Source organism: Lissotriton helveticus, chromosome 10 (genome assembly GCF_964261635.1).
Source record: "Lissotriton helveticus chromosome 10, aLisHel1.1, whole genome shotgun sequence".
Classification (NCBI taxonomy): Eukaryota; Metazoa; Chordata; class Amphibia; order Caudata; family Salamandridae; genus Lissotriton; species Lissotriton helveticus.
The window spans coordinates 1,215,349,353-1,215,637,710 of record NC_136071.1 but is presented as its reverse complement, the minus strand read 5'-3'; the positions used below and the strand labels follow the sequence as shown (position 1 = coordinate 1,215,637,710).

General features: G+C 43.9%; 1 pseudogene; it reads left to right on the top strand.

Moving 5' to 3' along the window:
- Positions 1–67,775: 67,775 nt before the first annotated feature.
- On the top strand, positions 67,776–255,515 carry LOC144784225 (vomeronasal type-2 receptor 26-like; annotated as a pseudogene).
- The last annotated feature ends 32,843 nt before the right edge of the window (positions 255,516–288,358 follow it).

Genomic DNA, 288,358 nt, shown 5'->3' with positions numbered 1-288,358 from the left:
TGCTTGTTATAAATGAGGCGCCCAGAATTGAAAGGAAAAACTGTGACTGAAGCAGCTAGTCACTTGGCAGGACTGACCCTCATAAACATCTGACCTCACACTCATTTGAAAGCCAGCTGGTTGACCGCTTGCTATCCGCTGTCGCTGCTGGTCTCTCAGACAGACTCAGTTACACCGGGCATCCCTTGGGCACCATTTTGTTTCCATTCGGTCACCATCAATGCTCCACCAAATTGTAACTCTTCGCCCCTTCCTTCAATATCAGCGTTTCATATTCACTTCCTTTCTCTTACTTTCCTCCTACCATTGGAGTCGCTTTTTTATCTTTTCATCATGTGGTTGGTTGATCTTGATGTGTTTGTTACATTGCACAGTGCTTTAATGAAAAGGCTCCATAAATAACTTTAGCACCTCCCACATTGACTCTGCCAATCCGAATGCCTAGTGTGCTGGCAGAAACTACTGTGTTTGCCTGACTTCTAAGCTCGGGGAGTGCGTAAGACGGTGAAATCGATTAGACAGGGACATGTGACCTGTTGTCTGCCTCTGTTGGGTGTGAGCGGATTTTTTCAAAAGTGCCGATTTCGCGGGCACTTTTGTAAAAATTCTGCGGATTTTACAAAAGTGCCGATTTTCGCGGGCACTTTTGTAAAAATAGCGGCATTTTTTCAAAAGTGCTGATTTCGCGGCAAACCGCGAAATCGCGAAATCCTGGAGGGTCTGACTAGTATAAGCTTCTCCTCCATGGCAAGTTTTTGCTGCTCCATGGCCAACTTTTCCTCTTTCTCTTCCTCTTCCATAGCCAATTGCATTTGCTTTTCCTCAAAATTGAGCTTGGCTAACTTCAATCTGAAATGTATCTCCTCCCTCTGTCTTCCAGCTCCCTTGGGGTCAGGCCTTTAATATATACACTACTCCCTACTCTGTGGGAACCTCTAATCCATTGGCTCCCTGCCCCATAGGCAGATCCAGATTCTCCAGTGAATATATGATGTTACAATGCATGCAATTACAATGCATGTTTTCACAATGTAGTTTTTACATCGCAACTACCATTACATTGAATGATTTTACAATGCGCACCATTACAACGCCATTTTAAAACTACTATTACAACTCATTACATTACAACACATACCATTACAACCCATAATACTTTGAGGCCAACAGTAGGGTAAGTGTTGGATAGTGTAGGGGTCAACATTACTATTCCCACTCAAGTGAGTGCAACAGTAGGGTAAATATTGGATAGTGTTGGGGTAGAAATTACTAAGTGTAGGATAGTGTAGGGATAAAAATTACTATTTCCACTCCGGTGAGTGCAACAGTAGGGAAAGCGTTGGACAGTGTGGGGGCAAAAATTACTGCCCATGTACCCCAAAACCAATACCACCCTAATACTAAAATCTCCATTACTAACTTGTAATGGTATGCGTTGTAATGGCATGCGTTGTAGTGGCATGCGTTGTAATGGCATGCATTGTTATAGCATGTATTGTAAAGGCAGTTGCATTATAACAGTAGTGTTGTAAAGGTCGGTCATTGTAATGGATGTTTCCCTTCGCTAGTGAATCCAGCTCTATGTCATGATCCTCTATCATGCCATTCTCTTCCTCTGGGGTCACATTACCCTCATTGACTTTTATAGCTCCACCTTCTTGGTGAAGCCCCTGTTGGAAACCCTAAACCACTTGCTGAAGGTTTTGAGCTGGGGGGCAGTCTAACTCTCCAACTGGGCCAGCTCACACTCCATGGTTGCAGGTGCAGATATAGGAACTCAAGTTGGAGACATTATTTTAGGGGAATAAATGCTAATCAGTGAAATTTGAAAGATTTAAACACAGAAAGAGTAGGGAAAAATGCCAATGAAGAGAAGAGACTATTGATTCAAATTGCTCATATAAAACGTATAAGATGTAACGAGGTAAACGCAATGGTAACCTAAGGAAAAGAAAGGCCTTAGTAATGAAATACAAAAATATATTCGCTTTTGCCTGCCAGAACATTTAAATCTTAAACGTATATATCTTACTTTTTAAATACACAACACCCAGCTCAGGTGGCTGTTTAGCACTATCTTTAGGGGAGACTTATATGATTCAAAAAAAGGTTTAGGCATAGAATGTGGATTATCTTACCAGCTCAACCTGACAGTTTAAACTGAACACCCAGGCTCTGCAACAACAGGCCTTACACATGCTTAAAGGACGACTGAAGTGGTTGGTACTATCGGTGCTGCAGGCTCACAAGTAGCATTTAATTTTCAGACCCAGTGCACATTTATTACACTTTACTAGGGACTTATAAGAAGATTAAATTTGCCAGTTGTGGATAAGAAAATGTTACCTTGTTTTAGGAAAACAACACAAGCAATTTAGCACTAGCCAACAGTTGTAAAGTGCCCAGAATCCTAAAGCCAGCAAGAATGAAGTCAGCAAAACAGGCGGTCAGAAAGCAAAAAAGTCAAGGGAAACTATGCCCAAGGTGCCAGATCAAACTTGTATTTAAACAGAATGACACCAAAACTAATGTTGTAATTTCTGTTTTGGATATGATATTGGTATTAGCATACACCAAATGCAAAGTATGACCAGGCCTATGTGTAGGACCCTGGATGTGTTTATTAAGCCCTTTAGCTTCCATGGAGGTAAGTAATTCAGCTGCTTTTTTTCATCCCTGTTGTAAACCCTGAAGTCAAAGTTTTCAAGCACGATCAAATTGGAGTGTGTGATAAGTAGTGGGCTGAGAAAGTTCAGTAAGTTGTGATCAAAATTAGAGTCAGGATAGCATGATATCACTAGGATATGATTATTGTCAGGCAGCTGAATATTAAGGGCTATTAATTCACAGTTTGGCAGGGGAGCCAGAGAGAGTGGTGTTACCTTTATTGTATGCCTGAAGATCACCACTATCCCACCTCCTAACCTTTCCTTTCTGTTTACCTGTATCCCATATCGCTCGGGGCAAGCCTCCCCAAATTCTAGATTTATGCCCAATGAGGCTCATATTTCCATAACAATTTGAATATCTGATCCAGTGTCCTTCAGTAGGAATTTAACTTCTATGGTGTCTTTATGGATTTACGGATGGATTTAGCTTTAGTGAGTCCACAACGGAAGACTCCCTTCCCTTCATATATATTGTAGGTTTTGTGGATATTATCTAATTGGTGGTTTGCCCTCCTGGATCGTGGCATTGTAAATGGAAAAAAAAGTGTATCTCAGTGCAAGAAGTTCTTTTTTTTGTTGTCCTCCTTTGACTTGTTTCCACCCTTTTTCTAAGGATTCCGCCCTGGGTTATCAAACCTCATTTTGCTGGAAAAAAGGGATGAAACAGAGTGCGTGGAAAAAAAACAGAAAACTAGACACCATTGGATTTTACTGGGTGACCTTCTTCCACCAACAACCGAAACCCACTCCCTTTTCCTCCTGCATACACAGGAAGAAAATGATCACCAGCCGAGGCAGACAAAGGTGTAATCATTGGACTGACGGTTTTCTATGTACCCCAACTTTAACCACACCAGGGCAAGAAAGGAGTTCAAAATTCATATCTCTTTTTCATTCGACACTGGACACTAGATTTTCCACTAATTCATTTGGTCCTCCTATCATTTCCCCTGACGCCAGACACCAACTTTGAATCTGGAGGTACTTAAATCTTGAAAATCTTGGTTCCAGTTCCTGCTTGCACCAACTCCACAAAATTAAATGGCCCTCTGGAAATACCTTGAAAAACCATCAAATCAAGCAAGGTAGCAAAAAAGCCCCCTGGTTCAACGATGACCTTAAGAAATCCAAGAAGTTCTGTCGCACCATCGAGAAAGCCTGGAGAAAAAACCCTACCACTGACAACCTGGCCACCTTCAAGAACGCCAACCGCAAACACCACCAACTGATCCGATCCACCAAGAAATCAGCATTCAAGGATCGACTTGACAACAACGCCCACAACAGCAAGGATTTATTCAACATCGTCAAAGAATTTACCAACCCCACCGCCGGCACCAACGACATCACTCCCTCCCAAGACCTCTGCGACTCCCTAGCCTCATTCTTCCACAACAAAATCGCCGACATACACAACAGCTTTGAAAACCAGTCCAGAGACAAGTCCTCTCCACCCACCTCCGAACCAAAACCCCCCTCTAACAACCTTTGCGCCTGGAACCCAATCACCACTGAAGACATCATCCGCCTGATGAACTCTATCCACTCAGGATCACCAACCGACCCATGTCCCCACCACATTTTCAACAAAGCAGACTCCATTATCGCACTCCATCTCCGGGACGTCATCAACTTCTCCCTCAACTCCGCTACCTCCCGGAACGCTGGAAACATACCGAACTCGGCGCCCTTCTGAAGAAACCCACAGCAGACCCCACCGAACTTAAGAACTACCGCCCCATCTCGCTCCTCCCATCCCCTGCCAAAGTCATTGAGAAAGCCGTCAACAGTCAGCTCGCCGCCTTCCTCGAATCCAACAAATACCTCGACCCCTCACAGTCTGGCTTCCGAGCCAAACACAGCACCGAAACCGCCCTCATCGCAGCAACAGACGACATTCAAACACTACTGGACAACGGAGAAACAGTTGCCCTCATCCTACTTGACCTCTCCGCTGCCTTCGACACAGTCTGTCATAGCACCCTCATACAACGCCTCAGCAACGTCCAAATTCAAGGAAAAGCATTGGACTGGATCATCTCGTTCCTCACTGGAAGAACCCAGAGAGTCCGCCTCCCCCCTTTTAGATCAGAGGCCACCGAAGTCATCGGCGGCGTACCACAAGGATCATCACTCAGTCCCACCCTCTTCAACGTATACATGAGTCCCCTCGCATCCATCGCGCGCCAACACAACCTCAACATCATCTCCTAAGGAAGACACCCAGCTGATCCTCTCCCTCACCAAAGACCCAAACACCGCCAAAACCAACTTACACGAAGGAATGAAAGAAGTAGCCGAGTGGATGGAGAACAGCCATTTAAAACTGAACTCGGACAAAACGGAAGTCCTCATCTTAGGTTCATCCCCCACTGCCTGGGACGACTCATGGTGGCCACCGGCCCTGGGAACCGCACCCATACCTACGGACCACGCGCGTAACCTGGGCTTCAACCTGGACTCCTCCCTCTCGATGACCAGACAAGTCAACGCCGTCTCATCATCATGCTTCAACATCCTACGCATGCTCAAAAAAATCTTCCGTTGGATCCCCAACGAAACAAGAAAGACGGTCACCCACGCACTGGTCACAAGCCGACTGGATTACGGAAACACCCTTTACGCCGGAACCACAGCCAAACTACAGAAAAAACTCCAACGCATCCAAAACGCCTCAGCCAGACTCATACTAGACATCCCCCGCCAAGCTCACATTTCCGGTCACCTGAAAGACCTCCACTGGCTCCCCGTCAACAAAAGAATAACGTTCCGTCTCCTCACCCACGCACACAAAGCCCTCTACGACCTAGGACCCGAATGCCTCAACACGCGTCTATCCTTTTACACCCCCACCCGCCAACTACGATCGTCCAACCAAGCCCTCGCCGCAATTCCGCGCATCCATAGATCCACCATGGGGGGAAGATCCTTCACCTAATTAGCGGCCAAAACCTGGAATTCTCTCCCCACCCTCCTCCGCCTTACACAGAACCACCTCTCCTTCAGAAAGCAACTAAAAACTTGGTTATTCGATAAGTAAAGTACCCACCCTCCCTCAAGCGCCTTGAGACCCTCTGGGTGAGTAGTGCACTATACAAATTCTTGAACTAGAACTAGAACTACCTGCTTCCACAATAAAATGCCCGCCTCCTTTAAGGGTCAAGCCAATAAATCTATAGTCCAAGATGGAGATCCTGGTGCATCCCCAATCGAAGCCAACTGACTAAAAAACAGAATATTTAAGGACATTCTGATTCTATGCCAAGTCTTCACCATGCCCACTAACACTTTTAATCTAACTTTTTCGAAATATTTCGGATCGACATACTTAAACATAAAACTAGGGGTGGGTGGAATTTGCGTAATTGTGTTACGCAAATCTCTGGGAAACGGTAAAAAATCTCCGCGAACACGTCGAAATTCCACAAACACGCAGAATTGCCTGTTGGCGATGCTTTTTTCCTGTTCGCAATCGCTGTTTGCGTGCTCAGGGGAAATAACTTGCAAACACACATTTTGAGAATGCGAACAAGCAACAAATTTCACAAAGTCGCAGCATGCAGAATTTTGGGCAATTTTGCGTTCTCCGCGGAACGGGAAATTACCAAAATTATTCAAATTCCGTGAGCGGATCGGAATTTACCGCCCACGCCTACATAAAACTGCATTCTGCTCCTTTTTCTTTCCTCAGCATCTCCTTAAACATCTTACCTATCCCTGTATTCGTAGGGGTACCTAATAGCATCCTTCCATTTTTCAAAAGAAATGCCCATGTGTAAAATAACAAATCTGGAAGAGATAACCCCCCCTTCACTAACCTCCTTCTAAGCTTTTTCCAGGCTAGTCGGGGACCTTTTGATGCACAGATAAAATAGCTAATTTCACCTTGCAGTTTTATCAACCATTCTTTCTTAAAGGTTAAAGGGATTGTTTCAAACAGAAAAGTTCGCTTTGGAATAACCAACATTTTCACCAAATTTACTCGCCCAAATAGTGTAAGAGGGAGTTGCGTCCAACCTCGTAGACTTGCACTAATTTCCTTTTTAAGCCTATCAAAGTTTTCCTTAGTGAGTTCAGCGCTGTTCTGGATTATCCTGACTCCTAAGTATCTCTTTTCATTTTTGCATTCTATGTCCTCTGTCTCCCTATTCCATGCCATGACTTCCATTTTCTGCCTATTAATATCATATCCCAATATTTTGCCAAACTTATTTTCAGAAGACAACTCATGTTTTTTTCTAAATTGGTTGTATAAATTACAATATCAGAATAGAGCCTAATTTTCCTGCCCCAATCATAGAATTTAAAAGGCAGTATACCCTCACAGCTCCTTATTTTCCTCTCCAGTTGCTCAAATTAAAGATCAAACAAAAGTGGGGACAAGGGGGCACACTTGCCTTGTACCCCTCATAATCTGCACCTGTTGTGTCTGAACCCCGTTAACCAGTACTCTAGCCACCGGAGCAGTATATAAAATGTTCCCCCAAATTAAGATGTTTGAGCAGGGTCTGCAGATATACCCAGTTAACACAATCAAATGCTTTGGCAGCATCTAATGCTATTACTGTCAGCAGAAGATTGTAAGCCGTAGCCCTGTTTATGGAGCCAATAAGAGAAAATGTCAGCTCTTTCAATGCTCTTGCTCTAATGAAACCCTTCTGATCTTCGTGAACCATATTCAACATAATCCCATGTAACCTCCCTGTTATGACGTTTGTAAACAACTTGTAATCTGCACTTATGAGAGAAATGGGCCTGTATGAGTCAGCATTTGTAATGACTTTCCAGGCTTAGGAATAAAAGCAATATGAGCCTCTTTCCAAGAGTCTGGCATAGCAATGCCTGAATGGAAGATGACATTAAAGAGCTGCCTCATAGCAGGTACTATGGCACTGGCCAAAGTTCTATAAACCTCCACCGGAACGCCATCTGGCACTGGAGCCTTTCCCTTTTTGCCCCCTTTAATCACCACCTCAAACTCTTCAACAGAGATCTCCCTGTTCAGTACCCTCCCAAAATGTCTATAGAATGCTTAAGCAATTTCTCTACTATGACTAAGGAGCACACCTGAATCTTCACATCTGATTTCTTTAATCAAACTTCTGAGCTGATCATTCTTTGCCTTCCAAGCTAGAAGCTTGCTACAGCCCTCGCCATATTCAAAATGTGCTAGTTAGCTGGACTCCCATTTCTCCTTGACTCTATCTCTCAGAACTCCTGATAGATTCACTTTTAAATTTAATATGTTGTCTATCTACTTTTCATGGCTCCCAGCAGTAATCAAAACTGCTTCCAGCCTCCAAATCTGTTCTTCTAACTCCAACACCTTTCGATGATAGATTCACCTTTTCGCTGCTGCCAAAACACCTAGTCTGCCTTACGTAGGCCTTCTAGGCCTTATAGGCATCCCATACAATCCCAATCTTTGCTGAGCTTTGATTCCTTTAAAAAAATTCCTGGGATTCCTCTTTCAAATTTCCATTGTCTCATCTTCAGACAAAATCCCGAGATCCAGCCTCCATATTGAACTAGTAATCTCCTCTTCCACCCTCATCCAAAGAAGGATAGCTGAATGATATGATAGGCGACTCCCAATATGTTTAACCTCCAAAACAGAATCTTTCACTGCTCGGTCCACCAATAAATAGTCTATCCTGACCTGTGTTTCTATTTTTTATTGTAATATGTGAAACCCATACAGGAGCCTACCTTACCTCTCCATATATGGCAGAGACCATACGGCGCCACCAAGCCTCTCACCCAATCTGACATCTTGGGGTTTACAGCCGCTCTACTGTTCAAAAGACCGATCTAATTTATGGTCCAAAACTGTATTAAAGTCCCCTGCCTTAATCATATGACCAGAGAAACTCAAAAGTTCATTTGCTATTTCATCCAACTGACCTGTGTCATCCCGATTTTGGCCATACTAACCCACCAGATTAAAGATCTGCCCAAGAACTCTTAGCTTAACTATTAGCCACCTTCCTGTAATACTCAAAACATTGACTTCTAGCAAAATATTCAGGCCATACTTAACTAGTACTGGAAGGCCTTTGGTAATTGCTGTCTGCCTCGTGTGAATTGCATGTGCAACCCACCTTTGCGCCATAAAGAGTGCCCTGCTCTCGTCCTCTGTCAAGCGTGTCTCTTGTAGAATAATGATTTGTGCAGGAGAGTTCTTCAGAGACTGCATTATTTTACCTATCCTACTCTTCACCCGAAGACCGTTTACATTCCATACCAGAATTTTGGACTCCTTAAATCCATTCCCTGCCATCTCCTAAAAACCCTCTCCGCTCACAAACTATTGATGAAAACCAGACAAATGAGGCATTTTTTAACCCTCGATCCCCCTCCCTGTGCAGCCCACACCGTGCACCCCCCCCCCCCTGGAAAACCCTAACCAACTGATGAGTTACCCTTCAGCGTGCAGCGCACATACATACACAGCTATATACCCTCACATAAATTTGAAACATACACAAAGCAGTAAATCTTTATCTATAAAATATACCACATAACCGAGAGACCCATCTTACTGCTTCCTTTTTCTTTATTCTTTATTTCGGTAAAATTTTTTCACCATAAAAGACATTACAATAGTCCATTAAAACAGTTAAAACATAATTATTCTTTACAGGTTCGTTCAGTTCATTCAAGGAGTTCATCACATTATTATATGTTATGGTCACTGGGCGGCCTTAATACATTTTGTCCTCAGAAACCACACGGCACCTAAGTACTTAGCTACTGTGAATACAATATGTTTCGACAAGTCTGTTTTGAGGACTCTAAAAGCGACTAGACAGTCTGCAAATCCCAGGTTTCTACACAAAGGGACGATCCATTTCTTGCGTATCTCACGATATACTGGACAAAAAAGATTATGTGGAACTCAGACTCCTCGGCCAGTTTGCAAGCTGGACAAACGCTATTTAGATGTTCGCTCCACTTACTTGTAAATACTGGGAGTGGGAGGGACCCATGTCTCCATTGTAGGTAGAGTTTCCTAAGCAAGGAGGGATATAAGTTATCTAACATTGGCTCTAAGCTGTAGATGTCCTTGGTGCATAAAAATGTCTCTGTTAATGTCCCATGATTTTGGCAACGGTACAGTGCCATTAGCTTGCTATCATGATATACCTTTGCCAGTGTCTTTTTGGGGAAGAGTTGGCAGGTGGATAAGGGGTCAGACCACAGTTTCAAAAGACCCAAAACCTCCAACTCAGATTTAATAAATTTCAACCATTTAATTTCCCCCGCATTGGGCATTGCAAGCACCTCCTGAAGTCCTTGTCTGTAGCTGATAAGTTCCGGAACTGACCATAACCTACGACAATATGCCAGCGGTCTAAAAGCCAGTTCTTCGTCAAGGGGTCGCAATCCAAGATCCAATCTTAAGGGGACAAGAGGGGTACTAGGGGGAAGGGCTACAATCCTCCGAACGAACCTGTTCTCCTCTTTCATCAGATCCTGAGAGGATACGTGGCCCCAAAGCTCAGACCCATACATGGCAGCCCCCCTTGCCTGTGCCCTGTAAATCTGTAAAGGTGGACCAACAGGACGGATGGATGACTTATTATTGCACAGGAGCTTTATGGTACCACCCGAAAACTGAGTCAATTTGAGGAGTGCTTTCTCTTGATGGGTACACCAGGACATTCTCTCATTTAAGGTAATTCCCAAGTACTCAAAGGTTGTCACCCTTTCCAGTCTACTTTGTCAAATACTAGGGGTAAAACGGATCTTTGGGGGGGATTGAATACCATAAATTTGGTCTTTAAGATGTTAATTTCTAGACCATATTCCCCGCAAAAACCCACAAAGCCATCAAGTACTCGCTGGATTCCCATCGTAGACTTTGATAACAGTAGAGTATCATCGGCGAACATAATCGCCGGCACTCTAGTTCCAGCTAACTTGGGGGCATCAGAATCGACCACCCCATTCAGGTGGGCGATAACCCCGTTGACATAGAGGCAAAACAGGGTTGGTGCGAGCACACAACCCTGCCTTACCCCCCTGTCAACGGGGAACCTATTCGATAGGGCACCCTCCTTGCCACACCTTACCTGTGCATAGTTAGCGGTGTGGAGATGAATAATCATCTCCAACAAGCCCTTAGGGACCCCCAGTTTGGCCAACACCTCCCAGAGTTTTCTGCGAGGGACCAGGTCGAAGGCCGCCCTCAGGTCCACAAATACAGTGTAGAGGCTGCCACCCCCCAACTGTACCGTTTTCCAATGGATGAGGGCAAGCCGGAAAACCTGATCTATCGTTGAGACCTTCTCTCTGAAGCCTGCTTGGAATGGGCTCAGTATGTCGTGTTCCATCGTCCATTCCAACAGACGATCCAACAATAGCCTGGCAAATAGCTTTTGCGAGACGTCTATCAGGCTTATTGGCCTGTAATTGACCGGGAGCAGAGGAGAACCCCTTTTGAAAATAGGGACTATCTCTGCCCCCAGCCAAGTGGGAGGGATCGCCATGCCATTCAGGATTGCATTGTACAGCACCCTAAGATATGGGGCCCAGATTTTGACTTCTTGCTTGTATAGGTCGCCTGGGAGCCTATCGAGGCCTGGCGCCTTTTCAGGCGCCAGCCCGAGATGGCCTTGCTAACTTCCTCCACAGTGAATCCATCCATGGGAGCTACACTTTCAGTAACTTGGTCCATTGTGAGCTCCAGTGGCGTCGCCGAATGATCCGGGTTATGTGATCTATACAAGTTTTTGAAATGATCCTCCCAAGCAGTGGGTGCTATATTTGCTTCAACTGCAACTAGAGGTTCAGCTGATCCGTGCTTACCAATTTGCCAGAATTTTCGGCTGTCTCGGGTTGCGAGGGCAGCAGTAATTTCTGACCAATTTTCCTCATCCCACTCTATTTTAGCAGTGCGTAAGATGGCCTTATAAGCTAGGCGTTTTTCCCTGATCTTTGTTGGACTATCCCTTGTTTTAAGTGATTCTAATAGGGCAGCCTTTGCTCTCCTGCAGGAAGCATTGAACCACGAGGCTCTTTTCTTCCTGGATTTCTTCGTCCTGGCCACCGGGTTCAATACCTCTGCTAGGTTAGAGCATAACTCAGAATGGATAACCCCAAGCCCAGAGAACTCAGCCGGAGTAGTTTGGATGGTATTGGATACCTCGGCTTCTTCTAAAGCTAAGTACGGGGTGAGAACCTCAACCTTTTCTAGCGCGAGGAGCACTGCTGCATACAACCTTTGGATGTTAATAGGGTTCTCTAAAAGTTTCAACCATTTAATTCTACGTCTATTGCTGTTTAGGACCAGGGGAGCTGGGGGTGGTAGGTTTTCTTCTTCCATACCAATGGACAGTCCCTGGACCGCAAGTCTCAATGAGAGAGCATTGTGGTCGCTATCGTTCCTGGCGACTATCCTAAAGTCCTCCACTTTATCCCAATCCTTCGCCGAAACCATAATGTAATCTATTCGTGACTCGTAGCCTAGTCTGTTGAAGGTATATTTTGGTGGAATATCTCCTTCAGTTCGACCATTACAAGCCCTAAGCGAGTGGCAAAGCATTAGAGAGATTATTTGGGTGGCGATAGGTGACCAAGCTTTTACGAATGGGGCCACCAGAGTGGGGATCTCCCAGAGATCGTCCTCTTCGCTTGTGACACCCACTAGATGATCTGGAAGAGGCTCATATTTGGTGTTGAAGTCTCCCCCCACTATAAGTGTGGAGCATAGGCTGGCGGAATCAAGGAAGAATGCTAGATCCTCGATTGTTCTTGAGGTGCCTGCTATCCCTACTGGTCTTGAATATACGTTGATCAGTGCTATACTTTCACCATGTGCCCATTCCAAAACAACGCACTGAAAGTCCGCTGAGTTGGTTTCATGGAGCGATGCCCTACATCCAAGGTGAGATGCCACCCAGATCAGGAGACCCCCAGATGGTCGTCCCTTCCCTCCCCAATTGGCCAGAATTTCAAAGGAAGCATATCCTGTATGTTTTTCCCTGGCCCATGTTTCTTGGAACAAGCATATGTCGTAGCCTTCTACTAGTTCCTCCCACTCGGGGGAGTCTATTTTGTTGGCCAGCCCTGCAATGTTCCAAGAAAGTATGGAAAGTGAGCGTGGGGTCACCATCTTATCAGTATCGTAGGTTGCCAGAGTAGGCCTGCCTACCCTAGGCTGACCTTGGGAGTAAGAAATCGTGCCTTCCTTTGCCGTGGAGGTTAGTTCTAACATCACCTCGGCAAAGGAATTATCCTTAGTGCTTTTATCTAATTTAACTTTGTCTATATTAGTATTTCCGGCATTGGATGGCTCAATAATTGGGGTTGTTAAAATATTTGTGATGCCTGCAGGGTGATCAGGGGTGAAACCACCTTTGTGCCTATTCTCATCTGAAGTTTCATTACAATCTCCAGGTTGGAAATGTGGAGAAGAGGAAGCAGGTCAGCCCAGGCGATAGATAGAGCAGCTAGCTATATCTGCTACTCGCAGTGTGTTAGTAGACCTGCAAAGAAGTCAGTCTACTTCCTCGAGGCACCCAAATCTATTGTAGACAGGGACTCCTGTCCACCCTCCATGTGCACTTGGCCAATTATTGTTGTAGAGCCCACCCTGCGCACCCTTTCTCTCCGGGATCCAGCTCCAATTCCCTCCTATGTTACAGTGTGGACGTGGGGGGTAAAAATAGGTTAAGGGTCTACATGCAATAGGCGAGTTTGGGCTATTGCTATTCCAGGAGTGAATATAGTTTGCTGTGTTGGGATCCACAAATGAAACAATTACACAATCGCCGTTAATAGACTTATGCGTGGTCCCTATCCAGGGTGCCCGACGCACCATGAGGATATTGCTTCTCAGGTGGTTGGGTATTGGCCTATTGACGTTGAGCCAGTGCATCACTTTGTTTTTTAAGGACCCATAATCTTCCTGCTGATGGTATAACAATTCTGGCACCCCTGTTAACACAGCTACATAAGGCCTTACATCAGGGGGAAGTTCAACATAACCCCTATAGTTATTCGTTTTGGACTTTACTCTCTGTGTTGTAAGATGGGTGTTATTGTACTTAGTAACCCTCTCGGTAGTCGCCGCTATCGGCGTCGGAGCATGAGGAATCACCTGCTGATTTACATCCACCGCTACCCCTTTATCAATTATGCCTGTAACACCCTTTTGCCGAGGTTTTGGGATAGGTTTAGGTTTCAGGACTACTGGCCGGGTGACAACAGGGAGTGGTGTGGTGATAGTTGGTGTGGTGATAGTGGGTGATGGTGGTGGAATGTTAGTAATGGGCGATCGACAAGTTAATTTGTTATCTGGTATGCTAAGGGTGGCTACGTTTAAAATACTTTATTCAATCTCAAGCAACTGCGTTTCTATTCTTATTAATCTAGCTTCAAAGGGATTTAAAAGTTGTTTTAATGTTCCCCACACAATTGACAGGAATTCCACGTCCTTCCCTTTTATAGTGCAAAGTGGGACCCCACCATTATCACTTTCGACTGATTTATCTGGGTCGCATTTACCCACCAGTATTACAGGCCTGGATTCTATTTCTAGATTAGGGGGGCACATATTTCTCATTAAAGGGGGTCCAGGGGGTGTCTGGGGAGGTGCCTGCGTGGGTATTTGGGCCATAGCTACCTTAGCCTTTTTCCTTGAATAGGCAGAGGTGTAATTACGTTTTCTTTTGTGATTTGGGCCCTTTTGCGGGGTATGAAAAAACTCCCCAGTCATTCCCATGGAATTGGTGTTTGGTACCTTCTCCGGGGGGGCACCCTTGCGTGTTGGATCAGACTCAAACTCCCCGCCTATTGAGCGATTTGGACTGGTGGGGGTTTCTTGTACGGGCTCCGCCTTGGGTGTGCATGGCGTGGTTGCTAATGGCTGGTGGATATCAGCCTGTATCACAATCACTGTGGGAGTTGGGCCAGTTGAACGGTCCGGTGCTTTAGCAAAAGCAATATGCCCTAGGGAGGATTTTTTGGCCATAGTCAGTTCCTGGGATAGCCTTCTTGCTGCTTCTAATTCATTTGAAACCCTGCGCTGCATTTTGTTGATTTCCGTATCTATAGCAATGTTGGTCCTAGTAATGAAATCGTCTAGTGTTCCATTTTTCAACTTGCCCTTTGCTGCCCTGCTCCTATACTCACGAGTTGACATAGTGCCTGCTCTAGGGTTGGACTCAAATCCAATAGAGTTGAAGGACTCAGTTGGGGCCAAAGGGTGTAGCCCAGTCCAGTCTCTGCCGGTCTCGAACGGCCTCAAACGGCCCGCTCTTTGCCCGGTCTTCGCGCGCGTCCCGCGAACGCGTCCCGCAGCACGTTGATATTACTGGTCTGGTGGGCGTGTCAACCTGAGGGCGGTGGGTGGGGTGGAGTGGGAAGAGTCCCAGGCGCGGCTCCAGGAACGCCGCTTGCACTCCTGGGACTCGCAGTCCCACCCCGTAGCAGCGCCGGTAAAAATTACCCCCAACAGCCAGACACAGTCCAGGGAGCAAGGATTCCCAAAGCAAAGGTGAGCCTCTGTGGACGACTTCGAGCGGCTCCCGCGTAGCGGGGGCCGAGAGTCGTGGTTAAAAACACCTGGGGGCGGTGGGCGGGGTGGAGTGGGAAGAGTCCCAGGCGCGGCTCCAGGAATGCCGCTTGCACTCCTGGGACTCGCAGTCCCACCCCGTAGCAGCGCCGGTGAAAATTACCCCCAACAACCAGACACAGTCCAGGGAGCAAGTATTCCCAAAGCAAAGGTGAGCCTCTGTGGACGACTTCGAGCGGCTCCCGCGGAGCGGGGGCCTCGAGTCGTGGTTAAAAACACCTGGGGGCGGTGGGCGGGGTGGAGTGGGAAGAGTCCCAGGCGCGGCTCCAGGAACGCCGCTTGCACTCCTGGGACTCGCAGTCCCACCCCGTAGCAGCGCCGGTGAAAATTACCCCCAACAGCCAGACACAGTCCAGGGAGCAAGGATTCCCAAAGCAAAAGTGAGCCTCTGTGGACGACTTCGAGCGGCTCCCGCGGAGCGGGGGCCGCGAGCCGTGGTTAAAAACACCTGGGGGCGGTGGGCGGGGTGGAGTGGGAAGAGTCCCAGGCGCGGCTCCAGGAACGCCGCTTGCACTCCTGGGACTCGCAGTCCCACCCCGTAGCAGCGCCGGTGAAAATTACCCCCAGCAGCCAGACACAGTCCAGGGAGCAAGGATTCCCAAAGCAAAGGTGAGCCTCTGTGGACGACTTCGAGCGTCACCCGCGGAGCGGGTGCCGCGAGTCGTGGTTAAAAACACCTTGGGGCGGTGGGCGGGGTGGAGTGGGAAGAGTCCCAGGCGCGGCTCCAGGAACGCCGCTTGCACTCCTGGGACTCGCAGTCCCACCCCGTAGCAGCGCCGGTGATTACCCCCAACAGCCAGACACAGTCCAGGGAGCAAGGATTCCCAAAGCAAAGGTGAGCCTCTGTGGATGACTTCGAGCGTCACCCGCGGCGCGGGGGCCGCGAGTCGTGGTTAAAAACACCTGGGGGCAGTGGGCGGGGTGGAGTGGGAAGAGTCCCAGGCGCGGCTCCAGGAACGCCGCTTGCACTCCTGGGACTCGCAGTCCCACCCCGTAGAAGCGCCGGTGAAAATTACCCCCAACAGCCAGACACAGTCCAGGCAGCAAGGATTCCCAAAGCAAAGGTGAGCCTCTGTGGACGACTTCGAGCGGCTCCTGCGGAGCGGGGGCCGCGAGTCGTGGTTAAAAACACCTGGGGGCGGTGGGCGGGGTGGAGTGGGAAGAGTCCCAGGCGCGGCTCCAGGAACGCCGCTTGCACTCCTGGGACTCGCAGTCCCACCCCGTAGCAGCGCCGGTAAAAATTACCCCCAACAGCCAGACACAGTCCAGGGAGCAAGGATTCCCAAAGCAAAGGTGAGCCTCTGTGGACGACTTCGAGCGGCTCCCGCGTAGCGGGGGCCGAGAGTCGTGGTTAAAAACACCTGGGGGCGGTGGGCGGGGTGGAGTGGGAAGAGTCCCAGGCGCGGCTCCAGGAATGCCGCTTGCACTCCTGGGACTCGCAGTCCCACCCCGTAGCAGCGCCGGTGAAAATAACCCCCAACAACCAGACACAGTCCAGGGAGCAAGTATTCCCAAAGCAAAGGTGAGCCTCTGTGGACGACTTCGAGCGGCTCCCGCGGAGCGGGGGCCTCGAGTCGTGGTTAAAAACACCTGGGGGCGGTGGGCGGGGTGGAGTGGGAAGAGTCCCAGGCGCGGCTCCAGGAACGCCGCTTGCACTCCTGGGACTCGCAGTCCCACCCCGTAGCAGCGCCGGTGAAAATTACCCCCAACAGCCAGACACAGTCCAGGGAGCAAGGATTCCCAAAGCAAAAGTGAGCCTCTGTGGACGACTTCGAGCGGCTCCCGCGGAGCGGGGGCCGCGAGCCGTGGTTAAAAACACCTGGGGGCGGTGGGCGGGGTGGAGTGGGAAGAGTCCCAGGCGCGGCTCCAGGAACGCCGCTTGCACTCCTGGGACTCGCAGTCCCACCCCGTAGCAGCGCCGGTGAAAATTACCCCCAGCAGCCAGACACAGTCCAGGGAGCAAGGATTCCCAAAGCAAAGGTGAGCCTCTGTGGACGACTTCGAGCGTCACCCGCGGAGCGGGTGCCGCGAGTCGTGGTTAAAAACACCTTGGGGCGGTGGGCGGGGTGGAGTGGGAAGAGTCCCAGGCGCGGCTCCAGGAACGCCGCTTGCACTCCTGGGACTCGCAGTCCCACCCCGTAGCAGCGCCGGTGATTACCCCCAACAGCCAGACACAGTCCAGGGAGCAAGGATTCCCAAAGCAAAGGTGAGCCTCTGTGGATGACTTCGAGCGTCACCCGCGGCGCGGGGGCCGCGAGTCGTGGTTAAAAACACCTGGGGGCAGTGGGCGGGGTGGAGTGGGAAGAGTCCCAGGCGCGGCTCCAGGAACGCCGCTTGCACTCCTGGGACTCGCAGTCCCACCCCGTAGAAGCGCCGGTGAAAATTACCCCCAACAGCCAGACACAGTCCAGGCAGCAAGGATTCCCAAAGCAAAGGTGAGCCTCTGTGGACGACTTCGAGCGGCTCCTGCGGAGCGGGGGCCGCGAGTCGTGGTTAAAAACACCTGGGGGCGGTGGGCGGGGTGGAGTGGGAAGAGTCCCAGGCGCGGCTCCAGGAACGCCGCTTGCACTCCTGGGACTCGCAGTCCCACCCCGTAGCAGCGCCGGTGAAAATTACCCCCAACAACCAGACAGTCCAGGGAGCAAGGATTCCCAAAGCAAAGGTGAGCCTCTGTGGACGACTTCGAGCGGCTCCCGCGGAGCGGGGGCCTCGAGTCGTGGTTAAAAACACCTGGGGGCGGTGGGCGGGGTGGAGTGGGAAGAGTCCCAGGCGCGGCTCCAGGAACGCCGCTTGCACTCCTGGGACTCGCAGTCCCACCCCGTAGCAGCGCCGGTGAAAATTACCCCCAACAGCCAGACACAGTCCAGGGAGCAAGGATTCCCAAAGCAAAGGTGAGCCTCTGTGGACGACTTCGAGCGTCACCCGTGGAGCGGGGGCCGCGAGTCGTGGTTAAAAACACCTGGGGGCGGTGGGCGGGGTGGAGTGGCAAGAGTTCCAGGCGCGGCTCCAGGAACGCCGCTTGCACTCCTGGGACTCGCAGTTTCACCCCGTAGCAGCGCCGTTGAAAATTACCCCCAACAGCCAGACACAGTCCAGGGAGCAAGGATTCCCAAAGCAAAGGTGAGCCTCTGTGGACGACTTCGAGCGTCACCCGCGGAGCGGGGGCCGCGAGTCATGGTTAAAAACACCTGGGGGCAGTGGGCGGGGTGGAGTGGGAAGAGTCCCAGGCGCGGCTCCAGGAACGCCGCTTGCACTCCTGGGACTCGCAGTCCCACCCCGTAGAAGCGCCGGTGAAAATTACCCCCAACAGCCAGACACAGTCCAGGGAGCAAGGATTCCCAAAGCAAAGGTGAGCCTCTGTGGACGACTTCGAGCGGCTCCCGCGGTGCGGGGGCCGCGAGTCGTGGTTAAAAACACCTGGGGGCGGTGGGCGGGGTGGAGTGGGAAGAGTCCCAGGCGCGGCTCCAGGAACGCCGCTTGCACTCCTGGGACTCGCAGTCCCACCCCGTAGCAGCGCCGGTGAAAATTACCCCCAACAGCCAGACACAGTCCAGGGAGCAAGGATTCCCAAAGCAAAGGTGAGCCTCTGTGGACGACTTCGAGCGTCACCCGCGGAGCGGGTGCCGCCAGTCGTGGTTAAAAACACCTTGGGGCGGTGGGCGGGGTGGAGTGGGAAGAGTCCCAGACGCGGCTCCAGGAACGCCGCTTGCACTCCTGGGACTCGCAGTCCCACCCCGTAGCAGCGCCGGTGATTACCCCCAACAGCCAGACACAGTCCAGGGAGCAAGGATTCCCAAAGCAAAGGTGAGCCTCTGTGGACGACTTCGAGCGTCACCCGCGGCGCGGTGGCCGCGAGTCGTGGTTAAAAACACCTGGGGGCAGTGGGCGGGGTGGAGTGGGAAGAGTCCCAGGCGCGGCTCCAGGAACGCTGCTTGCACTCCTGGGACTCGCAGTCCCACCCCGTAGAAGCGCCGGTGAAAATTACCCCCAACAGCCAGACACAGTCCAGGGAGCAAGGATTCCCAAAGCAAAGGTGAGCCTCTGTGGACGACTTCGAGCGGCTCCTGCGGAGCGGGGGCCACGACTCGTGGTTAAAAACACCTGGGGGCGGTGGGCGGGGTGGAGTGGGAAGAGTCCCAGGCGCGGTTTCAGGAACGCTGCTTGCACTCCTGGGACTCGCAGTCCCACCCCGTAGCAGCGCCGGTGAAAATTACCCCCAACAGCCAGACACAGTCCAGGGAGCAAGGATTCCCAAAGCAAAGGTGAGCCTCTGTGGACGACTTCGAGCGGCTCCCGCGGAGCGGGGGCCGCGAGTCGTGGTTAAAAACACCTGGGGGCGGTGGGCGGGGTGGAGTGGGAAGAGTCCCAGGCGCGGCTCCAGGAACGCCGCTTGCACTCCTGGGACTCGCAGTCCCACCCCGTAGCAGCGCCGGTGAAAATTACCCCCAACAGCCAGACACAGTCCATGGAGCAAGGATTCCCAAAGCAAAGGTGAGCCTCTGTGGACGACTTCGAGCGTCACCCGCGGAGCGGGTGCCGCCAGTCGTGGTTAAAAACACCTTGGGGCGGTGGGCGGGGTGGAGTGGGAAGAGTCCCAGGCGCGGCTCCAGGAACGCCGCTTGCACTCCTGGGACTCGCAGTCCCACCCCGTAGCAGCGCCGGTGATTACCCCCAACAGCCAGACACAGTCCAGGGAGCAAGGATTCCCAAAGCAAAGGTGAGCCTCTGTGGACGACTTCGAGCGTCACCCGCGGCGCGGGGGCCGCGAGTCGTGGTTAAAAACACCTGGGGGCAGTGGGCGGGGTGGAGTGGGAAGAGTCCCAGGCGCGGCTCCAGGAACGCCGCTTGCACTCCTGGGACTCGCAGTCCCACCCCGTAGAAGCGCCGGTGAAAATTACCCCCAACAGCCAGACACAGTCCAGGGAGCAAGGATTCCCAAAGCAAAGGTGAGCCTCTGTGGACGACTTCGAGTGGCTCCTGCGGAGCGGGGGCCACGAGTCGTGGTTAAAAACACCTGGGGGCGGTGGGCGGGGTGGAGTGGGAAGAGTCCCAGGCGCGGTTTCAGGAACGCTGCTTGCACTCCTGGGACTCGCAGTCCCACCCCGTAGCAGCGCCGGTGAAAATTACCCCCAACAGCCAGACACAGTCCAGGGAGCAAGGATTCCCAAAGCAAAGGTAAGCCTCTGTGGATGACTTCGAGCGGCTCCCGCGGAGCGGGGGCCGCGAGTCGTGCTTAAAAATACCTGGGGGCGGTGGGCGGGGTGGAGTGGGAAGAGTCCCAGGCGCGGCTCCAGGAACGCCGCTTGCACTCCTGGGACTCGCAGTCCCACCCCGTAGCAGCGCCGGTGAAAATAACCCCCAACAGCCAGACACAGTCCAGGGAGCAAGGATTCCCAAAGCAAAGGTGAGCCTCTGTGGACGACTTCGAGCTTCCAAAAATGTGAACTCTTAATGATTCCCAGCCTCGAGCTGTTCAATGAAGCTACCAACCTCCTCAACAAACCGAAAGGAGTGCATCTTATTATTCAACATTACTGCAAGCACCTAGCTTCCTTAGCGGCTCGATTCTTTTCCCCAGCTCCCACTGCCTATTAGCTGTTACTACTGACAGATCTGATCTTACTACAGCCACCTCCAACACTTTCTTCTTCAGAGCTTTAGCTAGGATCTTTTCCTTCAAGGAATACGTCAGGAAATAATCAAGAATTCTCCTAGGCTTAGATCTATTCGTATTTAACCTAAAAGGGTCTCTATATATCCTTTGAATATCTCTGGCAATTTCCTCTTCAGTCTCTTTCAGCTGAAGGTCACCTTTCAGCAACTGAACCACAATTCTTTTAATAACTTCTCCTTCTCTACCCTCGGGAACCTTTAAAACCTTCAACTTGTTCCTCCTTTGAAAGTTTTCTCATCTTTCCACTCTTTCCTCGTGCTCTCTCCCCCTAGCTCTGAACCCTTCGATCTCTTTCCTGTTGGTCTGTATCTCCTCCTTTTGGTCCCGAACTTTGCCCTCTACCGCCAATGTTCTTCCACTCAGGTTTTTTTTTCTAACACCTCACATGCAGACCTGATGCCTTTCTGATTCAGCTCTGAAGTCTTGAATCTTCCTCGCATCTCAAGGGTAAGGGTTTTGAGCAATGTACCTGTAGAAGAATCTCAACTCCCTGAGGCTGCTCCCTCTTCCCCTAAAGCCTCTTGCCCCAATCTATAGTCCTTCCCGGGTACTGACTCGCTTTGTACCGCATCCGATACCTTCGATTTCCCCACTTCCTCTGAAATAGACTCCGCTGGTGGATTAAAATGACCTTCTGGATCATTCACACCAACTTCATCCCTTATTGCTCACACTACCTCCCCCATCTCCACAGACATCACTTGCATTCGGTATGGGCTTAAATGTGCAGACCATTCTTCTGGATTTGTTATCTCCTCAGGGCTGCCCCACCTCCTGAATAATCACTATACTTCTGTTTTTGTTGAAGGTCTGCCACTGTTGCTGACATGGGATTAAAATGCTTTAAAATAAGTCCTAAGGGATGGTGTCACCTTAATCGTGTGCTACAAAGAACCCCCTCTTGCCAGTTTAGTAGGTACCTTGGTCCCCTTACTGCACCATCGGCCAATGGGCTTCACCACCTACACCTCCTCCTCCACCTTCTTCACCCCTGCTTTTTTCCAGACCTAGGCGAAATATCCATCAGCTCTGGGAAATCCGCTGCACCCCCTCTTGCCACACTTTTCAGTGATTACCTTGAAGAACCTGTGGTATATAAATAAATAATACCGGATCTATTTTTGACTGGATATAGTAATAACTGATAGCTCAATAAATAAGAGTCAGGATTCGAGGTAGTAGGAGTTTGCAGGTTTAATACAGCATAAGGACAGGAACAGGACAACCTGCACAGGAATAGGATGGCAGCGCTGCCGGGGGCAGGATCGGTATCGGCGTAACATTTAATAACAGTGCACAAGTATATATACTAAAACAATTGCATTATAATACATACAATAGGCGGAGCAGTAGGTGTGGTCAATAGCAGTCGCGAAAGATAAGGGTGAAAGTAGGTGTAACAAGAGGCGTGAACATAGACATGTGATGTAAACGTAACAGAATATGTCATAAATGGGGCGGAGACATGGAGGGGGCTATCTGAGGAGCCGGGACCTCTAACCTAGTGGTGCGCGCAAACTGACAATGACGTGTTACTAGGAGAAGCTGGGGGCTATGACTTCTGCGCTAGGAGCAGGGACTGAAGTCTGGAGAGTCAGGGCGACATGTACCTAAACACTATCTAGTATCTGATGTTTAGAGAACATGTTGATATAAACTAAAAGTTATCGGGGTAAAGGCTAACAGATTCTAAGACTGGTGCATGCATTATTCTATATGTAGTGCGTGTTGAGGAATATTAAATGACCATTTAATACAGTATTTCTCTTACATGGAGACGTAAAGGCTAGACGATGACGGAAACTATTGATGCGATTCAGTAGCTAAGGAATGCAGAGAAAGAGGGCTGGACTGATAACTAGAATCATAACATACTCTTGGCAGACTAGCAGGCAGAGCCAGGCTGAGCCGGGCACTGTGAGGCAGGAAGTAAGTGAAGGGTCAGGAATACAGGTGGGGGCTGTATCGCTCCTCAGCGAGGGCTCAGGAGACAGGAGCTGAATCTGGTGTCCGGGCCCTTTTGAGGCCTAGAAACGGGGACTTTACAATGAAATAAGGTGCACACTGAGAAACGTGGCAACGTAACTTTACATAGGCCTGATACTCGTAGCTTTCACGAGAACTGGAAACTGGCATACTAGAGATGGACGCAACTGTAATTGCGTCTTTAATCGAACATGGGGAATACATATGCATATTAATCATGCACACATAACATAAGATGGGGGACACGTAGGGACACAGAACATGGCAAAATTTACTTTTCCACATTCCCTCCTTGTCACTACGTTTCCATCAGGAAACATCAATATTCATGATACCATCTATTATTTCATACAGTATCATTTGCTCGTCTCGAATTTTCTTGGAACTGGATTTAGAACGGGACTTGGGACTAGGAATACAGGATGTAGCACAAATGCCGCAAATCGCAGGGCCACATTGTATACAGAGGCAGCAACTGAATATGATCGCTACTGCAATACCTAGAAATGACAACACTTTCCATCCCCAGGCGGAAATTATATTCCAGAACCAACCGGACCATGTCCAGGTGCCTGGATTTTGGTGTAACAGATGGGCAATTTTATGGAGTCTGGTTATAGCTGAATAAACAGACGGCGCGTTATTAGGAATGAAAATGCAGCAACTAGATCCGATGACTCTACATGCCCCGCCCCTATCGGCCAGTATGACGTCAAGGACGAGACGATTCTGGAGCACAACAATTCTCATAAAAGATTGCTCTTCGGTTAAGTTACCTAGAGCAGAGGTAGTCTCAATCACTACTGCTTCAAGTGTTCTGGTTAATCTACGTATCAGTTTACTATTCACGACAGTACCTAAGTAGGGAAAGACACCTTTATTGATATCTATGTATTGTTCTAGAGCAGTTTCAGTATAATCAACAATCGGGAGATCTCTCTTGTGTCTAGTATGTACTAGGTGGGAGTTCCTATGATAGTCAGGTGGGGCTAGAAAAACTGGTGGCAGTAGGAAGGCAATGTAACAGGTTCCCTCCCAATCGAGGGGCAGACGAACATATGCGGTCTGACCACAAACAAAATAAGAATGACGTGAAGCTTTGAAAATAGATTTCCCACTGTCACTATACTTGACAATAGTAGTACAATCACTATGTCCTACATGTACGGAACCATTCTTTCTGACACATAATTCACCTTTGACTGGTAATACTGACATAGCAGGTAAGTCTGGAGTAGAATCAGACTGAACATTCAGGACCATGAAATTCGAAAAATAATTACCCAAATTATAAACTTCATTTTCTAGATCTAACCCTGTTCTGTGGGGAAGACCTTGCTTGTCTGGAAAACATGTACTGTTCAGAAAGGACATATCATTTGAGGATGACGTTAACGTGGACCATGCTCCACATGAACCGTTATGTGAAAATGGATAAGGAAAGAGTGGCAGAACTCCCTTCGGTGTCTGGAAAGGGGGGAGTCGACCACACACCCAACAATTAGTGGCATTGCTGGTCTGGTGTGAATAATGTAACATGCGGATAAAGGAATTATTTCGCATAGCAAGACGATAAGATAGTTCATGAGGAGGCAGATCACTAAACGTATGCTCTACTGTAGTATTAGAAGACTTATTTACATGAGAAACTGGAAAATATAAATACAATGCATAACTTATGCAGGTAATCATAAGGCTGAGATATAGCAGAAAACATAAAATAATAATGCAACTTTTAGAGTTCTCACTAACTCTCTCTCTATGGGGGTCTATTTTATACATGTCAGAAACCGGTCTAACCGTTTCACCTAGGGGAGGACTTAGACAATCAAACTGGCTGACTTATTTTACTAGACCTTAATTTTAACTTATACTCCTGCTGCGGAGTTTTCTCTAACAGGGAGGGTTTCGTATCAATGTCATTTGCGGGACAGTACTTGAGAATAGTACTTTGGCAGTCTTTAAAATCCTCGGAATTGTTCTTGGAAACAGTCTTTAGTCCATAAAACTTCTTTACATGCGACAAATGTACCCAGCCCTTCCTGCCTTCCAGCTTGACGGCAGTACGGGTGGCCAGGAGGACTTGCTTGGGCTCCTTCCAGCGGGGTTCCAGCGGACTTGAACGATCAAAGTTCCTTACAAGAACCAGATTTCCGGGAACGATTTCATGCGGTGCCACCTCGGTATTGTCTGGAAATGCGGCGGCAACCTGTGAACGACAAGAGTGTAGGGCAGACATCAAGGAAGCTAGGTAATCTGTCAGCATATTACTTGAAACATCTGTAATACTTCGAGGTCTAGGTGTACCCCACATATTAGGGGGGCGGCCGAATACGACCTCGTACGGGGACAGACCTGATCTGGAATGTGCGACCATGCGCATATAAAACAGAGCGACTGGCAGAGCAACTAGCCAATCTACACCTTTTTCTTGACAGATCTTAGCAATGCGGATTTTCAGGGTTTGGTTATGTCTTTCTACTAGACCGGCTGCTTCAGGATGGCGTACACAATGGAACTTCCACTGGTACCCTAACAAAAGGGAAACGTGTTTCATCAGTTCAGATGAGAATGGCTGGCCGTTATCAGAATATACGACCCTAGGGAGTCCATAACGGGGGAAGAATTCACGAACCAACTGCTTGGCAGTGGTCGCGGCTGTGTAATCTGGAACTGGATATGCTTCTGTCCACCTGGACAAAGCGCATACAACTACAAGGACATACTTGAAACCTCGACATCGCTCCATCTGAATATAATCCATCTGGAGGACCTCAAAAGGGTGGTCAGGGGGTTGGAATCCACCTTGTTCCACCGGGACACTTTTACCTGGATTAAACTGGCAACATATCATACAGGTACGGACTTTCTGCTTGGCTGCAGCTCGTAAATGCTTGTTAAACCAAATGTTCTGGATACTGTCTAACATAGCTTTTTCTCCTAAGTGTGCTGGACTATGTGCAGTATTGATAATGACTTGAACCATAGAGTCGGGGAGAAACCATGAGGCTTTTCCCTTCGTCACCCATCCCTGATCTGTCTGGACCCCTCCTTGTTCGGACCATTTCTTAATTTCATCGGGAGTAGCATGTAACTGGATATCTATGATATCTTGAGTAGGGTCCTTAACTGTCATACAAGTAGTCGGATCTGGAGTATGTGTCTGTGTCGGATTAACTGACATGTCTGGAGTCTGTGCTGTAAGCTTGGCGGTGCGATCTGCTAGATCATTACCTTGGGAAACAATGTCTGTAACTTTCGTATGTGCTTTGCATTTCATGATAGCGATAGATGTTGGTAAATGTATGGCATCTAACAGAGCTTGAATAAGGAGACCATGCTGAATCTTGGTTCCATGAGAAGTCATGAAACCTCTCTCCTGCCAGAGCACTCCGAAATCGTGTACAACTCCGAATGCGTAGCGTGAATCTGTGTAAACATTAACTTTCAGGTTCTTGGCGTGTATGCAGGCTTGTGTCAGAGCAACTAGCTCTGCTGCTTGAGCAGACAGGGTGTCAATACTGTGTGTTTCTATAACTTCAGTGTCAGTAGTCACTGCATACGCGGCTACTAGTTCTCCTGTACTTGTTCTCATACATGAACCATCCACATAAAGTGTCAGGTCGGGATCTGGTAATGGAATATCTGTTAGATCTTGTCTTGGCTTAGTCATAGTGTTAACTACTTCCACACAGTCATGTGTGGCAGGATTTGAAGTAACTGACGGTAACAGTGTAGCAGGATTTAGAACGTTGCAGCGTCTGATTTCTATGTGTGGCTGGAACAGTGTCAGTTCATAACCTGTTAAACGTGCAATTGTCAAGTGCTGAGTCTGTGTTCGGTTTAAAAGAACTTCCACGGAGTGTGGAACTTGTACTGTCAAGGAATGTCCTAATACTATGGAATCACTTTGTCTGATAGCCAGTGCTGTGGCTGCAACTGACTTGAGGCACGCAGGCAGAGCCTGGGCTACTGGATCTAATGTGCTCGAAAAATAAGCACAGGGCTTGTATTGTCCTGCTTGATCTTGCGTGAGAACAGATAATGCTGTACCATCACGTTCTGTAACGAAAAGTGTAAAAGGCTTACTGTAGTTCGGTGTAGCTAGAACAGGAGCTTGGCATAAAGCTTTCTTTAACTCATTGAAACTAAGTGTATGTTCAGATGTCCAAGGGAGGACAGTCGATACGGCTGCCTCCTGTGTCGTTAACTGTATCAGTGGCTTGGCTAGAAATGCATACTGAGGAATCCATTGTCTGCAATAAGAAGTAAGGCCGATAAAAGCACGTACCTCCTTCTGGGTCTTGGGCTGAGGAAGACTCGCTATTAACTGGATACGGTCTGGTGTCAACTGCCTACCCCACTTGGACAGTAAGTGGCCTAAGTAGATCACTTGCTGGACACAGAATTGAAGCTTTGAAGGGGACACCTTGTGCCCCATCTCGGCAAGGAAATACAAGACTGTAAGTGATGCCCGCTCGCAAGCACGTTCAGAACGGGCTGTGATCAGTAGATCATCGACATACTGGAGCAGGGCAGTGTCAGTTGGCATGTGAATGTTGTCTAGTTGTCTCTTAAGTGCTTGACTGTAAATACTAGGACTTTCTGTGAAACCTTGAGGAGCTCGTGTGAATTTATAGCTCCTTCCATTTAAACAAAAACCGAAAAGGTACTGGCTGTCTGGATGAATGGGGACACTAAAAAATGCGTTTTTGAGGTCTATGACTGTGAAAAATTTAGCCTCAAAATCAATGGCTGTCAATAGAGATGAGATATCTGGAACAACTGGATACTGAGGAATGATACATTTATTGAGTTCTCGAAGATCAATCACTAATCGATATACTGGGGGTGCATTTGGATCAGTACGTTTCATGACTGGAATGATAGGAGAATTACATACATTGGAGTCAGTTTCTACAACTACTCCTTGAGCCATGAGCTCGTCAATTATTTTGGATAAGGCTGCTACAGCCTCAGGTGGCAATCTGTACTGTCTGATTCGTGGCAGGACTATACCTTGCTTGAGAGTCACACGATGAGGTGTGATCTGCATGAAACCAACATCAGTTGGACCTTGCGCCCATAGATGCTGCGGAACATTAGACAATCTTGGATCAAAATCTCGTAATACATAGTGACCCTTGAAGTCACGTAAAAACAAACGTATTCCCTCGGGGGAACAACATATAACTGCACCTAATTCTTTCAGTGTCCTAATGCCTAACAGATTTTCTGGACATGACTTCGTAAGTAATAGATCAGTAGTTCGGGACAATGGACCTACTTCTAGAGTAACTGGTTTTGAAATCTCGTTTACAATAGGCTTTCCTGAAAATCCAAGGGAAACATTTCTAGAGCCTGAGAGCGGAGCCCCTGGAACTTCGGCGTGACTTATGGTAGTCCTACTTGCCCCTGTATCAATCAGAAACTTTCTGTCTTTCCCTAGTACTTGACTATGAACATAGGGGCCTTCTTGATCTACAGGAATCTCGATGAGAGGCAAGCCTACCTCCCTCTCTAGGCTGTTTCATGAATACTGTTGATACTCTGGATACTCTGTCTGAGCATACTGGTACATCTGCTGTGTAACATGCTGCGTTGCAGCAATAGGCTGCGGTGCTGGAACTGTCTGTTGTGCATTCTGTGGCTGAGAAGTCTGTGAAACTTGTTCTTGTCTAGGCGGACGTGGTCTTTCTTTAGTTTTACCAGTAGCTATATTGTGTTTCAGAACTGCACACTCGTTTATGAAATGACCTGGCTGTTTACAATAATTGCATGTCCCTTTAACGGGAGCTGCAGGATGACTGGCTTGATTCGGACCCCTCTTCTGACTGTCTTGTGGAACAGATTGTGCAACTAGTACTTTCATTTTCGTGTCTTTCATACGTTTTCTCTCGTGTTCTTGCTCTTCTCTGATTCTATTCTGATGATACTGTAGCATCTGTAACATCTGGGACGGGGTACTAGCTTGCCATGTACTTTCGACTTTCAAAACTCGATTCTTAACTTGTGGACTTGAATTCTCGACTAATTTAGTAACAAAAAGATGAGGGTATGACTCGCTACTCGTCTTCAAGCCACTGTTTATAATGAAACATTTTTCAAATCTAGAATAAAAATCACTAGTATCTTCATCTTGTTTCTGTTTACAGGCTGAGATTGCATCCCAGTCTTCCTTTTTAGTGGCTAACAATCTGGGCAAAACTTGTATTAACAGTTCTGGTAATTCTTTAAATTTCTCTCCAAGACCGGTACCTGGTACTCGTATCTTATCTTCAGCTTCTAGAACTGCCCAATCGATCTTTTTCTCTCCCACCTCCCATTCTTTTTCCTTGAGTTTCTCATATATGCCCGCAGGCAACAGGACTTTTAACATTTTAATAATATCTGGATACGTATATTCTCCCATACGGAGCATGTCCTTTAATTCTCGGTGGAACCCTGCTGGATCTTTGTCATGACAAGGAATTAATTTCTTCATCTCTAAGAGTTCCATTTTTGTAATCGGGGTGTAAACAAATACTCGTTGCATTTCACCATCTGCTGTCCTGACTGGGTGTACTTCTCGTAACGGATTCTGTCTATCTATGTAAAACGGTTTACTTTCTGGAGGTGAGACATGAACAAAATGCGGGTTCAAAAACATACTATATTTGTGGCGCTGTTCTAAAATGACACTAATTAAATCGGTACCTAAACCTTTCCATCTATACTGGAGTAACTCGTTCAGGACATCATGTAACGGACCTGGATCAGAATGTTGACCCTCATACAGAGTGATGAGGTGCTGGATCATATACATACCCACCAGTCGTTGCTCGGCTGGGGGCAATTTCAGAAACATTTGTGCCACTATTTCGTCTGGAAAAGTGGTAGAATCAGTAATCCATCGGACTGCTGATCGGGCTAGTTCTTGTTCATGCATAGTACTTAATTCACTATAACCGATTCGTGATTTCAAAATGTGATCGGTAGCTTGAAATACTTGTTCTAGAGAACCTTGTTCCGGTGCTGGATGATGAAAGATTTTCCTGTGTTCCAGGCGTAAATGGCGATCTGGAAATCTAGATTTTCCTACATACGCTATTCTGGCGGTATTCTCGTCCTCTACCTCTTCTGTAGGAGAGTCATTCTCTTTCTCGCTTACTTGTGCTGCTTTACGTTGTTCGTGTAACCTTATTATTTCCTTACGAATTTTCTTGTACATACTCTCTATACTACTGATAGTTCTGTGCTTACCCTCGGCTATATTATCACTCCACCTTGTTAGTGTTCTCATTTCGGCCGGATCTTTGGTCGGATAATCTTGTTCTCTTATTAAACAATTAATCAGAAACTTTAATATCATGAGCTGGATCTCAGCTTTCCTTTGAGACATGGCTTCACCAATACTTTCTGGATCATCCCCTGTACGGATGAAACAATATATTCTGTCTAGATCTTCTTTCATATCCGGTAGGGTGTCCAAATACCCGGTCACCCGTCTTACACGTATGGAATATATAACCGTACTATCATCGCCTGTGACTGGATCATAGCGGCATTCAGTAAGAGCTCGTCGGATGTCTGCAACGGACTTATATTTGGGCGTACGCTGTAACGCACGTTCATGTAACTCGACTAACGTTACACGTTGGTGTGGTGGCGGGGTACCAGGAGGACCTCCTCCTGCGGCCCCTAAACTAGAATCGTCGACTGATACTCTTCGTGCTGGTAGAGTGGCTGATGTGGCGGGAAGTTGTACTATGGGCTGGACCGGGGGTACCGTAGCAGGTACTGCAAAAGGTGCCCCAGTGTCTGGAGGAGCAGGAATTACATGATTTACAGGAACTGGCGGAACAGGATTTGCATATTCTGGGACTGTGTCGTCCAAATAGGACGAGATAAAAATATCAGCTGCGGTCGGTTTGTGACGTAGCTTGGTCGGAACTAATGGTGGCGGAAAATTACTGGATGCCTCCGGGGTTGCTTTTGGCAAGCCCTCGGCAAGAAGAGGATACATACCCTTAATAAGGGCATTCCTCTGTCTGTCTGACTGTTCGGTTTTAACTCGTTCACCTATTTCGATTAGTTCCCTTTCTTGGACTCTTTCTAAGGATTCTCTACTTAATTCTGACTTTCTGATTTCTTTTTCGGTTCTTTTATGAGATTCTTTGCGCCATAACTCGATTGCATCTTTCTGTGACTGTCTGGCTTTCTTTTTCCATAATGCTTCTTCTACTCGCATGATGCACTCGCCATCCCACGTACCTGATACGGGCCATCTATACTTTTCTTCTAACTCTTTGGTGTACTCCACCCATAAGTCTAGATATAATATGGCACTTATGCCATGCTTCTGATACATAAAATGACCTGGACTGTCCCTAGGCGGGACAGGAACTGCTTCTTCTAACAGACCTTTTCTAGTTCTTAACTGACGTAGTTTGGAAAACAAAGGCATGACTGAACTGTAATCTAGACACAATACAATACACAATGAACACGATAATTACACCACTTTCATACCACGACATAAAAAATACATGAATGACATTTTAAAATAACAGTCTTGACAAAATACTACCTGGAATACTGAAAACAGAATACATGAATTATCTCGAGAACAGAACTGACTAGAACAGAGACTAGATGCACTGCTAAAACAGTACGAAACTTACCGGTCTCATAAAGAGACACGTCAGGACCCGCATCCACCGGAGTGGACACTTCGTGTTGGGTCTGTGTACCACCAAACCCACGGACCAGAGTCAATTAGATTGACCCTGTCTAGATACTACCCCAGCAACGGTACTCACCGGGCAGCAAGAACGGAAGGCCTCGGACTGGACTGGACTGCTTCGACGCCGGACGGACGAACTTCGGACTTCTGTTACGGGTGGGCCTCCGGATACCTCGGACCTTGAACTCTCGGCTTGGGCTCTGGTCGGGACTCGCCGCGTTCCTCCACCGCCTCGTCTGGATGCTGGACCGCAACCTCCGTCTCCTCCGTGGGCCTGAGGGATACTTGAAGCAGAAATATCTGCACGTGGCCGGTATGGTTCCGTCACGGCTGCAGATGATCAGGGGGCATACGTGGCTTCACCGGCGCGTGGGGAAAGGGCAAGTCCCTGTTCGGGCGCCATTATGTGGTATATAAATAAATAATACCGGATCTATTTTTGACTGGATATAGTAATAACTGATAGCTCAATAAATAAGAGTCAGGATTCGAGGTAGTAGGAGTTTGCAGGCTTAATACAGCATAAGGACAGGAACAGGACAACCTGCACAGGAATAGGATGGCAGCGCTGCCGGGGGCAGGATCGGTATCGGCGTAACATTTAATAACAGTGCACAAGTATATATACTAAAACAATTGCATTATAATACATACAATAGGCGGAGCAGTAGGTGTGGTCAATAGCAGTCGCGAAAGATAAGGGTGAAAGTAGGTGTAACAAGAGGCGTGAACATAGACATGTGATGTAAACGTAACAGAATATGTCATAAATGGGGCGGAGACATGGAGGGGGCTATCTGAGGAGCCGGGACCTCTAACCTAGTGGTGCGCGCAAACTGACAATGACGTGTTACTAGGAGAAGCTGGGGGCTATGACTTCTGCGCTAGGAGCAGGGACTGAAGTCTGGAGAGTCAGGGCGACATGTACCTAAACACTATCTAGTATCTGATGTTTAGAGAACATGTTGATATAAACTAAAAGTTATCGGGGTAAAGGCTAACAGATTCTAAGACTGGTGCATGCATTATTCTATATGTAGTGCGTGTTGAGGAATATTAAATGACCATTTAATACAGTATTTCTCTTACATGGAGACGTAAAGGCTAGACGATGACGGAAACTATTGATGCGATTCAGTAGCTAAGGAATGCAGAGAAAGAGGGCTGGACTGATAACTAGAATCATAACATACTCTTGGCAGACTAGCAGGCAGAGCCAGGCTGAGCCGGGCACTGTGAGGCAGGAAGTAAGTGAAGGGTCAGGAATACAGGTGGGGGCTGTATCGCTCCTCAGCGAGGGCTCAGGAGACAGGAGCTGAATCTGGTGTCCGGGCCCTTTTGAGGCCTAGAAACGGGGACTTTACAATGAAATAACGTGCACACTGAGAAACGTGGCAACGTAACTTTACATAGGCCTGATACTCGTAGCTTTCACGAGAACTGGAAACTGGCATACTAGAGATGGACGCAACTGTAATTGCGTCTTTAATCGAACATGGGGAATACATATGCATATTAATCATGCACACATAACATAAGATGGGGGACACGTAGGGACACAGAACATGGCAAAATTTACTTTTCCACAAACCAGTAAGTAACCCGGCCATCTCACCAACCCTACATCCACTCTTTCCATAAGTCCTCTGCTCCTGGGCCGTTTGAAGAAAAGGGGAAAACTGTACCTCAGCGTTTTTAACACACAATGAATGCTCCACTCAACTCCTACAAGCATGCTTCTCGCTGGCCCCACTAAGCCCACTGGCTCCTTGACCGCTACCTCGAAAGAGGACCCTGGCAGCAGCACAACGCCCCCTCTGTAAACCCAGTGCTGCTCTCCTCCACGGCTGCTCCCTCGTGTTCCCAGACTCTGCCTTGCTGCCTCGCTATCTTGCTGATCCACACTCGCCTCCAGGAGCTCCCTACCTCAGTGGAAGCTCCAATAGCTCTTTAGAACACTCAAAACCCTGTAAGTTCTCTCTGAATACCTAATTTAGACCTGCCTGGTTAATACCGCGTATACCAGCAACTTTCACCGCTTTCACCGCCGCTTGCCTTTCGAATAACGTCAACTTTGCTGTACGCCTCCGCGATCACCCGTGAACCGCTGCTAGCCATTCACAATGTTTTCCCTTCAAGTGAAGTGGGGGGCAAGAAGTCCTTGTGTAACTTCTCCACTCTACCTGAGTGCTGAGGTCATGGAGAGCTCTGTGTTGCGAGGAAGAACCAGCATAGGGGCAGGCGGTGTGTGCGGTCCATGTGCCAATGTGTGAGGTATGCTTTTGGCCTGCTTGGCAGTTAGGGCTTGCCTGTTCCCATGGGGCACAGGGTCAAGAATGATTTGCATATGGCTGGGTTCAAACTGGAATGGCATGGTGAGCAAAAAAACAATGTATTTAGGCACAGATCTCTGTACTGGGGTGAATGTATGACATTGTTCTGCATTTCGTCCATCAACTGTTGTTTTTGCATTTGTCACCCCTAATGGGACGGGTATGCTCAGACGTGAGTCCCACACTCTCCATGCCACTGGAACCAAGCTATCCTGGCGGATGAGGGATGAAAGCCTGAAACCGGTCCTGGAATGCTTGTTTCCAGTCCAAAGAAACATAGCTTGGCAGTTCGGGCTGGACTGTTCCCATGGGGCACAGGGTCAAGACTGATTTGCATATGGCTGGGTCCAAACTGGAATGGCATGGTGAGCAAAAACAAACAATGGATTTAGGCCCAGATCTCTGTACTGGGGTGCATGTATGACTTGCATGTGGCTGGGTTCAAACTGGAATGGCATGGTGAGCAAAAAAACAATGTATTTAGGCCCAGCTCTCTGTACTGGGGTGAATGTATGACATTGTTCTGCATTTTGTCCATCAACTGTTGTTTTTGCATTTGTCACCCCGAGTGGGACGGGTATGCTCAGACGTGAGTCCCACACTCTCCATGCCACTGGAACAAAGCTATCCTGGCTGATGAGGAATGAAAGCCTGAAACCAGTCCTGGGATGCTTGTTTCCAGTCCAAGGAAACCTAGCTTGGTAGTTCGGGCTGGACTGTTCCCATGGGGCACAGGGTCAAGACTGATTTGCAAACTGGAATGGCATGGTGAGCAAAAAAACGATGGATTTTGGCCCAGATCTCTGTACTGGGGTGATGCATGACATTGTTCTGAATTCTGTCCATCAACTGTTATTTTTGCATTCGGCCTGCCAACGGCACGCCCTCTGGATGCCCTGTACACGTGTCCAAAGCCCATCTCCCAATACATAGGGTGGGATACACGGTGTGCAAAATAACCTACACCTACCACAATGGTATCTAGTGGGTGTGCTTCTTGCAGGGGTAAAAATAGTTGCCCATTCGAAAATGCCTTGCTTCAGCCAAATGTGCAAAAGCAGGATCAAGCAACAGTGCAACAGTCTATCAGCAGTTGGTTATTCTAAGTAGAAACAGCTTTTTAAATAAAAGTGGACTTGTTCTGGCTCGTAATTTCCAAGTGCAGATTTTTAGTGCAGAGTGCAAGATTTCCAGCAATTCACTTAGCAGGGATTTTTAAGGTTGTATCATTAACACAAGTAAAAACAGCATAAGCACAGTCAAACAACATTTTTAAAAGGAAACATGATGTGGATTAGTTTCTGCAGGGCGTCCATTTTAACGTGAGGAGGTAGAAGACATCTAGTACTGCAATGAGAAAGCACTTTGGAACTGAAGGGATTTGTTGTAGGTGCAAAAACTGCAGCACTTTTGTGAAAAACATCTTGAAACACCCATCGCTATATAAAGTGTCTCATAGCTCATGTCTATGTCTTCCTCAGGTCAGCTATGGTGCCATGGATCCAGTCTTCAGTGACAGACATCGCTTCCCATCCTTTTACCGCACTGTCCCCAATGAGATCCACGAGGCACGCGCCATCTCCCGGCTGCTCAAGCACTTTGGATGGATCTGGGTTGGAATCCTGACATCAGATGATGAGAGCGGCAGGAGGGCCGGTGAGGAGCTGGAGAGAGAGATCAGCAACAGTGGGGGCTGGGTGGCCTTCTTACTAAGAGTCCGCAAGTCCTGGGACCTTGAGCAGGAACAGATTTCTAAAATAATCCGTAATTCTTCTGTCAATGTGGTGATACTTCACTGTTCAAAAGCTTACATGTATTCAGGCCTCCTAGGTCACTTGCAAGGTCTGCCTACTATAGTTTGGATCACTTCAGCAGTCACATCACATCTGAAAGATTTTATAAATTACTCTGGAATGAATATTTTCAGTGGTGCACTGGAATTTTCCATTCCTAAGGGACAGATTCCTGGACTGACAGATTTCTTGTACAGTGTGAACCCTTTAAATTTCTTAGACAATTCCATGGTTATGTGGCTTTGGATTCTAACATTCCATTGTAATCCTGATTTACTGAATACGACTCATGCCAATGAAAACTGGTACCCTCCTTGTACAGGGAACGAGACAATGAGAGATATGGACCCCCTTATGTACGATGCTTACAATTTCTACATAACTTACAGTGTTCACACTGCGGTCTACGCCGTGGCTCACGCCTTACACAACATGATCTCATCCAAGGCCCACTCAGGACATCCCTCAGGGAGTGAAAGTCTAGAGAAGGACTTCCAACCATGGCAGGTAGGAGAGTCACTTTCTAATTCTAAATATATATGTCAATCAAATATAATATGACACACATAGAGCACATTTGATGTTATTCCCCGAGAGGTAAACTCATTTCCTAATTAGGCATTTTGTACAGTGTTGTTTGTCAGTATGAAGTCACTTCTGAGCCCCTGTCCCAACTAGTAAGGATAGGTTTATAATTTAAAGACAGTTTGCAGCTATTCATCAAGCCTTTGATGCAAACAATTCCAAATGCTTGATATGAGATTACTGTACAGTACAAACCTGCATTTGTGTTTTAAAATAGTCCTAAAGTAATGAATGCTAGTGCTTTGAGCTACTTTGTTGGAATGGGGCAGTCCAACAATCCATGGATTTGGATGCAAATCACAATTTTTTGAGAACAAAAAACAAAACTTTAAACCCACAATGTTTGCCTGCTCGAAGAAGGAATAAAGTTTAGGGAAACTTTTCTTTTCCCAGACCTCTTTCAACTTTGCATGTGTAATGAACTGTACAAATAGAAACTTCAAAAAGTGTTCAACTTGGCAAAAGCACAGTGTTTTTTACAGGAAGAGTCTCACTCCAAAAAACACTATACTTAACATTAAGCACAAGCCCTCACTAGTGCAAGACAAATGTCAGTACTGCTCAATTAGTTGAGAACTGTATCAAAAATGAGCACCTAATCTCTCATTTCTATAGACCACTCTTTCAGTCCAGAATTCAATCTCAAAAAATATTTTTATTTAGTTTCTACCATTGGTTAGAATGTATGTTTGCTGTGAATGATACTCTGTATGAAGTTGATGCACGACTTTGAGTAGAATACTATGTTCGCTAGCTCTCCATTCTTGACTTCACTTTTGTATCACGCACTTGTAACTTCTCAATGCCGAACCCAAAATTCTTGCCAAATTATTAGCCAACCATCTGATAAAGGTGATTGGTGATTTGGTCCACCCGGATCAGTCCGGTTTTATCCCGCACCGTAATACGGCGCTCAACCTGCGGCGCTTGCATGGTGCTCTCGCGAGGGCGGCGTCTCTTAGTGAGCCGGCCATTTTGGCTTCCCTGGATGCCACGATGGCCTTCGATACACTAGAGTGGCCTTATCTCTGGCCCGCTCTTGCGAAGTTCGGTTTTGGTCCTGGGTTCATCGGCTGGGTGAAACTTTTGTACGAAGAGCCACAGGTGGTCGTGAATAGCCGAGTATCTGGGTCTTTTGTCCTCGGGAGGGGCACACGGCAGGGCTGTCCGTTGTCACCACTACTTTTTGCCCTCGCCCTGGAGCCGCTGGCGGCTTGGCTGCGGTGGGAGCCCTCGATTAAGGGTATTCAATGGACCCCGGATTTCAAGGATCGCGTATCGCTCTACGCAGATGATATCTTGTTGTACCTTATGTCCCCTCGAAAATCGCTGAATGTTTTGTTTGACGTGCTTACTTCGTTTGGAAAGAACTCGGACTTGTGATCAATTGGGACAAATCCTGTGTGTATGTGCTTTCGGGTGGTCTCCCTCCGCTGCCTAGCAGGTGCCCTATTCAGATCTCACCGATGGGTTTCAAGTACTTGGGGATTTTTATATCTCTGGTCCCAGCTGCTCGCTATGAGCGTAACCTGCTCCCTCCTCTTCAGAGGTTAAAGCTAGATGTTGTGCGCTGGCGCAGGCTGCCGCTATCTCCACTCGGGCGCGCAGCTCTTTTCAAAATGATGTCCTTGCCTCTGTTTTTGTATGCCCTCCAGAATACGTTCGATACTATTCCGGCGAGCTATTTTCGAGAGGTGGAGAGCCTGCAGAGACGATGAATCTGGGATGGCCGTTCACGTATTGCCCTTGCTAAACTCACACTTCCCTGGTATGACGGGGGTATAGCACTTCCGGATATCAGGCGATATTACTGGGCCTCGCAGCTGAGTGCAATTAATCATGCAACGTATGCTCCTGTCCCTAACCCTGCATTTGAGATGGATAAATATCTGCTACCGGGCGGGGACTACAATAGAGCACTCTATTCCAAGGTGGCGGGTAAGGACTTATCTGGCCCCACCAAGATTGCTGTACAAGTGTGGCATGATGCGACTGCGGCAGTGGGATGGAGGGATCGATTGACTCGAGCGACCCCTTTGTATGCGTCTGAAAGATTGGGATGTCTCTGGCAAACGAAAGGCTTTGAAAAATGGGACATGATTGGTATCAGTACGGTAGGCGACCTCTGGGCCAAGGGCAAAATCAAGACCTTTGCGGCATTGAAGACAGAATATGATCTGAGTGATAGGGGATTCTTTAGGTATGCACAGATTCACCATGCTTTGACATCGGCCTTCCCTGCGGGGACCGACATCCCCGAGTCCTCCCCTCTTGAAGATCCGGTCCTCGACGGCTATGTGCCCGACAGCACTATGTTGATCAACAGTCGGGTGGATCTGTTGGTACGCTTCAGGGAGGCTTGGACCGGTGACGGTCTTGAGCTGGATGACGAGGACTGGCAGGCTGCATTATCCTCGCCCAAGGAGGTGGCGATTCCTGCCCGTCTCCGACTCGTTCAGCTCAAGATCTTACATCGTATATATGTTACGGGTCCGAGCTTGATTCGAATGGGCTATTCCTCTGATGGGTTATGTAAGAGCGGTTGTGGAATGGTTGGAACTTTCCTTCATATCGTCTGGGAGTGCCCCGAGGTGGTGATGTTCTGGAGTCGTGTGCATGCTGTGATGGAAAGGGTCACTGGAGTGATATTATTGCCCGAAGCCAGACGCTGCCTGTTGAATGTGTGGAAGCCGAATGATTATAACGTGGAGCAGACGCAGTGGGCGACCCTTGGGAATATGATCGCTAAGAGAGACATTGCGCAATTGTGGGTTTCCCAGCGGCCGCCCACGGTATTGGTGTGGAAAGAGAACATGGACTGGTGTATGTTCAGAGAGAAGACTGTGTATGTGGCGTGAGGCAGACCTCGCAAATGGAATAAAATTTGGAGCCAGTGGAACGCATACCATGGAAATATATGCACGCTTCCATTCAGTGTGAGCCAAGATGTCCCCCTCTCCCCCTGATCCGACATTCTACGTATTTCGTACTTTCTGTTATCTCTGATTTGTTTCCCCGCTGACCCCCCTCCCCCACCTCTCTGTAATATTGTTCTGCTGAATAACGATTTGATTGAGTGTCCTCCTCTGTAAACACATGTCCATGCGCAGTTTTTTTTTCCTTGTATGTTGTTAGCTTTTTCTTAATAAAAGTCTTTAAAAAAAAAAAAACACGCCATCCGCGTAAAGTAGGGAGACTATCTGCTTGTTGTTAAATTAAGGAGAATCACTCACGCTGACCACCAGTTCCTCCTCCAAAGCATTGGTAGATAATGAGAAGAGGAAAGGTGTCAGAACACAGCTTGTCTCACTCCCTTCTCCATGCGAAAAGACCTGGTGCACCCCCCTCTAAACCATACCTCACCTTAGCTGATGCCCCCACATATAGCTGTCTCAGAAATAACATCAGGGACTGGTTGACCTTAAGCTCCTCTAAGATCTGCCATAGCCGACTCTGATTGACACAGTCAAAGGCGGCGGTAAGATCTACAAATACCGTGAATAATTTTCCTGACTTAGCCTGGGTGTATTTCCTATGTAAGATTGAAAAGTTTAAAACCTGCTCAACAGTACCCCTTCCCTCCCTAAACCTATATTGAACGGGGTTTAACATATTATTATATTCAGCCCACTCTTGCAATCTATTCAAGACGACCCTTCCTGCAATTTTCATAAAAGAGTCTAGAAGGGATATGGCTCTGTAACAAGCGGGATTTTCCCGGTCCCCCTTTTTAAAGATGGGTATTATTATGGACAACGACCAGGATTTAATAAACCCTTTGCACAACTGGCTTCGAGGACACGAGTTCAAAGTGGGGACCATAGCTCGGCCGTGAATTTATACAAGTCGATCGGAGTCCCATCGGGGCCTGGGGCCTGGGGCCTTTCCACATTTACTCTCATTTATGGCCACCAATACTTCATCATGTGTAAATTGGATATTTATCGGTGATAAGTGAATGTACTCGCCCAGTAGTACTGGTTTGTCAGATACTAAAGTATTATTGCCCCCGTTATCATAGGCCAAAGAAAAATAATCAACCCAGGAATTTTCACTAATTGCCACTTCAATCCTAGCTCCCTCATTATTTGTAAAGAAAGGGGCCTTTACAGCCTGCCAGAAATATGAGCAATCCCTACACAGAGATGCTCCATAGAGGTTGTTCCAGGCCTGATCTTTTATTTCTTTTTTATGCTTATTTCTAGCAAGATTATAGGCCTTCCTATACCCTCTGATTTCCTCATACTCACTCACTGTCTTGTGTAACGCAGCCTTCAACAGGGAGTCTGTCTTGGTGCACGTAGAATCAAACCAGCCATGTTTAACATTTCTTGGCTCCCTGCATGGGCGAGTCAAAGTATTTTGAATCACGGCTGTAATTTGTGAAAATGCAACCAATATATCAGAGTGAGAGATCTCTTCTCGCAGGCACTCATTAATGGGAATTATAGCCTGTGACATTAGTTTTGTATTCAATGCCTCGGGATAATTCTTAGCCCAGCACAATGAATAACCATTCTGGCGATCCAACACACTACCTTGTGTCCAAGCCAAGCTCTCAATCACTGAAGTACTCCTATGGGGGGTTAAAAAGTTAATGCTTAGCGGAAGATGATCACTGAGCCAGCCCGTTCGGTGGATACTGCATTTATTAACCCACGTTGTGAATCGGTTGGGGAGAATAATAAAGTCTATCATGGAGCTAAAGCCCCGACCAGTAAATGTGGGGCCAAACTCTACGGGAGGGGAGCACAATGTGTTGGCAAAGCCAAGATAATGCGAATACTTAACTTCATTAAAACATTCACCCCTAATCAAGTGTACGAAGTGGGCCGCATAGCCATGATCTTCTTCCTCAACTTCCCCAAACCCACAAGAATACTGGGTGCAAACACAGTTGTTAAAATCCCCTCCCCAAATGATGATAGTATCCTTCCGTTTTAATGCAATTAGATTACTTATATCATCATTGACATTTTTTAACAAGTCAATGAAGTTGCCCCTATCTATGTTGTTATAGAAATTGATGACAGCTAACTCGACTTGCGGGGAGAAGTATATGGTGACAATTTGATAATAAGTGGATAACTTAATAATGTTTATTTTCTAAGCCCTCAGCATATTCGAGATGTAGATACCTAACCCCCCTTTATGTCTCCTGTGCGTTGAACGCAACACGGGAGCGTGGAACGTTTTAAAAACATCAATATGTAATTCGTCCAACAACCATGTCTCCTGCAGGCACAAGACATCAATGTTTGCAATAAAATCCCTCCACAATGGGTTATTGACCTTGGATTTGAGCCCAAAGATGTTCCAGAATGCTATTGTTACCTGCCCTTGGGCATACATTGATTGAGACCTTAATGTCAAGTCCTTCTCCCCCGGCTATAACGCCTCTCCAACACTGTTACAGCACTCAAGTTGCTTTCTGTAGCTCCAGCTGTTACTACTTCGCTAGATGCTTCCTTGCTCATGAGGGCATATTGGTCCGCTTCCTGGACACTTATTGCAGGGAGATCTCCCACTTTTTGTGAGCCTATGCAGGTATGATAATTTAGATGTTTATAAGTTGAAGAAGGCAGATCAGCTAAACGATAACACCCACACACTGCCTTAGACACAGGTTTGGGTTGTGTCTCCTGGGGTACCAAATAACATACTCTCTGATCTATCTCAGACACCCCACTAGTCACCAACTTCTGGTTAACTTTTGTGACTCTGCGTCAATCCACCTCTTCCAACAAGTATAAGGACCTTATTTGACACATCGAAGTTGTAACTCCAATGGTAATTACAGTGTGTACCAGTAGGAAGGGCAGTAGCTCTGTTAAGCATTTTGGGCCGGTAAAAGAAGCCCAGGGGTAACACGTTAATTCCCTCAATCGTGGATCTATTTGTGGATCTATTTGTACCAACTCGAATTAAAATTTGTTGTACTAGGGCAGGGAAGCCTAAGGATAGAACTACACAATCCCCTTTGAAAATCTTTCTACTAGGGCCCACCCACTGAACACGTCTCACCATTTTAAAGGAATAAAACATCTCTTGGGTCAAACCAATTTTGGCCCCTAGATAATGTAGCGATTTATTCCTCTACATCACCCAATTGTCTTTTTCTCCCTTGGTAGGCGATGGCACATTTGCCAAAATCAAGGTATAGGGAACAGCTGCCGGTGGAAGAATCAACTTGACATGGTTTAATGTGGACACTTGATTATGGGTCATTCGTATTTCTGGGCTAAGGCAAGTATCAGTACTAAATGGATCATCACATCGATCTCTACCCGGGTCATTTCCACCCCCCTTCTCTTTTACGATCCTAGCTAGTTGTACACTAGGAGAGTTTACCTTCTTTGGCCTAGAACCTGCAAAAGAACTAGATCTCTCCATATCCCTGGTCTGTACACTACGACTAGAGGCACAATCAACTGTTATCTTGCTAGTTTTTGTGTAGTCCTCCGCCCCATTCTGGCTCTACTTGTACGTCCTTTAAGTGCCCTGAGATTGATGCCAGGCCTTGCTTGATTATATCAAGTCTTTTCACCAGGGTACCAATCGACTCTTTAATATAGATGGTTAAATCAGATAATGAGTTCATGATTCCTGTCATGTTGTTAGCTGCTTGGCCTTTATTTTTACTTTTAAGATTAATAAGACGTGCGCGTTGTAGGAAGGTGGATATCTGACTATGGTTACCCCCAAACTTTTTGACTGGTGTTTAGCTGGTTTTTGACTTTAGTTGGCCTGGGATCCTGCTATTCAGGGCTCCAGGCTAATTGCTCTCTCCTTAAAATGGACTCCATGTACCTTAGGTACATACACACTTGGAACTGGTTCACCTTATTGGCCCCTGTAACAGTGTACCCCAGGTACCCAGGGCATAGGTTTTTTTTTTTAATCTTCCGGACGAGTACTCCAAAGCTTCCATCTAACCCCCTGGCCTGGTTCATTTAGGTTTCTTAGCGCCAAGATGCTCCCTCCGGAGCGAACGTTGCGCTCTACAAATACCCCTCAAATATCAAATATCAAATATCAAATAGGTGCTTCCAAGGCCTACCAGGGGCTGCAGCACGTATTGTGCCACCCCTGGCCTGGCCTCCATATTTGACACAACTGGCTGATCACTCAGCTGGGGTAAGTCGGTGTAACCACCCCTTACTTAGGTATAGTATGCCTATATCTAACCTAAAATGGACACATATGTTCCTGTCAGGCACTCCTATGGAAGGCCTCATCAATCCTGGAGGCAGAGTGCTTGGAAATATGTGAGATGGTGCTCTGACATGAGCTGAGCCTGTCTGCAGCTTTCGGAACCATGTCCTTTAGCTGTTTCATGATACTGCCATACCATATACTCTTAAGTGCATTATAATCCTCGCGGTTATATGCTATCTTTGGTTTGGCTTTATCAAAACATGTCGAGTAAGGTGTCATACGATTTGGAATACCACCCCCTCGCCAGTTCTGGCGACGGGGGTAGCATTCCACCCTTCTAGAGGGACACGACATGTACATAACCTGAACCCCGGTTAAAGTTAAACTGAGCCTCGGCATCACAAAATGGATGCTGCCACCACAGACACAAGTCAGACCTCCTGCTGCTGGGAGTCCTTCCTGCGAGGGCAGCTTGGACAAAGGGTTTCCTGCCTTGGGAGGTGCTAGCACCACCCCAGACAGGATTTTGTGTATTGGGTAGGACAGGGCTGAATAGAATCAGACATGCCTGGGGCACACAAGGTGTCCCCGTGCATAGGCCAGTTCAAACCGGTGCTAGGGCTTTCCAGCCCCAGTCCTGGCGTGAAGCTGGACAAAGGAAAGGGGGTGTAACTGCCCCCCTTCCTGGTCCCACCCAGAGGAGGGACCTAGCAGGTGATCCGGCCCCCAGATTTGGAATAAGAGTAGGAGCTGTGTCCTGAGACTTCGGATCATCCTGAACTCGACTTGAAATACAGAAGAAAACTGGACTTCGACATTCTGCTGCACAGAAGGCTGAAGAGAATCTCCCTTGTGGCCAAAGAGTGACCACCCTGTGAATACAGGCACCAAACAGAAACTCGACATCTGCTTTGCCGCCGCCTCCCGCTGGAGCCGGAGCCAAGAGCCTGACAAGACCCAGACTCCCAGACATCTCACCGCCCGATCCACAGTCCCTGCAAAGAAGGGACCCGTGGAGGCACCGAGAGACGTGGGACCGGACCTCTTGAAAGACCCCCGAGAAGCTGACTGCGCAGCATCCGAGGCACCCTCGAAGCTGTGCTTTAGGGTTTGAGAAGCCCCACCACCGAGCAGCATTTGCACTGAAGATCAGCCCCCCAGCTTTTCCACGATCTGCGTGGGGCCCTTTTGCACTTTGCCACTCGACACACCATCCCGGCCACTTGCCAGGTGGCTAGCGGGCATCTTGGCGACGAAAACTACGACTTACACTGCTGGTCTGGTTGCTCCCGACTGGCCCTTGCTCCCCTGAAAAGGAGCACCCGCTCTGACCTTGCTGGTCCGAGTGAGAAGCTTGAATCGATTCCTGCGTGACTTGCTTTAGCCAAGGCTTGTTTGCTCCAATCAAGTTGCCGACACTGCCATCAGCGAGAGCCTTCGTGGGACAGCTCGTGATCGACTCCTGGACGTCCTTGACCTCTTCGTGTTCACGTGGCTGCAGAGACAATCTTCACCTTTTCACCTGTTTGCACCCAACATTGCCTGGTTCCTTCCTGGTTCCACGGTAGTCACTGGCTAGTGACTTTGAACATTGTCCCCTCTGCTTTCAGGTCTTCACCTCTTCAGATCCACCCTTGGTTCCACCGGAACTCTTCTCGACGACCCGCCTGCAGCATCGTCAGCTCCAAGCACCATCGACCTGCGTGACGAAACCCGACACTACTTCGCACCTGTTCACCCGCTTCCTGTGGGTGAGGTAACTCAGCAACGCCGGTGTTCCCACACTGGTGTACACCTCTAGTGCCTGTGTCTAAAGTTTTATCCTGGTAGGTCCATCGGAAGGTTCCTTAAACATTAACTTTGTAACTTTTACGCACCATTGACTTAACATTGGTGCATGCGTGCACTTTGAGCACTGCACCCGAGTCCCGCGGGCCTTTCCCGACTTCATCACTGCTAGTCCCGAACAGCTCCAGCGATTCCCCAGGCCCTAGGCCTCTTCACTTTCCCCATAGTGGTTCTTATACCACTATTTTAGTATATGGTTTAGGAGGCCCCTAGGGCTCATCCAAAATTGTGCAACTTTTGTATATTTAAACTGTGTTTTGTTTTAACGCATTTGCTTCTGTGCTCATAAAGAGTATAGGGTATATTTGTAGAAATAAATCTGTATATATTTTCAATATATATCTGTGTGGTGTCCTTTCATATGACATTCAAGGGGATTGTGTATGGTAAAACAGCTTGCTTCACATGCCTTTACAGAGTTTAGCCTAAGACTGCTTAGTCCATGCTACCCCTAGGATAGCTTGTCTATAAGGTTGACTTTACAACCTCCACCATAAGGGTTTCTTGGCATGGTACAAGGTGATCAATAGAACTAGTGAGCATCATATACCAGGCTAACTTCTCACATTGGTGAGCAGCGTATTGGGATTTGAGCTTGCTGTTGTTTTACCATTACAATCTTTGAGAGTATCATTTGAAAGATCATACAGGTACCTGATAGGTACACTAAAACAAGACTAGTATACTTAAGTTCTACTGAACTTAGTTGTTGTAGAGGATAGGGAGTAGCACACCCTGACTACAACTACTAGATAGGTTTTGTAGGAAAACACAAGTGTAGGTAGATTGCAACATATCCACCAAACTAGAGCAATGTCTGGAGCAGAGGGATCCACTGGACCTATCTCTGTTGAGAGTGACCCTCCAAGGGCACCATCCAAATTTGCTATCTTTACTTTTAAAGAACTGAGGCAGCTGAGTTCCATGAGAGGAATCAAAACGGGTTCTACCCCTAAAGCAGGTAACCTCAGAGAGCTTTTAGACCAGTCTGAAGCTCTAAAGACCTCCAAACCAGGCCCCTCAGGGACTGGAGATGGAGGCTCTCCTTCGGAAGAAGAAAACACTGATGCCCCTGTCCCTGTCATCCAGATAGATGAGGAAGACCAGAACACTGGAGATACTCAGCCTGAGGATGAGGAAGAAGAGGAAGAGGAGGAAGAAAGTGGGTCTGATGATGAGAGAAATAGTCAGGTGCTAGTCAGCAGGCTTAACCTCAGGCTAACTTAAGCCTATTTGGGACTGAAAGTGGGTCTAACCCACTCAGACCCCCAACTGGACTTAACCAGGAGCCTAGGAGGAGGAGGAATCACTCAGGTGAATCCAATGCCTCCCAAGCTTCTAGAGGTTCTCATGGTCACTCCAGAAGAGTGATGTCTAGCCCTCAGAGAAGGGAACATGAGGCCAAAATGAGAGAGGCTGAACTTAGGATCCAGAAGCAAGAATTAGAAGTTGCCCTGGCCAAAGAGAAGCTTGCTAGAGCAAGACAGCCTAGAGAGAGTGGATTAGGATCCACTGGTGGCAGCACTATCCCTAAGGATAAAGACAGGTCCTTTGACAATAGAAACCTGAGTAAGATTGTGCCCCCCTACAAGACTGGGGATGACATCCACAAATGGATTACTGCACTTGAGAGAGCCTGCAGAGTACAGCAGATCCCTCAGGAGCAGTGGGCAGCAATCTTGTGGCTCCCCTTTGAAGGTAGAGGCAGAGACAGACTCCTCACAGTTAGTGATGGGGATTCTAGAAACTACCTGGTCCTGAGGAGTGCTCTGATTGATGGGTTAGGCTTAACCACTAAACAGTACAGGTTAATGTTCAGAGACACCCAGAAGACACAGACTCGGGACTGGTCTGAATTTGTTGAATGTGCCACTAAGGCTCTGGAGGGCTGGTTGCTGGGAAGTAAGGTTACAGACTATACAGGATTGTATAATTTAATTATGAGAGAGAAAATCTTAAGTAATTGTCAAAATCAGCTTCTACATCAGCACCTGGTGGACTCTGATCTGACCTCTCCACAAGAATTGGGTAAGAGGGAAGACAAATGGGTCAGAACCAGGATCAGGCCTAAGAACCAGGGTGGTGACCAAACGAAAGAGACTACCAAGCCTCAAGAGAAAGGTGGGGATAAAACCAAAGAGAAAACTTCCCCAGGGCCCCAAAACTCCAAGGATGGGGGTGGGTCCCAAGACACTTCCTCTACCCAGAAAAAGCCTTACTGCCATAACTGTAAACAGGTTGGCCATTGGAAAACAGACAGCTGTTGTCCAAAGAATGGTAATAAGGAAAATATACCTCCAGGTAAGGCTCCAACACCTCTTGTCACTGTTAGCAGTGGTCCCCCAGGTGGTGGGAGCACCCCCAAGAATTTGGGTGGATTTACTTTTGGAACACAGGTGGATTCTAGCCTAACCAGGTCCCCTACCTCAGATACTCTTGTCTATGAAAATGGCATGGGGTTTGCCAACTTCACTGCTTGCCCAAACACTTTGAGCGAGTACAGACAGGAGCCCCTCATCAATGGCTTGAAGGTTGAGGCCTTTAGAGACACAGGGGCTAGCATCACCATGGTGGCTGAATGTCTAGTCCCCTCAAGGCAACTTTTACCTGATGCCAGATATCAGGTGACAAACATTGATGGAATAGAAACCAAACATCCCATGGCAGTAGTCAATCTTAGCTGGGGAGGTGTCACTTGCCCAAAGAGAGTGGCAGTGTCAGCAAACTTGCCTGTAGATTGCCTACTTGGTAAGGATTTGGAAATCTCAGCCTGGGCTGAGGTTGATCAACAAACCCGTTCTAGAATGGTAAATCTCCATGGAAAGGTTAGTGGGGCTGTGATGGCTACAGCCCCAATCCAAATGTCCTTCCTGAAAAGGTTGGTAGGGCTGAGCAAACCTCAGCCCCATCTTTAGCTAACTTCCCTCCTGAAAAGATTAGCAGGGCTGTGATGGTAACAGCCCATACCCAAACTGAGTCTCCTCCTGAAAAGGTTGGTGGGGCTGTGATGGCCACAGCCCAAACTCAAACTGATACATGTGTTGTGAAGCCTGAAAAGATGGATCACTCCACACAAACAGAGAGCATTGAGGAGGAAGAGAAATCTCCCTCCCACCAGACTTTAGGAAAGGATCAGCCTCCTCAGGGAACTGATCTTACCCCTGATGAAGGAACTGCCCCAGAGGTGGTCAGGCCTAGCCTGACAGAGCCTCTGATGTCAGTGGACCCTTCTCAGGTGGGACCCAGTCTGGAGCAGGTACCCTGCCCCTCTCTACCTTGCTATAGTCAGCCCAGGGCTGCAGAGGACAAGAAGGACAGTGAGCCCCAAAGGGCCACCTGTCAAATAAAGCACCCACATCAACAGATTAGGGGCACCAAAGCTAGCACCTCTAGCCAGGTGAAAACTTTAAAAACTCCTGAGGGATCCCCCTTAAAATTAGTTAGGGACCTCCCACAGATGGATTCTGTTGGGCACAGCCAAACCTGGGACCCAAAGGGCCCAAACCTGAACTGTCCCTCCAGTAAGCCAACCAAAGGGACCCAGCCTCCAGCTTTAGGTAGCCAGAGGTTGACCCTGAGAGCACAGTGCAACTCAGTCAAAAAAGAAAGGCCTACATGGTGGAAAGTGATTGGAGGAAGCTGAGTCCTACAGAGGAATCTCACTTCAGTACTCCATCTCAACATCAGCCTTTAACTTTGCCAAGACACACCACAGGTAGAGATTCCCTATGGTGGAGACTCTCAGATACCCTTAGGGTGAGGGATTGCTTAGTGGACCATGAGACAGGGGGAAACCATTTATACAAAAAGGGGGACAGGGGTAGGACGATATTTTACGGGGTCCAGTGTACTGGTCCATAGACTAGTGACACAAAGAGAGTGTACAAAGTTCCCCGGGAAGAGTGACGGAGAGGAGTGTGTGCTAGTGAGTGGGGGAATCCCCTAGTTGGAACTAAAACCCTCACACACCCAGCAAGCTAGGTGTCATGCTTCATCATATGGGTTCTGCTCCTCGTCAGACTGGCGCTGCAATGTCTGACGGGCTCCCGAAACCGGGGCTCTTTATCGGAGATCATTTGTTCCCGCCATATGGTGCATGCGTGTGAGAGGGCGTGGGGAGTGTGGTCGTGACGTGAAAGAGAAACTAAAAAAGGTGAGTCAGTCCACAACCTAATTTTATTCTCGTGGTAGACTCCCTTGGTTAAAAAAGAGGGGGTGGTGTATGAGGGGAGGAAAAAACGCCCTGAAACTATTAGAGCAAATGTAACTACTACCCTCAATTATGGTCGACATGTTTCATGCCTGATGGCAATTCTTCAGGACCTTGGTAGATAGTACCACACAGTGAAAGAATTATTTAGTGAAGGGTAAAAAACTTGCAATGTGGTATACAACCTTGTATGGTCAGTAATACCGGAGTGCAGGCCGATTGGTCCTGCTGCAGTATTGTTACCTGTAGAGATGAGAAGGGGAAACCAAGCCAGAGCTGGCACTTCCTTATATGGCCACACAGGCAATATAGGCTTACCTGGTCAAGGATAGCCGTATCTCCTTTCGCTTGGGGGGGGGTTGTGTAGGAAGGTGGATATCTGACTATGGTTACCCCCAAACTTTTTGCCTGGTGTTTAGCTGGTTTTTTACTTTAGTTGGCCTGGGATCCTGCTATTCAGGGCCCCAGGCTAATTGCTCTCTCCTTAAAATGGACTCCATGTACCTTAGGTACATACACAATTGGAACTGGTTCACCTTATTGGCCCCTGTAACAGTGTACCCCAGGTACCCAGGGCATAGGTGCTTCCATGGCCTACCAGGGGCTGCAGCACGTATTGTGCCACCCCTGGCCTGGCCTCCATATTTGACACAACTGGCTGATCACTCAGCTGGGGTAAGTCGGTGTAACCACCCCTTACTTAAGTATAGTATGCCTATATCTAACCTAAAATGGACACATATGTTCCTGTCAGGCACTCCTATGGAAGGCCTCATCAATCCTGGAGGCAGAGTGCTTGGAAATATTTGAGATGGTGCTCTGGCATGAGCTGAGCCTGTCTGCAGCTTTCGGAACCATGTCCTTTAGCTGTTTCATGATACTGCCATACCATATACTCTTAAGTGCATTATAATCCTCGCGGTTATATGCTATCTTTGGTTTGGCTTTATCAAAACATGTCGAGTAAGGTGTCATACGATTTGGAATACTACCCCCTCGCCAGTTCTGGCGACGGGGGTAGCATTCCACCCTTCTAGAGGGACACGACATGTACATAACCTGAACCCCGGTTAAAGTTAAACTGAGCCTCAGCATCACAAAATGGATGCTGCCACCACAGACACAAGTCTGACCTCCTGCTGCTGGGAGTCCTTCCAGCGAGGGCAGCTTGGACAAAGGGTTTCCTGCCTTAGGAGGTGCTAGCACCACCCCAGACAGGATTTTGTGTATTGGGTAGGACAGGGCTGAATAGAATCAGACATGCCTGGGGCACACAAGGTGTCCCCGTGCATAGGCCAGTTCAAACCGGTGCTGGGGCTTTCAAGCCCCAGTCCTGGCACGAAGCTGGACAAAGGAAAGGGGGTGTAACCGCCCCCCTTCCTGGTCCCACCCAGAGGAGGGACCGAGCAGGTGATCCGGACCCCAGATTTGGAATAAGAGTAGGAGCTGTGTCCTGAGACTTCGGATCATCCTGAACTCAACTTGAAATACAGAAGAAAACTGGACTTCGACATTCTGCTGCACAGAAGACTGAAGAGAATCTCCCTTGTGGCCAAGGAGTGACCACCCTGTGAATACAGGCACCAACCAGCAACTCGACGTCTGCTTTGCCGCCGCCTCCCGCCGGAGCCCGAGCCCAGAGCCTGACAAGACCGAGACTCCCAGACATCTCACAGCCCGATCCACAGTCCCTGCAAAGAAGGGACCCGTGGAGGAACCGAGAGACGTGGGACCGGACCTCTTGAAAGACCCCCGAGAAGCTGACTGCGCAGCACCCGAGGCACCCTCGAAGCTGTGCTTTAGGGTTTGAGAAGCCCCACCACCGAGCAGCATTTGCACTGAAGATCAGCCCCCCAGCATTTCCACGATCTGCGTGGGGCCCTTTTGCACTTTGCCACTCGACAGGCCATCCCGGCCACTTGCCACGTGGCTAGCGGGCATCTTGGCGACGAAAACTACGACTTACACCGCTGGTCTGGTTGCTCCCGACTGGCCCTTGCTCCCCTGAAAAGGAGCACCCGCTCTGACCTTGCTGGTCCGAGTGAGAAGCTTGAATCGATTCCTGCGTGACTTGCTTTAGCCAAGGCTTGTTTGCTCCAATCAAGTTGCCGACACCGCCATCAGCGAGAGCCTTCATGGGGCAGCTCGTGATCGACTCCTGGACGTCCTTGACCTCTTCGTGTCCACGTGGCTGCAGAGACAATCTTCACCTTTTCACCTGTTTGCACCCAACATTGCCTGGTTCCTTCCTGGTTCCATGGTAGTCACTGGCAGTGACTTTGAACATTGTCCCCTCTGCTTTCAGGTCTTCACCTCTTCAGATCCACCCTTGGTTCCACCGGAACTCTTCTCGACGACCCGCCTGCAGCATCTTCAGCTCCAAGCACCATCGACCTGCGTGACGAAACCCGACACTACTTCGCACCTGTTCACCCGCTTCCTGTGGGTGAGGTAACTCAGCAACGCCGGTGTTCCCACACTGGTGTACACCTCTAGTGCCTGTGTCTAAAGTTTTATCCTTGTAGGTCCATCGGAAGGTTCCTTAAACATTAACTTTGTAACTTTTATGCACCATTGACTTAACATTGGTGCATGCGTGCACTTTGAGCACTGCACCCGAGTCCCGCGGGCCTTTCCCGACTTCATCACTGCTAGTCCCGAACAGCTCCAGCGATTCCCCAGGCCCTAGGCCTCTTCACTTTCGCCATAGTGGTTCTTATACCACTATTTTAGTATATGGTTTAGGAGGCCCCTAGGGCTCATCCAAAATTGTGCAACTTTTGAATATTTAAACTGTGTTTTGTTTTAACGCATTTGCTTCTGTGCTCATAAAGAGTATAGGGTATATTTGTAGAAATAAATCTATATATATTTTCAATATATATCTGTGTGGTGTCCTTTCATTTGACATTCAAGGGGATTGTGTATGGTAAAACAGTTTGCTAAACATGCCTTTACAGAGTTTAGCCTAAGACTGCTTAGTCCATGCTACCCCTAGGATAGCTTGTCTATAAGGTTGACTTTACAACCTCCACCATAAGGGTTGCTTGGCATGGTACAAGGTGATCACTAGAACTAGTGAGCATCATAAACCAGGCCAACTTCTCACGCGCGTATAAGAATTGGCTTGGTAGTTTGGTTTGCCCTGTTCCCATCATGCACTGGGACAGGAACAGACTAATTTGCATATAGCCAGGTTCTGAGCTGGGATGGTGCAGTGAGCTAAAAAACGGTGATGGATTATAACCATGATCTATTGACTTGGTAAGAGTATTCTGCATCATTCAGAAACTCTGTCCATCACCACCCCCCTTTTCCAAAAACTGACTTTACAACCTCCACCATAAGGGTTTCTTGGCATGGTACAAGGTGATCAATAGAACTAGTGAGCATCATATACCAGGCTAACTTCTCACATTGGTGAGCAGCGTATTGGGATTTGAGCTTGCTGTTGTTTTACCATTACAATCTTTGAGAGTATCATTTGAAAGATCATACAGGTACCTGATAGGTATACTAAAACAAGACTAGTATACTTAAGTTCTACTGAACTTAGTTGTTGTAGAGGATAGGGAGTAGCACACCCTGACTACAACTACTAGATAGGTTTTGTAGGAAAACACAAGTGTAGGTAGATTGCAACATATCCACCACACTAGAGCAATGTCTGGAGCAGAGGGATCCACTGGACCTATCTCTGTTGAGAGTGACCCTCCAAGGGCACCATCCAAATTTGCTATCTTTACTTTTAAAGAACTGAGGCAGCTGTGTTCCATGAGAGGAATCAAAATGGGTCCTACCCCTAAAGCAGGTCACCTCAGAGAGCTTTTAGACCAGTCTGAAGCTCTAAAGACCTCCAAACCAGGCCCCTCAAGGACTGGAGACGGAGGCTCTCCTTCTGAAGAAGAAAACACTGATGCCCCTGTCCCTGTCATCCAGATAGATGAGGAAGACCAGAACACTGGAGATACTCAGCCTGAGGATGAGGAAGAAGAGGAAGAGGAGGAAGAAAGTGGGTCTGATGATGAGAGAAATAGTCAGGTGCTAGTCAGCAGGCTTAACCTCAGGCTAACTTAAGCCTATTTGGGACTGAAAGTGGGTCCAACCCACTCAGACCCCCAAGTGGACTTAACCAGGAGCCTAGGAGGAGGAGGAATCACTCAGGTGAATCCAATGCCTCCCAAGCTTCTAGAGGTTCTCATGGTCACTCCAGAAGAGTGATGTCTAGCCCTCAGAGAAGGGAACATGAGGCCAAAATGAGAGAGGCTGAACTTAGGATCCAGAAGCAAGAATTAGAAGTTGCCCTGGCCAAAGAAAAGCTTGCTAGAGCAAGACAGCCTAGAGAGAGTGGATTAGGATCCACTGGTGGCAGCACTATCCCTAAGGATAAAGACAGGTCCTATGACAATATAAACCTGAGTAAGATTGTGCCCCCCTACAAGACTGGGGATGACATCCACAAATGGATTACTGCACTTGAGAGAGCCTGCAGAGTACAGCAGATCCCTCAGGAGCAGTGGGCAGCAATCTTGTGGCTCCCCTTTGAAGGTAGAGGCCGAGACAGACTCCTCACAGTTAGTGATGGGGATTCTAGAAACTACCTGGTCCTGAAGAGTGCTCTGATTGATGGGTTAGGCTTAACCACTAAACAGTACAGGTTAATTTTCAGAGACACCCAGAAGACACAGACTCAGGACTGGTCTGAATTTGTTGAATGTGCCACTACGGCTCTGGAGGGCTGGTTGCTGTGAAGTAAGGTTACAGACTATACAGGATTGTATATTTTAATTATGAGAGAGCAAATCTTAAGTAATTGTCAAAATCAGCTTCTACATCAGCACCTGGTGGACTCTGATCTGACCTCTCCACAAGAATTGGGTAAGAGGGAAGACAAATGGGTCAGAACCGGGATCAGGCCTAAGAACCAGGGTGGTGACCAAACGAAAGAGACTACCAAGCCTCAAGAGAAAGGTGGGGATAAAACCAAAGAGAAAACTTCCCCAGGGCCCCAAAACTCCAAGGATGGGGGTGGGTCCCAAGACACTTCCTCTACCCAGAAAAAGCCTTACTGCCATAACTGTAAACAGGTTGGCCATTGGAAAACAGACAGCTGTTGTCCAAAGAATGGTAATAAGGAAAATATACCTCCAGGTAAGGCTCCAACACCTCCTGTCACTGTTAGCAGTGGTCCCCCAGGTGGTGGGAGCACCCCCAAGAATTTGGGTGGATTTACTTTTGGAACACAGGTGGATTCTAGCCTAACCAGGTCCCCTACCTCAGATACTCTTGTCTATGAAAATGGCATGGGGTTTGCCAACTTCACTGCTTGCCCAAACACTTTGAGCGAGTACAGATAGGAGCCCCTCATCATTGGCTTGAAAGTTGAGGCCTTTAGAGACACAGGGGCTAGCATCACCATGGTGGCTGAATGTCTAGTCCCCTCAAGGCATCTTTTACCTGATGCCAGATATCAGGTGACAAACATTGATGGAATAGAAACCAAACATCCCATGGCAGTAGTCAATCTTAGCTGGGGAGGTGTCACTTGCCCAAAGAGAGTGGCAGTGTCAGCAAACTTGCCTGTAGATTGCCTACTTGGTAATGATTTGGAAATCTCAGCCTGGGCTGAGGTTGAACAACAAACCCGTTCTAGAATGGTAAATCTCCATGGAAAGGTTAGTGGGGCTGTGATGGCTACAGCCCCAATCCAAATGTCCTTCCTGAAAAGGTTGGTAGGGCTGAGCAAACCTCAGCCCCATCTTTAGCTAACTTCCCTCCTGAAAAGATTAGCAGGGCTGTGATGGTAACAGCCCATACCCAAACTGAGTCTCCTCCTGAAAAGGTTGGTGGGGCTGTGATGGCCACAGCCCAAACTCAAACTGATACATGTGTTGTGAAGCCTGAAAAGATGGATCACTCCACACAAACAGAGAGCATTGAGAAGGAAGAGAAATCTCCCTCCCACCAGACTTTAGGAAAGGATCAGCCTCCTCAGGGAACTGATCTTACCCCTGATGAAGGAACTGCCCCAGAGGTGGTCAGCCCTAGCCTGAGAGAGCCTCTGATGTCAGTGGACCCTTCTCAGGTGGGACCCAGTCTGGAGCAGGTACCCTGCCCCTCTCTACCTTGCTATAGTCAGCCCAGGGCTGCACAGGACAAGAAGGACAGTGAGCCCCAAAGGGCCACCTGTCAAATAAAGCACCCACATCAACAGATTAGGGGCACCAAAGCTAGCACCTCTAGCCAGGTGAAAACTTTAAAAACTCCTGAGGGATCCCCCTTAAAATTAGTTAGGGACCTCCCACAGATGGATTCTGTTGGGCACAGCCAAACCTGGGGCCCAAAGGGCCCAAACCTGAACTGTCCCTCCAGTAAGCCAACCAAAGGGACCCAGCCTCCAGCTTTAGGTAGCCAGAGGTTGACCCTGAGAGCACAGTGCAACTCAGTCAAAAAAGAAAGGCCTACATGGTGGAAAGTGATTGGAGGAAGCTGAGTCCTACAGAGGAATCTCACTTCAGTACTCCATCTCAACATCAGCCTTTAACTTTGCCAAGACACACCACAGGTAGAGATTCCCTATGGTGGAGACTCTCAGATACCCTTAGGGTCAGGGATTGCTTAGTGGACCATGAGACAGGGGGAAACCATTTATACAAAAAGGGGGACTGGGGTAGGACGATATTTTACGGGGTCCAGTGTACTGGTCCATAGACTAGTGACACAAAGAGAGTGTACAAAGTTCCCCGGGAAGAGTGACGGAGAGGAGTGTGTGCTAGTGAGTGGGGGAATCCCCTAGTTGGAACTAAAACCCTCACACACCCAGCAAGCTAGGTGTCATGCTTCATCATATGGGTTCTGCTCCTCGTCAGACTGGCGCTGCAATGTCTGACGGGCTCCCGAAACCGGAGCTCTTTATCGGAGATCTTTTGTTCCCGCCATATGGTGCATGCGTGTGAGAGGGCGTGGGGAGTGTGGTCGTGACGTGAAAGAGAAACTAAAAAAGGTGAGTCAGTCCACAACCTAATTTTATTCTTGTGGTAGACTCCCTTGGTTAAAAAAGAGGGGGTGGTGTATGAGGGGAGGAAAAAACGCCCTGAAACTATTAGAGCAAATGTAACTACTACCCTCAATTATGGTCGACATGTTTCATGCCTGATGGCAATTCTTCAGGACCTTGGTAGATAGTACCACACAGTGAAAGAATTATTTAGTGAAGGGTAAAAAACTTGCAATGTGGTATACAACCTTGTATGGTCAGTAATACCGGAGTGCAGGCCGATTGGTCCTGCTGCAGTATTGTTACCTGTAGAGATGAGAAGGGGAAACCAAGCCAGAGCTGGTACTTCCTTATATGGCCACACAGGCAATATAGGCTTACCTGGTCAAGGATAGCCGTATCTCCTTTCGCTTGGGGGGGGGTTGTGTAGGAAGGTGGATATCTGACTATGGTTACCCCCAAACTTTTTGCCTGGTGTTTAGCTGGTTTTTTACTTTAGTTGGCCTGGGATCCTGCTATTCAGGGCCCCAGGCTGATTGCTCTCTCCTTAAAATGGACTCCATGTACCTTAGGTACATACACAATTGGAACTGGCTCACCTTATTGGCCCCTGTAACAGTGTACCCCAGGTACCCAGGGCATAGGTGCTTCCATGGCCTACCAGGGGCTGCAGCACGTATTGTGCCACCCCTGGCCTGGCCTCCATATTTGACACAACTGGCTGATCACTCAGCTGGGGTAAGTCGGTGTAACCACCCCTTACTTAGGTATAGTATGCCTATATCTAACCTAAAATGGACACATATGTTCCTGTCAGGCACTCCTATGGAAGGCCTCATCAATCCTGGAGGAAGAGTGCTTGGAAATATGTGAGATGGTGCTCTGGCATGAGCTGAGCCTGTCTGCAGCTTTCGGAACCATGTCCTTTAGCTGTTTCATGATACTGCCATACCATATACTCTTAAGTGCATTATAATCCTCGCGGTTATATGCTATCTTTGGTTTGGCTTTATCAAAACATGTCGAGTAAGGTGTCATACGATTTGGAATACTACCCCCTCGCCAGTTCTGGCGACGGAGGTAGCATTCCACCCTTCTAGAGGGACACGACATGTACATAACCTGAACCCCGGTTAAAGTTAAACTGAGCCTCAGCATCACAAAATGGATGCTGCCACCACAGACACAAGTCTGACCTCCTGCTGCTGGGAGTCCTTCCAGCGAGGGCAGCTTGGACAAAGGGTTTCCTGCCTTGGGAGGTGCTAGCACCACCCCAGACAGGATTTTGTGTATTGGGTAGGACAGGGCTGAATAGAATCAGACATGCCTGGGGCACACAAGGTGTCCCCGTGCATAGGCCAGTTCAAACCGGTGCTGGGGCTTTCAAGCCCCAGTCCTGGCGCGAAGCTGGACAAAGGAAAGGGGGTGTAACCGCCCCCCCTTCCTGGTCCCACCCAGAGGAGGGACCGAGCAGGTGATCCGGACCCCAGATTTGGAATAAGAGTAGGAGCTGTGTCCTGAGACTTCGGATCATCCTGACCTCGACTTGAAATACAGAAGAAAACTGGACTTCGACATTCTGCTGCACAGAAGACTGAAGAGAATCTCCCTTGTGGCCAAGGAGTGACCACCCTGTGAATACAGGCACCAACCAGCAACTCGACGTCTGCTTTGCCGCCGCCTCCCACCGGAGCCCGAGCCCAGAGCCTGACAAGACTGAGACTCCCAGACATCTCACAGCCCGATCCACAGTCCCTGCAAAGAAGGGACCCGTGGAGGAACCGAGAGATGTGGGACAGGACCTCTTGAAAGACCCCCGAGAAGCTGACTGCGCAGCACCCTCGGCACCCTTGCAGCTGTGCTTTGGGGTTTGAGAAGCCCCAACCTCGAGCAGCATTTGCACTGAAGATCAGCCCCCCAGCATCTCCACGATCTGCGTGGGGCCCTTTTGCACTTTGCCACTCGATGCGCCATCCCGGCCACTTGCCACGTGGCTAACAGCCATCTTGGCGACGAAAACTACGACTTACACCGCTGGTCTGGTTGCTCCAGACTGGCCCTTGCTCCCCTAAAAAGGAGCACCCGCTCTGACCTTGCTGGTCCGAGTGAGAAGCTTGAATCGATTCCTGCGTGACTTGCTTTAGCCAAGGCTTGTTTGCTCCAATCAAGTTGCCGACACCGCCATCAGCGAGAGCCTTCGTGGGACAGCTCGTGATCGACTTCTGGACGTCCTTGACCTCTTCGTGTCCACGTGGCTGCAGAGACAACTTCGTGTCCACGTGGCTGCAGAGACAATCTTCACCTTTTCACCTGTTTGCACCCGACATTGCCTGGTTCCTTCCTGGTTCCACAGTAGTCACTGGCTAGTGACTTTGAACATTGTCCCCTCTGCTTTCAGGTCTTCACCTCTTCATATCCACCCTTGGATCCATCGGAACTCTTCTCGACGACCCGCCTGCAGCATCTTCAGCTCCAAGCACCATCGACCTGCATGACGAAACCCGACACTACTTCGCACCTGTGCACCCGCTTCCTGTGGGTGAGGTAACTCAGCAACGCCGGTGTTCCCACACTGGTGCACACCTCTAGTGCCTGTGTCTAAAGTTTTATCCTTGTAGGTCCATCGGAAGGTTCCTTAAACATTAACTTTGTAACTTTTACGCACCATTAACTTAACATTGGTGCATTGGTGCACTTTGAGCACTGCACCCGAGTCCCGCGAGCCTTTCCCGACTTCATCACTGCTAGTCCCGAACAGCTCCAACGATTCCCCAGGCCCTAGGCCTCTTCACTTTCCCCATAGTGGTTCTTATACCACTATTTTAGTATATGGTTTAGGTGGCCCCTAGGGCTCATCCAAAATTGTGCAACTTTTGTATATTTAAACTGTGTTTTGTTTTAACACATTTGCTTCTGTGCTCATAAAGAGTATAGGGTATATTTGTAGAAATAAATCTATATATATTTTCAATATATATCTGCGTGGTGTTCTTTCATTTGACATTCAAGGGGATTGTGTATGGTAAAACAGCTTGCTTCACATGCCTTTACAGAGTTTAGCCTAAGACTGCTTAGTCCATGCTACCCCTAGGATAGCTTGTCTATAAGGTTGACTTTACAACCTCCACCATAAGGGTTGCTTGGCATGGTACAAGGTGATCACTAGAACTAGTGAGCAGCATAAACCAGGCCAACTTCTCACGCGCGTTCTTTGACTTTACTGGTGGCTGGCCATTCTTTCCATAATTAGACTTAAGATAGGGTTTTGAAATTTTCGGGGTATTGGGAGCTACGTGAATCTGTGGTGGTGAGGATATGTGGGCGTCCAAGTTCTTAGATACACAAGCTCTTTTTGTGGAGGTAACGGCGCTGCTTCGAGATCAATCAATGAGATCTCGTTCCCCCCTATATGGACACAACCATTCTGTTGTACCACAGATGCCTTTGCTGCGTTAGATTTTGAAACCCCCTCAAGCGGTCTATGGGTGGGAGAGTAGGCTTTACTAGAGCCAATCGTACTAAATGACTCTTTGTTCAAGGCCTCTTCCGCGTTGGAAATGTGCTTTTCTAGGGCGCTCAATGCCCCTATCAAGTATTTCATTAAGGATGCACTGGAGTCCTTAGCTTGCTTTTATTTTCGTCCACTGTTTGAACTTTGCAATTTTCTGTTCCCCATAACGGTTCCAGAAGGCAGCCCCTATCCTAATAAAGAAACGGGCTTTATCCCTCTAAAATCCCTAAACAATACGTTTCTAATGGAAAGCAAAATGAAACCCCCCACTTACATCACATTTGGCAAGATAAACAATATTCTAAGATTAATAGCTTGGGGTAAATTAACCACTGTCTCATAAAACCCTAGAACCGCCCACCAGTCAATCAATGTCAATGAACCGGCGGTAATAGTTCTCACGAAATGAGAAGCCAGAAATGTAATCAGACAGTTTTTTTCCAGGGAGCCAAGAGCAATGTTGAGGCGCGGCACCTGCCGTGAAAGCAATGCCCCCTGGGAGTGGTAGTTCTCCTGGGGTGGTTCACTTGTGCCGGATGTGCAGGATTCCCTCGGGCGCAATGCAGGGCACAAAAATGAGGCAACTGTTGCAATATGACAGCAGCCGAACGGTTCAAAGCAGCCTGGGCGCTCTCTTGTCTTTTTTTCTTGTATTACACTTCTTAATCTGTAGTCTAATGGTGTCATGGCCCGGGGTGTGCCACGATCCACGAGAGATTGTGTCAGATGCACTAACCTGAACTATCCTAAACCCAGCAGGAGCGATGTTTGTAATTATTCTACAACGACCCTCATTGTTATGCGGACTGTATTTCTGATGGCCTGTGTCAAAATGAAGGGAATAAAGAGAATGGGGGAATGGGACAAAATAATAAAGAAATAGGATCATGTCTATTGGTTCAATGGACACCCTTGTCAGTGGTTGCCAAGTAGGCATCGTCCTTGATGTAATAAAAGGTGAGCATTGAGGATGCGGAGTACACTATGATATAAAGGTAAACATAAACCGAATTACCCACATATCTTCACAGCCAATGCAAGCACTCCACTGCACACCCCACCCCACTCATTCCAGTGTCTGTATTGTGTTTTCATGCAACCACATCAACAGGTAGCAAAGGATCTTTGAAACACACGAGATGAGGGACGGAATGTTGCACAATGGTAAAACATTCACCCCAGTCACAGATCTGGGTTTAATCCATTGTTATTTTGCTCACCAAGCCACCCCAGTTCAGACATGGCCATATGCAAATTAGTCTTGACCCTGTGCCTCATGGGAACAGTCCAGCTCGAACTGCCAAGCCATGTCTTCCCTGGACCGGAATCAAGCATCCTAGGACCGGTTTCTGTCTATCAGCCGTCTTCAGCCAGGATAGCTTGATTCCAGTGGCAAAGTGGGCATGGGACCCACGTCTGGGCATACCCTTCCCGCATAGGGAACATACGTCTCATTAATAATGGACATAACACTTACTTGAGGAGAAGCATTAGGATGAAGTTTTATGCCTGATTCTTGTTGATGTGGCCAACTTAAAATAGATACTCCTTTTGTAACAACATATACTTTACCATTAATATTTCTACCTTCAAATTCAATGTTTGTCCCAAAAAAATCCTTCAAAGTCAATTTTATGTCCTGAATACCCTCTAGGCTGAATATCAGGAAGAGACACTGTTTTTCGTGCCCCAAAGATCATCAAACAATGTTTTCCCAATTATACTGTACCACGAACCTGAATCTACCATTAACTCCACTGGTTTTCCATCTATCATTGCTGTGCATGAAGGGAATTTCTTTTGTTCGGATTCATTAACAGAAAGTATACAATTTATACCCAGAAGAACCTCTTCTTCCTCATGGGAAATATAATACATTTTTTTAGTAGAACAACAAACATGACCAAAATGCCCCTTTTTTTTACGTTTCACGCAAACTTTATCCCAAGCAGGACATCCTTTATAATTATCGACATGGTTGGTGCTGACACACCTACAGCACACAACAGTATTCCTTTTAAAATAAGGTCTATTCTCAAAAAAAAATGTTCAATATCTTTCTTGACGATAATTTTTTGATTGACATTAGAACCTGTTTGACTTTTGACTAAGGAAACTTCAGGCTCAGTAATTTGTACCTTTGAAGTTTGATTTCTAATTTCAGTTACACATTTTTCAGATTGTTCAATTCCTTTTGCAATATTAATGACAGCACTGAGAGAAGATTTCGCGCCCAACCAGTCTGTCTTGAATTTTTTTACTTTTAGTTTTCATCATTATTTGATCCGTGAGAACTTGCTCATACGAAATAGTTTCAACTGCGCAAGAACAAGCCAAAGAACGTAAGGCAGACACGTAATCTTCAATTGACTCTTCCACTTTTTGGGCATGTGAATATAATGTTAATATTTCCATTACAATGTTGATTTTTTTTCCAAAACAAATCTTCATCTGTCTAGTAGCCTTCTCAAAAACATCAATATCACCAGCATCTTCTATAGGAGGAAGATTGTCAAATTCGTTTATGCCTACCACACCCAAACAATGTCTAAGTAATGCTAATTTTCCTTTGGCAGAACAACCATCTTTTTCAAGTACATCAACATAAGCTAAAAACATAACGTAAGCTAAAAACATAGGAAACCAAACCATCCCATTCGATATTAGGTTCACCTGCAACTTTTATGCCTGCCTCACCCAAACAATGTCTAAGTAATGCTAATTTTCTTTTGGCAGAACAACTATCTTTTTCAAGTACATCAACATAAGCTAAAAACATAACGGGCCTTATTTATGAAGGCCTTGCGCCGCCGGTGCGCCACTTTTAAAATGGGAATAAGGGCCATAACATAAGCTAAAAACAAAACATAAGCTAAAAACATAGGAAATCAAACCATCCCATTCGATATTAGGTTCACTTGCTACTTGTAAAAATTGTGGGGCTGCAGCAATGTTAGCCATAACAAAATAATAATTCCACACTGAAAATAATAATTAAAACAACAGGGCAAAATTAAAAAAAATTGTAGCTGTTACCTAAAATAATGATGATGATGATGAAAAGGTGCGCGCATCACCGTGATGTGCAAGCTGTAAAAATGGTAAAGTTTGAATAGAAATTACACTAATAGTGTACGATGCTCAAGTAATTTAAAGGCTGGTTTCTAATTACTAAAAATTAAAAGCAAAAATAATGCGGAAGCGTCGAGAATCTTCAGTCAGTGAAGAGGTTATTAAAATGGAGGCACGTAAATGACGTCTCTTTACGCAGCGTGAACTTGAACTCCAGAATGCTTAGCGTGATGAAGCAGACGTCATATCCGAGTCGAACACGGAGAATAAGAGTCTGTGACAGAGTCTGCTCGAGGCGCCTCAGTTTGTAGGAGGAAAGCCTCTGAGCGCTCGATGAAAGCCTCTGAGCGCTCGATGAAGGCCTCTGAGCGCTCGAGACGCCTCATGTCTCTCACCGCAACGGTCACCAGGGAAGTGAGACACAGGTGACGCTTTCAAGCTCTCATCAATCTTCAGTCGTTCTCACACAAAAGTGTCACTAGGAGACTTCATAGACACACAAATGTCATATAAACAGTCAGCGCTAAAATATCATTTTAAGCGCTAGGTTTAGTAAGGTGCATAAAATAGCGAGTGAAAAATGACGTTACCAGAAGCTGTTTCTTGATGAAATTTAAATTCCTTCAAAGTCTGTTTATTTACCGGCAGAATAAGTCCAGCTGGAAACATGGGATTGCTTGAAATCTTCACACTCCTGACCGTCGCCAATTTCAATGTTGCACTAAAGACGGAAATAAGCAGGTTCCAAAACGAGGATTCCTTCAAGGTTGAAAAACAGCTGAACAACCCCTGGAAAGAGGAAGCATCAAATGCCACCGCCCCCCCCCCATATGTCCACTCCAAAGGCCTCTCTGAATCCCCTCATTCTACTTTCCACCAAGACACGTCACGATTCTAAATATGACCTAAGTCAGAATACCACAGGAGTGTGCTGTGCTGGTTCAGGCAGATGATTATATGTGATCTTGTAAGTTTAAAAGGTAGAGAGGCGCTTTCCCAAGGTCCTGGGATGCCTTGAAGAGTCGACTGAAAAGGGAGGAGGCAGAAAGTGATATCAGTTCCTGTACAGATAGATTATTGGAACTCCAGTGATGTCACTTCCGGTCAGATTTCTAAATGCAGTGTTGTCACTTTCTTTGATGATGGATGATGGGAAATGAAGTCCTCTTGCCTGGTATCTTCTTTTATCAATGGTTTTGATGAGACACTAGTGATGTCACCTCAGGGGGCGCTAGAGAGCCCGAAGCAAGATGGCCACACATTAGTGCAGCTTAACTAGTCAGGGCCATAATGTAACTTTTCTCCTGCCTCTTTCTGTGGCATCCGCTGGTACTTTCTCCCTTAGCTGTGAACAGCACAAAGATGTCCCTGTGGTGAAAATTGGTGAGCTATACACACTCTAATCTGCCTGTCAGCGCTAGCCCACGTTATTTACAGAAAATGGCGACCGGGACCCTGTGATTTCTGCTGCGGTAATGGCAGTAAAACAAGATTATTCACAACTCCAAAGGATGCTCTACACTTCATCAAGCAGCTTGAGCGCAGAGAACCAGCAAGAGTGGATGGGGATGAGGTGGACAACGAAGATGATAAACTGAGCGACTGTCTTGGCTGAACTGGTATAGTAATGGAGAAGGACGGCATTATGTCACCCTCTTTTGTGATTGATGCGATGTTTTGATGGCTCACTGACTCGAGACTGAGGTTGAGATGTCATGCTACTGTCATTTTTTCCATACCGTGGGCACCATGATAAACTATACTTTGTCTAAAGTGGTCCCCGCCATCAATGGCTGTTACAATCTGACTTTCACGCACAGCAGTATCGCATGCAGGACGGAATTGATAGCTGTCTTGTAATGATTGATTGTATGTGTTCTTGATATTGTTACTTAACTGCTGGGGTGGGTGACGCGACGCAATGTTTCCCTGTCTGGAGACCTCTACGATAACCTGATGTAGGCCCCATGCTGGTAGGACTTATTACAGAGAGAACGTCGAGTGTGCCCTGACCCCCCTTTTTCACATCAAGGGGGTCATTGGGCAACTGGTGTCCTCAATGAGGGTGTTCCCTGCACAGTTACTAATTGCAGTTCTCCACAGTGAGCGGACTAGCTGCTTGCTGTGGGCCGGGTGGGGGAGTATAGGTTTGCTATTCAGTTATGTTGGTTTCCTCAGTGTGATTGTGATGCTGGGGTGGGTGGGGGGTTTCATTGGGGCATTGTTCAGCGATCCACTCTTGACGAACATAATACAAAGATGCTGGGTGATTGGAGTATACAGGTCACGTACTATATATGTTGAGTATATTGTTGTGACAAGTGCGAATGACTCAAGCAGAGGGTAGACTGCACTGGATAACATGAGACGTTAGAGGGCTCAATAATCCAAAGAAAACAAAGCAAGTGTTGGTGGTTGGTGTACCTAGACTGCCATAACATACAGGTGGCACTGCTGCAGGAAACACATTTCACCAAGGCGGCAGCATCCTCCATAGCCACTAAGTGGGCGGGTGCGGGTGCTCAATTTGCTTCCTCCTATTCCTCGTATGTGAGTGGGGTTCTGGTCTTAATAAAAAAGAATGTTCCTTTTTTTTTTTTGCAGAGTTTTATATAGCGCGAACTTGACCCGCAACCGAATCGGGTATCAGAGCGCTTTAGATAGCACCAGTTACGTTACATGAGGACACACATTAGTTTTTTTGTTAGGCACGGGGAGATTAAGTGATTCGCCCAGAATCGCAGGATGTGCAGCGTCGTTACCGAGACTCGAACCCAGTTCCCCAGGTCCGAGGTCGAACGCCCTAGCCGTTAGGCCAACTCCTCTCCCCGTTGTTAGTACGTATGAGGAAATTGATGACACTGGCCTCTATGTACTCATTCAAGGCAAACTGTCTGGTAAGCTAGTTACAATAGTTAATGTGTATGGGCCGATTATGGATGACCCTGATTTCTATGCAGGGTTATGGAACAAAATATATCAGTTACCACCTACTGCACTTATATGTGGGGGTGATTTTAATGTGATTTTAAATCCTGCACTGGACTGCCGCACTGCTTCAGTCCCCGTCCACAAAAGAGCCACACAGGCAATTCACACTGGTATGAAAGATCTAGGCCTTATAGACATTTGGAGACTGAGACACCCTGGGGTGCTGGAAGGTACATGCCATTCATATGCTCACAATTCATGGTCCTGTATTGACTACTGGCTGACTACTGCGGATGTTAGCACGTTTATCACTGAGGCTGTTTACCTTCCTCGTACCTTATCAGACCATTCCCCAGTACAACTTACTATGACAATACTCACTTACACACCACCCCAATTTCAGTGGTGACTGCAACCCTCCGAGCTGCTAGATCAAGTGTTCATGGAGGAGTGCGTGAAGCTATAGACAAATACTTCGCTGAAAATGTAGGATCAGTGCGGAGTTTCAGCACTCTACGGGAGGCCTTCAATGTCACTATACGGGGCGTGAGCATAGGCCTGCAGGCTGGGGTGCTCAAATGGCTCAATGACATGACTAGAAAAGGAATTGGGTCAACTAGAACAGCAGTATGAAGAGACGACTGAAGCGGTCCTGCTCTCCGCTATACGTTCAAAAGTTACTGAATACAATGAGTTAGCAGAGCAAGAGGTGAAGCATATGTCCAGACGTTGGCAAGCCCAATATTATGGGGAAGGGGGGCGTCCTGGTCGTGCATTGGCGAGCAGGATTACAGAGTCATGGACCAAACACTGCCTGATCCAGTGAGAATAGTCAGTGTGATACGCTGGGGATACTTGGCACACTTACACAACACTATAGAGATATGCATGAGGCTAGGCATACTGCGAATGAGGAGGACATTGCTCAATACTTTGATGACATTGCCCTGGTGTGGTTGACGAAGGAGCAACAGGACTTCCTGATGCATCCGTTGACAGCGGGTGAGATTAGGAATGCTATCGCAGCACTGCCGAATGGTAGAGCTAGGGGCACAGATGGGCTTCTGGCAGAGTTCTATAAAGAATATGTGGATATCTTGGTGCCTCATCTGCAGCCCATGTTTGATGAGGCGCATGAACAGCAGCGAGGCTCTCATTATCACACTATTGAAACCAGGGAAAGCCCCAGACAAATGAGACTCCAATAGACCTTTATCACTGATGAACACGGATGTCAAGATCCTCACGAAAGTGCTAGCGACTAGACTACACCTACTAATATCGGTTATGGTTTTACCTGACCAGTCAGGGTTTATCCCGGCCCACTCCACTGCTCACAACATCAGGACTCTATTCACAGTGTTGAACCTCCTGAAACCTGAAATGTCTGCGGCTGCAGTCCTGCTGGTTGCCGCAAAAGCATTTGATTCCATCGCTTAGACTTATATGTTTGCAGAGCTGCACCGTATGGGGGTTCCCTACTTTTATACTAATTGGATTAAATTATTGTACACTAGCCCAGTGGTCCGAATACTGTTTAATGGCCAGACCTTCGGCACGATACCGATTAGGCGTGGCTTTAGACAGAGGTGCCAAATGTCACCTTTACTTTTTGCATTAGTTATGGAGCCCCTGGTCTATATTCTGCAGCAAAGGCATGCCGATGCAGCACTGCGTTTTTTACAACGGCCATAGCAGTGTCCATGTATGCAGATGACATGGTCCTATACATGCGAGAACCGGCAGCGCATCTAGACAGGTTGATTCGTGAATATGTAAGGTTTGAATGGGTTTCTGGCCTTGCCATGAATTGGAACAAATCAATAGTATTACCCTTGATGGACAGTACTACGCCGTTTGAGTTGGAATGTCCAATAGCATGGAGAACTGATCCAGTCAAGTACTTGGGTATCTAAGCTCAGAGGGACTCTCAAGTTGTTGTTAGCACCAATTACGGTACTGCAATTACGCGACTCGATGACAAAGTAGCTAGATGGATCAAACTGCCACTTACTTTAACAGACAGATGGCGATCATCAAAATGGTGGTGCTACCACGGTTTTCATATTTTTTTGTGAATATACTTATACGCCTCATGCAACTTTTTTTTCTACTTTACGGTCACTGTTAATTACGTTGGCATTGGGGGGCAAAAAGCCACGGGTAAAGTGGGAGACACTCACAAGACAGTATGAAATGGGAGGTTTTGCTGTACCTGATAGGCAGCTATACTATCTTTGTGCCCTGGCGCACTATGCCTATTATTGGCAAAAGGCTCTACCGTATGCACCGCACGTTGCAGTAGAGGCGGGTGCCACTCATCCCATACCTCTTAAGGCAATGGTAGTGAATAACACTACGGTTCTTGAAAGTAAGAAATTAACACGGTGAAGTTTACATATCAGGCATGGCAAGAATTGAGACGTCGGGCTAAGAACTACCACTATATTCACCGGCGATGCCTCTAGTCCATCATATAGATATATCGGTGACTGGCGAGACTGGATCACTTAAAATGATGCATGCTGCTGGGGCTCACACTATGGGTGACGTTTACCCAAATGGTCAAGGTTCTGCAACTCAATGACTTTGTAGGGAATAGGGAAAATGTTGTTATGCTGACATTTATTTATAGTAGATTGCCGCCCAGCTCCTAAGTTGGCACACTGGCTGCAAGATGTAACGTACTGTCGAGATCAACTCACGTGTAATGCGGAGGAACTGCCCAGCGCGTCCCGTCCGCAGGACATTTGGGGCCCCTTTACCGCCTACCTGCTGGCTAACACTGCTGATTAATGCCATATTTGCTATTGTACCCATGTGACTGCCCTGCTCATCGATGTATTTGGTTTTTTTTCATTTGTGACCACCTTGAATTTGTGTACACATGTGATAATTGGCTTCTCTGTATTCTGTGCGATATGTAACAGAATACTTGCATCTCTTCAAAAGTAATTTACATGATCAAGTGCCCATGTGGCCTTTGTTATGTAGGGATTACCTCTCGTAAAATTAGGATACAAATCTTGGAACATAAAAGCAACATTCGTTTGAAAAACACCAAGTCAGCATTGGCAGTTCATTTCACCAACCTGAAACACAACATTTCACAATTAAAATTTTTGATCTTGGAGAATGTTGAAAATCCCGAAGGAACTGATTTGAATAGCCAATTACTACAAAGGGAGAACTTTTAGATTCGATTTTTTAACACAATGCATCATAATGGTCTCAATGACAGAATGGAGTTTCTTTATTATTTGTAACCATATTCTGACACTGCTATCACTGATCTCTTATGCTGCATCTACTGTTTATACAGTTGGTTTTTTACTTATCATGTCTAGTGCATATTTTTTGTCATTGTTCAATACCCAGTCAGGACACTCTATACTTTTGTTACATGACATTATCTGTTCTGATAGAGAATGTTTTCTCATATGCACGTTTTCCCATCTTTTATCACGTTTTGATTCTGTTTGTACAGTATCCCACACTTTTTTAACCTGTTCCAACATGGCCGCCTTAATCCGCACGATCACGCGACATGCACTTGTCTTTTCACTCTCACTTTCTGCACGCCCGTTTTAACCTACACTCGCTACAACCTTTTCCATCATGGCCTCCACGATCGTTCTGATCACGTGACAGACACATGTCCTCTCACTCTTTTCATGATTTTATGCACGCCCGTTATACTAATATGGCTGCACTTACGCATTTTCTGACACACAGCTCCCTCGTGACTGTTCCAGTTGCGTTTCCTGAGAATATACTGCCGACTCTTCTCATTTCACTTTCGAGTAAGTACCACCAACTATTGACTTTTGCCGGTCTCGTTACCCGAGGTCACTTTTTTTGTCTAACCGTGGTCAACACTCTGTTTACAGGGTTGAACGACCGAGATACTACCGTTTTTTAATGGAGAAATGAGTCGATTCCTTCCTGTGACTACTGTCAGTAAGATTATGTTTTTTGTGCCACTTTTTGTCTTTTGAGGACCTTTTTCTGACCTGGTTCACACTCTATATTAAACATTGTTTAACCTTCCTTGTCTCCACCTGTTTCTCTTATTGATTTTACTTCTCATCATTGACACACAGTGGCTATAAATCGTCAGCTTGACATTCTTTAGTTTTTTCAATCTTTGGTTTTACACTTTCTTCATCTGCATGGAGCACACTTTGGATACGGTGATGGTAATCTAATGTAACGTTTTTAATCATGGAAATAGCGCATCTTTCTTTTTGGCTTCTATTACAGACGAACCCATGAAGAAGGGCACTCTGATGCCCGAAATGCATCAGGATTTTTCATTTGATAACTGAACATGAATGATTCATCAATTAATTAATGACTGGATAGTCTGGAAGATATAGATTGTATTATAATAAAAATTTTGAGTTTTTGTTCGACATTTGTTCACATTTTTGATTTATTGGTAATCGTCAAAAATATTACAAGCCTGTAGTGGATCCTCATCTGTGACCTAGGGGACATTCCCTAAGCAGCGTCTGCCTCTTCGTTCGATATGTAATGATGTCATGATATCTCTGATGGTTCTGTTCTATGAACATTTCAATAAACAACATTTAACAACCAGTGATGTTGCCTCCTGTGTGGAAGGATGATGGTAAATCCAGTAATAATGGATAATGGAAAACCAAGTAATGTCTCACTTCCTAAACAAATGGATGATGGGAAAAAATGTGTGGTGCATGGTGGACTGTGGTGCATGACGTGGTATTTTGGGTGATTTTGTGCTTCCTTGCTCAACTGTGGCCGAACAAAGCAAACACAAGGAGATGTTGGATGGAGCACTGAAACTTTTCAAACACTCACCCCCAGTCACAGACCTGTATTGAATCCATCATCATTATTTAGCTCGCTTTGCCACCTCCAGTTTGTACCCAGCCATATGCAGATCTGTCTTGACCGTGTGCCTCATGGGAGCAGCTCAGCCCGAACAGCCAAGCCAGGTAATCCCTGGACCGGAAACAACAATCCTGGTACTGCTTTCGGGGTGACACCTCTCATCAGCCAGGCTAGCTTGAATTCAGTAACAAAGTTAGCAAGAGACCCATGTCTGGGCATGGCCTGCCAATTTAAGGCAAACAAAGCAAACACAAGGAGATGATGGATGGAGTGCTGAAGTTTTTCAGACACCCACACCCAGTCAGAGATCTGGGTTGAATCCATCATTGTTCTTTAGCTCACTTCGCCACCCCAGTTTGGACCCAGCCATATGCAAATCAGTCTTGACGCTGTGCTTCACAGGAACTGTCCATCCAGAACTGCCAAGTCAGGTCTTCCCTGGACCGGAAAAAAGCATCCTGGGGCCAGTTTTGGGGTAACACTTGCATCAGCCAGGCTAGCTTGAATCCAGTTGTGATGCGAGAAAGGGACACACGTCTGGGCATACCCAGCCAACTTAGGGCGAAGAAATGTTTGAAGGATCGCTGAAACATTTCAGACACTCATCACCAGTCACAGATCATCGTTCTTTAGCTCACTTCGCCACCCAAATTCAGACCCAACCATATGCAAATCAATCTTGACCCTGTCCTCAGGTGAACAGTCCAGCCCGAATTCCCTGGACAGGAAACAAGACTCCTGGGTCCAGTTTTGGGGTAACACCCTTATCAGCCTGGCTAGCTTGAATCCAGTGGCAAAGTGAACAAGGGACCAACATCTGGGCATACTGTGCCAATTAAAAATGCACATACATGGTGTACTTTGGACAATAAATTGTGCAAGGCATGTATTGTTGAATTAATTGAGCCAAGTGCACTGTGACACCTCAAAGGGTCACAGAAAAGAGCACGAGAGAGGTAAAGGGGGGGCATCTACTTCCCTCTCAATGTACAGATGCAGCAAGTTATAGGGGCTATAAAGCCAGTAGTGAGCATGCAAACTCTAAGCTGCCCTATAGTATAGCTTCAGCTCTGATGTATTCAACCCCTCCATATTTAAAGGCAATGTAAGAATGTCTCCCTTAACCCTGGGTTTTTACCAACCCAGTCCAACCTAATCATTAGTGAGCATAGGGTAGCAATTAATGACCATGCGAGTAACATTGCACTATTGTAAAACAGAAGCAGGAACCTAGGAAGTATAACCACAGGCATTAGGGCTATACACCCCAGTAACCCCTTGGCCATGGAGCTAATTTCGCCACAGCGCTGGGGTTTGGGGAGTGAGCATGGCACCACCATGCTCGTGACGGAACCATGCCATCATGATTCACGGGCGGGCTGTGCTCATGACGGCGTGGTTCCGTCATTGCCCCGCCCGCTCATTAATTTGCCCGCACAGTCGGGGAACTAATGCTGCATGCGCAGAGCGGCAGCTGCATGACGGAACCATGCTATCATGAGCACACACCACCCGTGGCTCATGACGGTGTGGTTCCATCATAAGCAGTCAAGGGCTTAAAATACTGTCTCCCTGGTTCAGCAATCAACATCAGTCTCTAGTTTGTGAATCGGTGTCCCATAGTTATTATTCATTACTATTTCCGGGTCCATATGTATTTGGATGCCAAGGTACCACACTGAGTCAGATTTCCATTGCAAGGGAAATTCAAATGTCGAGAGACTTGTGGATGGAGTGAGAGGAAATATTATTGTGTTCTCCCAGATAATGCACAATCCAGAAAGGCCATCAAAATGAGTCAACTCTCTGAGAACAGGAGAAAGATTCATCTCTGATTTGTGAGTATACAACAAAGTGTCTCTCGCATTATCTTATATGATGAGGTGGTAACCAGGAAAATGTAGCCCCCTAGGGCAATGATATTCTCTCAGAACACAGGCCAGTAGCTCTGAATTATTCACATATAACAAAGTTGATAATGGGCAACCCTATTGCGTACCTAAAATAATCATAAGGGGTCTGTAACCAAATTACCAATGCAAACCAAAGCCAAAGGGGCCATATTTAGCACATTCACTAATTGCAGAAATATTTCCCTAACTTCAATGCGGTGCAGTACATTCCTCATAAAGGCCCATTCCAAGAAGTCGAACGCCTTTTTGGCATCTAAAAAAATGGTAGCTGCCTTTACCTCAGGGTCAACGCGTTGTATTACAAAGAATAGGGTTCTAAGATTAACCTTTATGCTATGGCCTGGCATGAAGCCTGTTTTGGGCTGACTATAAATGGGACCAATGAAGCTAGTCTATTTGCTAAGATTTTAGCAAAAATCTTGGTGTCAATATTTAAAAGTGACAGGGATTTATAGGAGGAACATTAATTGAATTGCTTACATGGTTAAAAAGAGTGAAAATCAATGCTTCCCGCATTAAAGACGGCATACCGTTAGCATCACCCATCTCCTCGTATAATGTAAATAAGTGGAGTTGGAGCAATTCCTGATATGCCTTTTAAAAAAAGGCAGTGAGGCCATCTATTCCTGGGGCATCCGCAGCTCGAATGTTCTTTAATACCTCAAGGATCTCAGCAGGCTCCACGGGGGGTCATAAGGTGCTCTCTGTGCTCAGGGGTGAGCCACAACATGAGTATGTGCTCCAAGTAATGAAGTATAGCCTCAAAGTTGGCAGTAATTCATGAATTGTACAAAGCGGTATAGTATCTGCAAAATCTATCTGCTATTTGTTCACTGTCATAGAGGGACTGTCCAGATTTGTCTAAAATTTCTGTGATTGTTCCAACGTCTCTCCTAGACTGCATCAGCCCTGCCAGAGTAGCTCCAGGTCTTTCACCTTCCCCATACATCCAAGCAGTTGAGTATTACATATGTGTTTAATTTCACTGTCCACCATGTCATAATTCTCCTTAAGCTTCGTCCTGATGTCATGTAGGGTTTGTGGATCAATGTAACCTTGTTGTTCCCTCTCTAACTTTGCAATGTCTGCTTCCAGTTTCATGAGACTACCTCTCAAAGACCTGAGAACCCATACGTGCTTTGCAATGGTGACCCCCCTGATAGAGACTTTATATGTCTCTCAAACTGTCGCAAACTTGTCGACTGTACCTATGTTATTATAAAGTTCTGCCTTAAAACGGGGTCTAATAAGGAATAGGGTGGGAAGCACCAGGCGAATAGCTCAAATGTTGAAGGAGGAAGTGCTAAATCTAAAATTATTGGTGAGTGGTCATAGTAGGTCCTCGGAAGATAATCACATTTAATTACTCTGCGAGCTAATGTTTGGACACTTACTAAAACTCAACGAGGGTGTAAATCTTGTGTACAGCCAAATAATGTATATACCAAGTAGTTTCTGAGAACTTATCTCTCCATATATCAATTAGGCACGGTTGCTCCATTAAAATGAGAATCGCCTTAGCCTTACTATTGCAATCACTGAGAAAAGTAATGCAACAACCTATTCCCCAGCGTCCACTGTGTTACTGTTCAATGACAGCAGCACCCACTGCAATGTTGAAAAGGCATGTTGAGCATTACAGTGCACTACGTGGCAGGCACCGCACGGTGGCTTCCACTTAGTGTACCTGTTAGACCTGGCATCATTGGCATGAGTCTCTCCTCCATTTTTTCTGTTTGCCTCCTCTGTTTACGATGTTTTTGCTGGTATATGCTTTGGGCACTGTGCCACTGCTGATCCGTGCCACAGTGCAAGTGCTCCCTATGTGAAATTGCTGTATTGATTGACTTCCATGTTTGGCTTATTTGGTTTACTGTCAGTCCCTAGTAGAGTGCACCAGGGGTGCCAGGGCTTGTAAATACAAATGCTGCTAGTGGGCTTGCAGCACATGTTGTGCCACCCACAAGAGCGGCCTAGTAAAAGTATGTCTGAAGGTCTGCCATTGCCAGACCACGTGCAGTCTGACTGTCACGAGGACTGCGCAAGTACACCTACTTGCCAGTCCCTAAACCTTCCCTTAACTTCATGTTAGTCACCCCTATGGTAGGCCCACGGGCAGGGTGCATTGTAAGCATAAGGTAGGACAAGCCTGACAAGGTTGGCATGTCCTAATAGTGAATTACAGCCATAGTCGTTTTTCACTATTGTAAGGTAACCTGCTCTCCATCAGTTAGAATGGGCTGCCAGGATTATTAATGCTATAATCCTAGCGGGCTCGGGGAGCATGGTGCAATGTCGAGTTTGGTATCCCTGAACTCAGGGTTTAATAACGCATCCGTTTGTGTGGATGGTTTTTGGACTCTGTGTTTGAAAATAGCACTTTTAGAAAGTAGCTATTTTCTTGTCTAACTGTCTACCGGTCTCTGCTGGTTCTGGTGTGCGTGGGACAGGAGCTGGGTGGCTCCAGAGAGTCTGAATGAGTCAGTGTGGGATGAGTGGGGCATTTGCATTGAGAGTAGGGGAGAGTAGCTCTTGATAGCCGGCCCTGCCTGATACAATGTTGGCTCCGCCCCCCTGCCAGGCGACTGATGACTCTGTGCTTGCCTGGGACTTTCCTGGCCCGCCTCCTGCCGGGCAGCTGATGGCCCTGCCCCTGCCAGTGACAATGCTGGCTCCGCTCCTGCTGAGCGGCTGAGGACTCTGCCCTGCCCAGTGAATAGGCCAGGTGCTTCGGCCTGGCAACACCCACAACAAACCCAGGATGGGGGGAAATTCCCCTGCATGGACAAAGGGATCAAAGCCAAAAAGGGGTATAAGAGAAGGACCCCTGAACCAAGAATTCAGATCACTTCTGACAAGGAAACCTGAACCAAGGACAAGAAGCCTGCTGATCTAAGGACTGCCTACCCCTTCTGCCAGAGTGCTGTTTGTTGGGGGAATCCTGCATTGCTTCTTTATTTTTGCCAAGGAACCAGGAGAGAGGAACTTTGTGTGTACTCTCACTCTTTGCTGAGAAAATCTCCAAGGGCTGGAAGAGTGCCAGCCTCCTGTTGAAGTCACAGGGCTAAAGGACTTCATCTGCTTAAAGTGCTATTTGCTGGAGTTTGTGAATCCAGCACCTCTGAAAGAATCCAGCAATCTCGACGCCGACGGACGCCGCCGAATCCAGCTCGACATCGTGAGTAACGGCTCCAGTGTCCCGCTTCCTCGACGCCGGCCGCCGGGCCCGATCGACGCCAGCAGCAACGCCAGTGAGTAGTGAGTTCGGCTCCAGCTCCAAGTGACCCCGTGTCTGCACCGCTGCTGATCGCATCGACTTCGAGCCCTCTCGACGCCGTGAGCGCTGCTCACTCTTGCAACATCGACATCGACGACGTCGTATCCTGCTTCATCCCGTGAGCGCTGCTCCCGCCTGACTTCGGTCGACGCCGCTGCAGATCGCCCCGACTCCGAGGCCCGATCGACGCCGAAGACGCGACGCCGGACATCTCGACGCCGCTGATCATCGAGTGCTTCACTTTTCCAAGGTACTGTGTTGTTGGGGTCTGTGCGACTCCGGGCTCGACGTAGCGCTCCTCGCGGTCGACGCCGAACCTTTGGATTACCTTTGCCTCGACGTCGTGTGACTCCCGTGTGGGTTACATTGTTGCCAAGAACTGTGTTTTAGAGAAGAAGAGTTGCTTTTGATACTAAAGACTTTTGTGCTAAGAAGAAACCGTGCTTGAACTATTATTTTTCCTTCCAAGAGTATTTATTGAGACTGTGGTATATTTTTGTCGTTATTTGGTCTTGTGCTAAGCCTTATATAAAAATACTTATTTTTATAATACTACTGTGTCGTGTCCATTTGTAGTGTATTCACTTTATTACTGTATGTGGTCATAAATGCTTAACGCACTGCCTCTGAGATAAGCCTGTCTGCTTTGCCAAGCTACCAAGGGGGTGAGCAGGGGTTATCTAAGTGTGTGATCTCCTTGCCCTGACTAGAAAAGGTGTGTCCCTATTTGTCAGAAGTGTATACCTCTGCCAACTAGAGACAGCCGCTTCTAACATTGGTGGGTCAGCGGTGGGATTTGAACTTTGCATTTATGACCCATGTGCAGTGATTAGTGTGCGCTACATAGTGAAAGCAGACCATAGCGCAGCCACAATCTGTTTTGGTTGGATATTCTATTTTTGTTCTCCGCTTTTCCTGAAGCTTGATTTTTTGAACACTGCCAGTTTTAACCATGAGTGATACCGGAGTCACTCCCCTTGTTGTTGTTGAGGAGGAATTTGATAGAGCCAAGATAGGGACATACGAAAAGAAGCAGCTGCAATACTTTTGCAAGCAGTTTAAAGTTCCTACCAAAGGCATCTCCAGGAAACCAGAATTTCTCAAAGCATTGCAGGCCTGGTTAGCGGCCAGAGACCCCTCTGATCCGGTGGTGGTACCGACAGAGGAAGGGGAGGAGGAAGTGCCCGTGACTGGGCCTGTATCCCCTCCTGGCAGCAGTGTTTCCTCCAAAGGTCTTTCCCCTGAAGAAAGAGAAGAAAGGGCGAAGGAGCGAGCATACAACATGGAAATGGAAAAACTTAAGATAAATGGGCAGTTGGAATTAGAGAATGCAAGAGGCAGGAGAGAAGCTGATTTGGAGATCAAAAGATTAGAGTTTGAAAGAGAGAAGTTAGCTTTTGAGCGTGATACCAAGTTGAGGGAGTTGGAGCTCCAAGCTAAAAAGTTAGAATTGAATCCCTCTGGTGGCAGCGTCCCATCTGTGCCTGCAGAAAGTAGGTTTTATTTTCCCAAAGATGTGATCAAAGATTTTCAGAAGAATGAGGATATTGGTCAGTGGTTTAAAGCATATGAGTTAGCATTGTTGGCCCACCGGGTCCCTGAGAAGGATTGGGGAGCGGGGTTGTGGGGCCGCTTTGTGAATGAGGGAAGAGATACCCTGTTAGACATGCCTGTTGAGGATAGGACGTCTTATGCTCATATGAAAGATGCTTTAATGTTAAGGTATGGCCTAACCCCAGAAAAGTACAGACAGGCCTTTAGAGAATGTAAGAAGTTGCCTGGTACCACGTGGGTGGAGTATGTGTCATATTTTTGCAGAGCCATGGATGGTTGGGTAAAGGGCAGCAAAGTGGAAAGTTATGATGCTCTTTATGATTTGTTTGCTTGGGAGCACTTGTCTAATAACTGTTTTCCAGAGCTGCGCCAGCACCTTATTGATAGCAAGATGTCTAACCCTAGAAAACTTGCTGAAGAGGCGGACCGCTGGGTCAGTACCAGGGACAACAAGGGTCCAGTGGGAGACTCAGCCAAAGGTGGGCAGGGTCCCCAGCAGAAGAGTGGGGGGGACAAGGGTAAACAGAGGGAGTTCCAGAAAGGGCCCCAAAGTAATTCCCAAGGGAACCAAGGGAAGGGTTCCCAGCCTCCCCCTGTGAAGAAATCAGAGGCCCCGCCAGGTAAACCTGGTCGTAGGGGCCCACTGACCTGCTTCGTTTGTAAGCAGGTGGGACACCGTTTTTATGACCCTCAGTGTCCCTTGAAGAATTTTGGTGCACTACCCAGTGCACCACCCCGTCAGTTGGCTAGTGTAGCTCTGGGAGGGGAGGAGATGGTTGCCCATGGTGGGGAGGGTCCCGCGGAGATGTCCCTGGTCTCTCTAGGAGACATGGAATTGGTCCCTCCACCCCCTCTGCCTAGTAACACTAAGAAATATAGGCAGTGGGTGACCATTAATGGCCATAGAGTGGAAGCTCTCAGAGACACCGGAGCGAGTGTGACAGCTGTCAAGTGTCACTTGGTGTCCAGAGAGCAGGTTGTTCCCCACGCATTCTACCCTGTGATAGCTGCTGACAACTCCCAGAAAGAGTGTGAGGTAGCTCAAGTTTCCTTTGAATGGGGGGGAGTTTCAGGTACTCTTCAGGTTGCTGTGAGGCCCGCCATGCCTGTTGATTGTCTCCTGGGCAATGATTTAGAAGACTCCCCTTGGGCTAAGGTGGAGAGGGAGACACATTTGAAAATGTTGGGTGTGCCAGAGTGGGTGTGTGCGACCACTCGATCCATGACAGCAAGTAAGGGTGTTGATGGGGTTCTGGAGCCTGAAAGTATGGCCCAGGACCCAGCTGTGAAGAGAAGAGGCAGGGGGCGCGGGAAACCGTCCCCCGTAGTTCCCGTGGTCCAGGAGGAGGCAGACCTTGAGGGGTATGCCCTGGAACCCACAGGTGAACAAGTTGCTGAACTGGGAGACCTGCCCGAGCTGACCCATTGGCAGCAGGATGGTGGTCCCTCCAGGGAGGAATTCTGTGCAGAACAGAAAGTGTGCCCTTCTCTTATGGGTATGAGGCAGCAGGCCTCAGCCCAAACCTCAGGTGATCAGTCAGGGTCACATTTTGTGTACTGGGAGAACGACCTCCTGTATAGCGAGCCTAAGGCTGCTGAGCCTGGGTCAGCCCGTGTGCTGGTGGTACCCCAGCGCTTCAGAGCCTTCCTACTGGGTTTGGCTCATGACGTTCCTTTAGCTGGACATCTGGGGCAGGACAAGACCTATGACAGGCTTGTCACCCATTTCTATTGGCCTCAGATGCGAAGGGACACAGATGTCCATTGCAAGACCTGTCAGACTTGCCAGGCAAGTGGGAAGAGCGGGCGGAAGCAGAAGGCTCCCCTCCAACCTTTTCCCGTGGTCAGTACCCCCTTTGACCGGGTGGGGATTGACATTGTTGGGCCACTGGACCCCAAGACAGCCCTGGGCAACAGGTTCATCCTGGTCTTGGTGGACCATGCCACACGGTACCCGGAAGCCATCCCTCTCAGAACAGTGACTGCCCCCGTGGTGGGACGGGCACTGATGGGTGTTTTCTCCCGAATGGGGTTCCCCAGAGAGGTGGTGTCAGACCGGGGCACCAACTTCATTTCCAACTATATGAAGTCTCTGTGGAAGGAGTGTGGGGTAACTTATAAGTTCACCACTCCTTACCACCCTCAAGGTAACGGGTTGGTTGAAAGGTTCAACCGTACCCTTAAGGGCATGATTATGGGTCTTGAAGAACCAATGAGGCGTAAATGGGACGTCCTCTTGCCATGCCTGTTGTTTGCTTACCGTGAGGTGCCGCAGAAGTCTCTAGGGTTCAGCCCCTTTGAGCTTTTGTATGGTCACCCGGTAAGAGGACCTTTGAGTCTGGTCAAAGAAGGCTGGGAGCAATCTCCCAGGAAACCTCCCCAGGATGTATACAGTTACATGCTGGCCTTTAGGAACCAGACTAGGCGCTTCAGGGATCTTGCTCAGGCAAATCTGGAGGCCAGCCAGGAGGAGATGAAGCGGTGGTACAACCAGAAGGCCACTCTGGTAGAGCTTCAGCCTGGACAGAAAGTTTGGGTCATGTCCCCTGTGGAACCTTGTGCGCTCAAGGACAGGTGGACTGGGCCATTCGAGGTTGTGGAGAAGAAGAGCGATGTCACCTACCTGGTGGATTTAAAGTCTCCCAGGAACCCCTTGCGGGTCCTGCATGTCAACCGTTTGAAGCCCCACTTAGAAAGGTCTGAAGTGGGCATGCTCCTAGCTACAGATGCTGGAATGGAGGAGGAGAGTGAGCCTCTTCCTGACCTCCTGTATGCAAAAGAGCAAGATGGGTCAGTGGATGGTGTTGTCCTCTCTGACACACTGACCCCTGAACAGCAGCAGGATTGTCGCCAATTGTTGGGACAATTCCCTGATCTGTTCTCCTTGATTCCTGGTGTCACTCAGTGGTGTGTCCATGATGTAGACACCGGGGACAGCACTCCTGTCAAGCACAAGGCTTACAGAGTGACTGACAAGGTCAGAGCATACATCAAGGAGGAGGTCTCCAAGATGTTTGCCCTAGGGGTGGTTGAGTCCTCTAGCAGTCCTTGGGCCAGCCCCGTGGTCTTGGTTCCAAAGGCTGCAGCGCCTGGTGCTTCACCGGAACTTCGGTTCTGTGTGGATTACCGAGGACTCAATTCAGTCACCAAGACTGACGCGCACCCCATCCCCAGAGCTGATGAGCTCATCGATCGGTTAGGGGCTGCCCGGTACCTTAGTACGTTTGATTTAACGTCTGGGTACTGGCAGATCGCCTTGACCGATGGGGCAAAAGAGAGGTCAGCATTCTCCACACCAGATGGGCACTACCAGTTCCGGGTTATGCCCTTTGGGATGAAGAATGCCCCTGCCACCTTCCAGAGGTTGGTCAACCAGGTCTTGGCTGGACTGGAGGATTTCAGTGCCGCCTACCTGGACGACATCGCAGTGTTCAGCGCCAGCTGGGAAGAACACTTGTGCCACCTCCAGGAAGTGTTGTTGGCCCTGCGCAGAGCAGGCCTCACAATCAAAGCCAGTAAGTGCCAGATTGGGCAGGGTTCAGTGGTGTACTTGGGGCACCAAGTAGGGAGCGGCAAGGTAGCCCCCCTGCAACCCAAGATTGATACCATCCTGGCATGGGCACCGCCCAAAACCCAGACTCAGGTGAGAGCCTTCCTGGGTCTCACGGGTTACTACAGGAGGTTTGTCAAGGATTATGGTAACATTGTGCACCCCTTGACTTCGCTGACTTCCAGGAAGCAGCCACGACTTGTGAACTGGACTGACGCCTGTCAGACGGCCTTTGACACCCTGAAAACTGCAATGTGCACAGCACCCATACTCCAGGCACCCGACTTTTCTAAAGAATTTGTTGTCCAGACGGACGCTTCAGAGCATGGCGTGGGGGCTGTTCTAGCTCAGGTGAATGAAGAGGGCCGAGACTTACCTGTAGCCTTCATCAGCAGGAGGTTACTCCCCAGGGAACAGAGGTGGAGTGCGATAGAAAGAGAAGCCTTTGCTGTGGTCTGGGCGCTAAAGAAGCTAAGACCCTACCTGTTTGGGACTCACTTCCGGGTGCAGACGGACCACAGGCCCCTCAGATGGTTGATGCAGATGAGGGGTGAGAATCCAAAGCTGTTGAGGTGGTCCATTTCCCTACAGGGGATGGACTTCACGGTGGAACACCGCCCTGGCACAGATCACGCCAATGCTGATGGTCTGTCCAGATTTTTCCGCCTTAGTGATGAGGACTCCCTAGGGTAAGGGTAGTTCTCCCCACATTTCAGCTGGAGGGGACACGTGTTAGACCTGGCATCATTGGCATGAGTCTCTCCTCCATTTTTTCTGTTTGCCTCCTCTGTTTACGATGTTTTTGCTGGTATATGCTTTGGGCACTGTGCCACTGCTGATCCGTGCCACAGTGCAAGTGCTCCCTATGTGAAATTGCTGTATTGATTGACTTCCATGTTTGGCTTATTTGGTTTACTGTCAGTCCCTAGTAGAGTGCACCAGGGGTGCCAGGGCTTGTAAATACAAATGCTGCTAGTGGGCTTGCAGCACATGTTGTGCCACCCACAAGAGCGGCCTAGTAAAAGTATGTCTGAAGGTCTGCCATTGCCAGACCATGTGCAGTCTGACTGTCACGAGGACTGCGCAAGTACACCTACTTGCCAGTCCCTAAACCTTCCCTTAACTTCATGTTAGTCACCCCTATGGTAGGCCCACGGGCAGGGTGCATTGTAAGCATAAGGTAGGACAAGCCTGACAAGGTTGGCATGTCCTAATAGTGAATTACAGCCATAGTCGTTTTTCACTATTGTAAGGTAACCTGCTCTCCATCAGTTAGAATGGGCTGCCAGGATTATTAATGCTATAATCCTAGCGGGCTCGGGGAGCATGGTGCAATGTCGAGTTTGGTATCCCTGAACTCAGGGTTTAATAACGCATCCGTTTGTGTGGATGGTTTTTGGACTCTGTGTTTGAAAATAGCACTTTTAGAAAGTAGCTATTTTCTTGTCTAACTGTCTACCGGTCTCTGCTGGTTCTGGTGTGCGTGTGACAGGAGCTGGGTGGCTCCAGAGAGTCTGAATGAGTCAGTGTGGGATGAGTGGGGCATTTGCATTGAGAGTAGGGGAGAGTAGCTCTTGATAGCCGGCCCTGCCTGATACAATGTTGGCTCCGCCCCCCTGCCAGGCGACTGATGACTCTGTGCTTGCCTGGGACTTTCCTGGCCCGCCTCCTGCCGGGCAGCTGATGGCCCTGCCCCTGCCAGTGACAATGCTGGCTCCGCTCCTGCTGAGCGGCTGAGGACTCTGCCCTGCCCAGTGAATAGGCCAGGTGCTTCGGCCTGGCAACACCCACAACAAACCCAGGATGGGGGGAAATTCCCCTGCATGGACAAAGGGATCAAAGCCAAAAAGGGGTATAAGAGAAGGACCCCTGAACCAAGAATTCAGATCACTTCTGACAAGGAAACCTGAACCAAGGACAAGAAGCCTGCTGATCTAAGGACTGCCTACCCCTTCTGCCAGAGTGCTGTTTGTTGGGGGAATCCTGCATTGCTTCTTTATTTTTGCCAAGGAACCAGGAGAGAGGAACTTTGTGTGTACTCTCACTCTTTGCTGAGAAAATCTCCAAGGGCTGGAAGAGTGCCAGCCTCCTGTTGAAGTCACAGGGCTAAAGGACTTCATCTGCTTAAAGTGCTATTTGCTGGAGTTTGTGAATCCAGCACCTCTGAAAGAATCCAGCAATCTCGACGCCGACGGACGCCGCCGAATCCAGCTCGACATCGTGAGTAACGGCTCCAGTGTCCCGCTTCCTCGACGCCGGCCGCCGGGCCCGATCGACGCCAGCAGCAACGCCAGTGAGTAGTGAGTTCGGCTCCAGCTCCAAGTGACCCCGTGTCTGCACCGCTGCTGATCGCATCGACTTCGAGCCCTCTCGACGCCGTGAGCGCTGCTCACTCTTGCAACATCGACATCGACGACGTCGTATCCTGCTTCATCCCGTGAGCGCTGCTCCCGCCTGACTTCGGTCGACGCCGCTGCAGATCGCCCCGACTCCGAGGCCCGATCGACGCCGAAGACGCGACGCCGGACATCTCGACGCCGCTGATCATCGAGTGCTTCACTTTTCCAAGGTACTGTGTTGTTGGGGTCTGTGCGACTCCGGGCTCGACGTAGCGCTCCTCGCGGTCGACGCCGAACCTTTGGATTACCTTTGCCTCGACGTCGTGTGACTCCCGTGTGGGTTACATTGTTGCCAAGAACTGTGTTTTAGAGAAGAAGAGTTGCTTTTGATACTAAAGACTTTTGTGCTAAGAAGAAACCGTGCTTGAACTATTATTTTTCCTTCCAAGAGTATTTATTGAGACTGTGGTATATTTTTGTCGTTATTTGGTCTTGTGCTAAGCCTTATATAAAAATACTTATTTTTATAATACTACTGTGTCGTGTCCATTTGTAGTGTATTCACTTTATTACTGTATGTGGTCATAAATGCTTAACGCACTGCCTCTGAGATAAGCCTGTCTGCTTTGCCAAGCTACCAAGGGGGTGAGCAGGGGTTATCTAAGTGTGTGATCTCCTTGCCCTGACTAGAAAAGGTGTGTCCCTATTTGTCAGAAGTGTATACCTCTGCCAACTAGAGACAGCCGCTTCTAACAGTACCCAAATGTATGGGGTGTACCTATGCACATACAACCCCCATTGGGTCCCTGCAAGGGCCGCCAAACAGGATCTCCACCAGTCTTTTCATGACGGTGTCACTGCCATGGAAAGGATGGCTCACAGCCTGCATCATAATATGGTGGACGCGCCTGCTAGGCACCACCACCATTTTATGCATGAAGACTGCTCGGCTAGGCATTCGGTCTGATTGCCTGTGGTGTTCCATGGTGGACGGTCTTTCTATCTGCCATGGTCGCAGTCTAGATGCCCCGCCATCGTAATGTGGCGGGGGGAAATTCACGATCCAATGGCGGAAGGACTGCTACCGCATGGCTGACAGTGGCAGTCCTTCCGCCATCGTAATGAGCCCCTTAGTCTCTGGTCCGGTGTTTGTACTTGAATATAGTCACTAGTTGTTACTGCCACCAGGCACTCTAGATGATTTTAGCAAATTATTGTAACTTCTGTTGTGCTGTCTAGCAGAGTCAGAGCCCACTCTGTTCTGAAGCAGAGTCCTCAATATGTGTGGCATGTCTTTTATCTCAGCCACCTTCTTCTTTTCAAATTGAGGTTTTTACTGTGGAAATTGTTCTTCCTTTTTTATTATGAAGTCAGAAGAGCATTGTGACTCCTTCATCTGTTTCACGTACTCCTCCAATCTGCGCTCTGATCGACCTCATCTCACAGAGCGTTTTTTGGATGACTCCTGAAAGCAACGAGAAGGATGTGTATCACTGGCCTTATACATTGAAAGCTGATTAATTGTTTCATGGTTATGCAAATTGTAGCTCATCTCAGAAGATCCACCTTTTAATTTAATCTTGTCTTTATTTTTCTTATTATCCCGGCATTCTTTTAAAGACTGTGGTGCCTGTTTTGGGGTTTTCCTTTTCAGAATTACACTTAATTTGCGGTTTGTTAGGCATGGCTCCCAAATGATCTCAACCTCTAGATTTATAAGCTTGAGCAATAATAATTTTTGGCAGTTCTCACTCCTGATTCACTAATGGTATCTGGGTGAGACATTTCTATACCGCCAAATGCTGCTGATTCCTCTTTAATAAAACTAGAAATAATTTGGGAGACTGTAGCATAATTGCTCATAAGTATCATTCCCTGATCCAGGGCATGGGCAACAGCTATTGATGTTGTATAAATAGCAGCAATTACTGTGCCCCACGTGGCACCGTTTTCTACCGGGGGAACCATCTCCAAAGGAAGGCATGTTGTGAGAATTCTATGTTTATCTTGGGGTCCTGTATGGGGAAACACAGCTTCAAGCTGATTTCTTTTGTGCAATCCAGAATGGAATCTGCTCTGGTCTAAGGGAACCTTACCTATAACTGCATTAACAGTCACTGGACTAATTGTGGGCATCTCCAATTGTGGTTGTGCAGATTGAACAGCCCTTGCTGGGGTTGATGTTATAGCTCGCATAAAAACTTGAATTAGTTGTCTGTATAGTGTTATTGTAGCTGTATAAAGTCTACACATTTCTGCTGCTGTGAGAACTCCTATTTGCGGATATGGTCTATAGCTGGCTAGGACTGGCCATGTTACCTCCGCATTACTGAGGTGACCCAGTCGGACATTTTCTATTGCATGTGGTAGGGTGCCTTGGATGAATGTAAAGGAATCAAAAGCAACTCAAAATAGTTTTTAAAAAGACATACTTCCATTAAATTTTGTATAATATCAAGGGCTCACAATAACACGAGTGCAGGGTGAATATCATACAAATATTTCAATTATAATTAACAAGGTTTTAAAAACACATATTATTCCTTATCAGTGTTGTATAAATACCTTTGTACACATATAAATATTAGCAATCTAACTATTCAAATACTCAAACATCCCATCATTCATGCCCTCATGCATTCACCTCACCTAACACTAAAGGAACAAAACATAGAATTTGCGTAATGTAGGCTTATATTAGGTTTTGATAATGATTGCAGGTAACTTAACAGTGCTTTTTGTCATAAGAATGCATAGATTAAATGAATATGTAAGGAAAGAGGATTAAATACATGTGTATTTAGAATCTGCTAGTTTCTTCGATCTACCCACGTTTCAACACAATGTGAGGGAAATGTGTTTTTTTATTTACAAAGTTTGAGGTTTGCAAGGAATTCGGAGTAACAGACTTTGGTGAGAGCCAGACAAGTCAACCCCTTCCTGGATTCCCCTGTGTGTCTAATTTAAAAAAAAGGTATAGGTGCCAGCAGAGTAGGGTTCAAAATCTACAGCTAGGCACTTTGCAAAAAAAAGGCTCAGTTTCCACTGTAAAAATGAAGTGTGTCCACGTTGGGTTTTGAGCTGATTCCTATCGCGGGGGTAGTAGTCCTACCCACACAAGTGAGGTACCACTTTTATTAGGAGACTTAGGGTAACACAGAATTGTAAAGCAACTGTTATTACCTATTGACGTTTGATGCATTACTGCCTTTCAAATGAAAGACAATGTGCAAAAAAGAAGTCACTTATTATCATGCTACTATGGGTACTTACAATTTCAGAAATGTGCAAATAGCTACTGTTTATAAACTCTATATTTTGTTACAATTTCAGAAATACATATGTCTTTCATCCCGATTTTCACTGCATATATTTTCCCAAATGAATTGCTATATACCCGGCACAAAATAACCCATTGCAAGACGCTGCTCAGTTATTGGCTTTGGGTTCGTCTGGTTCTCGGTGAACCTACAAGTCATATATACCCCCACAACCAGGAAGGTCTAGTGGATGTAAAGGTATATTTGTTTCAAACATCTGTCATAATTAGAGGAAGTTACAGGTGAAAACGTTGGCACAAATGGCTGTTTTTTTCAACTCATTTTCAATTTTTCCTATTTTCAACTTTTAGTTTCTATAAAGAAACTTTGAAGGATCTACACAAATTACCCCTTTTTGAATTCTGAATTTTTGACACATTTTCTAAAATGTATAGCTTTCCAGAATCCATTATTGCTTTCATACCCGTTTCTACCATTAACTGGAAGAAGGTTGAAAGCACAAAAATTGCAAAAATAGGCCATGGCCCAGTAAAATGCTAAAACTGTGTAAACATTTTTGGTGTTCAGACAAACATCTCTCAGACCCTGAAATCTGGAAACATTGTTTTTCAATCCCACAAACCCTTTGTTGGTTTATTTGGGCTCATTTCTGGGTCCCTTCCAGGGGAATACACAAACCCTGGGTACCTTTAGAATTCGCATGATGTTGGAAGAAAAGGACAAAAATATGGCATGGATACCTTATGTGGTCAAAAAGTTACAGGGGCCTAAGCGCAAACTACCCCAAATTGCCCAAAAAAAGGCATGTCACAAGGGGGGAAAAAGGTCGAGCAGCGAAAGGGTTAAAACTCTTTGCACTTGCTGTGAACTGTTGTCATATGGGTCTATTATTTTCAAAAGATAAAATTATCAGAGATTGACCAGTGATGATACTGAAGCTCGGAGCAGGGAGCCCAGTATGTACGAGAATCCCTTGGTTGATAAACAACCCAACATGCCTCCTCATGCAGGTGAATAATCATATACCAGCATTAGAACAAAACTTTTACGAAAAATATAGAATCCACTACATTTTAATATGTTGCTGAAAATGAATTAATAGGCACTGTCCACTGAATAGCTCCAGTTATTGCCTTCATGGCCTGCCATCATGACCAACTCCTGCAACACCTCTCACTTCACTCTGGCCTGTCTGCCCAGTGCCAGCATCCAACGCTCTTCAACAGCGACGGTGTGGTCTCTACCACTGATGTCCATCTTGTATCAATAGCACATTCATTGCCTCAAACCCAGTGCAGCAGCTCTTTCCCTGCATGCTCTGTCCACATGACTAAACTGGACAATATAGTTACCATGTGGTGCATTGATTTGGAACCTTTATGACCTGTGACCCACCAAAAAGGCTTTAATCACAACCTCCAGTGCAACAATGAAAGTCGCAGCTTAGTCAGGACTCTACTGTAGGTATTATTGCAATGTGTGGTTATTTATTCACTGTGTCCTCTTTCCATTTCTCTGTCTTCTTCCAGTTACATCATTACATGAGGGATCTTCATTTTAAAACTACCTCTGGTGATGAAATCTACTTCGATGATCTGGGGGACCTGCCCACGCACTTTGACGTTTTTAACTGGCATTACCTTGATTGTGGAAATTATACAAGAATCAAAGTGGGAAGCTACCATCGAAGCCCTTCCGGGGAGGAACAGCTCACCATTGATGACCGAGCCATTCATTGGCACCCCGACTTTAAGCAGGTAATGACTCCTGTCTGAATTGGGAACAGACTTGGAAAAAAGGTGAGAACCATATGGATGTGCAAGAAAAAGAATAATCAACAGAGAAGTAATTGTTACCTCGTTTTGAGTTTGTATCAGCAGGTGAACCGCAATCTATCACGGTTCAGTTGCCCCACTTAACTCTCAGGGACATATTTACAAGCCATTAGCGCCACTGGAATGTCTCTTTTTTTCTATGCTCCGGTGGTGCTCTCTGCAAGCCCATATTTAGAAGGCTGCGCTAAGCCATTTTGCATGGCTTAACAGTAACTTGCTAATCTGGCCTCTGCAACACTGTTTTCTGCAGCAAAGGGACATGCAATGGGTGTTGCTGTGGGCATTCCCAGCAACACCCATGGCTTTTTGACTCTGCCCCAGATGTACAAGGATCTGTAATTCTGAGGCAGCACCAAAAATGTGCCTTTCAAAAGGAGAATGGAAGAGTTGTGCTGGGGCTTGAAAATTTAAATGTTTCTTCTTTGGAATAAATCCAATAAAATCACATTAATTTGTGCAAGGCGTATTTATTGGCACATCAAGTGAACAGCCAACACATGTTTCACCCCTGAACGGCCAGCAGGCCTGGGGCTTCTTCAGGGCTGTGTTATTTAGTGATAGAGTTAAAAAAGTGTTTCTCAACAGTGTAAAAGGACGCAGGAAGTGAGAAAAGTCGAGAAAGAAAAAAAGGGTAAAGGAAGAGAAGGGAAAAAGAAAGAAAAGGAAGAAAAAGAAAGAGAAAGAAAAAAGAAAGAAAAGGAAAAAGAGGAGCAAAGGGAGAAAAGAAAAGAAAGGAGGGGGGAGAAAGAAAGTGAAGGGTGGGCGGGGGGAGGGGGGAAAAGGGTTGGGGGGAATGGGGAGGGGGCGGGGGGGAAGGGGGTTGAGGAGATAGTTAGGAAGGGTAGGTTCAGAGTGGTAAGGGTGAAGAGAAATAGTCAGAGTGAGGATAATATTGAGTGTTGTAAAGACAGAGATAAAATATCGAAATTTACATATGGACAAAAATATGATTAACATAATTCGGGAGGCACAATTGGCACATTGAAAATAAAACGCAATAAGATACATAGGGGGGGGGAAAGCCATGAATATATACATTTCAACAATGAGCAGCACATTAATAGTGGAAAACAATTAGGTACATGAAAGAAATAAGAGTCATAATAATATAAACCATACGGCATTGGTTTCAGCCGAAAATCAAAAAGATCCAAGGGTTATGGCAGACAGGTGAGCAACAGGAATTAAAGAAAGTAATAAAACAATAATCAGATCATACAGATATAGAGTGATATAAATATACATGATAAATACAAATAAAAATAAAAATGATAACATGTCAAAAGTGCATATTCAAATAATATCAATTCAGACATTCATGAAAAGACAGTTTGTAAATAAATATTAACCTGTTTGTGTACAATTATAAGAAAGATAGTGCCCATTAGAGTTTCATATTTATTAAAGGGGCTTATAAAGCGCCTAGTGACGCCTCCCGGCGTGTCCCCGCGCTGTGTGGAGAAAGAGGTCTTGGCCAGAGATCAGAGAGACTGTACATTATAGAGTAAATAAATGAGTTTTCAGCAGCTTTCTGAAAGAAGCCTCATTTTGTTCTAATCTGATGGATGCAGGGAGGGCATTCCATTTCCTAGCCGCAAGGGTGCGGAAGGACTTTCCACCCATCCTAGCTTTTTTTATGCGCGAGGTTTTAAGCAGCCCCATTCCCATAGAGCGTAGGGTCCTGTTCGGCTCATATGGTATGGCTAAGTCGGACAAATAAGACGGGGCTTTTAGATGGATGATCCTGTGACACCATAGGAGGGCTTTAAATAGTATCCTATGTCGGATGGGTAGCCAGTGAAGGGAGGCCAGGGAAGGTTTAGACGGAGCCCTGCGAGGGAGTCTCAGTACAAGGCGAGCCGCTGAGTTTTGCAGGACTTGCAGCTTTCTAATGTTTTTATCCGATGTTCCCAGCAGCAGTACATTGCCGTAGTCTATACGGGAAGTGATAAGTGCCTGAGTCATTGTGCGTCTGGAATTCAGGGGAAGCAGATCTAGGGTGCGGTTTAGAGTTTTCATAACTCCAAAACATTTGCCCACCGTTTTTTTGATATGGCTGTCATATGATAGCTTATTGTCTATCCAGACACCCAAGTTTTTAGCTTCTTGACTAGGAGTAGGTACAGGTCCCAGACTAGTGGGCCACCAATCCTTAGTCCACAGAGAGTCTCCTCCACCTATTACCAGTACCTCCGTTTTAGTGCCATTTAATTTGAGGCAATTTTCATTCATCCAGACAGCCAATTTACTCATGCAAGATTTGAAGTTTTCAGCCTCCGCGGATGGGGATTGTGAGAGGGAGATCAGTAGTTGGGTATCGTCGGCGTAAGAGACCAGCTCTACGCCGAACGATTGTACCACCTCTGCCAGCGGAGCCATGTACAGGTTGAACAGGGTGGGACTCAGGGCAGAGCCCTGAGGTACCCCCTGTGCAAGTGTCATGCTATCTGAGAGAAAAGTCCCTCTTTGGACCTGAAAGCTTCTGTTGGTAAGAAAAGCTTTCAACCAACCCAGAGCCTCTTTGATGACACCTGCTCGGTTTAGACACTGTAGCAAGATGTGATGAGCTACAGTGTCAAACGCGGCACTGAGGTCTAGCATAATGAGGGCCATAGTTTTGCCTTCATCTGCTCCTTCCCTCATAGTTTCGGTGGCTCTCAGGAGGGCTGTTTCAGTAGAGAATCTAGGTCTGAAACCGGACTGAGATGTGTGAAAGGCCTTATGGGCTTCAAGATGAGCCATGAGTTGGACATTGGCAATTTTCTCTGCTAGCTTGGCCAAGTAAGGTAGCAGGGAGATGGGACGTAGATTCTCTAACAGATCCTGACTGACATTGGGTTTTTTTTTTATAGGGAGGACTGTGGCCTTCTTCCAGGCTGCGGGTAGACAGGCCGTGGAGAAGGAAAGTTGCAGGATGTGCCTAAAATGGGGCTCAAGAACAGACAGACTGGCTGCTAAGATTTTAGGAGGGGCTGGGTCACTAGGAGAGCCGGATTTAATGCTTTTGCAAGTAGATATTAGAATGTCGGCAGAGGGAACAGAGAAGGCGTCTAAGCAAGATTGAGTGCTAGTATGATCTTTATATTCTACAAAGTCAGAGCCGGACATTTTACTACCAGAAAAGCTCGCATATATCTTCTCGATTTTACCAGAGAAATAATTTGCGATTTTGTTGCAGGTTTCCACAGAATCAGTGTGGGAGACAGGACTGGAGTCAATTATTGATATTTCCTTAAATATCTTGAAGAGCTCCTTAGAGGAGTTCTCGGCTTCTTGAATCCGGTCGTTATAGTGAGAGGCTTTAGACGCACGTATCATTTTATTATATTCTTTTTGTGCGGCTTTATAATGGATTTTTTTATCCGGACAAAAGTTTTGGCGCCATTCCCTTTCAAGCTTTTTGCAAGCAGTTTTGGCATTTTGTAGCTCCTGACTAAACCAAGGGGCCGATTTAATTTTCCTCGTGGCACTAGTCATGACGCGTTTGGGGGCAGTGCTGTCAAGGGCCTTAGTGATGCAGGTTTGGAGGTGGTTATATGCTGTGTCGCAATCCCGGCCTTTAGGCGGTCCAGCCTCTTGAAGGATTTTACTAAAGGAATCAATAGAAAATTGTTTCCATTTCCTGCAAGTGTATTGTTGTACACTTTGTTTGTGACGTTCATTACCGTCCATTTGGAGTCTTATCGGGATGACAAAATGGTCAGACCAAGGAATTGGCCGGTGAGGAAGGACTTGAACTCCCTTCCAGTTCCCAAAAACAGGATCTAATAGATGTCCTTGTTGGTGTGAGGGTTGGGAGTTTTTTAACTCTAATTGTATGGAGAGTAGCTCCGCTATAATATCAGCTGCCTCCTTGTCTGTGGAATCCTCAAAATGGACATTGAGGTCACCTAGTACCAGTAGGCGATTTCTCCTGAGAGCGAGATGAGTTAGGGACTCCATGAGAGTGGGAATAAAGTCGTAAATCCTGCCAGGGGGGCGATACATAAGGATACCCGAGAGAGAATGATTAGGCCCTGTAGTAATTGTGAAGGATCCAGCTTCACAATGGTCCACAGAGATGGTAGTTAGGGTGCATTCAAAAGGTGCTTTAGTAGCGACAGCGATTCCGCCTCCTCTACCATTCTGTCTATCCAGTCGTGATAGGGAGTACCCAGGTGGTAGGGCCTGAATAATATCTGGGTCTGAATGACTGTCTAGCCAGGTTTCCGTGAGAAACAAGATATCAATATTTTCATCCTCGAGTAGCTGAAATATCTCTACACAATGTTTCCGCATGGATCTACAATTCAGTAATGCTGCTTTTACTGCGCTTACGGTTTTGCCAGAAGTCATGTTAATAAGGGGCGTAAACATACATAATTTACATTTCTTCATTGATAGAACGCTCATGGCATGGTTACAACACAAGGGAGTGTGGTGCTGTAAGTCTAACAGTTCCTGTCTGCCATACCTTATAGTGTCAGGTGTAAGAGAGCCAAGGGTTTGTGCCCCATGCCCCGTCCAGTCGCGGACGGGCGCAGACGGGCAGGACTTTGGCTCGACTTCGGCTCGCTTCCGGCGCGCCCGCTGCACGCGTCCGCTGCGCGGACGCTGACCTAAACACATTTATAGAGGATGGAGGGGGTCGCCAGAGCGCTGCGCTGTGAGCCCTGAACCCGGAAGTGCTGGGCTCCTCCTCACCCTCCGCTCAAACGCCCAGGATTGGACGCGGCGGAACAGGGCGGGAGTGGGCGGACTATGTAGATTCCCCAAGCTCTGACTCAGCCTGAAGAGTTACGAGGGGAGCAGGTATGGTGCTATGCCGTTTTGACATTCAAATTCAAGATTTTAAAAACAGTATCAACATACACAGTAAAATGTTTTAAAAGAGCTTCAAATCGCAACAATTAAAAGCAGCGCGCTAAACGTGCAGCGCTGTCCGTGCAGCTGATCACACCCAGAGCGCTAAGTGGATTGAGCCTGCCTCTGCCACCGGCAAGACTCTACTCTACAGCGCGAGTGCGTTTTACCTGGACTTTAAGTAGTAGCCACTCACAGTGTCGCCAGAGCGCTGCGCTGTGAGCCCTGAACCCGGAAGTGCTGGGCTCCTCCTCACCCTCCGCTCAAACGCCCAGGATTGGACGCGGCGGAACAGGGCGGGAGTGGGCGGACTATGTAGATTCCCCAAGCTCTGACTCAGCCTGAAGAGTTACGAGGGGAGCAGGTATGGTGCTATGCCGTTTTGACATTCAAATTCAAGATTTTAAAAACAGTATCAACATACACAGTAAAATGTTTTAAAAGAGCTTCAAATCGCAACAATTAAAAGCAGCGCGCTAAACGTGCAGCGCTGTCCGTGCAGCTGATCACACCCAGAGCGCTAAGTGGATTGAGCCTGCCTCTGCCACCGGCAAGACTCTACTCCACCCATGAAAAAAAATACAATGTAAACATGTGTATAAAAAATATATATTGGAGAAAGAACATTTATTTGGTAATAGTTACATATTGCAGGTGTCCGATCATCGCAGGGTTCAAGTGGAGCAATAGTTGTCAGGGGGACAAACCAAGTGATGATAGGGAATAGGATGGTTGATACGAATAACAAGAGAAAGGAATAATAATAAGAAACTAGGTGACAGATTTGTAGGTTCAAACTGTATAAACAGTGACATGGACTCTAATAATAAGAGCGGAAAGCCTAGTGAAAAATCATTAGTATAATGAGATGATATGTTAAAGAATGTGAGCGCAAAAGCTGTGCAAGAAATGGTCCGGTGTGAAAGGAAGGAGACGTTTAGTCCTTGATATACTTCCCATGAAGTATATAATCTAATCGTGCATAGCTTGCAACGTGCGCTTTAAAAACAAAGAATCATTAGTGATTCTTATATTCGAATTGTGACTACCTAATTAGTAGTCCTTGTGAGGAAGGAACGAATTAAAAACACAGAGTGCTGGAAGATGAACTTGAAAAAGTGCCGCCAGTGACGAGCGAAATAGGGGACATGCTAAGTGTAAAGCGTACTTACACCGTGAAATATATTTTTTTATAAAAAGAAATATCTGAAAAGACAAAAGAGTGAGATCCCTCGAACACATGAAGTGGGTTATGGAGCGATTACAGATGGAACTTGTAAGTGGGCTTACCAGTATTGATACAATCTTATGGTTCCAGTTCTTAGCGTAGTCAGGAAATGTAACGGTTTAATCTGTGCAATGTAAAAAAAGGGGGGGGGGAGGGCGGGGGAACGAGCACGGGAAAAAAACGGTCGGGAATATCTTAGGATAGTCGATAGGCATCTAGGTAATTAGTAACTTACCCATTAGCCATGGCTTAATGCCTAGTCTATCCAAATCCGGGTCTGGTAGCTCGTCGGTATAGGGGAGTCTTGGCCGACAATATGAGCAATCGTGTTAGAGAGAGGAGTTCCGGTTTAAATGACCGGAAGTGATATAAATGCAAAGGCCGTCGCCATCTTAGAGTGGTGAAATGAGATAATGGGCACTATAAAGAAGCGACTATATACCTGGAATATGATGTTTATAAAAAGGGTTCAGAAAGCAAAATAGTGACCCATAGTCGGAATAATGGGATAAGAATTATAAATGATATTAGAGGAAGAACCGAGGTAGGAAAGGGAGGTTTGACCAAATCAGTAACTGTTTGGGGGAAGCCTAAGGAGTCTTCACGGGTCGGTCATATCAGTGCAAAATGGGAAGGTGCTATCCTCAAAAGGGGCAGGTAGTCAAGGGGGGGATCTAATGTAAGTCTATGCACACAGGTTGGTAAAACTGAGTTAAATGTTAAAAACGACCATGCATTACAGATTAAATAAACACTCCCTGATAAAGATAAAAATACCAACAGATAACCTTCATACCATCTATGAACTGACCCCTCTTTACTGTTATATATCTTTGTGCATATACAATGTTTATATGACCACATAAAAAGTGGAATCGAATGATGTTTATTTAATCTGTAATGCATTGTCGTTTTTAACATTTAACTCGGTTTTTCCAACCTGTGTGCATAGACTTACATTAGATCCCCCCCTTGACTACCTGCCCTTTTGAGGATAGCACCTTCCCATTTTGCACTGATATGACCGACCCGTGAAGACTCCTTAGGCTTCCCCCAAACAGTTACTGATTTGGTTAAACCTCCCTTTCCTACCTCGGTTCTTCCTCTAATATCATTTATAATTCTTATCCCATTATTCCGACTATGGTTCATTATTTTGCTTTCTGAACCCTTTTAATAAACTTCATATTCCAGGTATACTAGTTAGACCCTCTGACACTCTTTTGTTTTTGTACATGTAGCTAGGGAATGTGTCTTGGTCTTTAAAATCCCTCAGGCCCTCCTCCTACCTTTCAGTGTCCGGTATCTATGAGTGTGTCTGGGTTGATGCATTTCATCCCATTGTGCACCAGTGCAGGGGAGAAGGACAGGAAAGCACCACATCTTGTAGATATTGCGCATTCTTACCCTTATCTTTTGACGCTCGGCTGCACAGCAGGAAGGCTTGCTGTGCTGCAGCGTGTCACACTATGGTAAATGAGGCTCATAGAAAGAGGTCAAACAATGTGAGTTTTCTACCGGTAGAGCCTAAATGTTCTCAAGTGGCAGAAACCTTTAACCTGATAGCTTGTCTTCCACTTGACCGTCAGCTTACGGTAGCAAATGCCTGGGCTGTATTGGGCAGAATGAAGGTCACAATGTTTCCCAGCCCAGGGCTACCATGTCAGGCTTGGCGACCCATGGCACGGAAATTGTCAAATGATGCCCACACTCAAGGACAAAATTCCTCAAATTCCAGGACCATTTACTTTATTGTTTTTCATGAAAAAACTCTAGCTCATGAACTATAATATAAAACACAAAAGTTTGTATCTTGCAAGTTCTTATGCCTTCAAAGCAAACACCACTGCAGTGTATGCTCTGAAGTCTTAGAGGTCCCCACCAGGAATGCGGGGTCTCTAAATGCAAGTGGCAGCACTTTATCAGAGGAGCAGAGAGTGTAGCCTTTGCTGACCTCATGGGTAAGCACATTTTCCACCACAGTCTAAATGCCAGTTGTCATGTGTGCAGGATTGACCACATGCTGATGACGTTGCTAATATAATCAAGTGTACTAACCACGTACAATGGTTGTTGTTAACAAAATAATACACTAAGTGCCACAAGTACAACCAATTCATGTTGTGACTCTCAAAACACAATTTGCAAGTTGCTCATTGAAAGTACTGTGTATCAGACACATCTAGCAATTCCCAATGGGATTGCAGTGACCTCTCTCATTCATTTTCATGAGGTAGGTTGCAATTTCTGACCTATTGGGTATGGCCTGTGATCACAGGGATGGTGGACTTCTAGGGTCAGCCGACCACTATGAGTGTGGTTGCTTTTTAATTAAAGCAATATTCGTTATATTTAAATACAGCTCATTTTCCTTTAAGGAACACAGGATGTATTTAAAAAAGAAAAACAAAAAGTGTTGTTTTCATTTTAGAGTAGGGGACCACTGCCTGCACTTAAAAAAAAATGCTGCCATTCACTAGGGGGAAGGGGTACCCTTACTGTTTGCAACTGGCTAAACCACCTACTTGAAGTAGGCAGTAAATTGAAAATATTTTGTGGTCGCAAAACAAGTGTACATACCTCCGTGACCCGCTGTTAAGAAGGGACTCCCTTGGCACGCTCCATCCTAATAGCAACTAGCAAACCCTATTTACCAAGTCAGAAATATGTTACTGAGGGTTGGTACATGGCAAAAGCCATTTTAACGGTGGTAAACGGACCGAATCTCCATTTGCAACAGCTAAAAATGGTCGTATATGTACCAAATTCTAGTTTTTGTTAATTACTCTTTCAATGAGCCATTTGTAACTGCATCCAAATAAACCTAATTACTTAATTTTAAGCTTCAACTATGATTTTTAATGCTTAGCTAATATTTGAGAAACAATTCCTGGGCTATATCTTTAGCTGTCAAGCTTTTGTTTTATGCCAAATATCCAACAATGTGATGGGTGCAGGGAGAGCCCGGACCAGGGTGGGTCTGCTCAGTTCTTTTTCAGAGATTCACCCAAGGAACCAGATCCTCAAATGTTTTGGAAACAACAAATTCTTGCAGTCGGAGAATTGGGGGGTTAGAAATTGAGAGTGCATCAGAATCATACTCTTCCTGTTTCTTAAGAAGGTTGCGTTTAGGTGACGTAGATTGGTGATTCCTCTCCGATGGCATGAGGATAAGGTCCAGCAACGATCCTGTGCCCTATGTGACTGGAAGTAGCAGCTTTATGTTCTGTGCATTCTCTAGAATAGTAGATGTTGATGGGAATGCTCACTTCACATCAGGGTAGAAGTCTTACAGATTAAATACTGCGGTGCAGTAGTCTGGTTGACTTCTCACAAGATCTGAGTGGACTGAGACAATGTGGCTCCATGCCTCAAAGACCAATCAGCAAATCCTTATTAAAACACAAAGTTGAGCTCAGCATCTGGGTTGGATGCCAGGCAGCAGCTTTGTCCAAATAAAACAGGGTGGCGAGCCGTGTGGTCATACCAAACACAAACAATCACTACTGCACTTTGGAATATAGATGCATGTTATGATATGTTATGATAAGGTTTTGTTATGCTATGTTATGCTACGTTATCTTATGTTATGTTCATTTGTATAGTGCACTAATCACCCATGAGGGTATTGAGGCTCTTGAGCAGACATGTAGGCATGTAGTCCCTGTGGTTTTTTTCAAAGAATAAATAAATACAAAACAGGGGGTACGTGTTCCTGTAAAAAGAAACAATGTCAAATATAAAGTGTAGGTGGAAATGATTCAATTAAGGAGAGGGTCTTCCTACATGGAAGTCCGAGCCCTCAAACACCCAATGGGTATCATAATTCATCATAAGGCTTTGCTCCTCGTGGGGCCAGGACTTCAATTAGGCACAGGCCTTACTAGAGGGCTACTTGGAAGAAATCTTATGTTTAAGCCGTATAGGTGAGGGGAGGTCTGTAAATCTAGGGTTGAGTGTATGTGGAGAGAACTGTGATTATAACTACCTAGGGAAATCAAAGAAGGAATTCAAAGAGCCAAGTCTTATCCTCTTGTGGAACTCAAGCAGTGAGGAGGAGGCTCAGATGTGATGAGGGAGGTTGTTCCATGTTTTTTGTGGGATGTAAGAGAATGAGGGACCTTCTGCTTTGCTTTTACGGATATGCGGGGTGCGTGCAAGTAAGAGTGAAGTAAAGCAGAGTTGTTTGGCAGGCTGTGGAAGTGTATGTGACTTTTAAAGTAAGTTGCTCCAGTATTGTTTCAAATGTATGTGGGCATGAGAAGCTGGAATTAGATGTGCTTGTGCATGAGGAGCCAGTGAAGCTCTTTGAGGTGAAATGTGATGTGGGTGCGGTGTGAGAGGTTACATTTCAGTATTATACTAGTGTTCTGGATGATCTGAAATCTGTGAATAAGTTATTTGGAAATTCCAATGTATAGTGCGTTGTCGTAGTCTAGACAGCTAGTAAAGCCAGCTAGCAAAGTATTGTTGCATAAATGTCCTTCTGGTGTTCTGGGGCATCACCTTGAAGTCTTTCATAGTATATGTAGGATGTGGAAGCAGGAGGCACTCCCTGCATTGACTTGTGCAATCATTGGGTCCTCTAGAAAGACCCCCAGGTTTTCTGCATGGTTGGTAGATGTTGGTCCTAGCTCCAATGGGCGAAAGTTGTAGCCCTATGAAAAGGTCCTGGTTTCAAAGATCAGATCCTCTGTCTTGTTAGAGTTGAGCTTAAGACAGATAGTTTGCATCCATTCTGCTACCATGGTCATGCATTTGGTGAAGTTGGTTCTAGTGGCAGTTGTATTGCCCATCAGGGAGAGGATGAGTTGGGTGTCATCGGCACAGGGGTTGAAGGTGATGTCTTGTGATTGGATGATGTTGGTGAGCGGTGTCATGCAGATGTGGAATAGGATAGGGCTGAGGGACGATCCCTTAGGGACTATGCAGATCAGGTGTTTGGTTTCTGATGTGAAAGAGGCAGTCTGACCCTTTGTATTCTTCTTTTGAGGAAGGAGCAGATTCAGGTAAGCGTGGATCCGTGGATGACAATGTTATGGAGTCTTCTGATGAGCGTGTTGTGGGAGACAGTGCCCAGAGCAATGGAGAGGTCAAGGATAATGAGGACAGCTGTGTTTCCTCAGTCCAGGATGGTTTGGATGTCATCGGTGGCTGCCATGAGTGGGGCTTTGGTGCTGTGGTTCTTACTGAGTCCTGATTGGGGATTGTCTCGCAGGTGGTGATGCATGAGGTGGGTTGAGAAATGCTTGTTGATGGCTTTCTTTTGCAGCAAGGCACAGCCACGTACAGGCACTATGCTAGACAGTTGCATCAATTTTCTCTTCCTTTGGAAGCTGTTCCGGTTACATAGCCAGTTTGACTTGGCTGGGTCAGGTACAGACGCTGGGACCAATTCATCTGGACATGGAAGGAAAGGCAGAAAATCAGAGAACTATATATTTTATCTTGGGGTAGGAGAACATCAGGCTTGTGATATAGAACAACAATCCAAATTCTGGCATGTGTTCATTTCCGTTCAGTTTACATTTTTAACTAGAAGGCTCTCTTCTCTCAACTGTGGAAAAGTAAATTTTGCCATGTTCTGTGTCCCTACGTGTCCTCCATCTTATGTTATGTGTGCATGATTAATATGCATATGTATTCCCCCTGTTTGCTTAAAGACGCAATTACAGTTGTGTCCATCTCTAGTATGCCGGTTTCCAGTTCTCGTGAAAGCTACGAGTATTAGGCCTATGTAAAGCTGCGTTGCCACGTTTCCCAGTGTGCACGTTATTTGTTTCCCAGTGTGCACGTTATTTCATTGTAAAGTCCCCGTTTCTAGGCCTCAAAAGGGCCCGGACACCAGATTCAGCTTCTGTCTCCTGAGCCCTCGCTGAGGAGCGATACAGCCCCCACCTGTATCCTCGACCCTTCACTTACTTCCTGCCTCACAGTGCCCGGCTCAGCCTGGCTCTGCCTACGAGTCTGCCAAGAGTATGTTATGATTCTAGTTACCAGTCCAGCCCTCCTTCGCTGCATTCCTAAGCTACTGAATCGCATCAATAGTTTCCGTCATTGTCTAGCCTTTACGTCTCCATGTAAGAGAAATACTGCATTTAATGGTCATTTAATATTTTTCATAACGCACTACATGTAGAATAATGCATGCTCCAGTCTTAGAGTCCGTTAGCCTTTCCCCTCCTGACTTCTAGTTTATATCAACATGTTCTCTAAACATTAGATACTAGATAGGGTTTAGGTACATGTCGCCCTGACTCTCCAGACTTCAGTCTCTGCTCCTAGCATAGAGTTCATAGCCCCCAGCTTCTCCTAGTAACACGTCATTGTCAGTTTGCGCGCACCATTAGGTCAGAGGTCCCGGCTCCTTGGGTAGCCCCCTCCATGTTTCCGCCCATTTATGACATATTCTGTTACGTTTGCATCACATGTCTATGTATACGCCCTGTTACACCCACTTTTATGCCTTATCTTTCGCGACTGCTATTGACCACACCCACTGCTCCGCCTATCGTATGTACTGTAATGCAATTGTTTTAGTATATATGCTTGTGTACTGTTATTAAAGCTAGCGCGCTCATCCCAGATCCAGCCCCGGCAGCTGTCGGGCCCTGTCATCTTATTCCTGTGCAGGTTGTCCTGTTCCTATCCTTTATGCTGTATTAAACCTGCAAACTCCTACTACCTCGAATCTTGACTCTTATTTATTGAGCTATCTGTTATTGCTATGTCCAGTAAAACCTAGATCCGGTATTATTTATTTATATACCACATAATGGCGCCCGAACAGGGACTTGCCCTTTCCCCACGCGCCGGTGAAGCCACGCCGGCCCCCTGACCCTCTGCAGCCGTGACGGAACCATACCGTGCACGTGCAGATATTTCTGCTTCAAGTATCCCTCAGGCCCACGGAGGAGACGGAGGTTGCGGTCCAGCATCCAGACGAGGCGGTGGAGGAACGCGGCGAGTCCCGACCAGAGCCCAAGCCGAGAGTCCAAGGTCCGAGGTATCCGGAGGCCCACCCGTAACTGAAGTCCGAAGTTCGCCAGTCCGTCGTCGTAGCAGTCCAGTCCAGTCCGAGGCCTTCCGTTCTTGCTGCCCGGTGAGTACCGTTGCTGGGGGAGTATCTAGACAGGGTCAATCTAATTGACTCTGGTCCGTGGGTTTTGGTGGTACACAGACCCAAAACGAAGTGTCCACTTCGGTGGATGCGGGTCCTGACGTGTCTCTTTATGAGACCGGTAAGTTTCGTACTGTTTTAGCAGTGCATCTAGTTTCTGTTCTAGTCAGTTCTGTTCTCGAGAAGATTCATGTATTCCGTTTTCAGTATTCCAGGTAGTATTCTGTGCGAACTGTTATTTTAAATGTTCTTCATGTATTTTAATGTCGTGGTATGAATGTGGAGTAATTATCGTGTTCATTGTGTATTGTATTGTGTCTAGATTACAATTCAGTCATGCCCTTATTTTCTAAACTACGTCAGTTGAAAACGAGAAAGGGTCTGCTAGAAGCAGCAGTTCCTGTCCCGCCTAGGGACAGTCCAGGTCATTTTATGTATCAGAAGCATGGCATAAGTGCCATATTATATCTAGATTTATGGGTGGAATACACCAAAGAGTTAGAAGAAAAGTATAGATGGCCCGTATCAGGTACGTGGGATGCCGAGTGCATCATGAGAGTAGAAGAAGCATTATGGAAGAAGAAAGCCAGACAGTCACAGAAAGATGCCATCGAGTTATGGCGCAAAGAATCTCATAAAAGAACCGAGAAAGAAATCAGAAAGTCAGAACTAAGTAGAGAATCCTCAGAACGAGCCCAAGAAAAGGAATTAATCGAGATAGGTGAACGAGTTAAAACAGAACAATCAGACAGACAGAGGAATGCCCTCATCAAGGGTATGTATCCTCTTTTTGCCGAGGGCTTGCCAAAAGCGACCCCGGAGGCATCCAGTAATTTTCCGCCACCATTAGTTCCGACCAAGCTACGTCACAAACCGACCGCAGCTGATATTTTTATCTCATCCTATTTGGACGGCACAGTCCCGGAATATGCGAATCCTGTTCCGCCAGTCCCTGTAAATAATGTAAATCCAGCTCCTCCAGACACCGGGGCACCTCTTGCAGTACCTGCTACGGTACCCCCGGTCCAGCCAACATTACAATTTCCCACTCTGCCAGCACGAAGAATGTCAGTCGACGATTCTAGTTTAGGGGCCGCAGGAGGAGGTCCTCCTGGTACCCCGCCACCGCACCAACGTAGAACGTTGGCCGAGTTACATGAATGTGCGTTACAGCGTACGCCCAAATATAAGTCCGTTGCAGAAATCCGACGAGCTCTCACTGAATGCCGCTATGATCCAGTTGCAGGTGATGATAGTACAGTTATATATTCCATCCGTGTAAGACGGGTGACCGGGTATTTGGACACCCTACCGGATATGAAAGGAGATCTAGACAGAATATATCGTTTCATCTGTACAGGGGATGATCCAGAAAGTATTGGCGAAGCCATGTCTCAAAGGAAAGCTGAGATCCAGCTCATGCTATTAAAGTTTCTGATTAATTGTCTAATAAGAGAACAAGATTACCCGACTAAAGATCCGGCCGAAATGAGAATCCTGACAAGGTGGAGTGATAATATAGCCGAGGGTAAGCACAAGACCATCAGTAGTATAGAGAGTATGTACAAGAAAATTCGTAAGGAGATACTAAAGTTACACGAACAACGTAAAGCAGCACAAGTAAGCGAGAAAGAAAATGACTCTACTGAAGAGGTAGACGACGAGAATCCCACCAGAATAGCGTATGTAGGTAGAACTAGACTTTCCGATCGATATTCACGTCTAGATTACAAGAAAACTGTTCCTCATCCAGCACCAGAACAAGGTTCTCTAGAAAAAGTATTTCAAGCTACCGATCACATTCTGAAATCACGAATCGGTTACAGTGAATTAAGTACCATGCATGAACAAGAACTAGCCCGATCAGCAGTCCGATGGATTACTGATTCTACCACTTTTCCAGACGAAATAGTGGCACAAATGTTTCTGAAACTGCCCCCAGCCGAGCAACGACTGGTGGGTATGTATATGATCCAGCACCTCATTACTCTGTATGAGGGTCAACATTCTGATCCAGGTCCGTTACATGATGTCCTGAACGAGTTACTCCAGTATAGATGGAAAGGTCTAGGTACCGATTTAATTAGTGTTATTCTAGAACAGCGCCACAAATATAGAACGTTTTTGAACCCGCATTTTGTTCATGTCTCACCCCCAGAAAGTAAACCCTTTTACATAGACAGACAGAATCCGTTACGAGAAGTACACCCAGTCAGGACAGCAGATGGTGAAATGCAACGAGTGTTTGTTTACACCCCGATTACAAAGATGGAACTCTTAGAGATGAAGAAATTAATTCCCTGTCATGATAAAGATCCAGCAGGGTTCCACCGAGAATTAAAAGACATGCTCCGTATGGGAGAATACACGTATCCAGATATAATTAAAATGTTAAAGGTCCTGTTGCCCGCAGGGGTATATGAAAAACTCAAGGAAAAAGAATGGGAGGTGGGAGAGAAAAAGATCGACTGGGCAGTTCTAGAAGCTGAAGAAAATTCACGAGTACCAGGTACCGGTCTAGGAGAGAAATGTAAAGAATTACCTGAACTGTTAATACAAGTTTTGCCAAGATTATTAGCCACTAAAAAGGAAGACTGGGATGCAATCTCAGCCTGTAAACAGAAACAAGATGAAGACACTAGTGATTTTTATTCTAGATTTGAGAAATGCTTTAGTATCAACAGTGGCCTCAAAACAAGTAGCGAGTCATACCCTCATCTTTTCGTTACTAAACTAGTCGAGAATTCAAGTCCACAAGTTAAGAATCGAGTTTTGAAAGTCGAAAGTACCTGGCAAGCTAACACCCCGTCCCAGATGTTACAGATGCTTCAATATCACCAGAATAGAATCAGAGAAGAACAAGATCATAAGAGAAAACGTATGAAAGACACGAAAATGAAAGTGCTAGTTGCACAATCTGTTCCACAAGACAGTCAGAAGAGGGGTACGAATCAAGCCAGTCATCCTGCAGTTCCTGTTAAAGGGACCTGCAATTATTGTAAACAGCCAGGTCATTTTATAAACGAGTGTGCAGTTCTGAAACATAATATAGCTACCGGTAAGACTAAAGAAAGACCACGTCCGCCTAGACAAGAACAAGTTTCACAGATTCCTCAGCCACAGAATGCACAACAGACAGTTACAGTACCGCAGCCTATTGCTGCAACACAGCATGTTACACAGCAGATGTACCAGTATGCACAGTCCGAGTATCCAGAGTATCAGCCATATTCATGAAACAGCCTAGAGAGGGAGGTAGGCTTGCCTCTCATCGAGATACCTGTAGATCAAGAGGGTCCCTATGTTCACAGTCAAGTATTAGGGAAAGACAGAAAGTTTTTGATTGATACAGGGGCAAGTAGGACCACCATCAGTCACGCCGAAGTTCCAGGGGCTCCGCTCTCAGGCTCTAGAAATGTTTCCCTTGGATTTTCAGGAAAACCTATTGTAAACGAGATATCAAAACCAGTTACTCTAGAAGTAGGTCCATTGTCCCGCACTACTGATCTATTACTTACGAAGTCATGTCCAGAAAATCTGTTAGGTATTAAAACACTGAAAGAATTAGGTGCAGTTATTTGCTGCTCCCCAGAGGGAATACGACTGTTCTTACGTGACTTCAAGGGTCACTATGTATTACGAGATTTTGATCGGAGATTGTCTAATGTTCCGCAGCATCTATGGGCGCAAGGTCCAACTGATGTAGGTTTTATGCAAATCACACCCCATCGTGTGACTCTCAAGCCAGGTGTAGTGTTACCGCGAATCAGACAGTACAGATTGCCACCTGAGGCTGTAGCAGCCTTATCCAAAATTATTGACGAGCTCATGGCTCAAGGAGTAGTTGTAGAAACTGACTCCAATGTATGTAATTCTCCGATCATTCCCGTCATGAAACGTACTGATCCAAATGCACCCCCAGTATATCGATTAGTGATTGACCTTCGAGAACTCAATAAATGTATTATTCCCCAGTACCCAGTTGTCCCAGATATTTCTTCCCTATTGACAGCCATTGATTCTGAAGCCACATTTTTTACAGTCATAGACCTCAAGAACGCATTTTTCAGTGTCCCCATTCATCCAGACAGCCAGTTTCTTTTCGGATTTTGTTTAAATAGAAGGAGCTATATGTTCACACGAGCTCCTCAAGGTTTCACAGAAAGTCCTAGTATTTACAGTCAAGCACTTAAGAGACAACTAGACAACATTCACATGCCAACTGACACTGCCCTGCTCCAGTATGTCGATGATCTACTGATCACAGCCCGTTCTGAAAGTGCTTGCGAGCAAGCATCACTTACAGTCTTGTATTTCCTAGCCGAGATGGGGCACAAGGTGTCCCCTTCAAAGCTTCAATTCTGTGTCCAGCAAGTGATCTATTTAGGCCACTTACTGTCCAAGAGGGGTAGGCAGTTGACACCAGACCGTATCCAGTTAATAGCGAGTCTTCCTCAGCCCAAGACCCAGAAGGAGGTACGTGCTTTTATCGGCCTTACTTCTTATTGCAGACAATGGATTCCTCAGTATGCATTTCTAGCCAAGCCACTGATACAGTTAACGACACAGGAGGCAGCCGTATCGACTGTCCTCCCTTGGACATCTGAACATACCCTTAGTTTTAATGAGTTAAAGAAGGCTCTATGTCAAGCTCCAGTTCTAGCAACACCGAACTACAGTAAGCCTTTTACACTTTTCGTCACTGAACGTGAAGGTACAGCATTATCTGTTCTTACACAAGATCAAGCAGGACAATACAAGCCCTGTGCTTATTTTTCAAGCACATTAGATCCTGTAGCCCAGGCTCTGCCTGCGTGCCTCAAGTCAGTTGCAGCCACAGCACTAGCTATCAGACAAAGTGATTCCATAGTATTAGGACACTCCCTGACAGTACAAGTTCCACACTCCGTGGAAGTTCTTTTAAACCGAACACAGACTCAGCACTTGACAATTGCACGTTTAACAGGTTATGAATTGACACTGTTCCAGCCACACATAGAAATCAGACGCTGCAACGTTTTAAATCCCGCAACACTGTTACCATCAGTTGATTCAAATCCTGCCACACATGACTGTGTGGAAGTAGTTAACACTATGACAAAGCCAAGACAAGATCTGACAGATATTCCATTACCAGATCCCGACCTCACACTTTATGTGGATGGTTCATGTATGAGAACAAGTACAGGAGATCTAGTAGCCGCGTATGCAGTGACTACTGACACTGAAGTTATAGAAACACATCGTATTGACACTCTGTCCGCTCAAGCAGCAGAGCTAGTTGCTCTGACACAAGCCTGTATACACGCTAAGAACCTGAAAGTTAACATTTACACAGATTCACGCTACGCATTTGGAGTCGTACACGACTTTGGAGTGCTCTGGCAGGAGAGAGGTTTCATGACTTCTCATGGAACCAAGATTCAGCATGGTCTCCTTATTCAAGCTCTGTTAGATGCTATACACTTACCGACATCTATTGCTATCATGAAATGCAAAGCACATACGAAAGTTACAGATACTATTTCTCAAGGTAATGATCTAGCAGATCGCATAGCCAAGCTTACAGCTCAGACTCCAGACATTTCAGTTAGTCCGACACAGACACATACTCCAGATCCAACTACCTGTATGACAGTTAAGGACCCTACTCAAGATGTCATAGATATCCAGTTACATGCTACTCCCGATGAAATCAAGAAATGGTCCGAACAAGGAGGGGTCCAGACAGACCAGGGATGGGTAACTAAGGGTAAAACCACATGGTTTCTCCCCGACTCTATGGTTCAAGTCATTATCAATACCGCACATAGTCCAGCACATTTAGGAGAAAAAGCTATGTTAGATAGTATCCAGAACATTTGGTTCAACAAGCATTTACGAGCTGCAGCCAAGCAGAAAGTCCGTACCTGTATGATATGTTGTCAGTTCAATCCAGGTAAAAGTGTCCCGGTGGAACAAGGTGGATTCCAGCCCCCTGACCACCCTTTTGAAGTCCTCCAAATGGATTATATTCAGATGGAGCGATGTCGAGGTTTCAAGTATGTCCTCGTAGTTGTATGCGCTTTGTCCAGGTGGACAGAAGCATATCCAGTCCCAGATTACACAGCCGCGACCACTGCCAAGCAGTTGGTTCGTGAATTCTTCCCCCGTTATGGACTCCCAAGGGTCGTGTATTCTGACAACGGCCAGCCATTCTCATCTGAGCTCATGAAACATATTTCCCTTTTGTTAGGGTACCAGTGGAAGTTTCATTGTGTACGCCATCCTGAAGCAGCTGGTCTCGTAGAGAGACATAATCAGACCCTGAAAATCCGTATTGCAAAAGTATGTAAAGAGAAAGGTGTGGACTGGCTAGTAGCTCTGCCAGTTGCTTTGTTTTATATGCGCATGGTCGCACATTCCAGATCAGGTCTGTCCCCGTACGAGGTCGTATTCGGCCGCCCCCCTAACATGTGGGGTACACCTAGACCCCGAAGTATTACCGATGTTTCAAGTAATATGCTGACAGATTACCTAGCTTCCTTGATGTCTGCCCTACATTCTTGTCGTTCACAGGTTGCCGCCGCATTTCCAGACAATACCAAGGTGGCACCGCATGAAATCGTTCCCGGATGCATGGTTCTTGTGAGGAACTTTGATCGTTCAAGTCCGCTGGAGCCCCGCTGGAAACAACCCAAACAGGTCCTCCTGGCCACCCGTACTGCCGTCAAGTTAGAAGGCAGGAAGGGCTGGGTCCACCTGTCACATGTGAAAAGATTTTTTGGACTGAAACCTGTTACCAAGAACATTTCCGAGGATTTAAAAGACTGCCAAAGTACTATTCTTAGGGACTGTCCCGCAAAAGACTCTGAGACGAACCCTTCCCTGTTAGAGAAAACTCCGCAACAGGAGTATAAGCTTAAACTAAGGTCTAGTAAAATAAGTCAGCCAGTTTGATTGTCTAAGTCCTCCCCTAGGTGAAACGGTTAGACCGGTTTCTGACATGTATAAAATAGACCCCCACAGAGAGAGAGTTAGTGAGAACTCTAAAAGTTGCACTATTATTTTATGTTTTCTGCTATATTTCAGCATTATGATTTCCTGCACCAGTTATGCGTTTTATTTGTGTTTTCCAGTTTCTCATGTAAATAAGTCTGCTAATGTTACAGTAGAGCACACGTTTAGTGATCTGCCTCCTCATGAACTCTCTTATCGTCTTGCTATGCGAAATAATTCCTTTATCCGCATGTTACATTATTCACACCAGACCAGCAATGCTACTAATTGTTGGGTGTGTGGTCGACTCCCCCCTTTCCAGACACCGAAGGGAGTTCTGCCACTTTTTCCTTATCCATTTTCACATAATGGTTCGTGTGGAGCATGGTCCACGTTAACGTCATCCTCAAATGATATGTCCCTACTTAACAGTACATGTTTTTCAGACAAGCAAGGTCTTCCCCACAGAACCGGGTTAGATCTAGAAAATGAAGTTTATAATTTAGGTAATTATTCTTCGAATTTTATGGTCCTGAATGTCCAGTCTGATTCTACTCCAGACTTACCTGCTATTTCAGTATTACCAGTCAAAGGTGAATTATGTGTCAGAAATAATGGTTCCATACATGTAGGCCATAGTGATTGTACTACTATTGTCAAGTATAGTGACAGTGGGAAATCTATTTTCAAGGCTTCACGTCATTCTTATTTTGTTTGTGGTCAGACCGCATATGTTCGTCTGCCCCTCGATTGGGATGGTACATGTTACATTGCCTTCCTACTGCCACCAGTTTTCCTAGCCCCATCTGATTATCATAGAAACACACATCTAGTACACTTTAGACATAGAAGGGAGATCGAGTCCCCAATTGTCGATTATACTGAAACTGCTCTAGAACAGTATACAGATTTCAATAAAGGTTTCTTCTTCTTTATAGGACCTGCCAGAATAGTAAGTTAATCCGTAGGTTAACAAGAACCCTTGAAGCAGTAGTGAATGAGACTGCCTCTGCCCTAGGTAACTTAACCGAAGAGCAATCTGCTATGAGATTTGTCGTGCTCCAGAATCGTCTCGTCCTTGACGTCATACTGGCCGATAGAGGAGGAGCATGTAGAGTCATCGGATCTAGTTGCTGCATTTTCATTCCTAATAACGCGCCGTCTGTTTATTCAGCTATAACCAGACTCCATAAAATTGCCCATATGTTACACCAAGATCCAGGCACCTGGACATGGTCCGGTTGGTTCTGGAATATAATTTCCGCCTGGGGATGGAAAGTATTGTCATTTCTAGGTATTGCAGTAGCTATCATATTCAGTTGCTGCCTCTGTATACAATGTGGCCCTGCGATTTGCGGCATTTGTGCTACCTCTTGTATTCCTAGTCCCAAGTCCCGTTCTAAATCCAGTTCCAAGAAAATTCGAGACGAGCAAATGATACTGTATGAAATGATAGATGGTATCATGAATATTGATGTTTCCTGATGGAAACGTAGTGACAAGGAGGGAATGTGGAAAAGTAAATTTTGCCATGTTCTGTGTCCCTACGTGTCCTCCATCTTATGTTATGTGTGCATGATTAATATGCATATGTATTCCCCCTGTTTGCTTAAAGACGCAATTACAGTTGTGTCCATCTCTAGTATGCCGGTTTCCAGTTCTCGTGAAAGCTACGAGTATTAGGCCTATGTAAAGCTGCGTTGCCACGTTTCCCAGTGTGCACGTTATTTGTTTCCCAGTGTGCACGTTATTTCATTGTAAAGTCCCCGTTTCTAGGCCTCAAAAGGGCCCGGACACCAGATTCAGCTTCTGTCTCCTGAGCCCTCGCTGAGGAGCGATACAGCCCCCACCTGTATCCTCGACCCTTCACTTACTTCCTGCCTCACAGTGCCCGGCTCAGCCTGGCTCTGCCTACGAGTCTGCCAAGAGTATGTTATGATTCTAGTTACCAGTCCAGCCCTCCTTCGCTGCATTCCTAAGCTACTGAATCGCATCAATAGTTTCCGTCATTGTCTAGCCTTTACGTCTCCATGCAAGAGAAATACTGCATTTAATGGTCATTTAATATTCTTCATAACGCACTACATGTAGAATAATGCATGCTCCAGTCTTAGAGTCCGTTAGCCTTTCCCCTCCTGACTTCTAGTTTATATCAACATGTTCTCTAAACATTAGATACTAGATAGGGTTTAGGTACATGTTGCCCTGTCTCTCCAGACTTCAGTCTCTGCTCCTAGCATAGAGTTCATAGCCCCCAGCTTCTCCTAGTAACACGTCATTGTCAGTTTGCGCGCACCATTAGGTCAGAGGTCCCGGCTCCTTGGGTAGCCCCCTCCATGTTTCCGCCCATTTATGACATATTCTGTTACGTTTGCATCACATGTCTATGTATACGCCCTGTTACACCCACTTTTATGCCTTATCTTTCGCGACTGCTATTGACCACACCCACTGCTCCGCCTATCGTATGTACTGTAATGCAATTGTTTTAGTATATATGCTTGTGTACTGTTATTAAAGCTAGCGCGCTCATCCCAGATCCAGCCCCGGCAGCTGTCGGGCCCTGTCATCTTATTCCTGTGCAGGTTGTCCTGTTCCTATCCTTTATGCTGTATTAAACCTGCAAACTCCTACTACCTCGAATCTTGACTCTTATTTATTGAGCTATCTGTTATTGCTATGTACAGTAAAACCTAGATCCGGTATTATTTATTTATATACCACACAACACTCACGCTTGTCCACATCCTTGGGAGACACGTTTAACAAATACTACTCTGGAACTCCAATCAAACAATTTAATGTACTGATAAAGTCATTTCAGAGACAAAGGTCAGTCTAGACAAGGTTGTTTCTACTATTAAACACAGCCTAGTAGGGAATGACCTGGACCTGATGGTGTCCTTATGAAATTCTACATATTATGTTACAATAATTTATATTGCACACAAATCGCCTCCAGAGGGTTATCTCGGCACAAGGAGCCTCCTGACACCATACCGCTGTCACCACAAAAACTATCTCTAAAACAGTTCAGTTTTAAGTGATTTTCTACATTTGAAATGATCCATACCGAAACATAAATGAACACGGAGAGCATTCCAGTAGAGAGGAGCTAGAGAGGAAAAAGCTCTGCGCTCAAAGAGACTTTTTAATCCAAGGGATTACACGCAGCCTTTTTCCACGGGAGCAAAGAGCCTGTTTAGGACTTTATAGAGTGTGCCTCAAGGTTAAGCATTGTGGGCCCTTCCCTATTAGGGCTTTGTGAGTCATACAACAGATCTTAAAGACAATCTTCTTATGAACTGGCAATCAATGTAAAAACCATAAAAGAGAAGGAGATGAGGACTTTGCAGGAGCTTTGCAGATAAGGAGGGATGCTGTGTTTTGCACCACCTGTAGTTTTGTCAACTTGGACTCTTTGATAGAAGTGAGTAAAGCATTGCCATAATCCAAGTGACTCGCCACTAAGGCTTGGACCACGGTATTCCTCTTTGACAAATGAAGAGGCGGGATGGCACATCTTCACAAATATAACATTTAAAAACAAAGTCCCGCAGTTTTGCAGACCTGAGCTTCCATAGACAGGGATTAGTCCAGGAACACTCTGAGATGTTTTACAATCATCTTAGTGGTTGGAGCAATACCAACTTCTTGTGAACAACAGTTTGAGGCCCACAGGTTGGTATCTGTTAGAAAGAGGGTCTCTTGTTGGCAGAGATAGGCACCTTTGTCCAGACCCCTGGAGCGGAACCCCCTTCCAGAATTGTCAGGGTACCTGTGGCAGGTGTCCTACCCAATCTGCCCACCAGTTATGGGGTTCTATCCTGCAACTGGGATCCCAGCCTAGGGTCTGTACCCTTAGACTTGGCAGAGGTCAGGGGTGAGGTTGCTCTCTACCCGACCTTCTTACTGGGACCCTGCACCCTCCCACCTAGACCGGTGCCCCGAGAAATCAACCAAGTAGGGGTACTGTTAGCAGTCTCCCCTTCCTTCAAGTCAGGGGGGACGCCCTGAACCTGGCCCTCCAACCCAGGGGTTGTACCCTTAGGCTGGACCTGTGCCTGGCAACCCAGGACTTCTGGGGGAGAACACCAACACCCCCAAGGGAAACACACTCCTCTGTGTAAAGGCCTGCCTGGTGCAGGTCTCCTGCCTCTTGTCCACCTGACAGAGCATGAAGACTCCCCAGACCTGAAGTGGCCTCAACAGGGTTAGTCCTGGGGGGCTCGGACATCAGAGCTGGAAACCCCTGACCCACTGTTCCTTCTACTGAGGACTGCATCCCCCCTCGCCCCTCTCTCTAAATACACGTACCCCCCAAATGCGAAGGGGCTGCCAGTCAACAGAGCTGGTGGAATGCTAGTTACAGCAGTATCCCATAGCTCAACTGACACCTTTGGATCCCCCTCAGGGAATGGCCTCCCAGTACAGACTAGGCCCCCCTCCTGGTGTTCCCTCATGGAACCAACCACGCCTTGAGACTGGGTGTTGGGCACCTCAGGACACAGCCCACTCTAACTCCTTCTCCTCTGAGGCAACACATGGAACCCAACACCCCTCCCACTACTCTGGGACCTACCAGGGCCATCTCGACCCTCCTCTACTTCTCTCGGTTGGGGCAAACCTGAGCCCCCTCCTTCAGGATCACCCCCAGATGCCCCTTGAGACCCTACAGAATCCACCAAAAGATCTGCCTCCAGTGTGAGCTCCCTAGGGTCAGAGAACTCATGCTCTACCAGGTGCTGGCGTAGCTCTGGAAAACAGGGACTTAAAATATACTCTCCACCAATTGAATCACACAGCCCCACACAGGTGTTAACCAAGTTACCCTTTGCCTCACCATTCAATACCTTCCACAAGTATCCCACAAAACCCTCCTGAGATTGGCAAGACAGTGTCTGACTGTCTCTGTCACTCAACCTACACTCTACTGGGTGGTCTCCACACTCACAGACCAGGACATCTAGCAAGGGGAACCCCTCTCCCTGCAACTCTCATCTAGAGTCAGTAGAGCGTCTCTCCCCCACTAGGAATATGATCCCTGTGCCAGTTCTTCAATCCACTTCAGTGACACTACGTACCACTGGAGCTACCTCATCAACCTGAAACCCGCGGTGTATGTCAAGCCCCTCCTTCAAGTCAGGTACCACATCCCTAGGTGTGCGTGCTGCTCCCTAAGCACTAGATAACACCTTTCTGCTGCCACCATCTGAGCTGGACTCCACCTCTAGCCCAGCATAGCCTACTTCCTGAGCTACACACATTTCTTTTTCAGCAAAGGCACGCTCTATGGATGACAAACAGCTGCCTGAGGCTCAACTCTGTGAAGACTGAAGTCCTCATCCTCGGACCCTCCACCTCTACCTGGGACAACGCCTGGTGGTGCTCTGCCCTCGGGAGTCCGACCACCCCTACAGACCACGAACGGAACATTAGCATCATCCTTGACTCCTCCCTCACATGACACGCCAGATCAACTCCATCGCCTCCGCCAGCTTCAACTGCCTTCTGATCCTCCACAAGACCGTCAAATAGATACCCCCAGCATGCAGAAAAAACGTCACCCGCGTGCTCATAACAAGTAGACTGGACTATGGCAAAAACCTCTTCGCCGGAATAAACAGAACTCTCCTATGCAGGCTCAAACCATCCAGAACACCGCAGTCAGACATGTCCTCGGAACCCCACGACACATACACATGATCCTACACCTACGAGACGTCCACTGGCTCCCCATCAAGAAGAGAGTAACCTTCAAACTGCTCACCCAGGCCCACAAAACCCTCCAAAATATCGGACCCAAATACCTCAATGAGAGCGTCTCCTTCTACGTGCCCAAGAGGAACCTCCGCTCCGCCGACCTCACCCTCACAGAGACCCCCCACATCTGCAGAACCAGAGCAGGGGGAAGAGCCTTCTCCTACGTCACAGCCAAAACCTGGAAGGAACTCCCAGTCAACATCAGATGCTCCCCCACCCTGCACTCCTTCAGGAGGAACCTCGAGATCTGGCCCTTCGACTGAACCGGAGCTGCCCCATTCTCCCCAGCGCCTTGAGACCCTCATGGGTGAGCAGCATGCTTTATAAATCCCTGAATGATTGATTGATTGATCTGTCTCCTTGCACTCCCGGTCCAGCTGCCTCAGCCTTCAGTAACAAGCACAAATCAGATTCCTCACTTCAAGAGCCATTCTTTCCCAAAATGTTTCCTCCTCAGGGCCACTGCCTTCTTAGTATTCTGGCTGGGGATCCTCCCCTCAGATTTCTCCTCAGAGTCATCTGCTAGTGTTGCTTCTCAGTGTAGCACCTCATAGCTATGCAGGGCTGCCTCAAAATCCTGCCTTGTGGTTCGCCTCTTCACAGTTAGCCCCCTCTCCTTACAAAACACTTTTAGTTCCCTTATCTTGTAGATGTGCAGGTGCCAAAAGTTGACTTCCATTTTGATAAGGCCCAACAGGTGCAACAATTAACCAGAGTTTCATCAACCAATATCCAAATTGAAATAGGTAAAAATAGTATGTGGTTGTGTAATGGTCTGCACTCTACTAGTAGTGTATACCACTTACTGTATGTGATACACAAATGCAAGGCCGGATCCTCACCGCTAACCACCAATGTTAGAAATAGACATCTCTAGTTTGCAGTGGTAGGTCCCTTTGACCAAATAGGGATCCTTGCGTCTGGTCAGGGTAAGGGGATACACTTCTAAAATAACCCCTGCTCACCCCCTTGGTAGCTTGGCGCGAGCAGACAGGCTTATCTATCTATCTATCTATCTAGTGGAGAAGCGTGGCTCAGTGGTTAGAGGCGGCAGACCCGGAAGCTGAGATCGGCTGTGGACCAGGGTTCGATTCCCCGCCTCGGCGGGTCTTGGTCTCAAAAATTCCATGGACTTGACAATTCTCGCTCCGGTGCCTACTCGACTCACGGGGTCACACTCTGCGACTCTGGGCAATAGCTTGCTTAATCTCCACTACGGCCCCTCGCGGCGGGATGCCTGGCTTTCACCTTGTGGATACCCTGCCGGGGTATCTCACAGGGGAATACCAGGACGGGTTCCCTAAGCAAGCGCCTTGATGCCTTCGGGTGATACGTGCGCTATATAAGTCGCAATACATTTACATTTACATTTATCTCAGAGGCAGTGTGTAAAGCATTTGGTGAACACATACCGTAATACAGTGAACACCGCAACAGTTTCGAAAAATTTGTAATCTTTATCTAAACCAAACAAGACCAAAACGTAAAAAATCCACATTACCGTATGGAAAACATGATTTTCAAATGGTAGAAATATTTCAGTTCAAAGCAGATGCAAAACTTTTTACTCAAAGTACCTTGGATGCATCACGCACACAAACAAAAAGGGTCACAGGGAAGGTGATGCGTCCATTTCTTACACTCAAGGAAGATGATGCGTCTGTTCCTTGCTCCGGGGAGGTGATGCGGTGGTTCATTATTGCTGCCCAGGGGGGATCAGTGACTGAATATCGAGGGACACAATATCGAGTGCCCTATCGAGTGTCCAGAATATAGAATCAAAAATATCGAGGGACATAATATCGAATACCTATCTACAAACAGGTAGGTACCAAAATATTGAGTACAAAATAACGTTGTTAAAAATATTGGTAACTAAAATATCGATTTTTTTAAATATATTAAAACTAATATAAAAGTAATTAAATAATAAACACAATTAAAAAAACTATTAAAATAATGTAAAGAAGCTTAAAATGTACAATTAATAAAAGTAATGTAAAAAAATGTTTTTTTATTTTTTAACATATATATTAGCTTAATATTAAAAAATAATTAATATTCTTAATGATAAACTCTTTTAAACATTATTACAAATATAATATATATATATATATATATCACAGCAAGAACGGCGTTCCAACGAGCACTCGGTAAACAACCACAGGAGTCAGGTATAGTGCACCAAAGCAAAAAGGGTTTATTCCATCATAAACCTAGCAAGGTTTATGATGGAATAAACCCTTTTTGCTTTGGTGCACTATACCTGACTCCTGTGGTTGTTTACCGAGTGCTCGTTGGAACGCCGTTCTTGCTGTGATATTTATTCCGGCCGCTCCGCCGGATACGAGCCACCTCTTCAAGCGTCTGGATTGCCAGTAGGAGCGACTTTGACAGTGATATATTACCTACTGGCGGTCGCCAGTAGGTATATATAGTTAGGATTTTTTCTCTATGGGTTTTTTGAAAATTCTATGTCTAATAACTTTGGCGTTTGTGGACGGAATTGGCTGAAAATTTCAGGAAAATGGCACATTTTGTTTCTGAGCAGCCCCTGAAAATTTTGGGGGGGTTCGTCAAGGGGGGGCCGAGAAAAAAGGGGGGTCCCAAAACGCGTTTTTCCCATGTTAATTTCCATAGGGCTGTTGGCCTCACTTTTAGCCCGAACGGCTGAATGGATTTGCACGAAACTTGGCAAAATTGTAGGGACTGGTAGCCTGATGTGCCTTTGCTAGGTCTCAATATATGTGCTCCAGTGGATTTTGAGAAATTAACGTTTAAAAAAAGATGTATATCTGTAACAGCGGACCTGGCAGCGTCCCAGGACGCGTACTTTTCGCGCAACGGAGCTTTGTGAAGCGAAGCTGATTGGTTCTCCGGCGTCTGTCAACATTCCAAAAAGTCCGTAGTGGCCGCCATCTTGTCTCTCGGTAGGATCGAGAGACAAGAGGAGGTCAAAACAAAGGGGGAAATAACTATAAGGGGGCATAGTAGATCCTCGCTGACCCCCTAGGTTTGATGTGGAGGTTTTAAAAGGGCCCCGCGGGGCAAAAAAAAATAATAATAATAATAATCGAACGGCTGAATGGATTTGCACGAAACTTGGCAAAATATTAGGGACTGGTAGCCCGATGTGCCTTTGCTAGGTCTCAATATATGTGCTCCAGTGGATTTTGAGAAATTAACGTTCAAAAAAAGATATATATCTGTAACAGCGCTCCGCTTCGCGTAACGGAGGTTTGCGAAGCTGATTGGTCATTCTGTCACTGGGCTATAGTTGGGCTACATCTGGCTGATATTTGGGCTACATTTGTTTTTTTGTGTGTCTGGCGGCCATCTTTGGGCTACATTGGGCTACATTGGGCTTCATTGGGCTACATTGGGCTACATTTGGGCTCCAACATATATATAGGCCAATGTAGCCCAATATATATTTTTCAAAGTTAATTTTCGTAAAAACCACTGGAGCATATATCTTGAGACATAGCAAAGGCACATCGGGCTACCAGTCCCTACAATTTTGCCAAGTTTCGTGGAAATCCATTCAGCCGTTCGAGCTAAAAGTGAGTCCAACCGCCCTATGGAAATGAAGGAAATGAATGGGTAATTTGTAATTAGCAAATAGCTAATCGCAAACTAGGAATGGTAAAGAATCGCTATTTATTCCTTAAAGTTCGCTATTTAGGAAATGCAAAAAACTTTGATGATACATATGGCGGTTCATCTCTAACAAGATAAGAAGCATAGGGATACATTTATGATGACTGGCGCATCACCAGGGATGTGTTAGTCATTCTGTGCCGCTGTTCCGTCACCTATGGTGTGCTGCATTTACAATGCGGCGCATCATGGGGCAAAAACAGCACAGATGCGTGATGTATCTGTGCCGTAAAGGTGGCGCATTGCTGGAGTTGTATCGCAAGTGTGATGAAGCTCCAGCAAGGGTCGGGGGTGCCCCTGTCGCAGGGTTTCTGTTCTCACACAGAACTGTGGACAGAGGATTGGAACCTCGGCGAATTAGGGTGTCCCAAAACTCACGTTAGTAATCAAAAACTCCTTAGCAAGCTAGGTACAGTGTCACATTGGATATAACAAACTCTCAATGTTTAGACAATCCAGAATATGAACTTATAGTACCTCAGGATACGTGGAACTCATGAACAGTCGGTCGGCGCATCATGGGGCAAAAACAGCACAGATGCGTGATGTATCTGTGCCGTAAAGGTGGCGCATTGCTGGAGTTGTATCGCAAGTGTGATGAAGCTCCAGCAAGGGTCGGGGGTGCCCCTGTCGCAGGGTTTCTGTTCTCACACAGAACTGTGGACAGAGGATTGGAACCTCGGCGAATTAGGGTGTCCCAAAACTCACGTTAGTAATCAAAAACTCCTTAGCAAGCTAGGTACAGTGTCACATTGGATATAACAAACTCTCAATGTTTAGACAATCCAGAATATGAACTTATAGTACCTCAGGATACGTGGAACTCATGAACAGTCGGTCGTTATATATTTCTTAGAAACCAGAACATGGAGTTAAGAAGAACACATGTGTATTTGAAATGTTTATTTACTAATGCCGTCTTCTCAGGCGTAGTATCTTAGATAATACAAGTACACATATTATCAGTAGCAAAATTACCAGCATAGTTACTAGTGCATAAAAAGCGAATGGTGATAGTATGTTAACATGCTGTAAATGAATAAGAGTTAGCAACACTTATAAGCAGCCGCGGGCCGTGGAGGGAGTTACGGTGGGGCAAGGAGGCGGGGAGGGGGAGGGGCAAGGTAGAGAGGGCTCCACCCTGCTTCTCCCCCTCCCCGCCTCCCTGCCTCACCGTAACTCCCTCCACGGCCCGCGGCTGCTTATATCTCACCCTCCCTAATACACATATTATATTATTTGCTAAGAAGGTCTCTTTGTGTTGGTTTGGGCGTGCCCATACTTTAGTGTCTTAGATTTGAAGGAATCACATCAGCATACACCAGCTCTCTCTTCATGTGAACCGCATCAACTGTTGTGTATGTGTGTTCGGCAAAGCAATATAAAACCCGCCTCATGCCCAGAATTGGCAGAAGTTGCACTTATGTTATGAGTATGAAGTCGTGGAGATCAGACCTCATAACAATTCTGTATCGTGTTGTTCTTGAAACTTTAGCACTCGCTGTACAGATATAGTTTAACAAGCAAAGCAGATAGTAGAGCAATAACATATTATTCTCATGTAAACCACGATGAACTACTAGGTGGAAAGCTAAAGCAACAACTAAGTGTCGTGTGCAGAAGTTGCAAAAAAGGAAAAATGGCGTTTAAACCGGTAATGAGCCCATGCTAACTTAACACGGTGTAAAGATATCCAGGACCTAGATGACACCTCCCCATGATCCGGAAACGAACTGAATAAGATAATAGAAGTGCCATCTCATGAGAGCAGATTGCAAGTTTATATGTGGACGGTCCGCAAGGTAAAGCATTAAAAACTAGGAAAATTTAATGCTAAAGAAAAATAAAACAGCCAAGTACTTTATCGAGTCTTAAGCCAATAGGCAAGGTAAATAATAAAAACTTGACAAATAAGTCAATGAATTGTCAATGAAATGCTAGTACTCAGCATATCAAACATGAAAAAGGTCTATGACATAACTGTGTATGCAAAATAAGCTGCAACAGCCTCCAATAGGAAGTCACCGTCTTCATCCGAAAACAGTTCAGCCATCCAATTTAAAAGCGGAAAAGAACATACGTGCTCTCCCAGCATCGGATCCTCTATCACCATCAGAGGACAGCTCGGTGGGTTTTCAAGAAAGCTCTGTTCCAAGAAAGACTGTGCTGCCGCCAGTAAATTCCAGGGACCAAGTAGTCCATGCATCAATGCCACAGCCATAATCCTTTCGCCAGGACAAACCAACTCGTGAGTAATGATAGGAGTCATCAGCTGATTAAAGTCGACGTCAGGAGAAACCGGTCCGCAGAGACACAAATCAATGGCCCAATCGAAATCACAGGTCAGGCAGTGAAATACAGGCTGGACACAGGTGAAGTAGGAGAATCGAAAAGATAATCCATATGCCGTGCTTAATATCGCCAACGGCATTGTGCCATAATATTCTAGCATGCGATTGCGGAACAGTGTCAGCAGCTGCAGGGTGGGAGGTTGCATAGGAGGGACATCCATATTTAAAAATGTAAAAAAGCACAAGAGCGTCCGCTGGTAATGCAAGTAAAAATGCCAATCCACGAACCAGAGTGGAGAAAATAGAATGAAAGGAAGCAGGGATGACTCCAAAGATTTTCTCAAATGAAGTCACGAGACCACTGGTAACAACTTTAAAAAAGTGCGCCAGGGCCTTTGTGGAGGATGCGTTAAAGATAGTCGGAACCATCTTGCTGAAATTGAAAGGCAAATCTGAATTGAAAAGGGTCTGCACCTCTGTACGGGTGTTCGCTATGTGAAGCACGAAAGTTTCACGGGCCGAACTCAAGGCCACCTCTCTCTGAGACAAAAGAGCTCTTATTCTTGCCATGCCGTTGAAATCTGTCCCAAGGTTGGTATTTGTGGCCAGATTGAAAACTCCCTATGTTCATGTGTGGGAGGAAATAGAACATTTCTGCAGCAAATAACCCGTTCACTTACTGTTACGATAAAAGGAATACTTTTAATTAACTCAGAACAATCTTCATTATTGAGCATCAAATAACTACCATTTTCCAACAACTTGAACGTGGGGATGATAGCAGGAACTGGCGTGCCTTGCAACACGCAAGCCATATTTGGTCGGTGTTTGTTGCATGAACCGTGTAACTGTATGTGCCTACACATTAGTGAATGATCTGGCGTCTCAGTGCATTCCTCTCCATTCAGATAAACTTCTTGATCATCTTTGAAACATCTGTATGTGTATGGAAGCGACCAGACCTCATGAAGAAAAGCACTACCTAAAGGTTCATAACGACCTATTGGTATATATTTCATACAATTTGAAAACTTATATAAAGCAAAAGGCAGCGTTATTAAACCGTGGATAAGGCACGTTGCCAAAAAACCCGCAATCCTCTGCTGATGATGTCACTGAGCATGTCATGAATGATGTAATATGTGACATCATCAGCAGTGGATTACGGGTAATAGTATCTCTAGTTTACTCCCCTATAGCTGTCTTTCTTTTAACAAAAGTGTCTGTTTCCTTCCCTTATACTTACTGTTTTTGGTTCGCTTCCGGTTCGCGTACCGGCGAGCGAACTGGGAAGCGAACTAAGAGAAATAGAGGTTGGCACAGTTCCAAATATTGTACCAATTTTTTAATAACGGGGAGGTAGTTCTGAAAAGAACTTTTTTTTTTATTGTTTTTGTTGTTTTATATTTTTTTTATTATTTTTCGGAACATTTTTTTACTTTTTTTAAATTTTTCTGAACAGTTTTATATTTTTTGGGGTTTTTCTTGGAGGGGGCAATGAAAACGATTCATTGTAAAGGGCTCAACAGGAGCAACAAAACAAAAAAAGAAGTATTTATTATTTTGGGCGTTTCGTACAAACTTGCATATGATAGTCAATAGCTCTGTTGATCAGAGTGATGCTTCTTTCTCCGTAGGAAATGAATCCATCGCAAAATACGCAGATGTGTTTTACTTCACCAAATTTCATTTGTATATTTGGCACCATCTCCCTGCCCTCTGGTCCCGTTACTTCCGGTACAACAGATCTTCTGGCCATAATAGGGAGATTATCTAGGTCGTTCCGAAACTGTGCAGCACTGTAGTTGTTAGGATGCCACCTAGTCATATGGCGATGCATTGTGTAGTTTCCGAAACTGTATTTTTTGTCGGTCCCTCTGGACAGTCTATCTTGACATATAAGGCAAGTTACGTATCTTGCATTTACTTTTTTCTGACCTTTGGGAATTTAAAAAAATTGCCAAATGAAGTTTTCTTTCCGGTGAGACGTCCTGGGCTGCTCAGGCAAAAACTGCCTCTCTTCGTGCTCGTCGTCCTGTTCCTCTTCTTCCTCTTCTTGTTGAATTATAACTTGAGCAGGTGGTCCACTCTTCCTTGGATGTGGTGGAGGTGGTGGGGAAGCACCAGCTGAAGCTACTAAAGAAGCCATTGCTCAGTGATCACAAAGGGTCTTTCTCTCACAATGATGAAAGTCAGAGTGAGGAAAGAAGGAGGGATTTTCATCATTTGGGAAAAACAAGAGTTCTCAACCAATCAAAAGTGTTCATTTTAGATTATATGACCTAGTCTTACATCATTAGGAAACCAAAAGTGAAATGAACCAATGAAAAGTGTTATTACCAAGTCACATGACTTGCTGTGTTTACGTTAAGCGCTTTGCAGGGCCTCCCGGTTTGCTTCCAGAAACCTGCGCTTTGCGACTCGCTTCGCGTACCAGTTCGCTAACGTAGCACGTCATATGACGTATCACGCGACAACGTGAAACGTCATGCGGACGGGAGGCGTCACGATGTTGTTTTCTAACGCGGCACTTGCGGTAAAGAAACGTTTACCGGCTCGCGGTCTATTTCGCGGCATCAAGGTCAGCTAACGGGAAGCTTCCCGATTCGCGAAGCGGGAACGAAGAAAAAAAAATATTTAAAAAAAAAATTATTCATAAACATATAAAATATATTTTGGGATTTAAAGAAGAATACATTTTACAGCTACAGATATTAGCTGTTAAAAAACCAATGAAATTCACAGAAAAAACCATAGGTTATAGACCATATATAGTTAGGAATTAGCATTTACAAAACCTTGAAAATTCACTGAAAAAACCATAGGTTATAGACCATATATAGTTAGGAATTAGCATTTAGAAAACCTTATTTTACTCACACAAAACCATTGAAATTCCATATATAGTTAGTTGCACTATAGTTAGTTGCACTAACTATATATCGCGCACCCGCAATCCACTGCTGATGATGTCACATATTACATCATTCATGACATGGTCAGTGACATCACTTATGACATCACTGATGACATCTCAAATGACATCACTGATGACATCATCTAGTGTCTGTGTTTTTTTGTAAAGTTTAAATACGTTTTACATATTGAAGAATGAGTGGATGTATGGAAGACTGAGTGTGTGTGTGGCTGGCTGGGAGGTGTGTGACTCTGTGCATATCAATGTGTACTTGTATCAGTGATTGTATAAGAGAGTAAGTATGTGTTAGTATATGTGTGAAAAGTATGGTGTTCTGTGTTTAACTATAGATGAGGAAATCGAAGTGTGATTGATTCTTCACAGGACTGACTAGGTGTATGAGTGCATATGATAGTGTTCTAATAATAACTGACTGTATGTATGAGTAATTGTATGGGTGAATGAGTGAATGTGTGTGTAGACGTACGAATCAGTGAGTGCGTATGTAGTAACTGGTATTGGTGTGTCATGATGTCATCAGTGATGTCATTTGAGATGTCATCAGTGATGTCATTTCAGATGTCATTAGTGATGTCATCAGTGATGTCACTGAAGTATGGTGTTCTGTGTTTAACTGTATAGATGAAGAAATGGAAGTGTGATTGATTCTTTACAGGACTGACTTGGTGTGTGAGTAACTCCATGGATGAGTGGCAGTGTGTGACTGTCTGCATAGGTGTATGAGTGCATATGATAGTGTTGTAATAATGAGTGACTGTATGTATGAGTGATTGTATGGGTGAATGAGTGAATGTGTGTGTAGACGTAGGAATCAGTGAGTGCGTATGTAGTAACTGGTATTGGTGTGTCATGATGTCATCAGTGATGTCATTTGAGATGTCATCAGTGATGTCATCAGTGATGTCACTGACCATGTCATGAATGATGTAATATGTGACATCATCAGCAGTGGATTGCGGGTGCGCGATATATAGTTAGTGCAACTAACTATATATGGAATTTCAATGGTTTTGTGTGAGTAAAATAAGGTTTTCTAAATGCTAATTCCTAACTATATATGGTCTATAACCTATGGTTTTTTCAGTGAATATATATATATATATATATATATATATTACCTACTGGCGGTCGCCAGTAGGTATATATAGTTAGGATTTTTTCTCTATGGGATTTTTGAAAATTCTATGTCTAATAACTTTGGCGTTTGAGGACGGAATTGGCTGAAATTTTCAGGAAAATTGAACATTTTGTTTCTGAGCAGCCACTGAAAATTTGAGGGGGGTTCGTGAAGGGGGGGCCGAGAAGAAAGGGGGGTCCCAAAACGCGTTTTTCCCATGTTAATTTCCATAGGGCGGTTGGCCTCACTTTTAGCCCGAACGGCTGAATGGATTTGCACGAAACTTGGCAAAATTGTAGGGACTGTTAGCCCGATGTGCCTTTGCTAGGTCTCAATATATGTGCTCCAGTGGATTTTGAGAAATTAAGGTTCAAAAAAATATATATATCTGTAACAGCGCTCCGGGCAGCGCCCCGGTTCGCGTACTTGACGCGTAACGGAACTTCGCGAAGCGAAGCTGATTGGCTCTCCGGTGTCTGTCAACATACTAAACAGTCCGGAGCGGCCGCCATCTTGTCTCTCGGTAGGATCGAGAGACAAGAGGAGGCCAAAACAAAGGGGGAAATGACCATAAGGGGGCATAGTAGATCCTCCCTGACCCCCTAGGTTTGATGTGGAGGCTTTAAAAGGGCCCCGCGGGGCAAAAAAAGAAATACAATTTTTTTTTGGTTTTTTTGCATTGGGAGCGCCCGGTTCGCGAACCAGGAAGCGGCCCGGGGAGCGTACTATAAGGAAAAAAGAATGATAGACTTTTCAAATATTGTATGTTAATTTTATTCTATTTTATTTATTTATTTATATCATTTCTAAAGCGCACTGTAACCCTACGGGCATCCTGGCGCTGAAAAATGCAACTGAGGGGCTGGTCAGTAAGGGCAAAACAGGGGGGAGGCTTTATGGAGGTGTGACATTAGGAAATAGCCAGGTCTTGATCCTTTTGCGGAAGAGCATCAGTTCGTTGGTTTTCCTAATTGCCAGAGGAAGGCTATTCCAAAGGTGGGCTGCCGCTATGCTAAAAGCTCTGCCACCATAAGTGGCTTTCCTGATCCTGGGTATACTAAGAAGATTGGTGGAAGAGGATCGGAGGGCCCGTGTAGGTTCATACCCCTTGAATTTGGCCTGAAGGGGTTTAGGACCTAAACCATGTGCAGCCTTGAAAACGGTACACAGAGATTTGAACCGGATCCTCTGCTGAATGGGTAACCAGTGCAACTCGGCCAGAGCAAGAGTGGTGGAAGATCGACGTCCTCAAGAAAGCACCATCTTTGCAGCTGCCGCCTGGATGCTCTGGAGCCTGGAAATCAGATAAGCAGGAGATTCCAGTAACAGAGCATTGCAGTAATCCAGGCGGCTAAGGATGGTGCTTCTGACCACGGTTGCTCTGGTGTGTGCTGGTAGTAAGGGCAGCAGCTTTCGAAGGCCCCGCATTAAAGTGAAGCAGCTGCTCACCTGTCTGTTGACGTTGGACTCAAGACTCAGTTTGTCATTGAGATTAATTGATTGTTTGTTTTGTTGATTTATTTTTTATTTATTTATTTTTTAAACAATTATTTATTATTGTGATTGTGTTTCAAAATTTAATAAAATGTCTACCATTTCACTGTCTGAAATGTCGTTATTTTCATTGAACATAGCTTGTAATGTTTGAGTGTGTAAAATGTCCTCATTTTCAAGGAGGACATCTACTGATTGCACACATTGCAGTAGTTCTTGGTCCCAAGTTTCATCCATAAATTCAATGTCATTTGGATCAATGATTTCTTGGTTGGTCTCTGCAAGGACAATTTCAAATGACACTTTCTGTTCGCCTTCCATTTTGCTTGAAATTTGCATAAAAAAAATATATATTAGTAGAGATAGGGCACTGTTGGGATTAATTTTAGATAGGCAGTTTTTAACAGTGAATTTATCTTTGGGCAGTGTATAGTATCAGAGTGGAAGTAGGAATATAAAAAAGTGTATGTGATTTAACGTAAGTAAATTCATAATTATAAAAGACAAGCCTAACTCCATCCATAACTATAACAGAGAAGTCTATCTAAATCTATAACTACTACAGAGGGATAGTATATAACTATCAGAAAAAGTTTACCATATTAACTTAAAGTGCACAATATACTTCAGTTTTTAAAATAACAACTTACCTTTAAAAAGAAGTTGAAGTTATTAGTGAAAATCCTATTGAAATGTATACCAGGAAGTAGTAGTCAAAATGGCTGTGTTTCCTTCTCTTCCTTTATATTCAGGTACATAACCAATCAAATGTCAGGTAAAAAAAATGGAAAAGAAAGTAACATTTTCATTGGTTGTCAATTCCAACACTTCAGATGTGTTTTGTGAAGTAATTTACCTCAGGGTATTTAGAGAGGTCTACAGGCTAAATGGCTAAATGGAATTCCAACCAAATTTGTGAAAATGGTAGGGATTGGTATGTAGTATGAGCAAATCTATATTTGGTGAAAGTGTCTCCAGGGTTTCTTCTGTAAATTACTTTCCCACCTTTTTTAATGGAGCGCTTCCCGGGGAGCGCCCCGGTACGCGAACCTGCAGCGTTACGGGAGTCCACCATTTTGTGTTTCGGTCGAATTAAGATACAAGATGGAGGGCAAATAATGTTCAGAATGGGTAGAAGGGGACACGGTAGACGTATTTTGACCCCCTAGGTTTTCTGAGGATGGCTGAGGAGGCCCATATGTGCGAAAAAAACATTTTTTTAAAAAATTTCGCGCGGTTAGCTTCCGGTTCGCGTACAGGGTAGCGCTCCGGGGAGCGTACTTTGTTGAAAATTAGTGAAAAAAGTTAGAGTAAAATAATAATTGTGAGTGATCAGATGTAGGGTAGCTCTGAGAAGAGCTTTTGGGTTTATGGTACATTTAGGTACTTATAAGTAGGTACCAATGCACAGTCTTAAATTCAGAATGAAAACTCTGTTCCCTTCATCTGAGAAGTGAACTCCATCTCCTCTGTAGATATCTTGCATGTAGTAACGCAAGTTATTGTTGTACATGGAGCCCATTCCATGGTCTCTCATGTAAGCTGAAACAGATTTGTTTACATGCTTCCTCGATTTCTCAATTTGTGGACAAAATTGGTTCGACCACCTCCATTTCTGTCTTTGGCATATATTTGAATATACCAAGGCAGTTTGAGGAAAAAGTGCCATCAATTGCTCAAAGGTGTCCTTTAAAAGCATTTCCAGACCTACACCAGTCAAAGTGCCCAAGTCATTACCTCCACAGTGCAAAATTAACAGGTCAGGTTTAGGCAAATGCATAAAGGTTTTCACCAATGGTATCAATTGGTGACATTTTAATCCTCTGTGGCCAAACCACTTAATTTCCACATCTTGTAAATTGAGGTTAGGTAAATTTCTGTTCTCAGCATACCTTTGAGCCCAGTAGATGTAACTATGTCCAACAATCCAGACAGAAAACATGGTGAGAGAAGGTTCTGCTGCAGTCAGATGAAGTGTGGCAATGAAATGGCAGTTGGAAAAATAAGAGTTTAAAATGAAAAAAACTGTGGAGTTTCTGTGTTAAGGAAGCAGTAGCAGTGATTGGTGGATTTTGATTGCTGAAAACAGAAAGTTAGGGTGCATGGATGAGTTCTTTGAAAGATGTAATTTATTCATAGCTGCAGACTCTGGATTGCATACCTTTTGCTCTGCTAAAGACAAATTGGTGTGTTTCTGAGACTGTTTTGAAACTCATAAAGTATTTGCTAAGGTGAGAAAAGATTCATTTAATTTAGATAGACAATAGTATGCTTTAGGGAGAAAATTATGAAGAAAGTTCTGTATTTAAAATGTTGCTTTGTGTCAAGTGTTTTACAAATAGATTTTGTTTCTTTGAGTTACATAGCCATGTTAAAAGTGACCCTTAAAAAAACGCTTTCATGTGTCTTAGGGCATTTTAAGTCATTTCCCGATGAATGTAGGTATATAATTGATTTAGATGATGTGTTTAAAAACGTTTTTAGGCCTTTGAGTCTCTCTGATATTATTTTTCCCATTTTAATTTAAGACCTTTCCCCGTGGTGCAAGGTCCTTGTAAATACGCCCCCATGTGTGTTTAGCAAATTTAGATTGTAATTGTTTGAGTTACATATCCATGTTAAAAGTAATGCAAAAATGGTGCAAAGGTTTTAAAAAAACGCTTTCATGTGTCTTAGGGCATTGTAAGTCATTTCCCGATGAATGTAGGTATATAATTGATTTATATGATGTGTTTAAAAACGATTTTTGAAATCAATTAGTTTACTTGATATGTAGTGCTAGAGTTTCATAGGTTGCTTGGGGTATATTTAAAAGGCATTTGAGTCTCTCTGATGTTATTTTTCTCATTTTAATTAAAGACCTTTCCCCGTGGTGCAAGGTCCTTGTAAATACGCCCCCATCTGTGCTTGGCAAATTTAGATTTTAATTCTTTGACTAACATAGCCATGTTAAAAGTGACCCAGAAATGGTGCAAGGACCTTAAAAAAACGCTTTCATGTGTCTTAGGCCATTTTAAGTCATTTCCCCTTGAATGTAGGTATATCATTGATTTAGATGATGTGTTTAAAAACGATTTCTGAAATCAATTAGGTTTCTTGATATGTACTGCTAGAGTTTCATAGGTTGCTTGGGGTACATTTAAAAGGCATTTGAGTCCCTTTGATGTTATTTCTCCCATTTTAATTAAAGACATTTCCTCGTGGTGGAAGGTCCTTGTAAATACACACCCATGTGTGCTTGGCAAATTTAGATTTTGATTATTTAACTTACATAGCCATGTATGCCTCTTTTGCATCACTGTGCGTCACTTTTGTGACGCAGCGGCGGTGCAAAAGATTTGCTATGTGGCGACATATTTACAACTTGATGCATCTAGGCAGATGTGTCATGCTGTAAAGTCCCGTGCCACATGAAACCGATGCAGCAGTGATGTAAAACATGCACCATGTTGCAAGACAGGCCTCATTTCATCTCCAACAAGATAAGAAGCTGAATCTTCTCTAAATGTCAAAATTGTTGTATACACTGCTCAACTTATGTGTACTCTTTCATATGCTAGAGTCCATCTGCACTATGAGATACCTAAGCAAAGGAAACACAGGTGATGTGATTGTGAAATGAGGAAAAGAAACTCCACATTTTTCAATTACATCACCTGTGTTTCCTAAGTTTACGAATGACATTGTGCAGATGAGGTTTAGGTCTGTCCACGGACACAGAAGAGGTCTGGCCTTTGTTCAAGAGTGAAGTGGACATGACTTACTTCATTGGTAGGTCTTCACATGTATTATCTCCTCTATACTCTTCAACAAGCGTAAATTTAATCTGCAACCCTGAGTAGGCCTCACCTTAAACAAACCTCTGGATAGGCCACACCTTATCGTCATCCTGAATAAATCATTTAAAATGTTAGGGACAGATTTATGATAGGTGTGTGCCTCTTTTGCGCCGCTGTGCGTCACTTTTGTGACGCAGCGGCGGTGCAAAAGATTTGCTATGTGGCGACATATTTACAACTTGATGCATCTAGGCAGATGTGTCATGCTGTAAAGTCCCGTGCCACATGAAACCGATGCAGCAGTGATGCAAAACATGCACCATGTTGCAAGACAGGCCTCATTTCATCTCCAACAAGATAAGAAGCTGAATCTTCTGTAAATGTCAAAATTGTTGTATACACTGCTCAACCTATGTGTACTCTTTCATATGCTAGAGTCCATCTGCACTATGAGATACCTAATCAAAGGAAACACAGGTGATGTGATTGTGAAATGAGGAAAAGAAACTCCACATTTTTCAATTACATCACCTGTGTTTCCTAAGTTTACGAATGACATTGTGCAGATGAGGTTTAGGTCTGTCCACGGACACAGAAGAGGTCTGGCCTCTGTTCAAGAGTGAAGTGGACATGACTTACTTCATTGGTAGGTCTTACCATGTATTATCTCGTCTATACTCTTCAACAAGCGTAAATTTAATCTGCAACCCTGAGTAGGCCTCACCTTAAACAAACCTCTGGATAGGCCACACCTTAATGTCATCCTGAATCAATCATTTAAAATGTTAGGGACAGATTTATGATAGGTGTATGACTCTTTTGCGTCACTGTGCGTCACTTTTGTGACGCAGCGGCGGTGCAAAAGATTTGCTATGTGGCGACACATTTAAAAATTGATGCATCTAGGCAGATGTGTCATGCTGTAAAGTCCCGTGTCACATGAAACCGATGCAGGAGTGATGCAAAAGATGCACCATGTTGCAAGACAGGCCTCATTTCATCTCCAACAAGATAAGAAGCTGAATCTTCAGTAAATGTCAAAATTGTTGTACACACTGCTCAACTTATGTGTACTCTTTGATATGCTAGAATCCATCTGCACTATGAGATACCTAAGCAAAGGAAACACAGGTGATGTGATTGTGAAATGAGGAAAAGAAACTCCACATTTTTCAATTACATCACCTGTGTTTCCTAACTTTACGAATGACATTGTGCAGATGAGGTTTAGGTCTGTCCACGGACACAGAAGAGGTCTGGCCTTTGTTCAAGAGTGAAGTGGACATGACTTACTTCATTGGTAGGCCTTCACATATATTATCTCCTCTGTACTCTTCACCAAGTGTAAATCTCATCGGCAACCCTGAGTAGGCCTCACCTCAAACAAACCTCTGGATAGGCCACACCTTATCGTCATCCTGAATCAATCATTTAAAATGTTAGGGACAGATTTATGATAGGTGTGTGCCTCTTTTGCGCCGCTGTGCGTCACTTTTGTGACGCAGCGGCGGTGCAAAAGATTTGCTATGTGGCGACATATTTACAACTTGATGCATCTAGGCAGATGTGTCATGCTGTAAAGTCCCGTGCCACATGAAACCGATGCAGCAGTGATGCAAAACATGCACCATGTTGCAAGACAGGCCTCATTTCATCTCCAACAAGATAAGAAGCTGAATCTTCTGTAAATGTCAAAATTGTTGTATACACTGCTCAACTTATGTGTACTCTTTGATATGCTAGAGTCCATCTGCACTATGAGATACCAAAGCAAAGGAAACACAGGTGATGTGATTGTGAAATGAGGAAAAGAAACTCCACATTTTTCAATTACATCACCTGTGTTTCCTAAGTTTACGAATGACATTGTGCAGATGAGGTTTAGGTCTGTCCACGGACACAGAAGAGGTCTGGCCTTTGTTCAAGATTGAAGTGGATATGACTTACTTCATTGGTAGGCCTTCACATGTATTATCTCCTCTGTACTCTTCAACAAGCGTAAATTTAATCTGCAACCCTGAGTAGGCCTCACCTTAAACAAACCTCTGGATAGGCCACACCTTAATGTCATCCCGAATCAATCATTTAACATGTTAGGGACAGATTTATGATAGGTGTGTGCCTCTTTTGCGCCGCTGTGCGTCACTTTTGTGATGCAGCGGCAGAGCAAAAGATTTGCTATGTTGTGATATATTTACAACTTGATGCATCTAGGCAGATGTGTTATGCTGTAAAGTCCTGTGCCACATGAAACCTGCGTCAGGTTTCATATAGGTGTTTTGTTGCAGGGTGGGCATTCATTTGCATGAAAGCCCTGTAAAACTAACACAGTGAAATTTAGAAGATTTCACTGAGTCAGCTTTATAGCATTGCTGAATCAAATCCTTATGGCTGTTTGAAACAGGCATAAGGAGTGAAGCACCATGCAATGTGTGGCTTCCTCCTGTGCATTGCAGTAGTGTTTACGACGTGACTCGTGCAATGTGTTGCTTTTGCGGCACAGATGCGTGACGCATCTGTGCTGTTTTTACTCAATGGTGCTCCACATTGTAAATGCGGCACACCATGGGTGGCAGAGCAGCGGTGCACGTTAACTGGTGCATCCCTGGGGATGTGCCAGTTAACATAAATCTGCCCCTTTACATTTAAGTATGTGCAGGGGACACAGAGTCGGTGAGGCTTATCCAAGGTTAAGAAGAGATGAGTCCTGTTTACTGAAAACTTGGACATAGGCCTCACCTCGTCAGCATCGCTGGACATGGCTAAATAATAGCTGCAAAATGATACCCTTGTTAAACAATTTTACTATTATAGTCTCTGAGATTTGTGCCTTACTCTGCAACATCTCATTGTTGTTCTATTTTTTTAAAGATAACGACAACATCAAGCATGAGTGATAATGAGCAATCAGTTGATGTCGATCTTATCATTGAATTTGTCATTGAAACGTCAGTGGAAGTAGATCCCTTGGATGATTTAAATCCTGAGGATGATGAATAATATGATGAGGATGCCGATTTGTCAGAATTGTATGACATAGGGTGGGAAGCTGACCTGCTTGAGCCTATGGAACTATAAACATTTATTTTTAAAAAGAACAAGAAATGAAAAGTAAAAATGTAAACCGTTTCATTTAAAATTCAACACACCTTCAAAAAAAGGTTATGTGTAGTGTCTTCAATAAAATATTAAAATATGCTCATAAAATTAGTTCAAATTCACATATAAAACAACACAGGTAAAATGTAGAAGCATTCAATTTCTTTGCTACTATTTGTGATTTCTAAATTTGACAATGCACTAAAAATTGTTCTATGTAAAAATAACAAGTAGTGTGTTAAGTTTTTGATGACTGTTATTGATTTACTGTTTGGTAATAGTAGTTAATAACATTTTTTATTATATTTTACCACAGATTCAACTGCAGATCATTTCAAAATGTGAGAATGCCAACTAAGGATAGAATTAGAAAGGCTACAAAACGTCAAAGACAGCAGGTCCATCAAATATTGCAGCAGTCCTCTATAAAAAAAACTTGTCAAGTCACCAAGAAAGCACCGGGTAAGACCACGAAAACATTCATAAGAAACATTTGTAGAAAAAAAAGTAGTACTACAGAAAATGTTTTAGTCCAGAAAAAGAGAAGCAATTTAAACGGAAAGGAAAGGCCAATCAAAAATGTTACTGCTAGAGCAAGAGATAACTTTGTGCATGATAGTAGAAGGAAACAACAGTTTAGGGACATTCGTAGACGAATGTTCCGCAACAGGATAATTGGCAATTTGTTAAAAAATATTAAGAAAGGTCAACAGAAAGTGTTTTTTTATAAGAGAAAAAAAAAGTTGAGAAAGTTATTGATCAGGCATTTGAAATAAAGCGAAAGTTATTTATTTTGATAATCAATAGAATTAGGAAGCTAAACAAGGCAATTTATGATTTCAAAAGAAATAGTAGATGGAAGAGAATAGTTAATCGTAGTAATTTTTGTGAAGTTTTTTCCGGAGAATGGATGCATAGTTCAAGTTGTGAGGCATTTTTCAATGAGGAGAGTTATTTCCAGGATAATGATTTGGTGCATGCAGTTGACACCAGTGGTCGTGCTTATGAGGTGAAAGATGGTTGTCCAGTTGAAAAAGAAAAACTTGTGACAACAGAGACAGAAGAGGTGTTAGGTAATGAGGTTTTAGGAAGACGTCCTAAGGGTCCTGTGTACACCTGGAAGTGTAGTAGTATTTGCAGTGTACGACAGGATTCCATCAATTTGCTTTGTGATTTTGTACGGACATTTAATAAGAAAAGTTTGAAGCAGAAAATGATGTTGTTGCAAGAATTAGATCCTTGCAGATTGAGAGAAGTGACAGGTTTGCATGGTCATTCACTGGCTTGTCTTTCCAGGAGAGTATGCCAGAGTGTTTTTCATCATTTCAGGATGCTAGCAGTGCATCATAATAAAGTGAGGAAATTAGTTAGAATGTTGTATTATGCTAAGAGTCCAGCAATTATGCTTAAACAATTATGCGCTGCTCTTTTGCATGGTTCTGAAATAGATGTGAAGAATATTTGTGAAGAAATTGAGTTTTGTTACTTTGGAAGTAAAGAGGAGAATGTTGAAATTGACCCAGAAGAAGAGGGTAATGTGGAAGACAGTGTACAGGTTTCCAGTACAGATAATTTTCAGAAGGAAATTGCCACGTTTCAGGTTAAATCAAGTGAGAGGCCTAATTTCACTTGTGTGTGTTGTCGACGCACTTATTATAAGAATCAGACTAAGTTAGTGGATTTATATGCAAAAAGTGAAAGGGAAAATAATAGTGAATGGAAGGATTTCGCAACATACTTGATGGTAGAAAATTGTTTTGATTTGGGATCGGATCAACGTTTGTGTACTTATTGTTGTAACAAATTAAATCAAAACCAGATGCCTGCTAGAGCGGTTCATAATAATCTGGAATTGGTTGAGATTCCTTCTGAATTGAAGGATTTAAATACTTATGAATCTATTTTGATTCAAAGTATCCATCCCTTTCAGGCTATTGTAAGAATGGAGCCAAAGACAGGGAAATTGCCTCCATCAGATTTACAGAGAGGATTAAAGGGAAGAGTTGTTTATTTGCCTCTAGATTTGAAGAAAAACATTAACACAATTGGAGTAGAAAAAGTGGAAGAGGAACCTCTGGTTATCTTAGTTAATGGGGTTCCGACAAAGAATAAGAAAATATGGCAAGATTTAGTGGATGTTAGGAAAGTCAAAAAGGCAACATTGTATTTGAAAAAAAATAATAAGTACTATAAGAATGTATATGTTGCAGAAGAGGGAGTAAGTGAGGAAGAGGATAGCGATTTGTGTGCTGGTCAAATTGAGAAAGTAGAACCCTCTAAAAGTGAAGAAATATATGAACATTATAGTGTTCATCCTTTGCATTCCAAGGAAGTCATGGGGAATGCTATTGAGTTGTTTCAAATGAAACAAGCCAAAGGGAGTCCCATTAGTGTTTGGGAGGAAAGTTTGGAAGCTCGGTGTTTCCCACAGCTATTTCCAACAGGTCAAGGAGGAAGATATGATGAGCGACCTCATCAAATTCCTGCTTCTGAATACCGAACTTTACGATTGTATGCAGAAGATGCTAGGTTTCGACAATGCATTCCCTATTTGTTTCATCTCCTGTTTGAAAGCGATCTGTCTGGACTGTCATATGCAGTGAACCACATCTTGAAAAGTGGTATACAGATGCAAAACATCTCGGCAAGTGACTTTATGGATAAAGTCAATGTCCAAGACAGTATTTTGGATTGTCACCTGATTAATCTCATGGCGTGTCAGCGTGGTACTAATGAGTACTGGTACCGTCGTCATGGTGATTTAAAATGTATGCTGAGGAACTTAGGAACTCCCACATGGTTCCTCACTCTGAGCTGTGCCGAGTATGGCTGGGAAGACTTACTTGAATTTCTACGAGAGGCAAATGGAAACATTGAAAACATCGAATTCAAGACACCCGGAGAACTGTGCTATTTGGATCCAGTCAATGTATGCAGGTACTTCAATCATAGATTTGAAGCTATGATGTCTTTCATCATGAATAAGAAGAATCCACCTCTTGGAGAGGTGTTGGATTTCTTCTGGAGAAAGGAGTACCAAGCAAGAGGTGCTCCTCATATACATATGCTGCTGTGGATCAAGGATGCACCTAAATTTGGAACAGATCCAGAAGACTTAGTGATGAGTTTCATACAACAGTATTCTACGTGTGCTGTTCCAAACGCAAAGGAGAAGAAAAGCCTAAGAGAAAAAGTTCTACGTTTCCAAAGCCATCGTTGTGGAAAGTACTGTCGTCGTAAATTCAGAAACAAGGACAAGTTCTACACCAAATGTCGTTTCGGCTTTCCACGACCGGTGATTTCTAAAGGAAGAGTAGACAGTTTGATGTCTTCGCTGCGACATAATGTGATGAAGAAATCACCTAAAAACACATACAATTTGAAGAGGAACGAAGAGTCCAAGTACATCAACGACTACAACCCAGTGATTTTGTCCATGTGGAATGCTAACATGGATATACTGTTTGTGGCTGATAACTGTACGGCTGTGGCTCGGTATGTGACATCTTACATCACCAAAAAAGAAAAGACAGAATTGAAGGATATGTGGGAGGACATTTCACATGAAAAGAGCCTCAGTAAGAAGTTGTACAGTTTCAGTCTGAAGATGTTGTCACATCGAGAAATCGGAGCTTACGAATGTTCTGACCGGTTGTCTTCAGCAAGTCTCTATGCCAAATCCAGGAGTATCGTTTGGGCGAGTCTTGGTCTTGCTGCAACGCGTAATCGAGTTCTGAAACCTGTGCGGGAAATTGAGTATTTGGCGGAAAAGAAGCCAAACAGTACCGATATTTTGAAGACCAACATGTTGGATACATATTATCCAAATCGAAGCAGTCACCTCGAGAATGTTTGTCTGTATGAGGTTCTACAAAATTACATATTCAAGAGGAACATCAAAGAAGATATTGAGAAAGGAGTGTATGCTGTAATTGGAAGTGAGGGATGTCTGGTCAAGCAAAGAAAATGCCACTTGGTAAACCATCGAAAATTGAGTGGCGAATCTCCTGAAAAAAAGGAGTTTTTCTATTTAGCACTTTTGCAACTTTTCAAGCCTTGGCGTGCAGAAGAGGAACTGCTTGGAGATTTCCTCTGTTACGAAGACTCTTTCACTGCCGCCAAGGAGACCATAGAATGTCCTGCTTTTCCCAAATATCTAGAAATGTTGAATGCGGAAATCGAGCAGGAAGCAACGATTGCAGCCGAGATTGCAAGAGACAGTTCTCAGGACAGTCAGAGTTCTGTTTCATTGAGTCAGGATCCACTAGGAGGACGTGTCATCGAAAATGAAGCTGCCACTGCCATGAATGAAGTGGAAAGAGCTATGGCACATGCTCAGGAGGATGCGGGTAACTTAGAAGACTTGGAAAGACAACTCAACGTTGAGCAGAGGAAAATATATGACGAAGTTACCAAGCAAATTGATCATGGATTAAGTCATGAGAAGAAAGAGTGCTCATGTACGTCGTTGAAGCCTGTTCGACTGTACGTGAGTGGAGAAGCGGGAACTGGAAAAAGTTTCCTCATTAAAGCAATTTCATGTTATTTGCAGGAAAGGACTGAGTCATCGCTGTCTTGTGTTGTCACCGCTCCAACTGGACTGGCAGCACATAACATTAAAGGTATTACTTTGCATCGTCTACTGATGCTGCCAGTGGAGCATGACAACAAATTACAATACCACAAGTTATCTGGAGATGCTTGTTGTGAAGTTTCAAGAGTCTTGAGGAAAATGAAACTTCTTATCATTGACGAAGTAAGCATGGTTTCCAATGTCATGCTTGCCTTTGTGCATTTGAGAATGCAAGAAGTTCTCAAAACAGAGTATGATGTGTTATTTGGTGGCAAACACATCATTGTTTTCGGAGATCTTCTGCAGCTGACACCAGTGAAAGGACAACCTGTGTTCAAAATGCTCACGCATGAAGATACCAGGAAGTGCCTAGGGAGCATTGGCAACGTCAATATATGGTTAAACTTCAATTATGCTGAACTGCATGAAAATATGCGTCAGGCGAAGGATGAAGATTACAAGAATAGTCTACAAGATGTTAGAATTGGAAAAGTGACCGAGCATGGGAAAGAAGCTTTACATGCACGATTACTGTCAAATTTATATCCAGAACAAGATGTTGTGCCTGAGAATATTTTTTAGAAAATTACTGAGAAGAAATCTGGAATATGTTTCTTGCAGAATGTGCCATCTTCAACAACAAAATGTTGCATTTAGAAAACCAAGAGATTGTGAAACTGGAAGCTATTGACAGAGTAGAGCATATGGGATCAACAATTATTTTGTCTGAGAATTTGAAAACAAAATTGGATTCATTAGAGAAGACTATATCTAAAACTGCAGGTTTTGAAAAGACTCTGAATGTGTGCTTAAACTGCCGTATAATTTTAAGAAGGAATTTACATGTTGAAAGAGGTCTGGTAAATGGATCAATGGGTAATGTTGTTGATTTTGTGAAATACAGATATAGAGATGGAATTGAATTTTTAAAAATTAAATTTGATGGCATTGAGGAAGTACAGCTAATTGGTTGTTGTTCTGCTAGATTTTTGCTTGTAAAAGACTTATATTTTCGCCGTAAGCAGTTTCCTGTTTGCTTGGCATATGCGGTGACAATCCATAAATCGCAAGGTTTAAGTGTAGACAGTGCATTGGTGAATATTGGCAGTTCTGTGTTCAAGGAGGGTATGGCATATGTGGCATTGTCACGAGTTAGAACTTTATCGGGATTGTACTTGATTGAGTGTGATGTCACAAACATTTGTGCAGATCTAGATTGTGTTAAGGAATACAATAGGTTAAGAAGAGAGTATGCGCCACATTTGCCTCAATATCCTTTGTTTGAGAAACGTGTGGTAGGCCGGAAACGAAGAAATGTGACCAATACTAGGGAGGTCGTAGCAAAAAGACGAAAAGTCGATGAACCTGAAATTATAAGCAGAAACAAAAAGGATTCTGTTGAAGATGTTGTTGGTTTTCAATTTGAAAACAGTTCTGGTGTCAACTGCTATGCTAATGTAGTGGTTAATGTTTTGTTTTCTCTAGAAAATGTAAAAGAAGAGATTGTGGTCAATTCTGATCAAAGATTTTGCAGTTTGTTAAATTCTGTGTTAGAGAAATGTAGCACTGATAGAACAAAAATAGAAAGTGTGTCTGAAATTCGAAATCTGTTAGACAGATGTTCAGGTCAAACACAATTCTCTCAAAATATTCAGCAAGATTGTCAGGAGTTTTTAATGTATATGCTTGATGTATTGCATGCTGAAGGTGTAGATGTAGATCACCTGTTTGGGCTTTCTTATCAATGGCAGCATGACTGCGAGAACTGTAGGGTATCAAGTACTACTAGTGTAGACTCAGAAAGATTTATATATTTAACTTTGCCAGACAGTAAATCAGTCTCCTTTAATAAGCTAGTAAAAGCAGCTGATCACAACATGGAGTGTAGCCAATGTAAATCTGAAATGATGTCAACATTATTTATTCGAACATATGGCCAGTATGTCATTTTAATGTTCCAACGATGTAGGCCTGATGGAACAAAATTGACAACTTTAATTAAAAATGTTGTTGCTTCGCAGTTGTCAATATCAGGAAGGACTTTTGTAACTGCAGCAATTATATATCATGATGGTCCTTCAATAACATCAGGACATTACACAGCTTATTTAAAGTCTAGAAATGGCTTGTTATTCTGCAACGATTCTGTTTTAATTTTCAAAAAAAAATTACCTTTTGACCTTAAAAATTCTTACCTGGTGTTTTTAAAACCAAAATTTTAGAGAAGGAATCTCAGGATTTGCTCTGAGGAATTTCAAGAGGTTCTAATGGCTCCTACACGATTTGGCCTTGAGGATAAGTGTAGTACAGAGTCAAGTTATTTTTGAGTTTTAAATAGTTCCTGGAAAAAAAGAAGATTTTCTTATAGAAAGTGGTGGGCAGAGATTAGTTGAAGGACAACAGAGTATTTCCCAAAGCAAACGGTGTTCTTACCATAACACTTGACGTCATGGAAAAATAACTGCACTTTGAATGAGTTCAGAAAAACTGTTTCTTTTTATAAGCTAATTCAAGCAGCCAATCAAGACATGGAGTAGAGGGAATGTAAGTCTGCAATGCTGTCTAGATTATTTGTCCAAACTTTTGATTATAATGTCATTTTAAAAATCCAACTATATAAACCTGATGAAAGTAAGTCTTCAACTTTAATTACAAATGTTGTGGCTACACAGTCGTTGATTTTAGGAAGAACATTTGTAACTGCAGCTATTATATGGCATGATGGTCATTTTACAAGATCCGCTTATCACACAGCTTATTGAAAATGTAAAAAAATGTGCTGTTTCGGAAATTATTCCCATTTGACTACGATACAATGTTGCCTTTTTACTTAAAAATATTCTTACTTTCTGTTTTCAGAAAAGAGAATTTAGGGTAGGTAACTGGCGTATAATGATTCTAGGGGTTGATATCATTTTATCTACTGTTTTATATTGCTTTGAGATTAAAAGTGATGTAGAGAATTAAATAATTGTAGTAGTCATAGAGGTAGTGTAAGTCTGCTTCATAGTAAGCAGTATCAGTGTCATAGGAAATGTAGAACATGAGTGAGCAAGAAGGGTAAGATATTACTAGTCCAGGATTGTGAAAGTGATCTTGAACGTTTTCTTTCTGAAAGTTGCGGAAATAGAAAATGACAGGATTTGCTTACAAGAATTCCAAGAGTTATAAATGGCTCTTACATGATTTGGCCTTGTGGAAACGTGTGGTAGAGAGCGAGAAGTCATTTATTGTATGTAACATATTTTTCAAAACGATGGAGGTTTTCTTTCAGAAAGTGGCGGGCTGAAAATAAAAACAGCACAACCGAGTGTAAGCTGTTCATAGGACATCCTTCGACGTCATGGAAAGTAAGTTACTTTTGAGGAGTTCTGATTTCTGATTGGTTATGTTATATGGGTTTTTTAAACACAATCATTTTGATTGTCTTTTTTTTTCCCCGCTGTTATATGATGAATACCTTCAAGTCACTGTTTTTAGTGAAATTTGATACATTCTGAGAACAGCAAAAATAAACCATTTAACATGTATAATTAATTCTGTACTGTTTGTATTTATGATGTACATTTAGAACTGTGTAGGAGGCATGGAGAAGTTGAGGCTTCTGTAAGTGTCAAAGTTGTTGCATACAGTGCTCACATTCTACGTAGTCTTTCATATGATAGACTACATTTCCACAATGAGATACCTAAGCAAAGGAAACACAGGTGATGTGATTGTGGAATGAGCAAAAAAAATTGCACGTTTTTCAATTATATTACCTGTGTTTCCTAACATTACACATCACATTGTGTAGATGAGGTTTAGGCCTGTTCCAGGAGACAGAGGAGGTCTGACATTTGTTCAAGAGTGCAGTGGACATGACTCACTTCGTTAGTAGGCCTGCACATGTATTATCTCCTCTATACTCTTCAACAAGCCTAAATTTCATCTGCAACCCTGAGTAGGACTTACCTGAAACAAATCTGTGGATAGGTTACACCTTATCAGCATCTAGAAACAATTATTTAAAATGTTAAGGGCAGTTTTATGAAGGCTGTGTGCCTCTTTTACGCCGCTGTTCCGTCACTTTTGTGTAAAAGATGCACCATGTTGCAAGATAGGCCTCAGTTCATTTCCAGCAAGATACCGTCAGTTTAAAATGTATATAATTAGGACTGTGTAGGGGGTATGGAGAAGCTGAGGCTTCAGTAAGTGTCAAAGTTGTTGCATGCAGTGCGTACTCTTTCATATGCTGGACTACATCTGCACAATGAGATACCTAACCAAAGGAAACACAAGTGATGTGATTGTGAAATGAGCAAAAGAAATTGCACGTTTTTGAAATACATTACCTGTGTTTCCTAACATTACGAATCACATTGTGCAGATGAAGTTTAGGCCTGTCCAGGGAAACAGAGGAAGTCTGAACTTTATTGGTTGGCCTGCACATGTATTATCTCCTCTGTACTCTTGAACAAGCCTAAATTTGATCTGCAACCCTGAGTAGGCCTCACCTGAAACAAACGTCTGGATAGGACACACCTTATTGCCATCCTGAAACAATCATTTAAAATGTTAGGAACAGTTTTATGATGATTGTGCACCTCTTTTGCGCTGCCATTGCCTCACTTTTGTGAGACAACAGCAGTGCAAAAGATGCACCATGTTCCAAGATAGGCCTTGCTTCATCTGCATCAAGATACTGTTAGTTTAAAATGTATATCTTTAGGACTGTGTAGGGGGCCTGGAGAAGCAGAAGCTTCTGTAAGTGTCAAAGTTGTTGAAAAACTGTTTGTCCTTCAATCTTTTCCCTTGTCTTTTCTAATTTTTAAATATATGTTTTAATATTTTTCAAATGTTTGTTATCTCTTTCACAGATTGAAAGTATAAAAATAACAAGTGACTAAGTTAACGACAATTATAAGGTAAATGTTTTGTACTCTTTTCGTTTCATTTCTATCACATTTAACTACTATTAGTTCCACTGCTAAATTTCTTTAACCCTCACTTTCCTGCCTTTGCTACTTCCCTCATTCCTTTCTCTATTACTTACTTACTCTACTCCTTCCACTCCTTTTCTCAGTCTTTCTCTTCTCATAGTTCCTCACTCTTGTTCACTCACTCCGTCTCTATTACTCTTAGTGTCTCCGACTGATCACTGTTTCACTACTTGTTCATTATGCTTTCTCTGTGTAGTTGAAGCACACTAAGGGGCATATTATGAACACAGCCAATAAAATTATTGCTGTTTTTATCGGCAGAAAACTGCTGCAAAAGCGGTTTTAGCAGCAGTTTTCTGCCGCAAAAGCAGCTTTAGCGACACATTTCTGCCGATAAAAGCTGCAAAACTTTTATTGCCTATGTTGATAATATGCCCCTATGTTATTTAGATTTCTTTGCTGTTTCAATTATTCTTTTTCTGTTACTTCTTCTTTTCTGCTTTCTGTTTTTTCTCTCTGTTATTCCACATGTTTTAATCTTATTTTGAACATTCACTCACATTCTCTAAGAAACTCTTCTTTGTTATTCTTCTACTGTCCTTTTTTTCTTTCACTTCCTTATCTATTTTGTTTTTCACAATTATATCCTCTTCCATCTTTTCTTCGGTAAATAAATCTATTAAACCGTATCTCTGGTTTAGTCCCTATAGCTGTCTTTCTTTTAACATTACTCTCTGTTTACTTCCCTTATACTTACTCTTCTTTTTTTTTTTTTCTTTTTTTTTGGTTCGCTCCCGGTTCGCGTACCGGCGAGCGAACCGGGAAGCGAACCAAAAGAAATAGAGCTTGCCAGAGTGCTAAACATTCTAGCAATTTTTTTTATAAAGGGGAGGTAGTCCTGAAAAGAACTTTTTTTTTAATGTTTTTGTTGTTTTATATATTTTTTTTATTTTTCTGAACATTTTTTGGTTTTTTTGTATTTTTTGAACAATTTTATGTTTTTTTTGTTTTTTTTGGGGGGAAACAACAAAAAACAGGCATTGGAAAGGGCTCAACAGGAGGACATTTTTTTTATTTTTTGGGGCGTTTAGAGCACTTGTGGTTTTCATATGCTCTGTTTATTAAATTAACACTCATATTGCCACATGAGAGTAAGGTACCGCAATATATACAGACTATCTTCATGTGGACAAAGTTTTCCTGAATGTTTGGCACTGTTTCCCGTGCCTCTGGCCCCGACAGAGATACCTGTGCCGATGTCCTGGCCACAGGAGTTGGTGGGTTGTCCTGGAGGTCACGCATCTCTGCCCGGCTGTAATTTAGTGGATGCCACCTCTGCATGTGACGGTGCATAGTATAGTTGCCGTAACTATACTTCTTATCTGTGCCTCTAGATAAGTCCTCTTTGCATATGAGGCACGTCACATACCGAGCATTAACTTTTTTCTGTCCTTCAGGAAAAGAAAAAAACTGCCAAATGAAACTATTTTTATGATGAGATACCCGGGGCTCCTCTTGTAAAAAATGTGTTGCCTGTATTTCCTCTTCCTCTTCTTGATCCTCTTCCTACTCTGTGTTGGGAAGAAACTGTGGAGGTGGTCCTCTCTTCCTATGAGGAGGTGGTGGTGGTGGTGGGGGTGCACCAGCTGCAGCTACTAGTGAAGCCATTTTCCACTCAGCAAAATAGGTCTTCCTTTCACAAAGTTGAAAGTCAGAGTGAGAAAAAAGGTGGGGGCTGTCATCATTTTGGAAAAAAAATAGTTCTAAACCAATGAAAAGTGTTATTTTTAGGTCACCTGACCTAGCCTTACATCATTAGGAAACCAAAAGTGAAATGAACCAATGAAAAGTTTTATTAACAAGTCACATGACCTGTTACGCTTATGTTACGCGCTGCGGAACGCGCCTCGGATCGCTTCCGGTTCGCGCTCCGGAGCACTTCCGGGTGCGATAACGCGGCGCGTTATAAGACGCATTACGCGGCAACGCGATACGTCGCGCTTTCGCGACGCGCCCCGGATCGCTTCCGGGGAGCTGCGCTTCGCGTCTCAGTTCGCGTACCGGAGCACTTCCAGGTGCGCTAACGTGGCGCGTCATAAGACGCATTACGCGACAACGTGATACGTCGCGCTTCCGCGACGCGTCACGATGTTGATTTCTAACGCGGCAGTTGCGCAAACGAAACGTTTACCGGTTCGCGGACCGGGTCACGGCACCAAATTGAGCTAACGGGAAGCTTCCCGGTTCGCGAACGGGGAGCGAACAAAAAAAAATAATAATAAAAAAAATTATTAATAAACATATAAAATATATTTTTTGATTTAAAGAAGAATACATTTTACAGCTTTTGATATTTGCTATTAAAAAACCATTGAAATTCACTGAAAAAACCATAGGTTATAGACCATATATAGTTAGGAATTAGCATTTACAAAACCTTGAAAATTCACTGAAAAAACCATAGGTTATAGACCATATATAGTTAGGAATTAGCATTTACAAAACCTTATTTTACTCACACAAACCATTGAAATTCCATATATAGTTAGTTGCACTAACTATATATCGCGCACCCGCAATCCACTGCTGATGATGTCACATATTACATCATTCATGACATGGTCTGTGACATCACTGATGACATCACTGATGACATCTCAAATGACATCACTGATGACATCACTGATAACAACATCCAGTGATTTTTTGTTTCTGTAAAGTTTAAATATGTCTTACATATTGAAGAATGAGTGGATGTATAAGTGTCTGGACGAAGGATTTAGTAGGTGCATGACTGACTGTATGAGTGAGTGATTAAATGTGTCTCACTGAGTGCATGGGTTAGTGACTAAACTGTCTTAATTTGTGCATCATTATGTCTGTTGTTCTGTAAACTGCTGCATGTGTTGATCAGTAGCTATATGAGTAACTATATGGGTTATTGATTGATTGTCCAAGTATTTGTATGGGAGACTGAGTGTGTGTGTGGCTGGCTGGGAGGTGTGTGACTCTGTGCAGATCAATGTGTACTTGTATCAATGATTGTATAAGAGAGTAAGTATGTGTTAGTATATGTTTGAAAATGTAAGGTGCTCTATGTTTAACTGTATAGATTAGAAAATGGAAGTGTGATTGATTCTTTACAGGACTGACTAGGTGTGTGAGTAACTCCATGGATGAGTGGCAGAGTGTGAGTGTCTGTATAGGTGTATGAGTGCATATGATAGTGTTGTAAAGATGAGTGATTGTATGTATGAATGATTGTATGGGTGAATGAGTGAATGTGTGTGTAGACGTAAGAATCAGTGAGTGCGTATGTAGTAACTAGTATTGGTGTGTCAATGGTTTCAAAAATTATATTCTGTATTTAACACTCGGTGTAACAGAGGTTATATTAAAGTGTGAGGAGATGCATTGTATTGTCACATTAATGATATCATCATTGATGTGACCATTGATGTCAAATGAGATATCATCAGTGATGTCATTAGTGATGTCATTTGAGATGTCATCAGTGATGTCATCAGTGATGTCACTGACCATGTCATGAATGATGTAATATGTGACATCATCAGCAGTGGATTGCGGGTGCGCGATATATAGTTAGTGCAACTAACTATATATGGAATTTCAATGGTTTTGTGTGAGTAAAATAAGGTTTTGTAAATGCTAATTCCTAACTATATATGGTCTATAACCTATGGTTTTTTCAGTGAATATATATACATATATATATTCTCTGGAAAAACCATAGGTTTCACACCAGTTATAGTTAGCTGAACATTTTACTCATACAAAACCATTGAAATTCCCACGTTATAGTTAGTTGGACTCACTGTAACTCGCGCGCCCGCAATCCAATGCTGATGATGTCACATATTACATCATTCATGACATGGTCAGTGACATCACTGATGACATCTCAAATGACATCACTGATGACATCACTGATGACATCTCAAATGACATCACTGATGTCATCACTGATGACATCATTCATGTGATAATACGATGCACCTCCTCACACTCTAATCTAACCTTTGATACATCCAGTGTTAAATACAGACTACCATTCCTTAAACCATTGACACACCAATATCAGTTACTACATACGGACTCACTGATTCCTAAGCCTACACACACATTCACTCATTCACCCATACAATCACTCATACATACAGTCACTCATCAATACAACACTATCATATGCACTCATACACCTATACAGACACTCACACACTGCCACTCATCCATGGAGTTACTCACACACCTAGTCAGTCATGCAAAGAATCAATCACACTCCCATTTCCTCATCTATACAGTTATACACACAACACCTTACTTATTCAAACATATACTAACACATACTTACTCTCTTTTACAATCACTGATACAAGTACACATTGATCCATACAGTCACTTACGCTATCACAGGCTCTCATGTATAGTCATTGATATATGCCAATTCTCACATGCACTGTGTTTTACATATGTACTTACTTGGACATGTAGCACTGAGATATCCATTCACTCACCAACACACCCATGCACACAGTCAACCGCCCATACAGCTGTTTCCACATGCACTCTTGAACCCATACACCAAGTGAATCAACTGCTCACACATCTATGCACAGAGTCACACACCTCCCAGCCACCCACACACACACTCACCCTCACATACAAATACTTGGGCAACCAATCAATAACCCATATAGCCACTCATATAGCTACTGATCAACACATGCAGCAGCTTACACAACAACAGACATAATGATGCACACATTCAGACAGTTTAGTCACTAACCCATGCATTCAGTAAGACACATTTAATCACTCACTCATACAGTCAGTCACGCAGCAACTAAATCCTTCATCCAGACACGTATACATCCACTCATTCTTCAACATGTGAAACATATTTAAACTTTACAGAAACACATGGACACTGGATGATGTCATCAGTGATGTCATCATTGATGTCATTTGAGATGTCATCAGTGATGTCATCAGTGATGTCATCAGTGATTTCACTGACCATGTCATGAATGATGTAATATGTGACATCATCAGCAGTGGATTGCGGGCGCGCGAGTTATAGTGAGTCCAACTAACTATAACGTGGGAATTTCAATGGTTTTGTATGAGTAAAATGTTTAGCTAACTATAACTGGTGTGAAACCTATGGTTTTTTCAGTAAATTTCAAGTTTTTTAAATGCTAATTCCTAACTATAACGAGTGTTAACCTATGTTTTTTTCAGTGAATTTCAAAGGTTTTTTAAAAGCTAATTCCTTTGTATATCGAGTTTGTAACCTACGATTTTTAAAGTTTTTTTTATTAGCTGTTTTTTATAACTATTAATTATTTTATTTTTTTTCGAAAATTATTTTTTCAATGTATTTTTCATGTTTTTTTTTATCATTTTGTCCTGGAGCGCTCAGGGTGCGCGCACCGGTAAGCTCACCTGAGAGCGCAGCGAGAGCGCTATTTCCGCGTGCATAAAAAAATATGTATTTAAACTAAATAATAACACAAGACATTCAGTACCATACTTATTAAAGTAGTATTTTTGATTTTCCGAATTAATATGATTTTGCATTTCCGTAAAGCTAGCAAAACGTCATTTAGGCGTGCCGCGTAAGCGCCCACAGAAGCGCCTACGTCCGTGCTGCGTAAGTGCCCCCGGAAGCGCTCCGGTGCGCGCAGCGTAAGTGCTTCAAGTCATGTGACCTTAAAATAACTCATTTCATTGGTTGTTAACAGTTTTTTTTTACAAATAATGAAACCCCCACACATTTCCTTCACTTCTTCTTTCACTTTGGAGACAGCAAGACCTGTTCTTTTCTGTTCTACCTTTTGGTGAAAAGAATGGCTGCTAGACCCCTCAGTAGCAGTGAGGACTCGGATGAGTTCATTCAGGAAGAGGCTCCTCAGCCCAAGGTAACGGAGCACTTTATATGGAAAAAGAATTCCATACCACCTGGAGAGAAGAAGGTTAATGCTCCAAAGGTGGAGTGTAAAATCTGCAAAACTGTTCTTTCTAGAGGTGACCCTACAAGAAAGTACAGTTTTGGCAACTCCACAATGATTCGCCATGTCCAACGGAGGCACCCCCAGAACTATGCCCCGGAGAGTGTCAGGGCCCTGGCACGAATCCCCCAAGGGATGGTGCTTCAATATCTACTGGAGGACCAACTACATCATCCGTGAGAGGGAGACCTGAGCAGCTGATTCCTAACATTCAGCCTGTTTTTGATGGCATCACTATAAAATGTAAGGACTGTGATGAACTCCTTTGTTACGGAGAACAAAGTATCATGAACATTGTACGTACAAGGGAAAACCACCGGTGCCGTCCCCACCCCTAATTTTTACTCTTTTTTTTTTGCTCCTGTTGAGCAGTTTGACATTCCCTGTTTTTGTTTTTGTTCACAAAGAAAACCTAAAAAAGAAGAAAAAAAACTGTTCTTTTTAGAACTATCTCCAATTCTCCAAAAAGAGCTGTATTCTTAACACATTCAAAAGGAGTGAGTGACGTGGAATGCAGTAAGAGAGCAAAGGAAAATGAGTGAGGGAGCAAAGAAAGGGACGAGAGGGGAAGGAAAGTGAACTAGGGGGACTGGAAGAAGGTGAGTGTGGGAGGTGAGTGAGGAGAAGGGGAGTGAACAAAGGGAATGAGGATAAGTGAAGAAAACGGAGTAAGGGAACGGGTGTGTGGAAGAATAAGAGAAGAGCAGCGATGTTGAGGAAAGAGTGGTGATATAGAGTGGATAAAGGCAAGTGAGCGTGAGACAAGGGGAGTAAGGGAGTGAGGAGACAGAGGAAGTGAAGGACAAAGTGAGAGTAGAGGACTGAGTAAGGGAGGAAAGAAAGATAAGTGAGGGAGTGTGGCTGAGTTATAGGGAGTATGCGTAACAGAAGAGGAGTGAGAGACTAAGAGGACGGAGAGAATAGGGGTAACAGAGAGAGAGTGAGGGAAGGGGAGTGAGTAAGTTAGAGGACAGAGGGATTGAGAGAAAGAGTTACTGAAGTGGAGTAAGGAGAGTAAGGGAAGGGAAAAGAGTGAAGGAGCGAAGGATGGGAAGAGAGAGGAAGGAAAGTAAAGGAGAAGGACTGAAAGAAGGTGAGTGTGGGAGTATGACTGAGTTATAGGGAGTGAGCGTGACAGAAGAGGAGTGAGAGACTAAGGGGACGGAAAGAATGAGGCTAACAGAGAGAGAATGAGGGAAGGGAAGTGTAGAACTAAGAAGACAGAGGGAGTAAGAGAAGGAGTTAGTGAAGTGGGGTAAGGAGAGTAAGGGAAGGGAAAAGAGTGAAGGAATGAAGGAAGGGAAGAGAGAGGAAGAAAAGTAAAGGAGAAGGTTTGAAACAAGGTGAGTGTGGGAGTATGGCTGAGTAATAGGGTGTGAGTGTGACAGAAAAGTTGTGAGAGACTAAGGGGACGAAGAGAATGAGGCTAACAGAGAGAGAATGAGGGAAGGGGAGTGTAGAACTAAGAGGACAGAGGGAGTAAGAGAAGGAGTTAGTGAAGTGGAGTAAGGAGACTAAGGTAAGGCAAAAGAGTGAAGGAGTGAAGGAAGGGAAGAGACAGGAAGGAAAGTAAAGGAGAAGTTCTGAAAGAAGGTGAGTGTTGGAGTATGACTGAGTAATAGGGAGTGAGCGTGACAGAAGAGGAGTGAGAGACTAAGGGGATGGAAAGAATGAGGCTAACAGAGAGAGAATGAGGGAAGGGAAGTGTAGAACTAAGAGGACAGAGGGAGTAAGAGAAGGAGTTAGTGAAGTGGAGTAAGGAGAGAAAGAGAAGGGAAAAGAGTGAAGGAGTGAAAGAAGGGAAGAGACAGAAAGGAAAGTAAAGGAGAAGGTTTGAAACAAGGTGAGTGTGGGAGTATGGCTGAGTAATAGGGTGTGAGTGTGACAGAAGAGGAGTGAGAGACTAAGGGAAAGGAGATAATAAGGCTAACAGAGAGAGAATGAGGGAAGGGGAGTGTGGAACTAAGAGGACAGAGGGAGTAAGAGAAGGAGTTAGTAAAGTGGAGGAAGGAGAGTAAGGGAAGGAAAAAGAGTGAAGGAGCGAAGGAAGGGAAGAGAGAGGAAGGAAAGTAAAGGAGAAGGTCTGAAAGAAGGTGAGTGTGGGAGTATGGCTGAGTTATACAGAGTGAGTTTCACAGAAGAGGAGTGAGAGACTAAGGGGATAGAGAGAATGAGGCTAACAGAGAGAGAATGAGGAAAGGGGAGTGTAGAAGTAAGAGGACAGAGGGAGTAAGGGAAGGAGTTAGTGAAGGGGAGTAAGGAGAGTAAGGGAAGGGAAAAGAGTGAAGGAATGAAGGAAGGGAAGAGAGGAAGGAAAGTAAAGGAGAAGGTCTGAAAGAAGGTGAATGTGGGAGTATGGCTGAGTTATAGGGAGTGAGCATGACAGAAGAGGAGTGAGAGACTAAGAGGACAGAGAGAATGATACTAACAGACAGAGAATGAGGGAAGGGGAGTGTAGAAGTAAGAGAACAGAAGGAGTAAGAGAAGGAGTTAGTGAAGAGGAGTAAGGAGAGTAAGGGAAGGGAAAAGAGATAAGCAGCGAAGGAAGGGAAGAGAGAGGAAGGAAAGTAAAGGAGAAGGTCTGAAAGAAGGTGAGTGTGGGAGTATGGCTGAGTTATAGGGAGTGAGCATGACAGAAGAGGCGTGAGAGACTAAGCGGACGGAGAGAATGAGGCTAATAGAGAGAGAATGAGGGAAGGGGGGTGTAGAACTAAGAGGACAGAGGGAGTAAGAGAAGGAGTTAGTGAAGTAGAGTAAGGAGAGTAAGGGAAGGGAAAAGAGTGAAGGAATGAAGGAAGGGAAGAGAGAGGAAGGAAAGTAAAGGAGAAGGTCTGAAAGAAGGTGAATGTGGGAGTATGGCTGAGTTATAGGGAGTGAGCATGACAGAAGAGGAGTGAGAGACTAAGAGGACAGAGAGAATGAGACTAACAGACAGAGAATGAGGGAAGGGGAGTGTAGAAGTAAGAGTGTAGTGTAGCTCCTATCATCCCAATAGGCTCTGCGCATTGGAATAATACCTACAGCAGTAAAGGCCTAGACCAGACGTTAACTAGGTCTACTACTGTCGATACTAGACTTAAAGTTTTGGGTTTGCCAGCCTAGCTCAGAGTTCACTAGAAACTTTCTCGAATGTTCAGGAAAGAATTAACTCCCCTGATTAGACAAGAAGGGATTTAGTTTCTGACAACCATAGAACATGACAACTTTGCTCTCCCCTAATCAAGAGTAAATCTCGAGAGTCGTGTGAACAAAAGGCAAATTATTTTACTCAGTCAGTACGTGCATTCTTAGTCTCATCAGATTGTAGAGAAAAGGAAGAGACGGGCGTGTTCAATAAAAAGGTGTTATTTATTGATCAGTCTCTTTTCTCATACAAGAGAAATGGATCGATATTATTGCAATACTTATAGTTAAGTAAAGTGCATACATTAAAAGCAATAGTATAAAATAATACTGTAAAAACATTGATATGGTTTCTAAGCCATAAGATGTTTAAAATGATTAAAATATATTATATACACATATACATTTGACTAAACGTACTCAACTGGTGTTTCTAAATACGCCTACCCCGTGTACCTGACCTAAGTCTAATACGTGGGCGGGAATAGAAAGTTACAGTTTAAGTTAAGTTTGTTTTTGCCAAGTGACTAACTTAAGAATTCTCTGCGAGGGTTTATTCAGTTCTGTACCTGGAAGTTAGGATGAATGAGGGATGGTATCTCTCTCTCTGGTCTCGATATTCCAGGCTGCCTGTGAGGGCTACCCAGAAGCGCCGGGGCTGGATTCTCGGCAGGAGAAAGCAGCGCGTCTCGTTCTCAGCGCGTCAGGAAGGCGGGGCTGCTGCCAGCGGGGTCTGCTCTGCTCTGGGCTTCGGCAAGTATGGCTGCTCCGTCTCGTCACCACGCGTGTGTTTGCATAGGGCAAGATCGGTAATATTTATACCTTTAAGGTGCCGAGATTGACGTAAGGATGGACATAGATACGTCAATAAGGATGTCATACGACTTGCTCATTAGCACATTCTTTTGCTGAAGTTCTCTGTGAAATCAAAACAATGGCCGCACGGTTTTTCCAGGTTGTCATAGGTTTGATTTGTTATGAGAACTCCGTATGCCTTATCAGGGGCTGGAGGAATATCGCTTGTCTAATTAGATCGCAAGCGTTATGACCTAATCAGATAACACGTTCCTGTGCCGTAGTGTGACTGCGTCAGATAACGGTATCTGCATCATGGGGGTTTTCTGCCTCATGGGCTGACTGCTAGTTAACTTGTTGGTTTGTTTAACCAGAATAGGGTCAGGAATAGGGGGATCGATTCAGAACCTATAGGAATACATCACACCCACTCCACGCTAACTATGGTCATATTTACTAATCTATGCATAGTATAACATAGTACAACATACTATAGAGTATTGTGTATACCTTACCACCCCAAAATACATAAATGTATTTCGAAATTTTCAAATATACGGAAAAATTGCAGTTATATATATTGTATGCACTCAAGCTGTAGAATAACGCCAAAGTAATCGCATTAGTATACATTATTGCTTATTTGGTATATGAGAATTACACATGAAATGGCTCTTAATACAGAAAAAAGTTCGAGACCATTCCATCACAGAATAAAATATTTATGAACATACCAGCGGGCAGCTAATGTCTATAAGCTATCTAAAATTTTTAGAAATTTTAGTTCTTTAAGAATAGTTCTTACTTTAAGCAGAAGATAGTGTCCCGGAAACTATGAAAAAATATTTTGGGGCTGCTGAAAAACTTGCTGTCCGTGAACTGGAGGCAAAATTGTTCATGTGACTTTATTTTTAATAGTTGAAGGCCGAATTCAGGGAACGCCGTGTGCGAGAATGCTCAAAAGTCTCTATTTCTGTTCCGGCGAGAACATCATATCATTTAGGCTTTCGAAAAAACTGTCAACAGCTTCCTGGGAAAGTTCCACTAACTCGGAAATAGGTGTAATCATGCATTCGTGCGCATGATTGTCTCCATTGACATTCTGATTCGCATTGCTGACAGAAGGTCATACCTGTTCGATGCTGCTTTCATCTTGAACTTCACTACCCATCAATCGTAGTGGTGAAGATTCCACGAATGCCGTCATCAGGATTGGTAGCCTTTGAGGGCAGCACAAAGCATGAACCTTGATCGGGCTCAACAATGTTTCTGCATCCATTGGCGCATCCGATTGTAGCGTCAGACAGGTGTCTAACACGCATTCTTCTCCGCATAGCAGACACCTTAGTACAGGTAAAACGCATCTTTGCCACATAGGTCGAAATGATAGAAACCAAGTCAAGTTCAGGTCTCTAAGCCGGGAGAGTCCCAGGATTTTTGATATCCGGTCCCGGTATCCAATGGCTAGGATTGTTTCTTCCCTTGTCGCAAGAGTTTTGTCTGTGACATGGGTTGCCATATCGAAAAATAAGGACTAAGAATAGGATTCCTGCAATTAGTCCCAAAATGAGGGGAAGTCCGCCAAAAATCGAATGGACGAAATCTGGAAAAATACCCAGTATGGCTTTGAATGGTGTTAATGCCATCGAAAATACTGTCTTAAATACCTTTGAGACCCCATTGGTATCAGAAATATTTAAGATTTCGTTCAGGATTTCCGCGAAATGTATGGGGGAATTAGTTGATAATAATGTATGTATCTCTGCAGTCGTCCTTGCGACTTGTAGATCATACGTTTCTTTTGATGACGTGAGCCTTGTAGGCGTCTGTAGAAGCACTGTTTTCATTCTGCTTAAAGTATCTATTCGAATAGAAGTAATTTTCAAATTGGGCCATGCCCTTGCCTCCCTGTCTGGAAAGGAGCTGGGGAACAATGAGCGTCCACAGCACTTGACCTTCGCAGTCGTAGTTACTAGATAAGGAGTCCCGGGCATAAGACTACAACATCTACGGTCTACAATTAGAATGTAACTCCCATTATAGAGTCTTTGAAAGAATGGTTCTATTTCAGTTGCAGGTGCGCCTTGCTGGTGACATGAAAGGTTGTATGAATTCCCTTCACAGGCTCCGTGCAAACTAATTCCGTTACACAGAAGTGTGCCACTTAGTGACATCGCACAATTGTTGCCACTAAGAAACACTTCCTGTCCTTTATTACTGACACATGCATGTGAATAGGGCAGGTTCCAAGTTGTTTTAAGGTACCCCTTTCCCAATTTCTCGTACATGCCAGCCTGTATATATTTTTGGCAGTATTGAAACCTGAAGGTTGAGATTGGAATATTTATTATCCCATGTATTATCCATTCACTGACAGGTCGTTCTGACATTGTCACTGGTAATCTTTCTAGTTTTTCAATGCTCAAGATTGTATAATCAGCACCCTTTTGTGCCATACTGATTTGTCTATCAGTAAGGTTAAAGATTTGGAATAGTGACGTTGTGTTGATTAAACGCCAAGGCACATAGCCTGAACGCAGATTTTGTAACGTCCAGCCAAGCTGTACAATAAAACGCAATTGAGACTGACCGTGTTGTAATAACAGTAAGTCTTGCGATAATATGTCGATTGCTGAAGACACAATGCTGTCCAAAGAAAAAATTCTGGAGGACAGAGTCATTAACCCATTGTCCACTACAGAAAGTGATTTTTCCAAATTAATACGGTCAATTTCCCGTATTCTCTCTGCTGTTTCAATTTGAGTAACCTTCCAGGCCTCATTGTATGCTGCATATACAGAGGCTGCTATGAAACGCTTTTGACGCTGTTTGCGTAGTCCCATAGTGAAATCACGCAAGTCAGCACCATCAGTAAGTAAAGTTAGGTGTTGCTTAATTTCTGCCAGTGTGGAAGTTTGTAGCCATTGAAGGCATAATTTGCCCACACTGTAGGTGGTTATTATCCCTGGGTGATGTCTTTGAGGATATCTAGGGTCTGGCCTGGTCATTTTGAACCCCTGTGTTTTGTTCAGGAATCTGTCTTGACAGTTATTTGTATCTCAGGGCCAGATCAACCACTGTTTCCAATCAGGATGTGTTCTGTTTTGGTTTAATATATGGTTTACGTCTATCTCTTCATCTGTAGAAGTGTTGCTAAACATTGCTGGCTTTGGAATAGACGGTTTATTTAAATCTTTGATTTTGGTTAGGCCAAGACAGGTGGTTTGTTGAACAGTGTCATTTAAAAATATCATTTGTTCTGGGATCATGCAGGCTCTAAACAAAGCTTCTATACCCTGTACTTGCCAATCTTTTGTACCCCAAACACTTTTCAATTCAACATTTTCGTCCCAATAATCAAATCCAAAAGTATTCATTTGTTCAAAAAAGGAATCTGAATATATCAATTTTGTGTTTGTTATCATGGTCTTGGTCCCTGTTTTGTTTGACAATTTAAAATAAAATGTTTCAGCATTACTTGTGTTAAAACCTGAAAAATATGAATATTTGTCGTAAACGGTTCTTGAGCTCCCTTTTGGAGGTGTTGCACAATGTTCCCATTGATTATAATTTAAAACATTTCTAGGTTGTGCAGATCTATGTAAAAAATGGTTACCATAGTGGTTATAACAGTACATACTATCATAATTTGTAGAACCCTGCAAATAATCATGTTTGGTAAATTTAGCAGACATTACTAAGTCAGACATCATATTATTAATGCTTTCGAAGTCCCAATCATCAGCAAATGAGTTTGGTTTTACAAAGTCACTCAAGGAGATCTTAATTTGGTGTGGATATTTCAGGATTTCGACCGGACCATAAATTTCATAGTCAGTGTTGTCCCATGCTACCCCACCAGGTATAGGATTGGCTGTGAAGTTGACTGAAGAAAGTTCTCTTTTCTCGACGTGTGAAGATGTGTGTGGTTTGAGGATCAAGTTGATTTTCTGACTTGCTGTGTCCATTTTAGCATATTTTCCCTCAATGAAGCGTCCCAAAGTTAAGACCATGATGAGCCAAAGTATGAGGATAAATGCACCAAAACCCACCCAAAATTCAATCCATGGAGAAATCAGATATGTTTCTTTCAGTTGTTTCAAAAGTTCTTTAGCTTTGTCTTTAAAGGTTTTTGATGATGGCTGTGTCTTTGATTCACTGAAGCCTTCAGAGGAATCATCGAAGTTTATGAAGTAGCCGGATGCAGTTCTGTCAATTGTCCCAATTGGTTCAGGATTTCTGTTTCTTGCATTTTCACTTGGTACTTCATTGTAGATTGGTGTGTCTCTGCTAAATGTTTTTATTTGGGTTTTCAGAGGTGTAAGTTCCATTGCATTGTTGCATAGTCCTTGTTGTTCTTCTGTAGGCGTTTCGAATGTGATGAGCCTCTTCGTTAGGACCTCTGTACTGGTAGCAAACCTTGGTGTTCTGCTACTTATTGGGAGTCCACTTGGCCTACTGTTTGTTATCGGCCACATGATTGTGGTTTTACCAGGTCGATGGATACAACTCGGTTCTCCTTTTTACCAGCAAGTGGCGGTAGTACAACTGATCTTGTCCCGTTGACAGACAAGACAGGAACTGCTTTTCTGTAAGAAGGCCCAAATTCCTTCTTTACCGCGATCTTTTCCCTGACTAGATCCCCGACTTTTGGAATCCAGACAGGTCTTGCTGGGACAGGTGGTGGTTCTTCAGTGGTTGTTGGCTGTTGTTTCAACTTTATGTTGCTCAGGTCTTTTCTTGTTTTGTTTAAGTCCTGCAAAATAGCCAAACGGTCTTTGATATCAAAGCTTTTTTCTTTCACCACTGAAGTCTGACTATCAATGTCAGAGATCATCATCCTAGTTCCAAATAATAATTCGTACGCACTGAATCCCTTCAGAGAATTTCTTGGCAAGTTATTGAGACTACGTTGGACACTTTTTAGATGTTTGACCCACCCAGCTCCCGAACCTAATACCTTTGCCGTTATAGATTGCTTTATGTCACGGTTTTTTCTTTCAACAATTCCGTTCCCCTCAGGGTGAAATGGATAAGAGTACCGCAATGTCACGCCCATGCTGACCATGGCCTCCTTATAAGCCCGAGAGCTAAAAGCAGGACCGTGGTCTGAATGCAGCATGCCAATTGCGTATGTGCCGATAAAGACTCGCAAATCTTTTATAACAGTTCTGGTGTCAGCCGTTCGCTGGGGCCACATCCATATGAATCTCGTGCATGAATCCACTGCGACCAAGATATATTTATAGTTACCATCCCTTTGTAAGGGACCACAGTGGTCTAGGTAAACACAGGCTAATGGTTTATCCGAGATTAGAAGGGGCATCTGAGCTGGACGTCTCACCGTTGATACTTTCATTTTTTGACATATCTCACATTCTAGAACATAGTTCCTTGTTTGTCTTCTCATTTGTAGCCACCAGTATCTCTGTTTTAATAATGATACTGTGGCTGAGACGCCAGCATGTATAGAAGCAAGCCCTTCGTGTGCCGCTATAATGAGTCCTAACCTATGTTCCATGTTTGGAATTGCCCTATCCCCCACTCCAGGGATTCGAGCAAAAGGAACATTGTTTGCATCAGTTATGTATGTGTATTTTACTGGAAAGCCTTTCGGGAGTGTTTCTATCGACTCCTTTTCTGAAGCGCTGACAGCTTTTAAGATTACGCTGTCTATTTTTGTTTTTGACCGGGTGATGGCAGCTACGGAAGCCGTTTGCACAGCTGCCTTCGCGGCCTCATCAGCCAATGAATTCCCTGCAACGTGAACGCCATCACGTTGATGACTCAGTGTATGTATCACGTGAGTCTTTGGTAGTTCTTTCTGTAAAAGAACTACTTGTTCCCAGAGCATTTTATGCTTGATTGTGCCACCTTTCGCATCCTTGAAACCATTTTGAAGCCAGATCTGCAAGTATTCATTATAAGACTGAACGCAATAATACGAATCGCACACTATGAGTGTGGGGAATTCTCGATCGGTATTTTCAAGCGCCATCTTGAATGCCAGTAGTTCAGCTCGCTGAGCTGTACAATCACCTAGAGATTGTGTTTTAGTGAGGGTTGGTTTAAATTTCCCTTCATGCCAGCGACCTTTAACAATCGCGCATGCAGCACTGTAGGCTTGTTTACCCCCCACTGCGGGTTGTGCTGATCCGTCTGTATATATTATACAGCCGTAATGTTCTAGAGGCAGAATTTCGGTCGGCGGAGGACATTCAAATTCATATTGGAGGAATTCTTGTGTTTTTAAGTTAGGATCAAATTTGTATGCCACGTCTGTTGCAGCAAGAGAATTAGCCCATTGTATCCATCTAGGATGGAGCGCTTTAGCATTCGGAATGCTCGCTTTTGTTACAGCCTCTAGGGCTGGTATCGGTGTCACGATTATTATTCGTTTACCTTGTGCCAGGGCTCGTTCTTTTGCTATAGCTGTCTGTGTTGCAGTTAGAATTTTTTCCGTTGTGCTAAATTTCATTTCAGCCTTAGTGTACAAGTGTGATTTGAATGCAATTGGTACCTTTTCTCCCTCATTAGAGGTCAGGTATGTGAATCCGCATCTCCCTGGGATGACTCGAATTACAAGATTGCGTGTGTTATCACGTGTTTCTAATTTTGTTTTAATTAGCATGTCTGTTTGTAAGGATCTCAAAATTTCTGTGTGTATTTGACTCCAATTGGATTTTTTAAAATCTGGTTTTATCAGATCATAAAGGGGTTTGACCCTTTCTGCGTAATTTGCAATGTATGTTCTTCCGAAATTTAGGAAGCCTAGAATTGACTGTAGATTTTTTAGTGTTCTAGGTGCTTGGAGTACGGCACATTTTTCTAGAAAATTGTCAGCCAGGCTTTTGCCTTCACTTGATAATTCATATCCTAGGAACAGGACTGTCAGATGGGCAATTCCGGATTTTTTAAAGTTGAATTTGTAACCCTCTGCAGCGAACCCAAGTATTATGGTGTTCACTCTTTTCAAGTGAGTCTCCAAGTCATCATCTGTTAAGTAAATGTCATCGACATAAGATAATGCTTCATCGTCATATATTTGTAGTAATTCTGTTACTCTCGCTGAGAATAGCCCCGGGCTGTTCTTGTACCCCTGGGCTAACCGACAGAATTGTTTTTGAGTGCCATTTATTGAGAATGCAGTTAAATATCTGCTCTCTGGTGCTATGTTTTGACAAAAGAATCCATTAGAGATGTCTAATGTTGTTTTGTATTTTTTGCGCACTATGTTATTCATTAGTGCAGCACTGTGTGAGTATTGCACTGCAAAAGTTTTGCAACATGTGTTAAGGTGTCGGTAATCCAAAACTAGACGATATGAGTTGTCTGGTTTGGAGACCGGAAACAAAGGGTTGTTCATTTGTGAGGTGCAAGTTTCAATCACCCCCTGGTATTCTAGCTGATCTAGTATTTCATTTACCTGCTTTTTAGCTTCTTGCTTAATTGGGTACTGCCTTTGTGCAGTAGGTTGTGATTTTAACTGGATTTTGTGAGGAGGAGAGTCCTCATCCCATCCTACGTGATTTTTATATAAAGCGGGAGCTAGAGCCACTGCCCATTTTCTGGCAAGTGTGTATTTTTTATGAATTGGAATTTGATTTGAGAAGGCAGGCATAATTATTTCTTCGCCATGAGGGCACTCCCTGACAAACTCTGGTGGCCAGTCTTTTTCAGCTAGAAGGATGTCATAGCCCTTGGAGAGATTATCCCAAAATAGACCCCTTATTTTTCTAGTCTTATCCCCCTCTATACGTAATGTTATTTCATATATTTTGTGAGGTTTGCTAACTCTGGTGTCTGCAGTTTCCACTTGAAGATATTCATTCGTGTCCACTGTCTCCAGATGATTCATAAGGACTTTGCGAGCTATGCTCACTTCTGCTGCGCTGTCTAGCATTGTCTGAGCCCATTCTCCGTTTTTCAGTTGTGTCCTCAGTATTCTCGGCATTGTTAACTACCTTGATACTGGCTACCTTCTTTTTTGGAAATTGTAATTTCTTTTTTAGATGAGCAGGTTCCTTGTCTTTGGACTTGGCGTGCTCTTCTCTTTGTTCTGATCGTCCTCTTCTTTCCGATTTCTGCGAGGAAGTCTGAAAAGATTGAGAGGGACGTGTATCAATGTCTTGATATCTATCAGGCTTCTTTATATTATCCCTATTTCTAAGGTTATATCTTTTCCCAGAGGGGTCACTCTGAGGTGACCTGTGTCTTTGGTTCGGAGATTTCTCTCTTCGCCTTGGAGACCTTCCTCTGGACTGGAATTTCTTTTCTTTGGGATTGGATTGTTTGTTTCCATCCCATTTCTTTTTTGGTGAATTATTATTAAAAAATATTTTTTCAGGACTTTCAGTCAGTTGCGGTTTTACTGGTATTCCACCTAAACTATCTCTACCTAGTTCCTCATAGGATTTTTCTATGATTCTGGCAATTTCAGCTGGTTGGTCTGCTATATCTGTCTCTTTTAACCTCTGGCGGATCGCCACGTTTGCTGCTTCACCCTTTATGTTGGCTAATAATATAGCCGAGACCTGCTTGAAGTCTTTCAGTAATTTCATACCAAGAGTTAAAGCGGGTTCTGGACCGTATTCGTCTTGAATTTGTTTTAGCACATCTGGTATCACCAAAATGGATGGAACACCGTGCGTTTTTGTGTAGATGGAAGCAAAGACTGTACCCCAAGTGTCACAGTCCTCAATGTGTGGTGCGATTCCCATTGGAAGACAGATAGTCAGAATCCTGTGTTTTTCTAATGGGGTGGTGTCGGGAAACACCGCCTCTATTTGGGTGATTTTTTGTGCCAACCAGAATGGTATGTGTTCCCGTTTAGCTGGTACTTTACCTAGGCAGGACTGGATGTTCTGTGGTGTAATTTTATTTGTATTCCCCTGGTGAGGGGTCAGCTGTGGAAGTTTAATCGCTGGCTGAATTGTTGAAGTCCGCATTACATACTGGACTAATTGTCTATGTATTTTTATTAATTGTTTTAGTTGTACTAAAAGATCTGCTGCAGGCATTCTTTCGAAGTCTGGATGTGGTGTGTAGCCGGCTAGTACCGGCCACGTTGCTCCTGGTCTACCTAAAGGACCGAGCCTGGTGATGTGATTATTATGTTTTAGGGCGCCATCAAATAAGAGCAAATGCTCTTGAAATTTGAGTGGTACTTCCACCTCCTCGAAAGGAGTGTACTCATTAGGAGGTTCCTCTATTTTGTAATAGTGGAAGTACTTTGTTACAGCATTTGCTGCTGGAAAATGTATCCATGAATAGTATACCTCTGTCTGCCGATATTCGTGTGCCTCAATTACGAATATGACTGTGCCACCTCTAGGTGTCAGTCCATTTTCTATAAGTTTTAGAGTTATAGATCTCCTTTTGATGACCGGGATGAGTATTATATCCTCGTCTGCTGCTTGCATGGTAGCATCAGCTGCTGCGAGTTCAGTTGCTAATCTAACTGCCTCTCTTTCATCCTCATTGTCTGACATTTTACTGTCCAAAAGGTTATTTCTTTTGTTTGCAGATCAGGTTTCTTATGGAACAAAGATTAGATGCACAATATTTTGGAACAGTGTATCCTTCAACGTTGACTATACCAAGAACCATACATAGGAGTTCCCTCCTGCGAGGTCTGGCGGATATAACCTTTCACCCACTCCAGACGTCTTTGGAGTATTATGGGAAAAGGGGTCTGAGTGAGAAAGCACGACTGAGTTACTCTAAATGTCTTACGTTAGTTTTATCGCCCTTTCCAAACGCGTTGGGCGCCATGTAGTGTAGCTCCTATCATCCCAATAGGCTCTGCGCATTGGAATAATACCTACAACAGTAAAGGCCTAGACCAGACGTTAACTAGGTCTACTACTGTCGATACTAGACTTAAAGTTTTGGGTTTGCCAGCTTAGCTCAGAGTTCACTAGAAACGTTCTCGAATGTTCAGGAAAGAATTAACTCCCCTGATTAGACAAGAAGGGATTTAGTTTCTGACAACCATAGGACATGACAACTTTGCTCTCCCCTAATCAAGAGTAAATCTCGAGAGTCGTGTGAACAAAAGGCATATTATTTTACCCAGTCAGTACGTGCATTCTTAGTCTCATCAGATTGTAGAGAAAAGGAAGAGACGGGCGTGTTCAATAAAAAGGTGTTATTTATTGATCAGTCTCTTTTCTCATACAAGAGAAATGGATCGATATTATTGCAATACTTATAGTTAAGTAAAGTGCATACATTAAAAGCAATAGTATAAAATAATACTGTAAAAACATTGATATGGTTTCTAAGCCATAAGATGTTTAAAATGATTAAAATATATTATATACACATATACATTTGACTAAACGTACTCAACTGGTGTTTCTAAATACGCCTACCCCGTGTACCTGACCTAAGTCTAATACGTGGGCGGGAATAGAAAGTTACAGTTTAAGTTAAGTTTGTTTTTGCCAAGTCACTAACTTAAGAATTCTCTGCGAGGGGTTATTCAGTTCTGTACCTGGAAGTTAGGATGAATGAGGGATGGTATCTCTCTCTCTGGTCTCGATATTCCAGGCTGCCTGCGAGGGCTACCCAGAAGCGCCGGGGCTGGATTCTCGGCAGGAGAAAGCAGCGCGTCTCGTTCTCAGCGCGTCAGGAAGGCGGGGCTGCTGCCAGCGGGGTCTGCTCTGGGCTTCGGCAAGTATGGCTGCTCCGTCTCGTCACCACGCGTGTGTTTGCATAGGGCAAGATCGGTAATATTTATACCTTTAAGGTGGCGAGATTGACGTAAGGATGGACATAGATACGTCAATAAGGATGTCATACGACTTGCTCGTTAGCACATTCTTTTGCTGAAGTTCTCTGTGAAATCAAAACAATGGCCGCACGGTTTTTCCAGGTTGTCATAGGTTTGATTTGTTATGAGAACTCCGTTTGCCTTATCAGGGGCTGGAGGAATATCGCTTGTCTAATTAGATCGCAAGCGTTATGACCTAATCAGATAACACGTTCCTGTGCCGTAGTGTGACTGCGTCAGATAACGGTATCTGCATCATGGGGGTTTTCTGCCTCATGGGCTGACTGCTAGTTAACTTGTTGGTTTGTTTAACCAGAATAGGGTCAGGAATAGGGGGATCGATTCAGAACCTATAGGAATACATCACAAGAGGACAGAAGAAGTAAGAGAAGGAGTTAGTGAAGAGGAGTAAGGAGAGTAAGGGAAGGGAAAAGAGTGAAGCAGCAAAGGAAGGGAAGAGAGAGGAAGGAAAGTAAAGGAGAAGGTCTGAAAGAAGGTGAGTGTGGGAGTATGGCTGAGTTATAGGGAGTGAGCATGACAGAAGAGGCGTGAGAGACTAAGCGGACGGAGAGAATGAGGCTAATAGAGAGAGAATGAGGGAAGGGAGGTGTAGAACTAAGAGGACAGAGGGAGTAAGAGAAGGAGTGAGTAAAGTGGAGTAAGGAGAGTAAGAGAAGGAAAAAGAGTGAAGGAGCGAAAGAAGGGAAGAGAGAGGAAGGAAAGTAAAGGAGAAGGTCTGAAAGAAGGTGAGTGTGGGAGTATGGCTGAGTTATAGGGTGTGAGCGTGACAGGAGAGAAGTGAGAGACTAAGGGGACGGAGAGAATGAGGCTAATAGAGAGAGAATGAGGGAAGGGGAGTGTAGAACTAAGAGGACAGAGGGATTAAGAGAAGGAGTTAGTGAAGTGGAGTAAGGAGAGTAAGGGAAGGGAAAAGAGTGAAGGAGCAAAGGAAGGGAAGAGAGAGGAAGGAAAGTAAAGGAGAAGGTCTGAAAGAAGGTGAGTGTGGGAGTATGGCTGAGTTATAGGGAGTGAGCGTGACAGAAGAGGAGTGAGAGACTAAGGGGATGTAGAGAATGAGGCTAACAGAGAGAGAATGAGGGAAGGGGAGTGTAGAAGTAAGAGGACAGAAGGAGTAAGAGAAGGAGTTAGTGAAGAGGAGTAAGGAGAGTAAGGGAAGGGAAAAGAGTAAAGGAGCGAAAGAAGGGAAGAGACAGGAAGGAAAGTAAAGGAGAAGGTCTGAAAGAAGTTGAGTGTGGGAGTATGGCTGAGTTATAGGTAGTGAGAAATGTCCAGCTAACTATAACTCCCCTGCAACCTATGGTTTTTTCTTAATTCAAAACCAAACTGCACATTTTAATTCATTGTACATTTCAACACTTTGAAACTCACATAATATTCACCCATCCCCCCAGTGCTCATTCAGCCTGTTACCATGGTAACTCCCACCTAACTGAGCACACAGGTGAAAAGTTCAAGATACTATGTTGCAAAAGAATCCAGCAAGGGTGTTCGACCTCTCAATGTACTAGCTAATCATGTGCAATGTTTCTTTCAATGACTTTTTCTCCACCATTAAAATGACTTCTTTCAAAAAACAAAAGCATGCACCCTAATTTTCAGTGGAGAATGTTAAGAAAGCACCACTCATTTCTTGTTTTTCAAGTGCACTGAATCTCAACCACTTTTTTTCATAACTCCTACTTTCAAACTGCCATTTCATTTCCACAACTCATCTGAATACAAGCACATCTACCTTCAAGATGCCAAAAGTCTGGTTTGTGGGTCATAGCTTTGTCTACTGGAATGAAACATTTGCAAGTAACAGAGGTATTTACCACCTTGATTCACCAAATGTGGACATTGTGTGGATTGGACAGAGAGGATTGAGAAGTCACCAATTGATACCATTGATAAAATCCTTTATGGATCTACTACAGCCTGACCTTATAATTGTGAACTGTGGTGGCAATGACATGGGCACTTTGACTAGGGTAGGTCTGGAAATGCTTTTAAAGGACATCTTTGGGCAATTGATGTCACTTTTTCCAAAAACTGCCTAGGTATTTTCTAATTTATGCCAAAGGCAAAAATGGAACTGGTCCAACCAATTTTGTACACAGATTGGGAAAGCAAGGAAACATGTAAATAAATCTGTTTCTGCTTTCCTCAGAGACTATGATATGGGTTCCATTTACCACAACAACTTGCGTTACAACATGCAAGGCATCTATAGGAGAGATGCTGTACATTTTACAGATGAGGGGAATAGAGTCTTCCTCTTGAATTTGAGACTCTGCATTGGTACCTACTTGTAGGTACAAAAAACACCCACATAACACAACAGCTCTTTTCAGAGCTACCCTACCTCTAAGCACTCTAAATTATTATTTTTACTATATTTTTTTACACTGTTTTTCCCCGTGGTGCGCTCAGGGTGCCCGTACCGGAGAGCGCACATGAGAACGCACCCAGCGCTTACCCCGTGAAAATCTAAAAAAAAAAAAAAGTTTTTGGGCCCTTCAGGGTCCTTCTAGGGCCCCCTCAGAAAACCTAGGGGGTCAGGGGGTGTCTACCCTGCCCCCTTTTAATCACTCCCCCCTTTTTATTTTCACCTCTTGTGTCTCGATTCTACAGAGACACAAGATGGCGGACTCTCCGGACTGTTTAGAATGTTGACAGACACCCGAGAGCCAATCAGCTTTCCGCTCGCGCACTCCCGTAGCGCGCCGGGTGCGCTCCCCGGTACGCGCACCGGTGAGCGATTGTAGCGCACCTATAGATATATATGTGTTTTTGAAGTTAATTTTCATAAAAACCACTGGAGTAATTTTCACCAAATATAGCAAAGGCACATCTGCGTACCAGTCCCTACAATTTTGCCAAGTTTGGTGTAATTCCGTTCAGCGGTTCGGGCTGTAGACTTGTCAGAACGTCCTATGGAAATTAACATGGGGAAAACACGTTTTGGGACCCCCCTTTTTTCTCAGTCCCCTCTTCACGAATTGCCCCGAAACCTACAGTACAGGGAAGGAGCGGAGCGGAGCTGGCCAAAATTTTGGAAAATTACACGCAAATTCCACAACCGGCGCTAGAGGTATTCTCAATAGAATGTTGCGGATTTCCTATGGTAGCTAGGTCCTAACTATAACTACCTACTGGCGACCGCCAGTAGGTAATATATATATATATATATATATATATATATATACATATATATATATATATATTACCTACTGGCGGTCGCCAGTAGGTATATATAGTTAGGATTTTTTCTCTATGGGTTTTTTGAAAATTCTATGTCTAATAACTTTGGCGTTTGTGGACGGAATTGGCTGAAATTTTCTGGAAAATGGAACATTTTGTTTCTGAGCAGCCACTGGAAATTTGGGGGGAGTTGGTCCAGGGGGGGCCGAGAAAAAAGGGGGGTCCCAAAACGTGTTTTTAACATTGAGTTTTCCATAGGGCGGTTAGCCTCACTTTTAGCCCGAACGGCTGAATGGATTTGCACGAAACTTGGCAAATTTGTAGGGACTGGTAGCCCGATGTGCCTTTTGTAGGTCTCAATATATGTGCTGCAGTGGATTTTGAGAAAATAACGTTCAAAAAAAGATATATATCTGTAAGCGCGGACCAGGCAGCGCCCCGGTACGCGTACTTGACGCGTAACGGAACTTCGCGTAGCGAAGTTGATTGGCTCTGTGGTGTCTGTCAACATTCTAAACAGTCCGGAGCGGCCGCCATCTTGTCTCTCGGTAGGATCGAGAGACAAGAGGAGGTCAAAAGCGAAGGGGCAAATGACCTTAAGGGGGCATAGTAGATACTCCCTGACCCCCTAGGTTTGATGTGGAGGCTTTAAAGGGGCCCCGCTAAGCAAAAAAAAAAAAAATTTTTTTTTGTTTTTTTTCGTGGTTAGCGCCCGGTACGCGAACCGGGAAGCGTACTGGGGAGCGTATCACAATAAAAAATGAATGATAGACTTTTCAAATGCTGTATGTTAATTGATTGTTGGTTTTGTTGATTATTTTTTTTTTTTAATTTTTTTTTATTGTGTTTCATAATTTATTAAACTTTCTAACATTTCATTGTCAGAAATTTCATAATCATGGAATATAGATTGTAGTCTCTGAGGTTGTAAAATGTCCTCATTTGCAAGGAGGTTATCTACTGCTTGCACACATTGCAGTAGTTCTTGGTCCCATGTTTCATCCATAAATTCAATCTCATTTGGATCAATGATTTCTGTGTTGGACTCTGGAAGGACAATTTCAAATGAAATGTTTTGTTCACTTTCCATTTTTCCTGAAATTTGCATAAAAAAAATATATATTAGTAGAGGTAGGGCACTGTTGGGATTAATTTTAGATAGGCAGTTTTTATCAGAGAATTTATCTTTGGGCAGTGTATAGTATCAGAGTGGAAGTAGGAATATAAAAAAGTGTATCTAAATTTATAAGTACTACAGAGGGATAGTATATAACTAACAGAAAAAGTTTGCCATATTAACTTAAAGTGCACAATATACTTCAGTTTTAAAAATAACAACTTACCTTTAAAAAGAAGTTGAAGTTATTAATGAAAATCCAAATGAAATGTACACCAGGAAGTAGTAGTCAAAATGGCTGTGTTTCCTTCTCTTCCTTTATATATATTCGGGTACATAACCAATCAAATATCATGTAAAAAAAGTAGAAAATGAAAGTAACATTTTAATTGGTTGTCAATTCCAACACTTCAGATGTGTTTTGTGAAGTAATTTACCTCACGGTATTTAGAGAGGACTACAGGCTAAATGGCTAAATGGAATTCCAATCAAATTTGTGAAAATGGTAGGGATTGGTATGTAGTATGAGTTATTCTATATTTGGTGAAATTGTCTCCAGTGGCTTTTCTGTGAACTACTTTCCCACCTTTTTTGATGGTGCGCTTCCCAGGAAGCGACCCGGTACGCGAACCGGTGAGCGCCCTGGTACGCGAACCTTAAGCGTAACGGGAGTTCACCATTTTGTGTTTCGGTCGAATTATGATACAAGATGGAGGGCAAATAATGTTCAGAATGGGTAGAAGGGGGCACGGTAGACTTATCTTGACCCCCTAGGTTTTGTGAGGGTGGCTGAGGAGGCCCATATGTGCGGAAAAAGAAACATTTTTTTTAAAAATTTCGCGAGGTTAGCTCCCGGTACGCGTACCGGGTAGCGCACCAGGGAGCGTATTTTGTTGAAAATTAGTGAAAATAGTTAGAGTAAAAAAATAATTGTGAGTGATTAGATGTAGGGTAGCTCTGAGAAGAGCTTTTGGGTTTATGGTACATTTAGGTACTTATAAGTAGGTACCAATGCACATTTTTAAATTCAGAGTGAAAACTCTGTTGCCCTCATCTGAGAAGTGAACTCCATCTCCTCTGTAGATATCTTGCATGTAGTAACGCAAGTTATTGTTGTACAGGGAGCCCATTCCATGGTCTCTCATGTAAGCTGAAACAGATTTGTTTACATGCTTCCTCGACTTCTCAATTTGTGGACAAAATTGGTTTGACCACCTCCATTTCTGTCTTTGGCATATATTTGAATATACCAAGGCAGTCTGAGGAAAAAGTGCCATTAATTGCTCAAAGGTGTCCTTTAAAAGCATTTCCAGACCTACACCAGTCAAAGTGCCCAAGTCATTACCTCCACAGTGCACAATTAACAGGTCAGGTTTTGGCAAATGCATAAAGGTTTTCACCAATGGTATCAATTGGTGACATTTTAATCCTCTCTGGCCAAACCACTTAATTTCCACATCTTGTAAATTGAGGTTAGGTAAATTCCTGCTTTCAACGTACCTTTGAGCCCAGTGAATATAACTATGACCAACAATCCAGACAGAAAACATGGTGAGAGAAGGTTCTCCTGCAGTCAGATGAAGTGTGGCAATGAAATGGCAGTTGAAAAAATGTGAGTTTGAAATGAAAAAAACTGTGGAGTTTCTGTGTTCATGAAGTAGTAACAGTGATTGGTGGATTTTGATTGATGAAAACAGAAAGTTAGGGTGTAGAGATGTGTTCTTTGAAAGATGTATTTTGAGTGGTCAATAAAAAATCATTAAATGAAAGAAAGCACTGGATATGCAGGTGCACTGAGAGTTCAGAGTTCAATTGCAACATTGTTGTGTGAATTTGCAAACACCAGAGTTTCTCCAAGAGGTGGTTGCTATGGAAAATAGGCAGAAAGGGCAGAGGGGGAAGGGTTTTCATTTGAAAAAAAGTGAGGGAAGAGTTTTGATTGGGTGACATGAGAAATATGTGTGAAGAATTACACCATTTCTGTGCTTTTGATAGCTGCAGACTCTGGAGTGCATACCTTTTGCTCTGCTGAAGACAAATTGGTGTGTTTCTGAGACTGTTTTCAAACTCAAAGTATTTGCTAAGGTGAGAAAATATTTCTTTACTTTAGATAGAGAATAGTGTGCTTTAAGGAGAAAATTATGATTTATGTGGCGCAATTTGCTAGTAAATATGCTCTCACATGTGCATGGAAATTTTTGATTTTGAATGTTTCTGTTATATAGCCATGTTAAAAGTGACTCAACCATGCTGGAAAGTCAATCAAAAAATGATTTCATGTATTTTAATGACATTTTAAGTCATTTTCTGATGTGCAGTGTTTAGAAATTATGATTTGAAAATCGTTTTTGTGGAAAAGGAATTGTTTTTAAAATCATGACAAGGAAATAATGGTGTATGGTTATTTATAAGGCAATTGACTGTCCTTGATGTTATTTTTCTCATTTTATTGTAAGACCTTTCTCTGTGGCGCAAATTGCTTGTAAATATGCTCTTACATGTGCATGAAAATTTTAATTATCAATGTTTGTGTTACATAGCCATGATAAAAGTGAACCAACCATGTAGGAAAGCCAATAAAAAAACGCTTTCATGTGTTTCAATGACATTTTAAGTCATTTTCTCATGTGCAGTTTTTTGAAATTATGATCTGAAAATCGTTTTTGGGAAAAAGGAATTGTTTTTAAATTCATGAGAAGGACATAATGGTGTATGGTTCTTTATAAGGCAATTGACTGTCCCTGATGTTATTTTTCCCATTTTAATGTCAGACCTTTCTTTGTGGCGCAAATTGCTTGTAAATATGCTCCCACCTGTACATTGAAAATTTTGATTTTGAATGTTTATGTTACATAGCCATGTTTAAAGTGACCCTACCATGCAGGAAAGCCAATCAAAATACGCTTTTATGTGTCTTAAGGACAATTTAAGTAATTTTCCCATGTGTAGTGTTTTGAAGTTATGATTTGAAAATCGTTTTTGAGGTAAAGGAATGTTGTTAAAATTTATGTTCGCCATATGCCCCCAAATTTCTTTCTCAGGGTTGCAGCAGGGTGTTCTTGAGACACCCCTGCACTTTTGGAATAAATTCCTAATTTGTGATGAGCAAATTGTTAATCGCAAATTGCACCTTCATTTATATGAGCCTCCTAGCCCATGGAAATGAATGGGTAATTTGCAATTAGCAATTTTCTCATCGCAAATTTGGAATGGTAAAGAATCGCTATTTATTCCTTAAAATTCGCTTTTTTGGAAATGCAAAATAGTTATATGATACATATGGCGGTTGATGTCTAACAAGATAAGAAGCTTATGGATACATTTATGATGACTGGTGCAATGAAGTAGAAATCACTTACTTCATTGGTAGGCCTTTACAATAAATTATCTCCTCTGTATTCTTCATCAAGCATAACTTTAATCTGCAATCCTGAGTAGGCCTCACCTTAAACAAACCTCTGGATAGGCCACATCTTATTGTCATCCTGATTTAATCATTTATAATTCTAGGGACAGATTTATGATAGGTGTATACCTCTTTTGTGCCACTTAGAAAACATTGTCCATGGGGAAATGAATTAAAATGTCATTAAGACACATGAATGTGTTTTTTTTAAACGTTTGCAATTTTTTTGGGTCACTTTCAACATGGCTATGTGTCTGAAACAGTCAAAATCTAAATTTGCAATGCACTGGTGGGAGCATATTTACAAGGAATGTGCTTCATGGGGAAAGGTCTTATAATGTAATATGGGAAAAATGACATTAGAGATACTGAAATGCCTTATAGAGAAGCATACACCATTATGTCCTTGTCATAAATTTGCAAACCATTACTTTTCCCCAAAAACGATTTTCAAATTATATTTAGAAAACAGTGCACATGTGGAAATTACTTAAAATGTCAATAATTCAAAAATTGTGATTCCTTAAATGCAATGTATAAAAAAAAAATATGTAAAAAATGATATTAAGGATTTGGAAACTACCACCAACTTGTAGTTTGTGGTAATTTGCGAATTCTTTTCAAAAAGAATTTTTTTTTAAAAAAAAAAAAGGTCCCATATGACGCCCATACATGCCATTAGGGCATGTAGGTGTGCCATGTGCTCCCAAATTTCTTTTTCAGGGGTGCAGCAGGGTGTTCTTGAGATACCCCTGCACGCTTGAAAAAAATCCTATTTTGTGATGAGCTAATTGCTAACAACATTAATTCCTATGAGCCTCCTAGCCTATGGAAATGAATGGGTAATTTGCAATTAGCAATTTGCTCATTGCAAATTAGGAATAGTAAAGAATCGCTATTTATTCCTTAAAATTTGCTATTTATAATATGTAAAATATTTTGATGATACATATGGCAGTTCATCTGTAACAAGATAAGAAGCTTAGGGATAGATTTATGATGAGTGGCGCATCCCCAGGGATGTGACAGTCATCCTGCGCCACTGTTCCGCCACCCATGGTGTGCTGCATTTACAATGCGGCGCAGCATGGGGCAAAAAAGGCACAGATGCGTGACGCATCTGTGCTGTAAAGGTGGCGCATTGCTGGAGTTGTATCGTAAGTGCGATGCAGCTCCAGCAAGGATCAGGGGTGCCCCATCTATACAATGCTGCGTCAAGACCTATGCCAGCTTCAAGCAGGTGCAGGGTTTTGAAGCAGCTTTCTCCTATCTGATTGTAAATGCGGCACACCATGGGTGGTAAAGCAGTGGTGCACATTAACTGGTGCATGCCTGGGGATGTGCCATTTAATATAAATCTGCACTTTAACATTTGAGTATGTGCAGGGGACACAGAGTCGTTGAGGCTTATCCAAGGTTAAGAACAGATGAGTCCTGTTCAGTGAAAAATTAGACATAGGCTTCACCTGCTCAGCATCGCTGGACATGGCTAAATAATAGCTGCAAAATGTTACTCTTGTTAAATAATTTTACTATTATAATCTGTGAGATTTGTCTCTTACTCTGCAACATCTCATTGTTGTTGTCTTTCTTTAAAGATAAAGACAACCTCAACATGAGCGACAATCTGCAATCAGTTGATTTTGACCTCATCATTGAACTTGTAATTGAAACATCAGTGGATGTTGATCCATTGGATGATTTAAATCCTGAGGATGAAGAAGAGCGTGATGAGGATGCAGATTTGTCCGAATTATATGATATAGGATGGGAAGCTGACCTGCTTGAGCCTTTGGAATTATAAACATTTATTTTTAAAATTTATAATCAATAAAAAGTAAAAAGGTAAACCGTTTAATTTAAAAATAAAGACACCTTCAAAAACAGGTTATGTGTAGTGTCTTCAATAAAATATTAAAATATGCTCATAAAATTAGATCAGATTCACATATAAAATAGCATAGGTAACATAAATATAAATCTCATTTCTTTTCTGCTACTTCTGTATTGTAAATTTGCAAGGACTAAAAAATCTTCTATTTAAAATGTCAAGTAGTGTGTTATGTTTTTGATCACTATTACTGATTTACTGTTTGATAATATTTTTTTATTAACATTTTTATTATATTTTTCCTCAGATTCAACTATGCCTACAAAAATAAGAGAGATGAAGGCTGCAAAACGTCAAAGACAGCAGGAGAAAAAAAAAATGCAGCAGTCCTCTAACAAAAAGATTTCTCAAGCGATGAAGAAAGCACCGGGTAAGAGCTCTAAATATTTCATAAAAAATATTTCTAATAAAAAAAATATTAGTACAGAAAATGTTTCAATCCATAACAACACAAGTAAATCAAATGGAAAGAAAAGGACAAATGAAAATGTTACTGCTAGAGCAAGAGATAAATCTGTGCATGATAGTAGAAGGAAACAACAGTTTACGGAGATTCGTAAACGAATGTTCCGTAACAGGATAATTGGCAATTTGTTAAAAAATATTAAGAAAGGTCAACAGAAATTAGTTTTTTATAGGAGAAAAAAAAAAGTTGAGAAAGTTATTGATCAGGCTTTTGAAATTAAACGTAAGTTATTTATTTTGATAATCAATAGAATTAGGAAGCTAAACAAGGCAATTTTTGATTTCAAAAGAAATAGTAGATGGAAGAGAATAGTTAATCGTAGTAATTTTTGTGAAGTTTTTTCTGGAGAATGGATACATAGTTCAAGCTGTGAGGCATTTTTTAATGAAGAGAGTTATTTCCAGGATAATGATTTGGTGCATGCAGTTGACATCAGTGGTCGTGCTTATGAAGTGAAAGATGGTTGTCCAGTTGAAAAAGAAAAACTTGTGACAACAGAGGCAGAAGAGTTGTTAGGTAATGAGGTTTTAGGAAGACGTGCTAAGGGTCCTGTGTACACCTGGAAGTGTAGTAGTATTTGCAGTGTGCGACAGGATTCCATCAATTTGCTTTGTGATTTTGTACGGTCATTTAACAAGAAAAGTTTGAAGCAGAAAATGAGGTTGTTGCAAGAATTAGATCCTTGCAGAGTGAGAGAAGTGACAGGTTTGCATGGTCATTCACTGGCTTGTCTTTCCAGGAGAGTATGCCAGAGTGTTTTTCATCATTTCAGGATGCTAGCAGTGCATCATAACAAAGTGAGGAAGTTAGTTAGACTGTTGTATTATGCTAAGAGTCCAGCAATTATGCTGAAACAATTATGTGCTGCTCTTCTGCATGGTTCTGAAATAGATGTGAGGAATATATGTGAAGAAATTGAGTTTTGTTACTTTGGAAGTAAAGAGGAGAATGTTGAAATTGAGCAAGAAATAGAGGGTCATTTGGAAGATACTGTACATGTTTCCAGTACAGATAATTTCCAGAGGGAAATTGCGACGTTTGACATGAAATCAAGTGAGAGGCCTAATTTCACTTGTGTGTGTTGTCGACGCACTTATTATAAGAATCAGACTAAGTTAGTGGATTTATATGCAAAAAGTGAAAGGGAAAATAATAGTGAATGGAAGGATTTTGCAACATACTTGATGGTAGAAAATTGTTTTGATTTGGGATTGGATCAACGTGTGTGTACTTATTGTTGTAACAAATTAAAACAAAACCAGATGCCTGCTAGAGCAGTTCATAATAATCTGGAATTGGTTGAGATTCCTTCTGAATTGAAGGATTTAAATACTTATGAATCTATTTTGATTCAAAGTATCCATCCCTTTCAGGCTATTGTAAGAATGGAGCCAAAGACAGGGAAATTGCCTCCATCAGATTTACAGAGAGGATTAAAGGGAAGAGTTGTTTATTTGCCTCTAGATTTGAAGAAAAACATTAACACAATTGGAGTAGAAAAAGTGGAAGAGGAACCTCTGGTTATCTTAGTTAATGGGGTTCCGACAAAGAATAAGAAAATATGGCAAGATTTAGTAGATGTTAGGAAAGTTAAAAAGGCAACATTGTATTTGAAAAAAAAATAATAAATACTATAAGAATGTATATGTTGAAGAAGAGGAAGTAAGTGAGGAAGAGGATAGCGATTTGTGTGCTGGTCAAATTGAGAAAGTAGAACCCTCTACTAGTGAGGAAATATATGAACATTATAGTGTTCATCCTTTGCATTCAAAGGAAGTCATGGGGAATGCTATTGAGTTGTTTCAAATGAAACAAGCCAAAGGGAGTCCCATTAGTGTTTGGGAGGAAAGTTTGGAAGCTCGGTGTTTCCCACAGCTTTTTCCAACAGGTCAGGGAGGAAGATATGATGAGCGACCTCATCAAATTCCTGCTTCTGAATACCGGACTTTGCGATTGTATGCAGGAGATGCTAGGTTTCGACAATGCATTCCTTATTTGTTTCATCTCCTGTTTGAAAGCGATCTGTCTGGACTGTCATATGCAGTGAACCACATCTTGAAAAGTGGTATACACATGCAAAACATCTCGGCAAGTGATTTTATGGATAAAGTGAATGTCCAAGATAGTATTTTGGATTCTCACCTGATTAATCTCATGGCGTGTCAGCGTGGTACTAATGAGTACTGGTACCGTCGTCATGGTGATTTAAAATGTATGCTGAGGAACTTAGGTACTCCCACATGGTTCCTCACTCTGAGCTGTGCCGAGTATGGCTGGGAAGACTTACTTGAATTTCTACGAGAGGCAAATGCTAACGTAGAAAACATCGAATTCAAGACACCCGGAGAACTGTGCTCTTTGGATCCAGTCAATGTATGTAGGTACTTCAATCATAGATTTGAAGCTATGATGTCTTTCATCATGAATAAGAAGAATCCACCTCTTGGAGAGGTGTTGGATTTCTTCTGGAGAAAGGAGTACCAAGCAAGAGGTGCTCCTCATATACATATGTTGCTGTGGATCAAGGATGCACCTAAATTTGGAACGGATCCAGATGACTCAGTGATGAGTTTCATCCAACAGTATTCTACGTGTGCTGTTCCAAACGCAAAGGAGAAGAAAAGCCTAAGAGAAAAAGTTCTGCGTTTCCAAAGCCATCGATGTGGAAAGTACTGCCGTCGTAAATTCCGAAACAAGGACAAGTTCTACACTAAATGTCGTTTCGGCTTTCCACGACCGGTGATTTCTAAAGGAAGAGTAAACAGTTTGATGTCTTCGCTGCGACACAATGTCATGAAGAAATCACCTAAAAACACTTACAATTTGAAGAGGAACGAAGAGTCCAAGTACATCAACGACTACAACCCGGTGATTTTGTCCATGTGGAATGCTAACATGGATATACAGTTTGTGGCTGATAACTGTATGGCTGTGGCTCGGTATGTGACGTCTTACATCACCAAAAAAGAGAAGACAGAATTGAAGGATATGTGGGAGGACATTTCCCATGAAAAGAGCCTCAGCAAGAAGTTGTACAGTTTCAGTCTGAAGATGTTGTCGCATCGAGAAATCGGAGCGTACGAATGTTCTGACCGGTTGTCTTCAGCAAGTCTCTATGCCAAGTCCAGGAGTATCGTTTGGGCGAGTCTTGGTCTTGCTGCAACGCGTAATCGAGTTCTCAAACCTGTGCGGGAAATTGAGTATTTGGCGGAAAAGGAGCCAAACAGTACCGACATTTTGAAGACAAACATGTTGGATACATATTATCCAAATCGAAGCAGTCACCTAGAGAATGTTTGTCTGTATGAGGTTCTGCAAAATTACATGTTCAAGAGGAACATCAAAGAAGATACTGAGAAAGGAGTGTATGCTGTAATAGGAAGTGAGGGATGTCTGGTGAAGCAAAGAAAATGCCACTTGATAAACCATCGAAAATTGAGTGGCGAATCTCCTGAAAAAAAGGAGTTTTTCTATTTAGCACTTTTGCAACTTTTCAAGCCTTGGCGTGCAGAAGAGGAACTGCTTGGAGATTTCCTCTGTTATGAAGACTCTTTCAATGCCGCCAAGGAGACCATAGAATGTCCTGCTTTTCCCAAATATGTAGAAATGTTGAATGCGGAAATTGAGCAGGAAGCAACGATTGCAGCCGAGATTGCCAGAGACAGTTCTCAGGACAGTCAGAGTTCTGCTTCATTGAGTCAGGATCCACTAGGAGGACCTCTTATTGAAAATGAAGCTGCCACTGCTATGAATGAGGTGGAAAGAGCCATGGCACATGCTCAAGAGGATGCGGTTAACTTAGAAGAGTTGGAAAGGCAACTCAACGTTGAGCAGAGGAAAATATATGACGAAGTTACCATGCAAATTGATCATGGATTAAGTCATGATAAGAAAGAGTGCTCATGTACGTCGTTGAAGCCTGTCCGACTGTACGTGAGTGGAGAAGCGGGAACTGGAAAAAGTTTCCTCATTAAAGCAATTTCATGCTATTTGCAGGAAAGGACAGAGTCATCGCTGTCTTGTGTTGTCACTGCTCCAACTGGACTGGCAGCACATAATATTAAAGGGATTACTTTACATCGTTTACTGATGCTGCCAGTGGAGCATGACAACAAATTAGAATATCACAAGCTATCTGGAGATGCTTGTTTTGAAGTTTCAAGAATCTTGAGGAAAATGAAACTTCTTATCATTGACGAAGTAAGCATGGTTTCCAATGTCATGCTTGCCTTTGTGCATTTGAGGATGCAAGAAGTTCTCAAAACAGAGTATGATGTGTTATTTGGTGGCAAACACATCATTGTTTTCGGAGATCTTCTGCAGCTGACACCAGTGAAAGGGCAACCTGTGTTCAAAATGCTCACGCATGAAGATACCAGGAAGTGCCTAGGCAGCATTGGCAACGTCAATATATGGTTAAACTTCAATTATGCTGAACTGCATGAAAATATGCGTCAGGCAAAGGATGAAGTTTACAAGACTATTCTACAAGATGTTAGAATTGGAAAAGTGACCGAGCATGGAAAAGAAGCTTTACATGCACGATTACTGTCAAATTTATATCCAGAACAAGATGTTGTGCCTGAGAATATTTTTCAGAAAATTACTGATAAGAAATCTGGAATATGTTTGATGCCAACTCTTGCAGAATGTGCCAAATTTAACAACAAAATGTTGCATTTAGAAAAGCAAGAGATTGTGAAAGTGGAAGCTATTGATAGAGTAGAGCATATGGGATCAACAATTATTTTGTCTGAGAATCTGAAATCAAAATTGGATTCATTAGAGAAGACTATATCTAAAACTGCAGGTTTTGAAAAGACTCTGAATGTGTGCTTGAACTGCCGTATAATTTTAAGAAGGAATTTACATGTTGAAAGAGGTCTGGTAAATGGATCAATGGGTAATGTTGTTGATTTTGTGAAATACAGAAATAGAGATGGAATTGAATTTTTAAAAATTAAATTTGATGGCATTGAGGAAGTACAGCTAATTGCTCGTTGTTCTGCTAGATTTTTGCTTGTAAAAGACTTATATGTTCGCCGTAAGCAGTTCCCTGTTTGCTTGGCATATGCGGTGACAATTCATAAATCGCAAGGTTTAAGTGTAGACACTGCATTGGTGAATATTGGCAGTTCTGTGTTCAAGGAGGGTATGGCATATGTGGCATTGTCACGAGTTAGAACTTTATCGGGATTGTACTTGATTGAGTGTGATGTCAGAAACATTTGTGCAGATCTAGATTGTGTTAAGGAATACAATAGGTTAAGAAGAGAGTATGCGCCACATTTGCCTCAGTTTCCTTTGTTTGAGAAACGTCTGGTAGGCCGGAAACGAAGAAATGAGAACAATACTGGGGAGGTTGTAGCAAAAAGACAAAAAGTGAATGAACCTAAAATTACAAGCAGAAACAAAGAGGATTCTGTTGAAGATGTTGTTGGTTTTCAGTTTGAAAACAGTTCTGGTGTCAACTGCTATGCTAATGTAGTAATGAATGTTTTGTTTTCTCTAAAAAATGTAAAAGAAGAGATTGTGGTCAATTCTGATCAAAGATTTTGCAGTTTGTTGAATTCTGTGTTAGAGAAATGTAGCACAGATAGAACAAAAATAGAAAGTGTGTCTGAAATTCGAAACCTGTTAGACAGATGTTCAGGGCAAACACAATTCTCTCAAAATATTCAGCAAGATTGTCAGGAGTTTTTAATGTATATGCTTGATGTATTACATGCTGAAGGTGTAGATGTAGATCAGCTGTTTGGGCTTTCTTATCAATGGCAGCATGACTGCGAGAACTGTATGGTATCAAGTACTACTAGTGTAGACTCAGAAAGATTTATATATTTAACTTTGCCAGACAGTAAATCAGTCTCCTTTAATAAGCTAGTAAAAGCTGCTAATCACAGCATGGAGTGTAGCCAATGTAAATCTGAAATGATGTCCACATTATTTATACGAACATATGGCCAGTACGTCATTTTAATGTTCCAACGATGTAGGCCTGATGGAACAAAATTGACAACTTTAATAAAAAATTTTGTAGCTTCGCAGTTGTCAATATCAGGAAGGACTTTTGTAACTACAGCAATTATATATCATGACGGCCCTTCAATATCATCAGGACATTACACAGCTTATTTAAAGTCTAGAAATGGCTGGTCATTCTGCAATGATTCTGTTTTAATTTTCAAAAAAAAATTGCCGTATGACCTTAAAAACTCTTACCTGGTGTTTTTAAAACCAAAATTTTAGGAAAATAATCTCGGGATATGATCTGTGGAATTTCAAGAAGTTCTAATGGCTCCTACACAATTTGGCCTTGAGGATAAGTGTAGTTCAGAGACATAACTTCTAATCAAAGGATTGGACATCATGGAGATGTATGTGCACTTTAAATGAGTTCAGAAAAATTGTTTCTTTTCATAAGCTAATTGAAGCAGCCAATCAAAACATGGAGTAGAGGGAATGTAAGTCTGCAATGCTGTCTACTGTTTTACATTGCTTTGTGATTAAAAGTGATGTAGAGAATTAAATAATTGTAGTACTCATAGAGGTAGTGTAAGTCTGCTTCATATTAAGCAGTATCAGTGTCATAGGAAATGTAGAACATGACTGACCAAGAAGGGGAAGATATTACTATTCCAGGATTGTGAAAATGATCTTCAACATTTTAATTCTGAAAGTTGCGGAAATGCCAAATGATGGGATTGGCTTACAAGAAATCCAAGAGTTATAAATATCTCTGACTAGATTTGGCCTTGTGGAAAATAGTGGTAGAGAGCAAGAAGTCATTTATTGCATGTAACGTGTTTTTAAAAACGATGGAGGTTTTCTTTCAGAAAGTGGCGGGCTGAAAGTAATAACAGCACAAAAGAGTGTAAGCTGTTCATAGGACATCCTTGGACGTCATGGAAAGTAAGTTAACTTTAAGGAGTTCTGAATTTTATTTTCTGATGTTGTATGGGTTTTTTAAACACAATCATTTTGATTGTGTTTTTTTTTCCCCGCTGTTACATGATGAATACCTTCAAGTCACTGTTTTTAGTGAATTTTGATACATTCTGAGAACAGCAAAAATAAACCATTTAACATGTATAATTAATTCTGTACTGTTTGCATTTATGATGTATATGTAGAACTGTGTAGGAGGCATGGAGAAGGTGAGTTTTCTGTAAGTGTTAAATTTATTGTATGCAGTGCTGCACTTCTACGTATTCTTTCATATGCTGGACTACATCTGCACAATGAGATACCTAAGCAAAGGAAACACAAGTGATGTGATTGTGAAATGAGCAAAATAAATTGCACATATTTCAATTACATCACTTGAGTTTCCTATCATTACGAATCACATTGTGCAGATCAAGTTTAGGTCTGTCCAGGGAAACATAGGAGGTTTCTACTTTGTTGAAGAGTGCAGTGGACATGACTCACTTCATTAGTAGACTTTCACAGATATTATCTCCTCTGTACACTTCAACAAGTGTAAATCTCATCTTGAACTCTGAGTAGGCCTCACCTCAAACAAATCTCTGGATAGGAGACATGTTATTGGCATACTGAAGCGACACTTTTCTGAAACAAGAGCAATGCAAAAGATGCACCATGTTTTAAGATAGGCCTCACTTCATCTGCATCAAGATACTGTTAGTTTAAAATGTATATCTTTAGCATTGTGTAGAGGACCTGGAGAAGCAGAAGCTTCTGTCAGTGTCAAAGTTGTTGAAAAACTATTTGTCCTTCAATATTTTCCCTTGTCTTTTGTAATTTTTAAATACATATTTTAATTTTTTTTCAAATGTTGGTTCTCTCTTTCACAGATTGAAAGTATAGAAATAAAATGTGATTAATTTAACGGCAATTACAAGGTAAATAGTTGTACTCTTTTCGTTACATTTCTATCACATTCACCTACTATTAGATCCACTGCTTCACTTCTTTAATCCTCAGTTTCCTGCCTTTGCTACTTTCCTCATTCCTTTCTCTATTACCTATTTACTCAACTCCTTCCACTCTTTTTCTCAGTCCCTCTGTTCTCATAGTTCCTCAGTCTTGTTCACTCACTCCATCTCTATTACTCTTAGTGTCTGTGAATTACTTTCCCAACTTTTTTTTTTTGGGGACCGCTTCCTGGGAAGTTGCCCGGTTCGCAAACCAGCAGCGTTATGGCAGTCCACCATTTTGTGTTTCGTTCGAATCAAGATACAAGATGGAGGGCAAATAATGTTCAGAATAGGTAGAAGGGGGCACGGTAGATGTATCTTGACCCCCTTGGTTTTCTGAGGGTGGCTGAGGAGGACCATAGTTCTTCACTCTTGTTCACTCTCTCTGTTTCTATTAATGTCACTGTTTATGACTGATCAAAAAAATGTTTTTTAAAAAAGAACAGTAACTATAAGGGAAGGAAATAGACAGTTATGTTAAAAGAAAGACAGCTATAGGGAGTAAACTAACGATACTGTTACCTACAATCCACTGCTGTTGATGTTACTGACCATGTCATGAATGATGTAATATGTGAAATCATCAACAGTGGATTGTAGGTAACAGTATCCTTATTTTACTCCCTAGAGCTGTCTTTCTTTTAACATAACTGTGTATTTCCTTCCCTTATAGTTACTGTTCTTTTTTAAAAAATATTTTTTTGGTTAGCTTCCGGTACGCGTACCGGGTAGCGCTCCGGGAGCGAACTAAGAGAAATACAGGTTGGCAGAGTTCCAAATATTCTACCAATTTTTTTATAATGGGGAGTTAGTTCTGAAAAGAACTTTTTTTTTTATGTTTTTGTTGTTTTATATTTTTTTTAGTATTTTTTGAACATTTTTTTACTTTTTTTGTATTTTCTGAACGTTTTTAAAATTTTTTTGGTTTTTTTGGGGGGGGGAAACAAAAACGATCCATTATAAAGGGCTCAACAGGAGCAAAAAAAAAAAAAGAATTTATTTTTTGGTGCGTTTTGTGCAAACATTAATATGATTTTGAATTGCTCGCAAAATCAAAGTGATGCTACTTTCTCTGTAGCAGATGAAAGCGCCACATTCCACGCACACTTGTTTTACGTGCCCAAACAACATTTGGATGTTTGCAATCACCTCCCTCGCCTCTGGTCCCGACACCTCTGGAACCACCGATCTTCTTGCCATTTGGAGGGGATGTTGTTGTTGGTCACGTAGCTGGGCAGCACTATAGTTATTTGGGTGCCACCTACTCATATGCCGATGCATAGTATGATTCCCATAACTATATTTTTTATCGGTGCCCCTTGACAATCTGTCACCGCATATGCGGCAAAACACGTAACGAGCATTCACTTTCTTTTGCCCCTCAGGAATTCTGTAGAATTGCCAGATATAATTCTCCTGTCGATTGTACCTCCTGGGCTCCTCTGGCAAAAACTCATGCTCTTCCTCCTCTTCCTCCTCTTCCTGTTCTTCCTCTTCTTGCAGAATTACTTCTGCAGGTGGTCCTCTCTTTCTTGGATTTGGTGGAGGTGGTGGGCTAGCACCAGCTGAAGCTACTAATGAAGCCATCACAAAGTCTCAATAAAGGGTCTTTCTCTCACCAAGATGAAAGTCAGAGTGATGAAAGAAGGAGGGGTTTTCATCATTTGGGAAAAACAAAAGTTCTAAACCAATGAAAAGTGTCCATTTTAGATCACATGACCTTGTATTACATCATTAGGAAACCAAAAGTGAAATGAACCAATGAAAAGTGTTATTATCGAGTCACATGACCTGCTATGTTTACATTACGCGGTCGGCGCCGCGCCGCGGATCGCTTCCGGTTCGCGTACCGCTGCGCTTCCGGGTACGCGAACGTAGCACGTAATATGACGTATTACGCGAGAACGCGAAACGTCATGCTGACGCGAAGCGTCGCGATGTTGTTTTGTAACGCGAGAGGTGCGCAAAAGGAACGTTTACCAGTTCGCGTACCGGGTCGCGCCTCCGGATTGAGCTAACGGGAAGCTAACCGGTACGCGTACTGGGAGCGAAACAAAAAAAAATAAAAAAAAAATTGTATAAAAAACATGTAAAAAATATTTTTCTTTTTAAAGAATAATACATTGTAAAGGTTTTGATATTAGCTATTAAAAAACCAATGAAATTCACTGAAAAAACCATAGGTTATAGACCATATATAGTTAGGAATTAGCATTTACAAAACCTTAAAAATTCACTGAAAAAACCATAGGTTATAGACCATATATAGTTAGGGATTAGCATTTAAAAAACCTTATTTTACTCACACAAAACCATTGAAATTCCATATATAGTTAGTTGTACTAACTATATATCACGCACCCGCAATCCACTGCTGATGATGTCACATATTACATCATTCATGACATGGTCAGTGACATCACTGATGACATCACTGATGACATCTCAAATGACATCACTGATGACATCACTGATGACATCTCAAATGACATTACTGATGACATCACTGATAAAATCATTCATGTGATAATACGATGAACCTCTTCAGACTCTAATATAACCTTAGATACACTCAGTGTAAACACAGACTCACAGATTGTCACTCATCCATGAAGTTACACACACACCTAGACAGTCATGCAAACAATCAATCACACCTCCGTTTCCTTAACTATACAGTTAAACACACCTTACTTATTCAAACATATACTAAAACATATTTACTCACTTATACAATCCTGGATACAAGTTCACAATGATCCATACAGCCACTCACACATTCACTGGCTCTTATGCACAGTTATTTATATATGTCAACTCTCACATGTACTGTATTTTACATATGTACTTAATTTGACATGTAGCACTGAGATATCTATTCACTCACCAATACAGTCATGCACACAGTCAACCGCCCATACAGCTGTTTCCAACATGCACTTTTGAATCCATACATCTATGCACAGAGTCATACACTTCCCAGCCACCCACACACACACTCAGTCTCCCATACAAATGCTTGTGCAACCAATCAATAACCTATATAGTTACTCATATAGCTACTGATCAACACATGCAGCACTTTACAGAACAACAGACATAATGATGCACAAATTAAGACAGTTTAGTCACTAACCCATGCACTCAGTGAGACACATTTAATCACTCACTCATACATTCAGTCATGCACCTACTAAATCCTTCGTCCAGACACTTATACATCGACTCATTCATAAATATGTAAGACATATTTTAACTTTACAGAAAAATACAGTCACTGGATGTTGTCATCAGTGATGTCATCAGTGATGTCATTTGAGATGTCATCAGTGATGTCATCAGTGATGTCACTGACCATGTCATGAATGATGTAATATGTGACATCATCAGCAGTGGATTGCGGGTGCGTGATATATAGTTAGTACAACTAACTATATATGGAATTTCAATGGTTTTGTGTGAGTAAAATAAGGTTTTTTAAATGCTAATCCCTAACTATATATGGTCTATAACCTATGGTTTTTTCAGTGAATATATATATATATATATTCACTGAAAAAACCATAGGTTTCAGGAGTTATATAGTTGGGAATTCGTTTTTAAAAAACCTTTGAAATTCACTCAAAAAACTATAAGTTTTAATGGTGTTATAGTTAGCTGGACATTTTACTCATACAAAACCAATGAAATTGCTCCTATATAGTTAGTTGTACTAACTATATTTCGCGCACCCGCAATCCACTGCTGATGATGTCACATATTAGATCATTCATGACATGGTCAGTGACATCACTGATGACATCTATCACTGATGACATCTCAAATGACATCACTGATGACATCATCCAGTGAATGTGGTTTGCTTCGTTATTTAAATATGCATTATATATATATATATATATATATATATAGCAATTTACATTGAAGAATGAGTGGATATATATAAATAAATATTTGGACGGAGGATTTAGTAGCAGTGTAATTGACTGTTTACTTGACCACTTTATAATGTCTCACTAAATGTAGTGGATAGTGACTAAACTGTGTGAATATCTGTATCACTTTGTCAGTTGTTGTGTAAACTGATTCTACAGTTGGTTACTAGCTATGTGAAAGTCTATATTAGTTATTGATTAGTTAACTGAGTATTTGTATGGGAGTGTGAAAGTGTGTGTGGTTCGGTGGGGGGTGTGCGACTGTCCAGAGATGTGTGAATAGTTGATTCAGTAGATATATGGAGTTAAAACTACATGTTCTAACAGTTTGGGTGAGGTAATCTCTTTATGGGTGTGGTGATGAGCAAATATATTTCTCAAAGGTACAGGTCCAACAAACTAGAAAAATAAAAGGCAGTGTATGTGTCAGTTGTTGTATATAAATAAGTATACATAAGACACAATGATTGTGTGAGTGAATGTATGGATAACTGTATACTTGTAATAATGATTTTATATTTCACTAAGTATGACTTACTATCTAAATGAATAGAAGAAGTGGTGTTTGTATAAGTGTTTTGCTAAGTAAATATGTAAGTATGATCCATTGTTTGCATAAGTGAGTAGGATGACTTCATATGTGAATAGGATGCGTGCTGTTGTTTAATGTCGATATAGATGTATAAGTATTTTTGACAGTGTTCTATTGTTCATTGACAGCATGTATGAGTGAATCCATAGGTAAGTGATTAGATGTGTGTATACCTCTATGAATCACTGAGTGGATTTTTAGATACTTGTATTGCTGTGACAATGGATTTAAATATGATACTCTGTATTTTACAAACAGTGATGAAAAATTGTAATAGTGTATGAAAAGGTGTATGTGATTGTCATGTGGAATATGTCTACAGCGCCAAGAAACCGTCCGGTGATCGCAGCGCTCTACAAATCCTTTTTACATTACATTACATTACATTACAGTGATGTCATTTGAGATGTCATCAGTGATATCGCTGACCATGTCATGAATGATCTAATATGTGACATCATCAGCAGTGGATTGCGGGTGCGCGAAATATAGTTAGTACAACTAACTATATAGGAGCAATTTCATTGGTTTTGTATGAGTAAAATGTCCAGCTAACTATAACACCACTAAAACTTATAGTTTTTTGAGTGAATTTCAAAGGTTTTTTAAAAACTAATTCCTAACTATATAACTCCTGACACCTATGGTTTTTTCAGTGAATTTCAAAGGTTTTTTTAAATGCTAATTCCTAACTATATAAGGCCTGAAACCTATGTTTTTTTCAGTGAATTTCAAAGGTTTTTTAAATGCTGATTCCTAACTATATAAGGCCTGAAACCTATGGTTTTTTCAGTGAATTTCAAAGGTTTTTCAAATGCTAATTCCTAACTATATAAGGCCTGAAACCTATGGTTTTTTCAGTGAATTTCAAAGGTTTTTTAAATGCTAATTCCTAACTATATAAGGCCTGAAACCTATGGTTTTTTCAGTGTTTTTACAAAAAAAATTGATTGGTTAACTGGCTTATTAGGTGTATCTTAGTGAATACATATATTAGCGAGTAATGTTTAAATATTTAAATATATGCATGAGTGATGTAATATGTGACGTCATCAGCAGTGCATTGCAGACGTGCAAGTTATAGTGAGTCCAACTAACTATAACGTTGGAATTTCAATGGTTTTATGCGATTAAAATTTCCAGCTAACTATAACTGGTGTGAAACCTATGGTTTTTTCAGTGAATTTCAAAGGATTTTTAAATGCTAATTCCTAACTATAACTGGTGTGTAACCTATGGTTTTTTCAGTGAATATATATTTATATATATAAAATTTCTATGGCAAAATGAAACCCCTCATTTTGTTCCTTTTCAAATTAAATGTATTAAGTATTACCACTTTATTCCAATCAAGATGACTTCAGGTGTGCCATACTTTTGTCATAAGTAAGACTGTTAGCGTTCTAGTTGTTCTTTAGAACACTCTGGGACATTCTGTCATTGGGCTATAGTTGGGCTACATCTGGCTGATATTTGGGCTACATTTGGGCTCTTTTGTCTCTGGTGGCCATCTTGGGAGACTGCATATCAGAATTTATTTAATGAAATATAAGAGGATTTGAGAAGTCACTCAAAATGTGCCCTAATTTTTCTTTCTTCAGCACTAATCATAATTTCTATGGCAAAATGAACCCCCTCATTTTGTTCCTTTGCAAATTAAATGTTTTAAGTGTTAACACTTTATTCCAATCAAGATGACTTCAGGTGTGCCATACTTTTGTCATAAGTAAGACTGTTGGTGCTCTAGTTGTTCTTTAGAACACTCTGGGACATTCTGTCATTGGGCTATAGTTGGGCTACATCTGGCTGATATTTGGGCTACATTTGTTTTTTTTTGTCTCTGGTGGCCATCTTTGGGCAACATTGGGCTACATTGACATTGGGCTACATTTGGGCTCTAACATATATATAGCCCAATGTAGCCCAATATATATTTTTTCAAAGTTAATTTTCGTAAAAACCACTGGAGCACATATCTTGAGACATAGCAAAGGCACATCGGGCTACCAGTCCCTACAATTTTGCCAAGTTTGGTGGAAAACCATTCAGCCGTTCGGGCTAAAAGTGAGTCCAACCGCCCTATGGAAATTAACATAGGGAAAACACGTTATGGAACCCCCCTTTTATCTCGGCCCCCACTAGACGAATCCCCCCCAAACTTTCAGGGAAGGAGCGGAGCACCGCGAGGCAAAGTTAAGGAAAATCTCAGGAAGATTCCTCAACCGGCGCCAAAGTTATTCCCAATAGAATGTTACGATTTCCCTATGGAAAACAATCCTAACTATATATACCTACTGGCTATCGCCAGTAGGTAATATATATATATATTTATATTTATATATATACGGCTCCAATCGCCGAGTCACCAACCACCGCAGCTCCTGAACGAAGAGTGCGTCGTCAAACAAGGACTGACTCGACCACGTCCTTAATTAATTCCACAATCCTCTACTCGAAAGTACAGGGAGACTACGCCATGTTCTGCTTTTTAGAAGATTTATTTACACAAGCCGGCTGCTGGGACGCGTTTCGCCTGTTCACGATGCTTGTTCACCACAGTGAAAATAAAGTTGGCCAAATTTAAAGCCTTTCAAAACCATGTCACGTGAATGAAACTACACTGACAGTGCTATGGAAAACAGACTCGTAGTTTTACGAGATGTTAATTCAATCTGCGGCTTGACATTTCAGCGTAAATGCGTTATAATCAACATATTCACCATAAATACATTTATGACAACCTAAATATTTATAAAATTACAAGATACCATGTCTAAATATATTATGGTTGACCAGCATTTCAGTAAAGTGACATTGTGCAATTAGAATTCATGCTACAACTTGTGATATAAAATTAATATCGAGCAAGTGCTCGAATACCCCATTTCGCTGTGTTTTTATTTATTAATTTATGCCGCTGAGTTTCATGTATTGAGCCCGAGTGGGCATTTCCGTTAAGCACCATGCATTTCGTGTCTATCATTCTCCTCTGAGCTTTAAACAAACAAATGTGACCCTAAAATAAAAACAAAATTGTTTTAAAACTACTGCAAACATCGGAGAGGGATTTTTTACTGCTTATTATTTACAAATGTCTATGAAGATCTTCTTCCATGTTCATAATTCCCACCTCTTGCATTTTGCTTGACTGCATCTACAACACAATAAGACAATCCTGCAATGTTTCTCTGGTGCTTTATATCGAAGTGTCTTGCGACAGGATACATCTTATCTCCATTTTGTGCCCCTTGATTTTAAATTTCCTGCCTGAGAGATTTGAAGACTAAGTTGAGGTGTTTTTGCCATGAAGGCATGCCTTACATTTGGGGCACTTCACAAAACCCTATTTTTTAGTAAGCATGGGCGTAAAATCCGTTACGCTCGCGGATTTTTCGTATTTTCTGAGAATCCGCAATCCGCGAACTCTCGCCGATGTGGCGAGAATACGCAAATCCGCGCGAAGCGGATTTTTTGTTTGTGTTCGCACTGCTCGCGGTCAATCTCGCAGCAATCTCGCACTCGCGAAAGTACAAAAATTACAAGGGGAGGGGTAAATGAAGTGGCCCAGTCTCCAACTTCCTGTTCCTGTCCAGCAAGCTCCTCCCATAGGGGTGGGGTGAAGGAAGTGCCCCAGTCTCCAACTTCCTGTTCCTGTTTAGCAAGCTCCTCCATTTCCTGGCCACTTTGATTTCGATCTTGACTGGGAAGGATTACTTTTTGTGGTTGCTGCTGGATATTTGGATTTGAGGCCTTTTGGATTACTTTTGGATTCGAAATTTGATTTCACAAACAAGTAAGTTGATGTTGTTTGTTTGTGGTGATTTTTGTGTGTGTTGCTTTTTTTTCGACTTTTTTGGGGGGAAAATCTGCAAGTTCGCGTGCTGAGGATGTTTTTGCTTGTGTTCGCACTGCTCGTGTCCCGCGCAGCAACAATCTCGCACTCGCGAAATTGTAAAAATTACAATTCTGCACATGAATTGAAAACCACCAGGCTTAGTTATGGGTGCATGCATGATACAACTGTTTTGTTGAATTTTTTTTTTAACATGATTCTGGCCAGGGCATGGATGGCATTGGATTGTGGTGATCTTTGTGTGTTTTACGACTTTTTGGGGTGGTGTTGGGGGCTTGCTATGTGGGTGGGGGCCATTTTATTGCCTGGTCCCGTGTGGGTGGGGGTCTAGAGGCCATTTCTAAGCCAGTTTGTGTGCTTTGTGCCATAGGCCTGCACCCAGTGTGCTCTGATGTCATCCATTATGCCCAGGGGGCCCAGAATCGGTCGTTTCGCGGATTTTGCTGGTTTTTCGCCACGTTCGCGCCGTGAAGCAACAATCTCGCCCTCTGGAAATTGTAAAAATTGCAATTTTGCACCGGAAAACCACCAGCAGGCAGCATAAGCCTTCTGAAACTTGATGGATGGCATTGGATTGTGGTGATTTGATTTGTGTTTTGTTTTTTCACTTTTTGGAGTAGGGGTTGGGGGCTGGCTATGTTGGTGGTGGCCATTTTGAGGCATGGTCCTGGCCATGTGGATGGGGGGGTCAAGCGGCCATTTTGAAGGCAGGCAGTGAGCTTTGAGACATTGGCCTGCACCCATTGTGCCTTGCTTTCACCCATTGTGCCCAGGCGGAGTCAGGGGTACATGAAAGTACAACCCTCTCTGTGTGTGCTCTCTTGGATGAATGTTAAATTCCTGTTTCCCAAAAATTTAGCAAATCCTAATTTTGAAATTTCCATATTGTGTGGTGTGCACGTGTGTATTCATAAATGCCTACTTGCAAACTGTTTATTGAAGCGCTACATATGCAACATATATTTACTGATGTTCCTCTGTCTTCGTTTGCTTTTAGGTGCACAAAACTCCGCATCATCGTTGAGCATCAGTGCCAGGAAGAAGTCCTGCTGCGGCCTGTTGTTCCGACATCTGAAGAAGATGGCTCCAAAAAGAGGTGCCCGTAGGTCCTCTTGCAAGAAAGATGTCTCTACTAAGGAGAAGAAGAAGCAAGTGGCACCACTTACCAAGGAGACTGGTGGCTCAACCAATACATTTTTGGGGGAAAAACAACAAAAAAAACAAAGGCCCACCATGAGTGCTGCACAGGTAGCCTGTTTAGTTGTTGAATCACCAACGACCAGTGATGTTGGTTCATCGCAAGAAAGTAGCAGCACACCATCAACACAGGTTGTAACTCATCTCACAAGTACTATTCAACAACCAAAGCCGCAACAACAACTGCATGGGCTACTAGTACAAGCAGAAGTACATGCGCAAGGAGCTGTCCGAGAAGGAGCTGTCCGAGAAGGAGCTGTCCGAGAAGGAGCTGTCCGAGAAGGAGCTGGCCAAGAAGGAGCTGGCCGAGAAGGAGCTGGCCGAGAAGGAGAAGGCCGAGAAGGAGAAGGCCGAGAAGGAGAAGGCCGAGAAGGAGAAGGACGAGAAGGAGATGGCCGAGAAGGAGAAGGCCGAGAAGGAGAAGACCGAGAAGGAGAGGTCCATGGAGACTTGCAAGTAGAGGTCAGTGAAGATGCCCATGTAGCGGCGCATGGAGCGGTGCAAGTGCCCACAATGGTTGTTCTTCCAGAAGTAGGGGCACAGGAGGAAATTGACTTTGGAGCCGGGGTATCATGTCAGGAAGACGAAGCCACTCCTCCTGATGATTCATTTTCTCCCAGCTCCCCAGCAAGGAAAAGATCAAGGAGGGTGTGTAGAAGTTCCTCTTCAAGCCCCGCTCCATCAGATGATGATCTGGATCTAGATTGGCAACCATCTCTGACGTCTGAGAGGGAGGCACACCATGAGCTGCGAAAGGTATCAAATGTTAAAAGGAAGGGCCCCGGAAAGCTCATACTTATGGATCCGAAAGTCGGACTTGATGAAGTGGTGCATTCTGATGTTGTTGAACAGGATGACAGCAATGACCTAGTCATCACACATGTCAGTCCAGCCACACCGGCCATGCAGCAGACAGACATTTATACCCTATCCCGACGTCATGCTGAACGTGACCCTGGCGACCTGCCACTGGTAGCACCACCAACGCAGTCAAGTAGTACAACAAGTTCAACAAAACCTACAGCTCCCATATTTTCTCCCCAGAGGGGGACTCCATCCAGCTCGACTCCCTCAAGTAAGGTTGCTGCAATAATTGCACAACCCAGTAGATGTCTGCAAGGCTCATCCACCACTGCTTCATCTGGCATTGGCAGCAGTATCACCTCGTGTGGCAAAACCAGAAGTTTCCAGTCCCCAGTTTGGAACTTTTTTAGTGTCCATGAAAAGTATGATAACATAGCCGTTTGTTGCATTTGTAAGACTAGCGTTAGCCGTGGTAAGACTGGTACCAACTATGGAACCGGAGGCCAGATAGGTCATCTTGAAAGAAAGCACGCTGTCGAATGGTTTCCGCACCTAGCAAACGTCGAGGGAAAGCGATCCCAAAGGGCAAGTGGCCAAAATATACCCATACTAGGTGTTTCATCTGAAGATGACGGGGAGGTAGAAGAAGTGTCAGACATGTGTCCGGTTGCACCCAGTACCCCTGGCAGCACCACACCCTCCGGAACATATAGAAGACACACTGAGAGTCTGGGAGACACACCAATGCGGAAAATGTCAACACTGATCAGAAGTGGGTCGAAGAAGGCATCAGCATCATCCCGTAAATTTGTCCAGCGCACCATTTCAGCCATGTTCTCCTCAGATGTGCAATTTCAACGCAACCACCCAACTGTACGCCTGTATAACACTAAGCTGGCTAAAATGCTAGCGGTGGACCTTCTCCCTTTTTCGTTTGTCGAAGGTGTGGGTTTCCTTGAACTCGTGGCAACACTGGCCCCTAAATGGAAGGTTCCTAGCCGGTTCTATTTTGCCAGGGTTGCTGTTCCAGCACTACATAAAGAGGTGCTTGAGTTGGTGGGGGCAGCTTTGCAGAAGAGTGCTGTTCACACTATACACCTGACAACAGACATGTGGACCAGTTGCCAAGCCCTTGATTACATGTGCATCACTGCACACTGGGTCTCTTTTTCAGGGGTTATAAAACAGATAAATGCAGGTGGTGACTTGGTCGAGATTTTTAAGGGTGCTCGTAAACATGCAACATTAGCCATGTTTGGCATGGAGAAAAGTCATACTGCAGTCAACATTTTGGCTGACTTTAACAAAAAGGTCTCGCAATGGCTGCCCCCAAGAAATTGCAAGGTTGGTTATGTTTCTACAGATAATGGCAGCAATGTAGTTAGGGCCATGGAGGACAGTTTCTATTTCAGAGTGCCGTGTTTGGCGCACTGTATCAACCTTGTTGTGCAAATATTTTTGAAAAAAGAACTTGCAGTCGACAAAACACTGACCATCTGCAGAAGAATATGCACACATTTCAACCATTCTTTTAAGGCCGGAAGGAGCTGAGGCACAAGCAAAATGAATGTAGAATGCCAGTGAAAGCACTTATCCAGTAGGTGGCAACACGTTGGAACTCAACCTTCTACATGCTTGAGCGTCTGCATGAGCTGTTTCCAGTAGTCAATGAGTATTTCTACAACCTGGGTGGTGATACAACAGAAATGATGCTAGCGGTGGAGCAATGGCAGCTAGTTAAAAGCCTGACAGACATGCTTCGTCCTTTTGAGGTCTTCACGCGTGACGTCAGCAGGGAGGACTGTTCTTTGAGCAAAGCTATCCCATTGTTGCTGAAGCTCGAGCACCAAGTCAAGGTGGTGTCTTCACAATTAAAGGACGTTGGAAAGAACGAAGCACATGAGTTGGCGCAGAGATTATTACAACGCCTAGTTAGCAATGAACGGCTTGTAAAAATCAAGAAACAACAGCACTACATTTGTGCTACTATTCTGGATCCACGTTACAAAAAGCCATTGTTTGGCAAAGTAATAATTCCTTATGAAACATCGGATGTTACAGAGTACAAAGGTTGGCTAGCTCAGTCAGCCATTCATTTTGAAAGAGAGCGGAAGGAAACTGTAGGAGAAGACAGTACTACTAGTGAATCAGCAGGCCATCAGGCGTCCCAAAAAAGCACTTCTGCATCTGTGCCTGTGGCAGAAGTGAGTGTCTTTTCCTCTGAGCCGTTAACCACACCAGCAACCGTATCATCTGCACCAGGCCCAGGCGATATGTCTGAAGCGGGTTGGCTAACTCAGCTAGGGTTTCCTTGTCCTAGAAAGGACACAGAAGTGCAAAGTACAGGAATCCGGGAGGACATTCTTTCAATGGTGCAGGCCTATCTGGATGACTCAACAGAGGTCAATATTACTGAGGACCCATTGGCGTATTGGCATGGGAAAAGAAAAATATGGCGAGAGCTCACCAACCTGGCTATCAATTACTTGTCTTGCCCACTCGCAAGCGTGTCCTCAGAACGTGTTTTTAGTTCTGCTGGTGGCATTGTGACTTCCAAAAGGTCCCGCCTCTTGCCCGCAAATGTGGAGCGGCTCACCTTGATAAAGATGAACCAGCACTTCATACCACCAGATTACAGAGTACGAGAATCCACGCAGGAAGAAGAGGACACCGACCTACCTGAGGAAAGTTCTCCTCAGTTACTAGAAGTAACCCCGACTGATGATTTAGCAGAGTATGAGGACGAGTTCTGCTTCCCTGACAGCGAGTTCTGAAAATGAGTCAATCATTCATTAATTGTAAATTTAGTCCTCCTTATTCACTTTTATTCCTGTGTGTCTGTCTTTCTTTAGCAAGTGCTTCATCACATTCCCAACAAAACTGTAATCAACCAATAAAACAACAAGCCCATCAACAGAACTGTCTTGATTTTGATGCCGCAGCATTCCTCAGGTTCACAACAGTTAGTTGACAAGAACTCAGTCCTGGTCGTCTATCCTGAGTCCTCCTCCTCCAGACTCACCCTATCCATTACCCATAATGCTGATGCCTGGATACTGCACAATGAAGAAACTTACGTTGACGAGTCCCCTAACGCCTTAGGACACTGTGAGTTCCAGGTGGAGCCAGCCCTCAAACACAAATTACAGGTAAGATAAGCGTTTGGATGGGAGGTAGTATAATGGAGTGTTCGGAGAGGCGAGAGAGTGACAGTGGTACTAGCAGTAAAGTCCTAGGGCTCTTGAATTAACAAAGTCTGTGACAGGCATTTACTTTGGAAAACATTTGGCCTATTACACGTGAACGTTTAGGCGTTATTATTGCTCGCTTGCCTGTCTCATGGGTGCTGTCTGTGGGGCTTCTAGGTTTTTGGGTTGTGTGAGCACCGCTGCCACATTTCTAATGTTGATTGCTTTTGTTTTGCAGAAAATCCACGCCGGGAAACTCCAGTTGGGGCCCTGCTGCAGAACGCCTTAGGACACTGTGAATTCCAGGTGGAGCCAACCCTCAAACACAAATTACAGGTAAGATAAGCGTTTGGATGGGAGGTAGTATAATGGAGTGTTCGGAGAGGCGAGAGAGTGACAGTGGTACTAGCAGTAAAGTCCTAGGGCTCTTGAATTAACAAAGTCTGTGACAGGCATTTACTTTGGAAAACATTTGGCCTATTACACGTGAACGTTTAGGCGTTATTATTGCTCGCTTGCCTGTCTCATGGGTGCTGTCTGTGGGGCTTCTAGGTTTTTGGGTTGTGTGAGCACCGCTGCCACATTTCTAATGTTGATTGCTTTTGTTTTGCAGAAAATCCACGCCGGGAAACTCCAGTTGGGGCCCTGCTGCAGAACGCCTTAGGACACTGTGAATTCCAGGTGGAGCCAACCCTCAAACACAAATTACAGGTAAGATAAGCGTTTGGATGGGAGGTAGTATAATGGAGTGTTCGGAGAGGCGAGAGAGTGACAGTGGTACTAGCAGTAAAGTCCTAGGGCTCTTGAATTAACAAACTCTGTGACAGGCATTTACTTCGGAAAACATTTGGCCTATTACACGTGAACCAACACGATGACAGTGTTCAGTAAAATGAACTTACTGCAAAACCACCACCCACCAGGCTCAAAAGTAGTAAAAAACAGGTATGCTCAGATAAAGTTTGAAAAAGTATATTTATATCCCTAACAAAATAATCTCCCGCAAGACCCTCCCTAACCCCAAATAAATAGTCCATCAAAAGTCCCCAAAAAACCCAACTCCCAATTCCCACCCCCCAAAAGTCTCTAAAAAAGGGGCAAGGGACACTCTACGGATGCAGGTTGTTCACTTTGGCCTCCAGGGCATCATGCCTTAGGGCCAGGGCATCGTACTCCTCCCGGAGCATGGCGTGATCTAAGCGGAGGCCCTCCATCACCTTTTTGTACTCCTCCCATTTCTTGACCTCCGCCTCCAGGTTGGACACTCTGCGGAGTGCACGGCGCAAGCGAGCCTTTACAGTACTGTGAGGAGGTGCAGCCTTTGCTGCTCGGCGGTGGCGTCTTCCAGCACGGCTCTGGTTGGCTGGAGCACTGCGCTTACCGGCAGAACGTGGGGTCACCGAGGAGGATGCAGAAGATGTAACATTTGATGCACTTGAGTGCGTGTCATCCCCCTCCATTTCCACCAGCCGGCGATATTGCGCAACAGTGGCATCCAGCCTCCGTTGCCGGGCCAGTACAGCCAGCATACTCCTGCTCGGTTTTGCAGTTTTAGTATTACCAACTATATGAAGAAAGAAAGACATAATCTGTAACGAATGCTCTTTAAAAATATGATTAACACAAAATGATTCAGCAGGAAGTTGTGTCACAGTACAACTAGCAACTAGCCAGCGCAGTACAAATCTATTCAGACCAGTATCATGGGCGTCTGCATGGAGGGGCAAGGTGGGGCGCTTATGGTTTGGTGCTCTTTCATATGAAAGAGATCTGGCAGAAGTGAGTGACTTTTCCTCTGAGCCGTTAACCACACCAGCAACCGTATCATCTGCACCAGGCCCAGGCGATATGTCTGTTTCCCTCTCTCTCTCGCTCTCTCTGTCTCCCTCTTTCTGTCTCCCTGTGTCTCCCTCTACCTCGCTGTCTCTCTCTCTCTGTCTCCCTTCCTCACCCTCCCTCTGGCTCCCTCCCTCTCTCTCTCTCTCCTTCTGTCTTCCTCCCTCTCTGCCTCTATCTGTCTGTCGGTCCCAGCCTGCTGTAATTACCATATTGTAATTTGTCACTGGGCCAGCACTGGATACACATCATATGCTATCTAAGAGTCAGATAGTACCATGATCCAGCTTACCTGTACTCGCCACCACCACTGCCTGCTTCCTCAAAGTCTGATTGTCCGCTGGCGCCGCATCCTCCACAGTGTAGTCCTCAGACTCGGAGTCGATCACGATCACGTCCGAGCTGGCCCCGCCACCAGATGTTCCACCTAAAAAATATATTTAAGACTGTTCGACTACACCACTCACTAGTATTTGGTTTAGGAAGGAAGAAATTTGAAAACAACAGAAAAAATAATTGACTGTCTACTCTAGTCTAAAGTAAAAATGTCCCTCTTTCCAGGGAAGGCTGTTGTCTTGCTGCTTTTTTTTGTCACAATTGATGAATGCTTGCTTAATTTTAACACACACCATTTTTCTCTGAACAGACAGACGCTGGACTTCTACGGACAAGAGCAACATCAACTAAACCAGGTGAAAGCTCGGCTCGACCACAAGAAATGTGTTCCAACTTCCATTACTCATCAACTCAGCACCAAGCACTTTTCCTTTTCCAGCTAACTTTATATTAATATATGTGTTTACTTTTACTTGTAATGAAGCTTTTAAACTTGAATAGACTCTGTGGTTTTTGGTCCTCCAGACTAGAGTGACTCAGCGAAAGGTTTTGTAATTTTTGCAAGGAGGAGTCCATGCCGCTGACACTACCAGGTTTATACAGTGTGCCAAACACACCACTCTGAAATATTATGACTCTGGTCTTTTTGGGGTCCATAGTTTGGTTTGTGGAGAATTGTCCCTGCAACAGTAGTATTATTGATTTTGCTCCTATCTAAACACTGTTTCGAAAAAATTAAATTAGGAACGCTTGGACAACAATAGGTCCTCTATATTTAAATGAAAACTTACTGGGGCCAGCAAAGGAGCACTCGCCGCCCTGGCCTGCATCCTCCTCCTCCTTTGGAGCCACTGCATCCACTGTTTCTGTCCGCTTGCCCCTGGGCGGACCTGACGTACAACATGAAAGAAAGAACAGAAAAAATTGATGATTGCTGCGTGTCGATGTCCTTGTCAACCAAATCAAACATTTAGAAAGAACAAGAACCAACTATTTCAGCCAAAAAGAGGGCTACAAAGGAAGGACTGCACCTGAGCCTCTACTCTAGGGGCAGATTTACAAGCCCCTTGCAGCTCTTTTGCTCCGTTCTTGCGTCACTTTTGTGACGCAGCGCCACAACAAGAGAGGCGCCATGGTGTGGCGTATATTAACAACGTGACGCATATGGGAGATGCATCCCATTCTAAAGCCCTGCGCCGTAAGGGAGCGTTCCAGCGCAAGGGAGGGCGTTCCTGCGCAGGAACGCATGCTAAAAGTGGCTATGGGGAATATATAAAATTTCAATCAGTCATTTAGGACAATGATGCGTCACTGAAACCCTGCGCCTGCATGAAGCAGACTTACGGCTTGACGCAGCATTGCTGGAGCTGCGCCATCGTTGCAACGCAACTCCATCAATGAGCCGCCTTTACGGCACCGATGCGTAACGCTTCGGTGACGTTTTGGCACCATGGCGTGCCGCATTGAAAATACGGCGCACCATAGGTGGTGCTGGCGTGCCTCACACTTTGCAGGGATGCGCAGGTAATTGCTAATCTGACACTTAGGGGCATACTTACGAGTTCTGAGCTGGACACCTCCAGATGTGCACCAGAACAAATGCGTAACGCAAAACTAACCTTGCGTCACGGCAGATGCGCCGCAATTACAATGCGGCAAACCCTGGCGCAAGGGTAGGCAGATGCGTGACGCATCTCGTGACGAAAGAGGGGTGCATCTCTAGAGTCGCGTCGCAGGCGCGATGCAACTATAGCAATGCTCAGGGCTGCCCAATACTCAACATACCGCATCAGTCCTTACGCCTGCTTCAAGCAAGCAGGCATAAAGAATTGACGTAGCAGCGTCGCGGAAGTGCCTGCGTTAAATCTTGTAGATTTCACGCAGGCACTTTTGCGAGGCACACATCTGCCTGACAGCCACCCCCCCCTCCCCCTGCGTGGGAACGCTCCCATTGTGGCGCAGGCCCAGGTCTTAACGTGGCGCATCTCCCTAGATGCATCACGTACATGACTCGCAGGGATGCGCCACGTTTACGTCGCTGTGCGTCAGGTAAGGCAGCGTAAACGTGGCGCAAGGGGCTTGTAAATCTGCCCCTTTGTGTCTTGCATTACGCAGTTCTGTAAAGTACACTCATACATTACTCAGCCCAAATAAATGAACACAAAATAGAAAACAAATAAGCAGTGGCACCGCCACAGAGAAGGAGAGCAGTGCACCTGAAATGCACAGAAGATTTTGAAATATTAATTTACCTCTCCTATCAATGTAATCAGCAGCATTATTGCTCTTTGTAAAAAAGTTAAAGCAAACATTTGCAATATTATATAACACACAGAGCAGGAGAAAAAACAGAGTAGTGACGAGTGATGAAAAAATTGCTACTACTACTCACCAAGCCCGGGGACCTCCACTCCCAGCAGGTCGAGCAGGTCGTGATCCCGGTCCAGGATATCGGTCCAGCGGTGGGTCACCTGATTATAGGTGCGCTGGACCCCCGTGATGTTAAAAAGGGCCCGGCACACCTGCCCCCACCGCTTCCGTCGCTCCTGGCTATTGGTGTAACCGGCAGCGATCCTGCCGCCTGCCGCGATGGTCCTGGGGAGACGGCGCTGCACATAATAAACCAGTGAGCCCACCTCCTCAGGACTGAAGATCTCCCGGGGCACCACCATTTCCGCCCTCAAGCGGCCACACGGGAGCCGGGCACGGGCTGCGGCGCCCGTCTTGGGCAGCTTGACTGCTGTCTTCACCATGTTCTGGGCAGGTAAGGAGACAAAATGAAAAAGAATAAGAGTAGAAAAGAAGGAAATAAAAGTTTAAAAAAGTAGTTGAAAAGTAAACAAAAGTAGACTAAAACACAAAAATATAGACCTAGAAAACAAGAGGGATAGAAAAAAAGTTTAATAGATCAAAAAATAAATAAAACAAGCAAAGGATGGCAGAGATATACAGAGGATAGAAACACCATGCCCAGACACATAGGAATGAATGAAAAACAAGATGGCCGCCCGAACACGTGCGTGTAAGTAAGTTCGCACGCGATTTCTCTCGCGAACTCGTGCGAACTTGTATTCGCAAGGCGCTCATCGCACGAGATTACACATAGCGGGCGGAAACGGAAATACGTCACGCAAACAAAATGGCGGCGCCCATACTCAACCTTGGGGTAACTCGCACGAGTTCGCGGCTTCCACGGTCGATTTCGCACGACGCCGCGCCTCGCGAATAGGGCGAAATTACCGAAAAACGAGTTTTGCAAAAGCAAAACCAACGAGCAGGTGCAAAAGTTCGAGCTCATCATTTGTAACCATTTACCTGTAGTGCTTCCTGAAGGGGCCCTCCAGAATCCGGTTGCCTACTTGCAACTATTGTGTGACCCTGCTCTGACAGTCACAGAATAGTTACAAGTATGCCATTGCATCCTGTTAAAAAAAATTTACATTGCAACAAAAAGGAAAGGGAGCAGACAAGCAGGTGCCAGCCTTCATTAATGTCAGTTGGGGCAGGGCAGGTGTTGTTGTTTGCAAAACTTAAAGCACTTAGCAGGTGTGCTTTGCTTTGCCTCAATAATGTACACTCACTGGTCAATCAGAGGGTGTTGTGATGACACCGAGGGTGGCATGGGTGAACCAAAGTGCCAGTGTTGACAGAGGATGGCAGTGCTTTGCTTTGCCCCAATAATGTACAGAGGGTGCTGTGATGACACAGAGGGTAACATGGGTGAGCCAGAGGGTGGCATGGGTGACCAAAGAGAGTGCCAGTGGTGACAGAGGGTGGCAGTGATGAAGAAAGCCTTGCAAACAGGCTGGGCACGTAGAAACAACAAGTTCGCAAAACTGGCGACCCGACAAGTAAGTTCGCAATTTGCGAAATTGTACAAAACCCTCGCGAACTTGCAGAAACCCGTGCGAACACACCCCCCCCAAAAAATACGCAAATCCGCGAGAATTCGCGGAATTTGCGGATTTTTGCAATACGCAAATACGCAAATTCGCGGATTGCGAATCCGCAAAATCCGCCCATGCTTATTTTTTAGTAAGCCACAACTTCGCTGGTATTTTCGGAAGTGGAGCTTTCAATATATTGCTTACCATCATCTGCTTAAAGCACCTGGCTTTACGAAATGTCAATTGAGGTTTTTTAGGGACAATTTCCCCCAAAATTTGGTCACTTCGTATCAAGTGCCAATGTTTATTTAAAATACCCCTAACCTGATTATGTCGAGTGTTATAGGTAGTTATCATTTGGCAGGTATTGTTATTTTCATTTTCTTTTCTCTTTGCACTGTTGCCTCTCTCGATTTTATATCACAAGTTGTAGCATGAATTCTAATTACACAATGTCACTTTACTGAAATGCTGGTCAACCATAATATATTTAGACATGGTATCTTGTAATTTTATAAATATTTAGGTTGTCATAAATGTATTTACGGTGAACATGTTGATTATAACGCATTTACGCTGAAATGTCAAGCCGCAGATTGAATTAACAACTCGTAAAACTACGAGTTTGTTTTCCATAGCACTGTCAGTGTAGTTTCATTCAGGTGACATGGTTTTGAAGGGCTTTAAATTTGGCAAACTTTATTTTCACTGTGGTGAACAAGCCTGGTGAACAGGCGAAACACGTCCCAGCAGCCGACTTGTGTAAATAAATCTTCTAAAAAGCAGAACATGGCGTCGTCTCCCTGTACTTTCGAGTAGAGGATTGTGGAATTAATTAAGGACGTGGTTGAGTCAGTCCTTGTTTGACGATGCACTCTTCGTTCAGGAGCTGCGGTGGTTGGTGACTCGGCAATTGGAGCCGTATTTCTACAAACCGCCGCCCCCCCCTTTGGAGTGAATACCGAAGGCAGAGGTGTTCTACGAAAAACCTGCATCACTGTAACCCGAGGATTACGGAAGGAATCCACGAGTCGGAGGACCCGCGGATGAACACTGGAAACTCGATTTGAGCACAGAAGATTGGTTTTGTACTTTTCAAGGGGAGAAGAGGAAGCCAGGTGTAACAGCGATTTTTACTGCATCACGCGGTTAAAAGCCTGGCGGTTTCTGCGGGAAGAAAAAGTTGTTATTTTCTTCCCAGCTTAAGCAATACACACATAAAATGTCGGCTGAAGAAATTAAGGAGAGGGAGGAGGCTGCGATATCGGTGTTTGATCTTGACACAAGTGGGCCTCCCGTAAGACGAACAGAAGCAACGAGTACCACCAAAACCGATACTTTATCACGTTTAAAAAGCCTGGAGAAATTAAAACGTGCAGAACTTTCAAAGTGGTGGGAGGCAAAATCATTAACTAAGTATCTGGAAGTAAAGCGGATTCCAAGAGGTTTAAGAATCTTGATAGCACCCACGTATGAAGAACCAGATGACAATATATTAAAAGAGTGGGCAGAAAACAATCATGAAGCCTCAGTGAGAATGCTTTGCATACTAACTAAATATGCCGAGTCTGACAGGATAAAAATCATGGAAGAGATCAGACAAATTGAGGAATTTATATCCGCAGAAACTGACCAGGAATTTATAATGAAATATAAAGGAGAAATACAGATAAGACTCAAAAAATTGGAAGTATCGGTTAAAGAACGCAAAACACAAAAATTCTTGCGGGATAAGTTGGATTACGAGAGAGGCCAAATTTATACATTTGCCAAAAAGTTTGAAACAATTAGAAGACAAAAAATTAATAAAGCCAGTACAAACACGACACATGGCCAAACGGATTTAAGTAGTGCAGTCAGTTCAGAAGTAGAAACTGACGCTGAAGAAGGCACTATTGGAAGAAATGTTAATTTTGGCCCAGCACCCTCGGTGATTGATGAATTTGCTTTTTTAGAGCAGGAACATAGGTTCAACTTGAGACCAAGGCAATTCGTCCAATACGCCAAACCTCCAAAAGGAAAAGGCAGAGGAACAAAAGGAGAAAAGGCGCAAAAGTATTCTGGGCAAGGAGAACTCGTGAAGAAGAAGAAGAACTAATGGAGGAGGATACAACTTCTATTGTCAACTTAACGGATATCGAATTAACAACAGGGGAGGAAAAAATACTAAAATTGGGTTCATCATTTTGTCCTGAAGAGAACTTTGACTATGTCTCCACAAGAATTGATACATTCAAATTCGTGAGAAATTTGAAACTGAAAAAACACTTTGGGAATAGCGCTAACTCTACCAACTTGACTGGGAATTCGATTGAGGTAGTGGAAAGTAATGAACTGAGAGTAGATGACATGAATCTTATGCTGGAAGTTTAACAAATGCAACAAGGTACTCAAAATGAGAATGTATCACCTATAGAGAATATTGGACAGGCTACAAATATAGCGGCAGAGGAAAGCTTAAACATCATGAGCAATGACCCTACATCATTCAGACCGACTTCAAGATTCACCCCAATAACAAGTAGAGACTCGATTGACATTTACAATGAGTTAGTGACAAATGATTTGAAAAATCTATGTACAAAATTCACTCTAAAAATAATAAATTTTCACAGCAGCAAAAAGACTATCATGCCTTGGTCAATAAGCTAGCGAGCAATTCTAATTGTATTGTTTGTAATGCGGACAAGGGCGGGAATGTAGTGCTGTGGGGAAGGCAACAATATCTTATGGAAGCATACAAGCAATTAAACAACCGACAAAACTATGTAAAAATAGAAGAGTCGATTATGCTTAAAAGCCACTTGATATACAATTGTAAATTGTCAGAATGGTATATGCAGGGTCTCTTGAAAAAAGATGAAATGTCATTTCTCAAAATAGACAAGCCTGTTACACCAGTGATGTACTTGATACCCAAAGTGCATAAGGACAAAAAAAATCCCCCTGGCTGCCCAATAATCTCTGCGATTCAGAGTGCTTTCCCTAATACATCAAAATATATCGATTCATTTCTATGCCCACTCACTAAGTCGCTGCCCTCATATATCCAAGACACTGGGGATTTTTTGAAAAGGGTCTATGACCTTCCATGGGAAGAGGACTACCTACTAGCAACCATCGATGTAACTAGCTTATACACCAGCATACGACATAAAGATGGTCTTAATGCAGTTAGTTACTTCTTAGGTAGCAGACCGGTCAAATATTGGGCACATACACAAATGCTTGTGGAAATGACTACGATATGTCTACAAAATAATTACTTCCTCTTCTATGGGGAATTATTCCATCAAGTCTGTGGTACTGCGATGGGCACCTGCCCCAAGCTTTGCTAATTTGCATATGGGCTGGTGGGAGAAGCAGGTTGTCCGCAAGCAGTACCCAGACATTTGGCAGACAAACATCATGCATTGGAGTAGGTTTATTTATGACCTCTTCATTGTATGGAAAGGCCCAGAGATACAATTGACCAACTTCATTAAGGCTTTGCAGCATAATGAGTTGAATCTAAAGTTCACCAGTAATATAAGTAAAACTGAGGTCAATTTTTTGGACCTAACGGTCTATATTCAAGATGGCAAACTAGAAACATCACTCTATCGGAAGCCAACAGCGGGCAACACGTTGTTGCACGCCAAAAGTTTCCATCCACATAACCGAATTCGTAGTATCCCGTATGGGGAGAGTTTACGAACTATACGTAATTGCAGTAATAAAAACGCATGTGATGATGCCTTCAATAATCTAAGCAATCGCTTTAAAGCGAGAGGATACACCTCAGAGTGTGTCACCTCAGCAGTTATTAAAGCGAAAAAAAGACCGAGACTGGAAATTCTTTTTGGAAAAAGCAACAGTGCAAAGAGAAAAGAAAATGAAAATAACAATACCTGCCGAATGATAACTACCTTTAACACTCGACACAATCCGGTTAGGGGTATTTTAAATAAACATTGGCACTTGATACGAAGTGACCCAATTTTGGGGAAAATTGTCACTAAAAAACCTCAATTGACATTTCGTAAAGCCAGGTGCTTTAAGCAGATGATGGTAGGCAATATGTTGAAAGCTCCACTTCCGAAAATACCAGCGAAGTTGTGGCTTACTAAAAAAGAGGGTTTTGTGAAGTGCCACAAATGTAAGACATGCCTTCATGGCAAAAACACCTCTACTTAGTCTTCAAATCTCTCAGGCAGGAAATTTAAAATCAAGGGGCACTTTCACTGCAAAACTGACCATGCTGTCTACGTGCTTCAATGCCCATGTGGCTTGAAATACGTAGGCAGCACAATCCTCCCTGTACACATGAGAATCTTGCAGCATCTGCGTGTCATAACAAAATGGAGATAAGACGTATCCTGTCGCAAGACACTTCGATATAAAGCACCAGAGAAACATTGCAGGATTGTCTTATTTTGTTGTAGATGCAGTCAAGCAAAATGCAAGAGGTGGGAATTATGAAAAAAAGTTACATAAACTGGAGTCAATGTACATAATTAAATTAAATAGCAAATACCCGGGAGGTCTTCACATGGAAGAAGATCTTCATAGACATTTGTAATTAATAAGCAGTAAAAAATCCCTCTCCGATGTTTGTAGTAGTTTTAAAACAATTTTGTTTTTATTTTAGGGTCACATTTTTTTGTTTAAAGCTCAGAGGAGAATGATAGACACGAAATGCATGGTGCTTAACGGAAATGCCCACTTGGGCTAAATACATGAAACTCAGCGGCATAAATTAATAAATAAATACACAGCGAAATGGGGTATTCGAGCACTTGCTCGATATTGATTTTATATCACAAGTTGTAGCATGAATTCTAATTGCACAATGTCACTTTACTGAAATGCTGGTCTACCATAATATATTTAGACATGATATCTTGTAATTTTATAAATATTTAGGTTGTCATAAATGTATTTACGGTGAATATGTTGATTATAACGCATTTACGCTGAAATGTCAAGCCGCAGATTGAATTAACATCTCATAAAACTACGAGTCTGTTTTCCATAGCACTGTAATTGTAGTTTCATTCACGTGACATGGTTTTGAAGGGCTTTAAATTTGGCAAACTTTATTTTCACTGTGGTGAACAAGCCTGGTGAACAGGCAAAACGCGTCCCAGCAGCCGACTTGTGTAAATAAATCTTCTAAAAAGCAGAACATGGCGTCGTCTCCCTGTATTTTCGAGTAGAGGATTGTGGGAAAAAAAAATATATATACATATATTCATTTAAAAATAAATAATATACAATTATGTAAATAATAATATTAATATTTTTTATACAAAGTACTATTTTAAACTACATTAAATGGAACAATAATACAAATGTTGCATAGTGTAGTGAATAAAAATAGCATTCACTCTACAACAAGTGCAAAAGTATAGAATATGTTGGATAGCGGGTGGATACAAATTACTATTCCCACTCCTACGAGTAGAACAGTAGGGAAAGTGTTGGATAGCGGAAGGGTAAAAATTACTATTCCCACTCCAATTAGTGGAACAGTAGGGGAAGTGTTGGATAGTGGGAGAATAAAAATATCTTTTCCCACTGCAGTGGGTGTAACAGTAGAGAAAGTATGGATAGTGGGTGGGTAAAAATTACTATTCCCACTCCAGTGAGTGGAACAGTAGGGAAAGTGTTGGATAGTAGGAGGGTAAAAATGACTATTCCCACTGCAATGAGTGGAACAGTCAGGAAAGGGTTGGATAGCGGGAGGATAAACATTACTATTCACCCTCCAGTGAGTGAAACAGTAGGGAAAGTATTGGATAGCAGGTGGGTAAAAATGACTACTCCCACTCCTACGAGTAGAACAGTAGGGAAAGTGTTGGACAGCGGGAGAATAAAAATGACTATTCTCACTCCAGTGAGTGGAACAGTAGGGAAAGTGTTGGATAGCGGGAGGTAACAATTACTATTCCCACTCTTACGAGTGGAACAGTAGGGAAAGTGTTGGATAGGGTAGAGGAATAATTTAGTAGACACAGTCCTACAATTTAATTAAAATGAATTAAAAATAATGAATTATTTAAATTTAATTTACCTCCCACTATTTTCCTCTATAAACATCACCTCCAATAGTCTAAAATAATAATACATTTACATAATGAATTAACATTTAATTAATTAGCTAATCACAATTAACAAAAAATAATAACATTATCTAAATTAATCAACACAATTAACATTATAAAATAACTTTGATTAAATATTATATAAATATTAATAAACATGTATTTTCAGTTAATTCAATATACACCATACTCCCCTATAAACACTCAAAACACTCCTCCAAAAATGTACATAATTAACATATTAATACATTAATTATTAATAATGCATTACTAATTAATTACTAATTAATAACAATTTCCACAATTTGCATAATTGTCAATTAACTAAAAACTTGTATTAATAACGTTTTGAATATTTAATTATAAACAAATTAACACAATTACCAATATTAATTATTTACCATACAATTATTAATGAACAATGTATTATTTTTGTAATTTAAATTAAATTACTTCCCACCCTATTCCTCTATAAACCCACAACCCGCTATGGAACTAATATATACGTAAAAATTATTTACCAATATTAATTATTAAACAATAAATTATTAATGAATACATTATTTTTGTTTTTTAATTTAAATTAAATTACTTCCCACCCTATTCCCCTATAAACCCACAACCTGCTATGGAACTAATATACGCAAAAATGAATTAACATAAAATTCATTACCATAAAAAATTGTAACGTACATTAAAAAAATAATATATACTTTTAACACATATGCTAACATATAATACAATTAAAAAGCAATCGATATAATGACATTCTATATAATGACATTCGATATAATGACATTCGATATCACGACATTCGATATTACTTACCTATATGTCAATATTATTTCTAACTATATTATGTCTATTCTATATTCTGTCCTCTCGATATTTTCTATTCGATATTGTGTCCTTTCGATATAATTAATGCTATATTTTGGGTGTTTACCGCCCAGGGGAGGTGATGGGTCAGTTTCTTACTGGAGAAGAGGTGATGCGTCTGTTTCTTACTGCATGGAAAGGCGTCTGTTTCTTACTGCATGGAAAGTTGATGCATCAGTTTCTTACTGCGTCCCCCAACGATGTGACAGACTTGGCGCCTCAACGTGATGCAATGATCTGTGATGATCTGTGATGATGCGTGGGTTCTTGCAGTCGCACAGCAGTCATTGTGTCGGAATCGGTTCTGTTATCTCACACTTCAGAGATCGGTGAACTTGATGCACCGTGCGGTGATATCTCGAGCCGGCGGAAGGTGATGCGACAATTTCTTCGGCGATGCATGAGAAACAGGTGCAGATGCGTCGTGCTTCTCAAAGTTGTGTTACTTTTCCCCGCTTCCAGCGGCAAACTGCATGCAGAGGTCCAAAACAATAGCAGGCACCTCTTAGTAGGTGTAAATCCCAGCAAGGAACTTCAGGAGAACTGGTGATGAAGTATTTGTGTCTCTGAGACTTCAGAACAGGAGTCAAAGTGAGGTTCAAACCCTTGGAGATCTTCCTCAAGCAAGGGACACAGCAAAGTCCCTTCTCCTTTCCTTGGCAGCAACTAGCCACTGAAGGCCAACCCCAAACTGCAAACAGCACAGGGGCAGTATTCCTCCTCAGCTTCTCCAGCTCTTTTCCTTGGCAAAGGTCCCTCTTGATTCCCAGAAGTGATATAAAAGTCTGGGGTCTAGGGTCCTCTTTTTATACATTAAATCTATTTGTTCTCTTCTGGCCCAGGGCTCTGAGCCCAGTCCAAATCAGTTCTGGGGGGCACTTTGCAAGTGCACAACAACCTCCATTTTCAGTGTGAGCCCTAGCTCCAGACACACCACAGGGGGGCAGAGCCATCAACGATTGAGGTCCGTGTCTGTTTTATCCATGGAGTAGGAGATGTAAAGGAGCTGAGTAGTTTTATATATATATTTATGCATATAATTTTTTGGGTGGTAAAGGTATGTGAAGTAAAGGCATATCTGTTTGAAATAAAAGACCTTCATTGTCATGGCCTTTGTTGTTCTGACATACAGCCTTTGTGTAGATGCCTCAATGTTTTTCTCATAGTAGCTAACAGTAAAATAAAAGAAAATGAAAATTGGTAGGATTTTTTTTTTTAATTGTGACGACATTTTTATTCGTAACTTCTCCTCATGATGGCCGATTTACAAAATCAATAGGCCATTAAATCTGCTAGAGACTTCTGGTTGTGGGGATATTTAGGGTTTGTGGCTTTCCAAGAACTCAGGGAACCCAGAGCCAATAACTTAGCACCATCTTGCATTGTTTAATGAGTACAGAGCAATTCACATGGTAAAATTATAAAGAGTGAAAATAGGTATCAAGGAAACCTATATAATAACAGGTGAATTAGAAGGCAATTCTCAAAACTTCTTCTTTCTTACACACTGGGTTACATTTGGAAGGCACAAATGCAGAGAAACATAATTTATAATAGCACTTGTTCTACTATTCAATGTACCCCTAAGTCTTCTAACCCAAATGTTACCACTGTGGTAAATAAATAATTAATTACCGGTACTATTTTTGACTATAATAAATAAACGGTTTAGCTCAATAAATAAGAGTCAAGATACGAGGTAGCTGGAGTATACAGGCTTTAATCGAACATAAAGGACTGGAACAGGACAGCCTGCATGGGAATGGGATGGCAGCTGCCGGGGGCAGGATCTGGGCAAGAGTGGCAACTTTTAATAACAGTACATTAGTATATATAGTTAAACAAAATACATGGTATTCAATACAGTAGGCGAAACAGTAGGCGGGGCCTGTAACAGTCGCGAAAGATAAGGCATGACTGATGCAACAAGAAGGCGTGTTCAGGGCGTATACACAGACATGTGATGTAAACGTAACAGAATATGTCATAAAAGGGGCGGAAACATGGAGGGGGCTACCTGAGGAGCTGGGACCTCTGACCTAGTGGTGCGCGCAAGCTGGCAATGACGTGTTACCAGGAGGAGCTGGGGGCTATGATTTCTGCGCTAGAAGAAGAGACGAAAAGTCTGGAGTGTCAGAGCGACATGTACCTAAAGCCTATCTAGTATCTGGTGTTTAGAGAACATGTTGATAGAATCCAAAAGTTATCAGGGTAAAGGCTAACAGACTCTAAGACTGGTGCATGCATTATTCTACATGTAGTGTGTGTTGAGGAATATTAAATGACCATTAATACAGTATTTCTCTTACATGGAGACATAAAGGCTAGACCATGACGTAAACTATTGATGTGATTCAGTAGCTTAGGAATGCAGAGAAGGAGGGCTGAACTGATAACTAGAATCATAACATACTCTTGGCAGACTGGCAGGCAGAGCCAGGCCGAGCCGGGCACTGCGTGGCATGAAGTAAGCTAAGGGTCAGGGATGCAGGTGGGGGCTGTATCGCTCCTCGGAGAGGGTTCAGGAAACAGGAGCTGAATCTGAGTCCGGGCCCTTTTGAGGCCTAGAAACGAGGACTTTTCAATGAATTAACGTGCACACTGTAAAACGTGGCAACGTAGCTTTACATAGGCCTAATATTCGTTGTATTCACGAAGACTGGAAACTGGCATACTAGAGATGAACACAACTGTAATTGCGTCTTTAATCGATCATAGGGAATACATATGCATATTAATCATGCACATATAGCATGAGATGGGGAACACGTAGGCACATATAACATGGCAAAATTTACTTTTCCACACCACACTTGTGTGGGTAGACCTAGTTTCTGCAATAAGAAAGTCCCCAAAACACTACATGGGCACATCACATATTTCCACTGAAAACTGACCCTTTTTTTACAATGTGGCTAGCTGTGGGTTTTGGAACATAACATTAGCAGGCACCTAAGTAAACCTAGCAAATCTGTGCATTTTTCAAAAGTAGATATCTGGAACAATTTACAGTGGGGTGACTTGCATGTCTCTTACCAGGGTTTCTTACCCAGAAGTCCCCGCAAACCTCAAACTTTAACTAAAAAAAACATTTTCATGACATTTCTGTGATTGAATGTTATGGAATGTGTAGGCAGAAACTAATGTCCCACCACCTACTACTCCCCCAAGTCTCCCAATGAAAATGGTGCCCCACATGTGTGGATAGGGCTGGTGGAAAGGTGCCAACACATAACATAGACACATCACATTTTTCCACTGAAAACAAACATATTTTTGCAAGTGGTAACCGGGACATTTTTGAAAACTAAACACTTGGGGAAATCCTGTGTGGGGTGACTTGCATACCTCTCACCAGGTTTACTTACTCACTCTTACCTTGCAAACCTCAAACTTTGACTAAAACTTCTGTGATTAAATGGTCTGAAATCGTCAGGAAGCAACTAATTTGCTACCATCAACCATTCCCCTACGTCTCCCAATAAAAATGGTACCTCATGTTATGTTATGTTATGTTAATGGGGTTGCTTATATAGCGCACGGCTACTCCAAGGAGTGTCCCGGCGCTTTCTAACCCGCAACTGAAAAAGGGGAAACAGAGCATAACATCTTACTGATTATAAAGCCAAGTCTTCAAAGCTTTTCTGAATGCAAAAAGATTGGAGGTGCGACGGAGATCAACAGGAAGAGAGTTCCAAAGTTTAGGGGCAAGATGTTTAAAGGAACGTCCTCCTATCCTGGCCCTCCTGATGGGGGGAACCGTTGCCAGGCCAAGACTTTCCGATCGGAGAGATCTGGTGGGTTTGTAAAAAACAAGCCGTTTTTTAATATACGAGGCCCCGACCGAATGGAGTGCCTTGTGAGTCAATGTGAGAGCCTTGGAAGTAATCCGCTTCTTGACAGGAAGCCAATGAAGGGAAAAAAGCAGCTCTGATGCCCTGGCTTGCCGAGGTAGGCCAAAAATAGCCCTGGCCGCGGAGTTTTGAACTACCTGAAGTTTATGCAGGAGATAATCAGGTAAACCCAGGTATAGATCATTCGAGTAGTCAATCCTCGAGCAAATCAGAGCCTGTACTGTCAGCTTCCTATGAACTAGAGGAAGCAGAGGAAGGAATTTTCGCAGCATTTTTAGCAGACCGAAGCAGGTGCTGGTGAGACCAATGATCTGTGCTTTCAGCGAAAGGGTGTTGTCGATTTTAATCCCCAAGTTTTTCGCGACCTCAGAGGAAGAAGAGGGTGGAGACATGCTCACCGGCCACCATTCTTGCCAAGGCGGATCTGCCTGACAGCCGAAGAAGAGCACCTCAGATTTATCAGGGTTGCACTTGAGGCTGCGTCGCTGAAACCAGTCGAAGACAGCCCCAAGGCAACCACGGATGCTCTCCCCGTCAAACTCCATGCCCTTCTTGCAGGTGAAGAGAAGCTGGGTGTCGTCAGCGTATGATATGATCTGGGCACCCATGGATTCCGCAAGTACCGCCAATGGAGTCATGAAGATGTTAAAACGGGTCGGGCTCAGCACCGACCCTTGGGGAACTCCGACATCCATAGGCGGCACTTCTGCGGAATAAGGAGGGGCCCAGACCACTTGTCGACGACCGGCTAGGTAAGATCTCAACCATCTAAGCACCGTCCCACGTAGACCAATCTCATGAAGTCTTCTCAAGAGGGCCTCATGTGGGACGGTGTCGAAGGCCGCCGACAGATCCAACATCACCAGCATTACTCTACCACCTGCGTCGAGAACTTCTTTAATGGCTTCGTTAACCTCCAATAGAGCGGTCTCAGTGCTCAGATTGGAGCGAAAACCAGATTGGATAGAGTGGAGTAACCCATGATCTTCCAGAAAGGAAGAAAGCACAGAATGGACGTGCTTCTCGACGATCTTAGCTAAACTGGGCAGGAGAGATATGGGCCTATAGTTAGCATGAATCTCTGGGTCGAGACCTGGTTTTTTTAGGAGGGGGACAACCATTGCCTTCTTCCAGGCAGGGGGAACATTGCCGCTAGACAAGGATAAGTTCAAGACTGGGTGGATCAGGGAATTTAGAATCTTGGCATTACTAGCAAGAAAGCTCGCCGGGCAGGGGTCAAGTGGAGAACCTGATTTAATCCTAAGTAAAAGATCCAGAGAGGAGGATTCTGATAAAGATGGAAATTCCGATAGTGAGGGGTAAGTGTCAGATGGAAAAGACATCAGATTGGAGTCAGTCAGAGATACATAAGGAACAGCTGGAGGAAAAGATTCCTGGATCAGTTTAATTTTTGTATTAAAGAAGATGGCTAGCTCCTTTATCCAAGGTTCGGAGAACTTATGCTGGGCCGAACAGGATTTGGGAGACACAAACTCTTTGACGATGGTAAAAATTTCTTTACAAGAGTTTGACGCAGATTCAATTCTGTTGGCGAAATAGTTCTTTTTAGCCTCAAGGATAGCTGCGTGATAAGATTTAATCAATAGTTTGTAGGCAGACTTAGCTTCCTGATCGTACTGTTTCCGCCATAGTCTTTCAGCTGACTTATAATTACGCCGGGTAAGAGTCGAACTGCGCTTGCTAGATGAACGAGGTGTAGAAAGAGGGGCAAGGTCATCAAGCCTTTCAGTCAACCATTTCTGAAAAGTTTCAAGGTCCCTCTCCAAATGGCCGAAAAGGTACAGGGATGCTCTTGAAATGCATGAGCCAGATTCTCAGGGGTAATTTTGTGAAAGGGTCTACTAGGGTGCCTAAGTTGGTCCGAGTTAATACAGGAAGTTTTACTTCTACCTTGGATAAGAAAGCTGATCAAAAAATGGTCAGACCATAAAACAGGAGTGGGGCAAGACATGGTAAGGGGGAAGGTGGAAAATACCTGGTCAAGAGTGTGACCCTTGTCGTGAGTTGCACTAGTGATGAAGGGTGTTAGGCCGATAGGAGCAGTGATGTCCATGATTTTAATAGCCTCACTGTCCGACTCGACATCCATGTGGATATTGAAATCCCCAAGCATTATACAATGTTCCACCTTTAGACAGAGAGCAGTAATGGCTGCTTGAAGCTCGTCAAAGAAAGAACCTCGCAGACCTGGAGGCCTATAGATTAGGAGCCCTGAGAATGATTGGTGCGGGGAAAGTGCAATGGAAAAGGCAAGGGATTCGCAGCCAGAGATGGGCGAGGATGGAATGATTGTACAAGCAAAAGATCTTTGGACTACAAGAGCCACACCTCCACCTTTACCCAGTGCCCTATCCTGTCTATAGACTATATAGTCAGGTGGAATGGCTGCCGTGATGTCGGGATTAGAGGACTCATTTAACCAAGTTTCTGTGAGCATAAGACAGAGTGGTGACTCAGCAGTCAATAACTCAAAAATATCCTAAGCGTGCCTATGCAATGAGCGGGTGTTTAATAATAAGCACTTGAAGTTATTAACGGGAAGTACGTGGGGTGGCTCGGAGACCCTGTAAATGTTAAGATACCAACCACATCCAGGACAGCGACATTTGCCTTTATATCGGCTTGGAAAAATAAATCGACAGGACGCAGTATATGAATTATAGGATAGGAGATCACCTGCAGAATAGGTAATCCTGTGGCCAGAGTTAGCCGCCGCAACGTCCGCTACCGTGTCGTGGACGGGCGCAGACGGGCAGGACTCTGACACGACTCCGGCGCAGATCCGGCGCGCCCGCTGATCGCGTCCGCTGCGCGGAGTCATCACTGTCCGTTTTTATGACGCTGAAATCGCGTCACGAACCACAACCCGACCCAAGATGGCCGCCAAAACCGGTGCTCTGCTGTCGGCGTCAACACTCGGCCGAGAGCAGGTCCAGATCAAGAGGGAGGGGGTGAGAAGGGGGTCTGGAGCGCTACTGAGCGCAGGGGGTCGCAATACACCAATTTAGTTCTGGTGTAGCCCACAGTTACAAAGAACACAATTCAATATTTAAAAGCAGTTAAAAAAAGGGGAAAGGCAAGAGACTTCCCGGCTTCCGCCTCAGGAGGGTGAAAGTGCGTGCAGAGTTAGAATTACCGGCACTCTCCTTTCGCGTCCCTTTTATGACGCTGAAATCGCGTCACGAACCACAACCCGACCCAAGATGGCCGCCAAAACCGGTGCTCTGCTCTCGGCGTCAACACTCGGCCGAGAGCAGGTCCGGATCAAGAGGGAGGGGGTTGAGGCTGAGGCTGAGGATGGCTCCAGACCTTTGGGAGATCCCCTTCATCTCTTCTCCATCCAAGGACTTGTTAGGTGACTGTTACAAATTAAATTGTAAAACTACTTCTACAGGTTCATCTAACATTTAATTAAGATTTTAATTATTTTTGGAATTCACAAATACTTTCAGAGTAATCCAGAAAGTGATTGTCGCACTACTGTTAATATCAATGTAGAAATCCCATCCTTGAATGAGAAATTGTACACATACATTCGTCAGAAAAATCCTGAGGAAGTGAAAGCTTACTTGCTCATCTTTTCATTTTCTCTATGCAAAAAAGATTTTTCCTAGGGCAAAAACACTTTCTTTGCATTTTCGCCAATTTTGGGGTAGTTTCAAGCACATTCACACTTTGCAAATGGATTTCCACCTGCCCTTGACTGATGTGTATCATCACCATTTACCAGGTGGTTATGGATCAGCAAAATCTTGTCAACCCCGTCAAACAAGAATGTTTACTCTTCAGAAACTCTAATTTCTAAATTATGTTTACACTTCATAAGGGTCTTTATCTGTAAACTACACCTACACATGCAAATAGGTCTGTATATTGACAGACCTGTTCCTCCTCCTTTGGATGCTAGGTCTCTTCGTATTGTCTGTTAACCTGTTGTCCTCAGACCTCCTGGCTATTTAATAATATGGAATGTACCCTATGTTTCTTCCGCATGAAGACTCTGACTCTGGTATATCAAGTGACCTTTATTATTTCCTCTCTGTTTCACTGATGTTATCTCATCTGCCCCACACCTCTTCCTTTCTGGATCTCTCACACTAACATTATCACATATCCCCTGGCTCTCTGGTCATTGGATACCTCACACTGAGTTATCACATCTTCCTCACACCTCATTCTCTCTGGACACACACACTGATAGTATCACTTCTGCCCTGCATCGCTCTCTACCTGGATCCCTCACACTGATAGTATCACATCTGCCCTGTATCTCTCTCTACCTGGATCCCTCACACTGATGCTATCACATCTGCCCTGCTTCTCTCTCTACCTGGATCCCTCACACTGATGCTATCACATCTGCCCTGCTTCTCTCTCTACCTGGATCCCTCACACTGAGAGAATCACATCTGCCCTGCTTCTCTCTCTACCTGGATCCCTCACACTGATAGTATCACATCTGCCCTGCTTCTCTCTCTACCTGGATTCCTCACACTGATAGTATCACATCTGCCCTACATCTCTCTCTACCTGGATCCCTCACACTGATGCTATCACATCTGCTCTGCATCTCTTCGTTCCATAAACCCTTGCACTGATACCACCACAGATGCCATTCATCTCGTCTTCTCTGGAATCCACTCACTAATATTATCACATCTGCCCTGCATCTCCTCCTCCCTGGATCCCTCACACTGATGCAATTACACGCTCCCACTGAACCTATGACATCAGCCCCTTATTTCTTTTTATTCTGTTCTCTCACACGACAAACTATACAAATTCTTTCTCAGTCTGCAGGATGTGTGATAATGTTTCCTGTACCCTTTGTTTCTTCCCCTGTTGATGTCTCACACATCTCCATCTCTTCCTCTCCAGATCATCCCTACCTCGGTGTGCAGTGAGAGTTGTCCTCCTGGATACAGGAAGGTCCCTCTAAAGGAGAAACCTGTCTGTTGCTATGACTGCACCCTCTGCTCAGAAGGAGAGATTACCAACAAGAGTGGTAGGTGATAAAGCATTGCGTGACAAACGATCCTTTTAAAATGAGAAGATATTCAATTTCCTCATGAGTGTTAGTTACCTTGACAAATAGCCCTCCTCATTTTAAATATTTACTTTACAAATGTTCACCATGTCAGTCACATGTAAATAAAGTTATTTGAACAGAACGATAATATAATTTAAGGATCCGCCAAAGCTAGAATTAGTCCATGGTCATCAACTAAACCACACCTTTCTTTCTTTTATTATCTGCCCCTCTCTATTTTCCCAACCCAATGATCGCTTTGAGGTGCGGCGACTAGTACAGTATCACCAGGTGCCAATGTCAAGGAAGTGCCTTCTGCATGGCAGGCTGAACTGAGATAAGAGGATCCTGCAGAGTTATTTGAGTAGCATTTTCAGGGGTTATTTAAAATAGAAAGACAACTGTGGTGGTAAATGCACTTGAGGGAGTGATCTTAGATTTGTCTATCACAGTTTTGACTCATGATATAGAAACATAGAGGGTTAATGTTCCTGCTGCAATGCACAACATGTAACATGCAGATCACAGATTAGTATTTTATGTAGATAGCTTACTGGGTTATCGCTTTTATCACATAGATCCTTCTGTACTTGGAGTTCAAAAGTGACAATCCTTCAGATATAACCCATTGAGCTATGAACTGGCCTCAACATCTTGCATGCAAATAAAAAGGCAGAGGATTAGATCATTATTGTTTTTCTTCTCAATCTTTTGTTATTCCATGATTGCTGAAAAGGCATCCTTTGGGGAGCAATGCAATTTTATTAGCTTGAATCCTCGATCATGTGTTACATTTATGGCCAGGTTTACAAAGACTTTGTGCCTGGTTTGCTGCACAAAAGTGATGCAAACCTGGTGCAAAGTATTGTTTTGGGGCTTACCGTGGGTGGCACATTGACCTTCCCCTGCACTCTCTCATAGATTTTGATTTCCATTTACTAACGTTGGTATGAAGGGATTGACATAAACAAAATATGCATCCATGAGACAGACATAAAGTTTAAAGAAGGATTTATTATCTCCAAACCTTTCAAACTTTACAACTCACATACAAAATAATAAAGGGTTGCACTTTGTCAAATATAGAATTTTGTGCTGGAAGGTCACGCGTCCAGTATAAAACCTAAGTTTGAAATCACCTGAACTCCCTTGCACCATGGTGCAAGTGTGTATGCATTGGTGCAAGGCAGCCTAAAGTATGCAAACACTGGAGGAGAGAGCAACAGCATCATATCTTAGTGCCCCTTCGTTTCTCCAAGTCCAGCACTGTAAAGTGTAATGCCTACCTGTGAGAAAGTCATCCTTTTTACCCCAATCAGCCCCATTGTTTGATTGACACTAGTGGTAACTCACTCTGATTGTGCCATGATATTCAGACCCAGGGCCAGTAGTCTGTGTCACCCCTAGATGCCCCAGGGGTAGGGTGTCTTGCAACTATAAATAGGAACATTATATAAGAGATGTTTTCTATGCCCAGGTGTAAGAGTAACTGCATATTTTCCCATTTTAGCACATGGGCTCCAAGGGCTAACATAGGAATACTTTAATTAATGATAACTATTGATAGAAGCCAGCTAAAAATGTACTTCAAATATTAAAATGATTATTAGAATAAATGCACAACTTGCCATGGTTAGATTCAATATAACTTTCACAGCACATTAAGCTATAGAACAATTTTTCAGCCGTCTCTCCTGTTTGGCCAGCCTTCCAGCAGTCTCTCCTGATTGGCCAGCCTTCCAGCAGTCTCCCCTGATTGGCCAGCCTTTGACAGGCTGGTCCACATTGCTCTGATGAGGTGTGAAGCAACCTGAGCAGTGACAAAGGGCATCCGGTAGGAGGAGATCTGCAAGCTGCAGAGCAAAAGGCAGGGTGGGCGTGGAGTAGCTAAATTGGTCTTAGAAGTGAGAATGACATTTAGGACAGGGCACAAGCTCACACTCACTTCTTGCACCCCAAGCCAGACAGGAGCCCCAGTAATTGAATTAGCAGAGGAGCTTGAAGGGACGTGTTAAGGAAACTTAGCCATGCACTCTTTTGGATCTACAGATTTAAGGTTTTGCCCTGCCTTAAAAAGAGAAGGAGTGGACTCCCTGAAACCAACATGTTAAAAGAGCTCCACGTGCATCATCTCCAGCAAGAAGAAACCAGCTGACAACCTTCAGCTGGACCTTTGAGGATTAGGCCATGTTCATTGCAAGACACATAGTAACAACATCCCATGGAGCAACTCAGAGCTTCTGGAACCTTGGATTAGTGTTTCTACACGTCAGTACCCCGTATGTTCATTCTGAAAAATGTCCAGAAGTTTGGGGAAGATTAGAGAATTTTTGGTAAAAATCACCATGATGGTGGCCCACCCATCGACGGGAATCAAGCCAGAGACTTTGAATTACAACCCAGCGAGCAAAATCTCGATGGATTAAACCCAGATCTGTGACTGGGGGTGAATGTTTTGCCATTGTGCCACATTCCGTCCATCATCTTATGTGTTTTGCAGTCCCAGGACCGAGTCAGTGTCGGGCGGAAGGAATTCCTCCGACATCAAAATAAGGCCCTACATAATAAATGTACACCCTGAAATAGTGAAAAGCCAAAATGAATACATTTACTACAAAGTTTAAGAGTAAATTTAAATGTGTGGATTTTCAAATTAATGAATTTCCTACATTTGGTTATTCACCATTTCCAAATGTAATAGTAATAGATACTTTTTTTCAAATAGCATTAAAGAAAAGAAACAACCTAGCAATTTTATTTTCAGTTACTATTTATTAAACTTAAACAAAAAGTTTGTTTAATTAAAGGATTTTTTAAAATTTTGAATATATAAAAAATGGTTAATTGTTAAACTAATTAAATATGTAATTATTAATTCTGTATACTTTTTAAGGCACACACACACAAACACATACACACATATGCACATAATTTAAAAGTAAACCAAATTTAATTATTTTAAGCTTTTCTTTTTCTACAGGTTGATTTATTGTGTTTCTGCCTCCATTATTTTCTATGGGAGTGTTTTGCAGAAACTGTGAGTGGCTTTGTGTGGAGTTGAACTCACTTCAAGGCTTGACTGGTGATCGTTTGCTACTGTTGTTTATGCATTTTGTACTTTTGAAAGTATCTTTTTTTATTTTTCTTCATCTCGGTGGAAAGCAGACAGCCTACCACAACAAATGCAGCATGTACTTGAGGCTTTATTACATCACTTGATGCAGTATCACTCCCTAATAGCGCTAAGTTAGTCATAAAGAGTCCAATGTTAAAGCGAAACAGACACTCCAGAGAGTAACAGTACACAGCATTATCAACACAATTTAGATGCAGCTCAGACTCGCCCTGCGTACCTGAGCAAGTTCCTCATCAGAGAATGTCATCCATGACTTATCTCAAGACTCCCAACACTTTCTTGAATTTCTTAGGACATCCCTATAGTTTGTACTCAATTATTTTTTCATGGCCCATACACCAATCCACGTTGGTCTCCCGACTTCCCTGCTTTAGGACCTCACTACTACGGTGGGTGATAAATTCTGCTACGCTGGAGAATTTGCAGAGTTTTGCTCACTGTGCATTCAACTTGGATTGTGGAGTTCAGACAAAACTCTGTCAACTGCAGTGTGATGGAGTTTTTTCTCATCTGCGGCTTCTCAACTTTAAGTTGGCAAGAGCATGCAGGAATTTGCATCCCCTAGTGCAATTTTGTCAACACGGAGGGTGGTGAAAGGTTCACATTGAGAAAAGTGCCATTCAAGTAGAAAATCTACTTGAGCTGCAGAAAGAAGCTGCACCCTCTGGCGCACCGTATGGTGCCACTCACACTGAATTTACAATGTTGAACAAGCTTCCAGTGCTAAAAATCCGCATAAGCAGCACAGCGTGCCAAATTCTGACTGCTCACAAACTCTGCACCATTACATAAAAACTCTGTGAGTTCAGCTCACCCCTAATCACTACCCCCCCCCACATTCTAATGACATCCTGCTTGGCTACCATAAGCGGTGGATGGTCTTTCCGTCCGCCACGGTCCCCCCCCCCGGCCATCCTAATATGGTGGGGGGAATTTAGGTGCGGATGGCGGGCCTACCGCCAGCCTGGCGGGGTCAATCCGCCCGCCATCCTAATGGGCCCCTAAGACTCTGAGAGTCACCTTCAAATACACCCCCAGTATTTCCAGAGGAATGGACAGTCCCACAAGATGTGGACTATGGTTCCTCTGTGTCCACAGTCTCTCTTACAGCTGTATGATCAAATCTTCACCATTCAGAACAGTCTGAAAGGGATAAAATAAGCCTGGTGGGACAGCCTAAGTTGTATCAGCTGAAACGATCCCTAATGGCTACTTTTCGTGCGCATCTGCAGGTTGCCCCCTCAGTTGTCATCCTCCATTTTACCCAGGACCACCTTACACTTCTCCCTGAGGCTATCCAGTGGGGGAAGTGGTTGGTATTTTGAAGTAGGGTGGAATATAGTTGATTCACTGCATAGCTGGTAAGTGGGAGCCTAAAAATCTGTACTCCAAGAAAGATTCAGCTGGGGCCTGCATCAGGGCCTGCACATGCGGGCAAAGGAGGTAACTTAGGGCCTCATTACAATGTCAGTAAGAAAGCAATCAGGCAAATCCCTTATCGGAATCATTGCTGACTGACTCAGTTTCGGGGAATCCGACTGATCGATTATGATGGTTCGAAACACCGTTCAGTCGGACTCCCATTGTCTTCAATGGGAGCCTGTGTTCTGACCAACAAAACAGGCTCCCATTGAAGAAAGGGGTGGTTGCAGAAAACCTTGCACTCTGTGGCGGGCACCCCATGATGCCTGCCACACTGTTTATGGTTGTGAAGCAGGGTCTCATGGGTACCCCCATGGGCCCCAATCGGAGGCCTTTGGGTGAAGGGGGGCCATCTACAGGCCTCCATAGTCAGTTTCCGACGGCAGTTCTGTGTTAGACAAACCGAGTTGGAAAGGCTGCCCAAATAAGATATCGTAATGCATTGGTCAGAAACGCAGTCCATAGACCTGTCCAATTCGGCTCCAACCGACTCGGTTAGTCTGAATGCCGGTCGGAACCAAGTGGGAAAGAGCTAGACTAAACGGGTACCTTCTATCGTAATTGGTAAGTCGGAATTGTTTCCAAGTCTGTCGGAAACATGGGTTCCGACTACAGTTAAGAAAATCTGAATGCTATTCGGTACATTTCCGACACCACAAGGAGGCCTTTAGTTGTTGGTGTCCGAGGTATTGCCAAATTGGAGAGTTCATATTGGTCTTGAAACGCCCGGTATGAAATTATCTACGCACAGGACACTAGTGGCTTGTTTTTTATGTCTCTCCCACTACATCTGTAAGCACAGGCAGCAGAGGTAGTCCCTTGTTGTCGTACAGACACCAGCATACCTTTTTGGCTCTATTGCTCTCCTGTCTGCCATCACCAATAGCTCCTTTTGAGATACATAAACCCAGTCATTGATTGTCTGAATTTGGGTCTCCCAGTAGTATATATGGGGGTCAGGGAGTTTTGTGTGGTTTCTGCTTGGCCCATTGTAGTTTTCCTTAGGTCTGTCTAACTGTGCACGTAATGGGCCTAATTTTCTTTTGCACATGTTACTATATTAACACGCTTGCTTTTGTGCCACATTTATTTTCACAAAGAACCGGCAGACATTTGTATGTTCTCTTCTTTTCTTGGGATTTAGTTTGAACACCACTTACAAGGGCAAACAACAATGTCCCTTGTTATTGTATCAGGCCAGACACTAATATCTAGATATAACATGAGAATGCTGTTGTTGTTTGTGAGTAAGCATGTCTAGTCATTTAGATGAGCACAGGAGTTCAAAAACATACATGAAGCAAGAGTTCTAAGGCAAGAGCATTGCATCAGTTGAGATGTAGAAGTGATCAGAAAGAATATTGAGGAGCAAATTTCGACTCACCATCATATTGAGTGAAAAATATCATGGAATGGAAATATTAAGTGCAAGAATAAAGTTGTCAAGAATATGGATTTAAAGGTAAGTAATATACATTTTTAAAATGTAGAAGTCATTAATATTGTATCCATAAATGATTGTTATGTTTTATAGTATATTTTAAATGTATATGACATAAAGTTTTGTTTATCTATTGTTTATGTTTCTTACTATATTAGTTACATTTTTATTAGCTATGAAATTTAATTTTAGTTCTGTAGCAAGTTGTGGCTTTATAGGGGAATAAGGGTAGAGAGTGGGAAGTAATTTAATTATAATAACATTAATGTTTTTTATTAATATTATATATTAATTGATATTTAAGTTTGTTGGTTGGTTTGTTAGTTTTTTATGTAAATGTTTTTGCAGGTGTGGCATTTATAGGGGTTAAGGGAGCAAAGTAATTTATTTTGAATACATTAATAATTATTTGTAAATTAATATTATTTCATTAATTGATAAATAATTATGTTAATTGTACATTATTTTGTTTTTTAGGGGCTGGTTGTGGGACTATTGAGGTAAAGGGTGGGAAGTAATTGTTTTTTAATTTGTTAATAATTGGTGATTAATTAAGAATCATTAATTAACTGATAATGAATTATGTTAATTGTGCAATTAATTGTTTTAGGTGTAGGATGTGATATTTTAGGCATACAGAGTGGGAAGTAATTTTTTTTGTATGTAATAATGAACTGTTAATTAATAATAAATAATTGATAATTGTTTATTTGATAAATGATTATATTTATTGTGCAACTTTATAAAACAATATTGGGCTGGGTTTGTATTAATTATTCAACATGTTTTTAAATGTATTTACTTTTTTATCATTTTCATTTTTTTCAAGATATTTTACTTGTTTTCAATGGTGCAAGGACAGGAGTGGGAGTAGAACATTTTACCTCTCCATAATCTCACACTTTTCCTACTGTTAGACTGACTGGAGTGGAGATAATATATTTTACCACTCCGCAATCCAACACTGTCCCTACCGTTGCAATGACTGGAGTGGGAATAGGAAATGTTAGCCCTCCGCAATCCAACACTGTCCCTACTGTTGCACTCACTGGAGTTTGTAAAGTAAATGTTCCCCCTTGCAATGCAACACTTTCCCTACTGTTGTACTGACTGGAGTGGGAATAATAAATGTTACCCCTCTGTAATCAAATACTTTTCCTACTGTTGCACTGACTGGAATGGTACTAGTGAATTTTACCCCTTCCCAATCCAGCACTTTCCCTACTGTTGCACTGACTGGAGTGGGAATATAATTTATTTTGTTAATTATAATATTTATTGTTGTGTTAATTGTATTGGGAATAGTAAAATGTAGTATTTTCAAATGTTATATTTTAATACATTTTATATTTATTAATTTAGTGTAGAACATCCTATTTTTGTGTGATACAAAATATTTCTATATTTTTGTTTTGTTTCGGTGGGAAATTTGTGTTTATTTGATTTTATTTTTAATAATGTATTTTATTTTGTTATAATTTATATAATTATGAGTTTGAAGTATCATGATGATAATATTTAAAAATGTTTAAAACTTTTATTTGTAAATTATTTATAATTAAATTGTAAAACAAAAGTCTTGTTTTTTTCATTAAATTGGTTTTCTTATTTAATATTTTACGTTTATGGTATATTTAAATATGTATACATATATTTTTGATAATATTATATTATTTACATTTTCTTTAATTGTATTATTATTTAAAATATTAATTTATGTATTTTTAAAAGTAAGCTTATTTATTTGTTAAAATATATATTTAAAGATATATAATTTTTATACATTAATGTTAGTATTTAATATATGATTTTTTTATATTTTAAATTAAATAAACATTTAAAGTTCGATATATAACACAACTAAATTATTTTAAATGATATATTTTTCTCAATGTTTTTGCACTTACCTTTTTTAAGTATAGGCAGGCGATTTTTTGCTACTCTATATTTTTTCATCACTTTTCATCGATATTCTGCCAATAAACCAGAATGTTCATGTGTGTATGCTGAGGTACGGGGTCTGCCACTAGTCCCAGAGATCTTTGATTTATAATCATTTATCTTCTGTTGAATGGTAGGGGTTTAGGTTACTCTGTTATATTACTAGGCATTCCTGTTTTCAGTTTCTATTTTTAATTAATTCTGGTGGGGTTTTTTCAGTGTTTTCAAGTGATTTCAATACCTTAAAAAACAGTGGTTATCAGTGGTTACACATTTTCGCGCTATTAAAAACTACAGAAAAAGTGTTTTTCCGGTGTTTATGGAACATTTTGGTTTTATTATTGCTTGCTTTCTGCACTGATAATGCATGGTATATAGACAGTGTTTGTATAGTGTATACGAGGTCCAAATAGATTTTTGTAAATGTAACTTATTGTAGTAGCCCATACAATACTGCTTCAGAGAGTCTTTGTTCATGCATGCTAGCTCTTTCCTTCCAATATAAACTTATATTTGTGTAAAGGCCCTCTCCACATTGTCACTTGAGATGGGCAACGCCAAACCAGCCAGTACACAATTTGTTAACTCCGGCCACTGACATAGCTTTCCATGCCAATACTGGTTCATTTGAAGATTGCGATTCTCAGGACAGGTTCTGCAGCATTTGCGCTGAGCTGGGCACTTATGCCCTCAGAGTTATTGAAGCGGTCAAAAATTAAGCAAAAACAACAATTGATGGACAGAATGCAGAACAATGTCATACATTCACCCCAGTACAGAGATCTGGGCCTAAATCCATCGTTTTTTTGCACTTCACACCACCCCAAGTCAGACATGGCAATATGCAAATCAGCCTTGACCCTGTGCCTCATGGGAACAGTCGAGCCCGAACTGCCAAGCCATGTGTTTCCTGGACTGGAATCAAGCATCCAAGGACCGGTTTCTGGCTATCAGCCGTCATCAGCCTGGATACCTTGACTCCAGTGGTGTCAAGAGCATGGGACTCACATCTAAGCATACCCGTCCCACTCGGGGTGACAAATGCAAAAACAACAATTGATGGACAGAATGCAGAACAATGTCATACATTCACCCCAGTACAGAGATCTGGGCCTAAATCCATCGTGTTTTTGCACTCCACACCACCCCAGGTCAGACATGGCAATATGCAAATCAGCCTTGACCCTGTACCTCATGGGAACAGTCCAGCCCGAACTGCCAAGCCATGTCTTTCCTGGACTGGAATCAAGCATCCAAGGACCGGTTTCTGGCTATCAGCCGTCATCAGCCTGGATAGCTTGACTCCAGTGGTGTGGAGAGCATGGGGCTCACGTCTGAGCATACCCATCCCACTCGGGGTGACAAATGCCCCAGTACAGAGATCTGGGCCTAAATCCATCGTTTTTGTTTTTGCATTTGTCACCCTGAGTGGGATGGGTATGCTCAGACGTGAGCCCCATGCTCTCCACACCACTGGAGTCAAGCTATCCAGGCTGATGAAGGCTGATAGCCAGAAACCGGTCCTTGGATGCTTGATTCCGGTCCAGGAAAGACATGGCTTGGCAGTTCGGACTGGCCTGTTCCCATGAGGCACAGGGTCAAGGCTGATTTGCATATAGCCATGTCTGACCTGGGGTGGTGTGGAGTGAAAAAAAACGATGGATTTAGGCCCAGATCTCTGTACTGGGGTGAATGTATGACATTGTTCTGCATTCTGTCCATCAATTGTTGTTTTGCATTTGTCAAAAATTAAGCAGCACTTTTGAAACTAGTGAGGAAATTCCCCTTTACGGACGGGATCTAGAACAGAGTACCACAGTGAGGTTTCATTGACTTGAAATGCCATTGGTGGTCAAGGGACATTTATATGCATCATTGCAAGCCATTTCTCATACATTGTAAAATAAAAGTTCCTGAATTGCTCTTCATCATTGCTTTGCTCTCTAACATGGAACATGTTGCAGTGCCAAAGTCACTAAAGGTGTCGCCCAGCCTACTCTCAAGGAGAGTTTTTTCACACTTACACCAATAATGCTGAACACTTGGCAGACAAGGGTGTTTTCAAAATCTAGTTTTATTTTATTATGTCCACTACAGCGGTTATGTTTTTCTGGAAAAATCTAAGAATGCAGCAGAGGGTACTTTTTTCACATCACTTCAATATGTGACCAAAGATCCTCATATTTCTTGCCTTTGGTATCATCACTCAGCAAAAATTATGTAAACAGTTGCCACATAAATAATATTGCATTCATAGCCCCTTGGGCTGAGAACCATCAGCTAAGGGACACAGTTGGGATGACTCTTTCTTTGATGCCACCCAAAGCACAAAATGATACATATTTGCGCTTTAGTTCCTGTGCAGAAGAAAACAGTCCACCAGAATGACCTAAAAAGCCAATAGCATTCCTTGTTAACTCTGAAGATTGTAAAGATGCTTTCAGCGTAACATCTAACAAATGGAAAGGATCTCTTACAGGGAAGCACTTCAGCTCAGGTATCAATTTTGACAGGTCTTCACACAACTTTTTCCTATACGTAGCTGAATCACTGCAAATACAAAATCACGCCATTCTTTGTTAAACTTGGAAAGAACCTTTTTTTGCAGTGCTCTTCTCACATATACTTGTCACTATACCTTGCAATGAATGTTTAAAGCCTGAGGTGTTGGCAATTCACCTACTATCAGTACTGACTCACTAGAAACTGGGGGCTGATATATTAAGGGGTTTTACCCATTCTCTGTGGGTAAAAGTGATGACAAATATTAGGAAAGATTCTTATGAAACCAGCCATTTTACTTATAAGGAAAGAATCAAATATGATTTTCATATTTCCTGATTCTCTACAGTTTATAAAATAATTAAACAAGACCTAAAACATGCTTCTAAATTCTGCATCTTTAGACCAAAGACCACAGAACTGACAAAAAACAAAAGGAAGAAGAAACAGTATTTTAGTGGCATCCCACACAAACCTCAAGCAGAATAATGTTAGCCCAGACTTTCTTACTGCTAGCTTGTATAACAAAGTGACATTGTATTGGCTCCTCCAGGAAGAAAAAAAAGACTCTTTCACTACGTTTTTCCTTTCTTTGAATGGCATTTAGTTTGTTGTTGTGCAAGTGTTTTTTCAGTGTTTATATGTTTTCACTGGTGAGGGCTATTTCTCTTTCAGTGGGGTTTTATCAGTTATTATAGGTTTAAACCTAAAACCGGACAGTCTATATATAACACAACAGGGCTTTTCATGGTAAATGGGATATTGACCATGCTAACAGTATTTTTACTTTGCATTTATGTTCTGATTGTGGCACGAGTACTGCATTTCAGAGCACTATAGTTTAAATAAATATTCTAAACTTCCTTTGCATCTCTTGTTTATCTTTTGTGGACAAGCGTGAGTGAGAGAGTGAAAAGGTGTGTCCTGTTACTGTGATCCCTGAGAAGGTCGAGAGTGCTGGGTTCTGGGATGCCTATTTGCTTGTTCCTCTGGAAAGCTTAGGAGGGCAAGTGAGACACTATATCTAAGCAGACTCAAGCTCTTAGACACTGAGGCTGTATTGTGACTCATTCCCGACATACCGATGTTCTATGGCCCCCAGCAGAGTTCCGTACCTGAGCAGAATCCCTCCACGGGAGAGCTATGCCCCATCTAACACTTCCCTCGTAAGGGATGCCTATGCTATGCTTGGGGGAAACAGCCTTAACAATGCAGGCTGAGCCATGCATGCCGTTTCCCCACAAGCTCAACCATGCATGCCTTAACCACACATATGCCTTAAGAATGCATATGTGTGATTAAAGCAGTGTGAGGTCTAGCTGGGATGGGCGGGCCCAGGAGCAGGAAGGATCGGGAGAAGACGTGGTGAGGTAAGTGGGGCTGAGGCTGGGTTTTGGGGGCTGGGGTAGTTTTTAAGGGTTGGGGTAGTTCTTAGGGCTCAGGCAGTCCGGTTAGTTTTTTTGGGCTGGGGGGGGGGCTGGTAGTGTCTAAGGCTCATTGGGTTGGGGTAGTGTTTAGTTTCAGGGGGGTTGGGGTTGTTTTAGCACTCAGGGGGAGTCAGGGCAGTGTTTAGTTCTCGGGAGAAGGTAGTGTTCAGGGCTTGGGGGTTTGGGTAGTGCTTAGGGCTTAGAAGGGGGCGGGTAGTGTTTAGGGCTCAGGAGGTTCAGGGTAGTGTTCAGGGCTTGGGGGTTTATGTAGTGTTTAGGGCTCAGGGGGGTGTCTTTGTAGTGTTTAGGACCTGGGGTCAGGGTAGTGTTTAGGGCTCTGGCAGGGTAGGGTTAAGGGCTCAGGGGGTTTGGGTAGTGCTTAGGGCTTAGGGGGGTCGGGTAGTGTTTAGGGCTCAGGGGGTTCAGGGTAGTGTTTAGGGTTCAGGGTAGTGTTTAGGGTTCAGGGCAGGGGGTAAGAGTGTGATATTTACCACACATCCCTGTACCAGTCATGTCTTTACCACAAAATGGTGTGGTAACGGCATGCGTGGTAAAGGCATGCATGGCGAAGGAATGTTTTGTTTCGATGCATACATTGTTGGCGCCTCATGGTAGAGGCACGCGTGGTTTAGCCATGCATGCCTATGTCATACAACCAATTCTTGGGAACCAACCTCTTGTGACAACATTTGCTGATCTAAAAAAGCCTTTGGACATTGGGAACAGAGTGTTCTGTAGGACATTCAGGAGCTCTGGAAGGTATATATAGTCTTGTAAAGTGCCCCTTTACCCATGAGGCAGTGGGGTTGCTTCCTCCTATGGTCAGCTGCTGTTTTATATTGTTTCTCCACGTTTTCTGCTAGGAATGAACTGCAATCTCATGCTATGAATATACCTAGGTGCTTGAACCCCAATGGCTTCCAAGCAAAGGATTTCCACCAGTCTGCTTCCATCAGCTTCCCAAACAACATAAATGCAATTGATTTATTACAGTTAATGAAGAGCCATGAAAACAAGTCAAACACCTCAAGGGTTTCAAAAACCCTTGGAACCGATCGATCTGGGTCAGAGATATAAAGCAGGATATTATCCGAAAATAGGGACATGATCTCCTCCCAAACATTGTCCCTGCCTAACCCGTGTATTAGCAAATTTGTTCGCAACCAACATCACAGGGGTTTGATCGCCATCTCAAACAGCAGGAGGGAGAGTAGACATCCCTGTCTGGTGCCCCTGCCCTATTCTCTGGAAAAGGCACCATTTAGTTTCACCCTGGCCAATGGGTCTTTGTATAGTAACCTCAACCATGACAAGCCCTTCCATTGAGTCCTTTTTTTGAAGGATTATCATTAGGCAGAGTCAAACGCCTTCCTGGCATCCAAAGAGAGGAGGAGACTCAGCTCAGCAATGTGATTCCAATGCACCAGGCAGCCCACCAATCTGTGGAGATTGCGTCTGGTGCCAGTATAAGGCATAAACCCTCACTGTGAATGTATGAGTGCTGCTCTATGGGTGTCCCTAGGCAAAGTCCCTTCCCCGGGCTCTGATGTACATCGATTGGAGTCGGCCTATTAGATGCTTTTTTGCCCACTTGAAGACTTCTGGGGGAAATCTGTTTGGCCCCTGACTCTTTCTGATTTTCATTTTGCTGATTGCCTCCGCTAACTCTTCACCAGAGATGTCTACATCCAGGGAATCACTCAAATCTCCCCTTAACGTAGGCACCAGCACCTCTCCCACAAAGTCAGCAAGGGCCCTTTGGTCAACTCCCTCTAGCCTGGTAATAAAGCGTCTCCAAATGTATCACAAAGGCTCCTGCTATGTAAACCCAGGATCTCTGCCCTGGACCCAGAATCCCCCCAAATGTCTGCTTTCCTTCTCATACAGTTTGCCTTTCTTTGCCCTGTAATTTTTCACTTCCTCTTGATAGAGCAGATGCCTCAATTCATTACTCCCTGTCTCTAGCTGACCCTTCATGACCCTCCTGCTGAGCCATCTGTGCCTCTTAGCTGCCACCTCTTTATCCCTCTCTTTGTGAATGCCCCTAATGTGTGCAAACAGGATTCCTCTCAAAACTGTCTTGTATGTCTCTGACAGGGTGACCTATGAGGCTGCTGTCTACAAGTTCTCCTGGAAGTATTGGGGCCAAGTCTCCATCCCGAGTTTCTTATTCTACCAGGCTAATATGTCCCAGGGGTACAATTTCCACTCCTCCCTTGAACTCTTCATGCTTTTCTGCTGAAGTACTGTCAGTGGTGAATGGTTAGATATGTCCTGTGAGTGCAGCTTTGGGTGTCCAAATCATACTATTTGGTGTTTAATGGCAAGGAAATAGTAGAATGAGTCTAATCGGAGTTATTAGTGTCTTGGTGGATTTCTGGATGTTCCTCTCAGCACATGTGTACCAATCCCATGGTCTTCAGGGAAATCTCTAGGAGTGGGTTGTGGCTTGGTCTTGGTAGATCTCCTTATTTTTTCTATCTCTTTCTCCATGATGTATTAAATTTAGGTCATCCCAATCAGCAGGACTGAGTCCGCCACTTCCGCTAGTCACATTCACATTTTGTCTAGTCCCATTGTTTGTAAACCCGCAGGAAAAACCAAGTGGCAAGTGTGAGGGAGAGCTCATTCCACTGACCACTCACTGTTGCTTGGCATCCCAACTTGTCTGTCCATGTGTGTGTTACCCTGAGGAGTAACGATCAGTGAACCAGAATGTATACCACTCTTGATCTGGGTGAGTATCTGTCATATACTAGTGGGGTGTCCTGCCGTGGTGAAGTATTCAACTAGCATTTCTTGTGAGATGCTTCTCTTGGAGAAATATATTTGGATTCAGTTGTGTCAAATATTTCCACATTACCCCCACTTCTACTGTACCTTGCACACTCAGGACTCATACATCATTTTTTTCAGTAGAGTAAAATATCTTACTCACTCCGGCCACAGATCTCAGTTTATGCACTACTCTACACTACTGTAGACACTCAGACATAGAACAGTACAGTACATTGTACACTGATTGCACAGATGTTAGTGTCTGCAGCACAGTATGGTACTGTGCAAACTCAGGGACAGATCTCAGAGATCTCACTTTCTGCAGCACAGCGCTTTACCGTGCACACTCAGGACACAGGTATTCAGTTTACAGATCAAAGATGAGAGCTCCTACATTGCTGACATGTAACTGGAAAGTCATTTACGGAACATCTTAAATGGCAATCAAAGACGGGCATATATGGCCCGGCTGCATTAAACTTCAGGTCTAACGATAGACTTTAGATCTAAACTTAGGGGCACATGAAAGGGACGTTCCATGGATGTTGTTGTGGGTGTTCCCACGCAACAACCATGGGCTTTGACACTGCCTCAGATTTGCAACATAGCTTAAATCTGGGTCTGTGTCAAAGTTAATGCCATCCCAATGCAGACGTAACAAGGAGAAATGTGTTAATTCCTCATGTTTCCCTCATTCCATGTGTGGTGCATTCCGAAGCATACACAGAATGAGAACAATATCCCCTTTGATATCCCTTCCTGCTCAAAAATATTCATGCCAACAACACAGACTTTTCAACAAAAAAGGGGTAAGGAGTGATAGGAATAGGCGATTTTTACCACTCGTCAGGAGTGGAAGGTCCAGCTGCAGTGTTCGCCTGGGGGCACAGTATGAACAACAAAGTACTGAGCTGTTCCTAATAAGGTGAGTGTCAGGGTCAAACAGTTATTTTAAGGCCATAGGGTCTCAGTGGAGTCCTATAGCTGGGCATCCATTTGGTTGGATATAATGGCCTCACACACCCTTGCAGGTGTCATGCTTCATCATAGGCAATGCTCCTCGTTGGGTCAGCGGTGCAATACCCAACGGGCAACACCTCAAAGAGGGGCGCTTTGGCGGAGATCTTCAATCCAACTGCCGTATGGGAGAAGTGCGGGTGTGGGGCCAGGAAGGTGTAGACGTTATAAGTGAATTAAAATGAGGCTAGGAGTACCAGGATCAGGTTTATTCTGGGGGTCCCCTACTTCAATTAAAATGAATTACTAGCCAGTACTCGATGGAATATTATGTTCCTTTTTTCGAGACTAGGCTAGTGTGTGCAGGCATTGGTCGACATGTTTCTCGCAAACGTACAGTGACTAGCGATTCATCAGGACTTGTATCAGAAGTTAATCTTTATAGGGAAACTGTCTACAATAAATGTTCTCCTAAATTAAGTATATATGACTAACTATAAAGTGAAAACAATGTGGTACCTGTGTTGCGCTGTATCGGCTTGAGTGGGGAGACAAAGGAAGCAAATCACAACAGGTTCCATAAACAAACAAACAACTGTGACCTTGTACACTCAATGTGACATGCTAGTGAGAGTGTAACTAGCATGTGAGTTAAAAACATGGAGGAGTATAATCCTCAGTGAGCACGGTGGTGAACATGCCCCTTTGGAAAAATACAGTTTAAAATTATATACACAGCAGTGTTCTCATAGATTGTTACAGGGAGCACCTCACTCACCTAAATGGTCAGGAATAAGTACAACAACAGTGCCCGGCGGGTAGTACATCGGGTAACGACCTCTGTAGTATAAGGCTGAAGATAACAAGAGAGTGACAATAGACACGTTGAACTGTGGGCCTCATGTCCCTCCTTCTGGTCATGCATTAACTGCTAGGGGTTTTGGCCTGGGCATAGGTTGATAGGTGTCTTGAACCAGCGTTGAATGCCCTCATGTAAAAAATAGCCACCAGAGGGAGCAAGTCCGGCTCATGTGAGACGGTGGTTTACACAGACCTCGCTGTATGTCTGGGAGTCAAGCAACTGCTCCTGAACCATGGTGGTTTGTTAGTGGGTAAGGAATGTGCGTCTTATGAAAAAACAAACCAAACCAAATGGGGGGAGGGTATGGCTCATGTAGGGCAGTGGATGTCAAAATACAAATAATAGTGGAGGGTCAGGAACGAATTTCTGGGGAATCGACTATGTGTGAGAACAAGTGGCAGTAGTCCACTAATCAGGATACATCATTCGTGGTTGATGAAAAATACCCATCAGTAGCTCTTCCTTGGCGCCCTTTTCATCATATGGGTTCCTTCTAACCATGAAGGATGTTTTTTTTTGGTATGGTCAATTTCGACAGGACAAGGACCAGTGATAGTCTATCTGGGTCACAGGGAGCTACTGAAAAGCAGTGCGTGGGGGTGTGGTAAAGTGCAAAAAGTGCAGGACAGTGGTGTATAAAATTAGATAACCATGAGGAAAAATTATTTATTACAGACCTCAGTGTTTCTAAGAATTAAAAGAGTAGTGCGAGATTGGTAGTTTCACCTAATAGCTACCAACAGGTTGATCGACATGTTTCAGCAGATTTTAGGATCACAGAGGTATCCACTGCATTCCTCAGGACCTGTATCGCTACTGCTTGTGATGTGTAGAAAAATAAAAAGGAAATATTTCACCTGGGTTCTATTGAAGAATCATTCTCCCAGCTGAGAAGTCCAATATAAACAAACATAGTCGAAAACAAAGAAAAACATACAATTAATATATGTACGATATCCAAAACACTTTCATGGTATATCATATCTATGTAGAGAACCTATAATGCAATTCTCTCTTCAGTACTTTTATTCCTACATATAACCACAATACCTCGAAATGATATGTAGTTGGACTCTCACTTACCATTTAGTGCAGGAGAGTACTGCCTCACCTCACCTGGCTCACGGCGCAGGTAATTGAAGCACCGCTCTATTGTAAAAAGAAAGACATACAAAGACACGTCAGCTACCGCTGACTTCACACTTAATCACAACTTTTTCTGGCGTGTTTGCGGGTCAATTGGCCAATAAGCCCTATCTAGGGCCTCAGCAGAATTTTTCAGCATGGCAAAAGCGAGACCTCCGTTTGAAGGGAAGGCCGTCTTTAGTTGATTGTTCTTAACAGAAGAACGATTATAGTCACTGATAAATCGAAGCGTGAAGGGCATATGTGCTAGCCCAGATCTCCGCATTGCAGTGACTAATGGTTGTTGGATATCGATGTTAGATTTTATTGTTAGAATTTTTGTACACATGCGTCCCTGACTCTGTATCTCAAACAGTCCCCCGAACCTTCTAAATATGCCACAGATAAACTCCTGGCGTCTAGTGTTGTATGTCAGTAAAGGTTCGGTCGCGTTTGAACTGACACGCGATTAAACCATGCCCCAGATAGACAGCGCATCATAGCTGTTGTAACAGCGTATATTTCGCCGCAGTGGGTGGGTGAAAAGATGTATATTCTCCCACCTTTCAAGCGCTGGCGGATTAAGCTTAGAGGGAAAAGCAGCGCAGACAGTTACACGCACCAGCGCGGTCGAGCTTTCCTTACTCTGGGCGATTGTGAAGAATCTCACGCGTTCCGTGGCAGCAGATATTAGCGATCGCTGGCGGACAGGCATAGAGAGGTGGTCTCTTACCTGTCCGTCGGTACTTCCAGCGTCCCTCTGGCTGTAAGGGGAGGTGACGCGCGCAACTAGCAGCAACAGTTTTACTTCCTTGAGTGGGCGTGTCCCATAACATCCCCTGACTCCAAGGATTCTGGGACGTGTAGTCCATAATCGGGTGGTCTAAGAACACCTACTCCCTGATTCTTCACGTTATATTTACATGATCAGCTAGGCATACATTGGCTCAAATCTGATTGGACATCAAATTTAGAATGCCAGCAAACCTCACTGGCAGGTCGATTATTGATATGCACAGCAGGGGTACTGTGGAATATGTAGTGCCATAATGATCAATTGTTGTATAGCTCCTATATATCCTTATATCGTGTTAAGTTAGCATAGGTACATTTGAGATTTAAACGCCATTTTTCCTTTCTTGCAACTTCTGCACACGACCCTTAATTGTTGACTTAGCTTTCAACCTAGTGGTTTGCCGTGGTGTATGTGAGAATAATATGTTATTGCTCTGATATCAGTTTTGTTTAATAAACCATGTCTGCACGGAGAGTGCTGAAGTTTCAGGAGCAACACGATATGGAATTGTTATGAGGTCTGATCTCCACGCCTTCATAGTCATAACACAAGTGCAGCCTTTGCCAACTTGGGCTTGAGGCGGGATTGATATTGCTTTGCACGAGAATTGTTAACACACTTGATGCGGTGCACATGCAGAGAGAGCTGGTGTATGCTGATGTGATTCCTTCATGCTAGGACACTAAGGTATGGGCCCGCCCTAAAACAACCCAAAGAGACCTTCTTAGCTAATAATATAATATATGTGTTAGGGAGGGTGAGATATAAGTGTTGTTAACTCTTATTCATTACAGCATGTTAACATGCTGTCACCATTCGCTTTTTATGTCTTAGTAACTATGCTGATAATTTTGCTACTGATAATAAGTATACTTGTATTATCTAAGATACTGCGCCTGAGAAGACGGCATTAGTAAATAAACATTTCAAATGCACATGTGTCTTCTTTACTCCATGTTCTGGTTTGTAATGATAATATAACGAAAGAGTGTTCATGAGTCCCACGTACCCTGAGGTACTGTAAGTTCATGTTCTGGTTTGTCTAAACATTGGGAGTTTGATATGTCCAATGAGACACTGTAGCTAGCTCGGTAAGGGGTGAGTTGGTTGCTAAGGTAAGTTTTGGGACACCCTAATTTGCCGAGGTTCCACTCCTCTGTGCACAGTTCTGTGTGAGTACAGAAACCCTGCAACATGGCGCCCAACGGTTTCGGTGGTCTTATATCATGACACTCGAGTAGTTTATCGTTCATGCCTTAACCCCTTCACATCCGTTTCCGGAAAACGGGGTGTCGGTGAAACCTACCTATTTTTTGAAATAGGTCTTTATTCAAGCTTGATTCTTTCTTAAACGGTTTCTTTTGAATTACTACCCAGTTGTGCTACAAAGTATTCTTTGTGTGTTCTTGTTTCCAGTGTTGTCATGGCGGCGGTGGCTATTGCGCAGCATAGTCGCGTAGCGGTACGCAACCATCTTCAGACGTACCAGGTCCCAGTAGATGGGATGGCTGTGATTTTCGTGGTATGTGCAGATCCGGCGTTTCCTTACGAGTTGTTTTACTCTTGGGTTACGTTTCCGGCTGTGGACGCTAATTCTGGTTTGTTCCACTCCTACACCGCCTCGGATGTCCCAGCTGAATATACGCCGTACAGGGCATTGGAAATACCTATTGATCATTGGCAGCATCGAGTTTGGTTTGATGGCGCCCTCCCCCACTCTTTGTCCGCTGCGAGGTTAGGTCCACTCTCAATTCCAGGTACAAATTGGCCTGCGTTGGGTGGCTTTACCCCGCACCCGAATCACGGGGCTTGTACCCTGGCAGAAATTCGCAGGCTACATGTTGTTTCCATTTCCGTGATTCGTGCTTTAGTGCAATACATCGGTCGACATCTTCCTGGTGGTCCCCAGGGGGGTGCGGCCGCTCCCATGGAACGAGGCGGAATGCGTCTCAATCCAGTGATGGTTAATTCGGTTTTTGGTGCGCGTCCTGTTGACAACGATGACTTCCCATTCTGGCTAGCAGAGAAGTTTGATCAACTGGAGGCGGTTTTTCCGAATTCTACTCCTGCTGATAAACATAGAATGTTAACGATTACTCTACCGAAGGATATTACTCCTGAACTTGCTGACTGTGAAAGCTGGGGAAAAACTTTTGCGGCAGTTTATACGAGGTGCTTCGGCACCCCGTCTATGAATGCTCTGCCTGAAATCATTAGACGTGTTCAGAATGATCACGGTCCAGAGGCAGCGGTTGAATTGGGTATGCGCCTGTGTGGTTCTTTTGAGATTGTAAGTGATCTCATTCTCTCCAATGTTAAAGGAGATGCAGTTAACTTTCAGGTGTCGAATGCTTTGGCTGCTCTGCCCGATGCCGACAAACCCCGCCAGTTAGCAAAGATTGTGGTGGCCGCTTATAAGACAATTGGCCGCACAAGTAGAGGTCTGAAATATTTTCCAGTGAAGGATAAAAAACAACCTCAGGGACAATCTGCAGTGACAGATGTCCTGCCCAAGTCCAAAAAACAGATTTGGCCTAAAAAACAGACACAGGGGAAGCAGACTAGGCAAACTCAGGATCCTGTTCCTGCAATACAAGCTCCTGCGCCGGCAGACAGAGTTTATGATTTGCGCGATCGCGCGATGATTAAATCACCTGATCGTTTTCAGGGTTCTGATCAACGCTCTCCTCGTTCCTTTCAGGAAACATCGGCCCAGAAGACCGGTGGTGGAGGAGGGGGTGGACGTGGACGTGGTGGCCAGCAAGGACGTGGTCAGACCCGCCAGACAGACGGCGCAGTGAAGCAGGAGGATTCTACGCCTAAGCGTCCGCAGTTTGCGAAGAAGAAAGTCGCGGCCTTAACAGCGCATAGTTATGCCACAGATAGTGAGAACGCGGCTTCGGAATCTGACGTGGGCTCTGACCTTGCTGGACAGCGCGGCGGAGATTACCATAGTCAGAGAGGCGCTCCGTCCACTACTGAGGGTGACAGCGACTGAAGTTTTTGTTGTTATAGAAACAGCCGATACGAGATTGGCTCCCCCTGAAAGACTTTTTGAAATTGTCCTGTTAATTGAAGGTGACATACAGCGTACTGTCAGAGGGGTATTTTGGGAGAACCTTTCGTCTACGTACGACATTTTGCTTTCCGAGGCTGACTGGCCCCCACCTTTTGTGCTCGCGGCGCCGCGAGGGGAGGAGGTGATCCTACCCAGTTTCGCGAACACTGTCTCGAAAGAGCATGCGCAGCATTTTGCAGAAGAGTGGGCTCGGGCTCTCGCACCGGCTCTGTACCGTAACCAATGTGGTTGGGATAGATTGTCGCCTTGCCACGAAATTCCGTTGCGGTCTCAGCCGCAGCCTCAACCTCAATATCCCATTCAGAGTGAAGCAAAATCTTCCGTCGCGGAAATCCTTGAACAATTGGAATATCAGGGAGTTATTGAAACGTGTGTGTCACCGATGAATAATCCCCCTTTTACTGTGAACAAACCTGACGGATCGTATCGTTTGGTTTTGGATTACCGGCATTTAAACTCGCATTGCCGTAACTGTGCTGTACAGAATACCCACGGCTCTGCCCTAGTGGATAGTCTCGTGCGTAGGCGTTTCAAGACAACGCTTGACATATCCAATGGTTTTTATGCCCACAGATTGGACAGCTTTAGCTCCCAATGGACCAGTTTTACGAGCGCTGGAGTCCAAAAGCAATTCCGGCGTCTTCCAATGGGCTACAAGAATAGTCCTGGTATATTTACCGCTCGAATTGTCTCTATTCTGGAGGCACTCGACCCTGATGCTTTTTCGTATGTGGATGACATATATCTCACAGACGACGATATTTGGGAGCATCTGTGTCGTGTAAATTCTGTTATTTGCAACTTCGCTGACATGGGTTACAAATTTAACTTTGCAAAATCGCACATTGCTGAACACACAGTGTTGTTTTTGGGCTATGAGCTCAACAATGAAGGTAGAGGTTTGGCTCCTCACTTCTTAGAGAAGTGCGCACAATTGCGCGCTCCAACAACACTGAAAAAATTACAATCTTTACTGGGCTTTTTGAATTTCGGCAGGACTTACATTCCGGAATATGCCCAGCGTATCAAGCCTTTGTATGCTTTGATACAACCAACTTTCTCAAAATCATGCTGGCTGCCTGAGCATTCAGCCATTTTGCAATCCTTGCAGGCTGATCTGCTCGCTTCTAAATATTTACTGACTCGTGATAACCACACCAACCTGGTAATAAGAATAATTCCCGGGACGGTGGGTTTCACATACCTCACTTTTAATGAAGGTGACACAGTACCTATTGCTTACAAGTCACACTTGTACACTTCGGCTGAGATGCGGTTTCCCACAGTGGAAAAGGTTTTAACTGCTGTACAGATGGCAATTCTAAAAGAACGAGCACTGTCTCAAGGGAAACGCATGCTGGTGGTAACACCCTGTCCTCACTTGGAGGCAGTCACGAAAGCCAGTGTACCGAATTCGAAAGCTTTGCACCCTCGGTGGATTCAGTGGGCAGCGTCATTGTCATCCACGGATGTCATGTTTATTTTTGACGCTTCCTTACGGGCGCAGGAGTACTTACAGTATGAATTCGTTCATCCTGCTCCTCTGGCTATGCGACCTTTGGAGGACTTCCATTGCATCATTTACACTGATGGGTCGGCGCAGGTTGCGCATGGCTCTAAACATGCCTACGTTTCCGCATGCGCCATTGTGGTCGGTGCTATGTTGAATGATGAGTTCGTTTCCAGGGAAGTGCACACGTTGCCCCTGGGCGATTGCACCGCACAATTGGCAGAGCTTCGTGCTCTCTTACTAGCTTTGGAGTACGCAGATCCAAGTGTTACTACTCTAATTGTAAGTGATTCTTACTACTGTGTCCAGTCTTACAATGAAAACTTGTTCTTTTGGATTCAAAATGATTTTCATGATTCCAAGGGTAGCACAATAAAACATAAAATGATCTGGGTTCAAGTGGCAGAGCTTAAGGCTATGTTGCCACTCGTTTATGTGATTCATACTCTCGGTCATCAGCGCGTGGGAGTTCACGCTGTTGGCAACTCGCTTGCTGATGAAGCGGCGAAATCGGCAGTATCTACATACTTAGTTGCAGCAGTTACTAGGTCTAAAACCAAGATTGATAGCGACATCTTGGCAGCGATTGCTGCCTCTGAGAAGGGAAGTAAACATCCTGCGGGGTTCCCTTCGAAGTATAAATACCACTTAAGTCCCGAAAAGGTTCCTTTTGTGACAATTCCTGATGTTGGGGAACGGCTGATTCCCAACTCGGATCGCAGAGCAGACTTGATTACAGCGGCTCATGAAGGTGTGGCGTCTGCGCATGCGGGCGTCTCGGCCACTGTAACTCAATTACAATTACGTTTCTGGTGGCGGGGACTGTACAAACAGACGCGTGATTATGTCCTTCTTTGTGACATATGCCAGCAGATTAAACCTTCAACTGCTACGCGTCCGCCTCAGACTCAGTTGTACATTTCTAATAAACCGCTAGGCTGTGTTTATTTAGATCACTGCGGTCCATTTTCATCTGATACTGCGTATAAATACATCTTAGTAGCAGTTGACTCATGCACACGCTTTGTGTGGGTATGGCCACATCGCAGCGCTGATTCACGGACTGTCATTAGAGATTTGCGTATCTTTATAGGGATTTTTGCCTGTGGTACCTTCCATTCGGATCAGGGTCCGGCTTTCGCCTCTAAGGCGTATAAGGATGCCATGATTTCGATGGGGGTCCAAGTCAAGTTTTCGTCACCCTACAGACCTGAGGGTAATAGTGTAGTTGAACGAATGAACCGTGATTTAAAGCAATCTTTGACAGCCCGAGTTATAGGCACTGGCAGAAACTGGCTGGCTCACCTCTATGGCGTGCAGCGTGCTCTTAATAATCTCCCTAGAAGGTCTCTGGGTGGGCGGACCCCATACGAAATGCTCTTTGGCATCAAGATGTACGTCCCTGACCTTGACGGTCTAGACTCTGTGGTTCGCGCCACTTCCTTTGACGCAGATGAACATTGCAATGTTTTACAGAATCTACAAAAGTCCAGAGACAGTCTTGCAAAGGAACATTTGCCCTCCACATCGGATGATGCGTTGCAGATCCCGGTAGTTGGCTGGCTACCCCAAGTTGGAGAACTGGTTCGAGAGAAGATCGACAACAAGAAAGAGTTTGGTCCCTCCTATCGAGCTCCGGTCCCAGTGCTTGGAGTGAAGGGCACAAGAACAGTCATTTTACCACCACTTCCAGGTCGTAAGGAAAACAGGTTTATTTCTATTGACAATGTCAAGATACACAGAGTGGCCGATTCTTCTTAGCATGACACCAGCTGTTTCCTGTCCTTCCATTGTGAGAAATTCAATCATGCCCACTGCTTCTAATATTGAACCTGAAGTGGCCATCGAATTACCTGTTGTTTCCAGTCCATTATTAAATAATTTACCCGGAACTAACGTTGATGAATTGGACTATACATACCCCACTGATTTGTCCAAGCCTGACCTGCAAGCTCGTTTAGCCACGGAATCCAGATTTTCATTTGACTCTGCTTCCCTTGCCTCGAAAAAACCCTCTCAAATTGCAGTATATGCTAGCCTGTTTAATAAACATTTTTTAATACCTCCTTGGATATACATTTGGCTGGTCCTTTTTTCGGTTTACCTTTTTTATGTCAATTGGTTTTGTGTTTTATTTTTTTCGAATTATGAATGGACACTATGTCGAGGAGAGAACATGCATTACTCATTTAAATGGAACTTTGGCCCCACTTTCCTCTTCACATTCTACACACAGATTAAAAAGGGACTTGACTTTGGTTAACATCACAGCCTGGCCTGTTCTGGATGGAATCGCGTGGGATGCAGTTCGGTTTCAAATTCATGGCCCAACGGAAGTCGTTAATGTTCCTAATGTACTTAGAGTGAATATGGGGGATGTGGTGAAACAAAACATTCGTTCTGATGATTGGGATGTTAATGCTGTGGAAAGTTTGTTTTCTGATTTGAAATACTATGCTGCTTTTGATGCTGAGGATTTATATTTAGAATCTGCTAATTATGGTGAATTGTTCTGTTACCAACATTATGGCAATCACTTCTTACACAAAACATCTTCCCGAAGGGATGCTGTTAATTTTACTCAGTGGGAACATTGCCCGGCACCTACACAAGGGAGTTCAGAAACGTTTCTTAAAAAGTATACTTATTTCACTGACTTTAATCAGTCCAATCCCGAGTCCTTTTATTTTAGGTTTCAAAGACAGCCACTGTCCAAGGTTAGACTTACCGATACCAAATTGTTGTATTCGAGGGCCTTCCTAAATCAATTAGTTACTGGGGGCTATGAGTTATGGAAGGAAACCATAGACCTTAAATCGGTTTGGGGTTCAAGGGCCTGGCAGGTACGAGGCACTGAGGCTTTGCACCGTGCATGTCTCATCCCGAATCATATGTTGTTTTTAAATGAAACCATTTCCCAGACCACATGCTTTGGATTGGCTACATCTAAAAGGTTGAACACCCCGTCTTTCCCGGAGTTGGAGGAATATGAGGATTGGAGTAATTTTACTCGATTGTCCATTAAAGATATACAGGCTCTGCTTCTTAATTCCTCCTTTAACATTTCCAGTATGAATCCTAAGGGTTGGCTGCTTTGGCACCGTAGTGCTGATTCTTGCCAAAAAAGATTTTTGAATATAACTGACGGTTTTAAGACTGTTAGATCTGATCCCCGGTTTGATTTGAGTCATACTGTCACCTCTTACTCTGTGGGCAAGTTGTGTCAAGCTTGGCTGAAACATTCAACTTTACCTGCGGTTAAGTATCACCTTTCCAAACTGAATGCAGACGTGGATTTAAATGATTTCATTAAAGGCCCAGCTAGTGGCAGGTCGAAAAGGTGGTTATATGGGGTTTACAATGAAATTTGGAAACTGTCACAGATTGAGGCTGCTTCACGCCTTAGGGCTATTGATCAGGCGAATCTTGAGAAAGTGCTTGCAGTTGTTGACAATAGCATTAACGTGCTTTCCTCTAGAATTTACACATTAGATAATATTGTGTCGTCTGTTGTTGATATTGTGCATGATGAAGTGTCTGTATTATACCATGGTCAAAATCAATTACGGTCAATCATGCAGTTTGCATGGACACTTCAGACTCTGAAAATGGGTAAAGTTCCCTGGGGATACATGAACGTTTCCTCTTTGTTTGCACCGTTTAATTTGACAGACAAACAACGCTTGCTTTCAATGCGTGATGCTTCCTTTTCTATGCTACATATTGAAAGGTTGGAATCTTTGCCTTTTTCTGTGGCAGAGGCCACTGCTGCTACGTGGCTTATCCACGGTTTAATAACACTGCCTTTTGCTTTATATAAGTTTTCAAATTGTATGAAATATGTGCCAATAGGTCGTTTTGAACCCTTGGGTAGCGGTTTTCTTCATGAGGTCTGGTCACTCCCATACACATACAGATGTTTCAAGGATGAACAGGAGGTTTATCTAACAGGGGATGAGTGTACTGAGACGCCAGATCATTCTTTAATGTGCAGACACATACAGTTACACGGTTCATGTAACAAGGACCGACCGAATATGGCTTGCGTTTTACAGGGCACGCCAGTTCCTGCTTTCATCCCCACGTTTAAATTGTTAGAGAATGGTAGTTATTTAATGCTCAATAATGAAAACTGTTGTGGTTTAATTAAAGGTATAGCTTTCATAGTAACAGTAAGTGAGCGAGTTATTTGCTGCAGAAATGTTCTTTATCCTCCCACACGTGAACATAGGGAGTCTTCCATTTGGCCACAGATACCGACCTTGGGAGCAGAATTCAGCGGCATGGCTAGAATAAGAGCTCTATTGTCCCAGAAAGAGGTGGCCTTGAGCTCGGCCCGTGAAACTTTCGTGCTTCACATTGCTAACACCCGTACGGAGGTTCAGGCTCTTTTAAACACTGATTTGCCTTTGCATTTCGGAGCCATGGTCCGTTCAATCTTTAACGCATCCTCCACAACGGGCCTAGCACATTTTTTTAAAGTTGTTAGCGGTGGTCTCGTGACTTCCTTTGAGAAGATTTTTGGAGTCATCCCTGCCTTCTTCCATTCTATTTTTTCGTCCTTATTTGGAGGGTTCCCGTTTTTACTTGCATTAGCGGCTGGCGCATTGGTGGTTTTCTGCCTTTTTAAATATGGATGCCCTTCCTGTGCAAGACCACGCTCAGCTGCTACTGACGCGGTTTCGCAACCGCATGCTTGATTATTATGGCACACTGCCGTTGGCGACTCTAAGCACGGCGTTTGGATTATCTTTTCGGTTCTCCTATTTCACCTGTGTCCAGCCTGTATTTCGCTGCCTGACCTGTGATTTCCTTTGGGCCATTGATTTGTGTCTCTGCGGACCAATATCTTCTGACGTCGATTTTGATCAACTGATGAGTCCTATCATTGCTCACGAGTTGGTTTGTTCTGACGAAAGGATTATGGCCGTGGCGGTGGCACATGGACTAATGGGTCCCTGGGATGTGTTGTCGGCAGCGCAAAATTTCTTGGAACAAAGTTTTCTTGAAAACCCACCGAGCTGTCCTCTGATGGTTATAGAGGATCCGGTGCTGGAAGATCACGTATGTTCCTTTCATCTTTTAAATTGGATGGCTGAACTGTTTTCGGATGAGGACAGTGACTTCCTCCTGGAGGCTGTTGCAGCTTACTTTTCATATACAGTCTTATCATAGACACTGCCTCAAATTGACATGCTGATTGATAGCATTTCCTTGATTTTATTGACTTTTGGTCAAGACATTTTATTTTTGCTTGCCTATTGGCTTGAGCCACATTATACTTGTGGGCTATTTTTTAGCATTAGTTTTTATAATTGAATTTTTATTCATGCTCGTTTATAATTGGATTCTGCTCTCATGTGATGGCACTTCTGTTATCTTATTTAGTCCGTTCTCGGATCATGGGGGGGTGTTGTATAGCTCCTATATATCCTTATATCGTGTTAAGTTAGCATAGGTACATTTGAGATTTAAACGCCATTTTTCCTTTCTTGCAACTTCTGCACACGACCCTTAATTGTTGACTTAGCTTTCAACCTAGTGGTTTGCCGTGGTGTATGTGAGAATAATATGTTATTGCTCTGATATCAGTTTTGTTTAATAAACCATGTCTGCACGGAGAGTGCTGAAGTTTCAGGAGCAACACGATATGGAATTGTTATGAGGTCTGATCTCCACGCCTTCATAGTCATAACACAAGTGCAGCCTTTGCCAACTTGGGCTTGAGGCGGGATTGATATTGCTTTGCACGAGAATTGTTAACACACTTGATGCGGTGCACATGCAGAGAGAGCTGGTGTATGCTGATGTGATTCCTTCATGCTAGGACACTAAGGTATGGGCCCGCCCTAAAACAACCCAAAGAGACCTTCTTAGCTAATAATATAATATATGTGTTAGGGAGGGTGAGATATAAGTGTTGTTAACTCTTATTCATTACAGCATGTTAACATGCTGTCACCATTCGCTTTTTATGTCTTAGTAACTATGCTGATAATTTTGCTACTGATAATAAGTATACTTGTATTATCTAAGATACTGCGCCTGAGAAGACGGCATTAGTAAATAAACATTTCAAATGCACATGTGTCTTCTTTACTCCATGTTCTGGTTTGTAATGATAATATAACGAAAGAGTGTTCATGAGTCCCACGTACCCTGAGGTACTGTAAGTTCATGTTCTGGTTTGTCTAAACATTGGGAGTTTGATATGTCCAATGAGACACTGTAGCTAGCTCGGTAAGGGGTGAGTTGGTTGCTAAGGTAAGTTTTGGGACACCCTAATTTGCCGAGGTTCCACTCCTCTGTGCACAGTTCTGTGTGAGTACAGAAACCCTGCAACACAATAGCGCATCAATGACAGCATGTTCATAATAGGATCCACAGTACTAGTTGTGGTTCATATTAAATTCATTCTGTAGATGGTCTATAGGTGATACTTGTTGAATAATGTTAATATGTATAGATACCTTCACAAGGAGTGAGCAAACGCAGCCCTTTTTCCTGGTCAGAACTAATGCCAAACCCCCCGATGGGGTGTATAAAGTTGATCCTCAGACTGCTACAGGGGAGTATCTATCAGAGTGACATCCACGGGACGTCATCGTTCAGCCCGTCCTTATCTGAGTTGAGGGTATACACCCATTTTTGTTCTTTCTTAAACAGAAACTTGTTTATATCTGTCACGTGGTTTGGTATCAGTGGTTGTTCTAACACAGTCCAACGAAAATCATTTGGGCCGTGTCCCACCTCCAGAAAATGATTGGTCATTTTGGTGGACTGTTTCCGACATCTGATGGTACTTTTATGTTCGGAAATGCGTGTCTTCACTTTTCTGGTTGTCATTCCCACATATTTAGACTCACAGGGACAGACTATCAGGTAGATGACATTTTGACTATTGCAATTGGTGAAGCGCCTTTGTTCCCACGGACGCCCACCCCCAATGTCAATAGTTCTTGATTTGGCAGTCTGCGGGCATGCAGCGCAGTTCCCACAGGGATGATGACCTGTCACGGCTGGCATGTCCCAGAGAGTTCCTACTGCTCTAGGGGTCACTGATCTTGGTCTAGTGTGGACCAGTTGGTCTTTTAAGTTTTTGCCCCTTTTGAATGCAAACAGCGGTGGGGGCAAACTGTCATTACCCGTGTTGAGGATACCCCAGTGTTTTTTTATGATCTTCTGAATCTGATTGGAGCGAGTGCCAAACGTGTTGACACAGGTAATCCGAGTTTCTTGTGTTTTGGGTACCGATGGCTCCAAGAGGCTTTCGCGATTGTTATTGAAAGCCCTCTTTTTCGATCTTCGTATCAAGTGCTTGGGATACTTTTTTTCAAGCAAATTGCTCTCCAATATTTTGGCATGATTGAAGAAACTCTCCCTGGTCGAGCAATTCCTCTGTATTCTCAGGAATTGCCCGTAGGGCAAGTTGTCTCTCAGAGCTTTAGGGTGACAGCTCTCATAGCTCAACAGAGAGTTTCTTGCCATCGGTTTCCGATAAAGTTCGGATTGAAGACCAGTCGGGGTGACATTGATCTTGAGGGCAGTGGATGTCGCCACCCCGCTTAGTAACGGGTTGCCAGGCCACCCAATGTCAAATGTCCTGCTGATGGGGAACCCATGTGGCCACAGATGCCAGCTGCATTATGCAAGGGGTAGCCTCTATATAGAGGCCGCAAGATATAGCGTGGCCTATTATCTAGACTGCACTCCATTATGTGTGGTCTCGCAGGAACAGCTACCTGCTACAGTCGCTCCAACCTCCCCTGGCGGGGCCGAAAGGTGCCTACCCATGGCACTCAAGTACCCGAGCTGCATGGGCGCTGACTAGCAAATCCTGTGTTGGTATGGGCGTGAGCGTGAGGACACGACGTGATAGGACCCTGGGCTAGGTCCCTCCCTGTTTATACAGTGGGAGTACGAGTCCTCTTCTTAGCGGAAACGAGATTTCAAGTGTCAGGTAGTTTGTAGGGAACCTAAAATGCACTGGCCTGGGGGCGACTAGCCTGCATGGTGGGTGAGCGCCGGCTAATAAATCTCTGTAATATCGCAGGTTATTACTCAGACCTAACGCTGCTAAACATCGTGTGTACCTCGAGCTTAAGGCTTTACAAACAACACTATGGCTCAGTTATACAGAAATAGGCAGCCAGTGACTAACGCGGTGATGCCCTGGCCAAGATCCATGTTAAGGACCGTAAAGGAGCACCAGAAGGGGTCAGTTGTGGCTACAATTTACCCCCTCTCTAACGTTCCTAACAGTGACAGGCTAAATCGGAGTAGCGGTAACAGCTAATAATTGCGCCCATAATTCCTATGGGTCCTATCCCCTCCCGTGCACTTACTTGTGGAGTCCCGTGTCTTCTCTGAACAACCTACCCCTCTTCCGCCGGGTCCGGGTGGTGATCCGTTACCCGGTGGTACGCCCTTTTAATGCGTCTAAACAATCATGTGACTAAGTGGGAGGTGATGCGGTGTCACGTGATAAGGGTGGTAAAGCCGGCGGCCATTACTGTGTGGTAAAAAGAAGAATGGCCCGACTGCAAATAAAGGGTATAACCACGTCCGTTGGGGATCATAAGGTCTGCACTCTCGGATTGTAGTCTCTTAATGCACTTATGAGTTGAATAGGAGGGAGAGGTGTGAATATGCCTCTGTAAAACAGTCATGGTTCAAGAGTAGGTACCCCTAATGTGTTGTAGCCCATTGCCCAACTGCATGCCCACATGGACAGAGGTCAAGGCAATGAACTCAGAAAATGGGGAATATAACCTGCCCAATTGCATAGCCTATCCGTACCAAGAATTCAGTGTAGCACCTTATCATCAGGTTAGATGTTGAAGCGCGTCATGTGGTGTGTGTGGTAAAGGAGGCGGCCATGTCCCAGTGATGTGGTGGTGGGAGTGAACATGTAGACCTCCAGGAGGAGATTAAAAATCGGTCAATCTCCCTAGGTGTATTGTCTGCATGTACACATATAACTAGTCTGGTTAAATTAACAACGTACTTGCCCTTAGGGTGAAACGAGGGCAGTGGTTCAAGTGTGAGACCCCTTAGATGTAAAACACGATGTCAGAGTTGTGGGGCCAGATACTCCTCTAGCCAGGGTGCCATAGACTAGGAGAGACCTGAGTAAGGTTGCAGATGCCGGTTATGGATCCCCTAGAGGGAGCTCCACGGAATGTCCTCTTTAAGCCCCGTTGAATCAGTGGCCAAGCGGTGTATCCACCATTGTTCCTTTTCAGAACAGGTTTTGCTTAGAGGAGCTGTTGTTAGCTTCCAAGATTAACCACTTCAAAGAATCAGCCGTGTGACCCCGTTCTATGAAGTGCCTGCACATCTTAGTGTTGTTTTTCCTGCACCGGAAGTTACTCCGGTGCTCAGAAAGTTGTGTCTTCATAGGACGAGTTGTCATCCCCACATAATACAATCCGCAGGGGCATATCAGGAGGTAGATGCAGATGGAGGTATTGCAGTTAGTGTGACCCCTTAGTTCCCAATGGAAATTCTCGGTCAGTTGGATTGTTTTGTTTATGGCTGTAAAGGTGCACACACTGCACCTTCCGCACGGGTAATACCCATTGACTGGTGGTAGATGCTAGAGACTAGTTTGTGACCTAGATGTTTTTTGCTTGGGTCTAGTCTGGATCAGGATGTCTTTAATGTTCTTAGACCTCTTGAATGAGAATTGAGGCGGGTCTAGGGCGAGACTCCCTGTGTTGAGGATCTGCCAGTGGCTTTTTAGGATTTTCTTGACTTCATTGGAGGCTGGTGTCAATATGGTGACACATGTTATGGGTTCATCCTCTGCGGAGGTTCGCACCCTCCTTTCCAAGAGCCCTCCCCTGTGGTTGTTCTGCGCTATCTTACGGGCCTTTGCTATCTCCCTGGTAGGGTAGCCTCTGTCAGCCAGATTTATGGACAGGACTATCGATTGGGTTTTGTAGTCGGTCAGACAGCTACAATTGCGCCTGACCCTCAAGAACTGCCCAAATGGTAGATTTACCCACAGCGATTTGGTGTGGTGACTCGTGAAATGGAGAAGACTGTTCCGGTCAGTGGCTTTTCTGAACATGGTGGTGCTCAGTCGTCCATCCTCGATCTTAATCGTAAGGTCAAGGAATGAAATCTGGGTGGAGGAGGCAGTCATGGTGAAGTTGAGGAAAGGGTTGAGTGAGTTGATCCACATGAGGAACTCCTCATAGGAATTCCTATTTCTGACCCAGAAGATCAGGATATCATCTATGAATCTCTTCCACAATTTAATGTTGGTATAGTAGGGGTTGGTCTGCTGATGGATGTGTTTCCCCTCAAAGTCAGCCATATAGAGGCAAGCCACGCTGGGGGCAAATGTGCTCCCCATCGAGGTACCCTGTGTCTGGTGATAATGTTGCCCCTTGAATTCGAAGTAGTTCTCCGTGAGAGCCATTGTTGCACATTCCATGATAAATGCTGGTGGAGTAGGTGAAGTCCATTGGCCAGCATTAAGAACCTCCTCAATCACCCCTAGTGTGGCCCTCTGTGTGATGTTGGTGTAGAGGGCCTCTACGTCCAGCGTGATGAGGAAGTCTAACTGGACACAGTCCTCAAAGTCGTCCAACAATCGTAGGACGTCAGTGGTATCCTGAACGTAAGATGGAATGTGCTTGACCAAAGGTTGTAAAAAATGATCACAGAATTGTGAAGGAGGTACAAGCACTGAGTCACTCCCTGACACAATCGGGCGACCAGGGACAGGTGTAGTCTCCTTGTGAATTTTAGGGAGGACATAGAAGTATGGGACCCTAGGATCTTTCTTTATTAGGAATTCAGCTTCCTTCTTGCTGATCCAGTCCTGGCATTCAGCTGACTCAACCATTCCTGAAATGGTGCATTTCAGGCGTTCGGTCGGGTTGCTTGGGATCGGCTTGTAATACCGTCTATCCCCCAACTGTCTGAGACATTCTCCCTTACACACAGACTCCCTTACACCATTATGAAAGGGTGCATGCATTGGCGCTTGGCTTCAGTTTGTGTGCCAGCACTGACAGAAAGGACAGGAATGTGCTATATCTTGTAGATACTGTGAATTCCTCCCCTTATCTTTTGCTGTAGAGCAGCACACCCAAAAGGTTTGCGGCACTGCCCTATGCAAAAATCTATTAAATATGTGCCTCAGACTTAAGGTCTGCACCTTCCGCACGGGTAATACCCATTGACTGGTGGTAGATGCTAGAGACTAGTTTGTGACCTAGATGTTTTTTGCTTGGGTCTAGTCTGGATCAGGATGTCTTTAATGTTCTTAGACCTCTTGAATGAGAATTGGGGCGGGTCTAGGGCGAGACTCCCTGTGTTGAGGATCTGCCAGTGGCTTTTTAGGATTTTCTTGACTTCATTGGAGGCTGGTGTCAATATGGTGACACATGTTATGGGTTCATCCTCTGCGGAGGTTCGCACCCTCCTTTCCAAGAGCCCTCCCCTGTGGTTGTTCTGCGCTATCTTACGGGCCTTTGCTATCTCCCTGGTAGGGTAGCCTCTGTCAGCCAGATTTATGGACAGGACTATCGATTGGGTTTTGTAGTCGGTCAGACAGCTACAATTGCGCCTGACCCTCAAGAACTGCCCAAATGGTAGATTTACCCACAGCGATTTGGTGTGGTGACTCGTGAAATGGAGAAGACTGTTCCGGTCAGTGGCTTTTCTGAACATGGTGGTGCTCAGTCGTCCATCCTCGATCTTAATCGTAAGGTCAAGGAATGAAATCTGGGTGGAGGAGGCAGTCATGGTGAAGTTGAGGAAAGGGTTGAGTGAGTTGATCCACATGAGGAACTCCTCATAGGAATTCCTATTTCTGACCCAGAAGATCAGGATATCATCTATGAATCTCTTCCACAATTTAATGTTGGTATAGTAGGGGTTGGTCTGCTGATGGATGTGTTTCCCCTCAAAGTCAGCCATATAGAGGCAAGCCACGCTGGGGGCAAATGTGCTCCCCATCGAGGTACCCTGTGTCTGGTGATAATGTTGCCCCTTGAATTCGAAGTAGTTCTCCGTGAGAGCCATTGTTGCACATTCCATGATAAATGCTGGTGGAGTAGGTGAAGTCCATTGGCCAGCATTAAGAACCTCCTCAATCACCCCTAGTGTGGCCCTCTGTGTGATGTTGGTGTAGAGGGCCTCTACGTCCAGCGTGATGAGGAAGTCTAACTGGACACAGTCCTCAAAGTCGTCCAACAATCGTAGGACGTCAGTGGTATCCTGAACGTAAGATGGAATGTGCTTGACCAAAGGTTGTAAAAAATGATCACAGAATTGTGAAGGAGGTACAAGCACTGAGTCACTCCCTGACACAATCGGGCGACCAGGGACAGGTGTAGTCTCCTTGTGAATTTTAGGGAGGACATAGAAGTATGGGACCCTAGGATCTTTCTTTATTAGGAATTCAGCTTCCTTCTTGCTGATCCAGTCCTGGCATTCAGCTGACTCAACCATTCCTGAAATGGTGCATTTCAGGCGTTCGGTCGGGTTGCTTGGGATCGGCTTGTAATACCGTCTATCCCCCAACTGTCTGAGACATTCTCCCTTACACACAGACTCCCTTACACCATTATGAAAGGGTGCATGCATTGGCGCTTGGCTTCAGTTTGTGTGCCAGCACTGACAGAAAGGACAGGAATGTGCTATATCTTGTAGATACTGTGAATTCCTCCCCTTATCTTTTGCTGTAGAGCAGCACACCCAAAAGGTTTGCGGCACTGCCCTATGCAAAAATCTATTAAATATGTTCCTCAGACTTAAGGTCTTAAGTTAGAATTCAGATGTAGAGTAAGACTTCAGGTCTACATGTAGAATTGAGGTCTACACGTTGATGTCAGGTCTAAAGATAGACTTTAGATCTAAACTTAAATGTCAGGTCTAAGTTAAACTTTGTGACTCTGGCCCCCTTCCTCTTTAGTTTACACATGTGACTTGGTCCATGCTACTTAAGTAAACCATGCATCAATTAGTAGAAGAAATTCCGAAAATGCCTCAAAAACCCCCTTCTGAAGAAAAGCTTTCAGGGGCACCAGTCAGAACAGAGCATCCCACCTGTGTGGCTACGGGACAGGCAGCACACAACATGTGTCAATCCATGATCTTCTGCACTACGAGATTCAAACCTTAAACGAGGAATTGGTTCTAAATCTACTAGAATAAGATTTGTTTCCTCAAAAAAGCAACACTCTTTATTCTGGAAAATACACAATAGGATTGATTCAAATTAGAATTGATCAAGCAACCATGGGGAATATTTACAAGGGTATTGCACCACTGGAACGTCACTTTTACCAATGTTCCAGTGGTGCATTGCCCTGCATCAGATCTAAAAAGTGGCGTTAAGCCACTTTTTGTGGCTTAACGCCACTTTGTAAATATGGTACCCTTTTATGCAGGTATCTTCATGAAAGGGGTGTGCAATGCGTGTTGCTGTGGGTGATTCACCGCAACACCCATCTTTTTTTGATGCTGCCCCAGATGTACATGAAGCCAGCGCCATGCAGGAGCGGGCATTAAAATTGCGAAACGAGGAGCGCACACATAGAAAGAACAAAATGGCATTTTTGATTGTTTATGTCAAAATTTATCAGAGGAAAACTTTGAGGGTGTGATAATTATCCCACAAACATGTGCTTGCACTGGGATTGGAGTTCAGACCTACACATGCAATCAGAGTCTAAATGAGAGTCGTGGACTCTCGAATCTGAGGTCAAAGCAGCCCAGCTGAGCAAGATTCCTTCCTCTCTGTAACACTCACCGAAGGCGTTCCCCGACCTGAGGAGGTCTGACAGCAACAGAAGAACAATAAGAATAGCACAAGTCAGTCAAATTACAACGCTGATATAGATTAGAAAGTCCACTTGTGTTTGAGAAGACAACATTCTGGCAAAAAATGTATGGATTGCATGTGTACATTTCCTCAAAGTCTAACCCTTTAACTGCTGCCGTCGGCCGTTGGCCATCTCAAGCACTACCTCGCTGGTGCTGCGAACGTCCAACGGCCGACGCGGCCCCGCCCACTCCGCGGAGCCGCTGCACTGCCACGAAAAAACCGCAGCGGCTAAAGTGTTAAATACTGTTTTGTTGTTTACAGTATGACTTTTATCTATTTATAGTTCAACATTTAACAGTGGAAACCTTAATTAGAGAACAAAGAGCTGTGCATGGAGGTATGGGGATGCAAGAACAGAGTGTGGAGACATTTCAAGATTGTGTCTATACGGCAGAGGAGCGGTCTTGAAGTTAATGAGGCTTATGTAAGTTCAGGAGATTAGATTAAAACATTGATACATTCACATAATGTAGCAAAAGGGTCTGCATTTCCAAACCAGAAGCACCAGGGTAAATACAATAAGAATCTTTTTCCAAGCAGGGGCCAGCCCCCTACATTACAGGTGCTGCTAGATGATCCCTCCTCTAAAGATATTCTTTTATTGGCTGAGGACATGCCTCTGTGAAAAGGAGCATCTTCCTGTTGCCCATGTGCATGAACCATTGAAGACTAATACATACATGTATATAGACAGGATGAGTGTATCCACACCCTACAGCCAATCACTTCAAGAATATGTTGGCACTACTCCTAGGTTTGGGATGGCACTCAAGAGCAGTATGGCGACTCCTGCAAGCTGGCAGTTGTGCCTATGTCTGTCCTTCTGGACACCTCAATGGAGATGCCGGCTCAATATCTATTTTTAGTAAAGGCTTTCCAAGGCCCAGTGTGCATGTTCCACAGACAGTACACCCGCAAAAAGGTACACATCTAGCCATAGGACAGGTATGAATAACTATACTGTGTCACATTCCACTCATCTCTCCCAACTTGAAAGCATCTTCTGTAATACTGAACAATTTTCTTTTCCTGCAGATATGGCAAACTGCTTAGCATGCCCTGAAGATCAGTGGTCTAATCAGAAGAGAGATGCTTGTATTCCACGGGTGATAGAGTTCCTGGCTTATGAGGATCAAATGGGAGTTGCCTTATCCTCCATTACAAGTTTCTTCTCCCTCCTCACTGCTGGAGTGCTGGGGGTCTTTATTAAATACCGGAACACACCTCTGGTAAAAGCCAATAACAGAGATCTCAGCTACATCCTCCTCTTCTCCCTCCTGCTGTCCTTCCTCTGCTGTCTTCTGTTCATTGGACGTCCTTCAAAGACTTCCTGCCTCCTCCGGCAAACTGCCTTTGGGATGATTTTCACTATTGCTGTTTCTTCAGTTTAGCCAAAACTATCACAGTGATCATTGCCTTTAACGCCACAAAGCCGGGCAGCAAGCTCAGAAAGTGGGTGGACCCACGAGTGTCCAGCTTTTTGGTGCTCTTCTGCTCACTTGGGGAGGTGGTGATATGTGTTGTGTGGCTCCTCAGCTCTGCCCCGTTCCCAGACATTGACACCAGATCAGAAACTGGGAAGATAATCTTACAGTGCAACGAGGGTTCTGCTGTTGCCTTCTACTCTGCGGTTGGTTATATGGGATTCATGGCTCTTCTGAGTTTTGTTGTCGCCTCCATAGCTAGAAAGTTACCAGCTACTTTCAACGAGGCCCAGTTTATCACCTTCAGCATGCTGGTGTTCTGCAGCGTCTGGGTCTCCTTCATCCCAGCATACCTGAGCACCAAGGGCAGGTACATGGTGGCCGTGGAGATCTTCGCCATCCTGACTTCTAGCGCTGGATTGCTGGGCTGTATCTTCATCCCCAAAGTCTACATCATCCTCCTTAGGCCTGAGCATAACACCAAGGAATATCTAATGGGGAGACAAGGGACCCTCTGAGACTTACAGGACTGGGATAGTTGTATCTCACAATACTGAGTGACAAATTATCGTTCTGCAACAATATCAAGTGCAGAATATTGGATAGCAGTATATCGTCAAGTTAGGCACATATAAGTGTGTATTTAGATTTACTATTCTTAACTTCACATATATGGGCCTAATTTGGATGTCGGACAGACTCATGTGCAACCCATCCCTGTACTACGTGACAGGCACCATGCAGTGCCAGTCATTTGGTACAGGGATCTATTTGGGGGCACCATAGGTGCCCCCCACACCAAATGAAAAGGGCCTGGGGTGTAGGAGGGCTTGTTAGAGGCTGGTGAACCGATATCGAAAGGCTGGCAGGGTGGGACCATCCTAATTCAAACGGCTGTGCCTGGTGTGCAACGCCACCATTTTAGGGATTGAGAGGCCCTCCACTGCATCGGTGGGCTCAAGGAGCCCGTCAGATGCATGGCAGTTGGGATTTCCACCCGCCTGCACCCCACCCACCATCAAAATATGGTGGGTGTAAAAGCTGCATTGGATGGCGGGGAGACTGCCCCCAACAGCCTGTCAGTGTCTCCACCATCCTAATCAGCCCCTAAGTATCTTGACAACATTTATATCATCAAGGCACATCAGTGTGGAGGTAAAAATATTAAGGGAGATTTATATGGGTTTTGAATCACCCTTGGGCCACTCAAGTGGGAGCAAGGGCCATGTAAATTACAGGGGGGATTCATGAAGCCATGCAAGGCTACCTTACGTGGCCCTGAGTGGCACGATAAATACAAAGTGACGCAACTCAAGTCGATGCATTGCATTACTCTGCCCTGGGAAAAGGTTCCATGTGTGGATGAGTGGTTGTTCCCAAGTATCCTCCCATGGATTCTGAAGCATTCCCAGATTTACCAATACTAGTAGACCTGGGAATACATCAGAACTGCCATGCCTTCCCGGGTGAGGCGAAACAAGGAGAAATATCTGTGTATCCCCTGTGGCTTCAACTTTATTGTGTGCTGTACTCGGCAGCACACACAGAAAGAGGAAAATTCCTCAGGGGAATGTTTTTGTGCAGGAAGAGTCCCTACTCAACACACAGGCACCCTTGCACCATGGGGCAAGGGCGCCTTCATTGGTGCTAGTCAGGACATTATGAGCCAGTGCAGAGAAATGACAGGAATACACCATATATTGTTAAGTGTGCCACATTCATGCCCTTACTCCATCACAGAGTGCAGTGCAGCACTGATATCTTGACTTGCCAATGTACTTACCTTGACATTACAGCTGCAGACGCTGTTCTGACTTGATATTTTTGCAGGCCAATATTCTGCACTCAGTTTTGTGGTAGAAAATCCACCAGAGCCCAATGTATAAAAGCAAATAGGTGTCATGTTGTTCTGGTGTATTGTCACAGTTGATAATTTACACACAATTAGCTTAGTATTGTACACAGCAAAGTTTTAATGACTCGAACATGTGATCCTTATTGAATACTTTATCAGCTTGTTGTTCTAGTGATCAAAGCTTTACTGTTGAGAGCGATGATTTTGATTTAAGTAACTGTGTGCCTAACATTATATTTCTGCGCTAAAAGAAATACACTGCACTTGGCAAAACTATATTTTGCTGTGCTTGTCAGAACTAGGTGCAAACTAGGCCTAAACTCCATCTTGAATTCTAAAGCAGCCATGATGTGTGTTTTCATTTCTTCTCTCATCACATGTGACAAAATGTGCATCATTTGTTGACATGCTGCTATTAATGTCGAAGGAAGAATTTACTTCATTCCAAGGCTCCTACTGCCTGTACTCCTGCAGTGGAACTTGATTTGCACTGATTATGACGTAGAGTAGTTTACTCTGAGATTTGACTTCATGTCCTTCTCTTTGCTGCATTTGACTCATACAAATTGCCTGTATTGATGTTCCATGCATTTTGACTAACTATTACATGTGGCTTCTGTATCACACTTTATTATTAGATAAACCTTCATGGGTTCAAAGGCTTGTAGCAGGTTTATTCAATAAACAATGCTGATTTACTTACTGCCACACTGTCATCTGTTGGGGACATAGACTCATATGTTCTTGAGATTAACACCATCTCCAATCCTGCACAGGTGCTGAGTCTTAGATTATCTGATAAGATAGCGTCAACACTTTCTCAAATATGCGGTCACTTAGAGACCACCTTAACTGCATATTGTTGCAGGCGGATGGCATGGGTTGTATCTGGAAGTTGAGTTTCATAAACCCAATAGAAGCACCTTCATCTGAGCCTGTCTTAGGGACTCATTAGGATGGCGGGCAGACATCATCCAGCCCGCCATCAGTGCATGCTGGGAACCAGGTGCCGGTAAGGCAGTGGTCCCGCTAAGTGAATTAAAATGTGCCCCCCATTACGGGGAACATCCTGGGCCCTGAACATTGCAGACAGTGCTGCTGGCTGCAGCACCGTTTGCAGTGAGAAAGTGCCACTTAGTGCATTTCCCTGCGGTGCCTGCCACTCTGAGCAGGGAAATGCAGGGGGTCAGTGCACAACCACCCTCCCCAACACAGAGGGGGCCAGCAATGGACCCCAAACACAATCCCCACCAGCCTTTCCACGTTGGCACAGCCGCCATGGAAAGGCATTTTTAACACACATCCGACTTTGGTGGATGGTGCCTGCTAGGCACCGTCACCATTTTAGCCATCCTGCACCTTCCGGGAGGCAATCGGACCGATTGCCTTTGGCGGCGAAGTGGCGGACGGACTTTGAGTCTGCCGTGGTACCCACCGCCATCCTAATTGGGTGGTGAGAAAGTCCTGTGTGATGGCGGGAGGACCGCCATTGCTGGCCCGGTGGTGGTGGTCCTTCCACCATCGTAATGACCCCCTTAGTGAGGTGCTGAGTTGGCCAGCCTTAGGGAAGCACAGTTACTGGGTGATGATACTGTAGACCCACAAGGACATTGAAATACCTGCCTCCTCTGCTCTGTCCTGATGACATTAGGGTGGACCTCAAAACTGATGACAAGTCAACTCATCGTGGCTGCAGAGTGTGACAACTATTGTCCAGGTATTGTGTATTCTTGTGCTTCACTGTCACAGCACCTGCTAACTGTACTGCAACTCATGGTCTATCCAAAGAGCAACCTGGTAAGCACTGCACAATGCTGTCCACATGCCACACTCAACCAAGACCTGTAAGCGACATATCCTGCAGTACCTACTCACAGCGCTGATTATACGCACAATACATGAGAAATCACTGAGTTTTGGACTTACAATGGGTGGACCAGCATACTCCCCACCTGGCGACCACCAGCGGTAATTGAATCAGTGGCAGTGCTCATGTCAAGAGCCACACAAAAAAGAGATTAGCACTTTCTCTCCCCCTCTGTCTCCATCCCTCTTTTCATTGTCTCTATCCATATATCTTTTTATTCTCTCTCTCCATTTTTCTTTTCTGTCTCTCTTCATCTCTCTCTCTCTCTTTATTTTCTCTCTCTATCTCTAGCTCTCTTTCTCTCTCCCTCCCTATTTCCCGCTCTATCTCTCCCCCTCTCTCCTGGCACTGAATGGATCATGAACAAGTGAAATTATCCCTTATCTCTACCCAGATTTAGATGTATCGGTAAAGTGCATAGTTAATTAAAACCATTACACCAAAATTTATTTTAAAAACATCACAGTAAGATATGTCCATGCTAAAAAGGATAAATGCTTTCAGAACAACAATTTTTCATATTATATCAGTAAGGAAAGTGTTTCCAATGGGGTAGCTGCTTAATTTCCTGTGTCTCTTTTACCTGTAATTGTTTTACACTCACCAACTGGCCCTTCACCTTCACCAGTTACAAATGTGCATACTAACCAACCCTTATGTTCAAAGCGGTATTTTCTGGGTTGCGGGCCTGTATGAGTGCTTGTCTACAAGTTCTACCTCTGACTTGGCTAAAAGAACATCTTATTAGTTTTTTTCCCTTTAGGCAGGTAATGCCAGGCAAACAGTTAACAGGTGAACAATCAGCTCTGTACTACCCCCTCCCCCCCCCCCCCACAGCCTGCATTTGTCCCCTTATTTTGTCCTGGACCAGACAGGGATCTGATCCCGGGAGAACTGGTCACCAAAAACCGTCTGCATGAATTATGTTATGTTATGTTATGTTAATTATATTTTTAATGCGCACAGCTGCTCCAGCGAAGGAGCGTCCTGGCGCAGGGAAAGGCAAACATAACACAACACTAAAACCAGCAAACAAAGAAGCAGAAATGTTGAAAAGGAAGAATTAAAACAAAAAGGTTTTCAGGGCCCTATGAAAAGATAAAAGGTCATCCAAAAGACGGATTTCCAAGGGGAGTGCATTCCAAAGAATCGCGGCTTTCACCCGAAAGGAGCGTCCACCCATCCGGCAGAGTCTGAAGCGGGGGACAACCACCAGGGATTGACCAAGAGACCTGAGTGAACGGGTGGGAACGTAGGGAGAGATAAGTTTATTGACAATCTCTGGAGCCGACTCTCGCAGGATTTTAAAAACCAGGCTAAGGGCCTTAAAATGAATTCTCTTTTTAATCGGTAGCCAGTGCAAGGACCGCAGAGTGTTAGAAGTGGGGCAGGTCCTTGGCAAACCGACCACCGCCCTGGCCGCTGCGTTCTGTACCCGTTGTAGACGAAGGATCTCAGCTTGGTTCACTCCTAAAAGGAGAGAACTAGCGTAGTCCAACCGGGAGATAATCATTGCTTGGATGACCAGCTGTCTTGTTGGAGCGTCAAAAAATGTGAGCAGAGGTCTTAGCCCTCGTAATACCCCAAAACAGCATGCCGCCACTCTCTTGGTATGGGTCACAAAGCTCAAAGTGTGGTCGAGCCATACTCCCAAGTTCCTGAGCTCCAAGACTGGTGGAGGGGCCGGCCCCAGCTCCGGTGGCCACCATCTGTCCCCCCAATGGTCCGCATCCCTTCCAACGATCATCACCTCCGTTTTTGTTGCGTTCAGCTGGAGACAGTTGTTATTCATCCAGCTGGCCACCTCTCTCAGTCCATTACGGAACCTGGGGGCATCCTGCTCGGCATCCCCGCTGATCGTAACCGCTAGCTGAGTATCGTCGGCATACGAGACCATGGTTAGGTCCCACTGCCTAGCGACCTCAGCCAGCGGCTGCACATACAGATTAAAAAGCGTGGGACTCAGCGAGGAGCCCTGGGGGACCCCCAGGTCCAGAGGATGGTACTTGAACTGGAAAGGAGGGGTGGCAACGCAGAAGGAGCGATCACTGAGGAAGGAGCGGAACCATTGCAGAGCTGATCCGCAAATGCCAATGTCCTGTAGGCGATGTAGAAGGATGCGGTGGGAGACAGTGTCAAAGGCAGCGCTCAGATCTAATAAAATAAGCGCTGCCGTTTGACCTGCATCCAGCACAGTCCGCAAGTGCTCAACCATTGCCAGAAGGGCCGTCTCCGTGCTGTGGCCAGCACGGAACCCATTCTGAGTGGGATCGAGGACATTAGCTCGGGTCATATGCTCTGCACACTGTTGTGCGTCCCTGAAAAGCAACATCCCTGAAAAGGGCAGATCTTAGCGGATCTGCAGGTGAACCAGATTTGACTCGCAGAGCCCATTTGGCAAACTCCTCATCAGAGAGAGTAGGAAGAGAGTGCAGCGCTGGACAGCTGCTGGAGCCCTTCGAAGGGATCACAAGTAGTGCAGTACTTGGAAATGCCTGGTAGATCTTTTTAACTTTATCCAAGAAAAAAGAGGCAAGGGCTTCACAGTGGGAGATGGAACTGTCCACCTGCGGAGCAACTCTCTTTGCAACTTCAAATGAAAATTACAACTTCAAATAAAAAGGGTATCCTTGGCTGTTGTAAGACTGAGGTTTTAAAAGTTTGTAGGAGTTAAAAACTTGTCTGGTGTGCTGCTTCATGGCCAGAGTGCTGTGTTGTCCTACAAGGGAAGTGCATTGGTGTTAAAATTGATACTTCTCTTAAATTATTTAGGCAAGCTTTTCAAGTTCCAAATGATATTTTCAAGGCGAAATTATATTATATCATTTAGAGCACCTCTTTTGAGTTGCCTCAATGTATTTTCTGCATGTATCACCCGAGATGTCACAGTGTTGTTATCAGCCTGGTGGAAGAATTGACAGATTTTCAAGAAGGCTTTTTTAATAGACTAGCAATGCTTTTGTGAGGCCACATTCAAGGAACACCTGGGCCTGTGATGTGTGGTTAGGCAATTTAACAACTGAGCGTCAGGTCTTAACTGTTAGTAAATCTAAAAAAAAAACATTTTTCCTCCCACAATTTTGAATCCATATGGCTAAGGTGTACAGAAGTTTGGCTACCGTCACCTTCTGCAGAGGACCAAGGATGGGATCATGCAAGGCGATGCTGCCGAAATCCTGTTGTTAAAGAGGCAGAATTTAACTACATGCTCTCCCTGTGTGGGATGGAGGACCCTCCAGAATCAAATCCCTCCAAGATATTTACAATGTGAGTTGCACTCAAGGAGAGATCAGCCGTGGATTAGGCCCTGGAGGTCAACATTTCATCGTGAAATTTACTACTTTAGCTTTAGAGAGGGTCATTTCTATGTTCAAAATATTTTTTATTCAGTTTTTGATAACAGAAAACCTCCCAAAAAGAATTCCGAAAAGGTACACATGTTAATCCAATATAACAATATGTAAGTAGATAAACATTATAATTTATAAATAAGCATCAAGAATATATTTAAAAAGTACCTATAACACAAAAATCGTATCACTGTAAAAGAAATGAAAAGAACAACATTATAATTCTGTATCTGCAGCTTATTAGAGCTACTAAGTTAAGTGTTAAGCCTAACCATAGAAAGTTATTCTATACTAACACTTACTAACAATTCAAATTCAAATAATCATCAATAGATTTTCACAGTACTCACGGGTGAGTAGCGCGCTTACAATTTCCTCCCTGATTGATTGAACATTTTAATAATTCAGAGTATTATAGAAGATACCAGATAATGTCAAATTAGCACCACTTCTAGTAAAAATTATCCAATCCCACCACCTATGAACTGATATTAATAAGGTATCTTTCCAATTAGTAGTAATTTACTTTAAAGCTGTGGAAACGAGGAAAACAAAAAGTTCATTGTTCAGCAGAGACATTTGAGTGCAGAGAGAAAAGGGTTTACAAATAACTATTCTATATGATAAAGTATCTATAACATGCAATATTATGAGTAATTATCTGCCAAACTTCATCTCAGAACTTCTTAACAATATGACACTCATATAACATATGTCTTAACAAACCTATTTTTAAGAACAGTTCCAAACAGTGGAAGAATTTAAAAGTGTTGCATTATATAATTTTAAGGTGGTCTATAGACAATTAAAAAGTATAAAGGAATTAGTTTGATATAAAGTTACATGCGACCATCCCGAGACAAAATTCAACCAAATCTTCCTCCATATACCAACAGATAAAGACAAATCTAATTCTTTATTCCAAAAGGCAGAAAGAAAATTGACATTACCCGATCAGAATTCTTTAATTGTTTTATATAACAATGACACCATATGGGTTGAAGATGCAATTGTTTGAAGATAGACTTCTAAATCAGAAGAATTTATTGAAGGAAAGTTATTCAGGAATGAATTAAGAATAGAGTTAGAGCAATTCATATTTAACAATATCTGACGGTTGCAAATGAAATCTTTGTTGTAACAAAGCCATTAGGGTTAATTATTAGGTTTCTAAATGCTGTAACCATAAAAAATACTTTGTTTTAACATAAAAGCTTTATTATACACAAGTAAATCTGGTAAACCAAACCCATTGTTTTTAGACAATTTCATTTTTTTATAAATTAACCCGGGAGATTTGTTCTTCCAAATTAATTTAGGGAAACATTTGTTAAAAGTCTTATAACATTTAGGAGGGAGTTGAATAGCTAACATTGGAAAAAGATAAAAAAGTTTAGAAGCTACAATCATTTTAATTGCATCCAATCTTCCCCACTGAGAGAAACACAAGAAGGACCATTTTTTTCTATACAATTTAAAATAGCAGTTAATAAATGTTCAATTGCAAGAAGAAAATGTTAAGGAGATAACGGCCAACATTTCCTAGGTTTCCTAAAGAAGAAAAATGTATGGGAGACCGACTAGAGTAGAGAGCTGACATCATACTAACAAACAATATACCAAAATGGAAAGCATACAAGGTGCAAAAAAGGTATTGCTAAGGAATTTTATCAAAAGCCTTTTCCGCATCTCATGCTAGAGCTCCTGCTGGAAATGGCAATAATGATCCAGCATCAATAGCATAAAATATTAATTTAGCATTATTTGTTGAATGTTTATTTTTCATAAAGCCAGACTTTTCCACATGTATAATATGAGGAAGTACACTAGCTAATCTAGTCACAAGCATTTTATCATAGAGTTTACAATCTTGATTTCTTAAAGAAATAGAGTAATCATTTGTAACCAGAGAAGGGTCTTTATCCGGTTTGGAGAAGACTTTAATTATCGCATCAGTTAACAACCTCGAAGTAGACCCGGTATTATTAAACTAAGAAAACAAGGAAAGCAGATGCGATGAAACCTGAGGTGAAAATTCCTTATGAAATTCCAGTGAAATACCATCTAGACCTGGAGATTTGTTTGTCTTCAGAAATTTATTTGCTGAAAATATTTCATCTAAAGTAATAGGAAGATCCAATTTAGTTGCATTTGCTTGCAAAATCTTAGGTAAACCACAGCCTTTCAAAAAATTATCAATATGCACTATATCATTAGTAGATGGTTTATTATATACATCTGAATGATATTGCATAAATTCCTTAATTATGTAACTGTGAGATAAATCAAATAAACCATTTGGAGGGTGAATAGCATTATTTCTTTTTTTTATACAGTGATAGTTTGCAAAAGGTCGATCGGATCTATTGGCACTAAATCAAAATGTATCTTTGTTATTAGAGATTTGTATGCCGCTCTATTGCTTAAAACAGAGTTCAATTCATAACGACATTTCTGCATTTGTGGCTTATATTTGATGTTATTAGAGGTAATATATAGACGTTCATATTTGGCTAATTTGTTTATCCAAGTCTTTAATTTTAGTATTAAATATTTTATTTTCATGTGCCATAATGGAAGTACTTTCTCCTCTGATATATGTTTAAATGCATCCCATTGATTAGTGATAGACGTAGAACCTTCAGGGTTGAATGAAAAATACTCATCAATTGCAGACTTTGGCTTATTTTTGTCATTAAGAACAATATTGGTGTTCATGCACCAACAACCTTGACCATGTTGACGGAAGTTGCAAGATAAAAAGCATGATATTAGTACATGGTCAGAAATATCTATATTCTGAACAGTGGGAATAAAAATTAAGGATATTAGACTATAATTTTCTTTTTTTTAATTCAAGTCTAGAATAAGAATAATGTATATTAGAAAAAAAAGCAAACATCTACCATTTAAATAGTTTTAAAGAAGGATTTGAGATTAAAAAAAGTTTTTGGAAGACGGAATTTGGTTTGAGAGATTATATCCAGTAATGGTTCAGAAATACGATTAAAATCCCCTCCAATAATCAGAGGATCATTACCCAATTTTAGAACTTCTGATGTAAATCTGGACCAAAAATCAGGATCATCATTTTTAGAACCATATACATTAATCAGGTGTTAAACCTTAGTGTCAATTTTAATATTGGCTGTAATGAAACAACCATCAGAATCAGAACGTTTATGCAAAATCTGAACATGTTATTTTTTTACAAAAAGAATTACAACTGCATTTTTCCTATTGAGAGCCAGAGATGAAATAATAGTACCCACCCATTTTTTATTCATGTAAGATAAAACTGTAACATCTACATGAGTAAACATGTAACTGCTGTATGCCTAGCTAAATAATCTAAAACCTTAGTGTGTTTGACAGGGTGCAGTAAACCTTTAACATTGAATGAAACAATATTAATACCGTTAACGCTAGACATTATGAAAAAAGAACAAAGATAGATAAAAAGATTGATGTGTTAGATTGATTTAAACAAGAAATGTAGCTCTAACACTCTTAAACAGAAGAAAAGAAGGACACAGACTGACACAAAAAAATAAACATTAGACAACATAGTAACATAAATAGTCCTCTTGAATTGCACACATGCATGCCAAGAATAACTTTACTTTACATGCCCTTATAAAATAATCTAATCAAAAGGCTAGCAAAACAGAAATTCAAATATCACTAAGGTCAGGTATCCATCTCATTTTTTTCCCTGGAGGACTGTGAATGTTGAGCCAAGAAGCAACGAAGATCATCTGGTTGCTGAAAAGACTTAGAAGTCCCATCTTTCCATATTCGCATAGTGGACAGATAAAAAAAACATATATATAACCAGAATTTCTCAGTTGAAGACCATTGAATTCCCTGAGAATGTTGACAGTTTCCTTAGCAAAATCTTGATGAATAAAAATGTTATCTCCCTTTAAAGAAGTAATCTCTCTGGCAGTCTTTCATTTCAAAACTAAATGGTGATGATGCAAACTTTGAAAATCATTTGACAAGGCTTATCTTGTCTTGCATTACGATGAGAAAGAATTCTATGTGCTTTATCAATCTAACATTTTTCAGGAAATTGTATATGTAAAAGACCAGGTAATAAGTTTTCTAAATATAACCTGCTGTCATCACCTTACACATCCGCTGGTAAATAAAAAATGTGCAGATTACATTGCCGACTGCAGTTTTCTATGTCCAGTAATAATGTATTAATTGGTACTATTTTAGCTGCAATAGGTAGAAGATGGTCAATTTTAGATGTATTATCCTGAATTTTAATAGCATTGTCAGAAATTTTGATGGAAAGACCAGCCATAACTTTTCCCAGATTTTTAATTTTAGCCATTATCTGTGTTGGAATGCACAGCTTACAATTCCCCTAGTAAAGTAGATCATGAAGGCTCGTTAATATCCACAAATTTAGACTAAACTGGTGTAGGAGAGTTATTTAAATTTCGGTTAGTAGGCACAGTTTGAGAATTTTTGCCATCCATATCCCAAAAATAAATATAAAAATAAAAGAGCTAGGTTGTCACAATATTTCTTGAGTAACAGGTAGGCAGGAGTAAAAATTTTACCTGAATAAGGGATGTGCAGTAGCTAAAACCAGCAGTGGGAGTGGCCATACCACAGCTGTGCCCTTTCCTAGAAGTCACTCCACCCTCCTGAAGGAAGATTCAGCAGCACCAGCTCTCAGGACACCGTAGAGCAGCTCACCTCATGTTGTTCCACCTAACCATCAGGAAAAGGCACAATAAGGTAATAGCCAGAGAGTGCTTACCAAAAGAAACCTCCTCATTACTTTTAAAATAGTAAAGCAAGCCTTATTATTGAGCAAATTGTCGATAACGTGCACCTACTCTGCAGCTCAGCGGGAGGTGGCCGTCTTGATCGGCACGCTCGCGCAACTGCTGAGACGCTCACTTCTAATTTCTTAAGCTATATGTAAGAGAAAAGGATGTTTAAAAGGCGCTGTAAGCCTACTGGGGTTGACCCATTAGTAGCAAGTCGTCCGCGAGCAGGATGTGCATCGAGGGTGAACCAGCAAGTTTTGGAGGGGTGAGCTTTTAAGGTGTTTAGAGAACGAGGTAGGTCTGCAATGTATATGTTGAAAAACACTGGGGTAAGAAAAGAACACACCCTGCTTCAAGTCCTTAGTTGTCTGTATCTTCTGTGAGGGTTTGGTACCATCTCCCAACCTCACCTTGAGCCAGGTTCAATTCATAAAAGTTCAACTGCTTTTAGAATATTGCTTGGGATTCCAGCTTGCACTAATTACTGCCATAATAAGTCACCTGGGACCTATGAAACGCAGCTTTAAGTCCACAAAACAATTAAAAAACGTGGCTTTGGAGGTAAGGGTGGATCTCATATAAATATTGAGGGCAGTTCGATTTGACAACATGCCCTGGCATGTTTGGAAACCAGATTGATTCCACAGAATAAGGTCCAGGAAGTTGGCCCACACTGCTAGGTCCTGAAAAACTAGACTTGCAAAGTATTAGGCTTCAAGATATTGTGATGTATTCCTATAGGTTCTGAATCGATCCCCCTATTCCTGACCCTATTCTGGTTAACAAACCAACAAGTTAACTAGCAGTCAGCCCATGAGGCAGAAAACCCCCATGATGCAGATACCGTTATCTGACGCAGTCACACTACGGCACAGGAACGTGTTATCTGATTAGGTCATAACGCTTGCGATCTAATTAGACAAGCGATATTCCTCCAGCCCCTGGTAAGGCATACGGAGTTCTCATAACAAATCAAACCTATGACAACCTGGGCAAAACCCTGCGGCCATTGTTTTGATTTCACCGAGAACTTCAGCAAAAGAATGTGCTAACGAGCAAGTCGTATGACATCCTTATTGACGTATCTATGTCCATCCTTACGTCAATCTCGGCACCTTAAAGGTATAAATATTACCGATATTGCCCTATGCAAACACACGCGGTGGTGACGAGACGGAGCAGCCATACTTGCCGAAGCCCAGAGCAGAGCAGACCCCGCTGGCGCAGCCCCGCCTTCCTGACGCGCTGAGAACGAGACGCGCTGCTTTCTCCTGCCGAGAAATCCAGCACCGGCGCTTCCGGGTAGCCCTCGCAGGCAGCCTGGAATATCGAGAGCAGAGAGAGAGATACCATCCCTCATTCATCCTAACTTCCAGGTACAGAACTGAATAACCCCTCACAGAGAATTCTTTAGTTATCCACTTGGCAAAAACAAACTTAACTTAAACTGTAACTTTCTATTCCCGCCCACGCATTAGGCTTAGGTCAGGTACACGGGGTAGGCGTATTTAGAAACACCAGTTGAGTACGTTTAGTCAAATGTATATGTGTATGTAATATATTTTATTCATTTAAAACATCTTATGGCTTAGAAACCATATCAATGTTTTTACAGTATTATTTTATACTATTGCTTTTAATGTATGCACTTTACTTAACTATAAGTATTGCAATAATATCGATCCATTTCTCTTGTATGAGAAAAGAGACTGATCAATAAATAACACCTTTTTATTGAACACGCCCGTCTCTTCCTTTTCTCTACAATCTGATGAGACTAAGAATGCACGTACTGACTGAGTAAAATAAATTGCCTTTTGTTCACACGACTCTCGAGATAGACTCTTGATTAGGGGAGAGCAAAGTTGTCATGTTCTATGGTTGTCAGAAACTAAATCCCTTCTTGTCTAATCAGGGAAGTTAATTCTTTCCTGAACATTCGAGAAAGTTTCTAGTGAACTCTGAGCTAAGCTGGCAAACCCAAAACTTTAAGTCTAATATCGACAGTAGTAGACCTAGTTAACGTCTGGTCTAGGCCTTTACAATTGAAGGTATTATTCCATGGCGCAGAGTCTATTGGGATGATAGGAACTACACTACATGGCGCCCAACGCGTTTGGAAAGGGCGATAAAACTAACGTAAGACATTTAGAGTAACTCAGTCGTGCTTTCTCACTCAGACCCCTTTTCCCATAATACTCCAAAGACGTCTGGAGTGGGTAAAAGATAATATCCGCCAGACCTCGCAGGAGGGAACTCCTATGTATGGTTCTTGGTTTAGTCAACGTTGAAGGATACACTGTTCGAAAATATTGTGCATCTAATCTTTGTTTCCATAAGAAACCTGATCTGCAAACAAAAGAAATAACCTTCCTGTCGGTAAAATGGACAGTGAAGATGAAAGAGAGGCAGTTAGAATAGCAACTGAACTCGCAGCAGCTGATGCTACTATGCAAGACGCAGACCCGGATATAATACTCATCCCGGTCATCAAAAGGAAATCTATAACCATAAAACTTATAGAAAATGGACTGACACCTAGAGGTGGCACAGTCATATTCGTAATTGAGGCACACGAATATCGGCAGACAGAGGTATACTATTCATGGATAAATTTTCCAGCAGCAAATCCTGTAACAAAGTACTTCCACTATTACAAAATAGAGGAACCTCCTGAAATGTACACTCCTTTCGAGGAGGTGGAAGTACCACTTAAATTTCAAGAGCATTTGCTCTTATTTAATGGCGCCCTAAAACATAATAATCACATCACCAGGCTCGGTCCTTTAGGTGGACCAGGAGCAACGTGGCCGGTCCTAGCCGGATACACACCACATCCAGACATCGACGGGATGTCTGTAGCAGAGCTTTTAACACAGCTAAAACAATTAATAAAAATACATAGACAATTAGTCCAGTATGTGATGCGGACTTCAACAATTCAGCCAGCAATTAAAATTCCACAGCTGACCCCTCACCAGGGGAACACAAATAAAATTACACCACAGAACATCCAGTCCTGCCTAGGTAAAGTACCGGCTAAACGGGAACAAATACCATTCTGGTTGGCACAGAAAATCACCCAAATAGAGGCGGTGTTTCCTGACACCACCCCGCTAGAAAAACACAGGATTCTGACTATCTGTCTTCCAATGGGAATCGCACCACACATTGAGGACTGTGACACTTGGGGTACAGTCTTTGCTTTCATTTACACAAAAACGCACGGTGTTCCATCCATTTCGGTAATACCAGATTGTTGAAAATTAGTACGGTTTGGTGAACATTATCTGCGCCATCTTGCCTCTTCCCCTGATGCCACACTTTTGTCGTGCGCACCCGCCATTTTAAGATGCCCTGATCAGAACGAACCCTTTTGCATGCCGCTGGCCCCTGACATAGCCCTTCGCCCTCACTAAGCCTGCACGCTGACCAACCCCCTGCTTGCACCTGCCTTGAATCATAAACCCCTCTTCGGCGCTGCTCTGCCCCAGGCCCTCATCCTGTTCCCAGCGCGACACCTCCCTTCTTCCCTTTCATGATCCCCGGCCCTTAGATGCAAACCCCCTTTTCCCCGTGTGCCCGTTTGTCTTCCCCGTTCCCAGGCCGACACCCAGCTCTGCCGATACTATTCCTTGCCCCTCCCCGCACAATAGAAAGCTTCCCCCATCAAAGGATCCCCGGGTTGATCAAAGCCCCCTCCCCATGAGATCCGATCGACCCCCACATTCCATGAATCGGCGGAATATCCAGCTGCGCGATACTCATCACCTGTTGTGACTAGGGTGGGGACTTCAACTGTAAATGTGTGTGGGAACGGGCCCGGAGGGGGGATTCCGGGAATGTCTTTCCGTACATCAAAGCTTTATCATATGTATGTAAACTGTAATAAAAACCGCAAACACTGTATATAAGGGGCCAGGCCTAAAACATAAGCTAGAGCACCTCAGAACGATACCTGCTGTCCGTTTTGCTGTGTTCTCCTCCGGAGTGAATAAAAACCTTGTTTCCTGCTTTCCAGTCTCCAGCGCCTGCCTCTTCATTGATTAAATAACTAGAGGGTCACAGAGGCAATACCGCCGGGCAAATATCGATTGTCCCCGACCCGACTAAATTGTTTTAACAATTGGCGTCCCAAGCGTGGGGCCCATCAGCGACTCGTGGATCCAGTGGGAGAGGTCCCGACGACAGAGTGAACGACTGCAACGATCGGGAGAGCTCTTGCCCAATAGACCCTCGTCTGGCAGCCGATCATCCGAACTTCACTAGTTCCGAACAGACCTCTCTCGAGTGATCTACGGTCCTGACTGGGGACCATTAGGAGTGCCGTGAGAAATACGAGAAAAAAAGGACGAACGGGCGCTGGATTCGGAAGACAAGAAACTGTCCACACGGTTCGGGTAAGGTCGTGTAATCACGACAAGCTGCGAAATGATTGCTTGATTGCTTGATTGTATAAAAAAAAAATACTAGTATTACTCTTTTTTTGACCTATTTGGAGATTCACTGTCTGCACACGGAGAAACAGTAGGCTCCTTCTCTTTTGCAAACGGTGAAGGATAGGTAACGTAACCATCGCGCCTATCTTTCTCCCCCACTGACTCTATTATTTCTTAACGGTTTTTGGGAGACTCCCCTCTCCCTCACTGATTAACTAGGTTCTTTAACCCCGAACTACTGTTCGCAGATTGTCTTCTGGAGATTCTCTGTCTGCAAACCGGAAACAACAGATTCCTCTTTGCGGTTAGTGAAAGGGTAGAGGACGCAGACTTTTGCGCCCTACTTACTCTCCCCATTGTCCTTTCTCTATCTTATTTATTTATTTGATTGTTTGATTGTTCCTCGTTATTGGTTACTCTTTTTTATTTTTGTTCATGAGGTATTCACTGCCTGCAAACAACGAAGAATAGGAATATTCTGTCTAGTCTTTGCACCTAGTGATAAGATAGGCAGTGCTGACTTTTTAGTCCCTTTAGTCCCTCGTTACGAGCCGTCATGTCTGTCTTCTCCCCATTGATTGATAATTGGTTCAGCCCGGACCGTGTATTAGAGGTGGACCATATAGCTCCACTAGAAGGCACCCCTAATAAGGACATGTTCATAAACTATGGATTAGTTACCATAGCCTATAATAAATTGTGGCACAGGTATACCAAAGAAAGTCAAGACAAACAGTGGCCACTGGCAGGATCCTTTGACCTTGATAAAATAGAAACGTTGGAAATAGCCCTTCGCAATAATAAGACAACGCCTATTATGCTCGACAGTCTCGGTATGTGGCGCAGAGAGGCTATGCAACGACAGAGAAAAGACGAGGACAAACCAGGTAGAGAAATATACCGACAGGACAACCCCGGGACACCGCTACCCAAAAGTTATCCCCCGACACTACGCAAAAGACGGCCAGACTTAGGGCCAGACCAATGCGCTTTTTGTAGATATGTCGGACACTGGAAAGCCCAATGCCCGACTCTACTGAGCGTGAGTAAAGGCAAAGGGCCGACAGGAATGACAGGCCAGCAGAATGAGAAAAAGCGCGAGACAAAGAAAAATCTGACTCGCACGGACAGACCAGATAGAACCACCACGTTTGATTATGCCCGATGGCACAGGTTCCGCCAGAACGATTTCAGCGGCATGTTCGAGTTTTCCTAGGTCGGACAATATAAAAACGGGAACCCAGCCTAGTTCTAAGTTAACAGACGGAAAAAGATAATTTTGGCCAAATAATCACTGTTTTATGTTTGTCTTCGGATCTTGCGTGTCATACTTTTCTACTACCCCCCGTCTGAGTTTGTGTGTACGTAATATATGAATCTGCGTCATCCCCCTGCACGTGCTTCCATGTTACATAAACTATGTTAATAGAAATTTTAGCATGAAACAACCTGGAAAGAAAGAAATGGGAAACGAAATCAGTAAGCCACTGATAAACACGAACTTTTATTTTAACATAACAGGCAAGGGAAAACACAATAACGCTAGAAAAACAAGAACGGTAAACTGTAGAACATGAAAGTCAATAGAACATTCGCCCCCCCCCACATTCTGGAACCTTCCAAAGTAGGGCAGGGTTACGGCTACGCCCAACCAGCGGCAACCCATATAAGGCGGGCCCCGCTGCCAACTCTTGGTCAGGAAATCTTAACATATGGGGAAGCCGGAGGAGAGGCAGGGGCCAGCGGAGTCCAGCAGCAAAGGCCCTAGGTAGTTGCCGGTAGTCCCGCCACATGCCTCCTCGGCCCAGCCGCAACGGGCCTGGATAGACTTAAGTAGTCCCGCCACATGTCCAGAGAAGAACGAGGCACCTCTTTCTTTTCCCTTCCGTAACAACGGCAGCAGCTCTGGGCGGCGGGATGCCCTGTCCACACCTCTGCAGGAATGCGTCCAGGTCGGGCTGGGAGGGAGAGGCGACGCGGACGAGCCTCTCCCACCTCCACCGATAGGAGGTCTCCCAGCCCCCGGCCCAACGCCGAACACCCCCAGTCAGGCGATGGTGCCCCAATACTTGCGCAGCACCGAACGTGCAATGGTGCCCATATTTTCGGAGCACCGAATATGCAATGACTGCACCGATACTTGCGCAGCACCGAGTGTGCGCCACAGATGGCCATACTCCCACAGCACTGAGCACGAGACTTGGGGAGCACCGGATGGGGAGAGACCTTCGTGCGGGCCGATGAAAAAGAGCAGCAAGGGGTGCACCGGAAGAAGGAGACGGCGCGAACGAGTCTCCCTCGCCCCCCCCCCCCAGGTGGGGGCATCACAGCTGCACCCCAGCCGAACGTCCTGCTTTCACAAAACAGAGCCCTCTTCCTTTCACTCCGAAGGATCTCTTCCACTCTTGTAAACTCGACGAGAGTGGCCCCTGGAGGGCCTCAAAATGGCGTCTGGGTCCGCTGGAAGGCGGGCCCCGGCCGCTAGAGTAACTTTGACCAGCAATATGACTCGGACACTTGCCCACTGGGGCACGAGCCCCCATCTCCGACAGCATCTCCGCAGCCTTGAAGATTGTACAAAGGTCCCCGGCGGAGCCTTCGGCCCCTGCAGGCTTCCGGTAAGGGACGACTGCCTTGATCACTAACGAAACAAGCATGACATTGCCACTCCTTCTGTTAGCATGAATTCTAGAACTGCCGAAAAGGACTCTGGTCCAACTGCCGGTTGTAGGAAACATTTTTCCCTGATGCTACTTCCGGACTGAGCCGGCCCCGCCCAAAATGGCGCTGGTATCAATAGGAACTTACGAACACCTCGTGGTGTTCCTTCGCACTAATACAAACTTGATGTTCTGAGACTTATATGATCCTTCGTACACTTGGCTAGAAAAGACAAGGAGAGTTCACTCGACGAACATTGTGAAAGGGTCCCGTTAAAAATGTTGATTACAAATGTGCGGTGTATTATATTTTCGTTGCTGATGTATAACCCCATTTATGACGCACACATACGGTATGCATATAGGAAATCTGATTGCAACTATTATGATTATGCTTCTAAATTATGAAATAAATGCCCCCGAACCCCCAGCCAATTAATAGACGTTTTAGTTTCTTACAAATGAATGAATAAAACTTTCCAATGTATTTATTGCTGCAAGACGACACCCCCACTGTACGCACTTTAGCCATTGCCACGTCCGGCCAAATACGACCGCACCCTCATAATCCACGTGCTGAAATGATTTTGCAAAATAAAGGTTTTCGAAACTATGGACGGGTATTACATGCTTTATTTTAAAAATGTGGGATCGGCGGGAAAGTTCTTTTTTTGTGCACCCTACTCTGCTCTCTCTTTAAGGTTGAAAGAAGATGGTTGCCCAGCCCTGGAGGTCGGATCGGATCGACAACACGACACTCTGCCTTCAAAGTACGCGACTGAGTCATGAACTCTCGCATGGAGGAAGACCTCGACTTCCAAGGATGGGTAAAACGAACGGTGTAAATGAGGGAATGTAAAAGAAGGGTGAAATGAAATGATGTAAATATTATGAAGTACAACGCTCGAAGGTACTAGGGAACAGAGTTGACCAAAGAACTAATGAACCGCAGAATGTCACAGCGTTGAAGGAGATTTAAGGACCCCGATAGCTAGATGCACCTACCAACTGGATACCTCACACTAGGTATCTTTGGTTTTCTTCTTAACGTTTTCCTACACCCGACCTATAAGGGCACACTGCCCCTCTCCCCTCCCGACTCCAGAAACCATACCCCCGGGACTCTGCCCCGAAGAGGAAAGACGAGTAAGAGGTAAGTAAAGGACTTATGAATCCATGTATTTGAATATGCGCGAATGCTGTCTCCCCCCACCCCCTTTTTCCTCCCTCTGCAGGTTACATCAGAGATTACAGCCGAGGTGTGGCGAAGACCTGAAGCCTTGCCGTGTCTAATATACGAAGCAGACTAGCGCTGCAAGGTGGTGCCTAAGCACGCCTACTAACTACTCACGTATCGAACAAACCCGTAAAATTAGTATGACCTGATAAAAAGTGATCACCCTTAAACCAGACCACACGAATGAACCCATGTCACGTATGATGCGAAACTATGAGAGAATGTGTGTGTGTGACTGAGGCGTTGACCCAACTGGTCGAAGGACCGAGAATGCGAGAAAGTGCGACAAAATGGTACCTCCTTTCTTCTTTCCTTTTTCTCAAGGCACGTCCCCTCTACCCTGACTAATGCTCAAACTACATGATTACAAGATTCTAACGCAGACCCGTGATTGTCCTTTACTGTGTAATGCACTAAATAGCCTTTCTTGAATACACTGCCACCCTCTCTGTTGCACGTGTACTATTTAGCCTGCCGTTGCACTCTCTCTCTCTCTCTCTCTCTCTCTCTCTCTCTCTCTCTCTCTCTCTCTCTCTCTCTCTCTCTCTCTCTCTCTCTCTCTCTCTCTCTCCCTCTCTCTCTCCCTCTCTCTCTCTCTCTCTCTCTCTCTCTCCCTCTATTTTTGCACTCCCACTCTTCCGAGCGATTAGCCCCGAAATTGGCAGACTGCCACCCCTAGCACACCACCTAATTGGCTTCAAATACCGTCAGTATTTGCACAAAAACTTGTCTTTAATACAATCACCCTGAGACCGTGTCATTACCTCTCCTTTTCCGCTAGAAGTCAATGAACCGAGGTTGGGCCGTAAGGGAAAGGACAGGTAAGACGACAGAGGTTCCCTAATCTGGCCCGTAATAAGGGAACTACATGTCAACGGCTCCTATGGTATAAAAAAGGACCTCAGAATACGCGACCCTCCCCACCCCGAATTGTCGCAATACCCAAACAGGAAAAATGATCACCCCTGTTACATCCCCTGTATCAGCCGCTCCAAACTGGAGTTATGAAACTACCCCTCATTCCCGGTTGTGAGAGATGGGTCGATTTACGCCCTTACCATAAGTTTTCTATGTCCCTAGTTGTTTCCCATAAAACCCCTGTCTTTTCTGATTAAGTAATCAGGCCGTAGGAAGCTACGTAGGAACCAGAATGATGTTTTACAAGGTTAAAAGACTAGACCAAAGTGAAGAAATCGTTGAAATGAACCCTGCCGAAAGTGAAAAATGTTTAGTTGAAAAACAGGACGCATTGATAAAAAGAAATGTTTAGCCTATGTTCGTCCCTCAGCAAAATACCTGTTTAGTACCATGTCGATAGCACACAGTACCCTTGGTAAATATAAAACCCTAGAGAACGGCATATCTTTGTCAAGCTCGTCTTACGAAGGTAGGTCTCCATCAGATAAACTGTCGAAACTGTAATAAATAATTATGAAGGAAAGTCATAGTACATCCAACAGGCCCGTCATCGGTCATTTATATGTTAGTTGTGAACCCTAAAATAACGGACGTTTTCATTTCTGTCTGAAGCTGGGAGAGAAATAGACTTTTGTGATTACCTTCCTCTGCAAATTCTCTAAAGACTGTCTTTTCAAACTCGTTTAAGGGTACGGCTGTCAGGAGAGAGAAGGACCGGATGTGGGAGCACGAGGCCTGACTGCAGACTATGGAACACCTGCGACATGGGCCAAGGCGAGACCGCGACAGAACAGAGCTACAGGACGAGGCACTACCTCCAGCAAAGTGAGAAGAAAGGGCTAACCTGATGCCCCCGCTCTATGTTCGAATGTGTGCCGAAAGGTCCCCGCTCTCTAGACTCGGTCATGAGCCCGCCCATCTGAAGTCTCTCGTTCCCCTAGTTTGTTCCTAATTTGGCCTTGCTCCATCCCCCTTTTTCTCCGACCTACCCTATGGACTGTTTTGTACGCTCTTCTTCCATCTGAACTTTCTGACAATCACCTCAAAGGACACAGGGCGAAAAGGACCTTTCCGACCAGGAATACGAGGGAAAGGTCGTGCCCTGCAACCCGAGACCTAGAATAGAGCTGGACCCGTAGCTCCATCGCCGGTGCTCCACAGCGCCAACGAAAGACAACAAAGAATACTGAGAACTCGTTAACTACGAACATTTTGACGTCCTCAATCACCGTTTCTGCTGCGCCTCATTTCTCTCCCAGCCGCCATTGTATTGATCATGCTCCAATCCGAATCTGATATATGTAATAACCTACCAGTCCACGTTATGAAATGTACTTGCTGCTCTCGCTACAGAATCGTTTTTGTATTGCATTTCCATGACTTTCCTGCTGAACAAGTTTATCAAAGTTTATCAAATAGGTCCACCTCCTAAAAACTAGAAATCTCAAAATGTATTGTTTACAACTCTTTCATCTAGGGTTCCTACCGTTTTCTTTCTCATGCCCACCACAATAGAACCGAGTAGAAAATGAACCAGCAAGATGTCTTGAATATGTTAAAGGGAGGACTGTTGAAAATTAGTACGGTTTGGTGAACATTATCTGCGCCATCTTGCCTCTTCCCCTGATGCCACACTTTTGTCGTGCGCACCTGCCATTTTAAGATGCCCTGATCAGAACGAACCCTTTTGCATGCCGCTGGCCCCTGACATAGCCCTTCGCCCTCACTAAGCCTGCACGCTGACCAACCCACTGCTTGCACCTGCCTTGAATCATAAACCCCTCTTCGGCGCTGCTCTGCCCCAGGCCCTCATCCTGTTCCCAGCGCGACACCTCCCTTCTTCCCTTTCATGATCCCCGGCCCTTAGATGCAAACCCCCTTTTCCCCGTGTGCCCGTTTGTCTTCCCCGTTCCCAGGCCGACACCCAGCTCTGCCGATACTATTCCTTGCCCCTCCCCGCACAATAGAAAGCTTCCCCCATCAAAGGATCCCCGGGTTGATCAAAGCCCCCTCCCCATGAGATCCGATCGACCCCCACATTCCATGAATCGGCGGAATATCCAGCTGCGCGATACTCATCACCTGTTGTGACTAGGGTGGGGACTTCAACTGTAAATGTGTGTGGGAACGGGCCCGGAGGGGGGATTCCGGGAATGTCTTTCCGTACATCAAAGCTTTATCATATGTATGTAAACTGTAATAAAAACCGCAAACACTGTATATAAGGGGCCAGGCCTAAAACATAAGCTAGAGCACCTCAGAACGATACCTGCTGTCCGTTTTGCTGTGTTCTCCTCCGGAGTGAATAAAAACCTTGTTTCCTGCTTTCCAGTCTCCAGCGCCTGCCTCTTCATTGATTAAATAACTAGAGGGTCACAGAGGCAATACCGCCGGGCAAATATCGATTGTCCCCGACCCGACTAAATTGTTTTAACAAGATGTGCTAAAACAAATTCAAGACGAATATGGTCCGGAACCCGCTTTAACTCTTGGTATGAAATTACTAAAAGACTTCAAGCAGGTCTCGGCTATATTGTTAGCCAACATAAAGGGTGAAGCAGCAAATGTGGCGATCCGCCAGAGGTTAAAGGAGACAGATATAGCAGACCAACCAGCTGAAATTGCCAGAATCATAGAAAAATCCTATGAGGAACTAGGTAGGGATAGTTTAGGTGGAATACCAGTAAAACCACAACTGATTGAAAGTCCTGAAAAAATATTTTTTAATAATAATTCAAATTCACAGAAAAAGAACTGGGATGGAAACAAACAATCCAATCCCAAAGAAAAGAAATTCCAGTCCAGAGGAAGGTCTCCTAGGCGAAGAGAGAAATCTCCGAACCAAAGACACAGGTCACCTCAGAGTGAACCCTCTGGGAAAAGATATAACCTTAGAAATAGGGATAATATAAAAAAGCCTGATAGATATCAAGACTTTGATACACGTCCCTCTCAATCTTTTCAGACTTCCTCGCAGAAATCGGAAAGAAGAGGACGATCAGAACAAAGAGAAGAGCACGCCAAGTCCAAAGACAAGGAACCGGCTCAGCTAAAAAAGAAATTACAATTTCCAAAAAAGAAGGTAGCCAGTATCAAGGTAGTTAACAATGCCGAGAATACTGAGGACACAACTGAAAAACGGGGAATGGGCTCAGACAATGCTAGACAGCGCAGCAGAAGTGAGCATAGCTCGCAAAGTCCTTATGAATCATCTGGAGACAGTGGACACAAATGAATATCTTCAAGTGGAAACTGCAGACACCAGAGTTAGCAAACCTCACAAAATATCTGAAATAACATTACGTATAGAGGGGGATAAGACTAGAAAAATAAAGGGACTATTTTGGGATAATCTCTCCAAGGGCTATGACATCCTTCTAGCTGAAAAAGACTGGCCACCAGAGTTTGTCAGGGAGTGCCCTCATGGCGAAGAAGTAATTATGCCTGCCTTCTCAAACCATATCCCAATTCATAAAAAATACACACTTGCCAGAAAGTGGGCAGTGGCTCTAGCTCCTGCTTTATATAAAAATCACGTAGGATGGGATGAGGACTCTCCTCCTCACAAAATCCAGTTAAAATCACAACCTACTGCACAAAGGCAGTACCCAATTAAGCAAGAAGCTAAAAAACAGGTAAAAGAAATCCTAGATCAGCTAGAATACCAGGGGGTGATTGAAACTTGCACCTCACAAATGAACAACCCTTTGTTTCCTGTCTCCAAACCAGACAATTCATATCGTCTAGTTTTGGATTACCGACACCTTAACTCATGTTGCAAAACTTTTGCAGTGCAAAACTCACATAGTGCTGCACTAATGAATAACATAGTGCGCAAAAAATACAAAACAACATTAGACATCTCTAATGGATTCTTTTGTCAAAACATAGCACCAGAGAGCAGATATTTGTCTGCATTCTCAATAAATGGCACTCAAAAACAATTCTGTCGGTTAGCCCAGGGGTACAAGAACAGCCCGGGAGTATTCTCAGCGAGAGTAACAGAATTACTACAAATATATGATGATGAAGCATTATCTTATGTCGATGACATTTATTTAACAGATGATGACTTGGATACTCACTTGAAAAGAGTGAACGCCATAATACTTGGGTTCGCAGCAGAGGGTTACAAATTCAACTTTAAAAAATCAAGAATTGCCCATCTGACAGTCCTGTTCTTAGGATATGAATTATCAAGTGAAGGCAAAAGCCTGGCTGACAATTTCATAGAGAAATGTGCCGTAATCCAAGCACCTAGAACACTAAAAAACCTACAGTCAATTCTAGGCTTCCTAAATTTCGGAAGAACATACATTGCAAATTACGTAGAAAGGGTCAAACCCCTTTATGATCTGATAAAACCAGATTTTAAAAGATCCAATTGGACTCAAATACACACAGAAATGTTGAGATCCTTACAAACAGACATGCTAATTAAAACAAAATTAGAAACACGTGATAACACACGCAATCTTGTGATTCGAGTCATCCCAGGGAGATGCGGATTCACATACCTGACCTCTAATGAGGGAGAGAAGGTACCAATTGCATTCAAATCACACTTGTACACAGAAGCTGAACAGAAATTCAGCAACAAAGAAAAAATTGTTCATGCAGTTCAAACCGCAATAACTAGAGAAAAAGATCAAGCTGACGGTAGACATATCACAGTCAGAACAGCAGAATCAGCCTTTGAGGCACTAACAACACCGTGTAATTTACCAACAACAACATTGGATCCGGAATGGATATAATGGGTGAATTCAATCACAACGGACAAAGTATACTATTACTTTGATCCAGAACTAGAAGAAATGGAAAATTTAGAATATGAAAGAACATTCCCTCTGCCAATCGACATTCTGCCTTTACGACATTACGCCTGTGTAATATATACAGACGGACATGCTCAACCCCCCGTTTGGGGAGAACAAGCATACAACCCCACATATGGGATTACAAAAGAAGTGTGGCGCGGAGGTAAACTAAAACCTCTATTAACAAAAACACACTCAGTAGAAACTAATTCAGAACAACAAACTGAAATATTAGCTTTGAAAATGGCGCTAGATAATGCGGATCGCGAATTCCCGACACTTATAGTGTCAGATTCATATTACTGCGTCAAATCATATAACAAGGATTTGCAGACATGGATTCAAAACGGTTACAAAGATGACGCAGATGCACCAATAAAGCAGAAACTGCTCTGGGAACAAATAGCTCTTTTACAAAAAGAACTACCAAAGACTCACGTGACACACTCACTGAGTCATCAGCGTGATGGCGTTCACGTTGCAGGGAATTCATTGGCTGAAACAGCCACAGCGGCAGCCACTAAATCGGCTCCCGTAGTTCGAAAAAAGCGTACATTAAAGTATATTGACGGTGAAACAGTGCTGGCGGTGAAAACGTCATCAAAAGGCGACTGCTCAGCGCTACCGATCAACTATCCACTCAATTATACATACATAATCGATGCAAACTCCGTCCCTTTTGCTCGAATCCCTGGAGTGGGGGATAGAGTGATTCCAAACATGGACAGGAGAAACTTGTTAATCGCAGACGCACATATGGGCGAGGGTCTAAGACACCTCAAACTAAAAGATTCTCTGGAAGAATTACAATCAAGGTACTGGTGGCCAGGCATGAGCCTGCATCACACCATGTTTGTAAAAAACTGCCCAAACTGCAACAGAAATCGCAGTGGGGAGAGAAACAGTTTAATACCTCGTCGTTTTACTCCAGGGAAAATCAAGAGTAAAAAGCAAGGCTTGCGATTAACATATACAGGCTAGTTTCCACTTATAATGTAGATCACCAGCACTCGGCTGACGTCTGGACTGTTATACAAAGATTTGCGAGTCTAAATGGCATATACGCTAAGAGCATGCTACGATTGACCATTGTTTTCACTCTAGCCCTCCAGCCTGAGGGGAAACATGGCCAAATGAGCATAGCACAGCGGGAATCTTCTCACTTCCTTCCTGAGGGATCCGGGATGGTGTAAAGAAAAAACCAAGGCATAAAGCAATCTATAACGGAAAGGATATTAGGTTCGGGAGCTGGGTGGGTCAAACATCTAATAAGTGTCCAACGTAGTCTAAATAACTTGCCAAGAAATTCTCTGAAGGGATTCAGTGCGTACGAATTATTATTTGGAACTAGGATGTTAATCTCTGACATTGATAGTCAGACTTCAGTGGTGAAAGAAAAAAGCTTTGAAATCAAAGACCGTTTGGCTATTTTGCAGGACTTAAACAAAACAAGAAAAGACCTGAGCAACATAAAGTTGAAACAACAGCCAACAACCACTGAAGAACCACCACCTGTCCCAGCAAGACCTGTCTGGATTCCAAAAGTCGGGGATCTAGTCAGGGAAAAGATCGCGGTAAAGAAGGAATTTGGGCCTTCTTACAGAAAAGCAGTTCCTGTCTTGTCTGTCAACGGGACAAGATCAGTTGTACTACCGCCACTTGCTGGTAAAAAGGAGAACCGAGTTGTATCCATCGACCTGGTAAAACCACAATCATGTGGCCGATAACAAACAGTAGGCCAAGTGGACTCCCAATAAGTAGCAGAACACCAAGGTTTGCTACCAGTACAGAGGTCCTAACAAAGAGGCTCATCACATTCGAAACGCCTACAGAAGAACAACAAGGACTATGCAACAATGCAATAGAACTCAGACCTCTGAAAACCCAAATAAAAACATTTAGCAGAGACACACCAATCTATAATGAAGTACCAAGTGAAAATGCAAGAAACAGAAATCCTGAACCAATTGGAACAATTGACAGAACTGCATCCGGCTACTTCATAAACTTCGATGATTCCTCTGAAGGCTTCAGTGAATCAAAGACACAGCCATCATCAAAAACCTTTAAAGATAAAGCTAAAGAACTTTTGAAACAACTAAAAGAAACATATCTGATTTCTCCTTGGATTGAATTTTGGGTGGGTTTTGGTGCATTTATCCTCATACTTTGGCTCATCATGATACTAACTTTGGGACGCTTCATTGAGGGAAAATATGCTAAAATGGACACAGCAAGTCAGAAAATCAACTTGATCCTCAAGCCACACACATCTTCACACGTCGAGAAAAGAGAACTTTCTTCAGTCAACTTCACAGCCAATCCTATACCGGGTGGGGTAGCATGGGACAACACTGACTATGAAATTTATGGTCCGGTCGAAATCCTGAAATATCCACACCAAATTAAGATCTCATTGAGTGACTTTGTAAAACCAAACTCATTTGCTGATGATTGGGACTTCGAAAGCATTAATAATATGATGTCTGACTTAGTAATGTCTGCTAAATTTACCAAACATGATTATTTGCAGGGTTCTACAAATTATGATAGTATGTATTGCTATAACCACTATGGTAACCATTTTTTACATAGATCTGCACAACCTAGAAATGTTTTAAATTATAATCAATGGGAACATTGTGCAACACCTCCAAGAGGAAGCTCAAGTGTGGAAAAGTAAATTTTGCCATGTTCTGTGTCCCTACGCGTCATCCATCATATGTTATGTGTGCATGATTAATATGCATATGTTATTCCCCATGTTTGATTAAAGACGCAATTACAGTTGTGTCCACCTCTAGTATGCCAGTTTCCAGTTCTCGTGAATACTACGAGTATTAGGCCTATGTAAAGTTATGTTGCCACGTTTCTCAGTGTGCACGTTATTTCATTGAAAGTCCCCGTTTCTAGGCCTCAAAAGGGCCCGGACACCAGATTCAGCTCCTGCCTCCTGAAGCCCTCGCTGAGGAGCGATCCAGCCCCCACCTGTATCCTCGACCCTTCACTTACTTCCTGTCTCGCAGTGCCCGGTGCAGCCTGGCTCTGCCTCTGAGTCTGCCAAGACTATGTTATGATTCCAGTTATCAGTTCAGCCCTCCTTCTCTGCATTCCTGAGCTACTGAATCGCATCAATAGTTTCCGTCATTGTCTAGCCTTTAGGGCTCCATGTTAAGAGAAATACTGCATTTAATGGTCATTTAATATTCTTCATCACGCACTACATGTAGAATAATGCATGCTCCAGTCTTAGAGTCTGTTAGCCTTTCCCCTCTTGACTTCTAGTTTATATCAACATGTTCCCTAAACATCAGATACTAGATAGGGTTTAGGTACATGTCGCTCCGACCCTCCAGACTTTAGTCTCTGCTCCTAGCACAGAGTTCATAGCCCCCAGCTTCTCCTAGTAATACGTCATTGCCAGTTTGCGCGCACCATTAGGTTAGAGGTCCCGGCTCCTTAGGTAGCCCCCTCCATGGTTTCCGCCCCATTCATGACATATTCTGTTACGTTTGCATCACATGTCTATGTATACGCCCTGTTACACCCAGTTACACCTTCTTTTCACCCTTATCTTTCGCGACTGCTACGCGTCACGCCTCTTGCTCCACCCACTGCTACGCCTATTGCAATGTAATGCTATGTGTTTGCGCTATGTATATATGCTCATGTACTGTTATTAAAAAGTTACTCCTTCCTTACTCCTTCCCTTGTCCAGATCCTGGCAGCGCTGCCAGGCTTGCCATCCTATTTCTGTGCAGGTTGTCCTGTTCCTGTCCTTATGCTGTATTAAACCTGCAAGAAACTCCTACTACCTCGAATCTTGACTCTTATTTTATTGAGCTATCTGTTATTCATTTATGCATTGAAAAATAGGGTATTATTTATTTATTTACCACATAATGGCGCCCGAACAGGGACTTGCCCTTTCCCCACGCGTCGGTGAAGCCACGCCGACCCCCTGACCCTCTGCAGTCGTGACGGAACTCTTCTGCGCAGTGGCAGATATTTCTGCTCAAGTATCCCTCAGGCCCACGGAGGAGACGGAGGAGGCGGTCCAGCATCCAGACGAGACGGTGGAGGAACGCGGCGAGTCCCGACCAGAGCCCAAGCCGAGAGTCCAAGGTCCGAGGTATCCGGAGGTCCACCCGTAACTGAAGTCCGAAGTCCGAAGTTCGTCGTCGTCGTCGTAGCAGTCCAGTCCAGTCCGAGGCCTTCCGTTCTTGCTGCCCGGTGAGTACCGTTACTGGGGTGGTATCTAGACAGGGTCAATTTAATTGACTCTGGTCTGTGGGTTGGTGGTACACAGTCCCACAAACGAAGTGTCCACTTCGGTGGATGCGGGTCCTGACGTGTCTCTTTATGAGACCGGTAAGTTTCGTACTGTTCCAGCAGTGCATCTAGTTTCTGTTCTAGTCAGTTCTGTTCTCGAGAAAATTCATGTGTTCTGTTCTCAGTATTCCAGGTGGTATTCTGTTCGAACTGTTATTTTAAATGTTTTTCATGTATTTTAATGTCGTGGTATGAATGGGGAATAAGTATCGTGTTCATTGTGTATTGTATTGTGTCCAGATTATAGTTCAGTCATGCCGCTCTTTTCGAAGTTACGTCAGTTAAAAACCAGAAAAGGTCTGCTGGAAGCAGCAGTTCCTGTCCCGCCCAGGGACAGTCCAGGTCACTTTATGTATCAGAAACATGGCATAAGCGCCATATTATATCTAGATTTATGGGTAGAGTATACCAAGGAGCTAGAAGAAAAGTATAGATGGCCCGTATCAGGTACGTGGGATGCCGAGTGCATCATGAGAGTAGAAGAGGTATTATGGAAAAAGAAAGCCAGACAGTCACAGAAAGATGCCATCGAGTTATGGCGCAAGGAATCCCATAAAAGAACCGAAAAAGAAATCAGAAAGTTAGAATTAAGTAGAGAATCCCAAGAGCGAGCCCAAGAAAAAGAACTAATCGAGATAGGTGAACAAGTCAAAACTGAACAGAGAGACAGACAGAGGAATGCCCTTATTAAGGGTATGTACCCTCTTCTTGCCGAGGGTTTGCCAAAAGCAACCCCGGAGGCATCCAGTAATTTTCCGCCACCATTAGTTCCGATCAAGCTACGTCACAAACCGACCGCAGCTGATATTTTTATTTCGTCCTACCTGGACGACACAGTCCCTGAATATGCAAATCCTGTTCGCGTTCCGCCAGTCCCAGTAAATCAGGCACACCCCGCTCCTCCAGATACCGGGGTACCCCTTGCAGTACCTGCTACGGTACCCCCGGTCCAGCCAACATTTCCCCCTCTGCCACGAAGAATATCAGTCGACGATTCTAGTTTAGGGGCCGCAGGAGGAGGTCCTCCTCAAACCCCGCCGCCACGCAAGCGTTTATCAGCACTCGAATTACATGCTCAAGCATCACAGCGTACTCCCAAGAGTAATAAGTCTGTTGCAGAAATCAGGCAAGCCCTTGGCGAATGTGTCTATGACCCAGTCCCAGGCGAGAATAATATGGTTTTATATTCAGTACGCGTAAGGAGGGTGACCGAGTATCTAGTCACCCTACCAAACATGAAAGAAGATCTAGACAGAATATATCGTTTCATCCGTACAGGGGATGATCCAGAAAGTATTAGTGATGCCATGTCTCAAAGGAAAGCTGAGATCCAGCGTATGATATTAAAGTTTTTAATTAACTGTCTAATAAGAGAACAAGATTACCCGTCTAAAGATCAGGCCGAAATGAAAATCCTGACAAAGTGGAGTGATAATATAGCCGAGGGTAAACATAATACCATCAGTGCTATGGAGAGTATGTACAAGAGAATCCGTAAAGAAATAATAAAGATACACGAACAACGTAAAGCAGCACAAGTAAGCGAGAAAGAAAGTAACTCTGATCCTGAAGAGGAAGATGACGAGAATCCCGCCAGAATAGCGTATGTAGGAAAATCTAGATTTCCAGATCGCCATTTACGCCTAGAACACAAGTCAATTTCCCATCATTCAGCACCAGAACAAGGTTCCCTAGAACAAGTATTTCAAGCTACCGATCACATTCTACAATCACGAATCGGTTACAGTGAGTTAAGTACCATGCATGAACAAGAACTAGCCCGATCAGCAGTCCGATGGATTACTGATTCTACCACTTTTCCAGACGAAATAGTGGCACAAATGTTTCTGAAATTGCCCCCAGCCGAGCAGCGACTGGTGGGTATGTATATGATCCAGCACCTCATTACTCTGTATGAGGGTCAACACTCTGATCCAGGTCCGTTACATGATATCCTGAACGAGTTACTCCAGTATAGATGGAGAGGTCTAGGTACCGATCTGATTAGTGTCATTCTAGAACAGCGCCACAAATATAGAACGTTTCTGAACCCGCATTTTGTTCATGTCTCACCCCCAGAAAGTAAACCATTTTACATAGAAAGACAGAACCCGTTACGAGAAGTGCATCCAGTTAAGACAGAGGATGGTGAAATGCAACGAGTGTTTGTTTACACCCCGATTACAAAGATGGAACTCCTTGAGATGAAGAAATTAATTCCCTGTCATGACAAAGATCCAGCAGGGTTCCATAGAGAATTAAAAGACATGCTCCGTATGGGAGAATACACTTACCCAGATATAATTAAAATGTTAAAGGTCCTGTTGCCCGCAGGGGTGTATGAAAAGCTTAAAGAAAAAGAATGGGAGGTGGGAGAGAAAAAGATAGATTGGGCAGTTCTAGAAGCTGAAGATAAGTCACGTGTACCAGGTACCGGTCTAGGAGAGAAATGTAAAGAATTACCAGAATTATTGATTCAAGTTTTACCCAGATTGTTAACAACGAAAAAGGAAGACTGGGATGCAATCTCAGCCTGTAAACAGAAACAAGAAGAAGATATTAGTGATTTCTATTCTAGGTTTGAAAAATGTTTTAGTATCAACAGTGGCCTCAAGACAAGTAGCGAGTCATACCCTCATCTCTTTGTTACTAAATTAGTCGAGAATTCAAGTCCACAAATTAAAAATCGAGTTTTGAAAGTCGAAAGTACCTGGCAAGCTAATACCCCGTCCCAGATGCTCCAGATGCTCCAGTATCACCAGAATAGAATCAGGGAAGAGCAAGAACACGAGAGAAAACGTATGAAAGACACGAAAATGAAAGTACTAGTTGCACAATCCGTTCCTCAAGACAGTCAGAAGAGGGGTCCGAATCAAGTCAATCATCCTGCGGCTCCCGTTAAAGGGAACTGCAATTATTGTAAACAGCCAGGTCATTTTATAAACGAGTGTGCAGTTCTGAAACATAACATAGCTACCGGTAAGACTAAAGAAAGACCACGTCCGCCTAGACAAGAACAAGTTTCACAGACTCCTCAGCCACAGAATGCACAACAGACAGTTACAGTACCGCAGCCTATTGCTGCAACAC